The sequence below is a fragment of the Odocoileus virginianus genome, chromosome 17 (genome assembly GCF_023699985.2).
Source record: "Odocoileus virginianus isolate 20LAN1187 ecotype Illinois chromosome 17, Ovbor_1.2, whole genome shotgun sequence".
Classification (NCBI taxonomy): Eukaryota; Metazoa; Chordata; class Mammalia; order Artiodactyla; family Cervidae; genus Odocoileus; species Odocoileus virginianus.
In genome coordinates, this window is record NC_069690.1 from 16,863,963 (window position 1) to 17,139,298 (window position 275,336).

Genomic DNA, 275,336 nt, shown 5'->3' on the forward strand with positions numbered 1-275,336 from the left:
AGAACTTGGCAGTGTGACTCGGGCCGGGAATATTCTCACCAGGACTATAAGCTCCAGGTGAGCAGCGACGTGTCCACCTGGTTTTCAGCAGTTCCCCCACCTTACTGGCCAAAGTCCTCAGAAAGTGCTTGATTGACTCCCAGGATGGAGCCCTTTCCACTACCTGAAGTCCACCATCCTAGCTGCTTTTTACCTGGGATGCTTATAAAATATGATTCTAAATAATGAGGTTAGTTTCTATGGTTTCAGTGTAAACAGCTTCATTTCTTTGTAACCAAACTAAATGTTTTTCCTCTCTGTGTATGGTTTACTTTCGGCAGGGTCTTCTGATACTTTTGTTTACATAAGTTTGCCCAGCACCTTACTGGGCATGTAGGTGGCACTGAATAATAAACTCATTGATATGTCTAACATTGCCTTAATTTCTTCCTGACTTTCTCCATCCGGAGGAATTTGTTGCTATATGTCTAATGCTTGAACAGAGCTTAGAATACAGTGGGAGATGATAGATAGGAAGGTATCTAGAATAAATGAAGGAACATTAAGCATAATAGTCCTTTTTTTCCTATGTTAAATATTACAAAATGATTTTTTTATTTTTTTGGCTGTGGTATGCTGGCATGCAGGATCCTAATTCCTGGATCAGTGATCAAACCCATGCCCCCTACAGTGGAAGAGTGGAATCTTAACCACTGGACTGCCAGGGAAGTCCCTGGAAATGAATTTTTTAAAGGAAATGACATGTACATTATACCAACCCTCTTTTCTCCTAAGAAAAGCCTTGTGGTCTGGTGCAGCAGTTAAGACCATGCTGGCAAACTGCATGGGTGTATCCAGAGTCCATCACCTGATAGTTATGTGATCTTGAGTAAGGCTGTTACTTCTCCAAGACTGCCACTTCTTCTGTAACATGTCAATAATGATAATAGTACATACCTCCTTGGATGGTTGTAAAGAATAAAGATAATATATGTCAAGCATTTGCCAGACTCACGTTACTTGGTCTGTAATCTCAGAGGTCATTACTGTCATAAAGCTCACTGAAAATTTGAAATCTGTAGATTTTGAGGCAAATTCATTGTTATGTTTACAGTATTTCACTGTCTTATTTATATGATAGCCCTAAGGAGCATAGGGGTGGGAGCCCTTCCAAAAATCACCCTGTGATATAAGGAGGAAGACAGGAAAGACACACTCTCTGCTCACTGGGAAGTAATAAGTCATATTCCAGGATGGAGGCAAATAAGATGAACTTCACAAGGCTTGATGGCCTGCTCTTTCAGAGGAAAATATTCCTCAGAATTTTTAGTATAGTAAGCCCTCTACATATGAACCTTCAAGTTGAGAACTTTCAAAGATTCGAACAAGTGTTCACACTGAAGAGAATCCCAACGCAGTAAATGGCAGGGGGGATTTTTCTTTATTTAAGAAGGCAGTTAGTTTTTGAGTCACTGGACCCAAATGTAGAACAGTACACAAAGGTTACAACACCCGTTCAGAATGCAATCCAGTGCTACCGTGTCATCTAGGATGAAAAAAAAAAAAGACCTACTACCCAGACATCACTGGATTGTTTTTTTCAAGAGAGTACATGGAATTCCATCCAGCAAGGAACCAAAACTTGTGCCATTCAGGTCAGGCGGGAGTGAAATTGCAGCTTGTCCTCCATCTCCTGTTGCTGAAGGTCCTTCAGCTCTACCATCTCCCTCTCCTCTCTCTCCTCCAGGTTAACTCATCTTGCCTATTCACTGGCAAGGACTAATGGTTTGGTATTAAAAAAAAATAGTAACATTCCCTAATTAGTGGGAGTGGGGAGCCTGACAAGCCAGAGTGTGCCTCTCAAGCAATGTAAGTTTCCTTATTACCATCCCTTCCCATCTCCCAATCAGCTATACTTCTGAAGCTTTGGCCTCCTGCCCTGCCTTGAGCTTTATGCCCTTCTCCTATGTTAACAGACATCCATCAGAGGCCACTCTGAAGTTCTCTTGCAAACAGCATAGCTCAGTGATTAAAATCAGGGACTCTGGAATCTGCCTGCCTAAGTCTGAACCTCAGCTTTACCAATTCCTAGCTGTGCATTGTCAGGCAAATTGCTTAAGCTTCTCTAAGCCTCATCTGCCAGATGGAAATAACACTTCATGAGATTGTTACAAAGATTAAATGAGTGAATATAATAGGAACATGCTTCAAAGAATGTCTGGAACATGGTCTGTATTATACAGAAATGCTGAATAAATAAAATAACTCGTGGGAGAAGTGACTTCTGAACAACTTTCTGAGCCTGAGGACTGAGCCACACCATGACCCACACTGCAGCAAAACAGAAGTCAGAGAATGGAGTTGTTGGCAGTGGAATTTACAGTTGGGATATTATAGATTGATGACTGGATATTAAGTAGATTGGATAAAGCCAAGAGGACAGATTGGTATCTAGAGCACTGGTGGAATTTTCCTCTGGAATGCTGGGAAGCAGTTCTGCCTTCACAAGACAAACTTCATGGCTCCTCAACTGTGAAGGGGACACTGGAAAGTCTGAACTAAGTACTTTCCCCAAGAGATGAGGCTCCATCTTTCATACCTATCAAAGAAGGAACTTGCAACATAGCCTCTGTCTGAGATTCAGGACAGTGGAACGCCCCAGGGCTACTGGGCAGGTCTGTTGGGTAGAAGATACAGTGTGTGTTAAATGACCAACACTGGGTGGAATGAGAGGCTGGTCTCTGATGGTTGAGTTAGACACAGTCCTGGGCAGGAAGCCAGATAAGATGGGTTGGCATTGGTCCCACTCTTCAGATCCATCTATCTTTGGTCTCTCAAATTAAACCCAAAGTGGCATCCATCTTCACTCTTGTCTTCTGTTTCTTCCAGGAAGACTTCCTCTTTTCCTGCCAAGTTGGTCTGGCAGAGCAGAAAAGTCTAATGACTCGATAACAGAGTAAATCTTTTATCATACCTTTGAATGCACTTGTTCTTGACTCACTGGTCAAACATCCATGCCCTTTGCATAGTCACATGGATTGGTCTCCAGAGGACGTGGATTCTATTTCTTTAATTTGGCCAGGAGAGACATCATTCAGCACCATTTAAAAAGGTATTTGATTATAATTAACCATACTAAGGGGACATTTTTCCAAAGAACCTCATCTGGTGATGAGGTTACATCCAGTTTTCTCTTGAATTTTCTCAAGCTTTCAGATAATATTGTAAAAACACTTTTGATTAAGAGATAATTGATATTGACAAGGCTCTCAGACCTTCTTGCCCCTAGGTGGCCTGAATTCCCTCATGTCCAGGTTAAGAGCATGAGCTCTGGAGTCTACATTTCATCTCCAGTACTTGGTTACCTGTGCAATATTAGACAAGCTACATAACTGCTCTGAAAAACCCCATCAGCAAAATTAGTTCATAGAGCTCTTTGAGAATTAAATAAAATAATGCAATAAAACATTTATCACATTACTTAACATATGGAACATGTTCATATATCATCCTTAACAACTGCATTTTTAAATATTTACTTATTTTTTTAGAGTACATGGATTTTTAAAATAATTTTATTTATTTATTTATTTTTGGCTGTGCTGGGTGTGTGTTGATGCGCAGGCTTTTCTCTAGTTGCAGCGAGCAGTGGCTAATCTTCATTGCATTGTAAAGTCTTCCTTCTGCAGTGGCTTTTCTTTTCTTTTCTTTTTTTTTTTTTAGTGGCTTTTCTTTTTCCAGAGCACAGGCTTGAGGGCATGCGAGTATGTGGGCTCAATGGTTGAGGTTCCTGGGCTCTAGGGCACAAGGCCTAGCAGTTGTGGTACTCAGGCTGAGTTGCTCTGCTGCCTGTGGGATCTTCCCGGACCAGGGATTGAACCCATGTCTTCTGCATTGGCAGGCGGATTCTTTACCACTAAGCCACCAAGGAAGCCCACCAACTGCATTTTTAAATTTGAGATTCATTTGCTGATTTGCCTTATCTTTCCAAGGGCAAATTGATTAGCCTGCCTGCCCAAACTGTAAACTCTGAATGACAAAAATGCATTTACTATAATTTTTAATTACTGCAGAGACATTAAAATTTGTGCTGACTTGTTATCTATGCCAACCAGTGATTCTCAAAAAAAATTTAGGCCACAAGCCATTTCCACAGAACAAAAAATTCTGTACAATAGTAAAATTATAATTTGCTTATATCTGCAAAGAAATTACCACAAGTAAATACGTTCCAAGCAAATAATCTAAAAGAAGAAATATATATCTACATAGTATTCATGCATGCTAAGTCACTTCAGTCATGTCCGACTCTTTGAGGTCCTCTGTGGGATTCTCCAGGCAAGAATATTGAACTGGGTTGCCATTTCCTCCTCCAGGTGATTTTTCCGACGCAGGGATTGAACCCCCGTCTCTTGCATCTCCTGCATTGGCAGGCAGACTCTTTACTACTGCGCCACCTGGGAAGTCATTGTTTGGCATGTGTGTATGTCTGAGTCTTTGCGACCCCATGGACTGTAGCCTCCAGGATCTTCCGTCCATGGGATACTCCAGGAAAGTATACTGGAGTGGGTTGCCATGCCCTCCTCCAGGGCATCTTCCTGACTTAGGGATGGAAACTGTATCTCATGTCTCCTGCACTGGCAGGTAGGTTCTTTACCACTAGCGCCACCTGGGAAGCCCATTTACATAAACATATTCTATTTATAGCATCATTACACAATACTAGAAAGTGGAAAAATATACAATTGTGGAAGAATAGCTAAATTAAGTATGATATAAAATTACTGGAAATTTTGCAGTCATTAAAACTAATGGCATCTTAATTCATCTACTTAAAAAATAATTTTAATATATAGTGGGCAGTCATCAAGACAGTATGGTACTGGCACAAAGACAGAAATATAGATCAATGGAACAGAATAGAAAGCCCAGAGATAAATCCACGAACCTATGGTCACCTTATCTTCGACAAAGGAGGCAAGGATATACAATGGAAAAAAGATAACCTCTTTAACAAGTGGTGCTGGGAAAACTGGTCAACCACCTGTAAAAGAATGAAACTAGAACACTTTCTAACACCATACACAAAAATAAACTCAAAATGGATTAAAGATCTAAATGTAAGACCAGAAACTATAAGACTCCTAGAGGAGAACATAGGCAAAACACTCTCCGACATAAATCACAGCAGGATCCTCTATGACCCACATCCCAGAATTTCAGAAATAAAAGCAAAAATAAACAAATGGGACCTAATGAAACTTAAAAGCTTTTGCACAACAAAGGAAACTATAAGCAAGGTGAAAAGACAGCCCTCAGATTGGGAGAAAATAATAGCAAACGAAGCAACAGACAAAGGATTAATCTCAAAAATATACAAGCAACTCCTCCAGCTCAACTCCAGAAAAATAAATGGCCCAATCAAAAAATGGGCCAAAGAACTCAACAGACATTTCTCCAAGGAAGACATACAGATGGCTAACAAACACATGAAAAGATGTTCAACATCACTCATTATCAGAGAAATGCAAATCAAAACCATAATGAGGTACCATTACACGCCAGTCAGGATGGCTGCTATCCAAAAGTCTACAAGCAATAAATGCTGGAGAGGGTGTGGAGAAAAGGGAACCCTCTTACACTGTTGGTGGGAATGCAAATTAGTACAGCCACTATGGAAAACAGTGTGGAGATTTCTTAAAAAGCTGGAAATAGAACTGCCATATGACCCAGCAATCCCACTTCTGGGCATACACACCAAGGAAACCAGATCTGAAAGAGACACGTGCACCCCAATGTTCATCGCAGCACTGTTTATAATAGCCACGACATGGAAGCAACCCAGATGCCCATCAGCAGACGAATGGATGAGGAAGCTGTGGTACATATACACCATGGAATACTACTCAGCCATTAAAAAGAATTCATTTGAATCAGTTCTAATGAGATGGATGAAACTGGAGCCCATTATACAGAGCGAAGTAAGCCAGAAAGATAAAGACCATTACAATATACTAACACATATATATGGACTTTAGAAAGATGGTAACGATAACCCTATATGCAAAACAGAAAAAGAGACTCAGATGTATGGAACAGACTTGTGGACTCTGGGAGAAGGAGAGGGTGGGATGTTTCAGGAGAACAGCATTGAAACATGTATATTATCTAGGGTGAAACGGATAACCAGCTCAGGTTGGGTACATGAGACAAGTGCTCGGGCCTGGTGCACTGGGAAGACCCAGAGGGATCGGGTGGAGAGGGAGGTGGGAGGGGGGACTGGGATGGGGAATACATGTAAATCCAGGGCTAATTCATATCAATGTATAACAAAAACTACTGTAATGATGTAAAGTAATTAGCCTCCAACTAATAAAAATTAAAAAAAAAAAAAAAAAAGAAAAAAAAATATATAGTGGGACTATATGTAACTTTGTTCTATATTTTCCAAGTCTCCTATAAATGTGTTATCATATTTTCATATTTTAAAAAAATTTTAATAGCAAAAAAAGGAAAAACTAATGCCTATCAAAGACATGGAAAAGTATTCACAAAATAAGTAAAAAAATAGGAATATAAAACCCTTTATACAATTACAACTATTTAAAAACTAAGTATAACATGTATTTCTGTAACTTTTACCCTCCACACCTTTGCAAATTTGAACTTTTGCAGGCATGCACAGGTATTAATTGGGTTATTAAAAACTAATGGATGGGACTTCCCTGGTGGCACAGTAGATAAGAATCTGCCTGTCAGTGCAGGGCACATGGGTTCATTCCATGTTCTGGGAAGATCCCACATGCTGTAGAGAAACTAGCCCTGTGCTTTTCTGAGCCTGCACCCTAGAGCCACAACTGTTGAGCCCGTGTGCCACAATTACTAAACCTTGACTGCCCTGCAGCCGCACGCTGAAACTACTGAGCTTCCGCGCTGCAACTGCTAAAGCCAGGGCGCCTAGAGCCCACGTTCTGCAACAAGAGAAGCCACCGCAATGAGAGGCCCATGCACCACAACAAAGAGCAGTCGCTGCTCGATGCAGCTAGAGAAAGCCCACGTACAGCAGTGAAGACCTAGTGCGACTAAAAAAAAAAAAAAGATGTACATAAAAGATGAGAGTACAAAGGAAAGACAAAATGTGCTAAAGATTAGGAATTAATTTTTGGTACAATCATCTCTTGTAAAATGTCAACACTAATAATGTCTTTTATATAAAAGTAATAGAAATATTTGGATAGCAGTGCTTTAAGTGAGACATGATTGTAGGATACCAGGGCTTCCCAGGTGACGCTAGTTGTATAGACCCTGCCTGCCAATGCAGAAGATATTAAGAGACGCATTGGATCCCTAGGTCAGGAAGATCCCCTGAAGAAGAGAATGATAATCCACTCCAGCATTCTTGCCTGGAGAATCCTATGAATAGAGGAGTCTGGTGGACTACGGTCCATAGATTGGCAAAGAGTAGGACATAACTTAGCATGCACACAATATAGGATATCACGTTTATAAAATGATTTAAGAAATTTTATTGTTTCCACCACGTGCACTACTCTGTACTAGGTTCTAAGGAAGCAGTAATGAGCAACATAGACTTATCGTGGTGGGCAAGTTGTGGATAAAGAAGTCTGGCCATTCATCTTTCTCACCAGAATCCCCCAAATCATTCTCCCATCAGCCCAAACTGCCTTTTTGGAAAACCTTTCACAAGAGGTAGCATCTCATAATCTAAATCTCTTTCTACCTCCTCTCTCCCCATCCCACCCCTAGCCAAAACCAGCACGACTTGTGTGACTGTCTCACTTCTAGTAATCTGCTCCCCCTGCCTGGGTATGTTCACAGACAGCCTCCAAGGCAACACACTGCCTTAACCCAGAAAAACTGCAAATATCCCCATAAAGCTCCTAGGAAAATGACCATGATTTTAGCCTGAGTGACCTTCCTGTACCTTCTTCTACAACTAGTGCATCAGCTTTGATATGAGCTAAACTCGGTACACACGCACACATCACTCTGTTAGACACAGTGACAGTGAGAGACTCCAGTCCCCTTGGTAGAAACCAGATCCACTCTGGGTAAACAGTTTTCAACTCTGGCCAAGGGGATGAGAGAGAGACTCCAGGCCAAGCAAACTGCAATGGCAAAAGTATTTGATGTGACATAGAGCAAGGAAGCTGGGCAGGAGGTTGTATCTGGGGAGATGACAAGAAATGGGGGCTAGAGGTAGGTGAGAGCAGAGACGGGAAGCAGAACTTTCTATTTTAGGAGGCTTTAAGGAGCACGCAGGAGTTTTAAGCAGGGGAGTGACATGATCTAACTCCCCTTTCGGAAAGTTCACATTAGAATGAGAATAGACGGGGAGAGGGCTCCTGACTAGAGACCGAGGAGCTTGAATTAAAATAATCTGGGAGAGAAGGGATGAGAGTCTGAACCAGAGCGCAGATGCAGAGGGAAGAGTTGGGGGGCAGAGTTGAGATGCCTTGACAAGGCAGAAGCTAGGGTCAGAACTTGGTGACTAATTGAGGGGAAGGTGCTAATTGTACCAGGAAACCTGCCGTGGCAATGCCCAGACATTGAGTCCTGGAGATGTCACTGACCAAAGCCATAAGTTTGAAGAATAGAGGTAAAAATTTTCACTGAGCACAGAAGGAAACACAGTCTTCCATACTGCACCAGACCAATCTCTTAGAATTACCTGGTAGAATAAGATGTGGATAAGTGGTGCAGGGACAGCAGAAACTGTTAGTCTTGTGGACAGAAACCTTTCTTTTCTCTATTATCTTTCCATCCTGATTAAGTCAAGATGAAAGCCTCAGCAAATCTGTAATACCTGATAATCTCCTTTTGAGCCAGAGAGAGAGAGAACACTTCAGTTCAGAAACTTAAGACAGAGGTTCCAAGCTCGTTATAGTGTTTTGTTTTCCTTTAAACATACACTTATGCTTATCTCCATTTCAAACATATGATTCTGGTTTCCATTTATATCAACTTTATAAAGTTTCCTTTTGAAGCCCATGTACCTGAAGAGGGAAAAGTGAGTTGGTTTAGGAAAGACATTAAGTAAAAAATGGTATAGGAGATTTGAAGATGTAACAAAAATCATGGCACATGAAAGGCTGAAGCTTAAGAAACCTTGTCCTTAAAAAGCCTATGGCTGGTTAGGAAGAAAAAAATCACAAATCTTCAGCATAACCTAAGTATTTATAATTAAGGAAGAAAACGTCAGTCGTCTGGAAGGATCCAGTGCTTAGGGTTTTGAGCAATTATGAATAAGGATGAATGTGGGTCTAATAGCTCAGCAGAGCAGGGATGATGGAGCTGAGCAAACGCCAGGGAAGATTCTCCCTTTCCTGTCAAAATCCCCAGGTGCCTCCGGGGAAGAGACTTCTCCCTCCAACACAGCAGAGGAGCCTGAGAGGGCTCCCAGAGAATAGCATTGTTTCATTTTGTGATTTGTCTCTATAATCAGCTAGGAAATAAAGTCTTCAAATTAAACTTTCCTGGGGCTTCCACGGTGGTTTCGTGGTAAAGAATCCGCCTGCCAATGCAGGAGACACAGGTTTGATCCCTGATCTGAAAAGATCCCACATGCCGGGATGTTTCAAGAGAACAGCATCAAAACATGTATATTATCTAGGGTGAAACAGATCATCAGCCCAGGTTGGGTGCATGAGACAAGTGCTCGGGCCTGGTGCACTGGGAAGACCCAGAGGGATCGGGTGGAGAGGGAGGTGGGAGGGGGGACCGGGATGGGGAATACATGTAAATCCATGGCTAATTCATTTCAATGTATGACAAAAACCACTGCAATGATGTAGAGTAATTAGCCTCCAACTAATAAAAATAAATGGGAACAAACAAAAAAAAAGATCCCACATGCCACCCGGCAGCTAAGCCCTTGAGCCACAAATATTGAACCTGGGCTCCAGAGCTGGGAGCCTCAACTCCTGAGCCCACGTGCCACAACTGCTGAAGCCCGCATGCCGTAGAGCCGGTGCTCAGCAGCAAGAGAAGCGACTGCAATGAGAAGCCCATACACCACAACTAGAGAGCAACCGCCACCCCTGCTCGTGGCAACTAGAAAAAAGCCCGTGCAGCCATGAAGACCCCGCACAGCCAAAAATAAATAAATTTTTTTTAAATTAAACTTTTCTAGGAAAAAAAAAAGTAGCTGAGAGAGGAAAAACAAGAGACAGACAGACAGAACTGTATTAGGAGCTGTCGTGAGCCTTAAGAAGGTGGTGCCTTCCTGCTTAGCAGGTGGTTCTTCCAGGAACCGGAAATCCTGCTGTGCTCTGCGTAGTCGCTCGGTCTTCAGTCGTGTCCGACTCTTTGTGACCCCCCCTGGACTGCAGTCCTCCAGGCTCCTCCGTCTACGGGGATTCTCCAGGCAAGAGTACTGGAGTGGGATGCCATGCCCTCCTCCAGGGGATCTTCCCAACCCAGGGACCGAACCCAGGTCTCCAGCGTTGCAGGCAGATCCTTGACTGTCTGAGCCATCATGTCAATAATCACTTAGATGTTTGAGAGAAACATCTCCAGACGGGGTGAGCGGCTGCCCTCAGAGTCCCTGACGGGAAGTCTTTCCGGCTCGGTCCTTGGGCGGCTGCTTCCCCCACACAGCGCAGACCTGAGTGAGAGGTCCTTCATCCACTGGCATTTCAACTTCAGTTCTTCTTCTGGGGAGGATTTCCAGTTTTGTTTGAGAAAAGGGTGCTATTGATATTTGTCACACTGTATGAAAAAGTATATGCTGACAGAACACTCGAGGCAAGGGACTTCCCTGGTGATCCAGTGACTGGGACTCGGGGCTCCCAAGGCAGCGGGGCCTGGGTTTGATCCCTGGTCAGGGAACTGGGAGCTTCCCTGGTAGCTCAAAGGCAAAGAATCCGCCTGCAATGCAGCAGCCACAGGAGACACGGGTTTGATCCCCTGGAGGAGGGCATGGCAGCCCACTCCAGCATTCTTGCCTGGAGAATCCCATGGATAGAGAAGCCTGGTGGGCTACAGTCCACGGGGTCTCAAAGAGTCAGACACGACTGAAGCGACAGCACACACATATGGGGAACTGGATCTCTCAAGCTGCAGCTAAGAACTCACACAGCCAAATAAATATTTAAAAAGAAAGGAAGCTTGAAAGAACAGCAAAGAATCCAAAACTGAGAACCTTCATTCCCACCTTTATGGTTTTTGTGCTCTGGCTCCAGTGTGGGGAAGTCATGTGGCCAAAGAATTACACCCCGCGCTGATGGAGGCCCCATTATCCAAACCACCTGAGAGGATGGTATTTAACGAAAAGACTTCAATAGGCTAAAACCCTGGCCTCTAGATTCTAAGTTTTAAAAGGCAAACATCGGGGACTTCCCTGGGGGCCCAGTGGCTTGGACTCTGGGCTCCCAACGCAGGGCCTGGGTTCCATCCCTGCTCAGGGAACTGGAGCCCACGTGCTGCAAGCAGAACGTCCCACACACCCCAACTAAGACCCAGCACAGCCAAATAAATAAATAATAAAGTAAAACACTTTTTAAAAAAAATGAAAGGCAAACATCAAGGTGACTCTGGGTGAGCCGATAAAGGCTCCACAAAGCAGGAAGTGAGAGCAGAGAGCCTTTTAATGGTCATCTGGCACAAAGAGAGAGGCCCTGGCCCTGCTTAGGAACTCGAGGCCACTACGCTGAGACCTGACACCAACCACCATGGAAGAACGGGCATCTCACGGCTTCAGTGCTGCATCTTATCAAAGTGGACAGCCAGGTCTGGGTCTCAGCCAGGATCTTATCAAAGGGATGTTAAGCTTTGAGACTTGGAGAGTGGGAACACTGGGCTGGCTCCCAGATCTGCCATGCTCAGCTGACTGATCCTGCCCAAACCCCTAGGTTGGTCCAGGCCCCCACTCCCCTCTCTCAAGTGTTAAAAAAAGGTGATAATACTCATCACGCAGGGTAGTTTATGAGGCTCTGAGAGCAAATGAATAGATCATGGGGGAAGAATTCTGGTGCTCCTGTTTCCAAGAATATGTGTGGAAATGAGTGTGAATCTAAAGATGTTAGAGACCAAGGTGCTCTGCTGTGCTTAATCTCCCCGACTCTTTCTGACCCCATGGACTATAGCCTGCCAGGCTCCTCTATCCATAGGGATTCTCCAGGCAACAATACTGGAGCGGGGAAAAAAAAAAATACTGGAGTGGGTTGCCATGCCCTCCTCCAGGGGATCTTCCCAACCCAGGGGTTGAACTCAGGTCTCCCGCATTACAGGAGAATTCTTTACCTTCTGAGCCACCAGGAAAGCCCAAGAATACTGGAGTGGATAGCTTATCCCTTTTCCAGGGGATCTTTCCGACCCAGGAATTGAACTGGGGTCTCCTGAATTAGGTGGAGTCTTTATCAGCTGAGCTACCAGAGAAGTCCCAGAGACCAAGGTAGGCGATGTGAAAGTATAGTTCTGAGACTTCCCTAGCAGTCCAATGGCTAAGAGTCTGCACTTGCAATGCAGGGGGCACAGGTCCAATCCCAGGTCAGGGAACTAAGGTCCCGCATGGTGTGGCCAAAAAAAAGAGAAAGAAAATATAGTTCTGTCACTGTTGCCGTGTTTATAATCACCTAGCATTCTTCCAATGTCTTCACCTGTAACTTTAATTCTTTTGCAACACTCCGAGGAACAGAAGGAAGGGCCAATAATAATGATTTCCATTTTACAGAGGAAAGACATAGAGGCGAAATGCACTGCCAGAGGTCACCTGGCTGGTTTGTGTAGCAAGACTTTCTGTTCAACCCAGTCCAACAGAGCTGGATTCCATCTCTCCAGCAGGTGCTCATGCAACCTGGGGACCTACAGATGGATTGTAAGGTGAAGAAAGGGAGGGAAGGCTGTAGATCAGGTGACTCCAAAGACAAAGCAACTGTTAATAGGTATGAGGGTTCTCTCAATGGGGAGTGATGAAAATGTTCTAAAATTAGATTATGGTGACGGTTTCACAGCTCTAAATATACTTAAACACATTGATTTGTACACTTTAAATAGGTGAATTTTATCTCAACAAAGCTGTTAAGATGTATCAGGGTTTGTGTTTTTTTTTTTTTCTTTGAGTTTGTGCTAAAGATGCATGTTTGGGTGCTAAAACTCTAAAGAAATGCAAGCAAGTGATTACTGTAAAAGTCAAGATGCCTTTCAGGTGGAGAGAGGGTTTTGTAAGGGTTTTTTAACTGGAATGGGGAAAGAGCCTCTGGGGTCGGTAGCAGGGTTTTATTTCTCGACCTGAAGTGTAAAGGGTGCTTAATAATAATACATGTATTTTGTGTCGTTTTCTCTATCTATTCTGTTATGGGCTAAAATGGTTCTAAAGAAACGGGGGAAATCAAGTATGAGGTGATACCATGTGCTGGCCAGACTGTAAGGACCCGCCCCTGCACTTCCTGGTATTCATGCTCCTGTGAATCCCCACCCCTAAATGTGGGCAGGGCCCGTGACTTTCTTCTAATCAACAGAATGAGGCAAAGGCGAAGGGATGCGTTGGTTATATGTCCGTGTGGTTACATTACAGAAGATTTAATGTCGGGACTGACCTGGTGGTCCAGAGGTTAAGAATTCACCTGCCAACTCAGAGGACACTGGTTCGATCCCTTGGTCCGGGAAGATCCCACAATTCATGAGGCAACTCAGCCCCAGAACCACAAGTGCTGAAACTGTGCTCGAGAGCCCGTGCTCCACAAGAGAAGCCAGTGCATGAGAAGCCTGCGCACCGCAGCTGGAGAAAGCCTGCACGCAGCGCGGCCAAAACTAAGTACAATAAAAAACATTTTTACCACACATCAACATGAATTAGCCACAGGTATACAGATGGCCCCTCCCTCTTGAATGTATGGCAGAAACCGAACCAGTATTATAAAGCAATTACTCTTCCATTAAAAGTTAACAATTTTTTAAAAAATTAAAGATAGAGTTGTTAAAAGATTGAATGTCCACCTTTGGGGAGAGCTGATCTCCCTCGTGGCTTTGATGAAGCAAGCAGCTACGCTGCAGAGACCCACTGGGTAAGGACCTGGGGTCCTCAGTCTGAAAACCCACGAGGAACTGAATACTGCCGACAACCACGTGAGCTTGGAAGCAAGTCCTTCCCCAGGGGGGCCTCCACGTCACCCAGCCCCAGTTCACACTCTGACTGCAGCTTTCAAGACTCCAGAACAGAAGCCTCAGCTAAGCTGTACCCTGACTCTGGCCCATAGAAGCCTTGAGATTGTAAATGTGCGTTGTTTGAAGCCACTGAATGTGTCCTGATAGTATTACACGGCGCTTGACAGCATGCCCCCTGTGGGTGGGGAGGAGGACCCCTAAAATCAATCTCATTGTCAGTGATTCACTAGAAGGACTCACAGAATTCAGCAAAGCTGCTATACTTGTGACTACAGTTTATTACAATGAAAGGACATAGGTTAAAATCAGAAATGGAAAAAGGCCCTCTCATTATAGGGCCATTGCTTAATTCTCCCAGCCTGATGTGTGACAACACACATGGAATACTGCCAACGAGGGAAGCACGTCCAAGACTCGGTGTCCAAAGCCTAGATTGGCCCACGGTAGGCAGATTCCCCGGTGGCTCAGATGATCAAGAGTCTGCCTGCAATGAGGGAGACCTGGGTTCAATCCCTGGGTCGGGAAGATTCCCTGGAAAAGGAAATGGCAACCCACTCCAGCATTCTTGCCTGGAAAATCCAATGGGTGGAGGAGCCTGGCAGGCTATAGTCAGTCCACAGGGTCGCAAAGAGTCGGACATGACTGAGTTACTTTATTTTGTAGGCAGAATCACTGCTCATATGGCTGATCTTAGTTTCCAGCTCCTCCAGAGATCGAGCTGATACTGAGTGGCCCAAGGGCCTCCAATAAAGACAATCTTATCAGGCAGGATATTCCAAGGGCTTAGATATTATCTCCTACTCAAGAGCCTGTCCTTTCTTTGGACCACGCAGGGTTTGAACAATGCAAGTTAGCCAAGTTAAACAGTTACTTTGCATTCCTCAACTTTGAAAGTTCATTCCTTATTTGTTTGCAATTCCTTTCTTTAATTTTAAAAATTATTTTTGGCCGGGCAGGGCCCTGGTTGGGGTGAGCAGGCGTTATTCTTCCTTGGGGTGTGCCGGCTTCTCCCTGTGGTGGCTTCTCTGGTTGCCGGGCATGGACTCCACGGCTCCAGCGCTCAGTAGATGTGGCGCACTGGCTTAGCTGCCCTGTGGCACGTGGGATCTTTTGGAAGCAGGGACTGAATCCATGTCCCCTGCATTGGCAGGTGGATTCCTAACCATCTGGACCACCAGGGAAGTGCTGAAAGTGGGATTCTTAAGTTGCCACCCTGCTAAAAGTCAGAGAGACCCAGAAATCAATGTGTTTAACACCCGGGGAATGTTTACACATTCATTTGCCTTATGGTCAGAGAATTTCCAGGGCATAAGCCATACAGCCAGAAGGCAGGGTGTAGAGGAAAAGAGACAGAGATCGGGCACTCAAACAGAGGCTTCGCCTGATCTGCCTTGGAATAGAAGGCAAGTTTTCCCTCCTCAAGGTCCAGCCAGATGCCCACCACACTAGGTCTGTCTGAGCCGAGGACAGTTTCCTTGACCATGCACCACGCAGAGAGCCTGCTGGTCCCTTTCCACTCCACACACCAGGAGTCCGTGGTCCTCCCCAGGATCTGGTCACGCTTCATCCCCCGCGAAGCTACCCCGACTGCCCAGTGGCTGCAGCGCTGAGTGTCCACTTCCCAGTAATGCTGCCCAGAAGAGAGGGCCTGGGAACACAAGGCCTGGCTGGAGGCAAACCTCTCAGGGCTCCAGGAATTGAGCTTTGGGAAGGTAGACACAGTCACTGTCCGGAGATCCGTGGACACCATGAGATTACAGGAGAGGCTCCCAAGCTCAAAGGTTGGACTGATGGCCCCTGGGGGAAGAAACCAGAACATGACCAGTCAGCTCTGATGGTTCATGCTACGAGGTCCTCAAATAGCAAAAAGCAGCTGTGTATCTTTGAACGTGATACAGTTTTACTTATACTAGCATTACAGTCGGAACGTCAACTTTCAGTGGAACCTTGTTATACATATCCCTGATGCTGTTCTAGTAACAATACCCGCCTCTCCCACCTTCATTTCTACTTACCCATGAGCCTTCTTTCAGGAAGCTGTCTGTGAAGCTCACCCCACAAAAGTCACCTCTTGCTCTTCCCCTAATGCTTTACCTGATGGCTAGTGATACTTACCATTTTCTACCTAGAGTAGAGTGATTGATGACCACGGCTATTTACCTCTCTCTGGTTACACTAAGCTTCCTGATTAAGGCTCATGTCTTATTCGTTTTGTATATTCCATACTGTTTTCCACTAAAGGAGTAAATAATTGCTAATACACAGCATTCCTACTGAAACTCATATTTACACACGTTTTTACTCACTTACCCTGATGACAATCCCACAAGGAAGTAAGTACTACTATCTCCATCTTACAGATGAGGGAACTGAGGCTCTGAGAGGTTACATGACTTCTCCAAGATCAGACAGCTAGTGAGTGGAGCAGTTGGCTCCAGGATCCGTGCCCTCAAGGATTATTCCAGACTTGGGCAGTGATGGTAGTTTAGCCAGGTTGGGGCATTGGCAGTTGGCTGTAACTGATGGCTCCGGCATGGATGCCCAAAGGTTGCCTGTGTTCTGAGAGCTCAGGGGTCTGGCTCAGCCTGGAATTTGGGAGTCTTCAACCCCTTTTGCCTTTGTCATCAGCTCCCCATAGGGAGGGGCCAGGTGTGGAGGAACAAGCCAAGGGGTCTAACAGTAGAGAGATGGACACAACATGCTCTTACAGCTCCTTGCTCCACCAAGTCAAACCCACACTGTAGGCAGATCACATACTTACATCGAGCAAACGAGGACGCCTTCTTGGGTGCAAGGCGGCTCTGGTCAGGTGGTGGGCATGAGGAAGAAGATGGAACTTCTGGGAGTTCAACTATGGAATCAAAAACATTGGGAGAGGGAGACAGTCCCATCAAAAAAAAAAGAAAGGCACATAGAAGATATCCAAACATCATGATCAACACACACAGCTTGTCTTTCTCATCGTCAGCATTTGATCAGGGAGTACATCCAGCTTACATATATCTAGTCCCATGTTCTTACTGTGGACCTTCCCCCCCCGCCCCCCACTGAGTCCTACGCTCCTTGCTGGCAGAGATTTTATTCATCTCTGTATTCTAAGCATTTACCCATTGCCAGGTACATAGGAAGTATTTAAAGCATATTTATCAAATAAATTAATTAATATGGTTCCAGGAGATCACAGCACCCTCACCCCCAGAATCTCCATGACCTCAGGTCAATGCTTTTTTTTTTTTTTAGGTCAATGCTTTAAACCGTTATTAAACTGGGAAATATGAATTGAAATGAGATTCATCACAACTGCTGATACCTATTTCCTCTCAATATACTGAAGTTTGGTTTTCATTTTATTGAAGTATAGTTGATTTAGTGTTGTGTTAATTTCTACTATACAACAAAGTGATTCATGTATGCATATATATATTCTTGTTCATATTCTTTTCCATTATGATTCATCACTGGCTACTGAATATAATTCCCTGCGCTTTACAGTAGGGCCTTGTTGTTTACCCATCCTGTATATACTAGTTATACCTGCTAATCCCAAGGCTTGTCAGGTGGCTCAGTGGTAAAGAATCGACCTGCCAATGCAGGAGCCTCAGGAGATGAGGCTTCAATCCCTGGATTAGGAAGATCCCCTGGAGGAGGAAATGGCAACCCCTTCCAGTATTCTTGCCAGGACAATCCCATGGACAGAGGAACCTAGTGGGGTACAATTCATGGGGTTGCAAAGAGCCGGACACGACTAAGTGACTGAGCTAACCCCAAACTGTACTAAATTTTATTATTACCTTAAAGCTGCTGTGTGCTTACAATGACCACAGGAAGTGGCAGAAGGGAAAGTAAGGGAAACGCTAGGATATGGACTATGAAGGTGAAATCTTCCCCATTTGTTTCCTGAAGGGACAGGAGCATAAACCGAACCTAAGAGTTGGCTGATGTAAACTTACGGTGTAATAGATACAGTACAGTACTGTAAATGTATTTTCTCTTCCTTATGCTCTTCTTAATAACATTTTCTTTTATTCTAACCTGCTTTACTCTAAGAATATAGTGTATAGTACACAAAACATACGAAGTGTGTGTTAATCAACCGTTCATGCGGTCGTATGGCTTCCAGTCAACAGTAGGCTACTGGAAGTTAAGTTTTGGGGCAGTTTTAAGTTTTTGGTGCCCCTAATCCTCATGGGCTCAAGGGGCAACTGCACTCCCCAAGAATTAAATTTGTATTACAAATAATCACCCATACTGGGTAAGCCCAAAATGGTTATCAAAACGGTAGTATGCATTAAAATCCCCTGCAAAGTTGGTAAAAATACAAATCCTTGGTACTTAGTCCCAGAGACGCTAGCTCAATAGTTTGGCAACGGGGCCTGGATTCTGAATTTTCATTTTTTAAGGGTGAGAAGATTTTTAATTAATACTATGAAGTGAGCATAATATTGACATCAAAATCAGAAAAAACACATTAGAAAAAAAAATAGACTAACAAACTGGAGATTATCTGCATTCTTTCTAGTGTTACAGAAAGTCCTGGGCCATGCCTCGAGAAACACTGTGCTGTTTAGGCTGCGTGATTTCCGTGGCAGCTCATGGTCGATTTACATAGGGTCAAAGGAAATCATTGTGAGGAGGCAGCCAAATTGCTTAGCAGCCGTTAAAGTGCTGACTTGAAGAACAGCTAATCTATTGTCTTAAAAACAATCTTGTGAGAACTTCAGGGAATGATGGTTCAGGAAATATTCAGATCTTGTGTTTTAAAGCTGCCCTGGACTGGCCCAAACAATCAAAATCAAAGCAGCCAAAATAGGGACTTCCCTGGAGGTTCACAACGACTGGCAGTCCCATGGTTAAGACTGTGAGCTTCCAGTGCAGGGGCTGCAAGTTCTATCCCAGGTTAGGGAAACTAAGACTCCATGTGCCTTGAAGCCGCCACCCCCCAAAAAAAAGACTCCTCTTTCCCCTACAGCGGAATAAGCTTTAAAAAAAAACAAAAATAGCCAAGATAATAAAAATTGTACTTGCTAAGACATACTTGAATTTTCTAAGTTGGATTGTTTAAAAAACTATTTTATTTCTGAAGTTGCAGTGAACAGGGGCTGCTCTCTAACTGTGGTCTCAGGCTTCTCATTGCGGTGACTTCCCTTGTTGCACAGCATGGGTTCTAGGGCGTGCGGGTGTCGGTGGTTGTGGTTCTCAGGCTCTAGAGCAGCTAAGTACTTGTGTTGCACGGGCTTAGCTGCTTCTCAGCATGTGGGATCTTAGTTCCCCGACCTGGGATTGAACCAGGTTCCCCTGCACTGGCAGGCAGATTCTTACCCACTGCGCCACCAGCAAAGTTCTGTTATAATCTACATTTTTGCTACTTAACATGCTAACACTGGCCAGAGATTATAGTTGAATAGAATTTATCAAGAATTGTACAGAGTTGCATTCTTCATTAATAAGACATTTACTAGTGAAAAATTAAAAAGCCACCTATCTCTGAATCTCCTCAAGCAGAATAACACAGGTGTGCAGTGAGCTAGCAAAATCAGGTCTAGGTTCTGGATTTCTAAGTCTTAGAAAATGAGTTTCTGTCTATTAAGGGCCTGTGTTACATCACACCTCCAGTCAGGTCCAAAAACACATTCAGCCACAAAAATAGCTCAGCCCACTCCGTCCTCATTCACATCCCAGGGAACACGCAGCTGGGCTCAGAGATCCTGTTCCCCCAAAACGAAGCCATGGAACACTGCCCCAGCTTCCATAATCCAACCTCCTCTACCAAATAACATCAACTCACCCTGTGTTTGTTCTTCAAGGGCCCCTTTCTGCGTGAAGTTGTCTCGTAATTTTTCTTGGATCTCTTCTAGGTCATGGAGAATAGCTTTCATTTTTCGCTCAGGTGGGCTGGAACTCAGTTTGGGAGAAGCCAAGGAAACGTCCACCCCTTCCAACAAAGTCTATTGATGAATAAGAACAGAATGAAAGAGAGGGAGGGGGAAGAGGGAGGGAAGGAAGGAAGAAAGAAAGACAACCTCTTAAGGAATGCAACAAATATATTCCAGTCCTGCCAACCATCTATAATTTTCTACTTACCTCCCAACAGGTTTTTCAAAATATAATTAGGCCCTCAAAATACATGCCTTGAAAACAATCTGGAATACATTATTACGGCAATGACATTAGAGAATAGCAATTTCTGGGTGATGGGGTTATGGATGGGTTGTGGTTCTTAAACTGCTATGTATTTTCTAGTATGCTGTACAACAGACACAGAATTCTAAGCTCATACCCCCCAAAAAGTTTTAAAATTTTAGGCCCATCTTATAGGGGCTTTACAAAATGAATAATACAGATAGGCACTAAGATAAGCCACAGAGGCTGAAATAGTCTTTCCCCGACTGTTATCGTCTTATCATAATAACTCTTTCCATGGGCCAAGACAATCATGCTGCCTGCATCCAGTCTCTGGGGCCTCCAACACATACTCTTTGATTTTCTTTACCTTCAGGTCCTGTTTTTCCTCAACACAGTCTCTCATCTGCTCACCACTTTCCTACCTCCACTTGACTCTCCTTCCCCCAACTTAGGAAAATCCATTTCCCATTCTTTTGGTCAATCATAACAGGAGTAGGTACTACCTCTTGCGTATTTTCCACTGCTCACCTCTAATTGCCTAACAACCTTCCAAGATAGGTTTATTACCCCCACGTTGCAAAAGAAGGTTAGGGCTGTGTGTGTGTATGTGCTCAGTCGCGTCCAACCCCATGGACTGTAGCCCGTCAGCCTCCTCTGTGCATGGAATTTTCTAGGAAAGAATACTAGAGTGGGTCACCATTTGCAGGATTAGGGTTAGGGTTAGTTAACTAAATTGCCACAGTTAATTTGATTTTCCCACATTTTCACATTGCTTAAGCACATTTTCATACAAGATATTAAAAAAAAAACCTCCCCATTAAACCAATGAGGAGCAGGCCACAGATCATTTGTTGTTCTTGTTTTACAGATAGAAGCCTGAGACTCAGAAAGATGAAATGACTGGCCCAAGGTCTTAACACTTGTGAGTAACCACGTCAGGACTGTCAGACTCTCAGACTTTCTACCCCAACACGCTGGGTCCCTGAGGACCCATTTATTCACTCATTCAAATACTCCGGGTATTTACTGAGCATTTACTCTGTCCCCAGAACTGTGCCAGGCCTGGGAAAACAAGAGTGAACAAAAGGACAAAAGTCATCAAGGTCTCTGCCCGCCTAGAGCTTAGAGTCCAGTGCTAGGAAGAGGAATGAAAGACATTAATAAACTATGGTATCAATCACTATCAAGTCCCAAGTGTGACAACTGCTGCAAATGAAAGATACATGGAATCACATACATGAGAGCTTCTAGTAAGGCAACTTGACTTGTTCAAGGAAATCAGTGAAGGCTTCTTCAAGGAAGTGATAATCTAGCCGAGGTCTGAAGGCTGAGCAGGCATGACCTACATGACAGGGAAAAAGAACATTCCATGGTATGGGCCCCGTGATGAGAAGTGTGACACTATAGTGGGAACAGAATGGATGATTAGGAGGCTTTGGTAGAAATCCAGATCAGAGATGGTCATAGCATTGGATTAAAGACGTTTTTAAGGAGCTCCAGAATAGTAAATAGGTTCAAGAGATGTTTAGCCAGGGGATGGAGGGGGGTGACATGATCCTCAGATTTCTGACTTGGGAACTTGGAAAGGTTACAGGGTCAGCTGCTCAGATGGGGTACCCAGAGGAGACACAGTTCAGGACAGATTAAGTGTGATGTGCCTCTGAGATGCCAAGAGGAAAAGATGAGAAGCAAGACACCAGATCAGAGGAGGGTCCAGGCTGAAGCTACGTTTGTGCACAGGGTGGGTAATTAAAGCCACAGGTGTGGACAGGGCCATCTGAGGGAAAGAAACAGTGACCTACAACTCAGCCTTAAGGAATCCCAGCTTTTCACTGCTGAGCAGAGGACAGTAAACCTGCCAAACAGACAGAAAAGGAGCAGCCAGAGAGACATGGGGAAAGACTGGAAGACTCGTATCTCAGAGCTCAGGGGAAAGAAAGCTCCAAGAATGAAGCTGTGAAAAGCAGCGGACTCACTGATAAACAGAAAACAAATCTGTGGTCAGCAGTAGCTGGTGGGAAGTTGCTATACAGCACAGGGAGCCCAGCTCGGTGCTCGCTAATGACCGTGAGGGGTGGGACGGGAGTGGGATGGGAGGGAGGCTCCAGAGAGAGGGGGGAGATGTGTGTGTTCGTGTAGCTGAGTCACTGTGTGGTACAGCAGAAACTAACACAACAGTGTAAAGCAACTGTGCTCCAATAATGAAATTTTTTAAAAAAGAAAAAAGGGGGGAAAAAGATCTTTTATCTATGGTCATGGCAGAACAGCTTTCAAAAAAAATTTTCTTTTAAATATATTCAGTTATTACACAGTGTTTTGTAAAGATATACACATATATTAAATATATATAAATATTAAAAACACACACACACACAAATTAGTGGGGAGAGAGGTGAGAGAGGCAACATGGGGCCATGGGAGTGAGCGGTAAAAACTACTGGGCGTGAGAGAGGCTACAAGGACGTGTTGCACAACACTGGGAACAGAGCCAATATTTTGTAACATCGGTAAACGAAATGTAGCTTTTAGAAATCATACAGAATTTAAAAAAAAATGATGTTGTGGTCAACTATGTCATAGGCGGCTGAAAGGCCAATGAGAATAAAAGCTAGAAGGTCTGCAGGATTTGCACAGAGGTCACTGGTGATCTTCGGGGAGTAAGCCGGTTATGTGGAGTGATAAGGATGGATGGAAGCCTACTTGAAGCTTTCACACCTCACCTCAAACATTCCAAACTCCCAGTTATCTGTGTTTGCAAGGTGAAAGATTGGGATTTAGCGCATCCTTCACGGGCAAACACATCCATGTTGCTTCCCAGAGGTCCCAGGGAGCTGTCCCTAGCCCCAGCCCCAGGCACATCCTTTCTTCTCCCAGATGGGCCTACCACAGCCAGAATGCTCACTTCTTTATCTGGTCCAGATTCTGGGCGGTGTCTCGGACTCTGAAGGTTCCTGACAATATCTATAAGCCGTTCCACCAGCTTTGCCAGCTCCTGGTCAACTTCTGTGATGCTCTTTGATGCCTTCACCTTTAAAAGAGCAAAGCAGAACATAAAGCTGGACCCAGGAACCAGCTCTAGACAGAGGGAGCCCTAAACACTGGATAAAGGAAGCGGTCAAGGAGGTGACAAAAGTGTCTAGAGGAAAAGGAGGTAAAGTCCTCGGACCTTCCGCATGCCCACGTCCCCCTACTGGTTGTTCAGTGGCCATAACAGGGAAGCAGAGTTCATCCATCGGATGGGGCTGGGGGAGTAGGGGGTGGGAGTGAGGCATGAAGGGAAGACGGGTCATTTTGAACTGGGGAAGTCAGAGAGGAAGCAGGGTGGGAGCCTGGGGATTTGGTGCAGGTGGCAGCTGGTAAGCTGCGTGGAAGGCATTTGGCTCAGGCTTCAGGCCCACTCTCACCTCTGACTCATCCTGTGTCTTCACCACTCCTTTCAAAAATTAAAGCGACCACCTCTCGTTCCCTTTAACAGTGAAAAGCGTCTACTATGAAAGGATTGTGGAGATTCTAGATTGCTGTACAGATGCAAGCTCTTTTTTGTTTATTGGCATCCTTCACATTTAAAGAAACATTCAGATGAGAATGCTAAACAACTCCACTTCCAGAGCTTCATCTGTGCAGCTGCCTGGCTGAGAGTGGGAGGAAGTTTGGCCACCAACACATTCTGTCAACAACCTCAAGACCTGGAGAGGCATCAGGGGCAGGCGGGGCCCAGAACTCATTGGAGAAATCTGAATTACCTCCCAAAGGGGTCCTACATAGAACCACAGAAATACAAGATTTTCATCATTCTACTCTAAATAAACCAGAGTTTTTAATAACTTTGGGGGGACAGCTTTCACTTTTTAAATTATGCTGGAACCTCAAAAACTGGAACTAATTTTTCATCTCTAAGAAGCACTGATGTCCCTCAAAATAGCATGTGTTTCAGAAGTCATATGCAGACTAATTTGCAGAGGAAGGTGGCTGGCCACTGGTAACATTCTTTGCTCTTGTATGTCCAGGTCTCACTCCTAAACATTCTGGCAGCTGGAATTCTGGAGTGGAGCCCTTATCTAGACACCTGAGCAAATTAAAAACTTTTATAAATAAGTGTTGGTGTTTTTTCTATCCATAAAACTGCACACTTATCATGCTGAATTTAGAAAATGCAGAGAATTGAAAGAAGAAACATTTTAAACCATCCAATATCCTACCATCCATAGGCAATTATAATCTGAAAGCCAATGCAAAGTATATTCAGTCACTATACTAACAAATAGTTTTAAGGACCTGAGGGATAATGCTGTATTTATTCATCTGTGGCCACACCACTCGGCTTGTAAGGTCTCAGTTCCCCGACCAGGGATAGAACCCAGGCCACGGCAGTGAAAGCGCTGAATCCTAACCGCTAGACCACCAGGGAACTTCCAATGCTGTATTTATAACCAAGAAGAAGAAAACAGCTTTAATTATAAGGGGGGGAAAAAAAGGAAGCAGCCAATATGTCCATTAGAAGGTGAATAGACAAACTGTGGGACATGTATGCAATGGAATATTATTTGGCAATAAAAAGAAATGAGCAGTCAAGCCACAAACCTTAATTATGTTTAGTGAAAGAAACTAGTCTGAGAAAGCTAGATACTGTGTGATTCCAATGGTATGACATTCTGGAAAAGCCAAAGAGATAGCAAAAAAATCAGTCACTGCCAGGGGTTGGCGGGGGGTGAGGGGATACGGAAAGGTGGGGCTCAGGGGGTTTTCAAGGCAGTATAGCTATAACTGCAGATACCTGACTTCATGCATTTGTCAAAATCCATAGACTGGTACAACAGGGAGTGAACTGCAACTATGGATTTTAGTAAATGACAATGTATCAATATCGGTTCACAGGACTCCCCTGGTGGTCCAGTGGTTAAGAATCCGGCTGCCAGTGCAGGGAATTGACCCTTGGTCCAGAAGATTCCACATGCCACGGGGCAAGTAAGCCTGTGCAGCGCAGTCACTGAGCCCGTGCCCTAGAGCCCCTACTCCATCCACAACAAGAGCAGCCACAGCAATGAGAAGCCCAAGCACTGAAACTAGAGCGCAGCCCCCACTCGACACAACTAGAGAAAGCCCATGGGCAGCAATGAAGACCCAGTGCAGCCAAAGAAATAAATAAAAACGTTAAATACTGGTTCATAAATTGTAACAAAGGAACCAAACTAATGCAAGAGAGTAATAAATAAGGAAAACCGTGAGGGGAATAAGGGAACTTTCTGCAATATCTGCTCAATTTTCTATAAATCCAGAACTGCTCGAAAAAGTAAAGTCTATTAATTATTTTTGAAAAAAAAAAGAGGAGTAGATAGCTCCAAGCTTTCTGGCCCTCTATCAATCCCTAGCCTGCCCCAACACATCACACACAGGAACATCACAGAACAAGCAGAAACTCAGAACCAACTTTTTGAGGCAGAACTCTGGCAATCACTGAATCAAAAACAACACAGACTGGCAGTAGGAAGCTTTGTGACATTCTGACCTGCACTCGCCGCATTTCCCTTCCTGGCTCAGTGACAGGATTGAAAATCTCCAGCATGACACTCTGGTCCTGATTCCCAAAGGCACAGAAGAGATCTTAGTCACAAACCATTGCATATGTCTGTTCTAACCAGGCTTGGGGCTGTCTGAGGGAATGTCACAGGGTGCTCATTTATCTTTGTTTCACCTAACTTGGAGCTCAGCCCAGAGAGGTGATGGGCATTGCTCAGAAATATCGCAAGAGGAGTCAAACTTGCAGGTGTCTGGGGCAAAAGATCATGGTGTAAACTGACAATATCCTAAGTCCCGGTGGCTAACAGACTAGGAGCAAATTGACCTAAGTCCCTGGAGCAAAAGTTGACGAAAACTGGAACCCTTCTACTTTGTTAATGGGAATGCAAAATATTGTTGTTGTGTGGAATGCAGTTTGGCTGTTCCTCAGCTAGCTAAACACAGAATTGTCATGTGAGCCAAGAATTCTGCTCCTACTTCAAAGAACTGAAAATAGGAACTCGGATATCTGTACACCAATGTTTACGGCAATATTACTTGTGAGAACCAAAAGGTGGAAACAATCCAAATGTCCATCAGTGTTTGAATGGATTAAAAAAAAAAAAAGTGGTATAATCAAAAAAGGGATTTATTATTCAGCCACAAAAAAGGGAATGAAGTTCACAATTCCCTGGTGGCCCAGTGGATACAAATCCGCCTGCCAATTTAGGGGACATGGGTTCGATCCCTGGTCTGGGAAGATTCCCCCTACCTCAAAGCAATTAAGCTGCTGCCCAACAACTTCTGAGCCTGTGCTCTAGAGCCTGAGAGCGGCAACTACTGAAGCCTGTGTGCCCGAGAGCCAGTGCTCAGCAACAAGAAAAGCCAAAACAATGAGAAGCCTTCACACTGCAACTAGACAGTAGCCCCCACTCACAACTAGAAAGCCTGAGCAATGAAGCAATCTTCATAGCAATGAAGATCCAGTGCAACCAAAAATAAACAAATGAATGGTTACCAAAAAAAAGGGAATGAATTTCAGATATATGCTACAACATAAATGAATCTTGAAAATGGTATAGCAACTGAAAGAAGCTAAGGCCAGAAACAAAGTGGCAAATACTGCATGATTCCACTTGATTGAAATATATAGAGGAGGACAAGTCACAGAGACAGAAAGTAGATGAGAAGGTACCAGGGGCTGGAGCGAAGGGAGAAGTCACTGCTTCACGGGTACAGTTAGTTTGTGGTGTTGAAAAGGTTTTGGAACTCGGTCGTGTTGATCATTGCACAGCAATGTAAATAGAATGCCACCGAACTGTACATTTAAAAATGGTTAAATGGCAAATTTTATGTTATATAACGTAAGCATATTTTAGCACAATTAAAAATCGACTGAAAAAAAAAATCGACTGAGCAACTGAACTGAACTGAAAAATCGTCAGAGAGATAGACAGGCTGCAGAAAGAGAGGAAATAAGTGGAAATAGGACAGGGTAGATAGTAAGTTGACAGGATTTCAGATTTGGATTTTTTTTTTCTGCTCCTTCATATTTCTCTGAATTTTCCAAAGAACGGGTTCTATGTACAGCCTGAGAACACTAAAGTGAAAGTAGAAACAAACAGGAAGAGAGGAAGCGCCCTGAGGGTACTGGGGTGCAGGCGGCGCGGTTGAGCGGAGGGCAGAGAGCAACCGCCGGTCCCGCCTCCCTACCCGCGGCTGCGCCGTGGGGCGCCCAGGTACGGGCGCTGGGCGAGGTGCCGGACCGGGCTCCGGGCCGGGGTCCGGGCTCGGGGCCTCCAGCTCTCGCGCCGCCCGCCTGTACTTGTCGGCCAGGTCCTCCAGCATAGTGTTCTTCCGTAGCTGCGGCGGCCCGGGGGCGCCCTCGCGGCAGGTGGGGCAGAACCGGCCGCGCCTCGCGTCCCACAGGTCCACCAGGCAGTCGCGGCAGAAGGTGTGGCCGCAGGGCAGCGTGGCGGGCCAGGCCAGCAGATCGTGACAGATGATGCAGACCAAGTCCTCCTCCGCCAGCCACACGGGGACGGCCCCGCCCGCGTCCAGGCCCGCCATGGTCCCCAGGCCGCCCCCGCCCCCGCGGCGCGGGCGCGGAAGTCGGGGCCACGTGGGGACCGCCTGCCCCGGCTACGTCTTCGCCGGCTCCTCCCTCGCTCTCTGCGGGTCCGCTCCTCCTCGCTGCCGCTCAGGTCCACCCTCGTTTCCTTTTTCTAGTCCTACTGCGAGCTCACTGGGAAATCAGCTCGCCCCAAGCCGCTAGAAACAGGCCGATGCCATAAACAGAAAGGAATTTGAGTCCGGCTGTAGTGACCCAAAGCCTGTTATACAGAGTGAAGTAAGTCAGAAAGAGAAAAACAAATATTGTATATTAACACACACACCAGCCAATCCTAAAGGAAATCAACCCTGAATATTCGTTGGAAGTACTGAAGCTGAAGCTCCAATGCTTTGGCCACCTGATGCGAAGAGTTGACTCATTGGGAAAGACGCTGATGCCGGGAAAGAGTGAAGGCAGGAGGAGAAGGGGACAGAGGATGAGATGGTTGGATGGTATCATGGACTCAATGGACATGAGTTTGAGCAAACTCCGGGAGATGGTGAAGGACCAGGAAGTCTGGCCTGCTGCAGTACATGGGGTTGCAAAGAGTCGGACACAACTGAGCAACTGAACAACAAAAAACAACTCCCCCACACACATATAGAATCTTAAAAAAAAAAAAAAAGGTACCGTTGAACCTATTTTTCAGGGCAGGAATAGAGACACAGGCATAAAGAACGGACTGGTGGACACAGCGAGGGGAGAAGGTGGGGAAATTGAGAGAGTCGCATTGGCTACATTCATGCTAGTGCTCAGTGACTTGAGTCATGTCTGGCTGTTTGTGACTCCATGAACTGTAGGCCACCAGGCTCCTCTGTCCATTGGATTTTTTTAGGCAAGGATACTGGAGTCTGTTGCCATGTCCTCCAGGGGATCTTCCCCACCCAGGGATGGAACCTGCTGTCTCCTGCATTGCAGGCAGATTCTTTACTGCTCAACCACTAGGGAAGCCCCATATATACACTACTATGTGTGAAGTAGGTAGCTAGTGGGAAGCTACTGTTAGCAAAGGGAGTTTGTCTCAGTGCTCTGTGATGTGAGGGAGACTCAAGAGGGAGGGGAATGAATGTATACTTAAAGCTGACTCTTGTTGTACAAAAGAAACAAACGCAGTATTGTAAAGCAACTATCCTCCAATTAAAAAAGAGAAGAGCCAGCTCATTAAAACTATACAATTTTTTATTTTTTATTTATTTATTTTTTTTACAATTTTTTAAAAAGAAAGAAACGTGCTGATATCCCAAAATTTTCTTTAGTCTTCTGTTCCCCAAACCCCATTAAATTGCGACCTGGACAACTCTCTGGAGAAGAAAAAGGCGAGGATTCAAGAACTTGTTTTCTGAGATGTGCCCACTAGGTGTCATTCAGTTACTCCATCAAGCAGTGAGGGATTGAAGAAGACTGGGTGCAGGTAGCTGGCAAGCGCTTTAAAGTCTGATTTCTTTGTCTAGGGTGCAAACCCAGCATGGGTAGTTTTTAAAACCTAGCCCAGATGATTCTGGGGCTTCTCAGGTGGCACTAGTGGTAAAGAATCCACCTGCCAATACAGGAGATGCAAGAGACACCGGTTTGATCCTGTATTCTTGCCTGGAAAACTCCATGGACAGAGGAACCTGGTGGACTACAGGCCATGGGGCTGCAAAGGGTCGGACACAACTGAGCACACACACACAGATGATTCTAACGTGTAGCCAAAGTCAGGTGACCCTTAGACTTTTAAAATTGTTATTACAATGCAGAATTGTGCCACTGTTTCCTTACTGCTCCCTGCTGGCTGAAAGCGCATTACCTGCTAGACTTCAGGATGAAAATAACTGAGTTTTCTGTTTTCTTGACTGAGCACACCTGGCCCTGGTGGGGCTTTCTCTCTTCCTCCTCTCTTATTCTAGTCTTATGTGCCTGACAAACACATAATATATAAGAGCTGGAAGAGCAAAGTCCCCAAGAGGTAAATGAACTTTCAGGCTTACACAGCAATACCTGAATGGTAGACACCAGGACGCTTATCTCTGTTATCTGTTGAAATGAACTAAAAATGTCCTATATTTTATTTCACCCCATATTGCCTGGGATCAAAATAGGTACCAGATAATATAAATTTGTGGCTACTTCCAATGCTGGAAATGACAAGAAATACTCTTTAGCGCTGCTCATCAAAGTCTGCACTATCTATATGTGAAAAAAATCGCATAGTGATCCACCACCAGACATTATTTTTAATAACCTCTCAGCTGACAACTTGATTAGATTTTCCTTTTTTGTTGTTGTTGAAAGCAAAGAATTTGAAACCACCTGTGTTGCAAAAGTTATTGGAATTAACCACTTTCTCATTTTCTGGGAGGTAGGCTAAAAAGACTTTGAAAAAAATGTGAAAGTTGCTCAGTTATGTCCAACTCTTTGCAACCCCATGGACTGTAGCCCACCAAGCTCCTCTGTCCACGGAATTCTCCAGGCAAGACTAGTGGAGTGGGTTGCCATTCCCTTGTCCAGGGGATCTTCCTGAACCAGGGACTGAACCCAGTATAACTGGTATAACTATCAATTATACCAGTTACTCTTTTACTTAGAGGCACTTTGTTTAACCTGATATACTCAGAAAGGCCTAGGAGAATTAGAATATTGATCATTTATATAGACCTTTGTTAATCGAATTTTTTGGAAAGATACTTGTATCTTAAATACTTGAAATGTATGTCCTTTGAAAGTTTGGAGCTGCGAATTTAGCTCATTCAGTACAGGTAAAATATATGCCACACAATCTAATTGGCTGTGCCAGTTCTCTTAGTTAAACCAGTTGGTCAGATCAAACTCATCTTCTATCAGAGAGTCTGACATCGTTGTTAAATTCGAGTGGATATGTTAATATACATCCCTGTAATGCTGAGCTCTAATGCTAAGTCAGATGGGAAAGGACAAGGGTCTTGAGTTTGTATGCAACCGCCATTAATATATTCTGTCAGGACTCCTTTGTTTTGTTCTCACTTCAGGGACAAAGCATATTTTGTCAGGGGAAACGTCAGTAAACTGCTAACCTAAAATAATAAAACAGCCAGTTATTTTACCAGCAAAAGGGGTTTATTTGGGAGCAGCAAAGAATTGCAATTCAGGACAGGGAACTATGGTGAACCACATACAACTCCAGTTATGCAAAGGACAGGAAACTCTTTTATTACAGAGAAGGAGGGGAAGTTGGGATAGACTTCTAGAAACAAAAGGTCCACTGGAAGGGTTTGAAGTACACAGGCTTTTTATTGGCTCAGCTGTTGCCAGGCAAGGAAAAAAAATCTTTCTGCCCCCTGCTGGCAGAAATAAAGCAGTGTCATTTCCTGCTGGTGATGCAAGGTACATCTCTTCCTATAGGGGTCTGTATTGACATGGAGTTGTGTGTACCTGATAGAGCTTCCTGCTTCTGGCCTCCTGACTCCTGGTTAGTTTTGCCTTAATTAATTTTCACCAAACATACATCACCCATATTTCCACTCTATAGGAATGCAGAACACCCAAATATAAGCCAAACACCCTATTTTTAATGCCAAACTTTGTCACCAACAAAAATCTGCATTAAATGAAGGAAATCACAAACCCTGACCTCAATGCCTTGATTGAAGACTTTACTGGCACTGTTAAAAGAATGAAAAGTTATGGACTGGAAGAAAATGTTTGCAAATCCTATATCTCTAAGGACTTGTATCCAGAATCCAGAAAAAAAACTTTCAAAACAATAAGAAAACGAACCATTTAATATCACATTTGCATTGACAAAACTGTTTCATCTTCTGGGGATAATTGCTTTAACTTTATTTTATTTTTTTTTATGTATTGTATTTATCTGGAAAATAATACACTAAAGATAAACTTATCAAAAACAAGTCTTATGAACAGGCATTTTAAATGTTTAATATTGGACTAATACAATAATAAAACACCTGTGAAATTTTGAACATTGTTGTTGTTCTGGATACAAAAGGTCTAACTTAGATTAAATAAGATCTGAAACACCTTTGTGAAACTTATTTTGCTCAATGGGTATGATATTAAAGTTATGTATATATGGAGGTGAAGTGAAAGCTACTCAGCTGCTCTTTTTGACCCCATGAACTATAGCCCACCCAGCTCCTATATCCATGGGATTTCCCAAGCAAGGGTAGAATACTAGAGTGGGTTGCTGTTTCCTTCTCCAGTTGCTTTAACTTTAAAGAAGAGCATATTAGTTTGAAAACTGTGCCTCTCCAAGTTGAATAAATTTGCGAACTCTAGTGTAAACTAGTATTATTTTAAAGGGAGACTATATAAATTTCAGAGCAAGTTCAGTATCAATACAGTGTCCTGCAAATTCCTCTTACAGCTTTTTGGACAATTTATATTACTACTGGTTATAATTCAAGTGTTCTGTATATTGATTCATGTTAGAAAAGTGTATAAAATTGTCATTAATACCAACAAGGACCTACTGTATAGCACATGAAACTTGGCTCGATGTTATGGGGTAGCCTGGATATGAGGGGAGTTTGGGGGAGAATGGAAACATGTATATGTATAGCTGAGGCCCTTTGCTGTTGACCTGAAACCATCCCAACATTGTTAATTGGCTATATACCCCAATACAAAATAGAAAGTGTTTTAAAAATTATTACTGATTTGTATTATTAAATGTTTTCATCTCAACATAAATTCTTGTAACTGCTTAGCTAAGTCACATATTAACCTTTTCTTAGAGCTTCAAAATTAGCTCATTCATATGCAGTGTGACATGAGTGAGAAAACATAATCACACTGCCTTAGGCCTTCGATTATTGACTATTTTGCAAGCACTCCTTTAGTTTCAAGAAAATCTTGAGTTGAAATGAACAGTACATTAAATAATTGTAAAACTTGTTCAAAACTCAACTAAAAAAATACGAGCCCACTGAATTGTCTTCCATATCTTTCAACAGTTCTATAAGTTGGCAGTGCTTCATAGCATTTTCACATACACGCTGAGCAATTTTAACAATTGTATCCATGACAGTTTTCATAGTCTGCTTCAAAAAACTGAACATAAATATTTTTACTTTGTGTCATACAATGGAACAAAGTCATGAGAATCATCAGAACCTTATTTTAAAATTTCAACATTTGAATTTTTGACCTAACATAGCTAAAGGAACCCTCTGTCACAATAAAGATTGGGTTTTCCATATCTAACTGAAATTCTTTTCTTACAGATGTAAAAGATTCAAAAATATCTACAACACGACTTTTTAAGCTGTGTGTTGACATTTCCTCATAAATGTAAAAGTCCTTTGAAATAAAACTTACCCATATTATTCATTGTTAGTCTAGTATCACATAACTCACTTAAAACTAAAACAAACAAAAAAAAGTCTACAGTTTTTTCAAATTTTGAATCAGTTGATCTCTGACAGTATTAGAAAAAAAAATCTCATGTTCTCCAGGTAATCATTTGGCAGCTTAATTGAAGATACTTCACTTTTTGTAAAATTTAGTTCTTACTTTTTTCCACAACTAAAATAATAGATATCTTATGCAATGCAATGGCTAAATTAAAATATGTCTTACCAAAGCTACTACGATGTGTCTGAAGTAACAATGTTTTACACTGCTCCAGTTTCTTATTTTAAATTTAAATTATTTAAATCTAGGGACTCTCCTGGTAGTCCAGTGGTTAAGATTCCATGCTTCCACTGCAGGGGGCATGGGCTTGATTTTTGGTTGGGGAACTAAGATCCTTCATACCAGGTGGCACGGCAAAAAATAAATTTTATTTAATTGTAAAATTAGATAAAATGAAGTAAAATTAAAAATTCATTTCCTCAGTTACGTTAATCACATTTCAATGCTCAATGAAAACATGTGGCTATTGTCACCATATTGGGCAGTACGGCTGTAGGCCATTGATTCTTCTTTTCCAATTTAGGTGTAATTTACAATAGTGAGTTAATTTCTACTGTACAGAAAGTGACTCAGTCATATATACATTCTTTTTTATATTCTTTTCCATTATGGTTTATCCCATGATATTGAATATAGCTCCCTGTGCTATACAGTAGGATCTGTTATCTGTGTGTGTGTTCATTCACTCAAGTCATTTCTGGCTCTTTGTGACCCCATGGACTGTAGCCTGCCAGGATCCTCTGTCCACGAAATGTCCCAAGCAAGTATACTGGAGTGGGTTGCTGTGTCCTCCCTCCAGGGAATCTTCCTGACCCAGGGATTGAACCTACCATCTCTTTCATCTCCTGCATTGGCAGGTGGATTCTTTACCATTGCATCACCTGGGAAGGCTAAATACGAGTTGTCTATGTAGGCCATTGATTCTTATGCCTTTCCCTTTAATTAATGCTTTAGCTACATCATTTCAATTTTGAAACTTTTATTATCATTCAGTTATAAATCTAATTTCCCATGTGATTTCTTTTTTTGATCAATGATTATATTAATGTGTCTATTTTTCCCTTAAATTTTGCCCATTTTTGCTGCATGTACTTTGGGGCTGTATTTTTAGGCACATGACACATCTATGATCCATTATGTCTTTTAATGAATTACACCTTTTATAGTTATGAAACATTACTCTTTATTTCTGGTGTTAACTCCTTAACTTGAAAAAAGTACTCTATCTGATCTCAGTATAGCCTCTCCAGCCATTTTATTGTTACTGTCTGCATGGTGTATATTTTTACATACTTGTTACTTCAACTTATCTATGTCTTAAAATGCCCTTTTATGGAGGAAGAGTCAGATCTTGTGACATGCAGGATCTTCTCCTGACCAGGGATTGAACCTGTGCCCCCTGTAGGAGAGGGGCAGAGTCCTAAGCACTGGGTCACCAGGGATGTACCCTAAAATGTCTTTTTAACAGCATGCAATTGGGTCATGCTTCCTTATGTTCTCTGACAATTGTGTACTTTAATGTAAATGTTTAATCCACTAATATTGAGTGCATTAATTATTGATATGACCAGGTCTCCCTTTTGCTCTTTATTTTCAATTTATCCCATCTATTTTTTTAATTCATTTTGTCCTTCTTGTCCTGCCTTCTTCTGGGTTAATCAAATGCTTTTAAAAATTCTGTTTTAATTTCCTTGTTAGCTTTTTAGCTATACCTCTTTGTACTACATGCTAATGAGTCATTAAGAATTACACTATACATCCCTGACTTCTCACAATCGACTTAGACTTCATTTTGTATCCCTTCATATAAAATACAAGAAACTTGAAGTGTATAGTTGTATTTACTTCCCCTCCAGGCCTCCATGAGGTAGTTGTCATATACATTACCTCTATAGATGCTATCAACCGTAACACATGTAATTCTTGCTTTAAATAGACAGCCTTTTATTTACTTATATCTTTACCATTTCTATTACACTTTATAGATCAGATCAGAGTTTCTGTCTGGTATCATTTCCTTCTACCTCAAAGAACTTTCTTTAGTATTTCTTATACTGCAGTTCTGTCAGAAATTTATGCTTATCTTTATGGGAAATACTTTTTGTTTGCCTTTTAAAAATAAAAATCTACCTTCATGCATTTTTTATTGTGATAAAATATCAACAGGAAGTTTACCATTTTAATCATTTTTTGGTGTTCAATTCAGTGACATTTTGCCTTCTTTTCTAAAGATTTTTTGGTTTGTTATCTATATAGAATTCCAGATTTGTGTATTCCAGATATATATATCTGGAATTCTCCAGGCAAGAATACTGGAGTGGGTAGCCGTTCCTTTCTCCAGGGAATCTTCTCGACCCAGGGATTGAATCCAGGGATCCTACAATGCAGGCAGATTCTTTGCCATCTGAGCCACAGGGAAAGCCCCAATATCTACTTACATATCCTTTATTCTTGAAAGATGTTTTCTCTAGCATTCTAATTTGATTTTTTTCCCTTAGAAATTAATTTCTTTTTTAATCTTATTTTTACTTTTTAAAATTTATTTATTTTTAATCGAAGGATAATTGCTTTACAATTATTGTGTTGGGTTTCTGCCAAACATCAACATGAATCACCATAAGTACACATATGTCCTATCCCTGATTTTTTTTTTCTTTCAGAGCTTTAAAGGTTTATTTTCACTGTCTTCTGACCTCCTTTGTTTCTGAAAAGAAACAGTATTTCCTTGTATGTAATGTATCATTTTTCACTGGCTGCCTTCAAAATCTTTATCTTTGGTTTTCAGCAGATTGGCAGTAATGTACCTGAGTGTGACTTTCTTTGCATTTATTCTACTTAAAGTTTGCCAAGCTCTTGCATTCACCTAGGTCATAAAATGTCAATAGGCCCCAAGGCCAGAAGATAATGTACAAGACTCTCACAAAGAAGTATGCAGAAAACACCCTGGTTTCATGAAGGATAAGCTGATGTAATATTAAACTGTCTTCCCTTTTAAAAATGTACTAACTTAGAATATAAAAGCTACAGTAAAAAATAAAGATTTGCCAGACTCTGCTGCTGCAAAAAAAAAAAAAGTTGGCCAAGCTTCTTCTCTTTAATAAAGTGTTTTCTTTTTAAAACAAATTAATTATTTTAATTGGAGGCTAATTACTTTACAATATTGTGGTGGTTTTTGCCATACATTGACATGAATCAGCCATGGGTGTACCTGTGTCCCACCATCTTGACTAAAGTGTTCTTTTTTAAATATTTATTTACTTGGCTGCATCAGGTCTTAGTTGCGGCAAGCGGGCTTAGTCGCCCTGTGGCATGTGGAATCTTCCCAGACCAGAGATTGAACCATGTCCTCTGCACTGGCAGGCGATTCTTAACCACTGAACCACCAAGGAAGTCTCCATCTCTTATATCTGTTCTCGGCCCCTCCGAGGGGCTCCGAAGAATCCCAAATTGCCTGTTTTCTTCTCTTTCTTCCTCTCTGGACCACAAGTTCCTTTATTGATTCTCTCATTCTCAGAACTTAGCAGAGTGTAACAGAGTGGTTAAAAAAAAAAGGCAGGCAAGTAACATGACCCTTAATATACATACAGCCCAGCAGGTGCTGAAACACAATTCCAAGGTGCTTTAGGAGCCAGAGAGGAAGCAACCGTGTCTTCATCCGGGCAGTCAGGAAGCCTCAGGAAAGACAGCTTGATGACGTTGCTTGTCCTCTGATCGGTGGATCAAAGGAAAATCCCATGAAAAACCAGAGACTCTCTTAAAGACTCTCCCAACCCTCTGGGTCTCCACTGAAATGAAAACAATGTCTTTCTCCACGTCACTCAAAGGAATAAAGAATCATAGAGCCTTGACCTATTTCTCTAACATTGCATCCACCCGCGATTTCTTTCCGTTCCTCTTGCCCATCTGGGAGCCTTTGAACACTTTCCTCCCTTACCCTAGAGTGTTTTCCTGGCCCTCTTCCCTTTGACTAACCTCTGAACAGTTTAAGGTTTCAACTTAGACGTCACTTTCTGGAGAAGAAGGAGGCTCCCTCCTCCCGCTCAGGGTGAACCCGGTTGCTACAGCCCGCACTTCCCCTTTCTGAACACTTGCCTCATTGTCCTGCCCTCTGTTAGGGCTGTCGTCCAGCGGGCTGAAGTCTGTGACCGCGGGGACCACATCATCTGGTTCCTGCCCGAGCAGAGTCTGGCACCTGGGAGGTGCTCAGAAATAGCTGTTGCTTCCAACAGTTCAGCAGTTGCTACAACTTCCTCATTTGAAAGAAAAACCAAGGCAGAGAGTTGGGAAAGTGAGTTTTCCAACAGTCTCATTAGCAGCCAGTATTCTTGCCTGGAAAATCCCATGGACGGAGGAGCCTGGGGGGATACAGTCCATGGGGTCGCAAAGAGTCGGATGTGATTGAGCACACACACGTGCATTAGTGTCAGGGCCAGACACGGTATTCAGGCTGGATAGCTCTCTCCCTGGGGTCCAGCTGAGTTGTCGTCCTGCCCTCCTTCTTTCCTTCCAGAGTGTGTGGATGGGAACATTGTGCTTTGGGGGGAGGGGGTTGTTTGTTCTTTTGTATTAGCTATACTTTTATATCTTCTAAGATGTGCACAAAGGTAGAAGTCTCCCAGGAACATTTTCAATTCAAGGGGAAAACCCACTACTTTTGAAGAGTGAAAAGTGGATACTTTTAAAGTAATCTCCCCCCAACTTTTAAATTCAAAAACTTTCAGGCCTATAGGAAATTTTCATGAATTGGACAATAAGCATCCAGGTATACTTCATCTAGATGAAGTTGCTAACACTTTGCACAGTGGTCCACTTTCTCTCTCTCCCCCTGAGTGTGTGTGTACACAGACCTTCTTTTTCATAAATACACACAGTATATCTAAGTAGATACTCTGTATGTACAGATATTTATATTTTGCTGAACCATTTAAGTCAGTTGTAGACATATTATATTTTATCCCTGAACACTTCAGAATGTATCCCTAAGAACAAGAGCATCCTCTTACACAACTAAAGCACAATATCACAATCCTACAATACTACTAGCTAATATACATCCATATTGGAACTTTCCCAGTTATCTTGATTACATCTCAAAAACTGTTGCTTTTAAAATCCAAGATCTAATCAAGAATCATGAATTGCATTTTGTGGCTATGTCTCTTTAGTCTTATCTAATGTAGAACAGTCTCCAGACTACTTGATCTTTCATGATACTGGCAGTCTTGAAGTGTCTAGCCAGTCGTTTTGCAGAATTTCTCTAATGTGGACTTGTCTGATTGTTTCCTCATGGTTGGATTCAGATTAAACTTTTTGTTGTTTTCTGTTTTCTCAGCAAGCTTGGCTGATGCCACGGGTGCCTTCCCATTGCAGTGCTTTCATTTCCGGTGTCCTGAGCCCCGAGGACATTTACCAGCTCCCCAGACCCCTAGGGCAGCGGGGAGGCCCAGGGAGCCGGCAGGTAAAGGCCAAAGCTCTGGTCTTGGCAGAGTTCACTGCCCGCGACAGCTGCCGACTGGGGGTGGGGGGCGCTCCTGCAGGGCCCCCGCGGCCGAAGCGGTAACTTCTCCTTTCCACCAGGTGCGCTGGGTGGCCAGGGGGTCACCTGTGGCTGCAGTCACCCTCTGTTGACACAGCTACAGAGGGGACAAAAAGAGGGCTGGGGGCGTCGCTGTGCCAGCGCAGTCCTGCCGGCGGCAGGGGACAGCTGGAGGAGAGGGGAACAATGACAGAGGGAAACGGAATAAAAAAACAGACCAAAAGTGGTAGATGAAGGGGACACACACACAGCAGAGGAGAGACAGCAGAAACAGAAACAGCAGCAGCGACTCAGAAGCACAGGCCCCCGGGCCGGCGGAGTGGGGGGAAGAGCACCAGCTAATGTTCTTCATTAACAACTTCCCAGCCCATTACAGAGGCCCTTCAGCTTTGGGATTTTTGGAGAGAGAAGCAAGTCTGTGTTTATCCTGGTCAGACTCAAAGGGCACCAGGGTTTCTCCCCAGGGGCCGCATGGGGTCACCTACTCAGCTTGTACTTTTCCAAACTCGGAACTTCTCCTTGGTGTCCCAGGAGCCAGAAGGCCCTGGGCCAGAAGTTTCCTGCTCAGAATGTCTCCCCTCCTTCCACGAGGCTGTCTGCAGATGGGGAAGCCTGCTTGAGACACATCTGGGGCAAAGGGGAGGAGCAGACAGAGCAGGGCCCAGAGAAGAGCAGCACCCTAAAAATAGCCTTCCCTCTACGAGTGGGGAGGAACCCAGAATCCCAGGAGCTGCCCGCGGGTGTGACCTTCCTAACAGGCCGAGGATTTCTCACGGGAAAAGGGGCTCGGGGCAGGGAGCGGAGGGAGAGAGAGGCTGCTCGGCTCCTGGGAGGGAGCAGGGTAGAACATGGGACCTAAGCGACAGTTCGGGCTTCCCTGGTGGGTCACTGGTAAAGAATCCGCTTGCCAGTGCAGGAGATGTGGGTTCGATCCCTGAGTTGGGAAGATTCCCCGGAGGAGGAGATGGCAACCCACTCCAGTACTCTTGCCTGGGAAATCCCATGGACAGAGGAGCCTGGCGGGGCTATAGTTCACGGGATCGCAGAAGAGTCAGGCACAACTTAGAGACTCAACAACAGCAACAAAAGCGCCAGCTCTGCCAAGACGGAGCTCATCTGGATGCCACTAGTGGAAGCCTCCCGGTAGAGGAACTTAATGTGGACAGAGAGGGTCTTTGGGCAATAATGTGCACCGTCTGAACTTCTCTTTGGCCGGAAGAGAAAAAAAGGGAAAGAGGGCAGTCAGGAGCCATGACCCTGTTTCAGGACTCACAGCTGAACCCAAGTGAAGAAGCCCCTTTCTGCCTCCTCTCCTTGGCCAAAGGAACACACGCAGGGCCCTGTATCTTACCAAGGAGGTTGAGGGGGGTCAAAGGGCTGGAGAGGACCTCCCGGAAACTCTCCAGCCATTCACGCTGCTCCTTCTCGCTGGGGCAGGTGAAGACGAACCTCCGGTGGGGGGTGACGATGGTGAGGCCAGCTTTCCAGCGGTTCCCTCGGATGCCCTTGGGCAGGTCTTCGAATACCTGGTACCCCTGTTCGTTGCTCCCGAGAAACACCTGGCCCAGCTCGAAGGCATCCTGAAAAGAGAGGACAGAGGTCATCAGAGGCCACACCTGGGGCAGAGGGCCACCTGCAGGCCTGAGAGCCCCCAGGTCCATCTGAGTAAGAGGTGTGTGTGTCTCTGTGTTTGTGTGTTGTGTTGTGTGTGTGTTGGGTGGGGGCCTCAGCTGGGGATTTCAGCTAGGTGGACCCCAGAATTTAAAAGGCTCAAACTATAAAGGAAATTACACACAGCCTCTGTTTAAATGAGCTTCTCTGGTGGCTCAGTGGCAAAGAACCCACCTGCAAAGCAGAAGAGGTCGGTTGGATCCCTGGGTCAGGAAGATCCCCTGGAGGAGGGCACCACAAACCACTCCATATCCTTGCCTGGGGACTCCCATGAACAGAGGAGCCTGGCGGGCCACAGTCCATGGGGTCACAAAGAGTCAGACACGACTTAGCAACTAAACAACATGTGTTTAAATGACACTTAATGTTTGCGTGTGTGCATGCTAAGTGACTTCAGCCATGTTCAACTCTTTGTGACCCCATGGACGGTAGCCTGCCAGATTCCTCTGTTCATGGGATTCTCCAGGCAAGAATACTGGAGTGAGTTGCCATGCCCTTCTCTAGGAAATCTTCCCAACCCAGGGATCGAACCTGCATCTCTTAGGCCCCCGGCATTGGTAGATGGGTTCTTTACCACTAGCACCACGTGGGAAGTCCCATACTCAGTGTTTATGGAGAGCTAACTCTGGGAGTTGGCAATGGACAGGGAGGCCTAGCATGCTGCAGTCCCTGGGGTCGCAAAGAGTCGGACATGACTGAGCAACTGAACTGAACTCTGCACTAAGAATTCAAGTGCTTTATGTATACTAACTCATAGAATAATCCTCAGGGCAACCTCTGAAGATGGCAGTGTTATTAAGTCATCTCCCGATTGAGGAGACTCGGGCAAGGAGAGAACTGAGTGGTCTGCCCAAATGCCACGGGTGCACCCCTAAAAGTGGCAGGGCTGGTCCCCGAGCCCAGACAGTCGAGTTCTAGAGCTCTTACTCCCAACCGTGACTCTCCACGGCCTCCATGTTGGAAGGGAGCCCTGGAGACTAGAGGATGGGAACCCCTCTCCTGGCTACACTGGCAGCTTCTGGACACACGTGAAGGACTTCCTGAAGGTGAGGAAGAGCACAGTTTCATGCACAAGGATGACTTAGAGACAACCAATGATGGAGGGGTGTCTCTCGCTGGGTCTCTCCAGCCCTGTCGGATCCCCATGTTCCCCGACCAGCTCTGACCCCACCTCCACCTCTGGTGCTCAGCGGAGGGGAGATCTGTGACTCTTACCAGCGGGTTCTTGTAATAAAGCAGCCTGCGCTCCTGGGGATCCAGAGCAAACCACCTCTTCTTGAAAGGTTCTCTCTGCTGCAGAAGAGGGAACTTCGTATCAGGCTTGGCCAGGCCAGGGGGGCACACGGCCAGCCTGGGCCAGGACAAGAGAGCTGGCCAGTTCCTGGCTTGGCAGCCGGACACCCCAGCGCTCCCCCCACCCCTGGGCGTCAACCTCTGATGGCTCCAAACACCCGCCTCCACCCCAGCTTTCCCTTGCAGCCTCCAGCCACCACCTAGGTGCATTGGAAGAAGCATTTTCCTCTTTCTTAGGCTGTGGACAAGACATCTCAGAAAAAGGAAGCTGGGAAATCAGAAGTGGCTACTGCTCAGCACTTCTGAAAGCCCTGGCCTTGGCCAAATTCTAACCTAGGTCAGGGGAAGGAAAGTCCCCCTAAGAACCACAGGGGCGGTGCCACCAGCTGGTGAAGGACGAAAACCTGCAACCCTTTATAAACCCAGGCATCTGAGGCTTCCTTTACCATGATGCCTAACACTTTCACTGTCATCTTAACAAACATCGCGTCAGCATATTACACCTTAAAAAAAAAAAGCATCGAAAAGCCGTTGCTTTGGGATTTTTTCTTTTTTCTTTTAGGGAGTTCCTCTGCTTTTCTCTGGGAGAAGGAAATGACACCCCAGTCCAGTATTCTTGCCTGGAAAATCGCATGGACAGAGGAGCCTGGCAGGCTATACAGTCCATGGTGTTGTAAAGAGTCAGACAAGACTGAGCACACACACATCTGCTTGCTTCTTCCTTCTTCCTTCTCCTCCTCCCTTCCCTGCTTCCCTGCACCACCCCTCCAGCACAACCCCCCACCATCTCCATCTTCTGGCTTGGAGCCTCACCCCACCAGCATCCAGGCTGGGTCTGAGATGTCCTGGGGCAGCAGGGGCCTCACTGGCCTCCAAGCATAGGTACCGAGGTGAGTTCTCTCAGACCAATCACTACTCCTGCCTCACTTGAACGGTCCTGGTAGGGCCCCAGCTTGGAGCACACAAGTGTTCAAGAGCTGCCCCCCAAAGAAGCTGTGCTTTTCAACTGTGCTTTCCCAAGAACAGGGTCAGTTACATGGTGTAAAGACAAGAGCCACTGATGGCGATGCTGATCAAGAAGAAGATGCCCAGTTGCAGGAAGAAGCGCCTGCAGTGAGGCTGAACCACCCGCCAGCCACCCCATCTCCATTTGGTCCTTCACCCCCGGAACTCACAAAAGTCCATTTACTTCTGCTTCCTCCCTCCTCCCTGCCCCTGGTTCCCCATTTTCCCACCTCCCCACTTTGGCCCCATTGCCCACTGGGACTGAGGCCATGAAAGTCCGCCCCAGGAACATGGGATGTACCTTTGGACCGGTCTTTTCCATGAAGCCTTGTTTGAGATAGTTCCTGGTGATGAGGGGCACAAGCTGCGGGAAGAGAGACACACACTGACCCCCTGCCTCCCACCCCAGGAGGCTGAGCTTCCCCAGCGAACTTGGGCTCCCCGACAAAGGGGGAAGTTTGCAATGGGGAAGGATGTGTGCACATGGTTATATTTGGTATGGATACAACGCTAACATTTCGACAGAGCCCAACAACAGCACCCCAGATGTCTGCAGAGCTAACCAGCACAGCTGAGTCTTGGTATAAAGACTTAGTTTAAGGGTTCCTTCAGCAATTCTAGGAGGAGGACACAGGTCAGGCTCTGGGGAGACCCTCCTGGTATCAGGGTGGGTATCTACTGTGGGTCATCAGTTGGATGGCATCACCGACTCGATGGACATGAGTTTGAGCAAGCTCCGGGAGTAGGTGATGGACAGGGAAACCTGACATGCTGCAGTCCATGGGGTCGCAAAGAGTTGGACATGAGAGTGACTGAACTGACTTACTGACTGCATGTCAGGCTCTGCACGTAATTCTCAACCACCCTGTGAGGTGGATGTTATCATTTTCATGGTCTGCATAAAGAAACAAGACCTCAGCAAAGTCACTGAGGATTTTCCCAAAGACATGTCGCTGGTAGGATGAGGAACTTTCACTACCTAGAGCCGACAGACACCAGCCAGACCCTAGTGATATCTCTACTGCTACTGTATGATGCTCAAGTATAAATATGCCAGAACCTTCTGATCAGACCCTTGGCCAAGACCTGGGCATTGGTGGGGATTCTGAGCCAGGGCCATAGGAGGCGATGGCAGGATTGATTAAGTAGAGAAAGCTCTGGACTAGGAGTCAGGAGACTTGAGTTCTAGCTCCAGGTCTGACCTCAACCAGCTGTGTTACCTTGGTAAGACCTTAGGCCTCTCTGGGCCTGTTTCCTTCTGTGTAATAAGGATACTGCATTATGTGATCCGCAAGACCGTCCTACATTCAGAGAAGCTTCCAGGGATTGACACTGGCCTCCTATGTTCCAGGGTGTCAAACTGGCAAGTCTAGAGCTTCAGATGAGAACAGAGTCTGGGTCAAGAGCAGGTGCAAACGGGATGTAAGGTTTGGGAGTAGGAATGGGAAGTCTGAAGGGAGAAAGTTGTGAGCAAGAAACCAAAAATATAAAGGACACCACTCCCCTTTCGCTAAAATGCATTCTGGAGGCTTTAATTCCTTCATTTGGAGCAAAGACAAAAGAGTCCTAATTGCTCAGTCGTCTGAACTGAAACCTGAGCAGGGTGAATCTAGGCCATGAGAAGGAGAAAGAGGCTGGGGATGGGGTACTATGCACTGCACCTTAGATGCCTTGGCTCACTGGACACATGTAGCCCTCGAGGCAGGGACAGTCCCAGTGGTGACAGATGAGTAGACTGGGGCTCGGAGAGGTGAGGTCACTTGCCCTTCGTAACACATCAGCTTCCCTGCCTTTGGGTCCATGTGTTTCTTTGCACAGGACCACAGTCCCACTGGGGTCCCCCAGGTTTCTGGCACTGGGTCCCTGAGCTTGAACCAGACTTGGGTGGTTGCTCAGAACATCACACCCTATGTAGACATGGGGGGAGGAAAGACGGGGAGAGAGGCAGGCGGGGAGGAAACTAGGGGTGGATAAGGGGTAACGATAGTGGATGAGGGAGGAAGAGGATATTGAGGATGTTGACCAAAGCCCAGTTTCCCCCGCACGGGTCAGCCGAGTCGGAGAGCTGCCCAGACAATGAGGCAGGGCATCTGCAATTTGTCCTCCAGTCTTTCCAGGCAGCAGTCAGCAACCCCAGTGCCACACCCATGCAAGTGGGCATTCGCCCGCTATGGGTGCTGACTCTGCAGACGGGGAGGGCCCTGAGCCAGGCCTGGCTGGAGGAACTCATAGAGACCTGCCATCCCAGTGCACCCCTAGGTCTGGAATGGACCCCTATCCCGGACACTTCAGTCCCTGCAAACTGGGGAATTAAGGAGCACTTAGGGTTTAAGAAGGGTCTAACAGTTGGGAATAAGAAAGTCCCAGGAATGGGACTTCCCTGGTGGTCCAATGGTTTAGACTCTGCACTTCTGCTGCAGGGGGCACAGGTCCCATCCCTAATCAGGGAAATAATACCCCACAGGCTATGTGGTATGGCCAAAAAAGAAAAGTCACAAGATTAACATGGTCTTTCCAGCCCCTATCTCTTACAAAACCCTTCCAGAGCAGGCCTAACACAGGGCCCAGAGTACAGCACCTCAGAGTTAGAAGAGACCCTGGAGATGGCCCAGAACAAGCGCATCTTACAGATGTGGGAACAGATGCGCACAGAGGCAACTCCACCTGCAGTGGGCACACGGCAAGTCAGCAACAGAGCATCCACTAGGGCCCCAGCCTCCCGGCTCACACCCTCCGGCCCACACTCTACAGCTTCCCCAGCCGAGCCTGAGGGATATACATGGATGCCCCAACCTCTGAAGACAACGGAAATGAAGTTCTCAGGCTCACTGTCACCTTGACCCTGAAAGGCAGACTCTTCCTGTTAGAATGACAATGAGAAAGATCCCACCGCCTTCCTTAAAGCAGACCAGGAAAGGGCAAAGTGGGGGGTGTTCAAGTGGGAAGAACACCTTCGGTTATGCACTTGACCTTCCTGGGACTCGGTTTCTAATCACTGGAATGGGAATAATCACCTCACCTAACTGCTGGCAGCAAAGGACGATTAGATAAGAGGGGCGACAAGATAAAGCAGGTTCAGAAGCACGTTGTAAGCAGTATGTGAGGGACCATTTGTGCATTTCAGTGGGAGAAGAAGTCAGAAAGAGATGCCCAAATCCTGAGCCTTTTGACATTGTGAGTGACGTATCCCAAGGGGGAGAGTCTGATCTGCTTTTTGGAGACTGCCTTGCCAACAGTGAGCCCATAACCCCCAGCCTCCCCAGGAGAAAGCTTTTGGTTTCCTGCTGAGGTCCCCAACCCCAAGGCTCAAGGTCTTTCCTGCAGTCAAACCGAGTCTGGCCTCTGCGTGTGTTTGAGGTCAGCCAACCAGGAGCACAGGAGGTGGCAGACAGGAGCCGTGGAAGTCGGGGTCTGCATTTAGCTCACCTCAGACTCTGGGAGCTCAGGAAGGGCCATTTTAAGGTATTGGAGACGGGCTGCACGAAGGGCGTTGAACCAGTCCACTATCTCCTGCAGAGAGACATGCAAAGGACAGACAGACAGTCAATGAGACTGAGTGCAGGCTGGGAGCCTGGGGTGGGGGTGGGGTGGCGGGGGCGGGCAGCTGAGGCTGGTAGCAGGCAGCCAGCTGGATCTTCAGGTTTGGACACATGCACACCCCCCAGTCCTACTCAGGCTGACCCCAGGCACCTGGAAGGATGGTGCCAGAGCCCAGGGTGTCACCTGAGCAAGTGGGAAACATATCCCCAGGGCCATGGGAAAGGACCAAGGCCAACCGCACAGGAGCTATGCAGGGGCCCAGCACAGTGTTTGGCACTTGCTGCTGTGTGTATGCATCATCCGAGGATCTCGTTAAAATGCAGATTTGAATTCAGTGGGTTTGGGGTTGGGCCTGAGATTCTGCATTCCTAACAAGTTCACAGACGATGAGTTGCTGGTCATTGGGAGACACGTTGAGGAGCAAAGGTCGTCAGATATCAAAGATCGGCTTTCAGGTGGGGGCAGGTACACCTGGGGATGCTCCATCAATGCAGATGCTCATCACCTGGAGTGCAACTTAGGCTGAAGCTGGCGTGGACCTCCTGTGTCCCTCTGGGAGAGTGCCTCCCTCAGCAGTGTCTACCATCACCTCTTACCTGCTGAACCCCTTATTCCAGCTGGTTCTGCCTCTGCTCTGCCACTCTTCATTCAGTCCTTACGGGAGCCAGAGTGATTTTCAAATTGCAAATCTAACCGAGTCTAGCTTAGAGTCCTCTCCACTACCCTCAGGGAGAGTCTTAAGTTCTTTAGTATGACTTACTTTGCCCTCTGGACTTCCCCGACAGCTCAGACAGTAAAGAATCTGCCTGCGATGCAGGAGACCCAGGTTCGATCCCTGGGTCGGGAAGATTCCCCTGGAGAAGAATATGGCAACCCACTGCAGTCTTCTTGCCTGGAGAATCCCACGGACAGAGGAGCCTAGAGGGCTACAGTCCGCGGGGTCACAAAGAGTGGGACAGGACGGAGCAACTAACACCGTCACTTTCACTTTGCTCTCTGAGCTCTTTCCATACAAAATCATTTGCAATCACTGCTCCCATGTTCCTCCCTTCTCTTGGAACACTCTGCCTCACCCACCTCTCTGCCCTCACCCTTGATACACCTTTTATCTAGAACATTCTATTCATCCTGAGAGTGAGTTTAGACGGAATAGATTTTTGCTCCACCCAAACCCTGATTCTACGAAAAATGCCCCACCCATTCTCAGCCACGCACCACCCATCCACAGTTGCAGTCACACTTGCTGCTATGATCCTACCCCTTCTTGGCCACAGAAACTGGATGAGGGCTGGACCAATACAGAGGCTGAACAGGGCTTATCAGTTTCTATCTCACAGGAGTATGGGATTGAGGAGAGGAAAGACCTGTTCAAATAGCTGCTGCGCTGCACTGGATGTAATACAGTGATTGAGACATTCATTTGAATTTGGTTTCAAAGGTATGAAACATCAGTGCCTTTTCTCTGTTTTAGGTCAAGCTTTACTAGTTCAGTATTCCTAAGCTCTCTTGACCAGGGCATTAAGAACCTTATAGGGTTTCAGGCACTAAGGGAAGGGGATCATCCCCACGGAAGACCCACCTAGGCCTTCACTTTGGATAGACTCTTCCGGTCACAAATCCAACCTGCATACAGGTTTGTTTGCTGTTTCAGTTCTCTATACCTGTGTTCCTGTTTGCCACAGACTTAAGGCTGTCCACTTTACTTTTAATTTGCCCACCTGGCTCCTGCAGGCGTGACTTTGTAGCCCCCCATTTATGCCCATCTAAGGGAGAAGCTGGGGCATCACCAGGGAGAGGAGACTGGCCAGAACCAGGTTGTCAGAGGCTCTACAGCTGAGCCAGTGGGAGGGAGTCGGGTACCATAAGTGTCTGAGATCGTGGGCACCTCAGCAAAAGTCCTTTAGCAGCGATGGGCGTGGAGAGGTAGCCACTGGTATCCAGTCAGTGGACTGGGGCTGCAGCAGTGAGCCCGCCATGGACTGAGAGCCAGGGATCTCCTCCATGTCTCCTGGACTGCACCAGTCCCAAGATTCTGCTAAAGCCAATGGAGGGAGCTGAGAAAAATGAGTGGCACTAGACTTCTTGGCAGTTTGGGGAATGAGATCCTTGCATTTAGAGAAACAAAGAAGCGAGATGTCACTTGCACTCCTGGTTTTATAGAACAATGTGTTCCTGTTAAGAGTGTATTCTCTCTCTCTCCAAACACACACAGAATCACACACACCACAGTTCCTAATTCTAATCTCTCAGGAGGTCTAACCATGCTTCTGTCCCTTGAAATAAATACCCCTGTTTCTTTTCCACTCATGACCCTTTTAAGCTGGTTTGAGTGTTCTCCTTCTCAGCATATTCACACAATTCTTAAGTAGAACCTCCTTCTTTGGAAAACCTTTTAGATTGCCCCCTCCTACCCCAACCCCCACGCCTCCCCCAGACTAGGTCACTTATATGTCTCCTGTGTGTGTCTCTAGCACGGCCTCCACCAGCATCATCACATAGTATCTTCAGGGCCTATTTCCCCATCTGTCTCTTTCCCAGGACTATGAGATCCTAGAAGCCCACTCATGGCTCTGCCTCATTCACTACATACCCCAGTACTGTGCACATTGCAGGGAGGTGCGCCGTAAGGATTTACGGAAAGAGTGACATCCTGACCGCAGAAATATCAGAAACGGCTCTCAAGAGCTTGTCTTCTGCTGCTGCCACAGTCATGAACAAATAACAACAGTGACAACTAATGTTTATAATGCACTTCACAGTAATGAGATGCATTCACATTCATGGTTCACAGTCTCTCAATCCTCAAGACCCCTCCGGGAAGTGGGTATTATCAACCATACACAAGCAGGCTTAGGAGGGGAAGGGACCTGCCCTAGTAACACAACAGGAGTGGCAGGAGCAGGGTCCCAGCTTCTGACTCCAAACCCCAGCTCTTCAGGCCACGCCGGGACGTCAGCCCAGACTGTGCAGAGAGCATGAAGCCTGCTGGGAGGACGATCCATGGTCAGTATCCCAGTGCTGGGGCCTCTTGGGAAGATCCAGTCCCTGTATCTAGCTTCTGACTCCTGCTGTCAAGGGTCTTCCCTCCAGCAGAGGCGCACGGGGTGTCAGACAGGTGCAGGGTTCAGGAACCATCGGCCACATGACTCTGAGCAAATTACTTAACACGCCCATGCCTCAGTGCGTGTGTACTAAGTCGCTTCAGTTGTGTGCAACCCTTTGCAACTCTATGGACCGTGGCCCGCCAGGTTCCTCTGTCCATGGGATTCTCCAGGCAACAATACTGGAGTGGGTTGCCATGGCTTCCTCCAGGGGATCTTCCTGACCCATGGACTGAACTTTCATCTCCTGTGACTCCTGTATTGCCGGTGGATTCTTTACCGCTGAGCCACCAGGGAAGTCCCATGCCTCAGTAACATGGGGATAAAACATTTCCAGGGTTGTTTTGAAGATTAAGAACTGATGTACAAGACTTCCCTGGAAGTCCAGTGATTAAGACTCCACGCTGCCAATGGTTCCATCTTTGGTCAGGGAACAAAGATCCCACATGCTGCACAGTGCAGCCAAATTAATTAATTAATTATTTTTTAAAGAAAAGGAATGATGTATAGTGATCACCAAGAAAAGTGCCCAGCCACAGAATTAATAGCAACTCACAGAACGTCAGCCCCCACCTCGGCACCTCCTCACCTCCACTTAGCATCTCTGACCTTTGCCCAGTCACATGACCCTACCATTTAGAGCCGGCTTTTGTCTTTGCAGCTGTACTATTGGCCTGCTCTTCTCTGATGGAGCTGACTTCCTGGACCTTTGATAGAGCGTCTCAAACTTCAGTGTGCCTGAGTATCACCTGGGGATCCTGTGAAAATGCAGCTTCTAACTCAGCAGGTCCAGGGTGGGCCCGAGACACCAGTTCTAACAAGCGCCCAGGTGATGCTCCTGCAGTTGGTGCCGGACCACACTGAGAAGGGAGGCCGTGGGATGCACTGTTTGAGCTTCGAGTCATCCCTCCTCTCTTATTTGGAATCTCTGGCTGCACCCGATTTGCCACCTCTGGGCATAGTCCTGTCTGCTAACCGGATGCCCTTGGGTGGCTATGCACCATCCAGACACACCCCCGGTCCCCGCCAGGTTCCTCTCCCAGATTGCGCTCTGCCTTAACTTCTACTCTGTCTGCGACCAGAAGTGACAACAGGGACTTCCCTGACGGTTCGTTGGTTAAGACTCAGTGCTTTCACTGCCGAGGGCCCGGGTTTGATCCCTGGTTGGGGAACTAAGATCCCACAAGCCACGCAGTGTGGCCAAAAACAGAAAGTGACAACAGATTAAAGCGAACAGCGGCAGCGAATCTCAAGAGCCTGTTGCGCCAGGGAGTCAGGGAGCTGGGCCTGCAAGGTTCGGGGCTACTGAGCTGGAGGCTGGAGTGGCAACGCCATCCTCTCACCTTCCCATTCTCGTGGTACACAAACAGGTTCCGAACGTGGCCATCTCTCCGGTAGGTAATCTGCAGCCCGTGGGGGTTCCCAATCTTCTCTGTCTGGAAGGTGGCATTCAAGTCCTTGATGCTGATGACAGCTTTGGGGTCTTTACCCTAAAAGAGAGGAATCGGATACTCAGGATGCCTACAATCAGTGGAGTGACTTCTCATCACCTTCGTCGGCGAGCCTTAAGGCAAACATGACCAATTCGGAACTCCACATGGGTTTTTAATGTTCTTGCCGTAATATCAAGGTCCACAGATATTCTACCACTCTCTGTATCCAGCCATCCCACCAATCCTGCTTAATCAGTGGGCTTCTCTGAGCTGGAAGGGGGCTTGGAAAGACCGTAACTTAGAACTTTTCAAGCTTTTCAGCCATAGAACTTTTTCTAAAATAAATCATTAGGATTTCCCTTAGCGGTCCAGTGGTTAGGACTCCATGCTTCCACTGTAGGGGGCACGGGTTCAGTTCCTGGTCAGGGAACTAAGATCCTTCATGCTGTGCAATCAAAAAAAAATTTTTTTTATAATGAATATCCATGGAAGCCAATCAAATGAAACAGATAAACAAGTAAAAGCAGGAGTGGGGGCCTCAGAGCATGCCTTCCCACACTCTACTCTGGTCTCAGGGTCTGAACACAGTCTGAGCACTCCCTGATGCTAAGAAGGCAGAGGGAAAACAAATGCTTCCTTCCATAACTGATGAGAGGAAGAAAAATGATACAGCAATCTAGTCCCATAGTAGCTGTAGCTGTAGTCACATGTAGATACTAAAATTAAAATGAATTAAAGTTAGGACTTCAGGGACTTCCCTGGTGGTCCAGTGGCTAAGACTCGGTGCTTCCAAGGCAAGGGGCTCAGGTTTGACCTCTGGTCAGGGATCTAGATCCCATAGCTGCCTGGAGTTCCTGCACGCCACAACGAAGACCAAAGATCCCGAGTGCTGCAACTAAGACCCATCACAGCCAAATAAATAAGTAAATATTTTTTTTTAAGATACTTTAGTTCCTTGGCACACATACTCACATTTCGGTTCTCAGCAGCCCTCTGTGGCTAGTGGTTAGAGTGCTGGACAGATGCAGACATAGAACATTTCCATCACTGAGAAAAGTTCTAACGGACAGTCTTCTCTAGAGGGAAACTTGATCTTATTTATTAAAACACTGACTGTTTTGCTCTGACCCACAATTTCACATCTCAGAATCCATCTGAGAAAGTAACTGCATTACTATGCAAATACATATGTCAAAAGATGTTTTACTACTGTGTTGCTTATATTAGTAAAAAAAAAATTATTTAAATGTCCATCAATGATAATGGGTTAAATAAATAAATAAATCATGGCACGTCCACACAACAAAATATCACAGAATTGTTTAAGGAAAATTTAAATCAATATTACTAATATGAAACAATATCCATGATATCTACGTGTAAAAAATACCAAATAGTAGGACAGGATATACAGTAGGAACCTATTAATGCAAAAATTGTACACACATACATATGCATATGCTACCTGCATGTAGTGTATATACGATGTACATAAACTACATGTATATATGTTTATTTGCACATATGTAAGAAGTATGGACAGATTCAGGCCAACACTCTTCATAATGACTTTCTTGAAAGATTACTAGAAGACTTTCCTTTTAAAATATTTACTATGAAAAATACTAAAAATACAAAAAAGTATATTTTGACAATATTGTTCCTTAAAAGGAAATTTATTTAAAAAATATGACATTACTAATAAAGTCAAAATCCCTTTAATTACTATTTACCCTGTCCCTTCCCCTCCTCCATTCCCCACAGTCAATCACTGTCATGAGTTTGATGTTCATCTTTCTAGCTCACTTTTTATACTTTTACACACACAATACACATGGCTATGAACATACATGTGTTATGTGGCTTTAATTTACATAAATGGTATCATATAATATAGCTCATTCTACATCTTACTTTTGTCACTCAACCTGGTAGTTTTTAGTTCTATCCATGTTGAAATAAATCCATCTACTCAGCTCTTGTAAATGACTATACCAAAAGTTATCCATTTATTTCCCTGGCGACAAATATTGAGATCGTTTCTAATTTTTTGCTGCAGTCAGCTTGCGTCCTCGGCATACATCCGTGAAGCTGTCTCTAGGTCACAGTACATACTTAGGAATGGAACTGCTAGCTCATAAGTGTGTACATCTTTGACTTACTGAAACCTGCCAAGTTATTTCACTACTAGCTCTCCGCAGTGGTTGCCCCAATATTTACTTCCAACAATAACACAGAAGAGTTTTCCTTTCTCCATATCCTCACCAACACTTGATGCTGCCAGTTTCCTAACATTTTGCCAACATGATGAATTTGAATGGACTCTCAATTTGTTGTGAATTTTCACGTATTCAGCTTAACTGAGGTATAATTTGTAAGCAATAAATGGAACTCATTTTAAGAGTACAGTTTTTTGACAAGCATATATGCTCACGTAACCACCACCACAGTTAAGATATACACCAGGGATTTCCCGGGTGGTCCAGTGATTAAGAATCCCCCTTGCAATGCAGGGGACGAAGGCTCAGTCTCTAGTCAGGGACTAAGATCCTACATGCCACAGAGCAACTAAGTCCACGAGCCACAACTACTGAGCTGGTGCGCTCTAGAGCCCACGCGCCACAACGAGAGAAGGCACCAGAATGAGGAGCCCGGGCACCACTAGAGTAACTCCTGCTCGCCACTACTAGAGAAAGCTTGAGTGCAACAATGAAGACCCAGCACAGCCAAAAAACGGAATAAAGAAATACTTTTTTAAAAAAAGAGGCCCAATCTCTATCCCCTCCCCAAGGACTGATGCTGAAGCTGAAACTCCAATACTTTGGCCAACTGATGCGAAGAACTGACTCACTGGAAAAGGCCCTGATGCTGGGAAAGATTGAAGGCGGGAGGAGAGGGGGACGACAGAGGATGAGATGGTTGGATGACATCACCGACTCAATGGACATGAGTTTGAGTAAACTCCGGGAGCTGGTGATGGACAGGGAGGCCTGGCATGCTGCGGTCCATGGGGTCACAAAGAGTCAGACACGACTGAGCGACTGAACTGAACTGAACTGAACTGAACCGAATTGGTTTTGGTTGCATGACTTGAACTGACCAATAGCAAGCAGTTCCTGGCCTAAGCTTTGAGAGGCCTGGCAGCATCCCCGTTTGCTTGGGGGAAGTTGGCCGCCATGCTGTAACAAAGCTTGAGCTGGACTCCTGAATGAGGAACATTCACAGAGAGAAAAGCCACAAGGAAGCAAGCACGAGACATGTGAGTGAAGGCTTTCTGGGTCTCCGAGCCCAGCCCAGGAAAATGTAGCAGAGGGAATGACCCAGTTGAAGTCACAGGGAGTACCCTGCAGCAGCCACCACCTGCTCAAATTCCTGACCCCAGAGGATTATGAGACACAATCAATTGCTATTTCAAGCCACCAAGTTTTAGGGTGGTGTGTCACTCAGTAACAAATACCTAAAATACTCAGTTCTTAGACATCTTTTCTCATCCACCCCCATCCCTCACCTCGGTGATTCCAACCAGCCCTGTTGCTCAACCAGTTTGCACGCTGCTGACTCCAGCTCAAAACTTTCCCCAAAACTCTAGACTCAGAACTTCTGAGAATGTCTTTCTCAGTCTCTACATGGATGACTAATAAGCATCTCAAATGAAAAAGGACTCATGATCATCCCCTCAGGGAGCTAAATCTTTGCAATCTCAGCAAATGACAAACTAACCTCATAGTTGCATAAGGCAAAAAATCTGGGATGCATTCTTATTTTTTGCTGTGCTGGGTCTTCGTGGCTGCCCTTGGGCTTTCTCTAGCTGCCGCGAGAGGAGGCTACTCTCTCTTTAGTTGCAAGAGCTTCTCATTGAGATGTCTTCTCTTGTTGTGGCTCACGGGCCCCAGAGCACTTGGCTCAGTAGTTGTGATATACAGGCTTAGTTCTTCAGAGCACGTGGAACCTTCCTGGAGCAGAGATCGAACCTGTGTCTTCTGCACTGGTGGGTGGATTCTTAACCATTGGACCACCAGAGAAGTCCTGTGGATCATTCTTGATCCCTCTGGCTTTCACACCCCATGTCCAATCCTTCAGTAGATCTCACTGGTTCTATTTCCAAAATGCATGCAGACCACTTTTAACCATCTTCAACACCATTATCCTGATCTTGGATTATTGTAGTAGCTTCCTAACTGGTTTCTCTGCTTCTACTCTTGCCTTCTCCTGCCCCACTCTTGTCCAAGTAGCAGCCAGAGTGTCTCTTTTTAAAAGTTTTAGTCAAAGCTTATCACTCTTCTGCTCAAAACCTTCCTGCATGCATGCTAAGTCACTTCAGTCATGTATGATTCTTTGCGATGCTATGGATCATAGCCCACCAGGCTCCAAAGTCCAAGGGATTCTCTAGTCAAGAACGTTGGAGTGGGTTGCCATGCCCTCCTGCAGGGGATCTTCCTGACCCAGGGATCGAATTTGGGTCTCTTATATCTCCTGCATTGGCAGGCAGCTTCTTTGCCACTAGTGCCACCTGAGAAGCCCCAAAACCCTCATATGTCTTCCCAATAGCAGAGTAAAATCCAAACACAGAAATTTTTTGTAAAAATACTCTGGTGATAAACCACAATGAAAAAGAATATTAAGAAATAAGAATGCAATTTTTTAAAAAAAGATCATATACCCAATAAGGGCCTTGTATATAGACTATATAAAGAACTATTACAGCTCAAAAAAAAAACCCAACAAATAACATAATCAAAATATAAGAAAGGGCTCTGAATAAACATTTCTACCAAGAAGATGTGCAACTGGCCAGTAAGTACATCAGAAGACACACAATATCACTAGCCATCAAGGAAATGCAAATCGAAATCACAATGAGATATTATCTTGTACCCATTAAGATGGCTATGATCAAAAAAGACAGATAATAACAAACATTGGTGAGGATGTGGAGAACCCTCATACACTGCTGGTGAGAATGTAAAATGGTGCAGCTACTTTGGAAAAATTTCTCAAAAAATTAAACATAGAGTTACTATATGACTCGGCAGTTCCACTCCTAGAAATTACCCAAGAAAATTGGAAACGTAGATTCACATAAAACGTTGTACATGAATGTTCATAGCAGCATTATTCATACTAGCCAAAAAGTGGAAAGAACTGTCCATCAGCTGATGAATAAATAAGTGAAATGCGGTATATCCATACAGTGGAATATTACTTGGCAATAAAAAGAAATGAAGTACTGATACATGCTACAACATGAATGATCCTTAAAAACCTAATGCTAAATGAAGGGAGTCTCTATAAAAGACCACATATTGTATGATTCCATCTGTGTGAAATGTCAAGAACAGGCAAATCTGACAGTAGATTAGTGGTTGCCTAGGGCAAGGGGAGGGCTTCCCTGGCCATTCAGCGGTAAAGAATCCACCTGCCAAGCAGCAGACACCAGTTCCACCCATGAGTCGGGAAGATCTCCTGGAGTAGGAAATGGCAACCCCCTGGGAAATCCCATGGACAGAGGAGCCTGGCAGGCTATAGTCCATGGAGTTACAAACAGTCTAACATGACTGAGCGACTAAACAACAACAGGGCTGGGGGAGGCTGGTAGAGTGGAGAGCTAGAGCTCACACATGTGGGTTTTCTTTTTAGGGTAATGAAAATGTTCTAAAATTGACTATGGTGAAGGTTGCACAACTCCACGAATATACTAAAAGCTATCAATTACATATTTTAAATAGGTGAATTGCGAAGAGCTGACTCATTTGAAAAGACCCTGATGCTTGGAAAGACTGAGGGCAGGAGGAGAAGGGGACGACAGAAGATGAGATGGTTGAATGGCATCACTGACTCAATGGACGTGGGTTTGGGTGGACTCCGGGAGTTGGTGATGGACAAGGAGGCCTGGTGTGCTGCAATCCATGGGGTCACAAAGAGTCGGACACGACTGAGCGGCAACTGAACTGAAATAGGTGAATCCTATGGTATGTGAATTTACATTTCAATAAAGCTGTTTCCAAAAAAAAAAAAACCATCTTCCTATGGTCTTCAAAGTCTTCCACTATGTGAGCTCATCTCTCTCCATTATTTTTTTTGCTCACTCTGTACCAGGCACTCTGGCCTCCTTCATGCCCTATAGACTCACCAAATACACTCCCAGCTCAAGCCACGGCTATGGCTCATGGTTGGGCAGTTTGTGCACTGAACAAAAAGCTCCTGGCTGAAGGGATGAGGAGAACTGGCATCTAGGCTTCTGCTTGCCTAGACTGGGACCAGGGATGCACCGTCTCAGAGGGGTCATCTTTTCTAATCAGCACACATGACCATGCTCCTGCACATACTGTTCTCTGCTTCTTCTACCCCTCCCCCACATATCCACATAACTTACTCCTGTTTATTCTGTTCTGTGCTCAAAGGTCATTAGAGAGGCCCCCTTTGACCACCTCCCCATGCCCCATACTTGTATCATGCTCTAACCCTTCACTTTCTTTTATTTTACTTCATAGAACTTATTGCCACTGGATAGGTAACATATATTTTGGTTATTACCTGTCTCTATTCACTAGAATGGAAGCCCCAAGAGATCAGGAGCTTCGTTTAGTTCACTGCTATATCTTCAGTGCTTGGAATAAGGTCTAGCATAGTAGGTGCTCGATGAATATATGTTTTTTGGCTGCAATGGGTTTTCATTGCTGCGTGAGGGCTTACTCTAGTTGCAGTGATTGGGGGCCTCTCTGTAGTTGCAGTGTGCAGGTTTCTCATTGTGGTGGCTTCTCTTGTTGCGGAGCACAGGCTCTAGGGCACACAGGCTTCAGGGGCTGTGGCATACAGGCTTAGTTGCCCTGAGGTGTGTGGGATCTTCCCGGACCAGGGATCGAACCCGTGTCCCCTGCATTGGCAGGCGGATTCTTAACCTCTGGACAACGAGGAAGTCCAATACATATTTCCTGAGTGAATGAATAAATGAAGTAAAGTCAAGTGATCATCAAAAGCTTAATCATGGACCAGTCTAAGCCCATTCAAGGTGAAGAGAAGGTGAGGTTTTCAGTGGACTGGATGGATTGTATAATGAGGAAAAGTAGCAGCATGTGGTACCTAAGTCTCAGGGACTGAGCTCATCTGCAAGACCAGGCACCATTGATCAAACCTCGGGCCAGAGAGGGGTGAGTGCCGTCGCTGGGGCAGGAGCACGGGAAGCTTACCTCTTCTTTGGTGTAGTACTTCAGCAGGCCTTCTCTTGCCAGGAGGACAAACCTCCTTCTCAGGAACTGTGCGTTATCCCTTCCCCGCTTCCACAGGAACCCTTCTCGGTTCCCTGCCACCAAAGACAAGAAGGAGTGAACCACCGCAGCTCTAAGGCCACCCGGCAATTCACCGCCTGGTGGTGACCCCATACCGTGCAGTCTCAGGGGTGGAATGGACCGCCCACCCGCTGCTGAAACGTCTCAGATCTGATTCAGCTATTTCAGCTGCAGGATGTGGGGTCCTCTCTGGGGAAACTGCAATGCTGTATGATTTTAGTTGGGGGTCCCCCCAACTTTCTTTCTTGGCTGTTTCCTAAGAAGACATAGTAAGCCTTTAGGTGGAGACTTCCCTGGTGGTCCAGTGGTTAAGGATCCACCTGCCAATGCAGGGGACACAGGTTTGATCTCTGGTCTGGGAAGATCCCGCATGCTGCAGAGTGACTAAGCCCATGCGCCACAACTACTGAAGCCTGCGGGCCTGGAGCCTGCGCTCTGCAACGAGAAGACACCGCAGCGAGACGCCAATGCACTGCAACTAGAGAGTAGCCAGTGCAGCAACACACACCCAGCACAGCCAAAAATAAGTAAATAAATTAAACTAAAAGTTAAAGGAACCCTTAAGTAGGCTAAGAACTGAGAAACTGCACCGATTTTGAAAGAGGCCCAACTTCACGTTGATATCAGCCAACTGAAAGTCTCCCAAGTACGGGAATAATGAGTGACCTCTGGGTCCCTGCTGGTGGCTGAACACTGTGCTCCTGCTGGCTACGAGCGTTCAGCACTGGCTGCCTCTGGTCCTCGAGTGGTTTTGTACATTTTGCTCTCTGGGACAGTGTCCATTTGGACTCACAGCAGAGGGGTAGAATGTGCTGCAGGTCCAAGGCCACCAATGAGGTCATGCCCTGCACAAAGGTGGGAAGGGAGGCAAAACCAGCCCATTCTCCTTCTCAAGGCTTGTGCCACACCAGGGGCCCCCTTAGCCAAAAGCAGGCTGTCTATTTCTACCTGGTCTGCCCAGGGGGTGAATCTTCTTGCAATTTATACTAAGACTTGTACAGCCTGTGGTCCTGCAAGGACCTGAAACGAATGAGCTTCTTGGCCAAGAAGACCATAAAACCCCACCAGCCGATGCGTTGCTATTTCAGAAGCAGAGGAACCCACACCTTGGTCTCTGGGGCCAGCGGGAGGGCGGCAGGTATCTCTCTGCTGACCTTCTTCCTAATACTCAGGCACTTTGTTTTTTAGAATGCATCAGAATCAGCCCTCAAAAGATAATGAAAATAACTTTACCTGGGTGTGAGATGGTTTTCCCATCGGCCATAAATTCCTGTCTCTCATACTTAGCTCGAATCCACTGTTCTTTTAAGACCCTAAAAAGAGAGAACCTTTGGTCAGCTGTGTCTGATGCATCCTCTCTTCATGGCAATTTTATGAGACCCTGTAGCTGAGGATGGGAGCTTCGCAGCAGTGCCTGGCTGCCTGGCCAGGCTGGTCATGGTTTCTCCACCTGCATACTATTAACACTTGGGACCAGGTAATGCTTCATGATAGGGGACTATCTCGTGCTTTGTAGGGTGTTTAGCAATCTCAGACTTCCACCCCCCTGATACCAATAGCAACCCCTCCTAAGTTGTGATACTCCAAAATGTCTGCAGACAAGGCCAGTATCTCACCCGGGAATAATATCTCTCCCCAGGGGCTATATTCAAACCACTCTGCTATTCCAACCTCAACCCCAATCCTCTAGGTCACTGAGACAGATGCCAGCTCCCCTGGACCATCTACTCTGCCACATCACACTGTGTGTTCATGAGCTTAAGCCAGGGGAGTCCATGAGCCTCTCCCCAAGGCACACCCATGAGATCTGGGCATGCTACAATGGACAGAGCAGTGGTCTTGGGGTCTGACCATCTGGGACCTGGTCCTACTCTATCATTTATCCACTGTGTGACCAAGGGCAAGTTACTTTACTCTTCTGAACTTGGGGAGTATTCCAGTAATATTATATCTACCTATCCCTTAGAGTCGTTGAGAAGTTTAAATGCATACAGAGGGCCTAGTGCTATGCTGAGCACATAATTGGTGTTTGCTATTAGCCCAACCGGACATTGTCACCCACGACCCATACAGAAAATCCACACAGCTGAGAGGGACTTCATTCCAGTTGTTTGGTTCCCTCTTGCCTTTTCCAGGCAAACGTTCCCAGGTTGATATGCCCTCATCCCATGGCCACAGGGAATGACCTAGAACTGAGTACCTGACCCAAATTGGTCAATCAGAGCTTGGCCCTGGGCTGTGGGGACCAAAAGGAGCAAAACTGAGAGAGGTGAATTGGAAGCCCTCTCTCTAGGGTCGAGCTGGGAGCTGGAGCTGAGAACATGGATATGGTGTTGCTCCCAGCTACAGGAAGAAGTATATTAAAAAGCAGAGACATCACTTTGCCAACAAAGGTCTATATAGGCAGAACTATGGTTTTCCAGTAGTCACGTATGGATGTGAGAACCGGACCATAAAGAAGGCTGAGCACGGAACAATTGATGCTTTTGATCTGTGGTGCTGGAGGAGACTCTTGAGAGTCCGTGGGACTGCAAGGAGATCAAACCAGTCAATCCTAAAGGAAATCAATCCTAAATATTCATTGGAAGGACTGATGCTGAAGCTTATGTTTTGATACTTTGGCCACCTGATGCGAAAAGCTGACTCATTTGAAAAGGAGCTGACTCCCTGATGCTGGGAAAGATTGAGGGCAAGAGGAGAAGGGGGCGACAGAGGGTGACATGGTTGGATGGCATCACCGACTCAATGGACATGAGTTTGAATAAACTCAAGGAGATAGTGAAGGACAGGGAAGCCTGGCCTGCTGCAGTCCATGGGGTCACAAAGAGTCAGACACGACTGAGCAACTGAACAACAGGAAGAAAGCCTGGCTGAGAGAAACAGGCAGGAATGGGAACCAGAGGGATTTCAGAGACTTGATGGTGCTGGAGCTTCCTGCCTGTCCTTCTGCAGGGTGGCTCCACCTTCATTCTTTGTGCGGTCTGATCTGAACCCAGAAAATCACCTTGTGCATAAGCTGGTTTAAACTGGGTTTCTGTTGTGTATAGTCAAGAGCCCTACTGAATGCACTACCCTTGCCCCCAGGACATGTAGGAACCCTGAATCACAGAATTAGAGCCGGGAGAGGGAATGGAGACCGAGATTCTGGAGGTGGAGAATTCAGAGGAGTTTTAGAATTAGGGATGGAGGCCATTAGTATACAACCAGAATGGGTTACAGTTCAGGACTGTAGTAGGGGTCATGACACATAGTGTCTATGTAGCATTGGCAGAGAGCCTTGAGCTCAGTAGGCGCTCACCAAGTACCCGGTCCCTTCCCCTTGGAGCAAAGGGTTGGGAGCAAAGGGTGAGGCAAAAGAAGCCCTTTCACGTTAAGCCTGGCACATCCCACAGCTGGGCCAGCCACCAGCCAGTATGCCACAGTGGAGGTAGAAATAGATTAAAACTGGCACAAAGGGTTTCCCTGGTGGTCCAGTGGTGGAGGATCTGCCTTGCAAGGCAAGCGACACCAGTCAGATCCCTGGTCCGGGAGGATGCCACATGCTGAGGAGCAACTAAGCCCTCAGGGCTTAGTGTGTGCTCCAGGGACCACACGCCACAGCTCCTGAGCCCATCGTGCTGCGACTACTGAAGCCCGTGTGCCTAGAACCTGTGCTCCACGAGAAGAGAAGCCACCGCAGTGAGAAGCCAGCGCGTCTCAAGGAAGAGCAGCCCCCGCTTGCTGCAGCTAGAGAAAGCCTGCGCACAGCAATGAAGACCCACCCACAGCCAAACAATAAAAACAAGTAAATAAATCCTAAAAAAAAAAAAATGGCATGAGGGGTGTCTTTGAGATGTTTTACCCAAGTTATCTCCTTTAATCTCTACCATCATGCAACCACGCGGGCATCACTGTCTACGTTTCAGAGATGAGGATGCCACGACTTGGAAAGTTCTGCTCCCTTGTCTACCTTTTCACAGCTGAAGAGTGACAGAGACATAGAACCATACCGGGGTCTCCTGAGTGGAAAGCTGGGCCTGCTCTGCCATTCCCGGGTTGCTTAAATACTGGGAAATGACAGGATACCAGGTACGGTTGTATAGTTTGTGCACTGTCCAACAGCATCCTGCCGTGGTTAGAGGACAATGGTAGCGGAAATGCAGCCCGTTTCCTGCAGGCCATGCCTCCTGTCTGCCTGGAGGTAAACCTTCTCCCCATTCACACTCCATTCACACTCAACCCGGAGGCTGAGTGCCTGGAAGGGAAGCTCAGGCTCAGGCCATCAGCCCTGCAGAGGTCTGGGGTCACTAGGTAACCAGTGTCACCCTCACCCGTCACCCCCCGGGACCTGAACCCTCCTGCTGCTCCATGGCATGCAATCCCAGTACGCTGGATTTTTTCCCAGCACCTTGATACACTCACAAAGGCCCTGGTGTCAGATGGGCTTGTCCCAGCTCTGCCTCTATCAGCCTCAGGTTTTTCATCTACATGGTGGGGATAATGGCAATACTGATCTCATAGGGTTGTAGAGAGAACGAAAATTAACACACACAAGCATTTAGCACAGGGCCTAATACATAGTAAAGCCCAATAAATATTAGTAGCTACAAGTATTTCTATGGTTATTATTTGGGGATCTGGGGCCTAAGCAGCTGAATTGGAGCTATGCTGAGCTTAGGTGGGACAGCTCTGGGCACAAGATTCCATGCAAAGTAGCTGAAACACATTGATTCTGCTAGAATACTGGCATTACTCTTCTTAATCAAGTTAGTCATCACCTGTAGGCTATGAGAACATCAAAGCAAAGGGATGGAAACTAAAGCAGATGTCCATTTCACGGCTGTGGAAACTGAGTCCCAGGAAGGAGAGGAGACAACCCAAGCTCTGAAGGCAGAGAGGGCCTTACACAGATCTCTGTGTTCTCCATGTACCAAATGCTTTCCTGGCTCCACCTGCTGGGCAGGTCCACAAAAAAGACTCAGAGACAAAGGTACTGGAGATGGGGTAGTGGCGGGAATGGGTGGGACCAGGAAATGATCCACTCACATGCAGTCGTTGGCCTGGGGGATGTAGTAGAATGCAGGGACTCTGGCTTCATACTTGGCCTTCACTCGGAGGTTCCCATTGTGGGTCATAAACTGCAAGACAACAGCAACTTGGGGTAACGTTAGAACTTGAAAAAATGTGAAACGAAACCACAGTCCACCCAGAAGGTCACTGTTCTCACTGGCTCCTAGGCTGAGTCAGGAGACATTCCTCCTGGAGTTTGACATTTCCCCCAACCCAGCTTGGTCACGTGTGATGCTCAGAAGTCCCAGCCTGGAACAATGTAACAACCATGCCTCATACAGGCAGAGCACTTTACAGCTCTCCCACATTATTCCATTTGATCCCCTCAGTCACTGTAATACTACTGTCCCTGTTATAAGGTGAGGACACCAAGGCTCAGAGAGGTTAGGCGACTTACCCAAGGTAACACAGCTAGTCAGTGGAGAGCTGGAATTTGAACCCAGACCTGCCTAACTCCAAAGCTCATGTACTTTCTCCACTGCCCTCCACAGATGGCCAGGACCACCAGCAGTAGTCCCTGCAAGTTTGTAGGAGATAGATGGAACTGGAGGATGCACTTCAGTGCTCCATCCCATAGAGTATATAGGTCAGGAAGATCGCACCAGAGAGACCCAGAGGCATGCACATGTGTCAGAAGTGGCCTTGGCCATCAGTCAGCACTCAGTAACATCAACGGCATTTCTGGACTGGGGACACATGTGAAAAAAACAGCCCATTTTTAATCCACGTCTCTTGGAAAGAGTGAACCCTATTCTTCCCTTCCCCACTGGCCACTGGGCTGTGTCACAGGATTTGCATGGGCTTTGGGTCTCCACAGAGCACGGTTTCCATCTCAGCTGTGCCATTTATTCACTGAGTGACCCCTGGGCTACACCTAACCCCCTGGCCTTCAGGGAACTCACCTGCAAAGATGAAGAAGCTATAACCAGGGAGTGCTAAGAGCCAAGTTGCTTCAGTCGTGTCCGACTCTTTGCGACCCCCTGGATTGTAGCCCACCAGGCTGCTCTGTCCACGGGATTTCCCAGGCAAGAATACTGGAGTGGGTTGCCATTTCCTTCTCCAGGGGATCTTCCCAACCCAAGGATTGAACCCGTGTCTCCTGCATTGGCAGGCAGGTTATTTTCCACTGAGCCACCAGGGAAACCCATAACGGGGGAGTGATGAGGCACAAAGAAATGACCTTCAGGTTTACATGCCGGTTTCCGGTCTTTCTCCTGCACTAGAATGTAAAGCTCCACATAAGCAGAGACTTTATCTTCACTGCTCTCTCCTACACCCAGAAAATGCAGGCTTAGAGGAATGAATGAATGAATGAACAAAGCATCTAGCCCAGTGGCCTAGCACAGTACCTGGCACAGACAGGGGTACTCAGTAAACATGGGTCTGCTTCCCCGGTAGTCTTTGAAATCCTCAGCCAGCCTAGTTTAGGACTGCCTGCTCTCTGAAGGTTTTCTGGCCAGAATGGTGTCATCAGCCAGCCTGAAAGTGTTCTCCATCTCTGGAGATCAGAACAAAGTGGCTCCCTCCCTGGCTAGGGGAACTGGAGAAGGGCTATGGACCATGAATCAGGATACTTCTGTTCTGGTCCAGGGTTTCAGCTACTAAGAACAGCAGCTGTTAATTGACAACTTACTTTGTACCTGCCTTGAGTCAGCATTTAATCCTGATAGCAGCCCTGTGAAGGGAGAGTGGTATATTTATGATACACGTGTGGAAAGGGCCCACAGCTAGTGTTAAATAGCAGGCTCCGGACCTCGCAGCTTGCAAGTAGGTAAGCAATGGAGCCAGGATTTGAACTCAAGGTGTCTGTCTAAGGCAACTCTAACTGGCTCCTTACTGCCCCTTTCTCGGCCTCAGTTTCCTTCCCTGGAGAATGGGAGCAGGCTCCTGTTCAAAGGCTCTCCACGTGCGCCCCTTGCTACCTCCACGATACTGTCGTCCCAGAAGTCAAGTCTGACGGATTTCACTTTGCTGATGTCTGGAAAGTTGCGGTGGACTCCGGAGCAGTTCAGACAGATAAAGATGCCCAGCTTGTAAGAGGCCCAGTCGGGATCTGCGGGGTGAGAGGGCAGGGTGGGGAGCTGGGTGAAGAGCTGGCTGACGAAACCAGGGCTAGGCTAGGGGCGCCGGGAGAGGCAAGGGCTTGGCAGGTACCAACAGCCCATGCCTTCTCTCTCCGCCTCCCCGCCTTGCGCGAACTAAGATACCAGCATGAAACCCTCTGGTCAGCCCACTTGGCCCTGAGGCGGCTGCGGCGGCGGCCAGAATGAAGATCTTGGAAGGAGTCCGGGGGATGGAGAGCGAGAGGCTGAGGCGGGCGCGAAGTGGAAGTGACAGCACTTCAAGGAACTGAGAGGAGAGCGCGGAAGGACTGACCCGCAACTCGCCGGGAACTGCGGATGGAAAGTGGGGTCAGAGTCCCTTGGCGTGCGCCGGGTCTGAGCGCGCAGAACCCCGGGGACGTCCGAGGCGCGGGAGGGGACACTGGACCATCCGTGAAGACCTGGGTCCGGGGGTCTGGGAACCCTGGTGTGTGGGATGTTTGGATCTGAGGGTGGGGGAAGGGGCTGGGTCCGAAAAGAAGAGGTCAAAGACCATGGTCCGGGTGGGCAGGGTCTCTGGCAGAGGGAGGTGAGTAGAATGGGCAGGGCACCCGGGGCTGGGATCCAGTGTCGAGGTCCAGAGGGGGCAGGTCAGTGGGCCCAGCTTCGAGTGGGGGCAGTACTGGCCGAGGAGAGGGCTGTCGGGGGCCCGGGTCCGAAGGTGATGTAAGAGTCGTGCGCGGGGGTCTGGGACCCGCCCGGGTCTGGAGGCAGGGGACGGGACCCGCGGGCAGCGGGCGGGCCCAGAATACCGGGCTACACGCGCCTCCGCGACCTTACCCGCCGCCCCGCAGTCTGCGCAGTACGCGTTGCCGGTTCCCGCCGCCTGCAGCAGCTCCAGCAGCCGCTTCTTGTTGCGCTCGCGGTCACCCATGGCCGGCCCCGGAGGGCTCAGGGCTCAGCCCGGCCGCCCCTCGGCCCGCGGCCGCCCATGGCCAGCTCGCTCGCCCGCAGGTGGAGCGGGGAAGCAGTCTCAGCTCCGGCAGCCAAGTCCTCGCCGCCAGCCCCGCCCCCGGGGCGTTAAGCCCCGCCCACTCTGGACTTTTCGCCCCGCCCCCGGCGCGTCCAGTTTGCCCCCCAGCTGGGCGGATCGCGTTCCTCTCTAAGGCCGCACCGGTCCGGGAGGGACTCAGCGTAGGGCTTGGAGTCGCTCACTCTGGCCGCTGATCAAATCCTGGCCTATCACCGGCTAGCGTTGCGACTGTGGACAACCTGATCAACCGCTCTGGGCCTCAATTTTCGCTTCTGTAGAAGGAGAATGAGGACATATGTCTTTGGAAAACTAGCAAGGCTCTAACTTCTGTTAAGGCATTCTCCTGATATAGGTCCTGTGCAGTGCTTAGTCGTTCAGTCGTGAGCTCTGCGACCTCGTGGACCGTAGCCCGCCAGGCTCCTCTGTCCATGGGGATTCTCCAGGCAAGAGTACTGGAGTGGGTTGCCATGTCCTCCTCCAGGGAATCTGGAAAGCCCAGGGACTGAACCCAGGTCGCCTGCATTGCGGATGGATTCTTTACCGACTGAGCCATCAGGAAAGCCCAAGAATACTGGCGTGGGTAGCCTATCCCTTCTCCAGGGGATCTTCCCGACCCAGGAATCGAACCGGGCTCTCCTGCATTGCAGGTGGATTCTTTACCAGCTGAGCTAGTAGGAAATATTGATGTAGAGCCTACATCTACTTAAAGACATAGAGACGTTAAATGCCACCTCCTCAGGAAGCCCTCCTTGATACTTAGCTAGTTTGGAGTGATCTCTCCAGCTTCTGGTCTTGCTAGATTACTGGCCCTTATAGGGTCCATTTTTCCTTTTGGCCCTGAGAGCTTTCAACCAACTTTGCATCACAGTTATATACAGTTATATATATATTTATGTTAATTCCTCCCCAACCTCCGGCACACACTAGTTTGATGTCAGAAGTTTTATTTCTGTATCCCACACGGCTCCTAGAAACAGCATCTGCACATTTTTAGAAGTTCAATAAATAGTTGTTTGACTGTGTTCCCCAGGAAGTGAGGCTTTACCAATGGGATACCACCGGGCACTTTTATCTGAGAATGTTCATCACTTAAGGTGTGGGCGGGGTTTAGGTGGTCTTGAATCTGGGCATTTCATGAATCCCCCTGCCCCTTTCCAATTCCTGTCCCTCCTTGGCATCATCCTCAGTGATGCGCAGGCTCCTGGTAAGGCACTCACTGTGCACATGTGTCACTCCCTCTGTATACAAACACCTATCTGTCATAAGCATAATGCACATGGATCTTCGGTTTCCATCCTGGTGGGTTGCAGCTGATCTTCTAGCTGACCTGCCAGCATCTCCAATTCATCACACATACATATACACATGCGAACATGTAAGACAGCATGGTATAATGGAATGAATTCAGGAAGCCAGACTTTGAATCTTGGCTCCATCACTTACTAGCTGTGTGGTCTTGGGCAAGTTCTTCACTTCTCAGAGCCTTGGACTCCTCATCTGTAAAATGAGGGTCAAGAGATCACCGAACAGGGTCATTGAGATGGTCGTTGGCACACAAAGCCCTCAAAACTCAGTGGCCCCCTTGCTTCCCCACTGGGCAGCTCATGGGATCATCTGTTGGAATGCTCTGTGTCATTTCCCATCTTCTCCAGGGTGGAGGAGGTCAGGCCTCCAGGCCCTGGGGGAGGGGAATATGACCAAGAATAACCAGCCAGGACGGTCTTGGTGGGGGTGCTGCCTGGCCTAGGAATATCTCCAGAGGAACCAGTGAGACAGCCTGGAGAAGGGTCAGAGGCTGTTTACCAAACAGGCCGGAAGATGATTCATTTCCACGGCTTTACATGAAAAAGAGACAGAAATAAATCTCCCAGGAGAAAGATGGGAAAGGCAACCTAAGGTATGAAGGCAAGGCAAGGGGGAAGCGGGGGACAAACAGGGGACAGGCCAAGGACACCATTTCTCCACTGACAATGCCAGGGCGGAATGGTGATATTGGAATGGTTCTTGGGGGCCGTTGTCCCACTGAGCTGCCCTCCTTTGCACCTTGAATCTCAGCATCCCCTCTCTGGAAGCCCCACAAAAAAACAACTGAAGGGAAAAAACATCTCTTTCACGGTGAGAAGCCAGATATTGAGAGGTTCCTTTAGTTTCTTCTCTTCCTTATTTCTGGAAGTTTCCAGTTAACAGAATTTCAAGGGACTTCCCTGGCAGTCCAGTGGTTTGGACTCCATGCTTCCACTGCAGCAGGTATGAGTTCGATCCCTGGTGGGGGAACTAACATCCCACATGCCGCAGGGCTCAGGCAAATTTTTTTTAAATTAAAATACATTTTTTAAACTAAAACAAACAAACAGAATTTCAAGCCTCAAGATTTGCCAAGAACAAACAAACAAAAAAACTCAGAAACAAACCAAAACTAGTACTGTTATACTTCTGGTGATGAATTTCTTCCTTTCCTTCTTTCTTTGGGAAGGGGAGATAATTCTAATTTAAAAGTATTGAGTGTTATTTTAGAGTTTTACACTATTTGATTAAACTGGTGTCCCATGACAGCCATCTGAGGGCAGCTTGCTACCCTCATGGAGGATGAGAGGTTAAGGTACCCAAGGTCATCGCCAGCAAAGGTGGGAACGGGGCTTACATCCAGTTCTCCTATTGCAGTGACCACCAAACCCCACAGGACAAGCCTCTCTCCCTTTAGTCTTCCTCCCACAACTGGAATTTTTTTCCACTTTAAAAAACTTGCAATGAAAATCTCTAACATAAAGTTGGCTATTTGAATCATTTTCAAATGCACAATTCAACGGCATTCATTCCATTCACAATGCTGTGCAACCATCACCATTATCTAGTTCCAAGCGTTTTTCAAAGCCATAAGAAGAGACTCTGTAGCCCCCTCGTGGGGATTGGACATGATCAAAATCAAGCTCAGCTCTGCATTCGGGAGCCAGAAGCTGCTTCTAAAGGAAGAACTCTGTGCCAAAGGAGGTTGTGACCCAGCGGAACATTGGGATCAGCCAGAGGCAACCCCCCTTGTCAGCTCAGTCCATACAGCAGCTGCTGGGGTGAGGGGGCAGTCGGGCCCTGGGACACAGTGTTCTCTGTAAATAAAGCTCCCAGGGTCCCTCAGAGCATAAACAACAGCGCTGCTCCCGGGGTCAAGGTCTCTGTCGAGCTGAGCCCAGCCTCGACAGGGCTGGAAGAAAGCCTTCAACCACATTCCCAAGCCTGGACTGGGCTTAAGATCCCCACGGGATAGGCCACAACTCCCTGGAAATTTTAAATAATTATGTTTATTAGTTGTACACAATTTGAAAACTATAATTATAGGAAATTTGGAATACATAATAAAGAAGAAAGAAAACACCACCCACACTTGTGGCCATTTATTCAGGGATTGCTGTATGTCAGGCCCCTTATGGGCATTATTATTCCATTTCCTCTTCAATATAACCCTGAGGTGTAGACTAATTTTATGCACATTTTACAGATGGGACAACTGAGGCCCTGAGTTCAGCTCAGTTCAGTTCAGTCACACAAATGTGTCCAACTCTTTGTGACCCCATGAACCACAGCACACCAGGCCTCCCTGTCCATCACCAACTCCCGGAGTCCACCCAAACCCATGTCCATCAAGTCAGTGATGCCATCCAACCATCTCATCTTCCATTGTCCCCTTCTCCTCCTGCCCTCAATCTTTCCCAGCATCAGGGTCTTTTCCAATGTGTCAGCTCTTTGCATGAGGTGGCCAAAGTATTGGAGTTTCAGCTTCAGCATCAGTCTTTCCAATGAACACCTAGGACTGATCTCCTTTAGGATGGACTGGTTGGATCTTCTTGCAGTCCAAGGGACTCTCAAGAGTCTTCTCCAACACCACAGTTCAAAAGCATCAATTCTTTGGCCCTCAGCTTTCTTTATAGTCCAACTCTCACCTCCATACATGACCACTGGAAAAACCATAGCCTTGACTAAACAGATCTTTGTTGGCAAAGTAATGTCTCTGCTTTTTAATATGCTGTCTAGGTTGGTCATAACTTTCCTTCCAAGGAGGAAGCATCTTTTAATTTCATGGCTGCAGTCACAATCTGCAGTGATTTTGGAGCCCAGAAAAATAAAGTCAGCCACTCTTTCCCCATCTATTTGCCCTGAAGTGATGGGACCGGATGCCATGATCTTAGTTTCCTGAATGTTGAGCTTTAAGCCAACTTTTTCACTCTCCTCTTTCACTTTCATCAAGAGGCTCTTCAGTTCTTCTTCACTTTCTGCCTTCAGGGTGGTGTCATCTGCATATCTGAGGTTATTGATATTTCTCCCCGCAATCTTGATTCCAGCTTGTGCTTCCTCCAGCCCAGCGTTTCTCATGATGTACTCTGCATATAAGTTAAATAAGCAGGGTGACAATATATAGCTTTGATGTACTCCTTTTCCTATTTAGAACCAGTCTGTTGTTCCATGTCCAGTTCTAACTGTTGCTTCCTGACCTGCATACAGATTTCTCAGCTTAAAAACAGCTTAAAATTCTCCAAGCCAAAAAAAAAAAAAAAAAATTCTCCAAGCCAGGCTTCAGCAGTATGTGAAACGTGAACTTCCAGATGTTCAAGCTGGTTTTAGAAAAGGCAGAGGCAAAAAAAAAAAAGAAAAGGCAGAGGAACCAGAGATCAAATTGCCAACATCCACTGGATCTTCGAAAAAGCAAGAGTTCCAGAAAAACATCTATTTCTGCTTTATTGATTATGCCGAAGCCTTTGACTGTGTGGATCACAATAAACTGTGGAAAATTCTTAAACAGATGGGAATACCAGACCACCTGACCTGCCTCCTGAGGCCCTGAGAGAGAATCTAGATAAATTTGTCCAACCAACGTTACACAACTGAGACAATGCATACTGGATGATACAAAGGACTGGATCTGGGATTCAAACCCAAGTTCATCCTGAGCTCTTTGCAACAAAATATTATGTTAAAATGTGTAAAGTTGACTTATGAAAATAGTAATGTCATGCAGTTCAATTTAATGCTCTTTTAATGGTCCTATCACCAAGATTTATTATTATATTTACATGGATTTCCTTCTGGTCTTTTATACATCTTTTTATCATTTAGGCCATATTTTTCATAAAATTGCTTATCCTTTAAAACTTTCTTTACATTGTATCTTATATTACTATGGATGCTTCACAACATCATTTTAATAGCTTTATAATAGTCCATGGGATATATGTATTTCCTTATTCTTGGACACACAGATCATGACTGATTTTTCACTGCTACACATAGCACTGTAATGAGTAACTTTATACCCAAAGCCTTTTCCCTCTTTAACACTGAGTTTTCAAGCTGTACCTACCCAACTCTGCTGTTCTTGCTCACGGGTCTCCTTCACTCATCCAAGATTTGTGAAGACAGAGTCAGATCAGTGTATCCCCAGTGTACCCCCAGCACCTGTCTGCCACAAAACAAGGATTCAATAAATATTTGTGAAAAAAATGAAGAAACAAGTGGGGGTAAAAAAAAAAGCAAGCCATAAAGTGAGAGGACTTGAGGTCACAAAAGTGAATTCCTTTCTTTCTTAAAAAATGGAAGTATAGGGACTTCTCTGGTGTCTCAGTGGTAAGGGATCCGCCTGCAATGCAGGAGACACGGGTTCGATCCCTGGGTTGGGAAGACCCTTGGCGAAGGAAATGGCAACCCGCTCCAGGACTCTTGCCTGGGAAATCTCAGGGACAGAGGAGCCTGGTGGGCTACAGTCCTTGGGTTGCAAAGAGTCAGACATGACTGAGCAACTAAACAACAATGCCATGTGCTTAATTGTTCAATTGTGTCCAACTCTTTGCCACCCCATGGGCTGTAGCCTGCCAGGCTCCTCTGTCCATGGGATTTTACAGACAAGAACACTGGAGTGGGTTGCCGTTTCCTCCTCCAGGGGACTTTCTCAACCCATGGATCAAACTCCTGTGTCTTTTGCATTGCAGGCAGATTCTTTACTCGCTGAGCCATTGGAGAAGGCCAACAACAACATACAGCATGGGAATTCATTTACTCGTATGTATATGTATGTGTATATATATATATATATATATATATGTATGTATATATATTCTTTTCCAGATTCTCTTCCCTTATATGTTATTACAAAATATTGAGTATAGTTCCTTGTACTATGCAGTAGATCCCTGTTGGAAGTGTTTCCCTTTCTCAAGGAAAGAAATAACGGGCAGGCATGTGTAACAGCTGAAACGCAAGCAGTCCTACAGAAGAATCTGATGGACTTCACCTATTTGTCTGTTCAATATCACTCTGTCTTCACCAGCAGCTAGTACAGAGCTAAGAGGGACTCCCAACTGCCACACTGCCAAAGTGTTTGCTCATTTACTCATGACATATTTACAGGGTGCATACTCTGTGGCAGGTACTGCTGTGTAGGTACTGAGGGTACAGTTATAATCAGAGCAGACAGTTGTGCCTTCGGGCAGCTTACCTTCAAATGGGGGAGATAGAAAATGCTATAAAGGAAAACAACCAGAGTCAGGGGATAGAGGGGTATGGAAGATTCTGTTTTGATAGACAGGTCAAGGAGGTCCTCTCTGAGGAAGTGACATGGTAGCAAAGATCTGAAAAGGAAAAGGTTAAGCCAGCGAGGCACCCATCTGAAAGAAGAGGGTCCCAGCAAAAGGGGACAGCAACCTGCTTGGGGTTGCCCTGCTCACACTCTTCCTGTCCTACTCCAGCCCCCTCCTTTCTACTCCATCCTCCTGCCCAGCCCTCGCTGGTCTAGCAAACCCCTGCCCCCACCCCCAGATGCAAATTTTAACTTCTTGCAACATCCTTTTTCTCCCTCATCTGTTTTCCCACAATGTTCATACTTTTATTTCAATAATCATCAATCACATCGTACATTAATTTTTTTAACTCTCTTTCATCCCAGTTGGAAGTGATCTCATTTAAGAGCAGGTTGTCATATTCATCTTTGAACCCGTGGTGCCTAGCAGTGCTGAGCCTGAAAAATATTGGTTGATCCATTTGTGCGAAATGTGCAAGATAGGCACATCCATACAGACAGGAAGCAGACTTGTGGTTGCCGGGGGTTTGGGGAAGGGAGGACAAAGAGGGACTGCTAAATAGTGTGGACAGGGGTTGTTTTTTTGTGTGTGTGTGGTTAGTTTTTCTTCATTTATTTTTATTAGTTGGAGGCTAATTACTTTACAATATTGTAGTGGTTTTTGCCATACATTGACATGAATCAGCCATGGATTTTCATGTGTTCCACATCCTGAACCCCCCTCCCACCTCCCTCCCCATCCCATCCCCCTGGGTCATCCCAGTGCACCAGCCCCGAGCACTTGTCTCATGCATCCAACCTGGGATGGTGATCTGTTTCACACTTGATAATACACATGTTTCGATGCTGTTCTCTCAGATCATCCCACCCTCGCCTTCTCCCATAGAGTCCAAAAGTCTGTTCTATATATCTGTGTCTCTTTTTCTGTCTTGCATATAGGGTTATCGTTACCATCTTTCTAAATTCCATATATATGCTTTAGTATGCTGTATTGGTGTTATCTTTCTGGCTTACTTCATTCTGTATAATGGGCTCCAGTTTCATCCATCTCATTAGAACTGATTCAAATGTATTCTTTTTAATGGCTGAGTAATATTCCATTGTGTATATGTACCACAGCTTTCTTATCCATTCGTCTGCTGATGGGCATCTAGGTTGCTTCCATGGTGGACAAGGGTTTTTTTTAGGGTATTAGAAATGTTCTGGAACTAGATCATGGTGATGACTGCACAACATTGTGAATGCTACTAAATTGTAGACTTCAAAATGGTTAAAATGGTGAATTTTATGTGTACCTTTATACAATAAAAAATATTGGTTGACTGACTTGAATTGAGTAGAGTTGACAGCCACGTTACAAAGGTACAAAGGCTTATGGGAGTTTGTATTATGAATAAAATACAACCATCCAGGGATCTGGAGGGTTGAAGAATCCAGTTATGAAACCTGAAGAGCCTGAATAAACACAAGATAGTTAAGTGTTTACATTTTACATCATTATCTGGAGCCCTGAGTGAGAAGTTATTGCTACAGTTGAAGGGATTTGGGTGACATTTTGATTTGAACACTGGGGTACTTCCCTATTGAACTAGAGTTTTAAAATTGAGTTCAAAATCTAAGACTTTCATTTCTTTTAGTTTCACATAAATCAATTCCATAAATAATTATCTTATAAAGCATCTGGGTATTTCCCCTTGAGATTATTTCTTAGACAACCACATCTCATCTCAACCTATATAACCAACTGTCCAATTAATCTCACTCACTGTATAACATTTTCTAATCTACCAATCACTTTTATAATTTCATTTTGACAACTGCCTTGTAGGTAGAGGTATTTTGAGCTTTATTTTGCAAAAGAGAAGACTCTTCTTATATTGATATATGCATATGTAATACAGTTCAAGTATTCTGATTCTGGGTCTCAAAGTGTGAATGCTGTTTTTCCTTTTGATAGTTGGCCTAAGAATTTAAATTATGTGCTGGATATTATAACAGATATAATTATGGTTCGAATCCTTCATGCACTCTAGGAGGAGCTGAAGAGGCACGGACAGGTGATGTCACTTGCCCTAGTTCACACTGCTGGTTTGCTCGGTTAAAACCTGGTTAAAACACAGGACTGAATGATCTCAAAGTTTAAGCATAACCACTGAGCTCCTCTGTCTTCAGGAGACCTATTGAGCCACAGGAATGCTTTTTGTTTTGTTTTGTTTGGGATCGATATGTACACACCGCTTTACTCATTACTGGCTGCACTGGGTCTTCACTGCTTTGTTCCGCTTTCTCTAGTTGCGGCCAGTGGGGTTGCAGCGCACGGGCTTCTCTCGTTAGAGCACAGGCTCTAGGCTCACGGGCTTCAGTAGTTGGGGCACACAGGTTCTGTCGTTGAGGCTCTTGGGCTCAGTAGTTGTGGCACATGAGTTGAGTTGCTCCAGGGCACGTGGGATTTTTCTGGACCAGAGACCAAACACGTGTCCCCTGCACTGGCACCACAGCACCACCAGGAACGTCCCCAGAAATGACTTTGTGATATATTCTAGTTGGTAGCTTCCAGATCATCTTGAAAAGATAGTCAAATAAGGAGACATGGGACCTGATGGTCCAGTGGTTAAGACTTTGCTTTCCAGTGCAGCGGGTGCAGGTTTGGTCCTTGGTCAGGGAGCTGGGATTCCACATGCTTCTGGGGCAAGGAACCAAAACATAAAACAGAAGCAATATTGTAACAAATTCACTCCAGACTTTACAATTCGTCCACATTAAAAAAAAAAAAGCAAACAAACAAACAAACAAAAACGCATGGACTGTCTCCTGAGTGGGTATCTTAATCAGGAAGGAAGTGATCAGTTCCAAGTATCAGAATACTGATTGAAAAGTGCCTTAAACAAGGTCAGTTATTCCCTCACTGAGCCAAAAGTAGGCGGTGTCAGGGTTGGTCCTGCAGCCGCACGCTGTCATCAAGGCCTGTTCTAGTCCTTGTCAGGGCTGCCTGTCCATGGAGAGACGGCTGCTTCTGTGATATCACCCGCCCACTGTCAGTCACAAGAAGAAAGAGGAGGTGGCCACTTCCGCTCCCATACATCACTCCCACTCTTTATCAAGCTATAAAAATCTCTTCCTCTTAGTCCCCCAACAGGACTACACCCACTCATTTATTTATTTATTTTTTAGCAGCAGAGGGCTTGTGGAATCTTAGTTCCAAGACCAGGGAAGGCCCCTGCAGGGGAAGCATAAAGTCTTAACCACTGGACCACCAGGAAAGGCCAGCACACCCACCCTTATCTTAATCCTTGTTGCTATTCATTCCCTCAGTCAAGTCTGGCTCTTTGTGACGCCATGGACTGCAACAAGCCAGGCTTCCCTATCCTTCACCATCTCCCATAGCTTGCTCAAACGCACATCCATCGAGTCGGTGATGCCATCCAACCATTTGTCCTCTGTCATCCCCTTCTTAATCCCTAGGAGAGGGAAGTGGGATTCCCATAACGAGTTCACCTCCTGGGACACTGCCACAACCAGGAATACATCAACAATGCGTAGAAGCAGCAGGCAGGTACCTGGCGGTGACCAGAGAGAAAGACCCAGAAGAGCAAGGTGAGGCTCCTCCACAGGGCAGGACTTGGAGGTTCGGCCAGCAGCGGGGTCAGGACAGGGAGGATGTGTGTGAAGGACAGAGACAGGGTCAGGCCCACGGAAAGCAGAGGGATCAGGAGGGGGAGGGGTTATTGCAGGAGGCCAGTGGAGACAGGAGGTTCTGATTTGAGTGGCCACAGCAACGGAAAGGTTAAAAAAGACATTTCACAGGTAAGACTGATAGAATTTCATGTGTTTTAAACTGTAAGATACCACACAATAGTGGGTTGTGAAATTAATATCAATTTAGTGGTTACAATTAACCCAGATTAAAAAAAATTTTTTTTCCCACCTCAAAATTTTCTGTGTCCTTTGTCCCCGTTTTAACTTGACTTTGTCCTGTCTCTCTTTGAAGTTCTCCAAATATCGCTTCTCCATCTTTTGGGGAATCCAAATACTCTACTCGACCCCAGGGCTGGTGCTCCCAGGTTCTCTCCTGGACTCCCTGCACTTTCTTCAACCCACCCCTCTCCCTGGCTCAGCCCAGACATTCTCATGGGATAAAGTGTCTTTTTTTTTTAATGGCATATCACAGTCCTCTCCTTTACACATCTAACCATCTACTGGACATCTCCACCCAGTGTCCTGTGGGTTAAAAGCAGCCCAGTGTTACAAACAATTAAACACACATCAGTGTTTTTTAAAAGTGGAGATACACACACACACAAATTGAAATAGAAAATGTCAAAGTTCATCCTACATAAGAACACAAATTTTTTTCTCTTTTTAAAAAAAATCAATATTTTATTTTATTTTTGACCACGCCACATAGTATGTGGGATCTTCATTCCCTGATCAGGGATCGAACCTGTGCTTCCTGTATTGGAAGTGTGGAGTCTTAACTGCTGGACCACAAGGGAAGTCCCTGTCTCTCTTTTTACTGAAGTACAGTTGATGGACAATATTGTGTTAGCTTCAGGTGTAGAGCAAAGGGATTCAGCTATACATATTTATAATGTTCTTATGTGCATTAATATGTAATAATATATAACAATTTTCTTAGTGTTCATATATGTAAAGTTCATTTTCAGATTCTTTTCCATTATAGGTTGTTATAAAATATTGAGTATAGTTCCCTGTGCTATATACAATAGGTCCTTGGTGGTACAAGTATTTTTAAATAAAGCTATTGTTTCACATGTACATCAACATCTCCTGGGTCATGGTCAAAAAAAGTTTTGAAGATATAGAAACTGGGTAAAATGGGCTAGAAATAGGAATGAGAGGAGCCAGGGTCATCTGCATCTGAGCAATGAAAACAGGGAAGTGAGGAGCTGGTTTCTGGGGAAGATGACGTCTTTCATTTTGAACCCACTGATTCTGATTTACAGTAAATCATGTTCAGTGTTTGCCTCTTGCTACTTCCAGACTCTGGTCAACATAATTCTGAATGAATGCTCTGAGAAATGATTGCGTTTCCCCTCAAGGTCATTAATAATCAGCTCCAAAGAAGAGGCAGTGCTTTAATAGAGGACGTAACATTCTATGCCAGGCTCTCTGCATCCAGTTTCTAAGGAGAAATCCTCTTAGCAGGATTTCTTGGCAGTATGAGGTGGGTACCATGATCTCCATCTCACAAATGAGGAAGGTGAGGTTCAGAGAGGATGAGAAACTGTCTACAAAGCTAAGCAGATAAAAAGTCATTTGTTGCATCTTAGGGAACCACATCATCTCAGAAAGCATCAATCGCCAGGGTTCCTTATGGCCCTATATTATGGTTTTCTAGGGTTGCTAAACAAATCACCACAAACTAGGTGGCTTAAAGCAACAGAAATGCACTTTAAGCATTTAATTCTGGAGGCCAGAAGCCTGAAATCAAGATGCAAGCAAAGTGGATTCCTTCTGTTTGTGAACCTGTATCATGCCTATCTCCTAGCTTGTGGTGTGTGTGACCTGCTGGTGATCCTTGGCCTTGGCTTGTTGCCATGTCACCCTAACTCCACCTCCATTTTCACAGGCATTCACAGGGTCATCTTATATGGACAGCAGTCATATTGGATGAGCTGACCCCATGTACGTAGTGTGACCTCATTTTAATCTTCACTGATTGTGTTTGCAATGACTATCTTTCCAAATAAGGTCAGGTTCTAGTACTGAGGGTAAGACTTTAACGTATCTTTTTGAGAGATACATTTCAACGCACTGACATTTCATTAAGTGGAATTAGGGCTTCCCTGGTAGCTCAGTTGGTAAAGAATCTGCCTGCAAGGCAGGAGACCCCAATCTGATTCCTGGGTCCAGAAGCTCCGCTGGAGAAGGGATAGGCTACCCTCTCCAGTATTCTTGGGCTTCTCTGGTGGCTCAGCTGGTAAAGAATCTGCCTGCAATGCAGGAGACCTGGGCTTGATCCCTGGGTTGGGAAGATCCCCTGGAGAAGGGGACAGCTACCCACTCCAGTATTCTGGCCTGAATAATTCCATGGACTGTATAGCTCATGGGGTCACAAGGAGTTAGACACGATTGAGTGACTTTCACTTTCACTTAAGTGGAATAAGCCTCAGAGTAAAAAGGAAATTATTTCCCATTGATTTGGAGAATTTTGTACAAAAAGTTGGCTTTGTGTTGGATTCATAAGTGCCCCCCAGAAATTGGCAAGAATCCCAGAATTCTCATGAGTACCTACAACTGGCTACATCTCCACCACCTCTTGGACAGTATCTACACAGACACTGCTGCCTCATAAAAACACAAACCCACCACTTTTCCCTCCCAAAGTCACCATGCTCCTGACTTCCCTGTCCATCACAAAATTAAAGTCTCTCCATCTTTCATGAAATGGGCTTCCTAGGTGGCTCTAGTGGTAAAGAATCTGCCTGCCAATGCAAGAGATGCAAGAGGCATGGGGTTGACCCCTGGGTGGGGAAGATCCCCTGGAGGACGGCATGGCAACCCACTCCAGTATTCTTTCCTGGACAATCCCATGGACAGAGGAGCCTGGTGGGTTGCAAACAGTCCATGAGGTTGCAAAGAGTCAGACACAACTGAAGACACACATCATACCATGCATCTTTCGTGAAAGAGCCCAGAGTCAGCAACAGAGACATCAGTGGTTTCATGGATAAGCAATCTTCCACGTCTGAAACAAAAGGGTTCTGGAGAGGCACTGCATGTTGGCAGGCAGGACAAGGCAGTTTGTCTTCACTGGGTGTGGGGGAAATGACCCCAGGTTGCCCGGAAACCAGGGAAGGAGGATGCTCCTCACCACCCCTTTGATAAACTATCCTAGTAAAGATGTTTTGAGCTATAGATTAAGAAAATCACTAGCAGGGGCTGGGGGCAAGTACATAGGCATTTACTCATTAGGTTCTATGACTAGGAGGGATGATCAGTCATGCGAGCGTGGTGTAGGTGAAGTGGGGACTGTTCTAGCAGTGAGTGTACAAAGAGCAAGAAACAGCCATCCAGCATTGCCTGATCACACACCTGCCCAGGTTCAATTCCTGATGGTTGCCTATACCTTGAGGATACACTAGCTTCCAGATACACTTTGTTACCTCTAATTGAGCTTCACACTGCAAAATATGGTCAGTTTTTCAGAAACATACCTCAAGTCTGACTCTACAAAAAGTCCAGGTGGTTTCCAGTTACCTTACAAACATTTTTGGTGCCAGGCTGCTCTGCATCCATCCCTTGCACAGGGGATTTTTTTAAGCCCAGTGCTAAAGCCACTTCCTCCTACAGCTTGCTGGGCTTCTGAAACACCACCACGCACCGGTCTCAGGTAGTCCATTCTACCTGGGCTATTGGTTATGTATGTTCCTGCCTACGTTCCCCCGCCAGCTGTCCTCCCTGCGCCACAGAGAGGGTCCCGGATAGGAGTTCACCAATCTAGATGCCTGGATCCAAACCCAGGGAGGCTACCCAAAGGAGGGATCTTGCCAACTACAAGCTAAAATCGGCCCCGGCGTTCTCTTCCCAGAGATACGGCCCTGCTGCCTTCAGGGGCCACAGTGGGCGAGGCCGTTTTCCGGATGCAGAGGAATGAACCTACGGCGCAGCTGGGAGCTCCGGATCCCGGCACTACTACGCCCACGGAGTCTGCATTGAGGTTCTACGAAGCTGCTACCCGCAGCCCAGCGGGAAGCCCCTAGTGGCGGGCCGGAACGCCGCTTCCGCCGGAACCCTTGAGAGGCCGGGCGCTTTGGGGCGAAGCACGCAGGAACCGGAAGTCCGTGGGGGAAGACTGGACCGTGGGAACCTACTGCTTTAGCGTGGAGGATGAACGTACCTAGTCTCATCTTGGTGGGAGGTAGGGTGCCTGGAATACGGGGTGAATCTGCCGTATGCTTTTAGCGCCTGGCGTATTTACCCTCTCAGGTCCCGTGTCCAGGTCTCCCTCTTGGAGACTGCCGAGGAGACGGGACGGTTCTGGTCGCCGAGCCTCGGAGCGATTGTAATTCCTTTCCCTGGGTTAAGGGTCCACGAGCGACTCCTCGGACTGGGCTGAGGGCAGAGGGTTCACTGTCTGACGGCTGCTTGCTTACTTCTGGATGCGTTATTGTCCCGTGGCCGCAATGTAGAACTTTCCCTTGGTTTTACAGAGTTGCTTTTTGTGTGTGTTTTCTTCTTTGTAGACTTATGGTAGAAATCGTGGTAAGTGTACAAAAGAAAATAAAAACCGCTCTTAAATTTACCCCTCAGCTAAAACATTTCTTGTAAACGGGTAAAATTTAGTTTTATTTTATCCGCTTTGTGCAGCTTTTGGGATTTTAGTTCCCCGCCTGGCGATTGAATCCCCCGCTCTGGCAGTGACAGCGCCAACCACTCCAGCGTCAGGGAGTTCTTTAAAATTTAGTTTTATTTGGCTCCACTGGATGAGAAAGAAACTAGTGAAGATAAATATTGTTTAAAATATCAGTTAATTGCAAGAAAATTTCTCTAAGGTTAAAAATTTGAAAAACGTTAAAAAGTTGGAAATAATCGTTTTAAATACATGCTCCTTATTGAACATAAGATTTATATGCAGTAAAATTTAGGTTTGTTAGCCACAAAAATCAGACTATATCTCTTATGGATAGTTCTTAAATTATGGGAAAGTCCGTATCACTTTGCAAAGGCCCTGGTTAGGCCACAAGTAACACTAAAAGGAACTAACGTCCAACTTAACTTTTGCTAAAATTTTCTTTTAGGGAGATGGAGATGTTTTCCACTTCCATTAGGGTACTCCTTATTCCAGGCCCTACATAATTCCTGCTGTCGGAAAGAATCCACTGCACCAAAGAAAATCATTCCGCATGTCGATTTTTCTGATGAGACCGCAAAGGAGTCTGGAAAGACACTTGAGAAGCTCTTCTCTTCAGAACAGAAGGCTTCCATCTTGCATGTGTTGAATACAGCATCGAATAAAGAACTTGAAGCTTTCAAACTGCTTCGTGGAAGAAAGTCCCTCAATATTGTAGAACACAGAGAAAAGTTTGGACCATTTCAGACTTTGGAGAGTTTAATGAATGTGCCCTTGTTTCAGTATCAAATCACCGTTCAAGTTTGTAACTCCATTCTTAACCCAGAGACCGAAGGGAAGAAAAAGAAGTTACAGGAAAGTCGGCTCTTGAGAAAGCTCATCAAACCAGAAATAGGAAGAGAGAGAGTTAAGGTACACTCTTTTCCTTAATGTCTCTTTTACTGCCTAAATATTTGACAGCCTACTTTGCAAAGTCCTATTCTAGGCATCAAGATAGGGTTCTTCTGGCAATTATAGTTTAGTCCTGTGGACCCAGGCATACACACATAAACAATCTATTTATAGTTATTCTCAAAGACATGAGATGTACAGGTAGTAAATTGGCAGTTTAGTGGAGAGAACTGTGTGTTGGGGAATGTTGACTAGAAAAACTCAGCCTGGATCCCGGAGAGAGCTAGGCTAGTAGGAAGAGGAAGGCATTTTAGGAAGAAAGGATAGTTCATGTAGAGAAGTAGGTCTGTGCAGCACTTATGTAGAAGGAATGTGGAGTTACCTGGCTGTTTTCGTTTCCTCTATTCCACATACTAGTTATACTCCTATTGCTTTTAATCTGTTTGTGCTTCTCACTGTGACTAAGATTCTTAAAACTTCGTTGTGTAACAAGTACCTAACAGATCTTTCTCCCTAGTCTAGCCATCTCCCATCCACTTTTCTCACAGCTGTCCATGTTCTTTCTGAAACGTAAATCTGTTACACCTGAATGTTGCATGCTTTGGTGGCTCCCAGTAGCTCTCAGGATAAAGGAAGTTACTTTCTGCAGAAATCTACCCACCCCTTTGCCCTTTTGCCACTTGCATTCTTCATTCCACTGTCTGATAGGTGTCAGCCTATATCTGCAGACATCTGGGTGAAATAACTTCCTGTTTACCATTTTACTCAGTCTCCTAGTCCTCCAGTAAGTCTTCCTGGCCATTTCTCCTCTCTACAGTGTAAGAAATATGGTGGTATTTCTTAAAATGTAGGGTCATGTCACTTGTTTCCCAGTATCTAGCACATTCCCCAGCAACATCTGAATATCTGAACACTTGCTTTGAGCTAGGTGCTGAGAACAAGTAAAAGTTCTGTCTGTAAACTGACTACTGCTGGTTACCTTTTAGTAATAACTATTTAATAATTCTTAGTTCATAAACTGTATATATTATTTCTATCACATGAAGTAATTTGGATTTCTGAGTTTGTATCTTAAATCTTATGTCTGTTAAAATGTTCACACTTATAATTAAGCCAGCCTTTTTTGTTTCAGGCAGTTAATAGTATTGTATCCATTGTTTCTGGTACTCGAAGAATTGCCTGGGCTCACCTCGATCGTAAATTGGCAGTACTGGACTGGCAGCAAACCGAATATTGCCAATTGATGAAAGGATCATACCTATCATCTGTCTATTTAGAAGAGGTAAGGCAGTTGCACCTCCAAATCCTGACCTGCTGGAGCTCTTTGTGCATCTTTTAGTCCTAAAAGGGATGAAATAAAATAGTGAGGATGGATTTTCTTTGGATACTTAAGACTCACCTGTTCCTGTTGTGTTTTCCATCACTTCTGTTTTTTTAATTTTTAAAAAAATTACTATTTTTTGGCTGTGCTGGGTCTTCACTGCTACGTGCAGTCTTTCTCTGCATACGGTGCGTGGGCCTCTCATTGCAGTGGCTTCTGTACTCAAAGTTTCATCAGTTATGGCCCACAGGCTTAGCTGCTCCACGGCACGTGGGACCTACCTGGACCAGGGATCGAACTCGCGTCCCCTGCACAGGCAAGCGGATTCTTAACCACTGGACCCCCAGGGACGTCCCCACTTATGATCTTTTTAAAACTGAATAATTTATTTTAAGAAATGCCTTATGAATCAAAGGTCGATCCTGAGAAAATCAGTGGTAAAGTATACTGTTCTCAATGTTAAGAAATTTCTGCACCATGTTTATAAAGCTGTTTTTCACACACTATTACTTATTGTCTCATTTGAGTCTTCAGAATCTGGTGAGATGGGCAGTAATGTTCATCCTGATTATATCTATAAAAACTGGTTCAATCAATCGTCTGACATGATTAGTCAGTGGCAGAGGTGATTGAGTCTAGTCATTCCAACCCTATATGCTACCGTAGAATTTTTTAAAAGGTAAATAAGACAATTTTGTCCAGTTTTAAAGGCAGTATAGATCTTAGGGATTATGAAGTCCATTGCACAGATGAAGAAACTAGTAATTAGGAGGATTAACTGGCTTGTTTTAGCTCAGCTTGTTCCTGCTAGAACCATGACCAGAAGAACTTGGCTATCCTTACTCCTCCATAAAAGTCTTTGTCAGTTACTTCAAAATTGTCAACTGCAATATAATGGAAGTTACATATTTAACAAACAGAAGTGGGACAGAGGTGGAGGCCTAAACAGTAAAACTCAATGAATTCTTAATTTGTTTTGGCTGCACTGGGTCTTCATTGCTGCGTGTGGACTTTCTCTAGTTCCCGCGAGCGTAGGCTGCTCTCCAGTTGGCATGCTCAGGCTTCTCATTACGGCGGCTTCTCTTCCTGCAGAGCATGGGCTCTAGGATGCACGGGCCTAGTTGCCCTGTTCACTCATTTTACCTTTTTTTCCTCCCAAAGATTTCGTCAATCATTTCAAAGATGCCTAAAGCGGACTTCTATGTTCTGGAAAAAACAGGACCTTCATTTCAGAACCCATCTCTGTTTCCGGTGCTGTTACATTTTCATATGACAGAAGCCATGCTGTACGCCTTACTGAATACAACGTTTGCCCAGGACGGTTGTCATCAGGTGCTGAGCATGAATCGAAATGCAGTGGGGAAGCATTTTGAGTTGATGATTGGGGACACACGGACTAGTGGGAAAGAGGTGGTGAAGCAGCTCCTCTCAGAGTCTGTCCTGAGAGATGAGCCGCGGGTGTTCTTCCCACCCGCAAAGATAGTCCGCTACAGACAGATGTTTTCATCTACCGAACACAACAGAGTGGAGGAGTTATATGATTCATTATTACAAGCTATTGCCTTCTATGAACTGGCTGTTCATAATACTGAATCTTAAAATTCTGAGGTTAGTATGTTACATGCTGTTAATATTCTATGAATTTATATTTATTAGCTCCTAAGTTATAAAAGCAACTGTTTTCAACATCCATGTTAACAGAGAAGAAAACACACGTTTGAATGTATTTAAAGTCAGACTTTTGGCTCTTGAATGGTTTACACAATGATAAACCAAGGCTAAATCAATATGAGATTCTGTGCCTTTCAGGTTTAAGTGTTAAAAAATATGATGTTCCTTAAACATCTGAAACAGGAAACAGTTATCTTCCTTGAAAGGCAAGTGCCATCTATACTAAAAGATTTGCATTATCATCATATTGTTAAAATAAGGACTAATGAATTTTCTGGATGGTGCTCATTGTGGGAATAAAGCTAAATATAATTGATAATGCAACTTGTCGAGTCCTCCTCCTGCTTTGTGAGTACAATGTGGTTTGATGGCTTCAGAAGGCACTTCATCAGCTCAATCTATTAAGCACCAAACAAGTTTTGTTTAACAGGCTCTCTTTTTCGTTGCTGCACCATGTGGTGTGTGAGGTATTTGATCCCCGACCCGGTGTCAAATCTGTGCCCCTTGCGGTGGAAGCATGGAGTCTTAACCACTGGACCATCGGGGAAGCCCAAGAGGCTCATTTTTAATTTAAATTGAAGGGTAATTGCTTTATAGAATTTTGTGCAGGCTCATTTTTTAACTTTGAAATATTTTACTCAACAGACCATCTTCTCAGAAAAGTAGCACTTAATTTTTTTCCCCATATCTCTCCATTTTGCTTAAACTCAGGCCCTCCTTATATCTCACTTACACTGAACCCAAGTCACCCTGATGTCAAAGCATTGTCTTTTCTTTCCTTTAAAAGTAAAGTATAGTGCTCGCTTCGGCAGCACATATACTAAAATTGGAATGATACAGAGAAGATTAGCATGGCCCCTGCGCAAGGATGACACGCAAATTCGTGAAGCGTTCCATATTTTTGTTTGCCCAGCAGCACCAGGCCAGGCAGGCCGCTTCCTGAGCCCACGGGGCTGGTGTCCATCTGTCTGGACGGCTGGACAATAAAGCTAGTGATACCCCCCCCCCCAAAAAGTGAAGTATACTTGTTGAAAAAAAAAATCCAAGTAATCAGATAATAATATACATGAACGTCCTCCCTTCCAGCGCCTCCAACTCCCCAGGCACTTTGATGTGCACTCCAGACCTGCAGCCACGCACACTGTAAATCTCTACCTCTGTGACCGTATACAGAAGCATCTCCACCAGGGAGCTGCTGCAGACACCTCCAAGTACATGTCAGAAATCACTCTTCCCCCAGGCCACCTCGTTTGCCACTGTGCTGTGCTCTGGTAAACAGCGTCACCAACCATTCAGTTGGTCAGGCCAGGTGGGCGGCATTCTACTTCTCACCTATTTCTGGGAATAGCTGTGGTGAAAATGCGTTCAACTCAGACGCTTTATTATCCATTATTTAAAGGATAAGACGCTAAGTACTGAAAAGTCATCAAAATGTGGTTACTTTTATCACAAAAGTAAATCTTAAGTCTTACAGGTATTTATCAGCTTTAAAGACTGAGAAAGTATTCCCCCAAAATATGCTAAACCTGAAAAAAAGAAAAAAGCTATTACCTGTGTCCATACTAGGGAGGAAAATGCTTCTTTCATTTCTTGATTTTTGGTCATTTAAATACAATTCTATGGAGTTAATTTTACTTTAGCTCCTCAATTGATGAGAACTGTCAGAATTTTCTAATAACTAAAGACCAAATTAACTGGTAAATGCTCTATAGGTAGTGGACTCTTGTATTCAGTAGAAAAAATAAATCCATATACTTAAAAAAAAAAAAAGGTGCCTTAGATCATATTCTCTTTTGTATAGGGACAAGATCTATAAGATAGAGCCTATATCCGAGCCTATTCAATATCCATGCTACCCAGATGATTTCATCTGAAACTCCCATTTAAATATTGCATAGTCTTACCTTTAGCCTTTAATTAAATCAATGTACTAGCAATACAAGAAAAGATATATTGAAAAAATATTCTAAGAGGTAAAAACATTTTGTACACAGGTATATGTCTATGTTTTTTAACTGTAGAAAATTAGGATCCTTACCTTTTGAAGTGAAAACATAATTCACCAGATAATGTAACTGAATATTAAGCTAATATATAATATAAACACTTGAAATAGGAAATTATTTTCAGATACCCCTGATTATCTGATTGTAAAAATGATTTTACGTGAAATGTTGTAAATTTTAAAATCTTGTAATTAAAAAGATACTTTCTCCAAAAATATAACCTTAAGTGGAAATGGCTATCATGAAGAAAGCCTAGAGAAGAATCCTTTGTTATAGTTTGAATGAATAGCAGTTTGTCCAGAATATTTATATTAATATCTTTATGAAATAAAACATCAATGATATAAAAATACAAGAAAAATGTACAAGACAAACTATTTGAGTTATCAAAATATACAAGATATCACATTTGTACTGTTGCTAAAAAAAGATTTATGAAAACTACAATTCATAATCTTGACTTCACCTTCTCAGTATTCAGTGATTCACATGGTAACATATCCTTGATGAGCACACTAAAAATAAATTTATCAGGAAAAACTTACTTTTTGAAAAATGATACATAATTTCTTTCCTTGGAAGTTTTCTTACTATTGTCCATGCTATTTCATATTCTGGATTGTGTAAACTTATTTTTAAAAAGATCATCACCTGGGTCATTCACATTCACAATTTGACAGGGCACTGACACTTGGTTGGAGAGAGGTGGATTGAGGGTCACGAGAAAGGGAGAAGGTGTAGGTTAGTCTGGCATTGAAGCACCTTTAGAAATATTTAGGGAACTCTACCTTCTAGAAACAGCCCCCACACATACTCCAACAGAGCTAAATCAGGTAATGCAAAAAAATACAGAAAAAAAAATACTACCATAATTATAAATACTTTGTAACTCCAATTTTTTCATTTTAAATATTTACACACTAATAAAAATATACAAGTAGTCTGTTTTAAATGTACATTAAGAGAAATAAACAATTCCATGAAAATCAATATAAAAATGTATCTTGAGATCCACGTGAGACTCTGTAGAAGGCACTGTTAATGTAGAATATTAAGGGAAGTCAGCTGCCAAAGTGTTCATAGTCTCTTTTGAAATGTTAAGATGAATTCCTTCAAGATAGTGTAGGAATCTGTCAAAATTACAAGGAAAAATACAATTTAAATATTAATAGTTCCATCAGATAAGAATATTTATCAATCTGTAAACAGCTATGTCAAATGTTCTTTTTATAAGAAACTTTACCTTCTTTTACTTTTTCCTTGTTCCTTTAGCTTCTCAGTCCTACAGATGTTTCGAAGAGTTGGTAAGTATTCAATTATACTAGCTTGTCTATTACCCAGGTTCAGAAGAGATCGGCTGGAAAATACACTTTTGATGACTGCTACCCTCTGCCAAGCACTGCTGTAAATTAAAAGTAATGCATTACCTTTTGATTTTTAATGTCCAATAAAAATGCAACAGTCTCAAACACAACCAGCTTCTGGTCTCTACTCCACCCTGATTCTAGTCTAGACTAGATTAACTGTATTCCAGATGAACCTCCTGTACCATTTTCAACACATCAGTCACTTCCATATTGAAAAGACTTTCTTGGCCACCTGCTGTCTGCACAGCAAATCTAGACCCCTTCCCTGTGATCCAAGAGTCTTCCAGATCTACTCCCCCTGCCCCCAATCTCTCATTATTTCTCTTCCCAGAAATTAGGCTGGTCTCCTCAACTGTCTCCTTAGAAGCTACAATATTATGGGCTTACCTGATCAATAAAGCCCAGCATTTCAAAATTAGTAAGAGAAAGAAACTGATAACTTCCCCTTTACCATTTATTATTGAAAAATAAAAAATAAACAGAAGACTTACTCTAAATTAGCTGCAGACTGACTGAAGCGTACATTGTTGCGTCTTTGAGAAATATAAAAAGTAAGCTCTTTTGTGGGATCTCTTCCTAATTTCTTGCAAGAATTCAGAGACGTTTCCAATGCTTTTGAAATAGCAGAAGAACATTTGGTAAAGCTGAGAGCTTCCACAGCCGCCTTTATTTCTCCAGATCTTTGAGAAGTCCATCCATCACTACTCTCGAGACTAAACTCATCACAAAGTCCACTTTTAACCTTTCCATTTGTCCAACCAAAATCATCTTTACCTAACCCCCTCTGTTCCCGTACATCCATCAGAAGGGCATCTAAGAAGGACATGTTGTCCACGAACTCAGTGAGAGAATTTAAACAGTGAGAAACAAGGACAGAACATTTTTTTTCTGCTGGTGTTATAGGAGGACGAGGAATAGATTCAACGTTTGGCTCTAGACATTTGTTTGGTTTCTTTGTCTCTGGATTGCTTTCTTTATCTCTGGCTTTCCTTTCTTCTAAATTTGAAGAAGATGCAGAGGGAAGACTAATACATTCATCAGAAATGTCCAATTCACTGTCAAATAAGTCACTGTCATCTAAAGTTACCATCTTTTTCTTATGTTTCTTTTTTGGTGATTTTTTCAAAGGCTTCTCTCCTTCAAAAGGTGTTCCAGCAAGACATCTCATGTTTTCTGTTGCTGCACTGGTGTCCACATTTATTGATGAACCAGAAGAGTTTTCTGTTTCTGGAATGATATCAACAGGTAGTGGCAGAATGAACTCGAGATTACTGTATAAGAAATCCACATTCTGCGTTTGGAATTCTGTAAGAAGGTGGATGAGCTTACGCTGTTCTTCCTTTGTTCTGATTTTGTGCTGAAAAACAGTTGTGAGTAAAGAAATGTTATACCAGTACCCAGTCTGAACATTTTTCTACCCATATGAATAGTGTCATTCCTGTCTATCTTCAAAGTAATGAGTCTCTACCCTTCATAATTTTATTAACTTACACTTCCTTAATACATCAAAACAGTATTGAGTCTAAAAAATTAATTTGGAGTGTTAAATTGAAGAATTAAATTCTCTAATTGTCAGTATATACCCTAATTCAATAATTAGCAGTTCATTTGTTTAAAAACTACTATTCTGAAACTTTTTTTAATCTGAAATATCTCTAAGTTCTATATTCTATAATATATATTTAAAGCAATGCCTATGCACCATTTGTTAAAGTGGTACAATGTGTTAAAATCAGCAATCTGAAGCCTATAAAAATTACTGGTAAATTACAATTAACCTTAGATTCAAAAGATATAAGTGAGTGTTGGGAAGATGAAAAAGAACATAAATATTCCAAACCAGATGCTGAAAATACCTTCAAAAATGAAAATAAGTCTTCAGATGGGGAAAAAATGTTCTTAAGGCCGAACAAGGTCTCAGCACAACCAGTGTCACATTTGGGAAGGTCTGTTGGATTCCTTTTTGGATTTCTAGGGTTATTTTTGAAATCAGGGTCATCTTCAGAACAAACAAGTGGTACATTTCTGCTATTTCCTCCTAGAAAATTAATAAAAGAAAAACTTGAGTATCCATATTTTTATCAGACTATAACAAGCAATTATTTAACATCCAAGATCCTTTGGCATTTTTTTCTACCTAATCCTCATTTTGTTATTCTCCATCTGTGTATCTAATTCACAAAGAGAACAATACAAACATTATTTCTACATAAATTAAGTGGGGGTGGGATGTGGGGTGAGTTTACAAACAATCCAACTGAAAAAAGTGCAAGGGCACACAAATATCTAATAAACCGTAAAAAGATGTACAATTTCACCAATAATCATGGAAATTAAGATATTCATTTTTCACCTTTTAAATTGGGAAAAATTAAAAAGATAATCACTGCATATGTTAATGAGAAACTGAAGATGACTTAAATGTTGCCTAGTAGGTAATGGTTAATTATGTTACCTCCATTTTATATTACAGAATAGCATGCAGTTGAGAAAAAGAGGGCTAGAACTATATGCTGACAATAAACTGTCAAGTAAAAGAAAAGCAAATTATTTAACTATACATAGTGCTGGTAATTTTGCTAAATAAGTAGGCAGCAATATTTATATATGCACAGATAAAGGTCTAACAGTAGCTACCTTTAAGAAGCGGGGAAGATCTTTTACTTTTTATGTTATCTATTTCTCTACCGTTTGATTTCCATTGAGTGTATATCTGTGTGTATGTATGTGTGTTTTTAAGACAGGATGAAATGCATTTAAGATCTTCAAGAAAATAAATAATGTTAAAGTTCTTGGTACTGCATTTTATATCCAGTAATATGGTGATAGTTATTAACTATCTTGTTTATAATAGGATATTTCATGTCTTATCATATTTACTTCTAAGAAAGTGAAACTGCCAGCTTAAATTGAATTATTAATAAACACTTGAATAAGATACTAAATTTTGAACTAATTGAAAAAGTGATAAGGGATTTAATATAACAGAACTTCACCTTTTTAAAATTTAAATATTAGTGTATTTCCCAGAGCAAGATCTGTAACTACAGAACTGTGACTATGGAGCATGGAAACCACAAACTATGAACTTCTTCAGGGAAAGAACCATGTCTTATTCATATAAACACAGGACCTGGCATGAAGAAAGTTATCAGAAAATGTCTGTGACTTGAATTAGGTAACAATCACTGAAGATTGATAAGAAATAAAGCATTTTTGAAATAAGAGAATTCTTAGGAAAGACAGGATTATAGGCTATTAAAGAAGCTAACAGGGAAATTACAATGCAGCCATCTAAAAATAATTTACATATGGAAAAATCACCAATACATTTTTAATAGGTGAAAAAAAAGCTTCTAAATAATATAATTCTATTTATTTATAAGAAACTATATGTTTATAAATGTACAAGTAACCATTTGTCTCAGAGTCAGTTTAATTGTAAATACCCACATTTAATGCTTACAAAACTTTCAGGAACAAAGTTGATGTATATATGTTTATTTTAATATTGACACGATACCCCAATGCTTAAAATTTTTTAATTTTTCAAATTATTGGTACAGCATATATTTTAATATAGAATCCCATAACAGAAATTTCCTTTCTAACAAAGCAACTTACGACAAAGAGATAATGGCCTTTCTTCTAAAGATCCACCTCCACTTCTAATCCAGAACTGTAAGTAAAGGATACTTTTCCTGATATCACAAGTATTTGCAGTTAGCAATGTTACAAAATCCTTTACATCAGTTCTGAAATTTTCAGTCAAGCAGATCATCTGTAGGTAGCTGGCAACATTTAGCTGGGGTAGGGGGGAGGCGAGGGGTAGAAAGGGAGAAAGAGAGGAAAGAAACATGGTCAACTGAACAGTTAACAGAAATACCTCAATACTCTAACAAAAAGTCAAATTTCGCTAAAATTTTAAAACATCTTAATTCTTATTGAGAATGACTGAAAAATATAAGGAAATATGTTACCAAATTAAAAGCATCTATATATAATACTTTCATTAACTGTATACAGTATGAGACAGCAAGACTGTATCTTGGTTTTTTTTTAAATGGGACATTCTCCAACCTGAATACTAAAGGCAATCTTACTAAACCTTAAGACAATCCCTTAGGATCAATGGTACAACCTGATGGAACATTTACAGCCATTAAAGTGATAAATATGAATATTATACTATACAGAAAAAAAGCACTTACTGTATAACTTTTGAAAACCAGACTGAGTAAATTATATCAATGCATGCATAAAAGAATACATGTATGTAAATGAGAAATAGAAGAAAAAATTTTAAATACATGATATTTGTTAGCAGTAAATGTACAAAGTTTACTTTTAAATTTTATTTAGTGTACAATTAATTTGCTATATTTTTTGTAAAACAATATAATTCTCTTATTGTTTATGGAAAGCTTTTTACCTTGAAAAGCTAAAACATATAAAATTATATTCACAGTTCACAGATAATTACAAGACTACTAGCATTTATACATTATAATAAACAAGACAATTAAAAACATTTTTCCCTATGGTATCTTTGACTTTATTCTATATATATGTATTATTCTTGCACACATCTGGGACTTCTTCCCACAGACCAGGAATTCTCCTTTCAATAACAAAAGAGTACTTAGTATAAGACAAACCTTGCCATCAATAATAACTATAAGTTCTATAATCAACTTAAGAAAATGTAAAAAGCCAATTATCTGAATGAACAATAGAATAACCAAAGGTAGAAGAAAATCAAAGGGAAATCAACACTTGGACAAATGAAATGGCCTTGGGTGAATCCCCACCACACCTTTTAAAATTGATTTTTGACTGAGTGCAGGCTGTAACAGTGGTAGCTAAAACTCACAGCAGCTAGAAAGTGAGGGGGAGATCCACGAAAGCAGAGAAACAGAAATCCTAGCTCTAAAGAACGCAATGCTTGAAGCTGATGCTTGAAGTTCATGTGCGTGAGCTTGTCTTAAAGCAGCCCAGCTAAAACTAAAAGAATTGAACAGAATACTTGTTCAAAGGAACAAAAAAGGGTCCAGAATATATATATATATATATATATATACACACATTCACAATGTACAATATATCATTCACAAGATTTTACAAGATAAAAATCTAAAATTACTAGACATACAAAGAAATAGGAAAAAGTAACCAATACCTCAGAGGCAAGACAATCAAGTACAGACTGATCACAAGATGACAAAGCTGGAATTAGCAAGAAAGAATTTTAAAACAGCTAGTAAAACTCTGCTTAAGGAAAACATGCTTATAATGAACAGTAGGAAATTTCAACAGAAAAATAGAATCCATAAAAAGGAAGCAAAAAGAACTTATAAAACTAAAAATTAATGTAATATTAGAATAAAGATTTCTGTGGATGGACCTCATGGGAAAACAAAGATGGCAGGAAAAAAGGTCAGTACACTTGAAGATAAATCAATATAAATCACCAAATCAGAAGTATAAACAGAAAAAAAAAAAAACTGAGGGGGTGGCGTGGGGAAGAAACAGCACATCTCAGTGACATGCGGGTCAATGTAAATGTCCAACCTTCTTGTAATTAAATCCCCAGAAGGGAAAAAGAGAAAATGAAAATAAAATAAATTTGGAAAAATAGCCTGCAAAAAAAGAAAAAAGAAAAATAAGCCTGCAAAGTTCCCTAATTGGAAGAATGACATATAATTAAGGATAACAGATAATGAAGAATCACAAGCAGGTTAAATATGAAGAAAAATAATACCTAGGAACATCACAAGAAAACCACTGAAAACTAAAGTTAAACAGAGGATCTTGAAGGCATCTAGAAGAAAATGACACATTACATATGGGGCAGAAACATAAATTTTAAAAATCTGTTTAAATTGCTGGGACATAAAAGAAACAGTGGTGACCAAAACTCAATGAAATGATATGTTTAAAGTAGTGACAGAAAAACTGAAAGAAATCTAATATAATCCACTGCCAGCAGACTTGTTCTGTAAGAATTGCTAATGAAGTTCTTGAGGCTAAAGAGAAACAAAACCAAAGAAAAACTCAGATCTTCATAAAGAAATTAAGAACATACAAAATTACACAGGTAAACAAAAACTTGACTTTTTACCTTCTTAATTTCTTTAAAATATATATGATCAGCTAAAGCAAAAAACAGAGCATTGTATCTAGGAGTTTATAATGTATGCAAACACAAATAATTTGAAAATTAAAGCATAAAGTTTCATAACAGACAAAACTAATCTGAGTTAATACACATTAGAATAGTGGTTATCTCTGGTGGAGAGGGAAGTGCTGACTAAAAAGGGTCCAAGGGAACTTTTTGAGGTGAAGGAAATGTTCTATATTTTGATCTGGATGATGGTTACATGGATGTTTATCTCTGTTCATATTTTTCAACTTGTATACTTAAGTGCAATTTAACTGTGTGTAAATTTTACCTTAAAAAAAGCTACTGGTTACTATGAAAAAGAATTAAAGAACATTAGAGTCTAGCAAAAATTTGAATATTCAAATTTTGAAAAAATAATTTAAAACAAAAAAATTAGAAGTCTCCTAAAACTCAAAAATGTTAACATACCCCTTAATAGTCAAAATATAGCTAAATATTATAATAAATTACTTGTTATATAATTGTGATATATAATTTATGATCATCAAAATTCAAAGCTTACCAGTGAAGGAGTATTAAAATTAATTTCTTCAAAGCAGCCATCAAACATTAAACTAAATGTTGGATCTATAGTGAAAAAACATATTTTTAAACATTAAAACCACTAAGGTACTTTCTCTAGTCATATGTTTTTTATGAAAGTATCCTATATTTCATCAGTAATGAAAACATCATACAGATTATAAATCATTAAGGAACTAAATTTCTACCTTGACCTTTTAAACTACCAAGTCACTTGTGATTAATATGATTTTATCGATATATTTAGAGTACAATCATTAACTATTAAATGGGCCATTAATTTCTAAGTAGAGTCTAACACAAACACATTTTCCTACAAAAATCCATAGTAGAGACATTCTGAATATCTGCAATAATAAATATTGAAAATATTATAATATATATAATGAAAAATATTGTATGAAATTTTAAAATTAAAAACCAAATTCTAATTATGAAGAAAAGGGGACCAATTCTGTAAGGCTGATGATGGCTGACTTCAGCTAAAATATGCAATTAATCCATAGGAAACATTATCAGGGGCTAAGGAATGGCCAAGTTCAATATTAAGAAACTGCAGAAAAGTTAGGTTCCATAAAAAATCCTGACCAGTAAATGAGGTTTGGTAACCTAATTATAGGTATGAGGAAGAGATAAAGAGAAAGATTTGTTATTTTCCTTCCCCAAACCCCTTCACCAGCTTGTCCATAAATTTCTCTATCTGTGTAGGCTGTTCTTGGCATCCTAAATATCTAACACCCCAACACAGTAATTCAAAGTAGTACTCATTTTTTAAAGTCATTGCTATTTGCAAGTTAATATACTAAGTTTTATAATTACTCAAGGCTACAAATCAATTGCAAATTTGAATAATTCTTAGTTGATTAATAAAAATGATCTAGAAAGCCTCCTCACTTTAGGAAAAAAACAACCAATTTAATTTGCCAGCAGACTTCTAAAGCAACATATCTAACCAAAATTAGAAGCTTTCCCCAAATATTTTAACTGAAAGTAATTAATTGTAAAATCACTGGTTACCTACCACTTGTCGTGAGGATTACAGGTCTCTTCGTGGTTGCCATGAATGTTTTGACTGCATTCAAAAATCCAGCATCTTCTTCGAAAATGACATCAACCTAAGAACAAAATGGTTATTAGGATATTGACACAGTAAGTAACAATACACTTACTTGAATATCAGTTATGTATACACAGTAGATACACTATGTCAGACACAAAATTTATGAATTTGTAAACAGTGTGACTTCACACCACGCTGAGCACTTACAATATCTTACACTATTAAAAGAGTAAAGAAATTATCAAACATTAAAACCAAAGACATACAGTCACCTATTAATATAATTGGATAAGTATGGGACAGTATAATTCTACAAACTCTAAACAGTAATCAAATTGCATGAATCATGTTCCTGAAAAATTCCTCTATGGCTGACAGTTTCATTCACTTTAACTTGCAATGAGTGTTAGTCACTCAGTCGTGCCCGACTCTTTGCAATCCCATGGACTGTAGCCCGCCAGGCTCTTCTGTCCATGGGATTCTCTAGGCCACAATACTTGAGTGGATTGCCATCCTCTTCTCCAGGGGATCCTCCCAACCCAGGGATTGAACCCAGGTCATAGATACAGTTATTCCTGACTTTCTTGGCTGTTCTACAGATTGTCAGAGTAAAATATATAGAACCTCTAGAATAAGCTTTCATCAGGAGATATCACAAATGTATACCTCTGTAAACCTACCTCCTCAAAAAGAATGAGGGATGTTGCATTTTTCCTGTTGGGTTCCTCAGCCCCAAACTCTTTGACATTTGAATTAGTTGTGTTTGTAGATTTCGTCTGAATGATTTGTTTCTGTTCAAAAGAATTTTTTATTCCTGCATATAAAATAATATTTTATATAAAATCAACTTTTTATTAGAATATAACTGCTTTACAATGTAGTTTCTGCTGTAGAGAGAAGTGAATGAGCGATATGTACGCACATGTCCCCTTCCCCTCGGCCCACTCCACTCGTCCAGGTCGTCAGAGAGCACCGAGCTGAGCGCCCTGCGCCGACAGCTTCCCACTGTCTGTCTGTTTCACACACGGTAGGGTGTGTATGAGGATCCTGATCTCACAGCTCATCCCAGCCTCCCCGTCCCCTGCTGGGTTCACATGTTTCCTCTTTATGTCTGTGTCTCCATTCCTGCCTTGGAAGCAGGTTCATCTGTACCATTTTTCTAGATTCCACATACATGCGTTAATGTGCGATATTTGTTTTTCTAACTTACTTCACTCTGTATGATAGACTCCAGGTTCATTCAGGTCTCTACAAATGACCCCATTTTGTTTCTCTTAGTGGGATGAATAATATTCATTGTATATATGTACCCCATCTTCTTTCAAATCAACTTTTGATTGAACATTGGCTATTTCCACAGAATAAGCTTAAACTGAAATCCCCTATCAAAACTGAAACAAAGTATCAAGACTGCTACAAGCAGGACCTTCAGAGGTTTAATGAATTACAATAGCAACTCATGAAATATGATCCAATTTTTATGTACTGGGGTTTTTTGTTAATTAGTGTCTCACCTTTATTATTTTCTGGAAGTGCTCCTATTTGTTCATTGTTTTTTGGCTTAGAAGACACTTTAAAATAATTTGCCAAAGTTTTAGGTGGAAGTGTTCGCTTTGGTCCACTACTTTGTGGTGATGGTGAAGGAAGTTTTCTTGGTGATGTAACAACCTTCTTGGGGGAGCATAATTTTTCTGCCAAAAACAAACTGCACTTAAAAACAAATATTCTAAAAATTAAACAGATGGCAAGATTGACTTATCCACAGTATATTTCTACTTATACTAGTTAAAAAGCAAATATATAAAAATTTTTTCATTCTTATAGTCAATACTCTTTACACTCAAATATTACTGTATTGTTAGCCTGTCAGAGAAGATAAAGCCAATCATTTGGAAAAGATACTCTTCTCCATTTTTGAAGTAAATAATGTTCACAATCCCGTCATTCACTCTGTCTATATCTACTAGAGATCAGAAGAAGCTAGAGGGGCACTTCCCTGGTCATCCAGTGGTTAAGACTCCACCCTCCCAATGCAGGGGGCCTGGGTTCAATCCCAGGTCAGGGAACTGGATCCCACGTACTGCAACTAAGAGTTTACATGCCACAACTAAAGGCTGGAAGAAAAGTGATATTGGTGTACACTGAGCACATTACAGGTCTTCTAGTCCAACTTTGATTTAGCCCACAGTAAATGATACTACAAGCAAGTGATATGTTTTTCTAGATATGAAAGATGGATACAAAGTTAAAAACAAACGGCTGATGTCCACCTTTCAGAAGCCTGAGAGCAGCCTGGCATTTATCCCAGAGCTTGTACCCCAATTCAGCCTTTACATGCACTAGTTATTATCACATGGACTCAGAGCAGAATCTTCTTTACATACCAGTATACATGCACATATCCATGACTGTGTCCTATTCTTTTTCTATACCCTTACCTTCAGAGATCTTATATTTCTTGTGTATCATACGTGTTTGAAAAAACAGTGGAAATTTTGAGCTTTGAAAAAAATTACCATAGGAATCACTGTCATGTCATAAAAATCAGGCATTTTAACATCACAAGGGAAGAGGTATAATCTTAAAATAAAAAATATCTTAGTATCACTAAAAGTGGGATAACCAGTTGTTACGTATCTCTTGCTATGACACTGCAGGAAGCACAGCCCCATCTGTAGATGTATACTAGCACCAAAATGGAAATGAATCTAATCAAGCCTACAGATCTAACTGCCAGTTTATAAGAAATACAAGGAAGAGGAATGTGTTAACTGATACCATGTAGATACAGTCAGCCAAATCCAGAATGTGAGACATTTTATGACCAATGCCCCATGTTCTTCAACAAATAACATGAAGAGAAAGAGTGAGCAAATTGTTAAGAGAGATGAAAAGGCACTTAAGAGACATTAATCAAAAAAAAAAAAAAAAGAGAGACATTAATCTAAGGTGTGGACTTTGTTTGAATCCTGAGTTGAACGAACCATTTGAAACAACAGAAAACTGAAATCAGACTACATATCAGATCAAATTAAGGTATGTGGTTAACTATGTTAGTCTGGTTACGACACTGCAATTATGCTTTTAAAAAGTCCTTATCAGTTAGAGCTAAGTACTAAAGTATATATATATATATATATACACACACACACAAATGAGTAAAATTATGTGATGGTCATGAGATTTATTTTAAAACATAAAACCCGAGAAAAATTTGAAAGGCACATATATATGTAGGAAGAGAAATTCTTTTCTTAGATTTTCATTTCTTAAAGGCTGTGATTTGAAGAAAATAATTCACTTACTTGGTGACTTGCCGATGTTGTAGCTATTAAAAAAGCAGGGTTTCTGTGAGTTGACACCTTGCTTGTCTACTTGATGAGACTGAGTAGCTTCCTTCAGCTGAGACAGAATTTGTCTACCACTGCGCTGAGAAGAGGCATTCACTTCAAATATCTAGAAGAAGAATACATGAAAAGGGGCAGAACGGTTTATATTTCTTTTCATTTCATTACATTAATATTCATCCACTAGAGCTGTCAACTAACCTTAAAACCAAGTTCTTGGGCACAAGCATATACCGCAGCAGTCTTCCCCACTCCTGTTGGCCCTGTTATAAGAACGGTATTACAAAGGCGATTTTCTTCGTCATCTGAACTACCTTTGAAGTCTCTGCTATCCAACGAATCTGAAAATCATTCAAACGCACATGAAACAATTGCATGGGCAGCAGTTCTATCTCACCAAACCCGGTGACCAAATCCCACATCTTCCTGCCGATAAATGTTGGAATTCAATGTACGAAAACAAAAAAACCAAACATAAGATACCAAATAAGAAGCCTCACAAAAGTGATTAGCTAATCTAATTCTAAAAATGTTCAGTGAAATGGGGAAAAAAAAGACTCAAAATACCTTCCTGTTTCTCATCTCTTTTTCCCTTCAAATTCTGTCCTTCTTCCAATTCAGCTCTTCTTTTCCAGTCTTTCAACCAACTATCAAAAGAAAATGTATGTTAATAAAAATAAGTCACAGAATATAGATAGCTTTTAGACAATAAGTTAAATGGTTGTTGGGGGAAGATATGGTATATCATTACATTTTAAGAATTCCATGATGCTTCTGAATCAACTATATAGTAAAATAATTTTACACTGGCATTTAACATTTTAAAATGAAGTAATTTTGTCTAAATACTCAAGACTATATGTGCAAGGATATGTACTACAACACTGTTTAAATTAGCCTCCAAGAGGAAAAACTTAAAAGTGCATCAGTAGGGAAAAAGATACCTCATGGTATGCTCACATAAGAAACCAGTACAGAGAAACTTAGAAATGGAACAGACTGTACAATGACTTGAAAGATGTCTCATACACGACACTATGAGTAGAAAGATTAAATTCTCGTCTAGAGTTAGACTACCTGAGTTTAAATTGAGCTCCACTACTTTTAGATGTGTGACCTCATACAAATAACTCAACCTCTCTAGGACTCATTCTTCCTGAGGAATAGTATTTACCCTCATAGGATCATTCTAAGGATCAAATGAGCTAAGAACTATCAAGTACTTAGAACAACACTAATCTCAAAGTGTTTATTATTATGGCTTCCAATTCCTTGTATGAAATCCTTTGGGCCAGGTGAGTTTTAGAATTCAGGATCTTTTAGATACTAGAAATGTAATTTGGAACATATACTACATATCACATAATACCGTTAGTGGGTCTGTGGCAGTACATCTATAATCACTGAATATTTCTGGTTGGGACTGATTAAAAACTATAATGAACTTTTGTCATCGTTTAGTCACTAAAGTCATGTCCGACTGTTTTCAACTCCATGGACAGTAGCCCTCCAGGCTCCTCTGTTCATGGGATTGTCCAGGCAAGAATACTAGAGTGGGTTGCCTTCTCCTTCTCCAGGGGATCTTCCTGACCCAGGGATCAAACCCGCATCTCCTGCGCTGCAGGCAGATTCTTTACCTCTAAGCCACCAGGGAAGGTCATAATAAATATTACGTATATAATAAAGTTAATAAACTTTCAATTTCCAGAACTCTTTGGAGGTGGGAATTGAAAACAAAGGATTATGACCTGAGTTAATAGTAATATGCTCCTATCTGTTAGGAAGAGCAAATATATGCATTAAGTTTTTTCTGGAAGGTTTTATAAGACATCTTTAATAGTAAGGAATAGAAACAGAAGAGAAGAGGTACATTTACTTTTCACTTTGGATTTTTATTTTTTAAGATTTTACCTTGTGATGTATAACTTTATAATTTCTAGTGTTGTGTTAGTCGTTCACTCGTGTCTGACTCTTTGCGATCCCATGGACAATAGCCTGTCCGGCTCCTCTGTCCATGGATTCTCCAGGCAAGAATACTGGAGTGGGTAGCCACTCCCTTCTCCAGGGGATCTTCCCGACCCAGGGATCAAACCCGAGTTTCCTCCACTGTAGGCAGATTCTTTACCATCTGAGACACTGGGGAAGCCCATAATTTCTAGATTTCAGTATAAATAAATAGTAAAACTAGATTCATAAACTATTTCTCAATTCCTTTATAAATTTTACCAACCTATGTAACTTTTTTATAGCTAGCTCATTGCCTATGAGTTCACTGGAGTTCTGAGGTTGATACTTTTCCGTCCAAAGCATGTCTTCAATTCCAGAGTCTAAAGAAAAAAATATATATTGAAATATTTCGTTCCTTGACTTAAACATATATTCTTATACATTTGCATCATTGTTTCATGTAACAATAAGTATTTGTAGAAATGTTTATAAACTGCCAAAAAAGGCAATTTTAAAAACTTAACATTACATTGAAAATTCTCATCAAAACTGTTCCCCTTAAAAGCTAACCACCATAAAGTCTTATGACTGTAAAAAAACAAACAAAAAGTCTTATGACTGTAAGATTTAAAAGTATACATTAAAAATGTTACTCAAAGCACTCAGTTCAGTTCAGCCGCTCAGTTGTGTCTGACTCTTTGCGACCCCATAGACGGCAGCCCACCAGGCTCCTCCATCCATCAGATTTTCCAGGCAAGAGTACTGGAGTGGGGTGCCATTGCCTTCTCCGAAAAGGATACATTAAAACATTCTATAAGGTCTGCCTGAGTAAATGGAGAGAGGCTACACTCCTGACGGAGAAGACAACATTGGGAAGATACCAGTTCCCTTCAAGTTAACCTACAAACTAATGCAAAATCAAAATGCCCATGGAATTTGTGGGGTAAGGGAATCTGTAGTTCATTCAGTGGAGCAATGCATGAAAATAGTTTAAAAGAATTATAGATGGATAGACCTAGGATTGTCACACTGAGTGAAGTAAGTCAGACACAGAAAGAAAAATATCATATGATATTGCTTATATGCAGAATCTTAAAAAAGGGAACAAATGAACATTTTTAAAAACAGAAGCAGAATCACAGATGGAAGGAGGGATAAACTGGGAGTCTGGGAGTGACATATACGCACTACTATATAAAAACAGGTAACCAGTGAGGGTCGGCTGTGTAGTGCAGGGAACACTTCTCAATGCTGTGTAGTGGCCCATGTGGGAAAAAGCTAAAAGAAAGAATGCATGTACGTGCATGTATAACTGATTCACTTTGCTGCATACCTGAAACTAACACAATGTTGTAAATCAAGTATACTTCACTTAAAAGAAAAGAGACTTGCTGTACTGTACAAATGATCAAAACATACTCTAAATGAATAAATTAATCAGTTCAATAGAATAATCCAGATACGCTAGATAACCAAATGGGACTAATGTCAGAAAAATCAGTGAAACAGGTGTAAAATAATAGGTAGAGTGTGATCCCAAATTTTCAAAAAGGCATACGTATTTGGGGAAGCACAGAAAAATCAACTGCCAAACAGAAATCTGTTAAATGTGGTTTATCTGTAAGACCGTAATCAGTGAGGCTTCCACGTCTTATTTTGTTTGAATGCTGCAATGAGCATACATTAAAAAAGAGGAAAATGACAGGTTAAAAACAAACAAAAGCCGTCTAGGACCAGAAGGAGAGAAAAATCTAATTTACCTGGAATAGAGGACACTTCTGATGAAGACTCTTTGTCATCATCATCTATTATCAGAATATCAGGATCTTCTACTGTTGCTGTTTCCACTTTACACCTTGTACTCAGAGCTGTTTGTTTCTTCCTGGATGTTTTAGGAAACAAGCCTTTGGAAGAATCTAGCTTTATCCCACTGGAGTTGTTTCTTTTGTCAAGTTCTTCTGGTTTCCCATTTATCTTTCTTGGACTTTCTAAATAGTTATTTGGTTTCCTTCTTTTGGATTTATGATTTTCCGTTTCCACTCGTTTCCTTTTGGTTTCTTTTCGGCTGACAATGGGCTCAAGTTGTGGACTTTCTATTTGGGAAATTATAGAAATGCATGTGCTTACCAAGCAACAGAAAACTAATTTTATTACCCAATAATCTTAATACCACTTCAAAATATCCAATAGCCTTATTACTATAAAATGAAAAGCCAAGAATCAAACATTGCATGCTGAAAGCTAGTTGCTATATTATTTAGACTGCCTTTTGTACAGGCTATAAAAACTACCTCATCTAAGACTTTCCTTAAATAAATTATTAGTATTTTAACATAACGCTGTTTTGGGGTTGGCCACTCTGGAAGCCAGAAGAGGCTAACACGCATCACAAAAGATGCTTTACTTCAGTTGAACAAACCTCACCGTTAACCGCAGGGAAGTTCTCTCGGTGCTGACCACCTGCAAGGGTCAATAGCTAACCTCAGCATTTTCAAAAGGGAAATGTTAATGGAAATGATAGTGATTATCACTAACCTTGTTTACAATGACACTCAGAAAGTACCTGGTGTTCAGTTCGCTTTTTTAGAAGCAAAGAGAAGTATTTCCTCAAAGGAAATCTGGGATTTGACCACCTAATTTCCTCCAACAAAAGATTTCTTACTTCTTCAGTCAAATCTTTCCTTCTCCCCATAAACTGCAACAAAAAACCAAATGTTCAATTAAACTCACGTTCTAATAATATTAATCAGAATACTACCAGTTATTTTCTGTCTATAAGTCTACGTCAGGGTAGGGTTAACTTTAGTCACTAAATACAACCCTTGACGGCAAAGCTGCATTTGCACAGCTTTAGAAGGACTTAGTTCATATTTTTATTGTACTTTTTTAAACTAACTGTATTTTATACATTTATTAGAATATAATTCTGACTGACAAAGTATCTAAATGTGCTATATAATCTAATATTCTTTTGAAACTGGATATCATTAACTCTTAAAATGTTTTTAAAGCTCTCAGAGACTTTATAAGAGATTTGTATTTCAATTGGGATTTATTTTTTAAAATTGGACTCTAGGAAGAGATGATCTTTAGGCTCCAACAGTAGACATGTAAAATTTTTTCCCTCTGAAAAATGTGAAGGAAACATCCTATAATGTTGAGTGCTCTCATACTTACCACAACAGTGGAATTATTACTTTTCGAATTTGAATTCAGTGTTGAAAATTCACCAAGAGCCATAACACATTTTGAGAGATCTATTACTTTAGTATTTAGTTCTTTAAGTTTAGTTAAGAGAGGACAAGTGGGTAGTTTCAAACGCCACAAATGGCACCCTAAAGAAAAATAGAAAAATCGTTAATTACCTTCATTCTTCACATTCTTTATCCATTTACCAAATGTCAAGTCAACAAACACAGAAAGACACAACAACAACTACACAGTTAACATAAAAGTATCAAAATTCAAAGGAGTACACAGGAACAAAATCCTCACCTGTAACAAATACAATTAATAAAAATTACCTAGTCTTCCCTCCCAATTGTTAAAAATAAGCAAATATTTGCACATTTTTCATTTTTTAAAATCAACCTTGCTGCTCAGGTTAAAAATTTCAGGGGCAATTAGCATCCTGAAATCCAGATTCTGTTACTAGGTGATGATGGGCATGATCCTAAGGAAAAGTATAACTAATCTCTATAGTTGAACATACTACCAGAAAATGCTTTATAACACTGAGCTGGTGAAAGTAACAAGAAAGGTTTCATCCACTGAACGGCTGTAGCAGAACTGAGAGAAAAGGAAACATAGAATATTATTAGAAAGGCTGACTGGGAACGTCACAGGCTGAATAAAACTCAAAAACCATCAAGGTCAGAAACATAAAAGGAAAAGAAAGGAGGACAGATCAGAGTGAACATTTCATGAGGAGAGGGACTACACCAAACCAAACCACAAAGCCAGCTGAGAAGAAGATAACTTTTTGCCCTGACAAAAATCACTAGGTAGAAACAACACCAGGGCTTCCCTGGTGGCTCAGATAATAAAGAATCTGCCTGCCATGCAAGAGACCCCAGTTTGATCGCTGGGTTGGGAAGATCCCCTGGAGAAGGAACTGAATTCCTTGGACAGAGGAGCCAGAATTCCATGGATGGAGTCCATGTGGTCACAAAGAGTCAGACATGACTGAAGTGAACACTTTTCAGGAACAACAACAAAGCAAAGATAGAAGCCTTTGTATATGATCAGTAATTATAAAAACTAAATAGCTCAAGTAAGACTCTGGTTGCTAGAGCACTTGAATCCACAGAGAATTAGATCAGGATCCAGTTAACACCATCCTACAAGGCTTGTGTAAACATCTCGCTCTCGTGTGCGGGACATGTGAGGGTAGAGAGAGTTAGCACAATGGAGCACGGCTCCCTGTTACCAACTCCAGGAGATGGTTCACAAGATACTTGTGTGGTACCAAACAGCGCAAGCTGTTACAGCAAGGAGGCAAACAGACTTCTCTTGAACAGTGAGCTGCAGACTGGACAAAGACAGGGATGGAGTTCCTCTAAGAAACTCTTCAAAGACGATCTGTTCACATACAGGCTCAGATTTCAAGAACACAGCACCTCTCTGGACAGCACTCACTTCAGCACCACACACATGCCTGCCCTCCCCTGGCATCAGGGGTAAGGGCTTCGGCTTTCCTGCCCCACCCCCTTTCTCAGCCCAAGGCTGCAGCAGCGAGGATATGGTGGTGCTGGTTTAGTTGCTCAGTCGTGTCTGACTCTTTGTGACTCCATGGACTGTAGCCCACCAGGCTCCTCTGTTGATGGGATTTCCCAGGAATAGAGAGGATAAAAAGCTACTTTAAATTCCACATAAGAATTATACCTGAACCTTTGTCTCACCTAAAACCAACTTACATAGTTTCATATTGCTTACTAATGTTTAAAAATATCTCATAATAATAAACTCACCGTCTTTTTGCTGAACATGAACGACTCTCTGGAAACTGGCGCTCACTGCATTGTACACATCTAATGCAGCAGCTTTCTTTGCAATTTGTCGTTTCAACAAATCTGGCAAACCACTCATGAGGAAGTCACGCTTTGCTTTAAACTGCACATCACAATCCTGAGACCTTTCAGATGCATCTTGGCTTTTAAGAAAATATGGGAAAAGGACAGCTAAGGTTATAAACACTTAAAAAAAATACACTATAAGAGAGTGGTGTTGATGTATCACGGCAGGCTCCTACATGAATGTTCGTAACAGTTCAAACTATTTACTTAATAGGGGTGCATATGAATATATGCATATTATACCTGAATAAAGTTGATTTTAAAAAATATGTGTGTGTATGTTGTGTACCAAGCACGTGTACTTAGGCACAAAATAACATATAATGTTTATGTGATGTTCGGAAACAGACAAAAAATAACCAACGGCAACAGAAATCAACTAGCCGATGGTAACATCAACCAGAATGGTGACAACCTTTTGCTTTGGTGGCCGGGACACAGAAGAAGAAAAAGTAAACCAATCGGGAGTAAAAGAAAGATGCTATATCCGGATATAATATACTTGTCAGAACTGTGTGTTTAAGATATGTGCATTTAACAATAGGCAATTATTCCTCAATAAAACTGAAACAGGAAAAAAAAGAAAAAATAACCTCAACTCATGTCCCTAAACCTGGTCTTCTTCCACTGTGCCACCCACTGGCCCAGATCAGAACTTAGGTGTCATCTTTCCACCTTCAACTCTCCCACCCCCAGCCCCTGTGTCTAATTAATCATAATTAATTAGAACCCAGGCCTCCAGCATTGCAGGCGGATTCTTTACCATCTGAGCCACCAGGGAAGCCCAAGAATACTGGAGTGGGTAGCCGATCCCTTCTCTAGCGGATCTTCCCCATCCAGGAATCGAACCAGGGTTTCCTGCATCACAGGTGGAATCTACCAACTGAGCTATCAGGGAAACCCAATTAATCATAAAGGGTTCTTAAATTTATCTCCTAGGGAATTCCCTGGTGGTCCAGTGGTTAGGACTTCACGCTTTCACTGCCAAGGGCACAGGTTCAATCCCTGGTGGGGGAACTAAAACCCTACAAGCCACATGGTGTGGCAAAAAATAAACAAATAAATGTATCTCCTAAAATCTTTTTTTATACACCCTCTCCAATACTTGAGTCCACACTTCCATTATCTCTCACCAGGACTCCTGTATCCACTCTAATCCTTCCTCCATCCCATTCTCTGTACAACAGCCAAATTAATCCAGCAGTCAGATTAAATTTTCAAAATTCAAATGCTTAAGTTTCCATTCATGTGTAAAACCCTCTGACTGCTTCTCATTGCTCTTAGCATAGTGACAAAATCCATTCATGTGTCCTAAGGTCCTACCCACATGGGCTGGTACCACCTCTCCAGCATAATCTCACACTCTGCTCACTATGCTCAAGTCACAGGGACATTCCTTCAACTTCCTGTATTTACCATGCTCCTTGCAGTCACAGGGACCCTGGATGGTCCCTCTGGATGGACCACTACTCCTCCCCAGTGAGCTCCTGCTCATCCTTCAGTTCAGGCATCACTTCCTCAGCAAATCCTTTCCTAACCGGACCAAATCTACTTAACAGAACTTTGTACCTCTCCTTAGCACAACTCCAATTCTTCACTTGTTGGCTCAATTAACACTTAATCAGAGATCGTCTTTCCTCTAAAGTGTAAGCCTCAAGAAGACGGTGTGTGTGTGCTAAGTCGCTCAGTTGTATCTGACTCTTTGAGACCCTGTGGACTGTAGCCTTCCAGGGTCCTCTGTCCATAGGATTCTCCAGGCAAGAATACTGGAGTCGGGTGCCATTTCCTTCTCCAGGGGATCTTCCTGACCCAGGGATCAAACCTGAGTCTCTTATGTCCCCTGCATTGGCAGGCAGGTTCTTTACCGGTCAAGAAGATGGGGAATGTGTCTTACTTCCATGATATTCCTAGTATCAAACACAGTGCCTGGTACATAATAAATATTTAAATATTTTCAAAGTTCATAAACCAGCTTTTTGGTATTTTTGGTTTGCCTATTTATTTTTACACTAGTGTGTCTAGAGATGGCCACAAAATGTTTGCAAAAGATCAAGATCTTCAATTTGCAGTTGTAGCAATGTCAACATTGTCATCTTTTAAAATGGACTTATTAAAGCTTCAAATGATAGTTTAAATCTTTCTCATCAAAGTAAATGAATACAAAATACATTCCATAGAATATTTTGGCATTTTAAAATCTGTATCACACTGACCTGCTTTCATCAAAACCAAGGGCAGGATCAGCTGTCTTCTGAGTCTTTCTAGGAAGAAATAAAGGTGCGACTTTCACTTTTCCTTAGAAAAATAAATACTTAGGTTAGTATTAAGGCTTATCATTTCCACTTACCTTCAATTACTTTCAGAACTCTTAAAAATTTTTTTTAACTAAAATTTTTCTATATAATGAGTTGGTCTCTCAATCTGGAAATATCAACATCAGAATTTCTTGGGGAGCTTTTTTTTAAGTTACAAATTCCACAACCCACCTCTAGAGACTCTTGGTTAGTAATGTCTAGGAAAGGACCTAAAAACTTAACATTTTTAAAAATTTACCCTGATGATTCTGATGATCAGTCAGCTTTCAGAATCACTAAGTTAACTGAAGCTAAACAGATATAAAGAAATGCAATCACTTAAAATATACTCACTTACTCTTTGTACAAGTCTTTACTAACTACATTATAACTTCACTCATTTACTCATCAAAATAGAAATATTTAATATAATTAAAGGTTATAAAACAAGAAATTTAAATTTAAATTAAACTAAAATTCAGAATTATATAATCCCCCTCAAACCTCCTGTTCACCATCAATATTATCAAATCTAATTACCAGGGACATTTTTAGGAGTCTTGTTAAGTTTTTTTCCTAACACATCATTCAGACACTGAAGTTTCTTCTGATTTTTCTCAGGTTGCTTTACAGGAGGAGGACTTGAACTTATTATTATTACAGAGTCCTAAGACAGAATAAGAAAAAAAATTTTAATAACATACAGTTAATGTTATTACAATTTCAAAAAGATTACAGTGCTAGAAGTCATAGACAAGAAAATCACATTAGCAATTCTATACATCTCCCTGTCAGAAACTATCTGATACAAAAAATACAGGATATGAATGGCAGTAGTCTGTGCTTACACTATACAAGTTCGCATGATCAAAAAGATTTATTATGATCATAGTTTTCTTTTTTAAAGAAGCAACTAACAAACTATATTCCAGATAAAAGAATCAACACAACCAAGCTATAAAAATTCTAGCTATCCCCTTTCAGAACTATATATCCTAGAAAAATGTTAGATGAAGTTTGATAAGTACTCATATGGTCAGTATATATCTCTGAGTATCTATTATGTATAGGCAAGAGCAGGCACTTGAAACACAGACAAATGAAACTAGAGATGGCATCAAGGTTAGAACCAGGGTTTAGGGGACAGAGGGAGAGCTAATTTAACTAATTAAATCAGAACTAATTAACTGAGTGGACAGTTTAACATCCAACAACTGATGAACGTTAGTTGTGGTATTTCCGTATAATGGGGTATCATTTGGCAATAAAAAGAAAGAAAACACTAATGCTAAACATGGATGAACCTTGAAACATTATGCGAAATGAGAGAAGCCAGACACAACGGACCACATATAGTACTATATGTGATAATATATCATTTGTATTAAATGTCCAGAATAGACAAATCTATATGATTTGGCTAGGGCTGAGGGAGGGGAGATTGGGAGGTGAGAGCTAAGGAAATGGGGGTTCTTTTGGAGGTATTAAAATGTTCTAAAATTGACTGTGGTGATGGATGCACAACTCTATGACTGAATTGCATACTTTAAACAGCAAACTATATGGTATGGAAGTTATATCTCTCTAATAAAGCTATATATCTCTATAATAAAATTGTTGTAGTTCTTAAAAAACACAGAAGATGGTGGCATTTAGAGGATCTTAAAATCTGAGTAGGAATTCCTTCAGTAGGACTGAGTACCTAATACACATTTCAAGCTGAAACAACAAACTGAAGAGAGTTAAAACTGTACCCTTTGGAGAGAAATGAATAATTTAGTAAGACAGAGTGAAAGGTGTGTACTTGAGGAAGGGGGTTGTTTTGAGGAAAGGCAAGAGCTAGTTCTGCCTATGAAGGGTCTTGAATGACTTGATAAGGATTCAGATTGTATTCTGTGGGCAAAAGACAGCCAAAGTCCTTTAAAAAAGAATGGAAAATTATATTCTTCCTACCACTTCAAGGCTTCCTACAAGTACTCTATCTTATAATTTTATAAGGGTTTCCTTCTCTCATTTCAAACGGAAGAGAACAAAATTTATACCACTAAATATCTGTAATACTTACTTCTGTTTCTGATCTTTCAGCAAGCATCTGATGTCTAGATGAACGCCTTAAAGGTGTCACTACTTCTTCAGTAGATTTTGACTTACTAATATGCAAAGCTTTTGCTTTTTCAATCAATTGTTTTGCTTTTGATACATTTTTTGAAGTACGGCTTACCTAAACACAAATGTGAAATAATAATTTAGGTTTCTGGCAAATATTTTATATTCAATAATAGAAAAATAGAAAAGATAAAACTTTATAGAGACCCTAAAAAGACAGGAGGTTGTCAGGGAAAAAGGAAGGGACGAACAGGCAGAGCAGAGGATTGTTAAGGCAGCAAAACTACTCTGGATGGTACTCTTAATAGAATGGTGGATACATGTCAGTATACATTTATCTAAACCCACAGAATATGCAACACCAAGAGTAAGCCTTAACTTAAACTATGGGGACTTCCTTGGTGGTGGAATGGATAAGAATCTGCCTGCCAATACAGGGGATACAGGTTCGAGCCCTGGACCGAGCAGATTCTGCATGCCACGGAGCAACTAAGCCCATTCACCACAACTGCTGAAGCCAGAGCTCCAGAGCCTGTGCCCCACAAGAGAATGGCGGGCACCGCAACAAAAAGTAGCCCCCACTTGCTTCAACTAGAGAGAGCCCTCGCAAAGCAAGTCCTAAATAAATAAATTTTTTTTGAAAGACTTAAAAAAATAAACAAATAAGCCATGGACACTGGGTGATAATGATGTGTCAATGTAAGTTCATCGATGATAACAAATGTACTATTCTGATATTGATAATGGGGGAGGTTTTGCCTGTGTGGTAGCAGAGGGTATCTGGGAAACCTATACCTTTTGTTCAGTTTTGCTATGAGCCTGAAAGTGTTCTAAAAAATGAAGTCCACTACATATATACATAATAGAAAAATATAATCACAGATCACACCAAATAAAGGACCAAAAAAAAATACCTATTCAAATTTTACCATGGAAATGAAATTAAAATGTGTCTAATTATACTTGGTTTGCCTTCATTTTTTTACTTGAAATCTATCCAGATAAATATGATTACATTTGTAAAAAAAATACCCAGAAAGATGACTGTATATAAAATTTTTTTTAAAAATAGATGTCTGTATAGATTGGAATTGTTGGTTATTTCCATCTTCATGGCATCTTTTCTTTGTTTTTAGTCACTTATAGGCTGAATCCTTTAGAGAGAAATTGAAAAGGTAGTAGGCATAGAAAAGAGCACTAGAAAAGAACAAAGTCTACTCTGCAGGTCTGGTTCTGTCACTGATGTACTAAGCAACTTTGTGTATTTAAATATTATCTTCCAGATAATGTGTTTTCCATATTTTGAGTTCTACAAGTTTTTACATTTGGATTAAAAACATAACTGCAAACAAGCTATAAAAGTTTACATTATACGATCTCTTTTAAAAATGATATATCTATTTAAGCATAGGAAAAAGTTTGGAGTAATAAACTCATAACTATTAAAAGTGGGTTACCCTTACAGAATAAGAGACAAAAAATTTTAAAAAGCTTTCACTTTTATATGTATATACTACTGTGATTTTTAAATAAATGTTTGCTTTTTCTTCAAAACTTTTTGAATGTTTTTTAAAAAATGTTAAAGAGAATAGGCATAAAAAAATAAAAATAAAAAAGAACAGGCATGGATATTCAGTACATAAGGTCAGGGATGTTAGGAATTTGCTTTACAGGAGTAGAGTGATAGATATCTGTTGTTCTGGTAGCAAAATTTTGATAGGCTGGTGATAAACCTTAGGGTAATAATCCAGCCAGATTTAAATTAACAACTGCATCACTGAACCAGTCAACAAAGAGATCTGTTTTAGTAAATGCGTGGGGAAAAAATACACATGCACTTTGGCAAATTCTGCTATTACTTGAAATTGTATTTTTTTTAATAGTTATTTTTCTATTTAAAAACTATTTAAATAGAAATATTTAAATAACTATTTTAATAGTTATTTTTCTATTTAAAGTTTTTAAAAGTTCTATTTATAGAAAAACAAAAAACAGAAAAATGAAGAAAATTAAAATCAACCATAATCTGATCACCTCAAAAAATGGTCATTGCCAATACCCTCCTCTGTGACTGAGCTGCCTGTCCTCCCAGCTCTTACTTACTCCTAATGTAACAGGACTTCCATCCTGACAGTTCTCTGCTTTCTTCCTATTTATCAGCTTCTGGTAGCCCTCTTCCCATGCCCCCAGCTTAAAAAGCACTGTGTGTCACTCCAACTCTCAAAAATGTTTTAACCTTCTTTGGCACCACTGTCCTTCAAAGGAGGGCTAAATATTCACTTCATGAGATTAATGGTATGAGTACTAAGCATAATACCTGGAACGTGGTAAGCTGTCAAAAAAGAAAAAAAAAAAAGGACAGCTGTTAAAGAAAAACAAAGGAGATACCAACTTTCTGTGGCAGGGGCTTTCTCCCAAGGATTACATGAGAATCACCCTGGTAGCTTTTTAGACACACACACACACTTGTATCTACTCACCCAAGAAAGAATCCAATTCTCTCATGAAGGGGATAAGCAGTTTATTTTACAAAAGCAGCTAAACTATTCCTACACATTCTCCTTTCAGGATAGTGGTTTTCAACTGGGGGTGATTTTTCCCTCCAGTGGATATTTAGCAATGTCTGGAGATATTTTTGGTTGCCAATGCTGGGCGAGTTGGACTGCCACTGCCATCTCATCTGTAGATGCCAGGGTTACTGTTTAACACCCTATAAAGCATGAGACAGTCCCCCACAACAAAGAATTATCCAGCCCATAATGTCAACAGTACCAGGGTTGAGACCCCACTTTTTAGCCTCTAATCTATAGAAATACAACAAAAATTCAATCATGCTTATTTCCATAAGCAGCCTTAAGGAAACTGATTGGAATGTAAGTATGATTAAGAAAACCTTTTCTAAGTAAACTACACAGTCTTTATCAACTGTTTTCATCTCACAATAAGATGTATTGATCTCTTAATAAGCTAACTCACAGAGTGAATCGTCAAAAATAGTAAAGGGTTGTAGTTAACATAAACCAGCCTATGAATTATGTGAATCTTCTTTTGGCGTATCACTTCCAAAAGTAGTGTTTGTTGTTTCAGAAAACAGGATACCACTTACAGGACTCCCTAATATTTCAATTACCTTTCTAGTCTGAGTCTCAAAATCTTCATCAGCAGCTTCAGATTTCTTAGACCTTTTCTTAGATTTTTTCTTAGATTTTTTTGGAGTACTAATTCTGGTGAATTTCATTCTGAAAGCAAACGAGAAAGATATTGACAAATATTTTTAGGATTATAATGTCAAAGAATTTCAATTAAATATAGTAAACAACTAGAGCTCTAATTTCTGGACAGTTCTGAAGTAGAAAACAAAAAAAATCAAACCCTCCATTAGTTTCAAGTTACTGGTTCAAATGTAAGCCAAACTCAATGTTACAAACTCTTAGAAAACATAAAGCTTATTTTGTAAATCATAAGTTTTCCAGAAAATTAGCCCCTAAGATCTTTCTTATCTTCCCCGATAGCTCAGTTGGTAAAGAATCCGCCTGCAATGTGGGAGACCTGGGTTCGATCCCTGAGCTGGGAAGATCTCTTGGAGAAGACAAAGGCTACCCACTCCAGCATTCTGACCTGAAGAATTCTATGGACTACAGTCCATAGGGTCAGAGATGGACACAACTGAGCAATTTTCACTCCACTCCACCTCACTTCACTTCAAAATCTTTCTTACATTAGCCAGAACGAGCATGCAAGTATATATCTCATAGTATATGTCTCAGTTTACCTAAAGTTCTATAACTTATTTTTAATCTCATGCTTGCTAAATACAGATTTCTTATTTGAAGGATATTCCTCCAGGAATTAGCAACTATGAGAAACAAGAGTGTAAAGCTCATCTGAAATACATAAAAGCTCTTCTGAAAGCATGCCTGACTTTAAGTATGGGAAAAAAGCAGCATTTTTGAAACCCTGTTTTCTTTTTCTTATAAGTAAGCTGTGTTCTAGGGGGAAAAAAAACCAAACTATTCTCCAGTGCTTGACGTCTTTTCCTTCGAATCTAATAACTTATACAGAGTATTCAGAACTTGAGAACAAAACAGAACTTTTACCTAATAGGACTCTCTGAATCAGAGGGTATTGTTATTAATTCCGCTGTATATAAGCGATGCTTCTCTGATAAGCTGGCTGCTTTTGGAGTAGAAGCTTTGACTGGACTATCCTCTTGAGCATCTTCAGAATCAGTACCTCGAACGATTACTGTAGCAGGTGCGCTGATACTTCTTACAGATCTTCTGCTTGACTTGGGTGTAGAAACATTTCCCAAGCTGTCTTCAGTCTCAGCTTTAGATTGTATAACCTTATCCTTAACTGGTAAGCTGGTTTTTCTTGAAGACTTATTATTACACGGAGAGGAAATCTTTAGAGGGTCATCATTTGCTATACGTTCACAAACAAGGCTTTCCTTGTTAAATAATGTGCTGCCTTTGAAAAGTTCTGTTTTCTTTTGTCTTAAACTCATTCTAAGCCTGTTTTGATTTTGCTTCTCTTTAAAGGAAAGAGTTGTTTCTTTTTCCTGAGTATTTCCCTCTCTATTTTCAGCTGGAATACCACCAGTCTCTAACATTTTCTTATTCTTTTTCTTCAGTGTTTTACTTTTCTCCTTAGGAAAACTTCCTTTATCAGTGTGAGGCTGTGAACTGCCATGATTTGAAACCATTTGGATATTAGGATTTTCCATGACTTTTTTAGAATTATTATCTCTTTCTTCCTCATTTAAAGATTTTTCATTGAGCTCTTTCTGCTTATCAGAAGACTTTTTGACTCCATTTTTAAGCGTATCTGATACTGGCTGCCTAAATGCTTTCATAAACTGTTGTCTTTCTTCTAGAGTGCATTTAGGTTTCACAGCATCAGAGCTTCCAGCTTCCAACACTGCCAATTCTAGTTCTTCCTCATGTATGACAACGTTAGATTTTCTTTTCTGAACTGCCTGTTCATTCTCAGGATCAGACAGACTACTTTCCATTTCCACCTGTTTTTGTTTCAAGAAAATGGAGGGTATTTTCCCTGTCTTTTTTGGGGGGATGGGGTGAACTTGTGCAAGAACAGTGACTGTCTTAAAGCGGGTCTGTTGGGAAATTTCATAGGTTTCAGGGTCACTTATACAACCACTTCTCACTGTATCTTCAACAGTTGCAGAAGGAATACAAATTGACACTGTAGAGTCCGGTGTCTGCTCCACTTTATTTTCCTTGTGACTTTTTAAAAATTCCTCATATGAGACAGTTATTGTACTGTCATTTAACAGGGTTATTTCAGTGATTTGATCTCTAGGTTCAGCATCATTCGCAGTACTTTTGATTTCATCAGTTAGGGAAGGCTTTATCTGTTTACTATCATTACCATCTTTTTTAAGGAGATTTAGTTCCTCTGCTAACGGTAAGCTTTCAGATAGATCTATAACCTCCCTGTGCTTCCTTTTTCTCAATGTTCTGCAATTGATTTTTGAGGGCCCATGTTTAGGATTTACTTTCTTAGACCTTTTTTTGGAGGTCACAGTGCTTGATTGTTTTTTGAGACTTTGGATACTTTCTGCAAGTACCTCGACATGTTTCTTGTCAAGTAAAGCGGAAGTACTACTTTCCACAAAATCGTTATCTAAGCTACAGTCTTCTTTGCTCTCGTCGATGTTAATTCCAATTGGAGTTTTATTTTCAGTTTTAATACTACTTAGTCGATGAGATAAATTTAGTCTCTTTCTTCTCTTCTTACACTCTGTATTTGAGGGAATTTCCAAACAGTCTTTGCCGCTGTCAGCACGCAATGGTGTGGATGACTTTGTCTTCCACTTTTTTGTTGTCTGAGTCTTCTCATTTGTGAATGAAGTCTTTCTAAAGTAATCCAAAATATTACTGGACTTGGGTGGAGAGAAAACCCTGTCTCCGGTCTTCCCCATGGGTGATAAATACTTGGTGATTGTTCTGCAAGAAGTTCTGTCATCATCTTTCCTTCGCTTCTTGCATGCCTATCAATTTAAAAGAAGAAAAAAAGAACTTATTTCAAGCAAAATACTATAAAGTTTAAACACGGATTTATTATTTTATGTAATGGGATTAAAAAAAAGAAGCCTTCTTACTTGATAAACACGATATATTAGGAAGAAAAAAAACTTTAAACTTAAATCTACAATCAAATCTCAATGTCACATTGAGTTACACAATTATAACTTGTGTACTTTACTGTATGTATACTTCAACAGAAAGTTTCAAGGACACTATATGTGTGTACAAATACATTAATTACTGTTGGCCTCTGTTCACTTAATAACCTTCAAATAGTACCACACACTCCAACAGAATTTGCAATGAACATGTCACATACAAACACGTAAAGTCTGATCCATGATAGAAACTTTATAAATATTGTTTCCATTCCCTTTATGGTTTTTTTAGCTAAAAGTAAATAAATTAATCTATTTCCAAGAAACAGGTACACAGTGAACAAGCCTAGGATCCCAAAATTTACTAATTAAGCAAAAATTACAGTGGCACTTACTACAAATAATTAAGATTTTCCAGTATTTTAATATGCTATTAAAACAAAAAAAGATGCTTGCTCCTTGGAAGAAAAGCTATGACCAACCTAGAGGCATATGAAAAAGCAGAGACATTACTTTGCTGACAAAGGTCTGTCTAGTCAAAGCTATGGTTTTTCCAGCAGTCACGTATGGATGTAAGAGTTGGACTATAAAGAAAGCTGAGCACCAAAGAATGGATGCTTTTGAACTGTGGTGTTGGAGAAGACTCTTGAGAATCCCTTGGACTGCAAGGAGATCAAACCAGTCAATCCTAAAGAAAATCAGTCCTGAATATTCATTGGAAGGACTGATGCTGAAACTGAAACTCCAATACTTTGGCCACTTGATGAGAAGAACTGACTCATCTGAAAAGACCCTGATGCTGGGAAAGATTGAAGGCGGGAGGAGAAGGGGACAACAGAGGATGAGGTGGTTGGATGGCACCACCGATTCGATGGACATGGGTTTGAGCAAGCTCCAGGAGTTGCCTATGGACAGGGAAACCTGGCGTGCTGGGTCGTCCATGGGTCGCAGAGTCAGACATGACTGAGTGACTGAACTGAACTGATTAAAACAGTTACTGCCTAACTCCTACACTATTCATCACCCTTACAAAAAATCTCCATCAGTCTTTTTGTTATTTTTAATTTCCTTCAGTTCATTTGTTAGAATAAACTTGTCAGAATAACAAGGAAACCTTTTTTTAAAAAAAGATAAGTAATCAAGAAATTATACTTCTAGAAAATTTAAATGTATTATAAAGCTATCATGATTAAAGCATAGCACTGATGCATGAATAGGCAATTTAATAGAACCGATTAGAAAACCAGAAAAAGAGACATTTAAGAATTGGCATATGATAATAATAGCACTCAAGTCAGTGGGCAAAGAAGTAGTCAATAAAAAGTACTGGGGCAAATTTGGATAAATATAAGGCAAAATAAATTACAGACACATTAAAATTTTACCTTTTAAAATGAAGTGATAAATGTATTAGAAGAAAATGCTAGTGAGTTGGTAGTATTATTATCCTGAACTGGTATCAGAGGCAGTATACCATAGGCTCTGGAGTCAGGCAGATCTAAGTTCAAGTGCTGGTTCTGTCAACTACTAGTGTGGGACCTTAAGCAAATTACTTTTAATTTTCTAATTTAATTTACTTCTTCTAACCTAATTTAGATGGTTGGATGGCATCACTGACTCAATGGATGTGAGTTTCAGCAAACTCAGGGAGATAGTGAAGGACAGGGAAGCCTGGCATGCTGCAATTCATGGGGTCACAAAGAGACACAATTTAATGGCTGAACAACAACAACCTAGTTTATCTTACTTTTAATTACTACTTAACCTCTCATCCGCAGAATACAGATAATAACACCTCATTACAGAGTTAATATAACCTTCCAATACTGAACAGTAAATATTATTACTATAAAATAACTCTCTAAGCTGGGCATCAAAAGCAGAAACTGTAACAAAAAGACAGGAAAACTGCCCAAAGAAAAAGCAAAAACTGTGTGACTCCAGTATTAAAAGTTCTTTTTCACACCTAAGACAAGCAGAGCAACTGCCTTGATTTAGCAAACAAGCACCATAACAACTAATAACAAGTAGACAACAGAACTCAATTCTAAAAAGAAAGTTACATAAGTGAATATACATCTTGGCTCACTCCAAGGACATATATTCAGTGCATACATACATCAGACAGAATGCAAGCCTGAGATGAAAAAGTGTAAAAATATAGTAACCATCTACTTACGATGCTACTTCACTACTTCATGGTGTTAGAAGCTCTTTATAATAACTGCTAGTACATTTCACTGAAACTTGATGTACACAAGAGAATAACAGTATGGCAAGGTGGGACTTCTAACTGCAGTATCTGAAGCTATAGAAGAATGAGAAAGTGACTTTTAAATGAAGGGTTCTGTTTGATTCCTGTGGTGACAATCTAATCGGTATTCCTAGAGCAGGTGGATTTGGGTGGACAAGTAGAACTAAAAGATTCTTTTCAACATTAAAGTTCTCTGCTTCCTTATCATGAACTCAAACCAGACCGTGGGATCCTTCATGACATTCATGGCATTAACCAAGTCCAAAACATCCAGTTCCAACATTTCAGGATCTGGGAACTGGTCCTTAACTAGGCATCCTGAAGTCCCCGCAAACATCTCACAATCCTAACGTTTGTCAGGACCTATCACATCTTCAAGAAACGATACACCCCAGCAATTGTTGCACACAATGTCACAACTCTTGTGGGGCCTCACCAGGTCCCTCTTTGCCCTCATAGATCCTAAACTGGGATCACTCCTCGCAAACGGAGATATTCAAGCTCACCTCAATCTCGTAGTCCTTCACCAGAGGGGAAGCAGCTGTCGCCGCCATGGCCAGGACCCCCACCATGCTCCTTGCTTTCCGGAATCCCAGTTCCTAGGACCTTGCGCGGCCCGGCCCGGCTTGTCGGGAGGCCATGGAGGCGGCCGACTCCAGCAGGAGCGAGGACCTGGGCCGCGGGGTCCGCCTCGGACTCCCCCGCGCCCACGACCAGGGGTGGTCGCAGAGGCTGGGCCCAGTTCAGCCGAGTCGAACGCGGGAAGAGGCGATGAGAAAGCGCGGGCAGCGAGAACCCTCGGGCGTCGTCGGTGAGCGCGGGGTGCCCCCGAGGCGGGCACTCCAGTCCTGAGTGATCGGGGCTAGGGGGTCCCGCGGGAAAAGCAGGTCGAACGCAGAACCAAGCCCCCGGCTTCGGAGGGAGTTCTTGTCAATTGGGTTTTCGCGCCGACTGGCGCGCAGGGGGCGGAGCTTAGGTTGCTTCCGGAGGCTGCGCGGACGGTGAGCCGAGAGGGCCAAACTACTTCTTTGACAAGCCTGCGGGAGGCGGGACTGTTTGGTCGAGAGTCTAAAAGTAGCGGGAGTTTGCCGATTTCAAACCTCTAACGCCCAATTTCACGCATGAGGATGTGCTTTGACTAAGTCCGTTGGTGGCAAAATTAAAACCGTATACTTTTTTTGGTCGCTTTGTGGGATCTTAGTTTCCCCACCAGGAATTGAACCGGCACCCTCAGTAGTGAAAACGCGGAGTCCTAACCACTTGGACGGCCATGGAATTCCCTAAACCCCTATATTTTGATGCCCCAGATTAGCCCCTATTTAAAAGTAAAAATTCAAGAAATACCGGAAAAGAAATAATGATTAATTACACTCCTCCCATACGGACTAAAATGTTATTTTGGCAAAGCGTCCTACCTCGAGACACGCTCCCTTGGGGGATCCAAGATTTCGACTTTTTACTCCTTTTTTTTTTTTTTTTTCTTTCCAGTTCTTTTTCTTATTTATGTGTGTGTGTTTGTGTGTGTGTCTGCGACTTTCTAGTCCTAATTGAACTCATTTCTTCCTGTGGATTTTGTCCGCGCGAGCAGCTACGAGCCCACGGTCATCGCCTCAGCTGGCTGCCGTGTGTCCGAATTGTCCCTGGGTACCAGTAGTATGCTAGTTTGTAGTCACGATAATGTCATATATCTTTTGCATTGTTTTCATACATAGGTTTAGCTTTACATTTTTTAACGTGACACTTGCAATTTACAGACTGTATTTATTTTGTTTGAGTGCATAACTACACGATGTGTAAGAGCTGAAACAAGACATGTAAAAGACCTATCAAATGATAACGAGAGGCCACCTTGTTCATGGGGTTACACAAACTGATTTTAACTGTTGAGTAATTGTGTCTATCATTATGGTATTTGCTATTGTCTGGACAACGTAAAGAGTACAAATGTCTCCAGTGAAATTAGAGGTAATTACATTCTCTTTGAAAATTGTTAACCTTGATAAGGTTTTGCAGGAAGGGAAACTGCGCTTCTAAATATAAACTGTTTTGTTGTTTTGGTTTGGTTTGTTTATAACTCGTGTAGAATAGGAACACGCTCTAGGAGGACAGAGAAGAGGAGGAGCAAGAGGCGGAGCTAGAGTTGGGTGGGGGGGAGAAGGAAGAGGAATCGATTAGAAAATTACTGAAAAAAACTGAAAGTCTCTCTGATATGCACCCCCAAATTCGGTTTCTTCCTCTTAGCCGCAAAGGCAGCCCATATTACCTATTTGGTGGATAGTATTGCAAATTTTCTTTGGGGGATTCCCCGGTGGCTCAGACGGTAGAGAATCTGCCTGCAATGCTGGACACCCGGGTTCGATCCAGAATTCCATGTATATGGACACATAATGTATGTAAAAGTACATATAAAAGTATCTGTAGAAAAATCTTTAGCTTTGTTTTTCTTTACATGGAAGGTAACAACCTAAATATCACTCACCAATTTTTTTTTCCGTTGTCTTCAAGAGCTAGCCATGATACAGTAGGTCCACTTGGTTCATTCTCTTTCATTCCCGAGCATTTCACCCAATTATGCACCTTTTATTTATCCATTTCCTTAGTGATGGAACTTGTCTTCAGTTTTCTGTTAGACAAACAGTGATTTGATGAACATTCTTGTCTCCTTGAACACAAGTAGTGCTTTTCCAGGATACACACCTAGATGTGGAATTGCTCGTTTCTAGAGTATGCAGTGCTTTTCAGTCTTCCAAAAAACTACACATTTAAAATGCATTGTGTTGTTAAGCATTTGCACTGAATTTATTTTTAGATACCGAGTTAGTATTTTACACAAATTTTTTAGGAGCTTATGGCATTCATTAATTTTAAATTAAATGAGCTGTCTGTCATGTTTGTATGGCAATTTAGCATTTACAATGTGCCTGTGTTGTTTTCTATTATCTTCCTCATCTGGCTAATCCTTACTTTTAAAAATTATTATTAGCTTCTATATTCATCCAAGTAATGCCTGTATTTGGTTTAAAATGTCAAAGAGCTTCACAAAGCTTTTAATCAAAAAACACCTAATTTCTATTTCAACCCCCAGTTCTATTTCCCAGAGGCAACCACTTTCAAAATTCTTCTAGCACTATAAATATCTGCTTATCTTTAAATAATTCAATATCTTTACACAGCTATTTCTTGATCTAACAATTTTAAACAGTATTCACTAATGTTCTGTAATGGCGGTTAAGGATTTTATTCTCTTGTAACACCACCCTCCACTCTTCCTTTCCTCCCACATTCCCAATATGGGAATTATGGAGCTAAATTATGAAGACTTGTGCACAAATGTTCCTAGACACTTTATTTGTAATAGTAAAAATCTGGGAACAACCTACCAACAGGTAAATTAATAAACATATCCATTCCACGGAATACTACTCAGAAGTAAAAAAAAATGAACTATCAATACATGAAATAACATGGATGAATCTCAAAATCCTTCTGGTGAGTAAAAGAAGACAGATGAAAAAAGAGTATATATTGCATGATTCTATTGTTCTGAAATTTGAGAAAATGCAAATTAATTTCTACTGACAGGAAGCAGAGCGCCATTGCCTGTGTTCAGGAGTTGAAGAAGGCATGGATTACAAAAGAATGCGTTACATGGAAAGTTGGGGGAGTGATAGAAATGTTTGTTATTTTGGTTATGGTAATGGTTCCCCATGAAAAAGTTAATCACGTTATATGTTTTAAATACATGCAGTTTATTGCAAATCAGTTATACTCAATAAAGCTGTTTTTAAAAATTGTTAATGCTGATTGAAGTTTTTCAGCATGGACAGGACTCATTAGTGGGTTCTACAGTAGGATGATCAGAAGATGAAGCAGCATTTTCACTGAGGAATTTCCTAGTATTAAGAGTAGAGGTCTTTTCTCTGGACGACTTGGTTTCTCAAATCTATTTAGGGGCGTGTGTGGGTGCTCAGTAGCTCAGTCTTCTCCAACTCTTTGCGAACCTATGAACTGCAGCCCACCACCAACCTCATCCTTCCATGGGATTCTCCAGGCAAGAATACTAGAGTGGGTTGCCATGCCCTCCTCTAGGGGATCTTCCCAACCCACGGATCAATCTTATGTCTCCTGCATTGGCACGTGGATTCTTTACCACTAGTGCCACCTGGGAAACCCCTGTTTAGGGGCAGAGGTGTTTGTATCTCGTGTAGTTTCATGGAAGCAGTAGGGAGGAATCACCTAAATGCATGGACTAAGGCAATGGACCTAAAATATCTAACTCTAATATTAACAGATATCCCCCAAGTTAGTCCCATAACTCATTGTTATGTGCTGTGCTATTCATCCTTCCATCCATTCTATAAATATTGAATATCTGATACACGCCAGCTGTGAGCAAAGCAGCTATACACAAAACAGACAAAAATTCCTCTCCTTTTAGAACTTATATTCTAGTTGGTAGACACATATAATACAAATGATAGATAAGTAAAATACATGGCAGTGAGTGAGTGAAAGTCACCCAGTCTGGAGAAGGAAATAGCAACCCACTCTAGTATTCTTGCCTGGAAAGGTCCATGGAAAAAGGAGCCTGGCGGGCTGCAGTCCATGGGATTATGTGACTGAGCATGTGTGCACGAGGGTGGAGGGAGATGGGTTGGTAGCAATAAAGTGGTAGAACTAAAAAAAAAAAAAGAAAAGTCACCCAGTCATGTCTGACTCTTTGGGACCCCACGGGCTATACAGGTAAGATAGAGCTAAATGCTAAGGAGAAAATGATGCAGGAAATAGGGTAAGAAGAGGAATGTCAGAATATAGGTTGTGGGTTTTTTAAGTGACTAAGTATTTTGAAAGGATATATAGCCTGAATTTCCTTGGAGTCTTCAGGGGGAGTCAGCCCATTTCTGAATGGTTCCTCTTCTGCAATTCTGGATATAAATTCTCGCAGTAGTCTTGGGCAATCACTACTCCTCCACTTCCTATCTTCCAAAATTTGTGGAACTTACTAGTGCTTTTTTTGTTCTCTGCTCTTCCACTCTCCTTCATGGATCACTGCCTTGTCGTGGCTAAGAGGCTTACGTGACTCAATGAAGCCATGAGGTGTGCCATGCAGGACCCCCCTAGTTGGATGGGTCATAGTGAAGAGTTCTGACAAAAAGTGGTCCACTGAAGGAGGCAATGGCAAACTAGTCCAATATTCTTGCTTCGAGAACCCCATGAACAGTATGAAAAGTCCAAAGGATGTGACATGAGAAGGCAAGACCCCCAGGTTGGAAGGTGTCTAATATGCTACTGAGGAAGAGCAGAGGGCAATTATGGATAGCTCCAGAAAGAATGGAGCAGCAGGGCCAAAGCAGAAACGACACTCAGCTGTGGATGTGTCTGGTGGTGAAAGTAAAGTCCTATGCTGTAAAGAACAATATGGCATAGGAACCTGGAATGTTAGTTTCACGAATCAAGGTAAGTTGGACATGATCAAGCAGGAGACAGCAAGAATGAACATTGACATCTTAAAAATCAGTGAACTAAAATGGACAAGAATGGGAGAATTTAATCCTGATGACCATTATATCTACCATTGTGGGCAAGAATCCCATAGTAGAAATGGAGTAGCCCTTATAGTCAACAAGAGTCCAAAATGCAGTGCCTGCGGGCAATCTCAAAAATGACAGAATGATCTCTGTTTGTTTCCAGGGCAAACCATTCAACATCGCAGTAATCCAAGTCTATGTATGCCCCAACCACTGATACTGAAGAAGCTGAAGTTGACCAGTTCTATGATGACCTATAAGACATTATAGAAATAACACCAAAGAAAGACGAACTTTTCCTCATGGGATTGGAATGGAAAAGTAGGAAGTCAAGAGATAACCTGGAGTAACAGGCAAGTTTGGCCTTGGAGTACAAAATGAAGCAAGGCAAAGCTAACAAGAGTTTTGTCAAGAGAACCCACTAGTCATAGCAAACACTCTCTTCCATCAATGCAAAAGACGACTCTACACGTGGACATCATCAGTCAATACCAAAATCAGATTGATTATGTTCTTTGCAGCCAAAGATGGAGAAGCTCTATACAGGGCAGCGAAAACAAGACCTGGAGCTGACTGTGGCTCAGATCATGAACTCCTTATTGCCAAATTCAGGCTTCAACTGAAGAAAGTAGGGAAAACCACTAGGCCATTCAGGTATGACCTGAATTAAATCCCTTATGATTATACAATGGAGGTGACAAACAGATTCAAGGGATTAGATCTGATAGAGTGCCTGAAGAATTATGGACAGAGGTTGGTAACATTGTACAGGAGACAGTGATCAAAACCATCCCAAAGAAAAACAAATGCAAGAAGGTAAAGCAGTTGTCTGAGGAAGTTTTACAAGTAGCTGAGGAAAGAAGAGAAATGAAAGGGAGAGGAGAAAGGGAAAGATACACCCAATTGAGTTCCAGAGAATAACAGAGATAAGAAGGCCTTCTTCAATAAACAATGCAAATAGAGGAAAACAATAGAATGGGAAAGACTAGAGATCTCTTCAAGAAAATTGGAGCTATCAAGGGAATATTTCATGCAAGGATAGGCATGATAAAGGCTAGAGACAGTAAAGACCTAACAGAAGCAGAAGAGACTAATAGGTAGCAATGATCCAGATAACCATGATGGTATGGTCATTCACCTAGAGCTTGACATCCTGGAGAATGAAGTCAACTGGGCCTTAGGAAGAATTTCTAAGAACAAAGCTAGTGGAGGTAATAAGAGTTCCAGCTGGGCTATTTAAAATCCTAAAAGATGATGCTGTTAAAGGACTGCACTCAATGTGTCAGCAAATTTGGAAAACAGCAGTGGCCACAGGACTGGAAAAGGTCAGTTTTCATTCCAATCCCAAAGAAAGGCAATGCCAAAGAATGTTTAAACTACCATACAGTTGCACTCATTTCACATGCTAGCAAGGTTATACTCAAAATCTTTCAAGCTAGGCTTCAGTAATACATAAACTGAGAACTTTGAGATGTACAAGCTGGGCTTAGAAAAGGCAAAGGAACCATAGATCAAATTGCCAACATTCATTGGATCATAGAGAAAGCAAGGGAATTCCAGAAAAACACCTACTTCTGCTTCATTGACTATAGTAAACCTTTGACTATGTGGCTCACAACAAACTGTGGAAAATTCTTACAGAGACAGGAATACCAGACCACCTTACCTGTCTCCTGAGAAACCTGTATGCAGGTCAGGAAGTAATAGAATCACACATGGAACAACTGACTGGTTCAAAATTGGGAAAGGAGTACAACAAGGCTGTATTTCATCACTCTGTTTATTTAACTCCTATGCAGAGTACATCATGTGAAATGCCAGACTGGATGACTCACAAGCTGGAACCAAGATTGCTGGGAGAAATATCAACAACCTCAGATATGCAGATGATGCCACTCTAATAGCAGAAAGTAAAGAGGAACTAAAGAGCCTCTTGATGAGGGTGAAAGAGGAGAGTGAAAAAACTGGCTTGATCATGGCAACCAGTCTCTTCACTTCATGGCAAACTGAAGGGGGAAAAGTGGAAGCAGTGACAGGTTTTATTTTCTTGGGCTCCAAAATCACTGCAGACAGTGACTGCCACCATGAAATTAAAAGACGCTTGCTCCTTGGAAGAAAATCTATGACAAACCTAGACAGCATATTAAAAAGCAGAGACACCACTTTGCCAACAAAGGTCCATATAGTCAAAGGTATAGTTTTTTTCAGTAATCATGTATGGATGTGAGAGTTGGACCATGATGTAGCCTGAGTGCTGTAGAACTGATAATTTCGAATTGTGGTGCTGGAGAAGACTCTTGAGCGTTCCTTGGACTGCAAGGAGATCAAACCAGTCAATCCTTAAAGAAATCAACCTTGAACATTCACTGGAAGGACTTATGCTGAAGCTGAAGCTCCAGTACTTTGGCCACCTGGTGTGAAGAGCTGACTCATTGGAAAATTCTCTAATGTTGGGGAAGATTGAAGGAAAAAAGGAGAGCAGGGTGACAGAGGATGAGATGGTTACATAGCATCACTGACTCAATGGACAAAAATTTGAACAAACTCTGAGAGATGGTGAAGGGCAGGGGAAGGACAATCTATGGGTTGCAAAAAGTTGGTCACAACTTAGTGACTGAACAACAACAAAAACATGTGAAATCTTCTCAGACCAGGGGTTGAACCAGTGTCCCCTGCATTGGCAGGTGGATTCTTAACCATTGGACCACCAAGGAAGTCCCCTAATTCAGTTGTAAACTCCTTAAGTTGTTATTTTGATAGGTTTTCAGGAGGGAAAAGAGAGACCCACGTGGGGCCATGCCAAGAAAAACCTTAAGACTCACCTCAGAAGCTACTTTTCCAAGAAACTTTCCCTGATACCTTCTTCCTTCCACTTTACCTTTGGCTGGATTAGGCAGCAGGTTTCTGTGCTTCTTCTCATTGCATTCAATGTATTAGAATACAAATTCCTGTATTTATCTTTGTATGATTCCCCCCAGTCGACTATGAAGGCAAGTCCTAGGTCTCATTCCTGTTTTGATTCCCAATACTTGGCATAGAGTCAGACACATACCTTACACTCTTTAAATATTTTGTACATAAGTATGTGCTTTTACCTGGTCATATTAACCAGACTTTGCACACTCCCTGTAAGGAAGACATTTCCATTATTATCAATTTTTAGAAATGTAGCTCACACATGTTTCCAAAATTGCTAGTCTCCTAAATAAAATTTTAGTGCTTTTTGGCAAATGACATGTACTCAGCACATGGAGAAAAATGGAAGATGTCATTTTCTCCCCAATATTATACCATTTTCTCTTGATAACCATCACTGTTGTTATTCTGGAATACACACTTCTCCCACTTGACTGATGTACTTGGCAGTGGTGGTTTAGTTGTTAAGTCATGTGTGACTCTTGTGAACCCATGGACTGTAGCCCACCAGGCTCCTCTGTCCATGGGATTTCCCAGGCAAGAATACTGGAGTGGGTTGCCACTTCCTCCTCCAGGGGATCTTCCTGATCCAGGGATCGAACCCAGTTGAGATCTTCTGGAGATTTTCTGAGTACCTGTTAACCTTCTTAACCTGAACTCCATGGCCCTTACTTTGCTCAACTTCATCTCTTGATGTATTTCCGTCCTTCCTCTCCAGTCAAAGTGGTCTGCTCCTCCTTCCTTACAGAATCCACTTAGATTCCTGCCTGCCTTATATCCTTTCCCACTTGGTTTTGTCCTACCTGGGGTGCCTTTCCTGACTCCTTTTTGTTTAGTTAATGCCTTGATTCATTCCACAGATACTTGTTGAGCATCTGTGGAGTGCCTGGCTAGTTTAGGATAATTTCCCACTTTCTCCAGAAGTGCTTTCCTTTTCTAAACTTCTCTAATCTCAAGTGTCATTTACTTAGCACAAAACAGTATGGTAGAAAGAACATGAGAGTCTGGCCCAGGAAAACTGAAATCTAGCCTCTAGTACAGATTCATTGTGTAACCTTGAGGCAGCTATTTCTGAGGGAAAGCAAGTCTACCACAGTCGGCCAGGGGTCAGGAAACTATGTGTGGTGTGTGCTAAGTCACCTCAGTAGTATCTGATTCTGCAACCCCATGGCCTGTAGCCCTCCAGTTTCCTCTGTCCATGGTGTAAATCTGACCTACCACCTGTTTTTATTGGCCTCCTGAATGAAGAATGTTTCTTACCTTTCAAAGTAGTTGAAAAAAGATGCAAAGTATATTTTGTGACACATGACAATTAGGTAAAATTCAAATTTGTGTCCACAAGTATTATTTGCACATGGTCACGCCCACTTACTTACTATATTGCAACGGAGGCCTTATGGCCAGCCAAACTCCACATTTTCATACCTGGCCGGTACAAACAAGCTTGTCTTGGAATTCTGGCAGGATTGAGGTACCTACCGGGGGGCCCACGCTTAGGCCTCTGTCTTGATCCTTTATAAGACTACGAGCTTCTGAGTGGTGGGTGATCCCTCTGAGCCTGGTGACTGGCTCACGGTAACCTGTTAAACCACTGGCCGCTGCAGGAATGCTCGTTCACTGACTCAGTGGACATGAGTTTGAGTAAACTCCGGGAATTGGTGATGAACAGGGAGGCCTGGCATGCTGCAGTCCCTGGGGTCGCAAAGAGTCGGGCACGACTGAGCGACTGAACTGAACTGAACTGAAAACAATAATTTAAGAGCCGCTGGGGTTGAAACCCCGACGGCTTGAGAAAACTGATTCCTCTCTCTGTCCCTCTCTTTCCTCCTCTGTGGAACAGAGGTGTAAGAAGGCCTGGCAGTGAAAAGCCAGGAGATAAGTTGTGCGAAGCACTTAGCGAGGTGCAGTCATTAATCTTTCGTTGGCTCCACGCGGACTGGAAGGAACGCCCGCGGGCCAGGTGCGGCGCAAGAGCGCCGCCGGGCGGGAGACGCAGGCGGCGCTGGGACCCTGACGCGGGTTTCGCGCCGCTGTCAATCAAGGCCTCCGCGGGGCGGGGCGGGGCGGGGCTTCCGCCTGCCCTCGGCGGTACCCGGCCGCTCGGCGGCGCCTGGGACAGTCGGGAACCGCGCCCGCCGCCGCCGGCCGCGCGGCCGGACGAGGGGACGATGGAGCTGGAGCCCGAGCTGCTGCTGCAGGAGGCCCGCGAGAGCGTGGAGGCGGCGCAGAGCTACCGCCGGGAGCTGAGCCAGAGGCTGCAGGGGCTGCGGGAGGCGCGGAGGCAGGTCGGAGGGCCGCGCCCGCCGGGGCGCTGTGGGCCCCAGGGAGGGCGCGGGGTGCCCGGCGGTGGGCGAGCGCAGGGAAGGCTGCGGAGGGCGGGAGTGTCCGGACACTCTGAAGGGAGGAGGGAAGCGGCTCTGAAGGCTCTGGAGACCTGGCTGGGTGTGAGGAAGGGGGAGGTGGGCTCTGAAGGGGGTGGGGGGAGGGGGTCTTGAGAGGAAGAGACGCGTTTGGGGGATGGTGGGAGGGTGTGAGAGGTGTTTCCTAAGCTGTGTGGGGCGATGCTGGGGCTGCGAAGGACTGCGAGGTTGGGGGAAGTCAGGGATCGCAGCAGAAACCGAGGGCATTGCAGAGAGTGGTCAAGATTGCGAGAGTTGGGGGCGGTGGAGGTTCTTTGGAAAACCTGCCTTGTGGATGGAGATTGAGTTTAGAGAGCTCGAGGAAAATGTAGGGCATTGAGTTGGGAGAGCGCAAACTGGAGGCAAAATGGGCCGTGGAAGGGAAGGACTAAAGAGAGGGACAGAGACGGGAAGCGAAGCAGCAGAGTTAACACTAAATGAATGGAATTAGTGTCTGAAAGTAGTCTTTAATATCTCCTATGATCTTGAATGCATTAAAAAAAATTTAGCGGGATCCCATTCTAGGGAGTTTGGATTTTAAAGTGAAACTGTGTGGAAAGGGCAAGGAAGGAAAATGAAACCCTTGAGGGATGGAATACAAAAGTGTAGGGAAATGGAAAAACAGATTTAAAGACAGACGTGTCGAGAGGAGAAGCTAAATATACTTTCAAGTGACAGCAGTTATCTGCTCCGTGGGGACCTGGTCCTCAAAGATATAGGAAAGCCACATGGTTTTTCCACACCCTGGAACATATACGGAAAAAGATATAACCCGCGGCCAGTGTGTAGTAGGACAGATAATCCTTGAGCAACTTAATTCAGGTGCTTAATAAGTGCTTTTTGAATCAGTGGGATTCCAGCTGAGTGGAATCATTTGAGTGAGTGGCATTTTTCTTCATCACACTTGTCACTAATCGGTTTGGTCATCCTAGTAGCGCTCAGGCTGCAAAGAATCTGAAAATTACAACTAGTTGAATAGTGCTGTGATAAGAGTGCCTTTGGGTATTCTCATCACTAAGGTTACTCAAGTGCTTGAGGTCTTATACATTTTAAAATTCTTGTAGGTTTTTAAAAAAATTTATTTTCACTTTTGACTCTGCCAGGTCTTCATTGCTTTTGTGCTGGGTCTTCGTTGCCTTTGCCTGGGCATTCTGCAGTTGCGGCAAGTGGGGGCTGCTCTCTAGTTGCGGAGCGCAGACTTCTCAGTCGCAGTGGCTTCTCGTGTTGCATAGCCCTCTAGAGCCAGTGGTTGCAGCATGCAGACTCAGTAGTTGTGGCTTAGTTGCTCTGCAGCGTGCGGGATCTTCCTGAAGCAGGAGTTGACCCAGTGTCCTCTGCATTGGCTGGCAGATTCTAATCCACTGTGCCATCAGGGAAGTCCTAAAATTCTTGTAGATTTTTAAATGAAGGCCAGGCATCATTTGTAGTTTAGTAGCAAATCTGAGAGGGAAATCTAGATATGGTGATCCTGACTTGATGAATACTTTTTAAGGCCTTCCAATACATTCATCTTGATTTCCACTTGACAACATCTGTATTATTCCTTCTGCTATTGTGGAACAGAGGTTCTAAATCTAGGGTATGTTTAAAAAGAGAGTTAAGTATCTCTTATTATATGATTAATGTTTCAGCCAGTTAAGATATCTTATATATGAATGAGACTGTTGTTTAACTGTATCAACAATTAAGAAACAGTAGAGTTGATATTATCTTCCTTGATGGCTCAGTGGGTAAAGAATTTACCTGCAGTGCAGGAGACACACAAGACACCGGTTCGATCCCTGGGTCAGGAAGATCCCCTGGAGGAGGAAATGGTGACACACTCCAGTATTCTTGCCTGGAGAATCCCATGGATAGAGGAGCCTGGTGGACTACAGTCCATGGGGTCGCAAAGAATCGGACATGGCCAAGCAACTAAACACACACCCAGAGTTGATATTGAATGAATGAGCTTAGCACCTGGGAGTAGTACTTATTAATTTCTCATGTGTTATTGAACACATTAAAACAATTCAGTATGATCTCATTCTAAGTTTCCAAACTACATTCTTTAAAATTCTATGCCCAACAATTTAAATACAGGACACACTTCCCTATAATTTAGTGGAGTTTGGTATGGGGTTTCGTTTTGTTTTGGAGGCCCATTGTCTCAGGCTTGAAACAGAAAACAGTAAGAGAACATCCGTTATGCTTAGATTCTCAATAACATTGCCTTCCAAGTAGACTGAGTAATATGGTAGCTCGCCTGTGTGAACTGAAATGTGTTTTGTGCCAGTTCCAATGGCTTCTGGTTCTATTGGGCTGGCCAAAAAGTTTGTAAGATCGTATGGAAAAACCTGAACAAACTTCCTCGTTAACCCAATAAAAGCTTTAATTCTCTCTCAGAGTTCTTTCTGGTGGGTTGTACACGTTTGGATTTGGAGAATAAGTCCTCTATCAACTTGCTATCTAAGGAGGATCTGTGTTACAAAAATGTTATCAAAATAAGCAGCTGCTTTTGCTTAGTGGTTAGGATATTTTTAGGGTTCCAGTCATTTTCAGAATAACTACATAAAATATATGGCTTTTCAGTCAAAGATTTTGTGTGGGGGATGAATGAGCAGAGAAAAAGGATGCTCCCTCGTATATATTTTTTACTTGCTGATTTTACTTCCTTATAGAATTTTTAAAATTGATGTATAATTTACAGACCATACAATCCATACCTTAAAATGTACAGTTCAGCAGTTTTTAGTGTATTTGCAAAGTTGTGCAACCATCACCACTGTCTGTTTCCAGAACCTTTTCATCACCCCAAAAAAGAAATGCTTTCTGTCTCTATTTGGATTTGCCTGTTTAGCAAATGTCATAAAAATGAAACCATACTGAATGTGACCCCTTGCGACTGGCTTCTTTGACTTAGGCATAATGTTTTCAAGTTCATTCATGTGGTAGCATGTATCGATACTTTAGTTCTTTTTGTGGCTGAGTAATATTTTGTGGATAAAGCACGTTTTATGTTTCCATCCATCAGCTGATAGACATTTGGGTTGATTTCACTTTTTGGCTATTATGAATAATGTTGCTGTGAACGTTCATGGATGAATTTCTGTGTAGATATTTGTATATTTGAGAATATACTTAGGAATTGCTGGGTCATGTGGTAGCTCTTTGTTTAAGGTTCTCAAGAGCTCTTGGCATACTCTTTATCTTTGTTTTTGTTTCTTACCCTTTAAAAATCTCTCATGAAATTTGCCTCCTGTTAGGAAATCATGTCTGTGAAAGTTTAGAAGGAACAAGAGTAACGTCTTTTACTGTCAATCTTTTAGAGTCAAAAACAACTGCCAGCATGCTGCAGTTTCTCCTCTTGTGGTTAAGTTGAAGCCTTACCCTCTGTCTTCAGAGAAAAGGAAGTTCTGTGTAGGAATGAAGTAGACTCAGTAACTCTTACTGTTTGAATGTGTTAAACATTAGACAACTTCATTGTCTTCAGGAAATCAGATGATATTTACAGTTAACTTGGGCTCACTGATGTTGAAATCATTAAGAGTGGTTCTATATAGCTCCCTGGAATCCTTGGTATTAAGATGTAAATGTCAAGGAAATCAACTCCCACCATCTTTGAATACTTATCTGTTCAATCATTTGATGAATATGTATTGGGTGCCTCCTGTGGGTCAGAAACACTTCTACGTCCTAGAAATACTGTGGTCAGGGAAACAGACCACTGCCCTCACAGATGTAATCTTTTCCTTCTGTGGCTAATCATTAGACTTCTGCCTCAAAACAAATAGGAGAAATCTAAATTCTTGTGTATTTGTTTTCAGATTTCACTTCCATTGTGTTCTTCATCCCTTGTTTATTTCTACAGGTTTGACTTTCCTGCTTGTTGTGAGTAGAGATAGCTGATTAGGATGTCACTTGTCAGCTGGCCGGTCAGAGATGCCTCACGGAGTGACACCAGTGATGACATTGCACAGTCCAGGGCCTCATCTTTAAGTGTTGCAGGTCCAGAAACTCCATCTTTGTACATTATCAAAGGGGGGTTAGTTTGAGGTACTGGAGATGGTAGAAATACCAATATTCCAATCCATGTACAGTTAATATTTCACTCCATAAAATAAATGTGTTGGCCATCACATGCCTCTAATTAGTGTGATTCAGTGTCTCAGAGGGTGCTGACCAGAGCAGATCTCTGCTCTTTCAGAATAATGGGCCAATCCTGGTGTCTCATTAAGATACTGTTTGGTGAGGACCCTGCCCAGCTCTGGCCAGTGGGTGTCCCTTTGATCATTGCTACTGCAAGCATGGTCTGTGACTACAGTAGGGGCATCCTGACCTGAGAGCTGATGAAGAATGCAGGAATCAGGCCCCACCCAGGCCTCCTGTATAGTCATCTGTACTTTAACAGTATTGCTGGGTGTGATATGTATCCACATTAAACACTGAGGCACAGGGCCTTGGAGTGTACCATTAACACTTCATCAGCTCTCTGCCGATGTGTTGTTGTAAATTGTTGTGGTTTATCATCAAGGTTTTTTAAGTAATGTTATTTTTATTATTTATTTTTGGCTGTGATGGGTCTCTGTTGCTGGGAGGGCCCTTCTCTAGTTCTGGGCAGTGGGAGCGACTCTTTAGTTCTGGTGCACGGGCTTCTCCCCTGTGGCTTCTCTTGTCTTGGAGCGTGGGCTCAGTAGTTGCAGCTCCTGGGCTCCAGAGCGCAGGCTCAGTAGTTGTGGCACCTGGGCTTTGCTGCACCATGGTATGTGGGATCTTCCCAGTCAGGGATGGAACCCGTGTCTCCTGCATTGGCAGGTGGATTCTTTACCACTGAGCCACCAGTGGTAAAGCCCTCGCCTCAAGATGAAAATGCTGTTTGAAATCGCCTGGGTTTGTTAGACAGTTATACAGTGACAGACAGGAGATTAATTGACACTTGTTTTAGCATGTCTTAAACATCTTTAATGCAACCATTTGTCTCTCATGGTATTTTGTTTTCAGATTTTTTTCTTTAAAAATAATCTATTAGTTTTGGATCACAAAATATAGGAAAGACACAAAGGGGATGCCTGTGACCACTTGACTGCACTTCCTTTACATAAACTCTGTTTTAAAATCCCAGCCCTAAAATAAATGAAAAAAATAAAATAAAATCCCAGACCTGTGCTGCCCAAGCATTCTCTCACATCCTAACAGGTGCAGAGGATAGTATCCGACCACGTGGAAACCTTAAGCACACACCCTGCAGCGATGTGGGATCCTTTCCAATTCAGTCTTGCAGCTCACTTTTGCCAGTATTGCAACTGCACTGGTTATTCCAACTGTGTGCTAAAGCTCATGAACAAATAGGTCCCAAATGATGCCTGCACAGCCCTCCACTTTTTTTTTTTTTTGCCTCCACTTTTTAAAAGGCCTTTCTTAAACAGCTGGGCTTCCCAGGTGGCACAGTGGTAAAGAATATACCTGCCACTGCAGGAAACGCAAGAGACGTGGGTTTGATCTCTGGGTCGGGAAAATTCCCTGAAGTAGGAAATGGCAGCCCACTCCAGTATGCTTGCCTGGAAAATTCCATGGACATGAGAAGCCTGGCGGGCTACAGTCCATGGGTTGCAAAGAGTCGGACATGACTGAGCACGCATGCTTCTTAAACAGCAGTGACTAAGGCCCCTTTGCTATACCCAGGCTGCCTGTGGCTCCTGGATGGCAGCCCCTAGGGGTCCCCCACATCCTCGGGTGGCGATGGAGGAAGGGCAGGCCAGGCCAAGCATGAAGAATAAGTAGTCAGTTTTACTGGGCTCAGACTAGAAATCCGTGAGTCTTGAGGACCTCTGTGAATCTGTCGGTTTCCTTCCCTGTGTTCTTCTCAGCCTGCTTCCACGGCTTCATGAGCTGCTGCTTTTTCCGACAGTGAGTCTTGGCCTTCTCCTTTCTCTTCTCCTCCGGGGTGGCTGTTACCACCTGGTGGGACTTCCAGCCAGCCTCATGAGCCAGACACCTTAGGTGCAGGCAAACTTCGGAATAGGCTTCAGACGTACAAGCTTGAAGGCAGCAGGAACCCCCATCGGCGTTTTCTTCTCATAGAGTGGCGGGATCCCATCAAACAGCTTGAGGCGGCCCGGAGCGGCTGGGCCACGCTTGGTCTTGTGGGCCGCCTGCCTTTCGCTGTCTGCCGGAAGGTGTGTCTGGGGGCTCGGAAGTGGTCGGGGCCCCCAGAGGGCTTGGTGTTCATCTGCTTGCAGAGAAAGGCCGGGCACTTCCGCGTCCTTCTGTGGGGGTTGTCAGCAGTGCTGATGCCCCTCACATGCTGGGCCTCAGCCTTCCGGCCCAGAAGCGCCTGCTTGGCCACGACGGCTGCCAGGCAGCCCAGGAGGTGGCCTCGGCCAACAAGCCCCACGACCTGCCTCTCCATCATCTTCAGCAGCCGCCTGGGAAAGCTGTTTCCAAACTTTTAAATAGTTGATTTCAGCTGATTTTTTGAGGATCTTAACTAGAAACCTTGGTATTCCTAATGTACCATACCAGGTTCTCTGTAGATCATTATTTCCACAGGATTTGAAAACACAGAGCGTACTTAAGACTCAGTGTGGAGACCTCAGTGCAGGGAGAAATAAAAGTTATTTCAGAAAACCAGGGCAGGAAGTCTTAGTAGCTCAGCAAAGAAAAGAAAGCTATTATTGCTTCTTTTATCTCCCACTTCCCCTCTGTTACCCATTTTCAAAACAGTCCAAAAATCTGTTTGAAACTAATTTGTTACTGCAGTATTACTTAAAATATTCCTTTTGTGTCCTGTGTGTGTGTGTGCTCAGTTGTGTCAGACTCTTTGTGACCCCCCCTAGACTGTAGCCCGCCAGGCTCCTCTGTCCTTGAAATTTTCCAGGCAAGAACACTGGAGTGGGTTGCCATTTCCTTCTCCAGGGGATCTTCCTGACCCTGGAATCGAACCCATGTCTCCTGCTTTGGCAGGCGGATTTTTTACCACTGAGCCACCTGGGAAATCCACTATAGTGTCCTAAGAAAAGGTTAAATCCCAAGCTGGAGAAACCTAAAAAGAGATGAAATAATTTGAAAATAACTCATAATTCTATTTACAGACAATCCCTGTTAACATTTTGGTGTATCCTTCTAGACATTTTGTCACATTGAAAAACTACTATATATGTAACTTTATATCTGCTTTTTTCTTTTGGCTAGTGTTATATCATAAGCATTTATTATGACAGATTTCCCACATACAGTCTAATTTTTAATCCAGAGGTTAATTAAAATTACCTAGGTACTTATAGAGCATTTGTTGGTAGAAGGCTGAAAAGTATTGACTCAGATATGTCCAAATACGAAACAGAAGCAAAGCTCTAGAAGCAAAACTAAATAATCAACCACTAAGGGGAAAAAAGCCGCACATATATTTGTGTGCACAAGACCACATATTTACATGGGCTTTTTAGTTATCTTTTCTCAAACAAGTCTTCACAAATTGTCTTTAAACACAGCACTCTGAAAGCTGCTTGTTGAGTCCAAACTCACTTGAAATATAGTAGGAAATGAGAATTCATAAAAGCATTTGGAATTAATAATGTTAAACTCAGGGAACTTAATTAAAAAGTGTGTGAATGTCACAGAAGGGCCCGGTTTCTTTCTGTCTAGGATTGCTTTTTTTCAAGATTGAGTGTGATGTAAACTTAATTTTGATAGAGAAGAACTGTTCTTATTACTAGAAACCTGGTAAATTATATGACTAATTTGTGATCTCAAAAGCCAAACAAATGTAGGATAGGCTTTGGGTTTTTTTGGTGTGTGGAGGGAGTCCACTGACTAAAGATCGAACCTGGGCCCTCGCAGCGAAAGCACCAAGTCCAAACTACTGGACTCCCGGGGAGTTCCCAGGACAGGCTTTTATTATTATTTTAAGAATATTTATTAATATTTATTCATTTGACTGGGCAGGGTCTTAATTGTGCCATGTGGGATCTTTGATCTTTTCATGGCAGCCTGTGGGATCTCGTTCCCTGACCAGGGATCAAACCCAGGCCCCTGCATTGAGAGCACGAAGTCTTAGCCACTGGACTACCTGCGAAGTCCCATGCTTTTCTTATTGAGGGATATCCATGAATCATTTATATTTGCAGTTATTTTACTTTATTTGCATTTGCCCCTATTAGTCATAAGACCTTGAGACATTTAACTTTCCCAACGCCTCACTTTCCTATCTGTACAGTGAGAATGAGGATAGGACCTACTTTATTTGGCCACTGTGGTAATTAAAGGGAGAAATGTATTTAAAATGTTTAGCACAGTGCCTGGGACTTATGAACTGCTTAATAAACGTTAGCTGTAAAACTAATACCACTATATTATTATTCAGGGTGACCTCCCCTACTTCTCCCCTGGCAACTAATTCTTGAAACATCTCCTCTCTTTTTCAGCAGAATGGCCTTTTTGAGCTCTGATGGCAGTTTGTGGCTGTCCCACTTACATAAGAACTTAATACTTTTTTACTATAGTTTTGTGGGCATGCAACTATCTCCTTTACTAGAGTGACACAGTTTTCTGAGGTCAGGATCATGCTTTATTCATCTTTATAACCCCAGATCCTGGCACATACTAAAGCTCAATAAATATTGAATGAGTGCCTTTATGAATGTTGTGGGTGTACTTTGGCAGACATTCTTTTTAGATAGTTTGTCGCCTTGATTATATGCACCCTATTCACTAATGCAGATAATCACGAATTAAACATTTGTTTTGTCATGATTTGGTTATTTGTTGCTACATAATAAACTATGTCAGAGCATAATGGCTTAAAAGGCAGTCACTTGCTTAGTGTTCTGGGGACTGACTGTGGCTCAGCTGGGCAGTTCTCCTGATTTTGCTGGCAGCTCTCCTGTAATTGCAGTCAGATGGCAGCTGAGGCTGGAATGTTCAAGATGGAATATTTACTTACCTGTTTGGAGCCTTAAGTGGTAGCAGGGCTCAGCTGGAATGCTGGCGTGGCTGGCTCTCTCTTCCTCCCGCCCCTCCCACTTTCCTCCCCTCTCCACTTGGTCTCTCAAGAAGGACAGCCCTGCTTCGTAAATGGCAGCTCAGGACCCCTCAAAGTGCAGAAGCAGAAGCCGCCAGGTCATCTTAAGGCTGCGGCCTGGAGCCAGCACAGCTCAGCTCCACTCTGTAACGATGCACGGATGACTGCGTTGCTAGTCACCGCCCAGCCTGTATTTTCACGGAGAGGTCTCTACAAGGATCTGAGTGCCATAAGGCATAGTTTGTGGCTCCCTGGGGCCATTAATGTAGTAGACTGCCAAATCATAGACTAAAGTTTTCCTTTTAAAAGTTTAGTAAAAAATAAATAAATAAAAGTTTAGTAAGCATTTTTTAAGAAAGCCTAACTGTAAGAGCAACAAGAAGGAAATGTAACAGTGCTTATGAGTCCATACGTGAAGCAGACAGTTCAGATTTTCTCCCACTTGATTGGCTTTGTGATGTGGGCAAGTTCATCTCTCTGACTCCTATAGGTCACTCACCTACAGGTGATTTCTTCATAGGGTTGTGGTAGAATTTAAGTGAGAACATGGGTATAAGTACCTGGTACACCGATGTTTAGTAAGTGGGAGCGGCTGCTATATTGTTATTATTGCCATTATTATTACTACTATTATTAATGACTTATGTCTTGGTATTAGTGTAAAGACAGATGGCTAATGCAGTACATTTCCTGTGAACCCAGAAGAAACATTTTGGTTAGCTTCTTCAGTTTCAGCTGACTACTTTGTATCGTTGTCTTTTATTTTTGATTGCTATGTTCTTGTTAGCTAATAGTATTTAAAGCCAGCCTCTAATAATTTTAGTTTCCTATAAGCAAAACAGTTGGGAGCATAACTTCTTAGATTGAAGTTGGAGGATAAAAATTCTTTCTTCTGTAGTCATGAAAATCCATGGTTCAGAGGAGATTCCAGTTACTTCATTTCCTGAAACACAGGCATGTTATGTTATAGACAGAGCTACTATATATTGCTACTTAAGACCAGAGATGTCTTAAATCATATTCTACACAGGCTTTATGATATTTTAATAGTTAAACTCTAGAGGAAAATCATTATCAGTCCCTGTTGTCTTGGAGGGCTGTGAAGTATCTTTTACTAGCTTTTATATGGCTTTGTACTGTTATATAAGTTTATTGACTTTTTGAGAACTTCTGTTAAAACTTTAAAAGTTGCTTTGGAATTAGGATCAACTGCAGTGGAAACTTTCTAAGTTTTAATGGTCTGTTATACTAGAAGTTTTAGTAGAAAATTGGTTCTGAATATTGTTAATCAATATAAATAGTATATTACATTTCCTTTTTGAGATCTTGAGTTGTATATCATTTGTATCCTTCTTAAATTTACTTTGTTACAAACTGTAACATTTGTTTTGCCCTGAGTGGTTGTCTGCCACACCTTTCTTTATGCAAGGAGGAGAAATACACATTGCAGCAGGAAATGTCTTCAGCCAATCACATAACTTACAGGTTTACCAGAATGCTTTAAAATGGGTTCTGGGGAACTTCCCTGGCAGTCCAGTGGTTAAGGCTGTGCACTCAAATGCATGGGGCGTGGGTTTGATCCCTGGTTGGGGAAGTAAGATCCCACATGCTGCATGGCCAAAGATGAAAAAATAATTTAAAAATAAACAAAATGGGGTGTGTACGCACTAAGCAGCTTGGGGCAGTGGACAGACCGTGAACCTTTGAGTCATGCTGTTTCTGGCACCCGGAGGCTGTGGGGAAGTTTTTTGGCTTCTTTGAGCTTTTTCTTCAATGTAGACAATACAGACCCACCTCCTGGGATGAGGGAACGAGCTATCAGTGACCACATTGGACCCTGGTGCCACATCAAAGATCAAGAAATTCACTCAGCAGTGAAGTCCGTATTTTAAAATAAGTTGTATAAAAGCCCAAGGAATGACCTTGATTAGTTGCATGATTCGATTAAAGGTGACTGTAGCTTTGAATTAAGAGCTGTTTCTGGGAAAAGAAACTGGTGCCGAGGAAGTGTCAAGTTTGAAACAGGGGTGGTCTGGAGTCTATGAGCCAAAAGGAGTCACATTTACAATGAAATGACAGGAGGTGAATTTGGAAATGGATTCTCCCTTCACTGCCTTCTCACTGCTTTGTGTTCAAACACTTCCTTTTTTTCTGAGGTTCTGAAACAAAACAAAACGTAGTGGGGCTCGCAGCAGCAGCAGGAGCTTTTGAGTTCTTTCTAAAGAGGAAACTGACTTTACCTAACCAGTGCACTTCCTGTGTGTGTGGTATCCGCTGGGGAGAGATGCAGGACCTCGCTGGTACAGCGCTAGCGCTCGGCTGCAGAATTTCCTCTTGCGGGTGGTTGGGGGGGTGGGGGGGGCGATGCGAACTGTACTTCAGAGCTCCAGTTTGTCGTCTTCATTTATCCTGGTATCTGTGAGGTCTGTGTGAATCACCTTGTTACCGTTGCAGGTTCTGATCCAATAATTCTGGGTGGGACCTGAGATTTTCCATTTCTAACCATATTCCAGGTGAGATGTATCAAAATCCTAAGGCATTCTTTCCCTGGTTCTTTTTGAAAGATCCTAAACACATACATGGGGCTTCTCTGGTGACTCAGACGGTAAAAAATCTGCCTGCAGTGCAGGAGACCTGGGTTCGGTCCCTGGGGTCAGGAAGATCCCCTGGAGAAGGGAATGACTCCCCACTCCAGTATTCTTGCCTGGGAAATCCCGTGGGCAGAGGAGCCTGGCAGGCTACATACAGTCCACAGGGGTCACAAAGAGTCAGACACGACTAAGTGACTAACACACACACAAAAACACATACACGATTGACTTAATTGCATTGAACAACACTTAATTGCTGGTTTTTATGTATGTTAGGGCCTGATTCTCAGGCACCTGATCCCACGGTTGGGTGATGTGCTAAAGCAAGGACATTTTTAATATAACCCTCTCATTTTTTAAACTTCGACTTGGATTTAGAAGTTCTCTAGTAACTTTACAGAGATTAATAGCAGTTAAACTTAAGTTAGAATTTCTTTGTTCTTTATGATTTAAGAAAGTCTTTCACTTACTGCACAAATACTGTTGTAACTTACACTAATGTTGAAAGGAGAAGAAATTGTTTCTGTGATCTCCCCAGCCAGTCAAACCATTTTTGCACCCGTATTTCTTTGTAGCCCTTAGATGTGGGCATGTTTTTGTTTTCACATGCTCGTGAGCATTTCTGGGTAACTTTTTTGTTCTTAAGGGTTTTCTGTATTTTTTTGACCGTGCTGGATCTTCATTGCTACCGTGGCTTTCCTCTGGTTCTGGGGAGTAGGGTCTCCTCTGTAGTTGTGGCGGGCGGGCGTCTCAGCGCAGTCGCTCCTCTCTTTGCTGAGCGCACGGGGCCCACGGGCTTCGGAGGCCGTGGCTGCCAGGCTCTGGAGCACAGGCTCAGTTGCTCTGCAGCCTGTGGGGTCTCCCCTAATCAGGGGCTGAACCCGTGTCTCCCCCTGAGCCACCAGGGAAAGCCCTGGGCAACAACTTTGTATTCTGGTTTTCAGTTTTAGTGTTAGAGAATAAATAGAAAGTTTTCAAAATTTCTCTGCTACCTGTTGAAATATTGGGCTTTATCCATATTTTGATACATTCTTTTCTTGGTGGATTTTTCTTAGCCTCCAAATGCTCTTTCTAAGATCAAGTTAGCAAAGGGTTAGGGTAATAAACATAATATGTCTTAGGAAATTAATATAATATTTGCAGAGTACAGTATGAACTTCGTTATGAAGATGGTTAGATAGCATCACCAACTCAAAGGACGGGAATTTGAGCAAACTCTAGGAGATAGAGAGGACAGGAAAGCCAGTGTGCTGCCAATCATGGGTTTGCAAAGAGTTGGACATGCCTTAGTGACTGAATAACAAATGTGAGTTTGCTTTAATTCAGCTGACTCGCTTATAGTTAGAATTTTCGTGTTAAGTGAGAAAAGGTGAATTGTGTGTTATCTGTGTACTTAAAAAGAAAAGCTGGTGTCTGTACAGACAGCTGACTTGTTTTTAGAATATCTGTGAGATACAAGGATTTTCCTGTTGTATCTCCTAGAACAGCCATTCTTAATCTGGGCTCTGTGGACCGAGGGTAGTGTGTCTCAAAGTGTGGGCTGCAGAGTCACAGATGTGCTTGTGAAAAAGGAGGACTGCCTGTACATTCCCCCGACCCCTTCTTGAAGCTTGTTCTGAGGTGGAGCCTTGCCATCTAAACTATAACAGGTTGTCTGATATCTGATTCTTCTACAAACCAAGTTTCAGAGTTACTGCTCTGGGCAAGCAGTGGTTGGGATCTGAGGGACTTTGGAATCTCTGAAATTGAATCCGTTTCTTTTTGGTAGGGATTATTCATTTTTTCTGGGAAGGTCTGTAAACTTCTTATTGAAATTCACAGAGGACCATGACTCAAAGAGGATGACGTCATTGTCCCAGAGGTGTGCTTTGAGCATCTTCTGCTTCCTGTGAACCTTTTGGAGTGTAAATAAATTCTTAGTTGTTGTTTTTTTTTTTTTTTTACCATAATGAGGGCATTTTGTCCACAAAGTGATTTTTTTTTTTTGTATTGTGTTTTTTTAAGCTATCATTTCTTTTCTACTTTCAGTGAAATGGATTTTTTTTGGCAGGGGGGGTGTGGGCTCGTGGCATGTGGGATCTTAGTTCCCTGACCAGGGATCAAACCCATGCCCCCTGCAGTGAAAACATGGAGTCTTAACCACTGGACTGCCTGGGAAGTTCCAGTATAATGAATTTTAATCTCTTCCTAATCTGACTTTTTTATTTGGCACTGAAACATTACTATTGCCAAAAACTGTTTTGTGCAGATAATACTTACTGCTAATATTTATTTATTGAGAACAACAATGTGCCATTTATTTTACCAAGTGTAGGACATAAACTATTTAATTCACAGGCAGCTCCATCAGGTGAGCATAATTATACTCATTTGATGAATAAGGGAATTGAGCCATGGTGTGTTTAATTATTAATAACTTAATCCAATTGACATAGCCTGTGAGTGATGGGACCAGGGTTTGAGGCTGTTCTGTCTCACCTGAAGGCAAATGCTATGCAAGTCTGCACAGATGAATCGCATTTGGTTTACCAATGACTGGAAGGTGATGTTGGGGTAGTGCCTTGAGATTATTATGAGTGATGCCTGTGGATCAGCCTTTCCTAGAGATTCTGAGTTTTTATGTTATTTTTTTCAGATCAAGGAGAGTGCATCCCAGACAAGAGATGTCCTCAAACAGCATTTTAATGATTTAAAGGGAACACTTGCAAAGCTCCTGGATGAGCGGTTGGTGACCCTCTTGCAAGAGGTGGACACCATTGAGCAGGAGACCATCAAACCACTAGATGACTGCCAGAAGCTGATAGAACACGGAGTTAACACCGCAGAGGACTTAGTCCAAGAAGGTGGGAGTCTAGGGAGCGTGTTAAATGCGGCCCATTCTGGTCGACGTTGTACTGGTTTCCCAGGGTACCAGCAGGCTTCCTGCTGTCTCTGGGTGCTTAGGCTGTTTGCACCTTGGGAAAGTTTGTGATAATAGGATAACAGGGGTACAGTGAGGTATCCTAGGGTGAGTTGCAATTCATGTACTAATTATAATCATTTACAAAGCACAGAGTATATGATCTTTCTCATGGTTCTATGATAACAGTCTCTCATTCATGGTTAACACAGCGATTTTGCGATCATTTTGAATCTGTTCACATACTTTTCAGAGTGTTGACAGTTTATAGGATTTAATTCCACTGTTATTTTTAGAAGGTTAAGGAGTAGGATTGGTGTTTACTCCTGAGATTGTAGTGGTTACTCCTGAATGTAGTCAGTTCCTTTGGTTAAAGCATGCCCGGTTCTTCCCTTGCTGACTTCCTGCCTCCTTGTCTGTCTTCCTTCCTTCCTTCCCTCCTGTAGATCTTTGTCAGGTACATTAAATAAAAAGATACTGGTTCTTCCCTTTGGGGTTCATAGGCCAGCAAGAGAGGTACACGTGGTGAGAGAGATCTAAGACCTCATGGGAGCACAGAAAGAAAAATGCTTAGCTCTGGAGGAGGTTGGAGTGGCTTCCAACAGGAGAACTTCCACAAAGGCTTGAAGAAATTCATCAAGCAGGCAGAGGAAGAAAAGGCGTTCCCAGCAAGACTGGAAACAGAAGTCATGCCAAGAATAAAGTGAATGGCACATCTGGGAGGTCTTGAATGAAGTCTTTTAGGCAACAGAGTTACACAGTCAGGTTTACATTTAAAAAGAAAAAAAAAGACACTGCTCACAGTTCAGAAACTGTATTAGGGGCTTTAAAGAACTAAAAAGAGCCTGATGAGAATGCCATGGCAGCAGTCCAGATAGGAAATGACAAGGGCAGTGATAGGTGAAGGTGAAGCAGAGCAGGTTTTAAGATTTTTTGGACGTAGAATGATTGGTGATTTTACTGAGCTGTTCCTGTTGGTGGTTGCCTCGGTTATAGGATGGAGGAGGAGGAGAAGGGTTTGGGATGACCCAGGCCAGTGTGGTTTTAGATGACTGGTGAATTGTACCATTGACTGACTCAGGACATGAAGGGGGACGGTGAGTGGTTAGACAGTTGGTTCGGGGTATGTTGAGCTTGAAGTGCTGAAGATATCAGGAGCTGGAAATGTGGGTGTGATGCTAAGGAAAGATTCTATCTGTAGATGTGACTATGGCAGGGAGTAGTGCGTACACCACATCTGAATCCACGGGAATAAGTAAAGTTGTCAAGAGATAGCACAATATGATTAAAATGACTCTGTGAGATGTTCATGTTTCCACTCTTTCTCTGTACTTTCTTTTTTTAAAATTATTATTAGAGGATAATTGCTTTATAATACTGTGTTAGTTTCTGCCATACATCAGCATGAATCAACCATAGGTGTGTATATTTATGTCTCCTCCCTCTTGAACCTCCTTCCCACCTTCCACCCCATCTCTGTACTTTCAGATAGTTCAGGGTCACTCTTAATATTCTTAGAATTTAGGTTTACCTGAACTATGACATTTTCAAAGACCCATCTTTCTTTCTCCATTAAAAACATTAAAGTAAAAGTTACATTTTGGTTAAAAAAAGGGGAGGGTACAATATGAGATGGGAAGGCTGCAGAAGGTGGGACTTCAAGAGATGCCAACATTTAGAGGTCAGTTAAGGACAGAGGATCCAGGGAAGGAGACTGAATGCCGTCCATTTTTCATTGAGTGCTGTGCGTGGCACAGAATAAAAAGTGTGTATGGCTCCAAGTTTGTCATTTCAGCTGGAAGTCAGTCCCCTTTCTGGTCTCACTTAGAATATAGTACTAGTGTTATCTTTACATGCTGATTCCATTTCCATCTTCTCTTCAAGGACAAGTGTTTATTTGCCACTGACCATAACAGTGTGTTTGAGAAAATTCTTTTTAGCAGGACTGCAGAATGTCTTTCCCTAGGGGCTCAGCATTTGGAAACAAACTCAGCAGCAGTTCAACACAGGTCAGGAGTGTGTACCCATCACCATGAGGCTAACCAGTATTTTTATTTTAGAAAATAAATCCTTTGAGGCACATACATGTTTGTTACAGCATCTGCTGCTAATTTTTTTTTTTTAATACTTCAGAAATATTTTTAAATTTCAAACTTTTTCCTCCTTTCCCTTCCTAAGGGGTAAAAACTTACTTATGGAATTTTGAGGATTCTGAAGCAGTGTTAGTATGCCTCCGTTTTCCTTTTGGTAAGGGGTAGGGTCATTGTTATGTGGTCTCAAAACACTTGAATGACTCCAGGGCACAGTGAGACAGAAAACAGTTCTGGTAGTGTTCTTTAGGGCTACGGAAGGACGGGGTCCCTGGGGAGTTGGCCATACAGTCGGTTGATAAACCAGGTTTCCACTTGCAGAGCAGGATCTTTCATCTCTGGCAGAATGCAGTCACTGTGTACCCCATTCCCCTGTGTTTTCACTTGAAAGTCACTTCTAAAATAGTTTCTATACTTGCTTTTGGGGAATTTGTGTCATCACATAAGAATCGTTTTCAAGAGACGCAGAGACCCACCTAACACAGATGACCGTTTTTCCTGTACTGGTTCCTTATCCCTGATTGTAGGTGAGCTCGCCATTCGGGGAGGTGTAGGAGAACAGAATGAAAAGCTCTGGAGCTTTACCAAGAAAGCCTCACACATCCAGCTGGACAGGTGAGAGCTCGTGTCTCTTGGGCTTAAACTGCTTTTCTTTCTTTTTTTCTCTCTCTCTTCCTCTTTTTCCTTGTTAAAAATTATGATTCAAGGAGATAGAGAGTATATTTTTCAAAGTTTCACTGCCCATTACCAGTATTACCAGTGTGAAATAGTTGATATTGTAATCTTTGAAATAGAACTACTACAGATTTTCTTCAATCCTAATGTGTAAGAGAATCATTAAATTTTAAAAATTCTGGACATTTCATTAAAACTGAGTCATAGCTCAGACTGCAAGGTCCTACTGTACAGCACAGGAAACTGTATTCAGTATCCACTGATGGACCATAATGGAAAAGAATATAAAAAAGAATGCATGTCATATGTATAAATGAATCACTTTGCCATACAGCAGAAATTAATGCAATGCTGTAGATCAACTGTACTTCAATTAAAACGAAGAAAATTGAGTCACAACTCAGTAAACCAAATCTTTTGACATAAACTTGACAGTTGTGATCCTATCCCTTTTCATCCCCCACTGCCATTAGCATTATTTACCAGCGGCTTTTGCACCCTTATAGCATGTGGCTGATTGAAAATGTTCCTTGTTGGGATGCCCCTGGCTGTGCAGTGGTTAGGACTTCTTCTGTCATTGCTGAGGGCCTGGATTCAGCCCCTGGTCGGGGAACTAAGATCCCACAAGCCACACGTTTCAGCCAAAAAATAAATAAGTGAAATGAAAAATAAAATATTATTTGTTAATTTTTTAAGGATTGAGGTATAGTTGATTTACAGTGTTGTATGCATTTTGGTTATACAACATGTGCTGTGCTTCGATGCTCAGTCAGACCTGACTCTTTGTGGCCCCGTGGACTGTAGCCCACCAGGCTCGCTCCTCTGTCCATGGTGATTCTCCAGGCAAGGACACTGGAGTGGGTTGTCATGCCCTCCTCCAGGGGATCTTCCCAACCCAGGGATCGAACCCGGGTCTCCCGCAATGCAGGCAGATTCTTTACCGATTAAGCTTCCAGGGAAGCCCAATACGACATAGTGACAAGCAATTTTTAAAAGCTATACTCCCTTGTATTTTTAACTCTTGGTTAAAAGTCTCATAAGCATCAGCTTTCTTTCCTCAGCCTACCAGAAGTGCCTTTACTGGTCGATGTGCCTTGCTTATCTGCTCAGTTGGATGACTCAATTCTTAACATAGTAAAAGACCACATTTTTAAACATGGAACGGTAGCGTCTCGCCCACCGGTACAGATAGAAGAACTGATAGAGAAACCTGGAGGCATCATCGTACGGTGGTGTAAGGTATGTAATTCAGAACTGTAGATGTAGCTTCAGCATTATGAGTTCTAGTTTTGGGGGCCTTTACAAATTTTTTTTATTAGTTACCTTTGACTATTTTCTTCTCTCCGTGAACAAAAATGCCTTTTGCTTCACAATTAAGGTCATAGGGAAATTGAACTGAACTAGCTGTTGCTTTGAGAGAAACAGTTTTGAAGGTACTTTTTAAAATCTCTATATCAGAACATTTCCCATCACATGTTTCCTAAATGTAACTTGGTGAGTTGAGAATTGCTCCCATTTCTGTTTATTAGAAAAGTCAGAAGGTGTTAGTGAATGTTGGGTGTTGGATATTTTTCTGTTCAACATTGAACTAGTACTTCTGAAATAAAAGTTCAAAAGTTTGTTTTTTCCCCCACACTCTCAGCATTACCAAGAATTTTGTGTGTTAAGTCATATTAAGCATGTGATAAGTCATATTATGCATGTGAATTACCATATTTTAGATAAAAACCATGTCCAAGTGAGTCATAATATTTTGGCTGTTAACAAATACATCATTCAGAGGTGCATGGTCAGCTTCTGGAAACTGTTTTCTTAGATGGGATTTTTACTTTTGTTATAAGATTTTTTTTCTTATTTTTTGTTTAAATTTTAATGTTTTTTCATTGTTTTTAATGAAATTTAAAAAATGAAGCCTTTGTACAGAAGAAAGACATAGAGATGCTTTTGTTGGTTCAAAATAAAGACTCTTATTCTATTTCTATTTTTTTGCCTGTCAGTTTTTTGCTGTAAGTATTATTATTCATGCTTCCTTGGATACACATTTAAGATTTTCTAAAGTATATACCTAGCTATAAAACTTTGAGGTAGCATATTGGATCTATACTCTACCAGGAAATAATCAAACTCTTTCCAAAGTGATTGTCCCAGAGTGTCCTTCTACCAGTAGTGTATGCATTTCTCTTACTCTGCGTCTTCACCAGTACTTGGCATTGTCAGACTTTATACTTTTGCCAGTACCTCATTGTGGGTTTTGATTTCATTTTCCATACTACAAATTAGGCTGAATATCTTTATATATTTTCAGCTGCTTATATTTCTTATTCTGTAAAACACTTATTCGTGTCTTCTATGCATTTCCCTTGCTGGGTGCTTTGTCTTCTATTAATTTTACAGAGTCCTTTATATATTTCAGATATTACCTCTCTCTTAGTTATATGAATAATGTAGTTGTGAGATGCTTGTCTTTGAATTTTGACTGTCTGATCTTGGGCTTTATTGTGTAGGAAACACATCATTACTTCAAAGGAAGCAGATCTATTCATATACCGAGGTTATAAAGCACATGGTTCAGGGACTTCTAGCAGTCCAGTGGTTAAGAATCTGCCTGCCAATGTAGGGGATGCAGATTCCATCGCTGATCAGGGAACTAAGATCCCACATGCCAAGGGGCAACTAAATCCAAGTGCTGCAACGAAGACTCAGTGCAGCAAAAAAAAAAAAAACCAAACAAACTCAAAAACAAAATAAAAACACAGTTCAGTAAGGAAAAGAAGGGAAATAATGATGTCATATTTTCTGTGACCTTCCTGAGACCAGCCCATATTCAGTGTGTGGCCTGTTTGCTCAGGCCCGAAAGCCCCCATTCAAAGTTCAGCTGTGATGCCGAGAGAAGTTGCTCTCTGACTTCTGCCTAACATAAAGCCTTTCCCCCGCAGGTGGATGATGACTTTACTGCCCAAGATTATAGGCTCCAGTTCCGTAAATGTTCTTCCAATCATTTTGAGGACGTATATGTAGGCTCTGAGACGGAATTCATTGTACTGCACATAGACCCCCACGTTGATTATCAGTTCAGAGTCTGCGCCCGAGGAGACGGCCGGCAGGAGTGGAGCCCGTGGAGTGTCCCCCAGATCGGTCATTCCACGCTGGTCCCGCATGGTACGCTGTTGCCCTCTTGCTCCTGAACCTTACCTGTGTATGAAGACTTGTATTCTTTGCTAAGAGGCAGCACATGAACAACCCTTTTTTCTAAGGGTAGACCCTGAATTGATGGAGAATGACATGAGACACATCTTTTATTTCCTGCTCAAATTATTTCATGTGAATTTTGATAAATTTTCATTCATTCTTCTGTCAAGCATCCCCAAATGGGCTAACCAGGTGGTTCAAGTGGTAAAGAACCTGCTTGCCAGTGCAGGAGATACAGGAGATGTGGATTTGATCTCTGAGTTGGGAAGATCCCCTGTAGGAGGAAATGGCAACCCACTACAGTATTATTCTTGCCTGGAGAATCCCATGGACAGAGGGGCCCAGTGGGCTACAGTCCATGGGTCGCAAAGAGTCAGACACGACTGAACATGCATGCACACAGGGGTCCCCAAATAGTGCCAGATAGAATTATAAACATCCCTAAAATCAAATAGTTTTAAATATTGCATTAGAGGACTACAATATTTAACCCAAACCTTCAGTGTATATCTTGGTAGAGGCATTTATTATTTTTTTAAAAGTCTTATGCTTTGACATTGATCTCTCCTGTATTACTTTTTAAAAATATTTAGACTCATTTTTTAATTACTTCCTAGGTTGGAATAAGCTCAACCATGATTTTATTGAGTAGTAGGAGATAATGCTTGTTTGATCTTCCTTGCCACAAATGTGCAGGAAGACTCTAAAATCTTCTTTGTGATATGGAGGATTAACCATGACACCCTATCACTGAATTTTTCCTTTTATTGAACTTGCCCATGACCCCTAAGGGTGGCGTCTTCCATTCCCAAGTTTTATTTAATATATCTGTGTTGAAGATTTTCCCCAAATGATTCTAACAATTTTCAGTACCTTTTGCTTTTCAAAAAGAGTGGACAGCTGGCTTTGAGGGGTACAGCCTGAGCAGTCGAAGAAACATCGCGCTTCGCAACGATGCCGAGTCGTCCGGGGTGCTCTATTCCAGCGCGCCCACTTACTTCTGTGGGCAGACGTTGACATTCAGGCAAGTGGGTGTGAAAAGGTCTGACGCGCAGGCCTTGGGCAGTAGCGGGAAGTACTCAGAGCATCCAGGAGCTTCTGGTCTAAAGGGTCCTGAGTTTATGCCGTCATTTCTAGGCAGTATTACCTTGGAGCAATTTCCTTATTTCTCTGCTTTGCTTTTCTCATATGTAGTCATAGGGTTATTATGAAGCATGAAGTGAGATAATGTGTGCCAAATGCCTTTCTTTGCTTGATAACATAGTGCATATTCACTGTGTTTAGGTCTTCTTTCTTCCTGGTAAATAGAGGTAAACAGAATATCTCTATAAAGTCCATCTTAAAAATTTAGGGATCCCTAGTTTTTTTTTTCTTCTTTGTGAATCCATAAGAACAGGTGTCAGTGAGACAGCCTAAGTAAACATACTGTGTATATAGATACGTATGGTATATATGTTTAGTCTCTGTAAAATAAAATGGAAAACAAGCCTCTCCTGCTGCCAATTAATTTTCTATTTCTTCACCCGTTGCTCTCTGTCTTAGAAAAAAATTCCCTTTTCCTTATTTCCATGTTGTCTGGGATACATTCTCTGTAGTCCTGTTTCTAAATAACTTTTCCTGAAAACCAAAGCCCAATTTTGATTGAGGAAAGTCAAGCTCGCCTGATGTTCACCAGACGCACCTCAGTGTAGCAAACTCTCCTCTAGGTTTTAAGTTGTGAGAATCGTGGGATTTTATTGTGAATGCTTGTTCCGGGTTACTCTTGTTCTCAGTCTCTTGTTATGTAAGGCATGGAGAGTATCTGAAAGTTTTCTCTAAGCTAATGTTGCCATGTTCTCCACCAGTCAAGTCATTTGAACTATCAGCATGATCAGAATGCACTAGTTTATGCTTTGTCTCATTTTTGACACCTCCCCTTGCCCCTTACGTTACGATGAGAGAATGACTTAATAACCAGAAAAATACTGACAGAGAAGTAAGGCGTCTAGTCCCTAACATCGACTTAGTTACTCCCCAGGTAATCAGTTTTCTGAACTAACAAATCTCTTCTCTGCTTATGTTCCTTGTTGATAGAGATACTCCCATTAGTGAGTCTTCTGAGAACAAGGGACTTCTGTGTAATGACAGGGCTTCCTGAGTTAATAGGTTCAGGCCAGATATCTCAGCTCAGAATAATAATCAGAGTAATAATGCTGTTTTAAGTTGCACTTTTCATGTGCCAGGTGCTATTCCAAGCACTTCACTTACTGATTCTCATAACCCAATGAAATAGGTTTAGTTACCTATTTTATGGATGAGGATACTGAGACACAGGGAAGCCCAGTCACTTACCCAGGGTCACATAACTCATAAATGGCAAAGCTAGGATTTGAACCCAGTCAGTCTGGGTCCCGTGATTTTAACACTGGTCTGTATTGCTTCTTGGGCTTCCTTGTGGCAGGAAAATAATTCTCCTGCCAATGCAGGAGACTTGAGTTCAATCCCTGGGTTGTAAAGATCCCCTGGAGAAGGAAATGGCTACCCACTCCAGTGTTCTTGCCTGGGAAATCCCATGGATAGATGAGCCTGGCAGGCTACAGTCCATGGGGTTGCAAAGAGTCGGACACGACTGAGCGACTAAACAACAAAGAGGAATATTGCTTTTTGTTAAGTCTTTTTCATGCACGAGTGTGGAAATGTAGAGTTTCTCTGTATCCTTAGCTCTCTTCTTTTCCCCTCATCTGTGACTTTTCTCCTTTGGTGATGGTGATCGGATGCTCTTCTACCTGTAACTTCTTCCTCTGTGAACCCAGGGGAACCTGGCTGATAGATGACCTACTTAGGTTTGTTTCTTAAGTCATTCAATAAATGTTTTTAGGTTACGACATTAGAAATTACACATTGATTTACACCTACCTACTTTCTGCAGCCTGTGGCCTGACACTTAGTTGGCCTTAATAACCCATTAGCTCCTCCCTCCTCCTCCAAAGGTGCTTGACTGGGCCCCTCTTGGCAGGTGATTAACTGACAGTTAAGCTCAGTATTACTTTAGTCAGACCTTTGCATTTTTGTCCTTTTTCCTTTGACTGTGGATTGAAAATGTTTTCTTTCCTTGTTTAAAGTAATGCCAGTCATGGGCCATGAAGGCAGAAGATGTGAATGGTGTGTTTGTGTGGGGAGCACCATCATGTGTTCGGAGGGAGGGGGCAGGCAGATAGGCCTACTTGAATAAAGGTAAACTTTATCTAGTTTTTTAAGGACTTCATACTCAGAGGGGTGATTATACTCCTGCAGGCCCTGTCCTGTGGCTCAACCCAATCTATGCTGAAGTTTCTGAAATGCTTAGAGCTGCTGATGTCAAAGAAACCTGTTACTGGCCAGCTCTTAACAGTCTCTGCAGCCCAGTCTCAGGTGATGCCTGGGTGCCCTCCTTCCTGGCCACTCCCTGACTTCCTGTCTTAAATAGTCCTGCCTTCCCTTGCTCCTAAAATGTCCTGATTTTACTATTTTTTAAACCATATTTTTATTTTCTCTTCTCTACCACCTCCTTTCTTTAGCTTCCCTTAGTCTGATAAAATATTTGCTGATTTGTAAAGTGTTTAGAAATATCTCAGAATATCAGTTACCCAGACTTGAGCCCTGAGAATGTGTTCTGTGCAGTAGTAGTTTAATATTAAGTAAAGAATCTGGGATATTGAGAAATCTCATTTTTATAAGAGCATATCTGGGAAGAAAAAATTTTCTTTGATGGTGAGACAAAATTTTCTTTGTCTTAGTTCAGAATATTATTTAATAACTCTTGGTTACCTGTGAATAAAGGAACTTTGTAATCCTCATTTCTCCTATGAGCATTGTCATAGTCAGCTTATGCACTGTTGTTGCAAATAGCCTTGCTTTGCCCACTGCCAAGGAAGCCCAGAGGGAGAGTAGTCTTCCGCTGTTGCTGTGAATGTTTGGCAAAGAGCTTAATTTTTAAAATTTTTAGTTTTTGCAATTGTTATCTATAATGAGGGCATCCTAGGTGGCTCAGTGGTAAAAGAATCCACCTGCCCATTTAGGAGATGGGAATTTGATCCCTGGGTCAGGAAGGTCCCCTCAAGGAGGAAACAGCAACAAATATTCTTGCCGGACAATTCCATGAACAGAAGAGCTTGGCAGGCTACAGCCCAGGTAGTGACAAAGAGTTGGATACTACTGAGCACATCTATAATGAGCTTTCTGAGCCTGGATAGTATTTGGAGAGGAGGTGGTAGTGTTAAGCTTGTATGTTCTCCTCCATGCCAGGATTTTTCAGTTTGGAGGGAAGTGTGGCTAGATTTGACCTTGGAGTGTGGGTATTATTGCAGCACTTGACTACATTGCCATGTGAATAATAGAGATTGATTTTGGTTCTGTCATACATGTATATTTATTAAAAAATAAATAAAAACAGGGCCTTCCCTGGCAGTCCAGTGGCTAAGACTCTATGCTTCCACTGCAGGAGGCTCCAGTACATCCCTGATTGAGAAACTAAGATCCTGCATGCTGTGTTGTCAGAAACAAACAAAATATATGGAATTTAGAAAGACGATAATGATGATCCTATATGCAAGGCAGCAAAAGAGACACAGATGTAAAGAACAGGCTTTTGGACTCTGTGGGAGAAGGTGAGAGTGGGATGATTTGAGAGAATAGCAATGAAACGTGTATATTGCCATATGTAAAATAGATGACCCGTGAAGTTCGATGCATGAAGCAGGGCTCTCAAAGCTGGTCTCTGGGACAACCAGCGGGATGGGGTGGGGAGGGAGATGGAAGGGGGGTTCAGGATGGGCGAACACATGTAGTTGATTCATGTTGATATATGGCTAAAATCACCACAATATTGTGAAGAAATTATCCTCCAATTAAATACATTAAAAAAAAAATCTTCCTTTCTAACAGCCTTCCTTATCCTGGTAGCCTCGGAGGTTACTATCTTCCTTTTTCCGCATGAGGAAATGAGAGCAGAGAGGCTTACTCATCAATATTTAAATCCTGGGCGTCTCACCCCAGTCTTTGCTCTTAACCACTGTGCTACCCTGCCTTTCACAAGTAACATGACATGGTAAATCGAGTGTTAAATCAGCTGGCTATTTTTTATTGTTAACTTTTTTCTTTCAAGAACATCAAAAAATAAAGTTCCACTAGCACTTTCATAGGTCCTCCCCTAGGCAGTGGGGCCAGGATTTGGTAGCTGGTGCTGAAATTGACAACCCTTGATTATATCCTTGCCCTGGGACTGTGTCAGTGGCAACTGCCAATCAATGGGATGGGGGGTGGGGGGAAAGTCATGTTCCAGTTACTTACTGTTGTGCAACAAGCCACCCCCAAACTTAAACAACTCTAGTCACTTATTTAGCTCAGGAAACTGCAATTCGCAGAGAATGGACAACTCATCTCTGCTTGTGTGGAGTCAGCTGGGGTGGTTTGACCAAGGATGGTGGATCAGCTTCCACGATGACTTGTTGACATGGCTGGCAGATTGATTCTGGTTCTTGGGGCCTCTCTGTGGACTGCCTGTGCCTGCTCATAGCCTGCTGGCTGGGTTCCAAGAATAAGCATCCCAAGAGATAGGAAGCAGAAACTGATAGCTTCTTACGGTCTGAGCCTGGAAACTAACATAGTGTCACTTCTACCATGTTTTGTTGTCAACTGGTCACAGAGTCCAGATCCCAGGGAGGAGACTTAGATCTTGCTTTATTTATTTATATTTTTTGCTGTGCCTTGAAGCATGTGGGATCTTGGTTCCCCAACCAGGGATCAAACACGTGCCCGCTGTCCACTCTTATCTACTGGACTGCCATGGAGATCCTTAGATCCTGCTTTTTTGTTGTTGTTTTGGCTGCACCTTCCTTGACCAGCGCTCAGACTCACCCCCCGCAGTGGAAGTGCAGAGTCTTAACTGCTGGACCAACAGGGGAAGTCCCTAGACCCTGCTTCTTTTTTTTTTTTCTTTATTTTTTTATTTTTTCCATTTATTTTTATTAGTTGGAGGCTAATTACTTTACATCATTGCAGTGGTTTTTGTCATACATTGAAATGAATTAGCCATGGATTTACATGTATTCCCCATCCCGGTCCCCCCTCCCACCTCCCTCTCCACCCGATCCCTCTGGGTCTTCCCAGTGCGCCAGGCCCGAGCACTTGTCTCCTGCACCCAGCCTGGGCTGGTGATCTGTTTCACCCTAGATAATATACATGTTTCGATGCTGTTCTCTTGAAACATCCCACCCTTGCCTTCTCCCAGAGTCCACAATAGACCCTGCTTCTTGATGGAGGAAATATCAGTGAATTTGGGGGCTTTCTGTTAGAAATGCCATGGTTGGTAGCTGTTAGAACGTGGTTTCTTGGAATATGTGTATTTGGTTTAACGCTTGCCTTTGGTTGAACATGAACATTACCTTTTCTGAATGAATTTAAGCTGGAGGAGATCTTTATTTTTCTGTACAAGCTTAGTCTCTGTCATTGCCAGGTATATCTTCAATACTAATTACCACCTCTTCATATCATTAAAAAAAAAAAACACAAAAATCTCAGTCTAATATAAGTTTATTTGGAAAAATCCCATCTGGGCATAATCTCTACCAGGATTAGGAAGTTAATTTGTTTTAACTATAGTCTTTGAAATCTTGTCAGTTTCTTCTTTTATTGAGATAGTGCCCTGTCCTAGGAGAATACAGCTTTGCCGGTGTTTTCTTTTTTGTTAGAGTGATCCCTTCTGGAGGCTTGATGTGTAGTTCTTTCAAGGTGAAGCTTGTCTCTTATTATAGGTGTGGGGAATGTTATCAGACAGAAGTTTTCCCCACAGACCTTTTATTATAGACTTGGATGAGATAAGACAGGTGGTTCCTAAGTAGACTAAGGATTCTGTAGTTTTTAGTTTGTTTGTAGAGAGAGGATGACATGAAATCATGGAAGCATATCTGCTTTGGGATGTTCACAGGGAGTTATAACTATTCCTTACAGATAATCTGAGGAATATTTCTTACACTTTTTTCCTATTCATGTCTCTCTGTCTGAAACTGCTTTTCTAAAATGTAAGGACAGTTCTCCTGCTCACCTGAGGTCTTTCTGAATGATGCTGACCATTTCATTCAACTCTTATTCCACTCTGATGGTAGTTACAGTATTTGGTATTGTTGGGAATGCAAAGTTTAAAAAAAAGGAAACATAAGAACCTTTGGCTAATAGGCAGTTTATAAGTTAGTATAAGAGATCCTGAGGAACTTGCCTGGCAGTTCAGTGGTTAAGACTATGCACTTCCAATGCTTCCATTGCAGGGGACATGGGTTTGATCCCTGGTCAGGGAACTAAGATCCCACATGCCGTTCAGAGTGGCTAAAAATAAAGAAACTGATAGCACCATAACACCATTACAAAATATATGATTAGACAGTCAAACCTTAAAAAAATGTTCTGAGTGCTGTGAAATACAGGGGAAGGGAAATTTACTTCTAGACAAGGGAATGATGAAGGCTTTATCTCAGAGTTGGAAGGGCAGTTCAGGTAGGGAAATAACAACCAAAGATATGGAGGAGGAAAAATATGGAGAACAGGAAGTAATTAGTGTAAATGGGGTTAATAGAGACAGGTACATAGTCAGAAAGAACCCCGGAAAAGTGGGATATTCTTAGTTCTTAAGTATTTAATGAGTTAATGACTATAAATCCTCATGACATGCTCAGGAGGTAGAAATGTTTCATAGATGAGGAAGCTGAGGTGTAAAAAGATTACACCACCTGCCTGAGGTTGTACAGATGCTTTGTTGGGGGGATCGTACCGTGAGGCGTGTGGGGTCTTAGTTCTCCGACCAGGGATGGAACCTGTGCCTCTTGCAGTGGAAGCGTGGAGTCCTAACCACTGGACCACCAGTGGGTTCTCTGTATAAGTTCTTATAGTGATCCCGAGATTCAGATCCTGGCAGTCCAGCCCCGTCGGTCTCTGTCTGCTTGGACCTGGAATGTGACAGGAAGCCATGGGAGGACATTGAGCAGATGAATGAGGTGAGCTGACATACGTTTTACAAGTTGTTTTGGCTGCAGGGTGGAAAGAAGTCTGGAAAGTGGTGAAGGCTAGGAGGAGAACCGTTAGGAGGCCAGAGAGGAGGGGCAAAAATATTACCAGAAATGAGGGAAAAGCTGTGTTCAGCATTCCAGGATTTAATCTTGGTGACAGCTTCTGGTGACTTGGACCAGAAGTTAGTGATAGGTGGTCAGAATCCGGATTTATTTTGAAGGAAGCACTGATAGGATTTATTGACAAGTTGGTTGTGGGGTGTGAGAAACGAGTCAAGTGTAACCTCGGGGTTTCCGGACTAGGTAACTTAGGGTAGAATTGTCAATTGTCATTTACTGAGGTAGGTGAGGCCTTTTGAGGAGCCTATTTCTGGGTGAATATCAGTTCTTTCACAAATTAATTTCCTTATAAGACATTTAAGTGAAGATGTGGAGTGGACAGTGGATATACAAGTGTGGAGTTAAGTGGGGAAGACCAGGCTGAAGATACTAGTGAGAGGTGTTTTTTATCAGTTTTTTTTTTTTTGTCTGCACTGCGCAGCATGTGGGATCTTTGTTCCCTGACCAAGGATCGAACCTGTACTCCCTGCATTGGAGGTGTGGGTCTTAACCACTGGACTGCCAGGCAAGTCCAACTTCAGAGGTTTTAACATGGTGGTTTAGTCGCTAAGTCATGTCCTTCTCTTGGCCACCCCGTGGACTGTAGTCTGCCAGGCTCCTCCGTCCATGGGATTTTTCAGGCAAGAGTACTGGAGTGGGGTGCCATTGCCTTCTCCCTACACATGCTAGGAAGTGTAATTCTGAGTAGCAGCATTGAAAGTAAACATTTTTGTCTTATTCCAGATCTAGGAATAAGATGCTAGTATGACGCTAGCTGTAGGTTTTTTGTGGATACCCTCTATCAGGTTAAGGAAGTTTCCTTCTATTCTTACTTTGCTGAGAGCTTTATCTATAAATGGATGTTTGTCATATTATTTTTATATACCTACTAAGATAATCATATGGTTTGTCTTCTGTTGATATGATGATAACAGTGGATTTTTAAATATTGGATCAGAAGCCCTACTTGACCATGTGTTATTCTTTTGTATATATTGCTGTAAGTTTAGCTTTTATTTTTTGAGGATTTTTATATCTCTTTCGAAGAGAGATATCTGTCTCTTTTTTCTTTTTCTGTCTCTTTTTGCTTATGATGTGTTTGGTACCAGGGTAGTTGCCAGCCTCGTAGAGTGAGGTGGGAAATAATTCTTCCTCTTTTATTTCTTAGAACTGTCTGTGAGAATTGGTATTGTTTCTTAAATGTTTGATAGGAATTCAACAGTGAATTCGCCATCCTAGAATTTTCTTTGTTGGAAGATTTTCAGTTTTTACAATAATAAGATAATCAGCTTTATTTTAAGAGAAGATAAAAGCTATTTTAGGATTTGTATAGTAGGGAATATATTTCTGTATAAAAAATCCTTTTCTACCGTGACTTGATAAGACATCCCTTTTCTCTTTTTTTTTTTCCTGACAAGTCAAGCTGTGCCATGACCCTCTTTGTTAACATGTGGCTTATTTGTTCCTTGGGCTGGTTTCCCGTTAGTGACACACAGCCCAGCTGGCTGTGTTCCTGGAAGCATTTGCAGTCTTCCCAGCAGTGTGTGAGGGTCCTGACCGATGTCGCTGCATCCTTGTCAATACCAAGTGTTACTGTTTTAATCTGTAGCCATAGGCCATGATGATATTCTTCTTTTCTTTCTTATATTTATCATAAAGTTGGATAATTTTCATAATATATTTGGATGTATTATCCAAACAGTGAATTTTTGGATCTTTGCTCCAGGTGTTCACTGTGGGGAGAAGGAAGTTCGAGATTCTGAGGCTTTACCACTTAAATCCCAGTTAGCCAAAGTACAGAGTAATAGGTTTAGCCTTCTTTTTGCTGTCAACCTTGCTTCTTTTTGTTCTGAACCATGTTCTTTCTCAGAATACTTTATCTTTGAGAAAAATTATTCTCTGCAACTTTCTACATGATTTTATGCAGTGGATGCCTTCCTGCTAATCTGTGCATAAGTTGATTTTTTAAGTTAATTGTATCTCTGAGGTCACTGTACCCTGCCATAAATTATTTTATATGTCATTTTTCTTTTTTATATACTTTTTATATTTAGATGATTTATAGGAGAGTTGTTTTTTTTTTATAGGACTTGTTTATGTGAGAGAACCACTCAAGTAGTCTTTTAGGATATAATGTCCTGATTACTTGTCTTGCAACTTAAAAATTCAAAAATGTTAGGAATCCCTGAAAGTCCGGTGGTTAGAACTCTGCTTTCACTTCTGGGGATCCAGATTCATCCCCTGGTTGTGGAACTAAGATCCTGCAAGCTGTGTGGCATGCCCCCTCCACGCCCCCGAAAAAATATTCAAAGATGTTAAATTTACACTCTGTTTCTTAGATCAGAAGATCTAATTCTGGGTTTCAGGAATATTAGCTCTTTATTTTCATAGTTCATTTTATATTCAAAGAAATTTTTGTAAGCTTTTAATGGCATACTTGTGTTTATCAAATGCTGTTTTCATGTAGAATGTTTCTAGGAACAGTTTTGTGATTTATTCAAATTGAGAGTTTTTTTTCCTTTCTTCCCAAGATGTTTTTGTCTCACTGCTTTGAGTTTCTTTTTTTTAAATTGGAAGATTTAATAATAATTAGATAATTGGTTTACAGTGTTGTGTTGGTTTCTGTCATACGTCATCATGAATCGGCCGTGGGTATACCTATGTCCCCTCCCTCTTGATCCTCCCTCCCACCTCCCTCCCCATCCCACTCCTCTAGGTTCTCACAGAGCTTCCTGTGCTATGCAGCAACTTCCTGCTTTGAGCTTTAATTCATACTTTATTTCAAGAAAATTTGAGTTAATTATTCATTTAAATAGTTTAATCACAGAAAAAAAATGTAGATTTGAAATGAGCTGGCCAAACTCAAGTGAGAGCACAGTCCGCCAAAAGATACCAGTTGCAGGCTCAGGGGTCCCCAGGGCCCATCCTCACTTCTAACTGCATTCAGTTCACTTCAGTTCAGTCGCTCAGGCGTGTCCAACTCTTTGCAACCCCATGAATTGCAGCATGCCAGGCCTCCCTGTCCATCACCAACTCCTGGAGTTTACTCAAACTCATGTCCATCGAGTCGGTGATGCCATCCATCCATCTCATCCTCTGTCGTACCCTTCTCCTCCTGCCCCCAATCCCTCCCAACATCAGGGTCTTTTCCAATGAGTCAGCTCTTCGCATGAGGTGGCTAAAGTACTGGAGTGTCAGCTTCAGCATCAGTCCTTCCAATCAACACCCAGGACTGATCTCCTTTAGAATGGACTGGTTGGATCTCCTTGCAGTCCAAGAGACTCTCAAGAGTCTTCTCCAACACCACAGTTCAAAAGCATCAATTTTCGGCACTGAGCTTTCTTCACAGTCCAACTCTCACATCCATACATGACCACTGGAAAAATCATAGCCTTGGCTAGATGCACCTTTCTTGGCAAAGTAATGTCTCTGCTTTTTAATATGCTATCTAGGTTGGTCATAACTTTCCTTCCAAGGAGTAAGCGTCTTTTAGTTTCATGGCTGCAGTCACCATCTACAGTGATTTTGGAGCCCCCCAAAATAAAATCTGACACTGTTTCCACTGTTTCCCCATCTGTTTCCCATGAAGTGATGGGACCAGATGCCATGATCTTAATTTTCTGAATGTTGAGCTTTAAGCCAACTTTTTCACTCTCTTTCACTTTCATCAAGAGGCTTTTTAGTTCCTCCTCACTTTCTGCCTTCAGGGTGGTGTCATCTGCGTATCTGAGGTTATTGATATTTCTCCCAGCTTTCTTGATTCCAGCTTGTGCTTCTTCCAGCCCAGCGTTTCTCATGATCTACTCTGCATATAAGTTAAAGAAGCACAGTGACAATATACAGCCTTGACGTACTCCTTTTCCTATTTAGAACCAGTCTGTTGTTCCATGTCCAGTTCTAATTGTTGCTTCCTGACCTGCATATAGGTTTCTCAAGAGGCAGGTCAGGTGGTCTGGTATTCCCATCTCTTTCAGAATTTTCCACTACATAGCTGGCTACAAATTCCAAGGTTTCCATGACCACGCTCAGGTTTTATAATTTGCTGGCATGACTCACAGAACTTAGGAAAGCACTTCACTTATGATAGCAGTGTTAATACAGCAGGAGGATACACATCAGAACCTGCCAGAGAGAGGGACTCAGGGCGAGATGTGAGGCGGTTCCAGACCGAAGCATACATGTCAGGGGAGCAAGACCTTTTGCAATAACAATACTCAGAGTATTACAAAGCAGGAATGCTCACTCAGCCTTTGGTGTCAAGAGTTTTTATTGGGATTTTATTGATTACAGGAGACACAGGTTCAATCCCTGATTCGGAAAGTTCCCTGGAAAAGGAAATGGTAACCAACACAGTGTTCTTGCCTGGAAAATCCCATGGACAGCAGAACCTGTTGGGCTATAGTCCACAGGTTTGCAAAGAGAGACAATTGAGCACGCACGCACACATACACACATCTGTGAGATTGGACTAACATCCCTTCACTCAAAGCCTCAACCCTGTGATCATATGTTTGTTCTTTCTGGGGTGACTTGTTCCCATCCTGAGTCATCATGTTAGCACCAACTATCTAGGGGCCCACGTGGAGCACCTCATTAGCATGGTGGATCTGAGATGCCCACCATGAATTATAAAGACACACTCCTGTCACTTGGAACATTCTAGTGGTTTCAAGGTTATCGCCAGGCATTATGGCAAGCCAAATTCTTCATTATGCAATACTAAAACAAATAATTACTATCCTCCATCTATTAGTGATAATATTAGCATGTTTTTATTTTTTAGAGAAACAATATTAGAGACGTTAAGGATAAAATTGAAATATCTTGTGCTCCTCACATTCATCTCTCTCTATATATATATATAATGTATATATTTATCCATATAGTGTTTTGTGTGTTTTTGTTGTTTTGATTTAAAAATTTTTATTTTTATTTATTTGATTGGCTGTGTCAGGTCTTAGTTGCAGCATGCAAACTCTTCGTTGTGGCATGTGGGATCTAGTTTCCTGACCAGGGATTGAACCTGGGTCTCCTGCATTGGGAGCAGAGAGTCATAGTCACTGGACCACCAAGGAAGTCCCTGATTTGTGTGTGTTTAAAATCTTTATAAACATGATTTTTCAGATTCACGGAAGAATTGCAAGAATAGTACAAAGAATCCCTGAATAGCCTTCACCCAGATTCCTCAATACTACATTTGCTTCATCATTTTCTTTTTTTCCCCAAATCATCTTCAGTGAGTATTTCATAAAAAGAGATCATAAAAATCATAAAGTTAACATTGATACACTGTTATCTAACCTATAGAGCTTACCAGATTTAGTTGTCCCAATTAACGTTCTTTGCGGAAAGGAAAAAGATCTTGGATCATGTGTGATATTCATTTGTCATGTCCCTTTAGTCTCATTTATTCATTTACTCTTTGTCGCTTCGAGCGGCCTTTCTCTCGTTGCAGAGAGCAGGGGCCCCTCTTGGTTTCGGTTCCCGGGCTTCTCATTGCGATGGCTTCTCTTTGTTGGCTGAGCACAGGCTCTGGGTGCCAAGGGCTTTCAGCAGTTATGGCTCTTGGGCTCTAAGGCACAGGCTCAGCAGTTACGGCACACAGGCTTAGTTGCTATGCAGCACATGAGATCTTCCTGGACCGTGGATCAAACCCATGTTCCCTGCACTGGCAGGCACATTCTTTCGTTCTGTTTTTGAATTATTTATTCATTTTTGGCTGTGCTTGTTCTTCGTTGCTGTGGCATGCTTTCTCTGGTTGCAGGAAGCGCGGCCGCTCTTCACTGTGGTGCCTGCGCCCCTCATTGCGGTGGCTTGTCGAGCGGAGCACAGGCTCTAGGCTCACGGGCTTCAGCAGTTGCAGCACGTGGGGTCAGTAGTCGTGGCGCGGGGGCTTAGCTGCTCAGAGGCATGTCTGTGGAATCTTCCCATACCAAGGATTGAACCCATGTCACCTGCGTTGGCAGGCAGATTCTTATGCACTGGGCCACCAGGGAAGTCTCTCTTTAGCGTCTGTTAATCTGGGACAGTTTCTCTGTCTCTTTTCAATTTTATGATACTGGCATTTTTTAAGAGCACAGGTCAGTTGTTTTATAGACGATCCCTCATTTTGGGTTTTTCTGGTGTTTTAAATGTTAAGATTCAGGTTATGTATCTTTAGCAGGAACATTATAGAGGTAATGTTGTGTTCTTCTCGGCGCCTTGAATTCTTTTGGATATATGCCCAAGAGTGGGATTGCTGGATCATGTGGTGGCTCTATTTTTAGTCTTGTGAGGAACCTCCATTCTGTTTCACAGAGTAGCTGGGCCAATTTACGTTCTCACCAACAGTGCTGGTACTTTATTTAGGATTTTTACATCTAGAGTCTGTCATCAGAGTTGTTGGCCTGAAGTTTTCTTTTCTTGCAGTGTCTTTCTCTGACTTTGGTTTCAGGAATTTTAATCTTATAAGTTTGGAAATGTTGACCAAAAAAAAAACAAGTTGCACAACATGAGAATTGCCAAATAAGTTTTATTTGAGGCAAAATGAGGACTATAGCCTGGGAAACAGCATTTCAGATAGCTCTGAGAAACTGCTCCAAAGAGGCAGCGGGGAAAGGTCAGTGTGGATGTGATTTTGGTGAAAGGGGAAACATGCAATCAAGCACTGTGTTGTTTTTTTTTTTTTTGCAGAAGGTTTCTGCTAGTCAGGAAGAACAGTCATCACCCTAAAGGATTTTAGTGCTTTTCCAGATAAGAGGAGATACAAGAATTGGGCTCATAAAATCTGCTTCTGAAAATATCTAACTATCTGAGGACCTGTCCTGCCAGTTCTTCCTGAGCACAGCGTGCCTCATGCCTGGTCTCCTCCCTGAACTGCTTTCCCGAGTGTTGAAAATCAGCAGCTGCAGAAGCACATGATTTAATTCCTTGTAGAGGTAGATGGCAACTGCCGTTGACAAGTGCCAGTTTGTAGCTGACAGAAGTATTTCCTCCTCTTTAATGTTTTTGAAGACTTTAAGAAGGATTGTATTTATTCTTTAATCCTTTGGTAGAATTCAGCAGTGAGGCTACTTGGTCTGGGGCTGCTGTTTACTGATAGTCTTGGTACCTTTTTGATTACTGATCCAGTCTACTTTCTAATCATAAGTCTGTTCAGATCTGCTGTGTGTTTATGATTCATTCTTGGTAGGTGTGTGTTTGTAGAAATTTGCCCATTTCTTCTAAATTATCCAATTTCTTGGTATATTTTGTTCATGAGTTTCTTATAATCTGTTTAACTTCTATGGTATCAGTTGTAATGTCTCCTTTTTCATTTCTATCTTTATTTGTATCTTACCTTTCTTTATCTTAGTTAGCTGAATCTGTCAGCTTTGTCAATCATTTCAAAGAAACATCTCTTAGTTTTGTTGATGTTTTTCTCTTGTTTTTCTGCTCTCTATATTGTTTATTTCTGCTCTAATGTAATTATTTCCTTTCTTCTCCTAACTTTAGTCTTAATTTGTTCTTTTTTGTTCCTTGAGATATAAGCTGTTTTCTGATATTAAAAAATTTTTTAATTTACTTAAATTTTTTGAAAATTGGATTTAAAAAAAAAAACAAGCTCTTTATTGGTTGCCCCTACATAGCATGTGCGGTGTTAGTACCCTGACCAGGGATCGAGCCCATGTCCCCTGCGCTGGAAACGAGGGGCTTTAACCACTGAGCCAGCAGGGAAGTCCCTGATATCTTTCTAGATGTCTGTGTTTGTGTCTGTAAACTTTGCTCTTCAATGCTGCATCCTATACATTTTGGTATGTTTTGGTTTTGTTTTCATTTGTATCAGGACATTTTCTAATTTCCTTTTTGATTTTGTCTTTGATCCATTGGCTGTTCAAAAGTTGGTTAATTTCCACAAATTCATGAGCTTTCTAGTTTCCCTCCTGCGATTAATTTATAGTTTCATTCCGTTGTGGTCAGAAAATAAACATGGTGTAATTTCAGTCTTCCTGAATTTGGTACACTTATTTTGTGACCTACCATGTGCTGTGTCCTGGAGAACGTTCCTTGTGTGCTTGAGAAGAATGTATATTCTGCTGCTTTTTGGAGGGATGTCCATGTCATTTATGGTGTTCAGATCCCCTACTCCTTACTGGTCTGGACGCTCTAGCCACTATTGACGTATTGAAATCTCCTTCTATTATTGTGTAACTGTTTTTCCCTTCAGTTCTGTAATTTTTTGATGCATATATATAAGTGCTCTGATGTTGGGTGTGTATGTATTTATAATTGTTCTGTCTTCATAGTAAATGGACTTCCCTGTTTGTGTGTGCAGTTTCTCAATTAGAGCCTTGCTGGCTTTTCAGGAGCTGCTAAATCTCTTGCTCCCTCTAGTGCCAGTTTCTGGTACTGCACGTTCTGCAGCTGCAGGGTGCCTTCACTCTCTCGGACCCAGTGGCTCCCAGACATCCAGAGTATGCTGGCTCCCGACAAGGGAATGAGACAGATACCATTCCCTTGAGCTGTCCTGTGAAAAGATAGCACAGCAGAAGGAAGCCTCCCTCTTCTGCCTCCCTGCAGCACTGGCTGCAGGCTGCCACCCCTCACTTTTCTTTGGTCTTGGCAGCATTCAGGCATCCATGCTATGCCAGTTCCTTCGGTGCACCAAATGAGGCATGACAGAAAGCAGTCCTCTGGGAAGCCCTCCAAGGAGCTGGAATGCTGGATGCACACCCCACTCCTCTGTGTCTCTTCTGAAGGAAAAGTCAGGAGCTGGGCTGTTCTTGCCTGGTACTGAGCCGTGGAAGCTTGGAAGAGGGGTTGACATGAGGCAAGTGAAATTGCTCTTCTTACCCAGTTCAGTGCAGCTGTTCTCAGCTTTGTGCTCCTTTGGGACTTTTTAACTGAATTCTGGAAATCTCCTAAAGGCATTTTGGTCTGTATATCATTTAGAAAGTGTGTGTCCCTATGGTAGAATGAGTCCTAGGACTTAACTATGCTGTCGTATGGCTGGTGTCATTCTCCTCCTTCTTTATACTGCTGGTTTAGAACTGAAATGACTTCAGAAACCCGCCCATGTGTTTATTATGGACTCGCATGCTTGCCACTTTACAAGGAAAGACATCTTGAGGCCACGCTGAGTATCAGTAAGCACATCTTCCCTTAAAAGCTACGTGCTGCCCCTTGCTCAGTTTTCTTTCTCTGTCCTTGAAAAGTCTAGCTTTCTGGAATGGAGAGAAAGATGACCCTGGTCATCGGGATGTGGGTTGACCTTTATATCTCAGTACATGATGACGTATTGTTTGAGACTTAAACGCAAAAGGAAGTGCTTCAACTTACTATGTATGAAGTTCTCCAGTCAGAATATGTCCATAACCATATTATTGTCTGTTTTAAAAGAGGGGTTAAAAAAAGGGGGGAGATAATGTCTATTTTTAAATGCTTGGTAAACAGTAGTCATTGCATAGACTCTCCTATTAAAAGTTTAAGTGATGATCACATTCATTATAATGGTAAATATGACACATTTTTACATGTCTAGAACCAGAACATAGAACAGAAATGTGCTGTCATAGCCATAAACAGGTAACGTGAACTCTGAAGTCAGAATGCTTGAGTTCGTGTCCTAGCTCCACCACTCAGCTCGGTGATCAGATCAGTTTATTTTCCCTTTTTTTAAACCTTATTTTTTCTTTTGTGCCTGAGTTTACTCATGTATAAACTGGGTATGATAATAACAGCGCCTACATCATGGATTGTTACATGAATTGAATGAGAAGATTTATGGATAAGATATACAGACACAAAGTTTTCAGAACAGGACCTAGAATTTAAAAAGTGCTAGAAGGAAATGGCACCCCACTCCAGTACTCTTGCCTGGAAAATCCCATGGACAGAGGAGCCTGACAGGCTACAGTCCACAGGGCTGCAAAGAGTCGGAACAACTGAGCGACTTCACTTTCACTTTTCACTTTCAAATCATTGTTAGCTATTCTTAAGAGTAATCGTGATGAAATAACCCCTGTTAAGCTTAGCAACTAGTAGAGATCACATTAAAAAAAATATTTAAAAGACTTTTCTGCCCCATTGACAGAGTTGAAACTGTGGGACAACCAGACAGAAGAGACAGTATAGGAGTGTGTTCAGAAAAACAGAATGGATATGACTCCCTGCAGCGGGATCAAGCAGTATGCATTAGTACAAATGGTAAGTAAGGAGGAAATAACTGCCGTTCTCTTTGAAATGTATGATTTACTATAATAAGATTTGAATCAGTCTCAGTATGACACATTTATACCAGAAGATGAAAATTTAGGTCTTAATGACATATCTATGTGACAGCTTTGTACCAGGTATTATTCTGTACCCTTTAAAAATAATACCTTACTTAATCTTTAACACCTTTTTGAAGTGAGGAGTAGCATTATATCTATTTTATAGTTGATGAAAGGGCTTCCTAGGTGGCTCAGTGGTAAAGAATCTGCCTGACAATGCAGGAGATGCGGGTTCAATCCCTGGGTTGGGAAGATCCCCTGGAGGCGAAAATGGCAGCCCACTCCAAGTATTCTTGCCTGGGAAATTCCATGGACAGAGAAGCCTGGTGGACCGCAGTCCATGGGGTCGCAAAGGGTTGGAAAGGAGCACGCACAGCAGTGAGTGGCTGAGCACACACAGCACACAGTAGATAAGGAGAGAGAAGCCGTGGCTTAAGCAGCTGGCGTAAAATCACTTAGCCTGGAGGTGATTGAGCTGAGAGGTTTTGCCAGGCGGTCTACTCCTGGATTCCGTGTGCCTAAGTCATCTGAAGTCAATATAGAGAAGATAAATTCAGCATAGGTTAGGGAAATGAGGAGAGTTTACATCTGTAGTGTTCTTTGGTCCTTACTTCATAGTGATCACACTTAAAGATCACTACCAAGATGTATTAATATTTTATGGTGTGGGTCAGTCAGTAGACAGGATCTGTATTTATTCCATGTGAAACAGTCCTGCTGTTCCACAGGAAGTAGTTTTATAAGGGGGATGCCGCCCACGTGGGAAACTCATGGTCTCTATTTTAAGAGTGGAGCCCTGGACCAGAAGCCTAAAACGTTACTAAAGCTTTAACTTTTCCTTCTGCCTGGGGCATGTGGGGGTTAGTGAACATATTTAGCTGCATTATCTTTGACCAGTTGGCATTCCAAAATGTTTTCTTTAATTAGGAATTTAGCTGCATTACCAATAATCTAGCATCTTGTTTCCATTCTTAGTTGTTGCTCACATGTGAATGACTCTTTACCTTAACATTTTAGGTGCAGTTTTTGTAAATGGAAAAGAAATGACTAATCAGTTGCCCGCAGTTACTTCTGGGTCCACTGTCACATTTGACATTGAAGCTGTAACTCTAGGATCCACCAATAATAACGAAGGCGGAAACTTCAAGCTTCGAGTGACTATTAGCTCAAATAACAGAGAAGTGGTGTTTGATTGGTTACTCGATCAGTCTTGTGGTTCTCTTTACTTTGGATGCTCATTTTTCTATCCTGGGTGGAAAGTGTTGGTGTTCTAGGTTTTCTGATGATTGGCTTTGGGTATGCAGGGGTTTCACATAGCTTTCCTCTCAGCCCAGTTGTCATTGGTTTTAAAAAATGGTTAGATTCATCTCTCAGTTAAGCCATTGGAAACAGAAATTATATACAGGATTTCTTTTGGACTCTCTCAGCAATAAGAGGCGTGAATATGGTGGACAAAACCATTGCAATGCAGTCCATTTTATTTTGTAGTATAGTGTTAATTGGAATATGACATCCCAATAAAAATCAAATTGGCTTTTAAAGTATGAGAAGATACAGAAAGCCCTATGAAACCCTTCCACTGTACTTCTAAAGGTGGTTGTAAGAACAGAAAAATGCAACATAACATCATTTTTTATTAAGTCTCCATCTTTTAAAGATCCAAGGCCATTTAAGACTTTAGAATGAAAATCAGGAATAGACCAGGTAGAATATGCCATAATGTGCGCTGTAACATACACTCTCTTGTGTGTTCCCCACAGGAGTGTTGAATATGCTCTTCATCTTCAGGGATTTGTAAGCAGTATTGAATTTTATCTCATGTTCAGTAATCTTTAAGTCCCAAAAGTGTGATAAGTTTTAAAAATGACTGAGCAAATGTCTACAACAGGCAAAGTGTTTTCTGTTGTTCTTTCCTTGTAGTCCCATTCCCAATAGGTTTGAGGGGTTTTACAGGGTAAAACTACTTACAGAAGTAGTATGCACAGCAGTGTTATTAATAGCTATGTCCCTTGTATGAAATATGCACCGGTGCACATCCAGCCTCAGTGACTTGCGTGTCGCTCTTGGTAGGGTCTGAGTTGCAGTCCAGTTCATGAATGGTCTTTTAGTGGACCAAACAAGTGTAGGCTAAAATACTTGACCTATTTTTTTGGGAAACAAATTTGTTTAAAATATTTATTTGAAGGACTTGGATGTAAACATGATTATCTTAACTTGCTATTTACCAGCCTAAGATCTTTTCTCTTTAATGTGAATTTTTTTTTTCCATTTTTAAGAGTAGAAAAGTGGGAAAGCAAGTTTGATATTTTTGTAAGATAATTTATTGGGGGATTCCAGTTCCCTATTAGACAATCATGACCTTTTCCCATTTCCTTTTTATATATAAGTAAGCTGTTTTTCACTTGTTTAGTGATTAAGAAGATGTGCTAGAATGTAGATGCCTCGTCCAGCTATCTGAAACAAAAATAAAAAAGTAAAAGGTATGTGTGTGTATTTTTTTTCTTTCATAAGATTTAATTAATTCAGATTTAATCTTTTAAGTAGAGGGAGAAAAGTCATCTTCAATTTTAAGTGTGTGTGTATATATATTTAATGGTAATAAATCAGTTATGTACACATATATAACATATACTGGCAAGGCTGTGCTCCTTCCAGAGGGTCTAGGGGAGAATCCTTGGAGCTTCTGGTGGCCACAGGCATTCCTTGACTTATTACTTCGTAACTCCAGTCTCTGTCTCTGTCTTCCCGTGGCCTTCTCCCTTGGGCTTTTTTTTTTTTTTTCCCCAACTGCCCTGTGAGGCTTGCAGGATCTTAATTCCACGACCAGGGATTGAACCCAGGCCCATGGCAGTGAAAGCACCAAGTCCTAACCACTGGACCTCGAGGGAATTCCCTCCTTTTGTCTCTTACAAGGAAATTTGTCTTGGATTTAGTACCCACTCAAATAATCCAGGATGATTTCATCTCCAAGTCTTTAATTTACTTATAGCTGCAAAGACCCTTTTTCCAAATAAAATTGCTGTCATAGGTTCTGATGTGGACATGTCTTTTTGTGGGTCACCACCATTCAACATGGATGATGGTGTCTGGCTGGAGTGGAGTGGTTGTTGGTCATCAGTTTGTCTTGCTAGGCTGCCCCTTTCCTGGTCCCTTGGCTGCAGTGAGCAGGTTTTTGTTGGGGCTTTTTGTCTGTCGGCATTTCCATGTTGCCGGCATCTTTTGCCCCCCAAGTTTGGGATACATAAGACGAAAACCTTAAGAATGCACAGTATGGAGTTCCTTGAGTTTTGAGGTACCTTGGTCATCTGTCAGTCTTCTTATGTTTGTTTTATTATATTTTTTCCCTTAGTTTTTAGTTTTTCTCAGCAGGAGGAGTGGGAAAATTATGCTACTCCATCTTCTCAGAAGCATAAATTCTGAAGCTATATAATAGATTTTAATATCAAAACAAAAATAAAAGAATAAGTAGGGATGAAGGGTAAATGTATCTCTTCAGAGTGCTTTCCCTGTAGAGGGGAACAGAGTAAGCATCTAGCTCCTCGGTTAAATATGAAAGATTTAGTTCAAGAAGTGAAATTTATTCATTTATTGACAGCAAACTATTGTGACAACTGTTGACAGTAACGCACTCACTGAGTTATCTCCCTAACAGGTTCAGAACTTTCCACACGTGTTTGAATCAACCAGTGCCAGAACGGACAGTTTGTTCGGCTCTTGATCAGTGTCCTGTCTTTCTCTCTCTTGAGTTATTCCTTAACCTTAGTGGAGCACTTCCTTCATTTGCTGAGAAAGGGTGCCCAAGAGGTAAATTTTTTGAGATAGAAAGCTGAAAATCTCTTTATTCAATCCTACCTTTGACTGTGACTCATTAAGAATTCTAGGTTGGCGATCATTCCCTCTCAGAATTTGAATGCACCACTCTGTGGTCTCCCAGGAAAACTAATGCCTTCCTGATGCCTGTTCATTTGTATATCCTATGTTTTTCCTCTTTGGAAGATTGTAGTCCTCCTCTTTGGAAGACTCTTTATTCCGGCGGTCCCCTACCTTTTTGGCATCAGGGACTGGTTTCATGGAAAACAATTTTTCACGAACTGTCGGGAGCAGTGGTTTTGGGATGATTTAAGCATGTTATATTTTTTGTGCACTTTATTATTGCACAAGCTGCACCTCAGATCATCATGTATTAGGTCCCAGAGGCTGGGGGACCCCTGCTTTGTTGTATGCCTAGTTTGTTTTTGGTATAACACTCAGCTATGTAGCTCATTTGACAGCTGACCCTGTAGGGATATGAGTTTCTAATACCTGCTTTAAACCCACTAGATTATAAATTCCTTGAGTTTTTGTATCTTCTATAGCAAGTTATTCTCAATCCTGGCCTCACATTAGAATTTCCTGGAGAGCTTTTAAAAATAGCAGAAATTCTGATTCAATTGGTATTAGTGGAGCTCACTTTTTTTTTAAGAAATGAAATTATTATTATGAAGGCAGATTTGGGAGTAACCACTCCAAAGTAACTAAAAGTACAGTCTCCATGGTGATTTTTTTGGTAAATCTAAATTTGTTCTCTTTGGAAGACTATCCTTTATTCTGAAATTTAAGTTTCTTGCTCTTCTATACTGTGTCTTTCTGTAAAATTAAAGTGACAGTAGATGTCAGGTTTGCTGGGTTTGTTTGTAAATCCTGACAAAATGTCAAAAAGTTTTTGAATATATATTACTGGTCTGTGAAATAAAAAAGTCTGGGATGTACTTCTACCCAACATTTCCTGATATGTGGGTATCTGAGAAGTACTTCTGAACTAAGAACAGTACTTTTCTTAAAAGACAAAAACCATATTCAGCAAAATAAAACTAATCTCTCACAAAAGCCTTTCTTTCATGGAATTCAATGTTGATTAAATGAAAAGTGACCTATGTCACTTCATTAGTCTTACCTAAGGCAGTGTTAGAAAGCTTGCAGTTTTGTAGAGAATTAAAGACTTTGTTAATCTCAGGAGACTTCTCCAGGATCTTAAAATATATAGCTTGTGAAAGGAGCAAGCATGTTATTTTTCCTTAGAGGTGGGAGCTGAGGATTGATGTTGACAAAACTGTAAGGTTGTAGGGAAGGAAATAGTGATAGATGTTAACCAAGAGCAGATTACTGTCCAGATCCCCTGTTGAAGGAGGCACTTTTTTTTTCCTATTGCCATAGTTATTTGAAATGTATTTTTAATTGGAGGATAATTGCTTTCCAATATTGTGTTGGTTTCTGCCATATATCAACATGAATCAGCCATGGGTTACGTATGTCCCCTCCCTCTCGAATCCCTCCCTCCCACCTCCCATCCTGTTGAAGCAGGGATTTTGATCCCATTTTACAGTTGAAGAAACAAACTCAGTGTTGTCAAGTAACTGAGTTTTGGAGCTGCAAAGGCCCTGAGTTGGCATTCACATCCAGGCCTGTGGACTCTCAGTGCTGCCACGCTCCTCTGTGTCCACACTGCCCTATCGCTGGGGCACCAATTTGAGATAAGACATTTAGCTTACTATCTTGGCTTACTAAAACATGAACGAATGTCATCCTCTCTGGAATTCATGAGGACAAGAACAATGTCTGCCTTCATCATCTTTGTATCCTCACACTTAACTAAGGCAAAGGCCATTATAGGTGCCCAAGAAGTATTTAAGGAGCCTAACTAATGGCATGGCAACCATGATCCTTTCCCTTCAGGGCCTCACAGAAGAGCCAGCTCCCCGCTTCCCAAATAGGAGAAGTAGGGGTCATTTGGACAGAATCCACTCAGAAGAAAATCTTAGTTGAATTAGTGAAGAAAGGAGCTAAGATGTGTTGGATCCCTGTTACATTCTAGGCCCTTGTTCTAGGTGATTCATATGTTTGTCTCAAAATAGAAGAAGCTTTCATTCTGTGACCTGTGTAGCTTCACCGCTGCTTCTCTGGAGTAATGACCAGTAAGTCTAGCATAGAGGTGCATGCTCGTTTAGGGATAGGAGAAAGAAGTGACTTTAGTTTTGTCCCATGAGAACTGGGAGAATCCCTGAAACATGAGTCTTACTCAACTCATTCCCAGTGCTTGGGACAAGTCCCGGCACACATCCACAAATTACAGGACGACTGGAGTGGGAGTGTGCTAGCAAAGCAGGTGGAAGCTATTTGTGTTCTGAAAAAGGATGGAGTAGCATGGACAGAAATATGATTCCAGGAGATGGTGCACCTGTAGGTGGCCACTGGTTGAAGCTTTGCCTTGTGGCTGGATAGGATAGTAGTCAGAAATGGGAAAAGACAACAGATTAAATACAGTAGTTTGGAAGATACACACTCTGTTCTCTAAAACCAGCTTTATAATGTGATTCATCCATGTGACATTTAAATAACAATCTTGTCTTATACTTGAATTTTTACTTCTGTATAAAAACCAATCTTACACTTGTACAAATAGTACATAGAAACAGAAGGTGCTCCAGAAATTGGATTGTAGACTGTGTATGGAGAACACCAGGGTGCATGGTGTGTACCATGCTGAACTCTGATACCCTACCTGGTTGGAGGGGAGACTGCATACATGAGAGATTAAGACTGAAAAGATAGTGAATTCCAATCAGGGAGGGAAAGTGTATGATTTTTCTGCTGTCAACAACTCAGTTCAGTTGCTCAGTTGTGTCCGACACTTTGTGACCCCATGGAATGCAGCACACCGGGCCTCCCTGTCCATCACCAACTCCCGGAGTTTACTCAAACTCGTGTTTCCATCACGTCGGTGATGCCATCCAACCATCTCATCCTCTGTCGTCCCCTTCTCCTCCCGCCTTCAATCTTTCCCAGCATCAGGGTCTTTTCCAATGAGTCAGTTCTTCACATCAGGTGGTCAAAATATTGGTGTTTAGCTTCAGCATCAGTCCTTCCAATGAATATTCAGGACTGATCTCCTTTAGGATGGACCAGTTGGATCTCCTTGCAGTCCAAGGGACTCTCAAAGAGTCTTCTCCAACACCACAGTCCAAAAGCATCAATTCTTCAGCTCTCAGCTTTCTTTATAGTCCAACTTTCACATCCGTACATGACCACTGGAAAAAGCATGCTTTGATTAGACAGACCTTTGTTGGTAAACGATGTCTCTGCTTTTTAATATGCTGTCTAGTTGGTCCTAACTTTTCTTCCAAGGAGCAAGTGTCTTTTAATTTCATGGCTGCAGTCACCATCTGCAGTGATTTTGGAGCCCCCCAAAATAGTCTGTCACTGTTTCCGTTGTTTCCCCATCTATTTGCCATGAAGTGATAGGACCAGATGCCATGATCTTAGTTTTCTGAATGTTGAGTTTTAAGCCAACTTTTTCACTCTCCTCTTTCATCAAGAGGCTCTTTAATTCTTCGCTTTCTGCCATAGGGTGGTGTCATCTGTGTATCTGAGGTTATTGACATTTCTCCCGGCAATCTTGATTCCAGCCTGTGCTTCATCCAGCTCAGTATTTTGCATGATGTACTCTGCATGTAAGTTAAATAAGCAGGGTGACAATATACAGTTTTGACGTACTCCTTTCCCCATCTGGAACCATTCTGTTGTTCCATGTCCAGTTCTGTTACTTGTTGACCTGCATACAGATTTCTCAGGAGGCAGGTCAGGTGGTCTGGTATTCCTGTCTCTTTAAGAATTTTCCAGTTTGTTGTGATCTACAGTCAACAACTGGGACCCATCAATGATCCATTTTAATATGATACTGGTGTAGTTAATAAAACATGTATCTCTGCTTTCCTTGGAGCGACATACTATTTAGATTAACAAACAAAAAATACAATGTTCAGACTATTTTTTACTGTGCCTGTTTTACTTAATACCAATTGACTGTGTTCCAAATCTTTGTTAACTTATCCATTATACCTGGTTCTCAGTGAGAAACCATCCCTCTTCTGTTTTTTCAGGTTTTTAAAATATAAGAACTACAGAAAACAGGCAGTACATTTAAAAAGTGCAGTGAACAGCCTCCTCCCTACCTGTCCTTTCGCCCAGCCATCTTCCCTGACAGCAGTTGCTTTTGTGTATCCATTTTGTCATATTCTTCAACCAAGCAAATATAGGTTACATATTCTTTAAAAATTCTGTTAAAAATGAAAGTATTCTAGAAACTTCTGTACCTTTCTAATCTGCTGAACAGTGGTCAGTTTGTCAATTTACACGTGCCCCAGTTTATCTGTCAGATTAAATTCCTGAAGATGAAATTGTTGGGGCAAAGGTTAAACACATTATGACTTCAATGGAAAGTACCAAATTACTCTCTGTAGAGGTTGTACTAACTTATTTCCCCACCAGAAATGTCATGAGTACCCACTTCACTGTTTTTTACCAACAGTATTGTCAGCAGTCTTTCATCTTTAGCAAGCTGAATCCACCTGTGTTCCTGATCTCATTCTTTCCTTTTCTGGTAATGTGTATCTTTGGTCTTCTGTCTTCCAGTCTGCAGGCTCAACCTTCCTATCCACTCTCCCCAGTCTCTCTGCCTGTTTTCCTCTTTCAATGGCCCCATTTCCCGCATGTTCATGATAAAACTTTTCCGACTCATTTTCCATTTATTAACACTAAACTCCTCAAACCTGTTTTCTGTTACTTTACCCTTGAAGTTGCTGTCTCAAACTCATTTTCCGTTACAGGACAGCTTCCTTTATGAAACTCTTCTTCCCTTGGCTTTGTCACTGCTGGTTAATTTCTTCATACTGAAACACCATGGTGTCTTCTTGGGCACTTATCTCACAATGGGCAGAGTTCTATTATTTAGTCGGGTATCTCACCTGGAGGACTCCCGCAGCATCCCTGTGCTTCTCCCCGTGGAAAGCTTCTCCCCTCCCAGATTCTTGGAGCCACGGCTCACCTATGACACAGACTGGTTTGTGTCATGTCTGTGTAGTAAATCTCCAAATACTTATTGCCTGAAATCCAAATGCTTAGTTAGCATGGCATCTAAGGCTTTCAGTTTATGTTACAAATATCTGAACACCAAGGAAGACCATGAGTCACTACTAAGGCCACTGAGGCTGACTCAGCAGTCTAATGAAAAGGAAGCAGGTGTTTAAAGAAACAGAGTGAGCTTTGGAACCAGAGGCTCTCAGCTCAAAGAACACACACGTGTACAGGCAAGCTATTTCCTGTAAATAAACCAAGCACAGTGGAACTGTCAACACTTCAGTAACATTTTCTTCAATTCTTCTAAATTAATTTCAACCACTGACCTCACAGAATATATTATTTTATAATTATTTGTGTCTCACTATATGGTTTTTTGAAAGCCAACATAAATTCTTTTTCATTCAAAAGATAATGAAAAAACCAAAGGTGAATTGCTTTAGGGCAATTAATATTGACATTACCTTAGACTATAAATTTTAAAATATTTTTTATGTGACAGTATAACATACTAGTTGCAACTGCTATTACTAGAACTAAAAGCAGGATTTCACATTTTCTCAACTTATTTGCTCTGATGGATACACTTTTTTGGATATTTCCTATCCTAGCCAAGCCAAAATTTTTGTGTGTGTATTAACAATGCATATAAGAAAAAACAAAACAATGCATCTTTTATATTATTGAACTTTATGTACAAAATCATTTGATTTCAAATAAACATTTAATGTAAAAACAAACATTCTTTTAAACTGAATTTTTTTTTTACATCTACTGTACCATTCAAATGCTTTATCATCTTACATGATTTCTTCAAAATCTCTTATCAAGGGTACATATAGAAAAGCTTTTTTTTTTTTCATAAATAGAAACAAAGGGATTTTTTCAGCTTTTATTATAAGATGACATAAAAAGTTTACTCAACAGAAGTAATTTCATTACTATTTGGGGGAGGGAATCACCAACTTTTTGTGCAAACAATGCTAGCCTTCTTTTAAGCATTAAGAGCATAACTGCTTAAGAAATGACATAAGCAATAATTCTACACCTACATCTCCCCTAAAATAATCTATTTTTTTTTTTACATATGTGCACAGCTTTAGCAAATTAAAGCCCGAGAGAAATGCTCAAAATCCACTATGCAGAGGCATAATCAGAGTTTACTGTAACTCATCATTTGGAGAGCTTACCAATCAAGGAGTCTGTAATGAAAGCTGCAGTTTCCCTCTTTCCTATTTTTTTTCCAACACACAAAAAAAAATCAATGACTAGGAACTTAATACTGGATGACAAATCACATCCACACTATCAGTTAAATAGCCTCACAGTTAAACACATTTTAAAGACCAATCAAATCAGTATTTACATTTTATAAATTTCTGAAGACACCATTAGAAAGCTTATATATCCCTTCATTAAACAAAATAGGGAACTGCATCTGATGGTGGTGGAATGAAATTAAAAAAATTAAAAATACCTGTATTTACAGCAGCATTGATCCTTTATAAATAAAGAATATGAAAATGCAATTATCTTTAAGGATAATAAAAAATTGAGGTGATGTTACTCAACCACAGTGCTTGGAGTTGGACTAAAAATCTATTGGTGCTTGTTAATGTGCCAGTAGTGAAACCACTTTCTGTTGGAGAAAATCCAACTGTAAATATGTGCATGAGACACATATAACACAGGGCAAAATTGCTCAGAACGATTCAAGTCAGCTTATCTGTATTGGATATTCTAATCATGAAATACATTACGAAGACATCCTTGCAAAGAAAAAAAAAAAGTTACATCATTTTCTGGTTCATTTTTATAGAACATTTCCTCCCTCAAAAGTGGCATCTTAAAAATCTTAAACTCGTTCTTCCCTTGGTTTACAATCCTAATGAACAAATGTGGACAGCTGAATCTTCCATGTGATTACCTAATTGGGAAAGAAGAAAAAAAAAAAAAAAACAGCAAAATGTTCAAGTTTAAAAAAATATACTGGGTGAGCAATGCACTAAAATTATCCACATAAAAACAAATGGATGGTCAGTAACCTTAGAAGCCAACATTGACATTTCACCGACAAAAATGTGAAAAATTAACATGTTCTCAAACAGGCATAAGATGAAGAAGTGCTATTTTTAAATTGTAAAATGAACTCACATAATGTAAAATACCTTATATTGTAATTTTTCATTCCAAATTGATAAATGATTTCAAAGTCAAGGATTAAGGTCTGATTGCAAACAGTACTGCAACATAATTTCACAAAAATCTTCAGATTCTAAAAAAGGGAATCACATTCTAATTTTCCCTCCCCAAGAAAATGTCTCACAATTACAAAGTAGAAAAACAGTCAGTCACAAATGCCAAAAAAAAAAAAAAAAACCCAACACATTATAAATATGAAATAATTTCTAGATTATCAATTCAGTATATTTCATAAGACAATTGTTGAAGTTAAAAATACTTTAAGGTATTGCTTTTCATGCTCCAACTTGAGAATATTTTAATGACATCAATAAAACTGATATGTGGGTAATGCTGCATACTGAAGTGAAGTAGAACCCTGATTAAAAATATCCTTGTTGAAATCATTTACTTCATCTGACAGTGCCTGTTTGGAACTTATGATTAAAAACACAAATAAATCCTAGAGGCTGAATTCCCTAGAATGAAATTTCAGTGTTTGTCCATAATGTGGGGTTAAGCCTTTTCAGAGTTTTTGTTTTTTGCTCTGTTTTGAAACCCCTGAGACACCATCTGTTTCCAAAGCTTTCTCTTTTGAGTTAATTTCACTAAATCCATTTGCTGTCCCATTTTGTTCTTCAGTGACTTCTTCATTTGCAGGGGAAGCAGATTCTCCTTTTTCTAATTTTTGTTGCATTTCACGGAGCTTGGTAACAGCTTTATCTATTGACATTATGCTAATAAGATTAAAGTCATGCATGCTGACTAGATGAAGCATGAAGTTTCGACATAAATTCTTCTTAATTATTTTCTGTCCATAGTTTTCTACAAACAGCATACAGGCATGATTCATTTGATTGTCAGCAATAAACCTATTTAACAAAAACACAAACACATCAACAATAATACAAAGTATTTCTGTCAAAGGCCACAGTGATAACTATTACAGGACAATAAGGCTATATCTAGGTAAGTGATGATTTAACTAGTAAAACTACAGTGAATCTGAGATTCAATCACCTGAATGAACTTACCATTTTAAGAAATTTAAAGAGGTTTAATTTAACCAGAGCTTAAACAGATGTCATTTCTGTTTTTCCTAATGAAATTAGGAAGTTAGCAGTTAAAAGTGTAAAATATCTTCTCTTGCCACTCCACTTTCATTAAGTGTATAACACTATTCTCTGTTTCCTATTTCAGAAGCAGTGTTTCTACACACTTTCGGTTCATGGTAAACTTGAAAAAATGAAGATGTCAGAACAATTGTGGTATAGGGTGACTGTTTTGGTGGAAGGCAAGGAATAAAATCTGAGAGAACCAAATTAAACCAAATAGGAGATGGATGGTCAATTACCCACTGAGACTCAAAAGAGAATCTGTAAAATGTAAAAGCCTGATTGCAGATCTGAAAAAATACAGAGAGTTTACCAACTACCTGACACTTTGTAATACCAGTCTATAGTGAACCTAGTAGTTCTTATGCTGACAGATTTGGATCAGGAATTAAAATATAACTCAAGTAATTTGACTAAAATTCTCTCTTGAAACTGGCATATTAGGACAAAAGGAGAAAGAGATTACAGCCAAGCCTCCACATATATATTTACTCATAACTGAGTTTTAATGACTAGACCAGGGATGAGGCAAACATTTTCTGTAAAAGGCTAAACAGTAAGTATTTCAGGCTTTGCAAGCCATATGTGGGCTTTCCAGGTGGTGCTAGTGGTAAATAAAAACCTCCTGCCAATGCAGGAGACATTAAGAGATGCGAGTTTGATCCTTAGGTTGGAAACATCCCCTGGAGGAGGGCATGGCAACCCACACCAGTATTCTTGCCTGCAGAATCCCATGGACAGAGGAGCCTGGTGGGCTACAGTCCGTAGTCACAAAGAGTTGGACACAACTGAAACGAATTAGCAAGCCATATGTAATCTCTATTGTCTTCCTCTTTGATTTTTTACAACCCACTAAAAATGTGAAGACTATTCTTAGCTCAAGGCAGTTTACAAAAAAAAGGCTATAAGCGATGCATCCGGTCATCTGAACTAGAACTTAAAACACTTAAGTTCTCCATTCCCCAAGAGTAAAGGAAAAAAGCGCTCCTTCCCATTTATTTCACTTAACCTTTATTTTTTTATTTTTTATTTTGTTTTTAAAATATGGAACGCTTCACGAATTTGCATGTCATCCTTGCGCAGGGGCCTTGCTAATCTTCTTTGTATCATTCCAATTTTAGTATATGTGCTGCTGAAGCGAGCACTCACTTAACCTTTAAAGGAAAAAACCTTAGATGTATGTGCTATCAAAGAAAGCCTATTTGAGGGTCTAATACTAGCGAAGGTAGAGAAGGATCTATGCGCTGACAGGTAAATAGTTCACACAAGGAAGCAGAGGTACAGGAGGAAAAACAACGCTTCAGCCCCAAAGGCACAGGAAATCAGGACTGTTCTACCCTCAGCTTTATCAATGGCAGTAAGAAATCAGAAAAGCTAGTTGTTTATATTTTATTCTGAATAATAAAGCAGTTAAAAATTTTGTTAATAATTTTGTTATGGTTTTCAGGATTTCCAGGTGTGTAGCACACGGTATATTATTTATGTATTCCCTAGCAATAAAAGGAATAAAAGCTGGGTTATTAAAAATCATTAACTAAAAACCTGCTGTTAGATGGAGCTAGCACCTTACTTAAACATTCTCTGAAGATAACCCTTTTTCTAATAGTTGAATTAGGATATTTAGGACAAATTATACCTAAATTTTAAGTAAGATCCTAACACAGATTTACAGAATGTGAAGCAACAAAAAGAACATAAAGGAAATGGAATATTTAAATCTAGAAACACCCTACCCATGCTTCATGACATGGAGATTCCATAGTTTCATCACTTCTTTCTCTCCTTCATTAACATCAGAAAATTCCTCAATTTGCTTTTAGAAAAAAAGAGGAAAAAAAAATCTATTAGGTGCAGAATAAATATAATTGTTATTTCTAAGAAAAATTGTGAGAATGTTAAAAACAGAATTTTTGTAACTAAAACTACCATGACTTATTTATATAGCAAAGCAGCAATGTTTCCAACATCTATTTAAGTGGTAATTTTAAAAGGGAAATTCTTAGTTATGAAATAGTTGCCTTTAAATAAAATGAAAAAACACAAAATCACAAGAAGAAAACCTGTGTTTCCTTTAGTTTGTAACTATTAAAATGACACAATTACAAAAATTGTAATTCCTGAATTCCTTAATTTAAAAAAAATGCTCAACATTAAATCAAAAATTTAATTCATATTAAAGTGATTAGTTTTCTAACAAAATCATTTCATCATAAAACTGTAAAATCATTGTCAATAATGATGATGATGGTAATAGCAACAGAACAGTAATAATTACAGTAATGGTTTTTTCTCTTAGCCATTCAGGGTCTTTTTCATCTTCACTATCTACTTCCATTTCTTGTGGACGGAGTGGTAAACAAGTATCACTATGGAAATATAGGCGGTTGTGTCCACTACTGTATGTTCGCTGCTGTTCCACTTCTCCATCTTCGGATTCAAGAAATTCAGACATACTTGCTTTTGTTCTTTTTGGCCTAATGAAAAGAAATGTTGATGTCATATTAAGTAACAGAGGGCTCACACTACTCAGTGTACATTCCTCTCTTGCAGAGGTTTCTACCTAGGCATGCACACAGAAATTTCTGCTGGGAGACACTTTAATCCCCCTATCACCACTAGAGCAGTAGCCACATTAACACAGGAAAAAGCTGTGAGGAGGAGTGAGAAAACCGCTGTAACAACAGGAGCCAGCGAGGGTTACAAAGCAGTGTGCCACCCGAGACTTAGTGTTAACACTGATAAGAACTGCCACCTAAAGAGTAGTTTCGACTGGCTTCCCTTTATTCCTCAAACATCAATAAAGTCAGAGAATAAACTTTTGCCACATGACCTTTTTACCTACCTGCATACAAGAATGTGTGTGATAGGTGTTCTCTTTACTGGTCCATTGCGACTAAAAGCAAATCCAGGTTGGCGATGAATATCCTGAGGATTTCCTGCATAGGAGCCATCATAACACTCGTTGATAGAAACATCTATCCTAGCACCTTTTGGATGATACTGCAACAAAAATGGCAAGGTGATTAGAAAAATAAAGTATTAATTATCCTGTCTTAAATACCTATTCTTCCAACTTGATTAATTAAAGCGTACTTGTGGATTCTTAAAATGTTTTGAAAACTAAAATAAGCCAGGCATACCAGCATGGTGAACAGGAAGCCAAAAGATCTGGAGTCAAAAAGATCCGTGTTAATATCCTGGCTGTGCCATTTACTGGCTTGGTAACTGTACAAATTATTTCTTGTCTGAGCAAGGATAAGGAAATTACCACTTAATTCAAAGAGCTGGGGTGAGGATTATGTGAGTCATTAGAGGTGCACTGTGCAAATATACACAAACACTGAATCATTCACCATAATTCATCCATAAACAATCCATTCAATGTAGAAACTTTGGCATTCTGCACAAAGTACAATTTCTGAAAGCCAAATTGTATCATAAGGTATAGTAGTGAAAAAAATGAAAAGCTACTTACAACATAATTGAAGATAAATCTGCTATGGCAGAGTTTAAGATGTTTAAGTAAGCTATAAAGTTTGCGGCAGTTCAGGGTGCACCAAGGGCAATGTAGGTCATCTCTTGCTTCAGTTTGTTGTCTTGTATTGTTGTTATAAAGGAACTTTAAAGATAACAAAAAAGAAAAAGAACAGCACATCTCCAACTTACATGTCTCAAGATATTTTGTTTCAATATCAACTTTAAACATAATTAAAACAATATAAAAGGAAAATCAAGTCAGAGGCATTCTTTTTATTTAAATATGCCAAATTATTTCAGATAGATAGAACATGCAAAACAAAGGTATCTCATGATTACTTAAAAAAAGGGTCAGCTATGTTTACCTGATAAAATATTCTTAATTTTTGTCGGTTTTCATTTGAAGTATCTTTTTCTTTTCTTGTTTGCAGATCTGTAGTCAATGATTCTTTAACAGCTGAAAACATATACTTTTAATGAAAATACTTGCTTCTAAAAAGTGAAATAATATCTGCTGTGAACATAATTAATAAAGGTTTCACAAAATTCTTCTTGTGGCATTTAATACAATGTTTGTTCTCACCCTCCACTGATTTCAGGGGAACAATCCCTTTATCAGCAACCTAACCAGATACTAAGGTCTTTACTGGTAGGATCCCTTTATTTCCCCTCATTAAAATGTCCTAAAGCATTAGGACACCTATCATGTTCTAAAACATCTAAAACTAACCCCACGTAGCTATGCACAGTCACTGGACTGCTTTAAGCACCCTGAGGCCAGAAGAAGGTTCTGATTGGTCTCTGTATTCCCAGTGCACACCAGTGAGCAGACATCCACTAAATACTGGTTTAACAGAAATTAAATGAAAATGACTGTAATAATATCATTCCAAATCCAAAACATAATCATTATTAATAATTTTGGTGTATTATTATTTTACTGACTTAAAAATGAAAATTTGTATTTCTCCTGACGTAAGTAATCATTTCATATGTACAACTTTGTAAAAATCTTTTCTTCTCCGTTTCTTGGAAACTCTTTTACTAGTATTTGGCCACAGAACACTTTGAGAAGTGCCCAGACTACTATTTCCTTGGAAAATCTTTCCCCTGACATGTGTCATTTCTTACATCTCCTGAAACTGACTCTAACTACGTGACTTGCACACAGCTAATGGACGGACTTGAGTGGTATATGTCAAAGACCGCTCCCCTCTGCCTTAAGCAGTCTTAGATAGAAACACATGGATACTCTCAGGTCAAGGACAGTGTTCTCATCAAGCAGATAAAAAATGAAAATGCTGCAACCTGGGCCTTAACCCAACAGAGCTAACTGCTACAATTTGTAAGTGTTTCTCCTCTTAAAAATTTACAAAATTTAACCTGATAAAATTCAGGTTATAATAATCCTCTTCCAGTCCCCAAATTGTTCAAATATTCTTAAATGGTTAAGTCAGTTCTATAACATCAACAAATTTCTACGTAAATTTGAAAAAGCACATAGTTTCAAAGCCCTTTATAGCTGCAATTTCAAACTACAAAGCTCTGAAAACCAATCATTTTCTCATGAGTTTGGGACAAATTTATTTAATGGAAAAACTTATCCTAAATTGACATAAAGCTATCTATAGACCTCATATGAAGATAGTATGTAATATATGGTATATATTATACCATGATTCTAAAATTAAAAAAAATAAAATTTAAAAAATAAAAAATCTCCAAAATTCCCACATACCTCTAGTGAATAAAGTACTGTTGATTAACACTTCATCACAAAACTTTAGGAGAACAGTAATTTACTCATAATGTGTCTAGTAAGTCAAATATTATTTCCAAAGATTACTGGAGCAAAAGACAAATTAATCTAAAACCTAAGTCCTAACTCTACAAAGCATTATTTTGACAGCAAAGTCTTCATACCAATAGTTTGAGTAGGTTTTACTGAACCAGGCTTATTTTCTTGATGGAGACTCTCTGAATTTCTAGTGGCAAGAGGTTTGGCGATAGGAGCAGTAGATTTATCATTGGTCTCTCCTGTCCAACGAAGAGTGAACTGCAACGTAGGTCCCTGAGAAAATGTTTCAAATGGAGGCAGTCTCTAAAAAAGAAAAAACATGGAAACAGTGAAGATCCCAAAAAATGAATTGAGAGAAATTGTAGGAGTTAAAAAAAAAAACCACTTATTATGACATATTAATGTGGCATTGACTTCAATCAACAGATTTTTCCTTTAAAAACCCCCAAATGCCTACATGGATAGCCAGGGAAATAAAATAATAAATGTAAGGCGCAGTAAAGACTGTATATAGTACTAGAGGGCTCAGACTGGCAACTGCTAAACTGGTTCCCCATACAAACACTGGCCCAATACAGCCAGATTTTCAGACTTTTTTTAACTAAGTTCTCATGAAAAATACTCCCATTTTTATTTGCTGGTAACTAACAAATTAAAAAAAAAAACAAACAAAAACTATGGTACCCAAAGCCTGCCAGTTTGCAACTTCTCTAACGACGACCAATTACTTTTGACTGAATTGAATGGTTTTAGCAATGAATAATTTTTGACTTCTCAGCTTCACTAACGACTGCCCTTGCTTCTCTGAATTTTAGGACACTGAAGCTTTCCTCCTCCACATCCAATCACTTACAAAACCACTCTTCGCTTGGTCTCCTTAATTAATTCCTAGCTAACATTTAGCCACAAGCCCCAATCTCTCACCTGTCCTCAAGGATTTACCTATTAGATTATTCCCAAATTGCTTCTCCCTCCTTTACACTTAGAGCTCTAAACATTGTTACTTGGATATCCAAGTCATCCTGAACTAAAATATGTTTAGACATGAATCTATTATCTTTTCTTCTCAAGTACACTTATTTTTGTCCCAAGCATTATCATTCTACTAGTGACTCTAAAGGAGAAGGAAATGGCTACCCACTCCAGTGTTCTTGCCTGGAGAATCCCAGGGACAGGGGAGCCTGGTGGGCTGCTGTCTATGGGTCACAAAGAGTCGGAACGACTGAAGCGACGCAGCAGCAGCAGCAGCAGTGACCCTAAACTAAAAATTTCAGAATTACATTTGAAACCTATTCTTGCTATTCTCATATAATTACCACATGTAGATTCTTACTACAGTATCATACTACTAGAGAGCAGTATCCCAGCTGCTCTTTCTGCTTCTAGTTCTTACTTCTCAATCCATATTCAGGAGACCAAGTAATTTTTGTCAAAGATGCTTTCATGCTATTCCTTTTGATAGAAATCTTCAATGGTTTTCTATTTTACTGTCTAATCTCCTTCTACATCTTTATTACAAATAATCCTTTTAAAACTGTAATTTTAGACAGAAGTGAAGTGAAAGGGTAATCATATAAACCAATTCTGACATAGTGAGTCTGTATCTAGGAATTTATCTTGTAAAACTACTTGCAATGCAAAAAGATACACGTACAAGTGAGTACAAGTATACTCACAACATTTGTTAAAATGTTAAAAAAATTAATTGAATTATCAACTTAAGTGACATTAGTTTAGCAACTTATGGGACATTTACTTAAAACAGTAACATAGAGCTGTTAAAAAGAAGCAAATCTATATGACCTGACTTAAAAGGATACCTCAATTTCTTGGGAAAACCCCCAAGCTCATATATTAGTTCAATTCAGTTGCTCAGTCGTGTCCAACTCTTTGCAACCCCATGGACTGCAGCATGCATATAAACTCATACTCGTTATATGATATAATAATACTATTTTCTCATGAAGAAACTTAAACTTTAAAAAAGAAATTTAATATTGTCTCAATTTCTTGGAAAAACCTCGAAACTCATAAACAATCCTATTTTCTCAAGGATAAATTAAGACTTTAAAAATTTTGAAACATAAAAACACCAAATACCTGCAGAAAATTCAAGCACTGTAGATACATATAAATAAAAATTATTTAAAATCCCATCACCTGAAGGTAACCACTATTTATGCTTAATTTTAGAAAAGGTGGTTGTATGTGTTATGTAAAAACTGAATATCATGGAAATCTTGTCAAAATATTGCCCTTTTTAATGGCTATCATTTTAAGAGTTCAGGTGTTTCCAATTTTTCACTATTTAAAAATTTCAGGCAAGACTTGTTACCTAGATCTTTTCAGTTATCTAGTTACTACCTTGTGACAAAATTGTAAAATGTAAACTGTTATATCAAATTGTTAATGACTATATACACAATTAAAATTTTCATTTATATTGTCATCTTGCCTCCAGTAAAGTTGTATCAACTTATTCTTAACTTAAAGCATTCTATGAGAATATATGTCCTCACATCTCCAACTAGAAACTGTCAACCTCTTTTAACTGTTGTCACAACTAGTAATCAAAAGCTACTAATCTGATTTTGTTTTGTGTCTTTGAATACTAGTAAAGTTGAGTATCTTTTTAAAAAGCTTACTAGTCATCTGTATCTGTTGCTTAAGACCTGTCAGACTGTTCTTTATCCATTTTTCCTAATTAGATTGCTTATCTTTTTATTAACTGCATATTCATATTAGCCTTCTGTATGTTACAAATATTTGCCCCAGTCCGTCATTTGGTTTTAACTTAAGATTTTTAAAGTATAGAAACGATTCGTTTTAATTAGTTTTTATTTTACACTTTCTAGCTTTTGTATCACACCTAGAAGGGCTTTTCTAATAGCAAGATTATATTAATATTCACCTGTCTTTTCTGAAGCTATGTAGTGTTAATTTTTACATTTACATTTATGAGCCTCCTGGAATGTATTAGGTCTAAATTTACTTCCAGATGGCTAGAGAGCAATTCTGTCACACAGATAATGAATGGTTTATCTTTCCCACACAGATCTAACACCAATTTTATCACAGATTAAACTCAAAACTATTTCAAGATTATGCTTCAGTGATGTGCTGATCTATATACTTGTACCATAAATTTAAGTTCTTTTATTGTTATCTGGAAAGTAAAGGTTCTCAGAAAACTTTTCCGTAATTTTCCGTAGTACTATTACACACTGTTTTAGGTTAACTTTAGACTAATTTTAAGGCTTAAGGAAAAAAAAAAATCCTTTCAGGATTCTGCTTGTGCTGCTACACTGATCTAATATATTTAGAAACAAATGACGCTGGTTCTGTTGTCTGCCTATCCAAGAAATGTACATATGCCTATTTTTAAGTCTCTTAAAAGTTATTTTAAGCCTGCTTCATCTAAGATTTGAAGATTTCCTATTAGTCAGATGTTACCTGCTGTTACTATGAATGGTATTTAAAATATCAGTTAACATTTATTGAGCACTTATTTTATGCCAGGCACGGTGCTAAGCATCTTTCATTAATTATTTCATTTAATTCATCAATTCTATGCCTTGCTTTACAGATGAGAAAACTGAGACACACAGGATTAAGTAACTTGCCAGATGCCACATAGCTACGAGTGGAGATTTGAACCTGGTGGTCTGGCTCCAAGGATGTTGCCTTCCATTAAATACTCTGACTAGATAATTTTGATTTGTGTTTTTCAAGGTATTAAAAAAAGGACTCTTCCTTCCAATGTGAATTCCTTTCAACATGAATTTGCATTCGGGGAAAAAAACATCAGAAATGGGAGTTTATAACTATAACGTGCTCAGTCTTCTGAGTAGTCCATACCTTCCCATCAAGAATAGTCTCCCATGTTGCTCTTTTCTTGCTTATTGGACATTCTTCCATTTCCTGCATGGCTACTTCATATTCCCCATCTAAAAGCTGTAAGCGCCTGTTAGACAAACACATACACTTTAAAGTAACCTGAGTATTATTGTAAGTACACAAATTCTACATCTTTAGATTTATATTCAAAAGCATTTATTAAATTTATAACCTAGCTCACATTTACAACAAGGTTTAAAAATATACCTACACTCCATTCCTGGCCAAAAATTTTTTTAATGATTTGTACTAATAACTATTACTAGAGAATTATTTCATTACTGTAGCTACTCAGATTTAACTTTAAACATTTAAATTATAATATGCTTATGGTCTTAAAACTTAGGAAGTTTTAAATATTAAGTATAAAGCATGTGTGCAGGCTTTATACTTTTAGAAATGAAATAACAACAGTGTTTTAATACTTGCCTTAGGGAGCCACTAAGAATTATGTCTGTTATCTTTACTTATTGTAAATAAATACCTGAACTAGAATTCTTGAGTCAGCAAACTGATGATTATAATGACAAATTGGATAATTGTAAGATCCTAAGGGGGCACCTGGCACATATAGGTGCTCAATAAACATTTCACAGGTGAATGAATATGTAGATACTGGTTGAATCAAAGAAGCAATTAAATTAAACCCATACTCACAGTACAGTTTTAATGTGTGTGTACATATTTGTGTGTGTATATAGTTTTTTATTTTTTCCATACCATTAAACACTGGTAACACTACTAACCTAAATACCATTCTCCAACCATACCCAATAATTAACTGTATATCAAGAATCTGGCATCTCCTCATCAGTCTTAGAGAAATTCTCTTAGGTGATATTAGCTGACATTTATTGAGTGCTTACTATGTGCCAGGCCCTATTTTAAAGACTGTATTTACATGGTTCATTTAATCTTCCCAACAACCCTATGAAGTAGATGCTATTACTCCACTGTTGAGAAGAGGAAACGGGGGCATAGAGAGGGTTAAATAACTTGCTTTAAGATGACACAGTGAGTGGCCAGAGCTAGCAATACAATACAGATAGTTTGGCTCTAAAGTTTCATTTAATAGAAAATGATTTCAAGAACTTAAGAATTATCTTTATGTTGTGCTACTTCAATTTTTTTCTACTTCAATATATCAGCTTAGTATTTTTAAAGCTGATTTTATTAGTCTGAATAGATAGTAATGTTCTTCTAAAATGGAAAGGAGCTCTCCTCACAGGTTTACCTGGCTACATAACATTCTGTTTCATGGTTGTACATTTGATGGCTACAATCCAATTTACTCTATTTGTAATGTATGAAGAGTCCCTTTTCCCCCACAGCCTCATTAACAGTACTTGATGAGGCTTTTACCAAGTTTTTTGATATCTGTGAAATTGGTAAGTGAAAAAAATGACATTTCAATGCACTTTTATATTCAGATGTTTTACCTTTTAGTTGTTTAAAAACCACATATACTTTCTTTTCTTATAAATATTTTCATGATATCCCTTCCTCATTCTTCTATTGATCTGCTGTGTTTTCCTTTTTACTTAATATGATCTGTATATATTAGAGGAATGAGGTATCCATTGATATTTACATATTGTGAATTCAAATTAATTTTCTCCGACTTGTCATTTTTATTTCAACTTGGCTTATGATGGTGTTTTTGTTTTCAAAAGGAAAGCAAAGTGAAGTCGCTCAGTCGTGTCTGACTCTTTGCGACCCCATGGACTGCAGCCTCCCAGGCTCCTCCGTCAATGGGATTTTCCAGGCAAGCGGACTGGAGTGGGTTGCCATTTCCTTCTCCAGGGGATCTTCCCAACTCAGGGATTGAACCCAGGTCTCCCTCATTGCAGGTGGACGCTTTACCCTCTAAGCCTCAAGGGAAGCCCATTTTTTTAAAGAAGTTTTTTATTTTGCTCCATATTCTTATTTTTCCACATGGCTTTTGAATTTTACTCAAGGGGACTTTAACTTCTCAGAGATTATAAAACAAATTTTTAAACATCTAATCCCCAGATCTTGGCTGGCAAATATTTTTCCTTTACTAAAAGGAACCATGACTCTGAAGAAAGAGCCAATTCCAGAGAAGAGGTAGGAAAAGGAGAATGTAAAGCCTGGAATATCTAGAATACTCCAGAAAACAAAGAAATAAATAAAAATAAGTCAAAGGGACTTACGAACCTGCTTAGAGCTCCAGAGCTCCTCCTGACCAAATTTAGGACAATTTGAACATTAAAATAGCAACAGAAATAGATTAAAACAGACTGAACAGGGGACTTCCCTGGTGGTTCAGTGGTTAAGACTCTGTGCTCCCAAAGCAGGGGGCACAGGTTCAATCCCTGGTTGGGGAACTAGATCCCACGTGCTGCAATGAAAGTTCCCACACAGGGCAAGTTAAGACCAGGCACAACTAAATAAATAAGTAAACCTTTAAAAAAATAAAAATAAAACAGACTGAATAAAAGTGGAATTCATTAATCCATACTTGGTACTGTTACAAGGGAGAAATATGAATACCACTTTAACCAAGTGACCAAACCAAGTATCAGCTGAGTCTGTGATAAGCACAAAGTGCACATCATCAATGAGTGCTCCTGCCCAAAATGTTTAACCAGAATCTAAATCTGAAACCATCACAGAAGTCCAAACTGGAATACATTCTGCAAAACTACAGGCCTGTACTTAAAGTGTCACAGAAGGAAAAAAAAGTGGGGGGTGGGGACTGGAAAACCATTCCAAATTTAAAGAGACTGAATATATACCACAATGGACAACTAGCTACAGATCACAATCCTTGACTACGGCGAGGAGGGAACAGAAAAGTACATTACCGAGGCAACTGGGGAGAGAGTACTGTATTTTTGTCTCATGTTAACTTTTCTGCATATGGAAGATGTATTGTGGTTATGGAGGTTAATGTCCTTGCTCTCAGGAGATCTGGGCTAAGTTTAGGAATAAGAAATGGAATCAAGTGTCATGATCTAACCCTCAAATGGTTCATCACAAAAATACTCATGAATAAAGCACATGTGGTAAGATGTCAACAAACTATGAATCTAGGTGAAGGGTACATGGGTATTAACTACCTGCATTTTTCCTTCAACTTTTTTAAGTTTGAAAATTTCCAAAATTTAAGTTGGGAGAAAATTATTCTATGATTTCCTCTTGGTACTTTTTTAAAAAGCAGTTTTTCTATGTATACCTATAGCTGATTCATGTTGATGTATGGTAGAAACCAATACAATATTTTAAAGCTATTATCTTTCAATTAAAAATAAAAATTTTAAAAAGGCCGTTTTTTTTTAAAATATACAAGGAATATGTTAACATATGTAAGGTAGAAAGAATTTTTCCAAGAATATAATGTACCCTTCCTCCTACACTGCCTAAAATAGAACATTTACTAACACTGATGAAGTCCAGTGTATGACATCCTAATTGCTTTTCCCACAGACATAACCCCTTTCAAATTTCTGACTTTAGAGAAAATAATGTCACTGACATTAAGTGACAGATTCAAAGACAATATGGTAGCAAAATCAATGTCACTATTCCTAATCACCTTTGCGTTCCCATTAAAAGCCCTGAACCTTTCTTTACCCTGGTGGCTAGTAAGCGGATTATATCAAGGCAATAATCTACTTTTTAAAGAGCATGAGAAGCACACTAGTTGGCTTGGCTTTCCCCTATCCCTGACTGACAGTGAACTGTGTTCACTACCAGTGAGCACCTCAGGACAAGAAATCATGGCATATTCCAGGTTTCATCCTCTAATCGTATCAAAAAAGAATACTGCATTTGCTTCCCAGAGGTTCTTCACTGGCACTAAGGTGCTTAATTCCCAAGTGAAAACTGCAGAAATGATTATAAATCCAAGTGTTCCTTCCTACTCTGTGTCAAATGCACACAGAGCCACACAATGATGATAACACAAAATTTTCTTCCTTAACTCTAGGTAAATACATAATCTCAATATTTGCATGAAGCCCACTTCATTCAGGTCTCTGCTCAAATATGACCTTCTCCCAGAGGCTTTCTCTATAAAACCACCACTTATTCTCTATTTTTCTTCACAGCATTCTAAGTATATTAGCTGATATAATTTTGGGGAGTGTACCTGTTTCCTCTACTAGAATTTAAGCTCCATGAGGGCAGGGGTTTTGCTGCCTCTTCATGGGCGAAAACAGTATCTAACAAAAAAGTAGACACTGAGAAAATACTTGCTGAATAAACAATCTTAACTGAACATTAAAACAACTCATCTGTGTTTATTGCTTTCTATATGATAAAGAGAAAAGTTTAGTAATTGCAAATTTGTTTTTTCATCCATAAGAAGAGAAAGGCAAAGAAACAGTATCACCACTATATTCTGCTTCAAAATAAAAACATTTCTAAAACATGGGAGCCTTGCCTGTCCATCAACATTACCTGTTTTTATCAAATACTGTCATTTGTGCAACAAACGTTTTTTCCCCATCTTCACGATTTCGTTTTCTTCTAGCTGGAAGTTCTTCATTGACATCTGAATTTGATAAACATGACTCATGAATCAAATATTCAAGCAAATACACTATATTTATGACATTTGGACCCTTCACATAACATACACTCTATCCCAAATGAGGTACAGGAAGTTGTAATACCCAGACTTACACCCTTCAATTTTGTGTTTTTACCTTATGTGTATGTTCTTACTTTTTAATATTCATTGACATTATTAACCCCACATTTTTGCAGATGTTAGTTTCTATTCAGAATGATCTTCCCTGCTAGGCAAGGAGAAAAAATTGCTCCTCTTTCATGGTTACTTTCCAAGAACTTCAAAGAATGCCCCAAAACTCAAAGACTATTTTTGTCAAGGTAGTTCTCCACTAACCTTCAAAAATACCTCTATTATACCATGGATCATTTAGCTGCAATTATATTTTATGTTTATCTCTGTATTCTAGGTTATGAGCCTTCAGAAGATGGGACTGGATTTCTTAATCATCTTTGTGTCCTGAGCACCTATATGTTATATGAATAGTTACCTCAAAGGTGGATTCAGAACAGTGTGGAGGATAGAAAGATAGATATGTGGTAAGCATAATAAAATGTTAACTGTAGAATCTAAGTGGTAGATAAATAGTCATTCACTACCAAATTCTGAATGTTCTGTATGTATGAAATTCTTCACACGCTGGGGGAAGGGATGAATTATTTGCTCAGAGACGAATTTAAATACCAGTCTTTTCCATCCAGTGTTCAATATATGCATATATTTTTTTTACTACATGAAATGTTTCACCATACAATAATGAAAATTTTACAAATTAAATACCTAGTACAGCCCAACAACTAATATTATAAGCGCCAGGCCAACCTACCATAAAATTAATTATTTCATTAGAGATTTCCTAATAAAAGCCATGTTGTTAGAGCACATGCAATAACTTCTAGTTCTGGATCATTTTTCCCTCTAAATAATTATTAAAATAACTAAAAAAGAAATATTTTGTACACAATTATGAATACTATGAAGATGTACTACTTCAATCATTTTTACAGTTCATCTTAATCTCCAACAATAAAATCTAGTAAAATTATTAAAATAAAAATTACCAATATTCTCATTGGTTTCTCCATTAATCATCCCATTATATTCTCTTCTTCCTGGACGAGTCACTCTAAATAGCAATGAGTAAGACTTCACCATATGGCTGTTACTAGGTTCAAATTCATTACTGGAAACTGCAAGGGATGGGAAGTTTCCAGGTTTTGTTTGATTGAGGTCAGGATTCAAAGGCACCTGCTTTTTACCTGTAGGAACTTGCCTTATCGGACAACTTACATCCTGCAAAGGCAAAGATTATTATATTTATTTATGTATATGCAATGATAAGAATGATAATAAAACCTCTAATCACAGCTATAGGAAGTACAGTTTAGGGCATGATTTCCAAACAGCATGCTAAGATTCTAAACGAAGGTCTGAAAATTGTGATGAAGTGCACAGAAAATATCAATCAACTATTTTCAAATGTTAACACAATTGAGGACTTCCTCAATATAATGAAAATAATGATAAAATGTATCTTATATTTAGCCGATGGTCATCTTAAAGCATTAAGTTAGAAATATAGAACTAAAACCATGCTTAAGTATTACAACTCATGTAAACTACACTTTTCCCTTAAATATTCTATTTTTAACAAAATAACGAATAGGATCATTAGAAATGAAAAAAGATGATTACAATAACCCTACTGACAACAACCTTAAGAAATAGTAAATCCATATATTGAAATATATTGTCTATAAGAAGTAATACTAATCATCTTATGAGTAATGTGCTGTATCTTATGAGTAATGTTCTGTAGTTATATAACTAGGGCTATGGTGAAAGAGCAAAGCCAAAAAATTGCAAGATGCAGAAGACCTTTTTTTTTTTTTTTTTTTTTTTGCAGAAGACCTTTATAAGAAGAAAATACAATATGTTATTTTAGGTAGCTTCTGTTTCAAAACAAACAGAATACATGCCTACAGTCTTAAAATTCTGTTCTACAAGGGTTAAAACGGGAAAAATATGTCTCCGTCACCCCAGTTCCTACACTCTAGAGATGACTAATATTAGCAAGTGGCTGTGCATATCCTTTGAAGAAAATATTTATGCCTTTTCTTAACACAAGAAGGATCATACTATAGTTATAGTCATTTCTTTTTTTGCCTAAACAATAATATACCTTGAAGAATTTTCACATTACTACTAACTGTGTGTGGGGCTTGGGGGACTAGAGAGTATTATTAATTAACTTGAGCGTTTTTAATATACACTTATACTGCCATCTCCCATCACTTTGGTCTACTCCGTATCTCCAGCACAGTGTTTAGCATATCATCTTACTATGATTTTGGAAGAGAATTAGCAATAGGAACCTCTATACAGATCATTCTTATTCATTTTTGGGGGCTTGCCCCACACCTTGTGGGCTTTTAGCTCCTCAACCAGGGACAGAACCCATGCTCCCAGCAGTGAAAGTATCCTAAATTTCTGGAATGCCAGGAAGTCCCTCCTATTCTTAAAACACCCAAGGACTTCCAAGGCTACTAAAAAATAAACCTACTGGCTTTGGTGGGTTGCCCAGGAAATTTAACCAGCATAATACTTGTTTCTATGGTAAAATGATTTCATGTTGTAAATAAAAATTTCAAGCAATATATTAACAAGTTAATGACTGATAATGCTAGCAGCAGAATTTCTTTGCCTGAAAGTATTGGTACAAGATAATCCTTTAGGGAAAAACTCTTTCTTAGCCCTTATTTAAAATACCAGTGTGTTTAAATAGCTAAAGTTAAAAAAAAAAAAAAAAAAAAAAAACAAGCTAAGAGATTAGAGTAGCAGGAAGCAACTGAATTTATGTCCTAAGATGCTAAAAAATTGGCTTCTTCCCCCACACTGTCATACTTCTATAACAAAGTTTTATGCAGATACCTACAGTCAGATAGAAAAACTTAAAGACATGGAAGGTTGGCAAAAGAGGTTATCAATTTTACAATTCAGCCATCAACATATTTTAAAGCTTTTAAGGTTTAAAAGTGCTTTCCTGATGGCTCAATGGTAAAGAATCCATCTGCCAATATAGGAAACTTGGGTTCGATCCTGGGGTTGGGAAGATCCCCTGGAGAAGGAAATGGCAACCCACTCCAGTATTGTTGCATGGGAGATCCCATGAACAGAAGAGCCTGGCGAGCTTCAGTCCATGGGGTCGCAAAAGAGTCAGACATGGTTTAGCGACTAAACCACCACCACATAGTTTAAAAACATACATATTTGCATAAACATATTTAATGAAAAAAATTATTCCATTTAATCCACCAGTATCATTTTATACATCACCTTTCTTTTTTTGTGGCAAACTTTCACAAGCAGGACTTCCAGGGTGACAGAATTTTGTTCATTTTCTGAATTTTGTGATGGTTTATCTAAATAGAAAAACAATACTTCAAAATCTGTTTTAAAAAATAGTACTCATTTTCCTAAGACGTCTGAGAATTTCAAACAAAGACTTTCTATAATGAAGTCTTCTCAGAAGTTTACTCATTCCTTTTCCCCAAAATCAGTTCCAAATTTAACAAATATAGTTAAAACTTTTAGTAGAAAGCATAAATGAAATAATTCAGGAGACGTAAGACACAAAATAAATGTTTTTTTTCTTTCTCCCAAAATCTATTAGAAAAATTTCCTAGTTTAAGATATGTTTAAATTGAATTGGTTACTATCTTTCATTTCATTTTGAAAGTTCAGATGTCTAAACTAAAAGGCTCTCTGATTTGATCAAAACTTGTAACCGAAAGGATTAAAAAAAAAGGATTTCAAAAAATATTAAAATAAAAAAATTCAAATAAAAATATTCAAAAAATAAAATTTTTATTAAAAATAGTTATTTATAATATAAACATATTATCATTTCACAAGAAAATGAGCTATTTTTTTACCTTTCCCCCAGAATCTTTTTTTTTCAGATTCATTCCCCATTTATTACAAAAATTTTAAAATTAATTAATTTATCTTAATTGGAAGCTAATTACTTTACAATATTGTAGTGGTTTTTGCCATACATTGACATGAATCAGCCATGGGTGTACATCTGTTCCCCACCATGAACCCCCCTCCCTCCCCCAGAATTTCTTTAAAGCCTAAATGGGATAGCAAAAATCAAGATATTATTTACTACCTAGGAGAATCTCTTGGTTTACAGAGTTTAGGAATCTTAATTTTAAAGTGATGGTATATAGTCTCTTTGTCAATGAACTTTAAAAAAAGGCTTCTGCAAATTAAGGTTCCAGAATACTTCCCTACAACTTGTCTTTAATCCCAAAGGCACTAATAGTCCAAAACCTTAAATATTTTATCATTCATTTATCATTAAGTTTCAACAATATACAGAACTGCTATGTTATATATATGTATACAGACACATATATATGTTATAGATGAGTAATACACACATATATATGTTATAGATGAATCCATATACAAAAAAATAATCTTTGTTCTCAAATTTTAGGCAACACTTTTTCTGCTTAGAAACATTCTTCTTACTCAGGGCATATACATAAAATACATTTCAATCAGTCTCTTGAAAGCTGTATCCAGGATAAAGATAATTTAACATACCCAAAATATCCAAAAGTCCAAAATGCAATAACACAAATACTCTCTGAACAATACTCACCATGAAAACAGTACCCTAATAATCTGTGTATTCATTCTAAGAAGTTCTAAGTAGTAACTGCTAAACAAGTATTCATTCAAAAACAAAAGAAAAAATAATATTTTAGGGATCTTGATCTTTCTATCCTGGTTTCTTAAAAATATTATTTCTTAAAAAAACTACAAATATACCTTGAATAGACAAGAGAGGCAATATATCTGCTTCTTTCCAACTTCCACTAATTTCAAAGTTCTAACGAGAAATTACTTTCTGGAAATAGAAGTATTGACAGTTTACTTTCTCATTTATTCCAGTAATATCAAGAAAAACAAAAACTTTAAGTGAATTTGAGCAATTTTTGAATTTTTCTGTCATGTAGACAGGAAAAAAATTTACCATACCATGTGCCAGTTTATTTCAACTAATTAATTCAAGTAAATTACTGTTAATTATATGATGTTAGTAAATAGTATTCAATTAATATCCATCAATAATTTCAGTGATGAGTAATTTATGTTTGTAGAAGTACCTGAGAACAAAGGGCTAACAAACCTATAAAATTCAAATTATGAGCTTCTAAAGTATTAGAATCCATGTATTTTTTAAGTACCACAGGAGATCAAATACAATCAATGTTTAGAAATAACGAGATGATTGTAAGTGATTTAGGAGAAAAAACATGAAAATGCCACTCAGGTTACTTCTATAAAAAAAAATAGACCAGGTCTAAGGCAAAACTAAAGTTACATTAGCTGCTAATACGACCAGACTAATAGGACAGATATGACCAGACTTCAAATTTCTTACATTAAAAACTTGACTAGTTATCAAACTGTTCTAATATAACCATTCTATTTATTATTACACTTTTTTCTTACTAAACAATACCAAGGATGAACAACTTGACCTGTTTCTTATAAAGATTTTATTCCATTGCATGATTATATTAAAGGATTCATACACAAATTTAAGATGGAGAAGCCCAGAGGCATTTTATCCATTTTGAAACCAACTGAAACTTTTCATAGTATGCTTTCACCTTTTTTTAATGAAGAAACATTCAGACTATATAATTTTCCTTTTATATCCCATTGGTTAGCAGTACTCGTTTCAATTGTTTTATCTCTCTACTGGGATGGCCACAAAATTTGCTTGGGTTTTTCCATAAAATGTCATTAAAAAAAAAATTAAAAATGTTTATCCCTATTCTAGGTTCTGAGGCAATTAATTAAAATCCTCACCATCTTTATAATTTAAAGTTTGAAAAACGGTGTAAATAAAAAAATGACAAAAATCTAAGAAATTTCATTTTATTAAGTCTTTTCCATATTTTCTACTGGCAATCTTTGGAAGGATGAGGGCTCTGAGTTGGGTAAGATAATGTTATACAGTTTTTTTTAACCACAATACTTGGAGCCCTAAAAGGTATGATTGAGTTTTAAGAGGTGGAATTTCATCTATTGAGATAAGCTAATGTTTACCTTCAAGAATGATCCCACAAAACACTGATTATTTTAACAATTTAAAAATCCACTCATAAATGGACAGCAAGAAAGCTCTAAGGAAACCAGGTGCTGAGCACAATCTTATGTATGTATAAGGTTGACCTACAATTTTTAAAAGCTTTTAAGTTTTTTATTTATTTCTATAACAGTATAATTGATTTACAATGTTGTGCCAACCTCTGATGTACAGGAAAGTGACTCAGTTATACACATTCTTTATTTAATAAAGTAGTTTCTTAAAACTTGTTTCTCAGACACCCTATTTCTAAATTACCTTCATGCCTTGTTAAAATACAGACTCCTAAACTCCACCAAAACCCTACTAGATCTGAGGCCTTAGAGGGTCCAGGTACACAGTATTTCAAACAAACTGTCAAAATGTTATCACACAGACTAAGACTTAAGAACCACTACTTTTAAAGTTTAATGAGTTATAAGTTACATCCTCCATATTCCACTATTGACCACAAAAGCAATAACTGAAATTGCTGGGGAAATCCACTAAAGAAAAATCAAATCATCAGAATCAACATCTTTTACATTAAATATAATTTTACAAATTTACAGTTTTGTGGGGTTTTTTTGCACTCACAAAGGTGTGCTGCTGTAGACTGCCAGTAAGTTTACTTTTAAATACATACCATTTTTGTGGAAGAAACCAGTAAATGTAAGCTGCAGATGAGCTGACAAGCTAAACAGAACAAACAAAAAATTTTACTATTTTAATATGCTATAACAAAAATAACTTAGACTTTAAATATAATACTGAAATCAAAGCTACTTCAGCTAATTTATAAATATTTGGCGGTCTAATTCTTAACTTTATTCAAGCCCACTGACTCCATGCTTTCCGTCTTAAGTATGACATCCAAAACAGTGGGTCTATACACACTGAAATACACACACCACACAAATAGAAACAAAAAACACCAAAGAAGCAAGGCAGAAAGAGGCCACCAAATAAGAGGCAAGATAATTTATAGTGCTTTAGTGTTCTACCTGTAAAACAGGGACAGATTTCCCTTCCCATCCCTCTAAACAATAGCTGAATCCATGCTACTCAATATTCAAAAGTGTTTTTAGTATTTTCAAGCTACAGAATTTCAACCTCCTTAAATGTTGTAGAACCATCACTTTCTACTTTAATGAGGGATGAAATACACAATCACAAATATGCTATCGATTTGTTACTTACTATTCAACATGTCATTTTCACTTTTAGTTTTAGAAGCAATGAAAAGGAAGCATAAACTATAATGACCCTTTTGTTTAGAAAACTGTCTACTAACGATGGAAAAACTATTAAGTTGGGATAAATGAAAACATCAACAGGCTTTTGTAGTAGCTTTAAACTGGAAAAGGGCAATCTATCTTTAAATTGGGAGCCATTCATAACTTTCCAGAACAGTTTCTGTCACGTGATACAGACACCAGATTATAGAGGGCTATAGAGAACAGATGTTGGGAAAAGGGAAGCAGTACTGAACCCTTACTCAAGAAATTCACTAGTATAAGTAAAACAGTAAAAGCACAATATGGTTCAATAAAGGGTACCTTTTTTAAATGATGGTGACAATCTATGCATTCATATAACCAGAGGGGAACAGTTATATAAAGACTGAGGTAAGAGAGCATTGAGGAACAAGCAATGGTTAGAAATGAGGACATATTACTAACAGGTTAGTTTTATAACTGTGCCCAGAACTCTAAGTCTTAGAGCAATAGGAGGTTAAGTGAGATATTTCAAAAGAAGATGTGAGGATGTCTCTAATTTCTAGTGAGATAATCCATGAAAGTGTATGCTAAAAAACTACAGGGTGGGAGTTCTGAAGAGCATTTCTAGAACGGTACTAAGAAAAGTAAGCTAGGATATCAACAGACTAACAAAATGACTATGAAGTATGAGGGTTCAAGCAGAGTTAGCATAAAGGAAAAATTAGTAACTGTAACTTAAGTATCAAGAAAAATTTTTTTAAGTACATTAAAAGGATAAACTGTAAATGAGCTCAAAGGACTTTTTCCAAAGTGATGAAAATGTTCTATATCTTAACTGTCGTTATGGTTACACAAATGTATACATTTGTCGAAACTCAAACTATATACTTAAGGTGAGTGTATTATACTGAATATTAATTATATATCAAGTTGATTTTTAAAAAGTATATATACATCTATAAACTCTACAAGCCATTTTACTAAAAGATAACTAGCATTTTTCTATAAAAATTGTTCCATAAACGAAACCTTATAATGCAGAACGGGTTAAACTCCAAAATAAAACTGAAAAACGAAGAGAAATATTCCAGTTTCCACATGTTATAAGATAATTCGTTAGTCACAACCAGCCTATCCTATTCTTAGTTGCTTCAGTTAAACCTACATACTAAAGGCCAGGTTAATTTTCTTAAAACATCATTTTAAATGAATCATTTCTTTCTCCAATTTTCTAATGGGTCCCCAACTGCCAAACCTTTTGTCTAAGTGCTGTCTGTGATATGGTTCCTATTTCTTTTTAGCACTACTAAAGCCTCATATAAGAAAGTAGAATAGAATGATAAAATAGACACAAATCCAACTTTGAATTCTGGCTCCAGTTACTAGCTGTGACCTAGTATCTATAAAATGAAGATTGGGAGGCATGAGTAAAATACTAAAGAATCCATCAAAATACTTGCTTCCCCTTCTACAAAGACCCCATCCCCAATCATCCCAGAGCTTAATTTCCTTTATAATCACTTGTATTTACCACTTCATGTCACAATTTTTTCACACACATTCTCTCTTAACATATCAGTGTCTAGCAGTGTATCTAGCAATGTCTTACAGAAAGGCACTCAACAAATGATTTTCAAAAGGATAATGATGTCCTCCCTAGAGTTGTAAGATTTTTAAGGTCAGGGATCAGGACCCATTATATTGTGGTACTTCTAAAATTATTTACATTGTGTTTATAGGAAGTTCGATCCTAGGTTCCAACTGTGAAACAACAAAAATACCTTGCATTGATCTACCCCAGAAAACACTTTATATTAGTGTTATTCAAAACCTGGTCTACCCACTGAGATCACTGGAGAAACTGTTACCATTCCACAAGGCAAGACATTGAGAATTAGACTTTAACCATTTTTACAGAAACTTAGCATTGCCATGACATCCAAGTATGTGATCAATATATTTTACAAAAGTATCCATCTACAAAAGATTGGAAATTAAAAACAAAAAGGTCACCACAGGATGGTTTGAGGCACAGTTTTAAATGGTACATTACAAATTAAATGAGATGGCAGATCCATTCAGCTGCCATATAACATTGTTTGAGAAAAGGAATTCCAAATTTAAATTAACCAGCTTAAAAAATAAATTTGGGAATGTGATTTGCTATGCATAATTTCCCCTCAAAGCAAGCACTTTTAGGGGAAACCACTCTCCTAAAAGTAAACACTCTGATATGTACCTAGAATACAATGTGACAATGAGGCGAGTTGATCCCTTTCACGGGTGGTTTAGTCCAAGGAAAGAAGACAGTTTTCTCTCCCTTTCTGATTCACCCTCTTCCCTCTCCTGGGGCTGCTGTGTCTACATCTTAATTGGTTAAGCTGGATCAGAGGAAGGGAAGAAAGAAACAAGTAGGCCTGGTCAAGCCTATCTGGTCTTAGGCAGCACAGAATCCAGCTTAGGTGATCAGAATAAGATATCAGATAAGGATCTGGTTCATCTTCGTGATGTGTTCCCTATTTTCATCTTCTTAGGAAGAAAGCAATATGGCAACAGGAAACTAGAGGGGGAATGTGAAATTTTGGGATAAGATTTTAAGCACAAGTAATTGACAAGTATCTGACAATTGTAAAGCAGTCTGCAGAATAAGGTTAATTAATTTAAATTCATAAGAGACAAATATTTTTTTTTTAGATTAATATTTTGAGATGAGATTCATGTAGGAAACTCAAATTTTAGGAGTAGACAGATCCCACAGAAGGACCAACATTTTTATGCAGGAAAGAAACGAAGATTAGTGCCTCAAATTTATACACATTAATCTGACAGTGGCAGGTTTAAGACTTCATTTCTAGAGTCATGGCTATATGACCTCAAAAAAGGTCAAGTGTGATGATAAGGTAAGTTACATTTAATGTTATGATGTAAACATTAAGACGACTAGCATTTCTTATTAGTATATTGCTTCACACTATAAACTGTATCAAGCTGTTTCTAAAAGATGTTTATTTTCCCTAAGACTCAAGTAAAAAAACAGCTGCTGTATTCAGAAAAAAAGTCAATAAAGATATGATTGTTTTTGGGGAAAAATCTGTTCTCAAATACCTAGATTTTAAGAATCATATATGATTAGTGGTGAATGATAAGGCACCTTCAGAAGTACGTATGTACAGAGAAATTTACGGCCCAGATTCTAAAAAAGGAACAATTAAAACTTAAGTCTGAAAAGAAAAAAAAAAGAAAACCTTAAGTCTGAAAAGATGTTGATATGAAAACAACATCAAAACTTACAATCAAGAAAGAATTGGTAAAAAAAAAAAAAGAGAGAGAAAGGGGAGGAAGATATCAGATCCTATTATGGTGGAAAAAGACATAATCAACTTAAGCAGCAGCTTGAAGTTTTAAAAATGCAGCTAAACCTACAAAAGAGGTGGCTAGAGTAACACCATTAATGCAATATATCTATTTTAAATAATTTACAGCTTTCTTAGGATAAAGACCAGCAACCTTAAATAGCCTAAAAGGTTCTGCATTATCTGGTCATGGCCATCTGCTCTAGTCTCATCAAATGTCATGTTCTCTCTAGTCAGCTACACTGCCCTCAAATGATTTTATGTTCCCTTTATCTAGAATCATCTACCTGCTCACCCTCTATCCTCATTTTACTCCTATATTCATGTTTCAAATCTTAGCTTCTTCCTTCATGGAAGCCCTCATTGAACATTTCTATTCCCAAATTAGACTCTTAAACAAGAGCTGATTCTCCTGCCTCATACAGCCATAGTTTCCCTATGTGTATACTTTTACTTCCCAGCACTTATAATTATTATACAACTATGCTTTTTTCCCCTAAATGCTGATAAACTCCAGAAAGGCAAGGTCTTCATCCGTTTTGCTCACCATTATATCCACTAGGTCTTAGTAAAGTGTTTGGGACATCGTACATGAAGGAAATGGGAATCCCAGGAAAAAAAAAAAAAAAAAAGAATCCAAATTTTGTTACAGTACAAAAAGATGATAAGAAAAGGAAGATTACTAACTCAAAAATTAAGGCTGTAATAACAACAACATAAAGTGATGAAAGGCACTTTACCTTTTCAATCTACTAAAAACACAGGCTTGAAAATATACCTAGTAGATGTTCTACTTCAGTTATCTTTGGAAGGAATTTCTCCAGCTACTAACAGGACCAGGAATGGAAAACGATTAAGTGGAAATGTTTCTCATTTGACCACAGGAAATATTTCTGGAAGCAACTGCAAGTTGGAAATCTTTTCATGCTACCTTTCAGTCAGTGGAGATGTACTTAGAAGTCAGGAGTTGTGACTAGAGAATTCCCAAACTGGTAGGATGAATAGCCCAAGAGACCCCCTGGGATCCTGCTAAAACAGAAAACTACAGAAAGATCAGAGATTTATACCAATGAACCATAGTGCTTGGTCAAAGCTCAAAATAAATTCAAAATCCACAATATACCGGCAAATCAGAAACAAGAGATGGGAGAGGATAGGACATAAAGTATTATACCATAAATTCTAAAAAGAAAGACATTTTAAATATACATAACCACACCAGAAGAGCAAGAAGAGAAGATTAGGGAAAAACAGAGACTAGAGATGTGACCACCATGAATTTCTAAACTTGGCTGTGGAGTCTGCAGAAGCCATTGTACAAGAGAAATAATCTTCACAGTCTGTGGGTGTTACTATTGAGTTTTAAGGTGACAAATGCAACCCTGATCTATTGTCACAAACTGACTGATACCTTAAAGAAATGAAAACCATGAAATGTGCCATGTTTCTTTTTTTCTATCAGTTTCTCCCCTAATAAATTTCTGCCATTATTTGTGACAAGTAAGATAACTGTAGAGTTAAAGCATAAAAGACAAAAAAGATCCTTCAACACCAACTTCATGTTGCACAGATAATGCCAGGAATTTGGTTTTAAGTCTCTACAACTGTGATGAATAGATCAGGCATTTGACTGCTGTAACCTTTGGGCTGTAGTACTTGCAGGGCTTGTAGTGTTTGGGGTGTCTCAACAGTCTCCTGGAGCTTTTCATTTTGGGAATGAAATGCATTGGGTTTGACAGTGGAGACATTAAGACTGTTGAAGTACTGAAAGAACATGAGTTCCAATGGAATATATCCCAACTATAGCTACTGAACAAACCCAGGATCCAATTAAACTGAGTAAGAGCTTTATGTTTAAGATAGTACAGAATAAAAATATAGAAGGGAGATACTTTATTTGTATATGATTTAAGATTTTAATGTCTACTAATTAATTTCATGGAACAACAAAGATTTACCTTGTTCTCCCATAAGAGAATTTGACAATAGATCTTGCAAGCAAGGTTTTATAGTGCTGACATTATATACTGCTGTCTAGGGAACTTACAATCCTATGTGATAAAGTTTAGTAGAACGGCAGGATCATGCCTAATTCGAGATGTGAAATACATTGAAGGAATTTAACAACATAGGGCCTTGTGGGTAAACTTAAAATGAACCAATTTCTCAGTTAATTTTAGTGACTCTGGGAGCAACAATGAGACATTCATAAAGATGGAGTGTGTGTGTGGCAAGGGGGTGGAACATCTAGTACAGTAATTCAATACCTCATGGGCCTAAAGAGCCTTGCTGAGTATTAAGTAAGCCTGGTCAGCTCCAACACAGTTAGGTCTGTTTAAAAAGATCTTGGGGAGCTGAAATGACCAACTCATTGGTCCCAGTTAGATCCTAGACTATTTTCAAAATTACAAGCAGGAATTCTATGCAACTCTCTGAAGTTTCTGTGAGTTGGTCAGCAATACTCTGTTACAGTACTGGCAAAGTTGTTAAACTCATTGGATCAAAAGGAATATAATTATTTGGTGAGTATCAGTATAATAATCTATCTTCCTCACAACACACACTCTAAGAGAAGTCCTGTAATATTTATCAAAGCCACGGTCACAATGAGATAGTAGTCATGCTTAGCAGTGATGAAGGTAGAACCTTGATGGGGGAGATGAAGAAACAGTCAAGTTTTCTTCTTTTTGTTTTCACTCTTCCTTCTTAACCAAGCCTCAGAAGACCTGAGGGCAAACTATTAGGTGTTTGGGAGAAAAGAGAGGATGTGTGGTCAGGCTCTGAGTAGAGCTTCACACTTTAACTACAAAAGGCCCAGAGGGTCCCAAAAGCTCTTTGCAGGGCAGGTGAACAGACGAGGATTTGGAATAGAAATTCAAGCAAAGGATAGAGGGTGCATGCACTGAGCATATTTTCAGTCTATATAAATCAATACTGTAAGATATTCCTTGGGCAGTAATTGATTAGGTAAAGATTTGGGATCTCAGCTTCTAGAATGAACCATCAAAGTTTTATTTACAAATCAAGACTGCCTAGATATGGAAATATAAATTACGCTGCAGTCCTACAAGTCCGCAAACATTTTTTAAATGAGATTTTTAAAAAAAATTCAAATAATAACCAAACTGAAAAGGCAAACTTAAAAGCAGTTACAAAAATGACATCTCTTAGTCACAAAAATGAGATACTATAAATAAAGCATCATTAAGTTAATGTACATCCTATCTAAATTGGTATGGTATGATTTAAAACTTCAAGAGAAAAAGAAAAATCCATGTGGCAGTTTTCTCAATTCCATTTGCTTAAAAATCTAGTATTTTTAGTTCTACATTCTCCCCTAAAACTGGTCAATGAACAAACAAATACCACCCAAGTCCCTGTTTCTCTTCAGAATAATACTCAATTTTCTTTACTTATCAAAGAGTAAGTAGATGCCTACTGTCTAGGATTGGAAGCATCTGTCTAGCCTAGGGAGATAGTAAGCTCCTGGGAACATTTAGGGATTAATTCTGGGAATCATATTTGAAAACACACATTAAGGTTCTGTCCTAAAGGCCAGGTTTCTGAAACTATCATGTGATAAACACATTTCAAATATAAACTACAGTTAAGAATATTTTGTCTGAAGGACGTCAATAAGAAGGATGAGAAAGGGAAAAAAAATGCCTCTCAGAACTGTAGATGATTCCTTAGAAAAGATGTGATCGTGTGAAGCACTTGGCACAGCACCTTGAGTACAGCCAAGTATACCATAAACATGAGCCTCCATCTTTCTTCAGATGAGGTAGCAGGATTAATACTAACTGCAGAAGTTACAGAAACTTTGATTCAAAATGCAAGACATTGTAGTAGAGAAAAATAATAATGAACAGAACTGCCTTAGAAAACAGTGAGTTTCCAGCACTGGAGATATTCAAGATAAGGCTTAAGAATGGAGTCTCTGCAGGGATGCTACAGAAGTAATCCCTGATTTGTGTGTGAGTTTGGATCAGATGACCTCCAAATTTGCTCTAACTCCTTACAATACTGAGGTGATCACAATGAAAATGATCATTGTGCTTTTTCTGTTTTCCTCAAGTTTGTCACTTAATGTAAACTGATAGGTTATCTTACCTATGAGATTCTTGCTCTCCTTTCATTTTCTCTACTTTTGATAACATATCATCAACTTTAAATGTTTTCCTGGAAGAAACAGATAAACAAAATAATCACTTCTCAACTGGGAAAAACAAACAGATTATACTTTATTGTCACTATAATAGGCAAACTGGGTATGTGATTTTTATTTTTAATAAGATAAATTATGGATGGTTAGCCGTAACAATGAATACTATTGAGAGAGTGTATATTATAATACAGCAAACAAGCCTTCAAGTCCCATTTCAAAGGCTAACTTTTCCATGAAACCTTGGGTAATTAATCCGAAACTAGAGGGATTTCTCCCTACCTACAGCACTTGGTTTATATTTATTTTGACATTTAGTCTCCTAAATGTGAAACTTGAATAAATATTTTATTTCTATTAGATTATAAGTTCCTAAAGGGCAGAGATTTGTCTTCTTCAAGGAAAGCCACACGGTGCTTGGCATGTTGCCTTAATCTTGGTAGGTGCCAAGCATCTGTCAGCCTGAGCCAAACAAATGCAAATTATGAATACTTTGAAACATTCATATTTCTATTAAGTAACCTGACAAATCTAGATATTCCATAAAACATATGAAGTATAGTAAAAACACCCTCAAAGATGAGCAACAATGGCTAAAGTTTAATATGTCATTTTAAAGAGATGGTTGTCACCATCATGAAAAAATCTTTGAAGTTTAAAGGACATACCATCAAATCATAACAAAATCATCAGCTTTTTAACTTAACAAGTTTAAGAGAAAAAAGTAGTTTTCCACAAAACAAACTTAAATTAATAACCACACCCTCAGTAAGCAATTTAAGAACAAATGGATTCTAAAACAAGCCTCAAAAATAAATAAATAAATAAAACAAGCCTCATCTTCGTTCTTAAGGTAATCTACTATCTACATTTTTTAGAGGCTAAAAAACTAGACTCATATATGTTAATGGGAAACAAATATTTCTTATACTCCCTTCAAATTTAATAAATTTACATTAATTACTTTGTAAAGCTTGAATTCAGATACTAGAAATTACTAATATGCTCATTTCTCAAAAACAGTTATTGTATCCTACCATAAAATATCAGTAGAGAAATTTTGATGTAAATGTATCATAGTAAAACACTGATAGGAAGAATAGAATTGATATAATCTATATTTCAGGTGAATAAATAGCCTCCATTAACAAAAGGTCTTTTTTAAAAAAAGCTTCTCTCTTTACCTTTAGAGTTACTGAAAACCTCAATATTAAAGTTTCATCTTATAAAGCATAGGAAGAAGTTCTTTAAGAAGGATGGCAATACATTTTCAATCTCCATAGATAAGAGAGAAGAAAGAAGAAAAACATGATTCTTTTAGGCTAGTTACAAAGAACTTTTCAGTGTAAATACTGAAATGTACTACTGAGGAGGTTGTAAAGTTTCTGAAAACTTTTAAGAATAAAATGTTTATCTTTGTATAATGATTAAGAAGAAACCTTGTCTGTAGGAAGAAAAGTTAAGACTGTAGGTCACAAGGTTCATCTCTTCCACCTTTATGGAGACTGTACATAGGAGAACTGAATATTAACAACCATTTGAAATAGGTTAGATCATACAGGCAACCCAGCATTCCTTAGGAAAAACAAAACAAACTAAATAGGCAACTACATAAAAGCAGCCTCACCTCCCAACACGACGGGTATTTCTGTTTTTTAGAAAGGTACTGCTACTGTAGCTCAGATTTAACAAGGGATATAATTATCAAAAGGTCATCAAAATGGAGAATATTATTAAAATTCAAGAAATTTCAGGAAATTTTGGAGGGAGGATTCAGAAGCAGCTTACATGAAACCTAGTAAAATGGGCTCAATAAGACACCCTTCTCTCCTCACCAGTGTTTCCACTGTGCCAGGGTAGTGTCAGCCTATAAAATTTGAATGCCTCTATGAAGTGCAACGAAAGTAAAAGACTTTTTAACAAATATATCAGATTTAATCTTACACCTGCATGTCAAAGGAGTGATAAGTATATTCCAACAATGAATATTATGTTGTTGTAATGGTACAAAAGGAGTTCCCAAAACATGGTGAGCAAAGGGATAGTACTAAAAGCAATTTTGTAAAAGCAGTTTCAAGAACAGTGAACAAAGAGCACAATCACTGGGCTAAATTCGTCCCCTTCCAAATTCATTAACTACTTTGAAAAAGACAGCACTCATTTGAAGATATTAAGTTGTTGTGTAAGTGTTAAAAATAAGTCAGTGTCTTATACAGGCCAAGCATGCAACAAAGAATAAAGTGATTCCTAATGCATTTTTACATGGAAAATAGACTAAATGGAAAGTGTATGTTTCTTGGCTGGCAAACTGCTTAGAAACTGTCCCAAAAGACAATTTTTTACCTATGGGGTACCAAATTAAGAAAATTCACTTCTACTACCAAACTTTTAAAATGGCTTCCACTCATTAGTGAACAAGAGAAATGTATCCCACAGACAGTCTAATGAACAATAATGATGTACTCTTTAATCCACTTATAGATTAACTGAAATTTACTTTTAAAGAACTTTATCACTTTAAATTAAAATCAGATAGCATTCTAGATGATAACTGCAGTAAATTTTTTTTTGGCCACATGGCAGCATCCAGGATCTTAGTTCCCTGATCAAGGATTGAACCCGTCCCCCCTGCAATGCAATTACAGAGTCTTAGCCACTGGATCGCCAGGAAAGTCCTCTAGATGATCTCATTTTCATATTAAAAATATCGAAAGAAAAATCTACTACTTAATCAAATCTTCCTACTTTTACAGAGTAAATCAAGGGTCTGCAAATTATGGACCATTGGCCAAATCTAGCCTACTGTCTGTTTTTGCACTGCCCATAAGCCAGAATGCTTTTTATAAACATTTCCAAGTGATATGATAAGAGGACTCTAAATCCCAATTATGTTAAATGCTATCCCCTCACCCCACTTTGCAAAAATAAAAGAATTCCACATTTCTCACTAGTAGGCATGTATTATAAAACACTGCAGTAGGGAATTCCTTGGTTGCCCAGTGGTTAGGGGTTAGTGCTTTCACCACCGGAGCCTAGGTTTAATCCCTGGTGAGGGAACTAAGATCCTGCAGGCCATGTGGCCAAAAAAAAATACACTGCACTCAATCATTATATTTTGAATTTCATCAATAAAAAAATTTGTTGACGTTTTTTCTTTTTTTGTATAATACCTATATACTACCTAATATCCTCAATTCTGTTTCCTAGACCACAAAGCCTAAAATATTTACCATCCAGTTATTTACAGAAAGTTTCCTGAACCCTGGCATAGAGTAGACAGGTAAATAATTGACATATTTAATCCTGCTGCCTAGTCTATCACTTTCTTTCTAGTTATTTACAAATTTGACAGTTTTCACTGGTTAAATACATGTGCAGGCGTGAGCACAATTGTCTGTGTGTGCTCTCTCTCTCTGGATCCAGAGGGATTATCAAAAAGACAAACGGTTTTAACATTTCAATCCTTCAAAATACATCTAGATAGATCTACAAAACCAAACTATGTCTTACCATAAAAAACACTGATACTTACTTAGTAACCAGCAGGAGTCTCCAAATGAGTTTACTTTCAAAGTTTACTGAAAAGCTTAATGGTTTTCCTAAGTCAAGACTATAACAATACCAAATGCTTAGTAGGGGTTCTCTCCTTTAAAGTTTTGTTCACTTGATATGCTCAGTAAATAATCATGGGCACAGAACAAGAAACTAATATTCCATAATTATATACGGTTAAATGTTAAAAGCAAAAATAAGCTCTCTGATTCCACTTTAAGACTAAGTAATTAAGATTAAGAAGTTTTTAAAGACATTCCTCCTATTGACTTCAAAAGTATTTCCCTTTTAATAAAACAACCACCAAAAATATAAAATGAGATTTCTTTATTGTTAGAACATAAAATACTCAGACATTAACTGGTAAACTTATGTATCAAAGATAAGCTCCCATGAGCCCTAATTTAGTAAATATTTAAATCAACTCCTATCAAACTTGAAAGAAACTATTAGCATAGAGCAAAAACATCAGTCAGTAAAATCACTTCATTTACTTCACTACTAAATCATTTCTATCAGGAATAAACTGGCAATCAACTGGGATTTACAAAAGTGGTACTTTAAAAAGTCGCTTTGCAATCAATTCAATTACTCTTTCACCTCAGTTTTCATATTTAACCTTTCGTTAGAGATTGTACTTTAAAACAAAATTTTAACATGGTTTGATCAACTCGAAATAAATTCATAAAATGTACCTTTTGATGTTTGTTCTGGAGTTTCGATGAGACATGTAAGTAAGAGTTCTATGCAAAAATATTGGCTATAAAAAAAGTTAAAATATTCAAATTAAATAGGTGAAATTCTAGGAAAAAAATAATGCTGATGAATTTTGTTGATTACTTACCGCTATAAGATTTCGTGTTCGAAGAAATCTATAGATCTGCGTTGGTTCTAGGTAACAGAAACAAAATCCAAATGTTATCTAAATTCACTCATTACTTAAGTTGTTAAGAAAATATCAAACCAGCCCATGTTATAACCAATATAAACTAATCACCTATATGAAAATCACGTACTGAATATTTACATCAAGAAAATTAGTATGCAAAATTACATTAAATGACATTCAGTCTACAACAGTCACAAAATGCACCTACATTTATTTTAAATTTAAGGTACTCTATAATCTTTGCTTTTAAGCCTTGCATATCTAAGGCAGCTATTTTTAAATGAGTTTGTATGCAGAACTGAAGAGTTAATATAAACTACTAATAACCCATCTCTTTCTAAAAAGTAGCTAAAATTCCATATTGATGGAACTCCATATTGATGCCAATAACAAAAATGAAATGTTCACTTTTTAATTAGTCTTTTCAAAAGTCTGTGCAGTAGTCAGCTCAAACAGAATACAACTGTTACCTAAATAGATGTCCCAATACCGATATGAGCAAAGTTAGTCAGTACTGAAATCTAAAACACAGATCAGCTAAAATTTTCATTGAATTTATTTCTAGCTATAGTTGAAGTTTCTATTTTGCTCAATGTAAATATTACCTCAGTATGTAAATACTATTGCAACACATATTTTTAAATATATTCCCAGAATGTTTTTAATGTTGTTTAGTTAAAACTTGTTACAAAGGATGTATGTTATAGATAGAAAATATTTTATACACAAATACCATAATACCATTTACATTAATGACACATTAGTAATATATTTCTTTAAATAAAGCAGTATAAAAATGACTATATTAGTAAATACATCAAATCATATACACGTCTCAGAAACTAAGATCAATATTAAAGAATGAGGTTGTTCTATGACCAAATCTTTTTTTCCAAATCTAACTCTTAATGACAGTTCATCTCTACAAAGCAGACTCATCAGAAAGCAAGATAGATAAAACTTTCTTGGAGGATTTGTCTTCTCATAATGTTTAAGAGAGAATTTTTTAAATTTCCACTCAATTTTTAGTTAGCTAAGTTTTAGTCTCAAATAAACTAAAAGGAGATGAGATGTTTTAGAAAGGCTACAAACAGGTATGTTTATTGTCATCACTGTGCTTTAGTATTTCCAACTGAAAGCCTCTACAGATTTCCCAAACTATATTAAAGAAATGCGAGAATAATGTAAATCTCTCTCAAGCAGGTTCAATACTCATTTCAATAAAAACTGAAATTCCTTGTATTAAATTTCAATTAGAATTTCATGAAGCACTAATGAGAGAGAATGAAAGAAGGGTATTAAACAATGTAATACATCTTTCCAAGCACAGCTGATACCATGCCCTTAACATATGCCACGGAAAATTGTAAATAAAGACATTGAGTGGTAAAGCTGAGTTTATTCAAGTTTCTGTAAGATATCTAGCTGTTAAATATCATCCAGATACAACATCCACACCAAAGCAGAGAGGAAAACAACCAGGATGTAATATTCATTAAAGAACAGGGCAGGTTACTCATAGTCATGCTGTTTCTTCCAAATTCTATTGTTTGTTTCCAGACACCTTGCCCCCTTCCTAAATTAAGTCGTAGCTTTGCCCACGAAACAGACCTTAAAAACAGAAATTGACATCAGAAAATGTTCTGAAATGAAGACAAACACAACGGACAGAATTCCGAGAGCGTGTCCAGAGAAGCGAGGTGCTTAAGCACTACCTGTCTCAGTTTACGTCCCCCTTAAATGGGTGGAAAGATTTGAAAGGTTTAGAGCATCAAAAGGTGCCATGTTAACGTGCAGCACCAAGTTCTTGCGAAGGCATTTCAGACTGACAATCTGGTCGATTTTACTGCATTCCTCTCTTCACAGGCTTAATTTTGCTCCTCTGAAGCTTCAACCGACAGCCTTGTACTTCTGGAGTACGAAGGCATGAAAGAAAGCAAGAACTAGTCGTGTACCGCAGATCCAACTGTACAGTTCAACCGTGACCTCCTCACCTAAAAGCACCCTGCTCTTAACGCGGGGCCCCACAGCCTCAGCTCGCGTGTAAATCTTTGGGGAGGCACGAACCTCACCTGGACCCCTTAGCCTATCTCCCCCAAAGCCCCTAGACTTAAGAGCCCCCGTAAGCCGTAACCCCCGAAGGCGGAACAGCCCCCTCAATTTCGCCCTCCACTCCCGAATCAAACCGACTCCAGGAGACGAAGGGGGTCCCAGCACGAGTGTCCCGGCCCTCTAACGCTGCAAGAGTGGAGATTCCTGCCCTCAAAGCCTCCAACACACTCACTCTCAAAGGCCTGGAGGAAAAGCTCGTGGTCAGCCTGGACGTGCTCCATTTTCGGCTTCTTCACCGGTAACACCGCGGCCCCCGCCGCTGCCGCCGCGGAGGAGGAGGAGGAGGCCGAGTAACTGCCGCCGCCTCCACAGCCCCCGCCACCGGATTTGCCGCCCGACGCCGTCGCCGCCGCCACCGCCGCCGAACCCCCGAAGCCGCCTCCCCCGGACCCCGCGCTGGGCCCCGAGCCGCCCCCTCCCCCACCGCCGTGCTTCTGAGGCGCCATCGCGGTTCCTGCCTCCTCCCCCCGCCAGCTACCCGCCGGGCGGCCCCGGAGAGTAAGCGCCTGCAATACCAACCGCTCGCCCCAGCAGGCTCCGGCGGACCGAGGGGGGAAGGAGGAGAGAGGGGAGGAGAGGGGAAGGGAAGGGAGGAGGAGAGGAGGGAAGGAGGGAGGAAAAAAAAAGTGTCTCCTCCTGAGAACCCCGCTCCGCTCGAGAGACCGCTCACCCTAGCCTGGCCTCGCTCCGCCCACTTCCCCCGCCCGGCGCTCTGATTGGTCGGCGGGAGCGCGCGCCGCCCGGCCGCCCAGCCCGTTGGCCCGCGGATTCCCCCGTCAGTCACGCGGAGGCGCTTCTCGCGGAGGCGCGGCTTGGTTGGCCCGTGCGCGCTGCCGATCGCGGGCCCGGCCGCCTCTTTGAACTGAATTCGCGGGAAAATTAGGGGTCGGAGCGGCCTTCCTGCTGGCCCCGGTGCATTCTGGGGAGAGAGGGACCCAGCGAGCGGCTTAGGGAGCCGTTTCTCGCCTTCTGAGCGTCGTCAGTCGCTGCCCCCGGGGTATACAGGACCCCTGTGGAGAGGCGGGCCTCTGAGGAACTGGGGGGCGAGGGCCCTGTTAAATGATCTGAGATCCATGCTGGATCGTCGAGTCTCTAACTTCACAGGAAGGGGCCTGCCTGAGGGTTTGGTCGGGTCGGGTAGGGTAGCTTCTGGTCTAAGGGGCTCGCGGGGCGGGGATCGTGTCCCCGGTCCCCTCGTCACCACGTGCCTCAAGCCGCCTTGGCCGAATCCCACCCAGCGAGACCTGGAGAGGACTGGGGCAGCCAAGGGGTTGCGGCTGCTGCTCTCGAACGCCGCAGGGCTCCACCAAAGGGAGCGATTTCTAGGGAGCTTGAATGTCCAAAAATCAAATGAAAACGATTTTCTGAAGGTGCGGTGAGGCTTCAGGATGCTTACCGAGAAAGGTTGTGGCTTGTCAACATGTTAGAAGCAAAACCTAGATATTTGATCCCCGGACACCAGAAGAGTTGTCAAAGGGACAAACTAGATGATTTCTTAGAAGTACCTACACCCATCTTGAGAATCTACTCATTTTGCGCTCAAAAACTGTAGAGGGAATCCGGTGTTTTCGCCTGTCTCTTTTAAAAAGAGATGCGTAGGCCCGATTCAGGCTTCCGGTCCGGACTGGTTTGGAGTCGAGCTAATACTCCGAGATTTGAATTTCAGGTTGGGCAAGATGATCTCTAAGGACGTCCTTCCAGTTGAAATCCTGTGATCTTGTATTACATTAAAATGAAATATTATCTTCGAAAATTGCAATCTATAAACACAGATCCATTTCATACTTCCAATTATATTTTTTAAATGCTTGCGTTGGGCCCTTTATAGTTAATTTCAAATGCTGTTTACGAAGCAGGCATCTTTGGAATGGTTATTTAAATAACCAAAGCGCTGATTTTATCAATGCATTTTCTACTTAAGAAAGTGAGCTCTGCAGATTTTGCATGTAGTATAAAATTTGGCATTTCAGAAACACAACCGAAAGTAGGTATACCTGTTGCTGGTTTTTAAGTAGTCTATATTTTTAGTCAGACAAAAAGTTCAGAATGCTCTCCTGTGTTATACTGTTCTTTACTCAGTATATTTTTTAGTTTCCCCCTACCAAAATAAAGAAGAGATTTTGTTTTGTTCTTTAGATTTCTGAAATAACGTTTTCCTAGAAGCTTGTGGGGTATTAGATCTTGCTAAACTGCTCATCTTTAGGTTTACAGGGTTAGAAGATGAAGTTTCATCAATTCAGTCAAGGTCTGGAATACTAAGCATACTAAGCAAATCACAAAATATCAAGTTATAAACCTAAAGGCTAATTTGTTAATTAAGAGTAAATATAACTGACAAAATTACCAGTTTCATCATTTAGGAGAATGGGGTTCTCCTTTTGAAGGGGAGGGTGGAAATACAGGTAAAGCCAAAGATAAAGACCAAGTCACAGGTTATCATAAATCTTCAATGAACAGAGAAATGGAACCAAAGGATTTGGGATGTTGGTAAAGGGTATTTCCTTTAAGAATGCCATGGTATAGCATTCTAGGCTTCACCCTGGGCACAATTTTAATGTACAGCAGCTAACCAGTACTGATCATGAGAATCAAAGCTATCCATGCTATGGAAGAGTTGTGTAACACATTCTCACTTTTTGTATTCTCTTTTGTCAAGAATGTATGTTGCATACTAAAAAATCCTTATAACCTCAAACAAATTAGAATTAATTGAGGGGTTATCTTGGTCACATTACTGTCTTCTTAATCAGATTATGTTCCGTAGATAAAATGTCAATAGATCACCCCAAGGTTGGTCACTTCTGTGACTAAGTTGTTTTGTTATTCTTTAAGTTTGGTGTGGCAACTGTTTTTGAGACTGGTGATGCCAATTCACTGTCAAAGACAGGTATATGTTTAGTCCCTGACCTCACACTGAATTTGAATTGCTTTCCAGGGTTTTGTTTGTTTTGGCTTTCATGCATATTTGGAATTGGTAACTGACCTTTTCTTTTATATTTCCTAGCACCAGACTAGATATGTGTGCAAGGAAAGAATAGCCATCATATTGACCTTTATAGTTGTGAGTATTCTTTTATGTATGTTACCTCAATTTGTCATAATGATCCTATGAAGCTGGCATTATTTTCATTTTACAGAAGAGAAAATAGGCTCAGAGAAGTTAAATCACTTGCTTATTTAGTGGCAGAGCTGTGACTTGGACCCATCATTTTAAGATTAAGCATTGAGTCTATTAGAGTAAGCCAATAAAAGCTGTATCAGAAGAAAAAGAACGTTTAAGTCTTGCTTTGAGGGAACTAAAGTTGTATTTGCTGACATGTTCTGAGAAATATATAATCAAATTTGGTTTTTAAAAAGGAATGGCCTCGAAAGTAAAAATCTTAATAACCTTCCTAATAAAAGTTAATATGAAAAAATAATTTCAACAGTTCTGTTTGAAACTTAAAAGTTTGCATATTTTTCCCTTTGTCTAGAAAAGAAAAACATAAGAACCATGGAACATTCACTGTGTATTATGGGGTTTTCATAATAAACCCCTGATTTGTGTGTGTGTGTTTATCTAGGTTTAACAAGATATAATAAGGGTGGTAGTAAGGCATAGTTAGAACCCCTGGGACAAAAAGAAACTTGACACTAATAACCTGAGGGAGGAGAAACCACCTGAGACACAATGGAAATATCTAAACCTGAATTTTGGGAGGCCTCTAACTGGAGATAACTACTATGCCCATTTTTTTAAAACTGTGGGACAAGTGATTTTATGTTTAATTTTAAGCAAAAGCAGGAGTGAATTGAGATTTATTGAGAATTCTATCCATACAACAGTTGTAAACTGTTATTTACTATTGTTAGTCTCTTACACACAAGTAATTGAATCTCAGAGAGATTAAGTCACTCTCTCACCATCCCATAGCTTTTAAGTGGGCAAGCTGAGATTTGAACCCAGTTACAGGGAACTCAAAACCCCATGTGTTTTCCAGTAAAACAAAGGTCTCCAGGCTGTCATCCTGGAAGACCCAGAGTTTCAAAAAGTAAGCATAGGCTCTACTTCCCCATTCATCTGCAATCAGAGCTGTTCTGCTTTTCTGTGTTCTGTAATTTGTTCAAAGATAATGGATCTGCTTGCTCAAGAAATATTTTTTGAAAACCACTGCATTACTCTCTGCTACCTTCCCAAGCCTGATAAAGAGGAGCAATGAGCTAAAATGGCACTAATAATGTGGGCTATACTCACCTCAAAATTTGACACCATGAAAAATATGAGTATGCTAAAAGTAATGAAATTTACTTTAATAGTAGTGAAATATAGATGAAAAAAATCTCTGTTTCTCACCCATGCCCTGTCCAGAAAAAAAAAATTAATCTTCTTGCTTTTGTTATCCCTTATCTTTGTGTGAACTGATTGTTTCCAAACTAAGTTTCCCCTTCATTTTCTAAAGGGAAGAAAAGCATTACTATGTCACCATCCTTCATAAGTAATATCAACAAAACTAGATAGATATTATACCACTTCCATAATAATGCTGTAGTCTGAATTTCCATTTAAAGTTTTAAGTTCACCTTCATTGTACAATTTCTGATTACTATTGATAATCAGAACAAATTAAGAGATACAGGCCTTTTTTTTAGCTTGTTGTTGTTTTACAGATACTGTTCTTATTTCCCTGCGACAGTTTTCGTTTACAGGTATATTTAGCAATTACTCTTTATAAATAACTTTGTTATGTGAAAACAAATTTTATAGCTAGAAGAAACTTAGTATCTAGTTTAAGCCTCTTTTTATACGCCTGAAGAAGCTGAATTCCAGAGTTTAATTTGCTAAGATTACACAGGAAGTATATGCTGAGAGAGAATCTATAGGGCTAAATACTTGTGGAAAAGCTGCCTCTTAGCTTCTACATTCAGTTTTATTTAAGATGTTGTATGTTCTTCTTTTAAAAAAAAAGTTCTTTTCCACCTTGTCCTACTCAGAATTTTATTTTACCTGCATACTATCCAATGGAACTAGATCCTGGGGAGACATTGCTATTATTCCTGATTGAGCTAGTTTTTTCTCCTCCACATTCATGGCTTCCTACAATAACTGATTCATGTGACTAGTTTGAGAAAGTTGCCACCTTCATGGTTGAGCTGAATAAGAGAGATATCCTGAAGAGACTACGGAATGATTTGGCAGCTGTTTTTGATAGAACAACACAGAGCTTATAAGTTGCCACTGGGATATCTAGTACTCTGTCTGCCTGCAAGAAATCCCCTGAGATTATAAAAGCAATGGGCAATAGATTTCAGAATTCTGTAACCATTTTTTTTTATCACAGAGGCACTGTAAAGAGAACAATTGGGGGAGTAGGACTTCTACTTAATATCAAGATAAATTAAGTTTCTGTACTTTGGGGATCAAATTAATACACAGAAGCCAAGAAATTAATTTGATTGGGCTTCAGAGAGCACTCTTCGAAGAGAGTTTCCTTAATAGGAGAGCAATGTTTCTGGCTCTATTTCTATTTTTTAAATCTAATTTTTTCCTAGATTTTAAAAGTTTGCAGCAAACTTAGGAGAAAGAACATTATACTATCAGTCAACTCTTGACTTATTATTTCACAGTGTGAGTTTGATAAAGTTATTGAAGTTCTCTGGTCTTTGTTTTCTCAAATATAAAATTAAGGATTGATTTAGAATAGTGATTTTTGTCCATAACAGAATCCCTGGAAGTTGAAAGTAGAACATGTATTATGTGGGAAATCATGTTCAGCGTTATAATTTTGTTTTTGAAAGGGAAAAACAAAGCTATCTACAGTTCTTATACTATAATCAGTAAAAATAAAGTTCTTTATCAATGAATATATGAAAAAATAGTCTTCCATATACCACATGACACATCTATAATATATGTTCTTTTTTTTTTTTATATATGTGTTCTTAAAGCACATCTCCCTACAAAGATAGACATGGGTTACAGAGGTAGGGGAATAGGAACTTTTTAAAAAATCGAACTAGGTATAGAGGAAAAAAAAAATCAAGAAACACTGATATAGGTTATTGTTAAAGTTATCCCAGTTCTTTAATTCTAAGAAAAATAACAGAAATAACCTTCCAATGCACTATACCAAAGTTAAATTCATCCAGATGTCCTTTTCTATAAAATTACAAAACATGGCTTCTACTTTTGATTCCTGAATGGAACAATAAACAAAAGGCAAATAGTGTTATCTTTTCTCTAATGGAACAGATAAGGGTTAAAAACTCAGCTCAAAACAGGTCAAAGGATGTAGAAGACTGCCCAGTAGGAAGGTAAACTACACAATATTTAGAATGGGAAATGAAAACAGAAAAGTTTATATTGTACTTATCATGTAAGAATATAAAAATCTTCTTTCACCAATAAAAGCAAAAATATCTGAAAAATGCTGAGAGTCCAAAAAGCTCTGAGCCGACTGAAGTGCCCACAGAGAGGAATGTTAAAAAATAAGTTGGTAGGCCTTTTAACAAAAATTCAGTAATTTATTCAACCAATCTTCAATTAATTATTACACTATGAAGAAAAAAAAAAAGGCCTGTACAAAGAAGAAAAAAGAAGAGGCCTATACAAATTGCTTTTAGGAATTTGTGAGACTTTTCAGGGTCCCAAATGATCAGTTATTTTTTAATGTTTCACAAGTGTTTAAATAATATGAATATTTTCTGTTTTGTCCAGAGTTAATCATGTAGGGAATTGCATGGCAGTCCAGTGGGTAGGACTTGGCATTTTTGCTGCAGGGGGCTAGGTTCAGTCCCTGGTTGGGAAACTAAGATGCCTGAAAGCCTCCAGTGGTCAAAAAAATACCCCCAAAAAACAGAGTTAATCATCTATGTCTGTCTTCTTCTCCATCCATGTTATCTAAGATACCACATTGTTTTTGGTCCGCATGCTCCTTAGTCTTCTCTAGTCTGTGACCTGTAACAGTTTCTCAGACTTTCCTTGTTTTTGATGACCTTGACAGCTTTAAAGAGTACTGATATTTTATATAATGTTCCTCAGTTTGGATTTGTCTGATATTTTTCTAATTGAGTGGGGTTATGGGTTTTGGAGAGGAAGATCTCGGAGGTGAAGTGCCATTTTCATCACTTCATGTCCAGGGTACCTGCCATCAACATGGTCGTCATTGACGATGTTAACCTTAATCACCAAACCAACTTAGTATTTGACAATCTTCTCCACTCCCATCCTTAGAAGTAAGTCCCCATGTGTAGCCCACACTCAGGTGTAGTGATGGAGGTTGTGGTGGTGAATTAAGCTCTTCTTTCTTGATGGGGGTGTAGCTTTGTAAGTTATTTACAATTTCTCTGCATAGGAGACTTTTCTCCCTCATTTCTGTATTTTTTCAATCATTTATTTATGGGTGTTTACTTGGATACTTTGGGCTATATCCAATGATACATTATTTATTTTGTTTTTTATCTTTTTTTTTTTTTTTTACATTATTTATTTTGTTGTTCAGATTGTTCCTGCTTTGGCCACTGGGGAGATCGGCCCCTTTGACATGGCCCTATGATTTGTGTTTTGTTTTTAGCAATTTCTCACTTTCTTGTATCGTAAGTGCCAGCCTCATCTTATATATTCCCTACCCTAGTCTTCTGTTCAGTTCAATCGCTCAGTGGTGTCCAACTCTTTGTGACCCCATGGACTGCAGCACACCAGGCCTCTCTGTCCATAACCAACTCCCAGAGTTTACACAAACTCATGTCCTTTGAGTCGGTGATGCCATCCAACCGTCTCATCCTCTGTCATCCCTGTCTCCTCCTACCCTCAATCTTTCCCAGCATCAGGGTCTTTTCCAATGAGTCAGTTCTTCGCATCAGGTGGCCAAAGTATTGGAGTTTCAGCTTCAGCATCAGTCCTTGCAATGAATATTCAGGACTGATTTCCTTTAGGAAGGACTGGTTGGATCTCCTGGCTGTCCAAGGAACTCTCAGGAGTCTTCTCCAACACCACAGTTCAAAAGCATCAATTCTTCAGCACTCAGCGTTCTTTATAGTCCAACTCTCACATTCATACATGACTACTGGAAAAACCATAGCTTTGACTAGATTGACCTTTGTTGGCAAAGTAATGTCTCCTCTTTTGAATATGCTGTCTAGGTTGGTCATAACTTTTCTCCCAAGGAGCAAGTGTCTTTTAATTTCATGGCTGCAGTCACCATCTGCAGTGATTTTGGAGCCCAAAAAGATAAAGTCTGTCACTGTTTCACTGTTTCCCCATCTATTTGCCATGAAGTGATGGGACCAGATGCCATAATCTTAGTTTTCTGAATGTTGAGTTTTAAGCCAGCTTTTTCACTCTCCTCTTTCACTTTCATCAAGAGACTCTAGCTCTTCTTGGCTTTCTGACATAAGTGTGGTGTTATCTGCATATGTGAGGTTATTGATATTTCTCCCAGCAATCTTGATTCCAGCTTGTGCTTCATCCAGTCCAGCATTTCTCATGATATACTTTGCATATAAGTTAAATAAGCAGGGTGGCAATATACAGCCTTGATGTACTCCTTTCCCGATTTGGAACCAGTCTGTTGTTCCATGTCCAGTTCTAACTGTTGCTTCTTGACCTGCATACAGATTTCTCAGGAGGCAGGTCAGGTGGTCTGGTATTCCCATCTCTTGAAGAATTTTCCACAGTTTGTTGTGATCCACACAGTCCAAGGCTTTGGCATAGTCAATATCAGCCGTTTCTCCAAGAAGCTCTGATTCCTTTAAGGGGAGAAATGACAACCAAATCCCCCTGTACAAGGAAGGGTGGCACAGCTCATTGCCTTTCCCAGAAAACATTGGTGAGAGAAAGAGGCAATGAAGGTCTGCTTCCCAGCTCGTTCCTGGCAGAGCTCACCCTCCAAATCAGGAGCTTCCTCTTTAACGTGAGCCCCCATCATAAGGGGCATGTTTCAGGTTTCTCACGTTAAGGACTCCTGGAAAATTGTAATAATCAGTTATATTTTTCTGATTCTAATGATGTTGCTTCTATACTCAGTTAAAGCAGAGTTCCCCTTATTCCTCCTTAGAAGCTAGTTTTCATTTCTTGGAAATCTTAAAATTTTACTGAAGTGTCTGAGCAGAAGAAGGGAGAATAGAATATATCTTGAGCAGAGGGAATTTCACTAGAAAACCTGCAAACAGCGTTGGGGAGCTTGTTTTATTCTGAAATAAATGTTTCCTGACCCTGTGAGTTTGGGAGTATTTCAGAGAGAAGAATGGCAGGTAGCAAGTAATCTGGAAAGCTGTGAGTCTTGAAGACTTTTTCAAGTGCCTAAGCTACTGAATCCTGCTTCAAACAATACTTCAAACAGAGCCTTTTGTAAAGTTAATAAGTGTTCCTTATTTCTCAGGAAAAGGGCTTGCAATGTCAGAGTTCTTCCTACTTTCATATTTTACCTCATTATATTGATGGCTATACTGCCTCTCTCCAGTCACACCAGTTTAAGCATTATTCCATGAATATTTCTATACTTTCTTACTATGTTTGGAATGTCTACCCCTCGTTTCCTCATCAAAGTGCTACACATTTATCACTTTAACTTAGATGTTATCTCTGACATGAAAATATCACCTAATCTTCCCAGATAGAGTAAATTACCCACAGTGTATGGACTTGTCTATCCCATTAGCCAATGTCTGTGCTGTGCTTAGTCGCTCAGTGTGTCCAACTCTTTGTGACCCAATGGACTGTAGCCCACCAGGCTCCTCTGTCCATGGGATTCTCCAGGCAAGAATACTGGAGTGGATTGTCATGCCCTTCTCCAGGGGATCTTCATCTTTATAAAGCCTACTGTGGAATAAGCATTCAATCAATGTTTGTTGAACTCATTAACAAAAAAAAAAGAACATATCTGCATAAAGTTGCTTCAGGACTGCTTGGTGAGCATCAGAGCTTGCCCCTAGGCAAATATTTATAAAGTGTTAAGAGGAAAAGACACATTAAAATGGAAGGCAAGGTACCTAGCTTCTCTAACCCTAGCTCAACTAACATCTACATGGCCTTAGAAGTCACTTCAAATTTCTGGGCCTATTTCTTTACACAATTAGAAGATTCCACTGGATCAATTATTTTCAGTCTGGAGTTGAGATCATAATGTCAAATATTTGGGGTCAGAAATATCTCATCTTTTGATAAGATAATTGCTAATTCTATGACATTCTCTGATTTCTGGGAAGCTTCTTATGGCTCAGTTATAGCTTTCAAGTATATTTCATATGCTGCTATCTTATTACTTTCATTTATGTTTTACATTTTTTTCTATGACATTTCTTCTGCTCATACATGTAAATATACTCCAGAAATTTAATATTTTACATTATTTCACATACTTTAATACTCCTACCTTTCCTATATTTTGATAGATTTTTAAAAAATCCTCTATTAGTTCAGTCTAATATTTGTGCACTTAAGTGAATTAACCAGGCTTATTCTGAGGACATTTCTTATAGAAAAAAAGACTAGGACTCTTCAAAATGAAAACTCCACTTTATCTTTAGAGCTTATGATGAGAAAAGTATATAATGCTAAATAAAATTTAAAAACCCAACTCACTAGCAGACCTAGAAAGATAAGGAAAGATTTTTTTCTTGGTAGATCCCCAAGGCTGTATTAGTCATTTGCTAGACATTCCTGTAATGCTTTGCTGTTTGTGTTGTACATACCTTTTAAAAGGTACTTATCACATTTACGTTTATTAAGTGTGTGTTTAAGTTTCTGCTTCTCCTACTACAGTGGGAGTACATCAAAGAAAAGAAATGTGTTTGATTCATCCTTGTATCCTCTGCCTCTTTTGCTTAAGACCTTGCCCATAGCAGACACCTGATCAGTATTTGTTTGATGAACAAATAAGAAAGATGGATTGTGAATTGAGCCTTGACAGGAAGCAGAGAAGCAATAAAGAGTTTCACTCAGGGGAGTGATGTGATCAGAACTGCATTTGGAAGCTTACTCTGATTTAATTTTATTATTTTAGAGGGAATGGTTTTTAATTTCGAAGCAATAATTTGCAGGAGGTGGCTCATACCGGTGTGCAAGAGCCAACTGGTGAATCTTGAGGAATTTTGTAATCCATTTGTTAAACACAATCATTATTAAAAGTTAGGTTATGTTATTGCTGTTATTTAATCGTGTCTGACTCTTTGTGACCCCATGGACTGTAACTCACCAGGCTCCACTGTTCATGGGTTTCCCAGGCAAGAATACTGGAGTGGGTTGCCATTTCCTTCCCCAGAGGATCTTCCCGACCCACGATTGAATCCACGTCTCCTGTATTGACAGGTGAATTTTTTACCACTGAAGCACCAGGGAAGCCTTGGGTTACATAAGGTTACAATTAAAGATAAAATTACTTGGAAGCAATGAGTTTTGAGTATTACTTCTGTTTTTAATATAATATCTTTAGGTTATATGTGGTTATAATTAAAGATATTATATTAAGAATAAAAGTAATATTTAAAACTCATCACTTCCAAATTATTTTATTATTATTAACATTTTACTGTTGCCTATGCTGTTGAGATTATTTGTGTATTGTATATATATGGTAGAAATACTAGCATAATGATACACTACTATGCTTCTCCCCCAACTCTGCTTTCAGGGGTGTAATGTTGGTGGCTTGAAATCAGGCATAGGGGAAATATTTGCACGGAGGAAATGGGCAAGCACTAGCAATGATGGCTCCCCACAACCCTCTTTGGAGAGTTCATTGTTATTTACTGGCACACCATTGTTTAGAAGGCAAAATTGACAAAGAGGCAATGAAAAGTTTGGAAAATAGAGTTGAGGAAATTTGCAGACAAAAAGGGAAATGAGAGAATTTTCAGGGGAAAAAAAGAGAAATGAGAAGTGGTAGAGAAAAGATGAGAGAATTAGAATTATTTGGAGATACTGATATACCAATAACAAGAATTTGAGAAAGTAAAAACAGAGAAAGAAGGGTGGGGATGGAGTGGGATAGAAGATGTGTGTGGAGGGGAGAAATCTAATGAGTAATTGTGCAAGGGACAAAAAATTAAGGAAGAAATTTTCCAGATCTGAAGGGCAAGAGTTTCTAAAGTGAAGGAGTCCTTGAGTGTCTTACAGAATGAATGAAAAGATGTACATTAAGACATACCATTGGGCATTTTCAGAAAGTCAAAGATAGAACATAAAGCTTCCAGAAATAATAAAAATAGAATGAAGGACTATGGGTCATGGACAAAAGTAAGAATTTCATCAGACGTCTCAGCACTAATGTTGGAATCTAGAAGGCAATTCATAGTTGCCTAAGGAAAAATGTCATAAGGAAAAGTGAATTCCAACCCAGAATGATATACCCAGACGAAGGATCAATGTCAAATAAAGATATTTTCAGACTTGCAAGATGTCAGAAAAAAATCACCTCCCTTACAGTCTTTTTTCAGGAAGCTAGCAGAAGATGTGCTATACCAAAATCAGGGAGAAAAACAAGGCATGGAATCCAGTGGGAAACAGGGGACTCACAAAAAAGTAAGGAAAATTCCCAGGATGATGACGAAGGGAAATCCCATAGCAACAGTTATGGTATTGGCCTACTGAGCAACAGTGAAGACTGGTGTGGGAGGAAGATTTCTGAGAAGAAACCAAAATAGATGTATTCCTTGATGAGTTTGAATGAATGGGGATTTACAGTTTGGGCAGAATATTTGGGGGGAAATGAGTGAGATTTACATAGAAACCTTAACAAGGAATTGAGACAATGATTAACCTCAGGTACTAGAAAGGAAGGAGAAGGCAATGGCAACCCACTCCAGTACACTTGCCTGGAAAATCCCATAGATGGAGGGGCCTGGTAGACTGCAGTCCATGGGGGCGCTACTAGTCGGATACGACTGAGCGACTTCACTTTCACTTTTCACTTTGATGCTTTGGAGAAGGAAATGGCAACCCACTCCAGTGTTCTTGGCTGGAGAATCCCAGGGACAGGGGAGTCTGGTGGGCTGCGGTCCATGGGGTCGCACAGAGTCGGACCCGACTGAAGCGACGCAGCAGCAGCAGGACTAGAAAAGAGATATAACCATACTACATTACTCAGACCCTTTGCTAAAAGTATTTTCAATTCGTTGTAGGTAAATTAAAAACTGATTTAACCCACAGTATGGGGGAGGATGAGCCTGTATGCAGGAAAAGGCATGGAGTTTGTGAAAGGCCGATAAGAGGATGCCACACTGAGGGGAAACAGCCCCCCCCCCCCCCATAAATAAAGGACATTTCCCTTTGAAGACCTCCTCAGTCTGAGAGAGGACATGCAAAGGGAACCAGCCAGAAGGGAAAATTGGAGGGCTTGGTGGAGTGGTTCTTCGGAGCAAGGCTGCGAGATGGTGGTCCTCTTCGTCCCTCGATGGGGAGGCAAGAGTGCGACTCTCGACCCCGAACTCAGGAGCCGTCTTCGGGGCCGGGAACCCGGAGCCCCAGTGCCCGTCCCGCGCCGGCTGCACCCCAGGCCGCCTCTCGCGGGGAATCCGTGGCCGGGGTGGCTGACGGCCTGCGGGCGCCAGGGTAGGGCTGTCGGGTTAGGCCGGGACTGCGACGCCGAGTAGCCGCGGGGAACTGGTGGAGCGGAGGGCGGCGCCCTGTCCCCGGGCGGCGGCCTTGCTGTCAACCGCCAGCAGGAGCCCTCGAGGGCCACCGCGGCCCGGCGGACAGGCGCCCGCTGCCGGCCTCCGCCTCGCCCAGCTCCCCGCGCCGGCGTAGCCCCCCACCCCCGACTCTGACCCAAGTCCCCTGACTCCGGCTCTCAGCCCGGGATCCCGATCTTCTCAGTCCGCTGACCCAGATCCTTGTCCCCCGAGCCCCACCCCTGGCCTTCGCCTGATCCTAGCTCTCCGACACCGACCGCCGCGCGGACCCGGGTTCGCAGCCCCCAAGGGATCTGTGGTGAGGCCAGGCCGGGAACTGACCGCGTCCGGGTCCGGGTCCCGCTGGTGGTCCCTGGGCTCTGACCAACCTAGTGACGCAGCGGTGGTGCTGGACACTCAGTGAGTGAGGAGAGGGATCCGGACCGAGTTTCCAAGCTGGGTGGGGCGGGTGACCCCTGGAATCAAGAGGGAGCAGAAGCGGTGGACGGCAGAGTGGTGTTTTCGTTGTTGGTGGTTGTGGTTTAGTCGCTAAGTCGTGTCTGATTCTTTCGACCCCATGGACTGTAGCCTACCAGGCTCCTATGTCCATGGGATTCTCCAGGCAAGAATACTGGAGTGGGTTGCTATTTCCTTCTCCAGGGGATCTTCCCTGATCCAAGAATCGAACTCAGGTCTCTTGCATTGCAGGCAGATTCCTAACCGACTGAGCTACAGGGGAACTGTGCACCAGATGGATTTATTGGGAGATGTGGCAGTAAACCAGCAGATAGAGTCGGCGGGGGCGGGGAGGGGGGTGGGTTGCACTTGGTTGCACATAAGAGTTATAGGAGAACAGGGAAGGGTGGGGTAAGGCAGGAGTCCCCGACTCCCCTGCCACGGGTACCTCTCCGTGGCCTGATAGGAAGTAGGCTGCATAGCAGGCGGGAAACTGAAGCAATCCTGGATAGCCCCTTTCCCCACCCCACGCCCCAACACACACACACACACACACACACACACACACACACACAAATTGCCTTCCATTAATCCGGTCTCAGTCCCTAGTGCTAAAAAGATTGGGGATCGCTGGGGTAGCGGAAGGCTGTTTTTTCTTTACAAGATTTAGAGCACTATTTGGCGTTTAAAACTGGTTAGTTAGGAAAAGGAGGAGGGGGAGGAAGATAAAGAACCACTGGTGACCTTTAGTAGCCCCGAAATTTAGATTTCCCAGCAGGCTCCCCCGACTCACTAGCGGTGTCAACTTGGGCAAGTCACTTCACCTTTTGGAACCTTGGTTTGCTGGGCTGTGGAATGAAGCTCCACCCACAGCATTTCCTAAGGATTAGTGACAGGTAGGCAAAGATGCTTTGTCAGAGTCTGTGATGGGCACAAGCGAGCTGTTCAGTGAACCTTATGAATGAAGTTCCTTTAGAATGAATAAAGGGATTCATAGCCAAAAGCGGCCTCCCTGCCACAATACCTGTGTGCTGAAGGGCTGCAGTGGATGTGATCCAATTTGAATGTGGGTTTTGAGCAGACCAAGGCTGTAAAGGAGAAAGCAATAATAGAGCTGCTTGTGTGAACAACTAGAGGTCTTTTTAAATGTTAATTTGTACCTGGACAGCTCCCAGGTTGTGGACGCTTGGGGTGAGAAGGGGAGAAAAGGGAGCAGGATTTTCGAGAGAATATGCCCTATTTCTTATGAGTATCTTATTAGCACACAGATAAGTTAGGGAGTGAAATTACTCATCTCACAAAAAGTGTTCCTCACATGAAAAGTGGATCCTTAAGGCAGAATCACCTCTGGTGTTTAATAATAGCAATGTGTAAAATAAAAGTTGAGGTATTTCAAGCAATTGCTGTGAAGTGTCAATAAGATAAAGCAAGTTTGTGTTTTAATATCCCAACTAACCCAAAAAGAATGATAGAGTTGGGATTTGAACCAGAGTTTTATTCTGAAACCTCTTCTTTCATTTTTTCTTTTCTCTCTATTGAAATGTTTTATTGAAATAAAAATTACAAAAATAATACACCTCTGTTATATTGCTCAACAAAATAACAATGGAGAAAGTCCCATCCCACTTCTCAGATGTAACCTATGTATGAATGGTTTGGTGGGCAATCCTCCTAGGTTTTTATTTTGTTCATAACATGCACATACACACTTTTAAAATGGATTATACAATAACTACTATTGTGGAACTTGCCTGTCTTAGATTTAACAATGTGTACTAGGCCTATTTCCATCTAATAACATACACAACACTCTTCACGCTCTTTAATAGTTATACAGCATACCATTGCATGGATGTATTGTAATTTATTTAACCACTTGCCTGATAACCAGCATAGGATATTTCTAATAGTTTGCTATTATAAACATTGATTCAGTGACCCTCCTTATATTGGGTTGGCTAAAAAGTTCATTTGGGTTTTTCCACAATATCTTACAGAAGAATCCAAACGCATTTTTTCATTTAACCCAGTATGTATATGTCTGTGCATTTTTGTTAGTGTTTCTATATGATAGATTTGTAGATGTCAGGATGGCTAGGCCTTAAGCATGCATGCTTAAAATGTTTTAGCTACTGATGAAACATACTCAACATAAAGCTCCTGGTTTTAATGATTATACCCCACTGCCCTTTGAGCGAAGTAGCAACTGCGTTTTGAAATAGCTGGCTTCCTTGGGTAGTGGCAGCTGTGTGGACCCGTAGGGGAGGGCTACTCATGGAAGGGGAAAAAGAGAAAGATTGTGACTAAGTCTTTGAAGTAGACAGCCCCTGTCCTGGGTGCTTTGTGTTTACCCAAGCCAATGGTATGCCCTGAAACATAGCAAGGGAGTTTGAGGTTTGTGGCTCTCTTGTGGTTATGAACTATTGAAGATATGGCCTTTGAATTTCTAGAAGTATGTGACTTTTTGGATAAAATAAATAAATAAAAGATTGTTAAAAGTGACCACATAAGGACTTCCCTGGTGGTCCAGTGACTAAGACTTCGAGCTTCCAATGCAGGGGGCCTGGGTTCGATCCCTGGTGGGGGAACTAAGAACTGACAAAGCCTAATAAATAAATCTTTTAAAAATATAATAAAAAAAAAATAATGTATTGCTGCAAATCCAGAGTTTCAAATCTGTTTAAAGCAAGGTACATTCACGTTGTGAGTGGATTCTAGCTGCCGTAGGAGTGTGGCGGAAAACCAAATGGCTCTGAAGAGAACTTGCATCCCTGTTCTTCCCAATAAACATTCAAAGCTCAAAGGGTTAATTGCTTAAGGCTTTGAAGAACTCCTCAAGTGTACCATTTGGTAAAAAACATGGAAACATAATACCCCCGGTCTTTGACAGGTGACAGCAACTGTATGAACCAAGAATGGTATTTTGGTTAGGTTGAGCGTTGTCAGTTACAGAGACAACCTCTTAAGGCACCTCAAGCAAATGGGCATTCTTGCGAGTGACACAGAGCAAGAAAGGGCACAGAGATTCAGAGCAGTAGGAAGTGGGACTTCAGTTGCAGGAGTATGGTCCTCACTCCAGGGCACTCTTCTTAATGTGATTCAGTGACTCCATGTTCCCTTAGGCACTATGTTCTTCCCCCATCCACTTTTACCCTGTATATTTTTCTATATCTCATAATTTCTACTTACCTGATTTCTGCGTCCTGACAACTTGGCCTTTCCACATGTCAAGCTCCTGTCTCTAATCCATGGGCTCTCTTTGGTTTTCAACTCATATGTTCCCACCATGTACTTCTCTTTTGACTTCTTAATCCAGAGTCCAAAGAGGGAGGGTTAAGTTAGTTCAGTTCATCTTTTCATGCCAGGCATCATTAAAGGTTTTTGGCCAGCCAATGGATGGGTTGTCTTTGAGGAGCTTACTTGTGGTCTGATAAGTAGTAGCAAGTCGCCCAGGGTCAGGTGGAAAGAAAAAAGTAGCTGTGAGTAGATCAGTTTCCTTCAGGAAGGATTTTGGGCGTATCAAACTCTGTGAGTAACTTGTGACTGTGTGTATAATGTAGAGCTGTTACTTTTCAGTTATGTTTATTGAGTACCTAATGTTTTCCAATACTAGGTTTTAGGAACTTCAAAGATAAATAAAATATTTGTTCCTTCTGTCACATAAGTCACAATATTATAAAGGACACACGTAGATTAAAGAAAAAAGTTACAGTACAAGCGACCCTGTGGACTGTAGCCCACCAGGCTCCTCCGTCCATGGGATTCTCCAGGTAAGAATGCTGGAGTGGACTGCCATTTCCTTCTCCAGGGGATCTTCCCGACCCTGGGACCGAACCCAGGTCTCCCGCATTGCAGGCAGACGCTTTAACCTCTGAGCCACCAGGGAAGCCCTCAGTTACTTCAGTCGTGTCCAATTCTTTGTAACTCTATGGACTGCAGCCTGCCAGGCTCCTCAGTCTATGGGATTCTCCTGGCAAGAATACTGGAGTGGGTTGCTATGACCTCCTCAATGGGATCTTCCGGACCCAGGGACTGAACTTGCATCTCATGTGTCTCCTGCACTACAAGTGGATTCTTTATCCACTGAGTCAGCTGGGAAGCCCAAACTAAGTGGGGCGACTACACAGATATCCATTCATTTATTCAACAAACAGGTAATGAGCACTTATGATGTGCCTAACTCTGCAGATTGAGCAGCAAACGATGTCAGTTCCATGGAACATCTGTTTCAGCATAAGCTTGAGGAGAGAGACAAATAATAGGTACTCCTGTAATACGTTGAATGGTGGTGATATGGAGGGGATAAAAGCAAGAATGCAGAATAAGGATTGTTGAGGGTAGGAGCTTCCATTTTAAATAGGAAAAATCTCTTTGAGAGAGGAAGTGAGGGAATGAGCTAAGAACTTATTTGGGGAAGAGAATTTGAGGCAGAGAAAACAGCCTGTGGAAAGGCCCTGCAGTGCTGTAGGGAGGGATACGGAGGAGGCTGTGTTTCTGGAGTGGAGAAAACTAGGCAGTGGTGGGAAATAAGGTCAGAGCGGAAAGGGAGGGGCAGGGCAGCAGATCCTAGGAGATTTGTAAGCATGTGAAAATGGCTTTAGTTTTCACTCTGAGTCCAGAAGCCACTGCAGGGCTTTGAGCACAGGAGTAATGTGGTCTGACATGTTTTAACAAAATGATATTGGCTGCCTTTTTTTTTTTTTTTTGCCACCCTGCATGGCATGCAGAATCTTAGTTCCCAGACCAGGGATCAAACCTATATCCCCTTTATTGTAAGGGCAGAGCCTTAACCACTGGGCCACCAAGGAAGTCCAACATTGGTCGCTCTTAAGAATAGACTTCTGTTAAGAACACACTCAAGAGGGCCAACGAAAAAGCACAGAGGGGAGTTGGAAGCTTTAGCAATAATCCAGGTGAGGAAGAGTGGTTTTGTGGGCTAGGATGCTTGCAGCAGCAGTGATGGGCTAGATCACATTCTGGCTGTATTTTGTAGAACAGAAAGGATGGCTGACAAATTAGATTTGGAACCAGGGATAAGGTTCTTAGCCTGAGAAATTAGAAGAATGGAATTGCCATTCAACCAAGATGGAGAAGATAATGGCAAGAGCAGATTTGGGGTGAGAATATCAGCAGCATGGGTTTGGACATACTAATTTTGAAATGTTTAAGTGGAGATACAGAGTAGGCAGTTGGGTATACTGGCATGAGTCGAGTTCAGGGAATGGATCAGTTATGAATTGGTGCTATAAATATGGATGTCACCTAGATCTACATTTTTGTCCAAAATGACAGCCACTACCTACATGTGACAATTTAAATTTAAATCAATTCAATGACATTAGGAATTCAGTTTCTCAGTTGCTCTAGCCACATTTCAAGTACCCAATAGCCACATGAGACTTGTGGCTGTTGTAGTGGATAGCACAGATATAGAACATTTCCATCATCACTGAAGTGTTACTGGATAGCACTGATAGAAGACATTCAATGTTACAGGCCTGACTGATTTTCTTGTTTTATGGACCTAGAGAATTAGTTTGAGGGGAATAAAAGAGATTCAAAGACAGCCCTTTAGGGGAATTCCGTGGAGGTCCAATACTGACGATTCGACATTTCACTGCCAGGACCCTGGTTCCATCCCGGATTAGGGAACCAAGATCCTACAAGCCACATGGTGTGGCCAAGGCTGAGCCCTTTATATAAATGTATATAAGTAAGTACACAAATTGGTGTTGATGGTGGGATGGTGGGGCATTAAGGGCCGGCTTCCTTTTTTTCCCCACCATGATCTATGTTTGCCAAGTAGATAAGGGGACAAAAGACATGCCAGGCACATGGAACAGGGGCGTCGACAGAAGTACAAAACAGCGTGGTGTGGTTGGGGAGCTATAAGAAAGCTAGCATTTTTGGAGCAAGGCCATATTATTTTAATATAGTTAAAACACACACACACATAACACAACTCCAAGCTTCTTCCTTGCTTAAACGATCTGGGACTGAGCACGTGATGCTGAAGCTAATCAGTCTAGGTCTAATTGGAGGGCAGAGCAAGAAGGGGAAAAAGAATTTCCCTGGTCATTTGTAAATTGGGAATGGATGTAAGAATTAAATTTAGAGAAATGGATACTACCTTATAATCGATACTACCTGTTTCAGCAATAAAAATCAAATGATCACAGTAATTTTCCATTTTTTGAAGACTTGTTCATAAAGACCTGAAAGTTACTGAGCAGGGTATGGGTTTCTATCTGGATTGAAATGAAGTTGATGTAGCTAATTAGCTATGGCTTTGATGAAAAGTATTCATACACAAACAATTGCACCCCATCCTGGAAGCCAATCATTTCAGAACATGTTTTTTCAAGATGTCAGTTTGTTTTAATAGTAGGTTGTTATCTCCAAGCTACTATATTCTTGGTTTTCTTTCTTCCTTTCTTTTTTTCCCCTGAATTTGCAAAAAGCAATAACATAAAAAACACAAAAGTAAAAAAAGAAAATACAAAAGTACTTTTCACCAATTAAAAGAAACTCTTTCCATTTACATGAATTTTGAACTAGAATAACCTAAAAAATTTTAAAAAGATTTCGTTAGAATAAAAAAACTTTGAAAAGTGTAATCTATTGGAACCTCACGTTGTCATTCTATGCTCCTACAGTTAAAGACCATGTCATTATTTCCATTATACTTACCTCCTAATTTTCAGGGCTTATTAGCCTAGCTGTAAAAACTTGCTCCAGTTGAAATTTGGCAAGCTGACAAGGCTGTGTGCCAGAAGTAATTTACTATCCAGTGTGGTTCTGAAAGTAAAAGAAGCTATATATAATAGAAAAAGAAATGAAAAGTTCCTGGTTCCAAATATTTTAATGTGTGTAATGCATGTCACCTCAAACTTTTCAGCTTTTGTTGTTAGCAACGTGAAATAACATGAAAGGATTGAAAAGTACAGATGCTTTGCATCCGCATCAAACTGAGGGCTCCGATGTTCTTAGGCATCAAAGACCAGACTGTGTCTATCACTTCTGCTGTGACTTTGAAGTCTACCAGGGCTCTCTGTGTGGGAGAAGCAGGCAGGGGACTTTGAACAAGATAGGGGGATGGGATTCCAGGTGTCTCTCCTCTCATTAGCACAGAAATTAGGTACATCTCTTTACCTAATAATAAAAATGGAATAAAGAGAGGAGTGTTTCTTTTTCTGCTGGCATTTTTTGAACCAGGCCCCAGCAGTGAAAGTGTAAAAGTGTAGAGGCCTAACCACTAGACTGCCAAGGAATTCCTTCATTGTTGTTTTCAACCACTGAGCTATCCGTGAACTTAATCTTCAGATGTGACAGTGAATATTCTAGGGAAAAGTTAAAGTTTATTTTGAAATTAACATTTAAGTACTTTGAAGGCCATAATAGAAATTATAACTTGATTTGCAAATATCTGGGGCTTCCCAGGTGGTGCTAGTGGCAAAGAACCCACCTGCCAATGCAGGAGACATGGGTTCAGTCCTTGAGTTGGGAAGATGCCCTGCAGGAGGAAATGGCAACCCACTCCAGTATTCTTGCCTGGAAAATCCCATGGACCAAGAAGGCTGGTGGGTTACAGTCCATGGAGTCACAAAATGTTGAACACATGCACTCACACACTCAAATGTCTGGCTAATGTTCATCCATCAGACTTCTTAAAAGATTGTCTTGGGACCCCAAGTGAGACCTGTCTTTACTGTTTTCCAAATTGTCTTCTGAGCATTGCAATGGGGCCAAATGTTGCTCTACACCAGGTGAGCAGGGTACAGCTTTCTGGAAGTAATCTTCCTTGACAAGCTTGGGGGAAAACCACGATAACTTATATTCAAACAAACACTAATGTACTGTGGGCAAGAATGCAAAATTAGAATGAACTCTTTCAGAGGAAGAAGGCTTTGGTCTTTTGTGTCAATATTTTGACCCTGCCACACACATAAAAATTATAGTCGAAGCTCTCTAAGAGAAAGATATCCTCAAAGAGAAGGCATGGGCATTAATGTTTTTCTTTTAAAGTATAACTTTCATAAAGTGCACGAATCTTAAGTGTATCCCTCAATGGATGGAATTTTATAATTTATACATTCATATAAAAACCATCTAGATCAGATACAGAAATTTCCAGCACCCAGTAGGCTCCCTTGTGCCCCCTTCCCAGTCAGTAAAAGTGTGAAAAGTGTTCTTTGCTTAGTCATGTTCAACTCTTTGAGAGCCCACGGGCTGTAGCCCACCAGGCTCTTCTGTCCATGGAATTCTCCAGGCAAGAATATTGGAATGGTAGCGATTCCCTTCTCCAGGGGATCTTCCTGACCCAGGGATTGAACCTGGGTCTCCTGCATTGCAGGCAGGTTCTTTACAGTCTGGACCTGCTTAATAATCTGATATCTATGGTTAATTTTAAAGGTCAAATAAAGGACGAATAGATACGCCAAACTTTCTGAGGTACACCTTAGAGCTCCAGACTCAAGAGCACTTTTTCTCAGGTCCTTGGTTTCTTAATTAGAAGGTGTGCTCAAGGACTTCCCTTGCAGTCCAGTGATTAGACTCTGAGCTTCCAATAAAGGGGACACGGGTTCAATCCCTGGTCAGGGAACTAAGATCCCACACATCCTGAGTGGCATGGGTAAAAAACAATACAAACAAAAAGGAGGCTGTGCTGAGCTAAGGATTCTGAGAGCCAGGGGGTATTACGCAGTTTCTTCTGCTGTACTGGACTTTCTTTAATAGTGCTTTTTATCGCTTCAAGAGCTCCTTCTCAGGTTGATATTTTGAAATGTCTGTGATGAACAGAAGAGTTAATCTATAGAAAACTTAGTGCACGTAGGTGCTGGGCACACAGTATTGGTAAGTCCTAGACAAGTGATCACTATGATTATGAGATGCAGAAGAGACAAAAGAAGTTTTGTCATTATCATTGTAATAATTCGTAGAGCACATAAGGGGCTTCTCAAGTAGTGCTAGTGGTAAAGAATCTGCCTGTCAATGAAGGAGACACAGCAGACACAAGAGATTTGGATTTGACTCCTGGGTGGGGAAGACCCCCTGGAGGAGGAAGCAGTAACCTGCTCCAGTATTCTTGCCTGGGAAATCCCAGGGACAGATGAGCTGGCAGGGGTTGCAAAGAGTCCACGGGGTTGTAAAGAGTCAGACGTGACTAACCACGCAGAGCAAGATGAACGTAGAAGCTAAATTTGAAAATAAGAGAGCAAAGTATTATAGTTGGGTTGATTTGATGCAGTTATCCATCAAATTTGCCTTGAAAGGAAAGTTTACCAGAGCTTGCTGATTCCTTTGGACCTAAAGAACATTCAGTCCATTTTCTCATTCTGTCATGATTTTACGAATTGAGTGTTTGTTACATTTTAGGCACTGTTCTAAGGTCCCAGGTATCAAGGTAGAGGAAACAAAAATCTGCCCATATGGACCTTACTCTCTAGGGGCATTTGTGCTCTTACTGTTAACACAGGCCCCAGAGATTTTCCTATTATAAAGAAATTCCATCTGTGTTTTACACCCATAATTTCCTTCCACATCCCTCATGTCTTACAGCTGAGGGGACCAAGAATCAAGCCACCCTTAGCCTAAAATCTGAGACCAGAAGGGGAGAAAAAAAGAAAGGGAAGGATCAAGGGTAGAACATGGTTAATTGCTAAGCCTATATTCCCCTTTAATCAATCACATGGAGGATCAAGTTACTAATGCCAATGTTGAAATAAACGGGTCTAGCAAGAACTCCTGCTTTGGTATTTTGAAATCATATTCCAGAACTTAAAAAGAACTGAGCCACATAGTTAATATTTTAGATTTAGTAATGACACGAACAATATCACTTTCAGGCTCGGTTGTCTGTTTCTTAGAAATGCTGACTTGCTTCGGCAGAGGTTTCAGGAGGGTATGTATCTTATGGACTCTTATTTGGGGAACTCCCAAACTTTTCAATACCAAGATTCCCTCTTCTTATAAAAAAAAAAGTTTCTGATATCGACCCAGGGGCCGGCCATGTTTTGAAAGATATTGTCTGCAAAGGCAGTATAGTTTTTTAAATAATAAAACTCTCTCCTCATTTAAAAATTAATCACTATCTAATTGGCACAGGAAAAACCAGTGTTATCACACTAGTTTACCAAATCTCATCGAATGCAAAGGCATAGTGTTTGGGACAGCCTGAACCATTTTTAGCGCCCCCTACAATTTTCATCCCTCTCTGAAAAGCTTACTACAGTTTTACGTTATTTTCTATCCTTCCCCCTTGGGGTGTTTGTATTTTGGTTCTAAGTGTTGGAAACCAGAATAAAAGGAGACAGGATCTTGCAGAAAATGCATTTCAGGCCCCTTTCAGGTAAACCCTCCAGACCGCGAGGTGCTTTTCCCGGTCCCAGGCCAGGTCTATCCGTGCGCGAATTTAGCGCCGCCCCCATCCTAAGCCCAGCGTCCCAGCTCCAGACCTCGAGTACAAGAGTTGAGGAGGTACTCGCTGCAACCCCACGGTCAGCCACCAGGAGGAGACAGCGGCCGCAAGAGCCAGGAAGCCCTGTCCTATGGTGGAGGCGGCGGAAGCGGAAAAGGCGGGACTTAGGGCGCTCGTTACGTCAGCACGTGCGAACGTTTTGGCCGGTTCTCGGGATTAGAGGGTGGCCATTTCCTTCGTGCGTCGTCGCTGAGAGGAGCTCTGGTGGGTTGTGGAGTTCGGCTATCATGGCGGAAATAGCTCAGGAACGTTTAGAGGATCGACTTCCCGAATTACAACAGTTGGAGCGCACTGGACTCTTCAGTGAGGACGAGATTAGGTGAGAGAGCGGAGGAAAGAGGAAGGGCTGGGGCGGGCAGAGGAGAGGCAGTGGCGAGTGTGTGGCGGGGGCAGTTGGGTTTTTATTTTTTGCTAATATGGCGGAAGGCCGTTTACAGATTTTGATGTTACCTAGAATTAATTTCTCATTCATTGCTAGGGGATGCGTCCTTTTTCCCCGCAAACAGTATGTTTCTTCATGGAGCCGAGTTTTGAGGCTCTAAAGGTGATAAACCAGGACCCCTACCGTTCAACAGCTAGCAGCAACCCCGACACAGTAGCGGGGGGCTGAAGGGGAGTGAGACAAGTGAAACATTTTTTGCACGGTACAGTGTACTGCCTAAAGATGCCAACAGAGTGCTGTGCGCCTAGGAGTGTGTGACTGCTCTGTGGCGTCTCACCCTGCGACACCGTGAACAGACTGTAGCCCGCTAGGTTCCTCAGTCCATAGAGTTTACAGGCAAGAATGCTGGAGCGGGTCGCCATTTCCTACTTCAAGGGGTATTCCCGACCCAGGGATTGAACCGGCGTCTCTTGCGTCTCTTCGCCACTGGACCGTGGGTCCACGAGTGATGTTTTCTCTGAAAAGACTTGACTTTGGGGATCATTTAATTCAGTTTCATGTTTTATCCTCGGGCTTAGTGAACCACGACCAGCATGTAGTTATTCATTAGTTTGTTAAAATTTAGTTTAATAGTTTTTAATAGCTTTCTGTGACTTTTTTCATTTTACAGTGACTGCAAATGTACTGTGACTCTGGGAACCTTTAATATTTGTTAATAAAACATAACATATTGTTAATTCTTTAATAACTGTTTAGTAAATGTTATTGTTACTGTTAAATAGAGGCGATTTTTGGTCTTGCACATCTTGCTTTAATTCTAATATACCCATGTTCATTTCTTAAATACAGCGAGTCTTCCACCATAAGCCCTTTGTAGTAATGATACTGGTAGAGACAATCCAGATTGTTTTTTTTTTCTAATCTGCTTGTTGAGAATTCAGAAAGAAGGGGAATTTAGGAAATAAATTTGTTTATTATTTAAACTGAAGTGACCTGAATTTGGAGGAAAAGAAATCTTTGCTGGTGGGACTATCAGTGGTCCAGGCTGTCAATTGAGGTGATTTACATGAAAGTTTTAAAGTACATCTTCATGCCCTTGAGACCACATAAGTCCTGAAACTATTAAATACTGTAAATCAATTATGCCTTAGTAATAATAATAAAGAATACAGAAGTGATTATATAAGAGAATATTTGCTTAATGAAGGATAATTATTTGGGAATTATATGTTTTGGCAAATATATGTTTTAAATGTATTGAAAATAGACTTTTAAAATTCCAAAGTCTTTAATTTCTGCGTATGTCAAGTGTTACATTTTAAGTGGCTTTCTCCTCAGGGCAATCATTAGGAAGGCTTCAGAACTAGAATATGGAATACAGCGAAGAAGTCTTTCAAAGGACAGCTTTATCAGATATGTTCAGGTGAGTAATTTTACTACCTCTGAATCCCCTCACAAATTTAAAATCAGTTATAGAACAGGTAGCTTGATGTCAGTTTCTTTTGAACTTCTGGAACTGATGGTGAGTAGAAAGGCAGTTTTTGAACAGGAATAGAGGTGACTTGGGAATAGTGTTGCTCTGCTAAGGCTTTTGTCCTTGGAAAACAACTTTTTATTATTCTGTAGGGTTAGTACATCAGAGACTCCAAAAAACCGGTGTGTTGGAATTTCAGCAAGAGATTTGATTATGTCTTGTGGGGAAAAATAAAGGAGTGTGAGTTTGATGCTAGCAGGTGGTTAGAAAGTTAATATTAGATGCTTGTAGTCTGTTGATTTAGAAAGAGGTTAGATTTGCTACAAGATTCTTCAGTCCTGTGAATGAATGGAAGAATTGAGTGAAGATAAAATATATATGCTAGATCAATTTTCAGTTTGGCGAGAATAATCTGTTGGAGGACAAATTCAGGATTCAGAAAGAACCCAGTAAGGAGATGTTGTAAGTCTTAAAATTTAAGACTAACAAACATTATAAGAGTAAAGGGTCTAAAGGTTAGATTAAAAAAAAACCTAGTTTAAAAAAAAAAAAAACCTAGTTAATGAATGCTATATGACTAAGAATGATACCTGGCTAAGAATCTTGTATTTGAAAGGTCCTAAGGTTTAATAGAATAGCAAGGAGAGATAAGAAAGCCTTCCTAAGTGATCAGTTCAAAGAAGTAGAAGAAAACAATAGAATGGGAAAGACTAGAGATCTCTTCAAGAAAAATAGAGATACCAAGGGAACATTTCATGCAAAGATGGGCACAATAAAGGACAGAAACTGTATGAACCTAACAGAAGCAGAAGATATTAAGAAAAGGTGGCAAGGATACACAGAAGAACTATACAAAAAAGATTTTCATGACCCAGATGGCCATGATGGTGAGATCACTCACCTAGATCCAGACATCCTATAGTGTGAAGTCAAGTGGGCCTTAAGAAGCATCACTACAAACAAAGCTAGTGGAGGTGATGTAGTTCTAGCTGAGCTATTTCAAACCGTAAAAGATGGTGCTGTTAAAGTGCTGCACTTAATATGCCAGCAAATTTGGAAAACAGCAGTGGTCACAGGACTGGAAAAGGTTAGTTTTCATTTTCAGCCCAAAGAAAGGCAATGTCAAAGAATGTTCAGACTAGTGCACGGTTGCACTCATCTCACAAGCTAGCATAGTATTGCTCAAAATCTTTCAAGCTAGGCTTCAGCAATACATGAACCAAGAACTTCCAGATGTTCCAGATGTTTTAAAAGGCAGAGAGAAAAAAAAAAAAAGGCAGAGGAACCAGAGATCAAATTGCCAACATCCGCTGAATCATAGAAAAAGCAAGGGAATTTCAGAAAAACATCTACCTCTGCTTCATTGACTATGCTAAAGCCTTTGTGTGGATCAAAACATACTGGAAAATTCTGAAAGAGATGGGAATACCAGACCACCTTACCTGCCTCTTAAGAAACCTGTATGCAGGTCAAGAAGCAACAGTTAGAACTGGATATGGAACAATGGACTGGTTCCAAATTGGGAAAGGAGTATGTCAAGGTTGTGTGTTGTCATCCTGCTTATTTAACTTACATGCAGAGTACATCATGCAAAATGCCGCACTGGATTCAACAGAAATTAGATCCCTTCCTGTTGAATTGAATAGCTAAATGTGTTGGGGAAACTTTAAATCTTCTAAAAATAATGAATGACTTCAGGTTGGGAAGAGTTTCTTTTTTATTTTTGTTTTTAAAAATTTTGTTTTTATTACTTCTTTTAAACACCAAGAACATTTTGTATTGCGGTATAGCTGATTAACAGTGTTGTGATAATTTCAGGTGAACAGGGAAGGGACTCAGCCATACGTATATATGCATGTATTCATTCTCCCCCAGGCAGGCACATAACATTGAGTAGAGTTCATGTGCTATACAATAGGTTTTTGTTGGTTATCCATTTTAAATGTAGTAGTGTGTACATGACCTTCCCAAAGTGACTGTTCCTTCCCTCTGGCAACCATGAGTCTGTGTTCTGAGTCTCTTTCTGTTTGGTGAGTACATTCATTTGTGTCTTTTTTTTTTTTTTTTTTTTAAGATTCCATATATAAAGGATGTATGAGATTTCATCTCAGGAAAGGTTTCTTATTTAAATTGAAGTGTAGTTGATTTACTATGCTGTGTTCATTTCTGGTGGATAGCAAAGTGATTCAGCTATTCATACATATATATGTGTGTGTATATACACACACAAAATCTTTTTCGTATTCTTTTCCATTATGGGTTATCACATGATATTGATTATAGTTCCCTGTGCTATATATAGTAGGATCTTGTTGCTTATGTATTTTATATATAGTAGTGTGTATCTCGGAGAAGGCAGTGGCACCCCACTCCCATACTCTTGCTGGGAAAATCCCATGGACGGAGGAGCCTAGTAGGCTGCAGTCCATGGGGGCGCTGAGAGTCAGACATGACTGGGTGACTTCACCTTCACGTTTCACTTTCATGTGTTGGAGAAGGACATGGCAACCCACTCTAGTGTTCTTGCCCGGAGAATCCCAGGGACGGGGGAACCTGGTGGGCTGCTCTCTGTGGGGTCACACAATCAGACATGACTGAAACGACTTGGCAGCAGCAGTAGCAGCAATAGTCTCTAGGTCTGTCCATTTTGCTGCAGATGGCCTTATTTCATTCTTTTTTTTATGAGTGAATTGTAAGCACAAACCATGAAAGAGAAGACCAATTTGATTGTTAAAGGTAGAAATTTCTGTGCAAAAAGGAAAAGATAAATAATATAAAAAGACAAGCCGCAAAATGAGATAAAATATTTGCAGTACATATAGTAATAATCTAGAATAAGTAAATAACTAAAAATGAAGAAAAAATGACAAGTGGAAAGAAAATGAAAGCAGGAGAGCTAGGAACATGCCGTTCACAAAAGGGGAAGCATCAGTCCTTGGTAAACTTATGAAAAGGTGTTCACCTTTCTAGTAATCAGGTAAATATCGATTAAAACCAGGGTGCACTACTGCTTTATGGCATCACATTTACAGACATCTTAAAGATGGACATTATTAGTATATAGTTTGTTCCACTACTTTGAAGAGCAATTTGGCACTATCATAAAATCAGAGATGCATGTATTCTGTGACCCAGTGGTTTCATTCATTCATACAGTGTATATTGAGGGCCTGTTACGTACATGGCACTAGCCAGTCCAGTGGGGGTACAAAAATAAACAAAAATCATTGCCTTTAGGAGCTTACATGTTAGTAGTAAAGTTCCTGGATGTATCTACAAGAATATCTGTTCAAGAATATTAATTTCAACTTTCTGTAATAGAAAAATTGGAAACAAATACTATCACAGGAGAAAGGATAGGTAAATTGCACTTTCTTATAATGAAATACTATACAGCAGTTAAAATGAATGGACTTGAATTCTGTGTGACAACAAGGGTATATCTAAAGTCATAATGTTGAGTAAAATAATGGAGTGATGGGTTCAGTTTGATACCATTTGTATCAAGTTTAAGAGCGTTTAAGACTGTATTACAATAATTGAAGTCATGCTTGTTAATGGTAAACAACTGAGTCAAGATAGTCATTTCCTCTGGGGAAGAAGAAGAGTAGAATCAGACATGGTTCATAGGGGGCTTTGCCTTTATTTGAAATGTTTTGTTTCTAAAAATATCTTGAAGCAAATACAGTAAAATGTAGGCTTTGATATAACTGGTAGCTGCTTGAGTGTTCTGTATGTTTGAAATATTTTGGTAGTTTAAAAATGAAGCATGAGATCTTGTAAGGTTCTGTGCTTTCTTTTTCTAGTATTCCCGCCCCCCGCCCGGTAGTTTTCAGGCTTAGAGAGGAATTATACAGTAGTGGTTTTTGGAGTCTTAGAAGTTCTCAGGGGTCCTTTAGAGGTGAGGGTAGGGAGAGCCAATTAGGGACTGTTTCAACTAGTATAACCCTGTTTATCTGCTTTATTTGCTTGTACATGGGCTAAAATATTTGAATGGTTGATTTACTGAAAGTTGGCACACACTGTTGTAGACTAGGATAGATTGATATAGTAAATCATAAGTTTTACAGCTTTAGTAATATGTGTTCTTTTATCTAAGATATTTGTATTCTAATGTATGTATTTGTGAGTTTTGTAGATGTAAGGTGCATTTTCAGAGAATGCTAGATACATACTGTAAATGAGGTTTCTTGATAGAAAGTTATCTTCTGTTTTATACTCTTGATTTTTATTTACTTTATAGTTTTATAGCCTGTAAATAAAAGGTTATAATATTTCTGGTTTTCTTTTTTATGTATGTTTTTCTTTCACAGTATGAAATTTACCTTTTGGAGCTGATCCACAAAAGAAGAGCTGTAAGTAGATTTTCTGAAAGTTGAAAAAAATACAGTATTAATTAATATGACTCTAGAACTTGGGTTTGGGGAGCAATTGGCACTGATAATTGTGTGGTAGTGTGCTCGTAGTGATATTTTTAACTGTTTGCTTTCTCTGTCAGTACTGTTTGAGATCAAGTGGGAATGCTGGTTTGGATAAGTGGGATTAAGCTGAGGCTTTTTTTTTTAATGTCCTTTTTCAGCGTGTTGGATATACATTTAAGAAGGATGAGATCGAGGACCCTATGATACGTCGGATACAGAGTGTCTTCCAACGTGCAACGATTAAGTGGAAAGTAAGTGTTCAGTGTGTCCTTAACTGTGAGAGATGTGAGGACATGTGTTGTATGTGTTATGACTTGGATGCTCAAATGTGAGGTTGTGGATTCTTATCATGGGTATCTTGATGCTTATTCTAGTGATGGTATCATTACTTGAAACCATATTATCAACCATAAAGAAAATTGATTGCGTTACCTTAGAGTTATTTTTTGAGGATGATGCTGAAAACAGTGGATTTCATACATATTTAAGGATGATAAAATTATCTGAGATGTGTTTGTTTATGTCTCTAAGTGAGAGTTGTTGTTCAGTCGCTAAGTGGTGTCTAACTTTGCAACCCCATGCCAGGCTTCCCTGTCTATCTTCCTTTCATTATCTCCCAGAGTTTTTCCATTGAGTCGATGATGCCATTGAACCATCTCATCCTGTCGCTTCCTTCTCTTCCTGCCCTCAGTCTTTCCCAGCGTCAGGGTCTTTTCCAGTGAGAAGGCTTTTTGCATCAGGTGGCCAAAGTATTGGAGTTTCAGCTTCAGCATCAGTCCTTACCAGTGAATATTCAGGGTTGATTTCCTTTAGGATGGACTGGTTTGACCTTGTAGGGGCAGCAGCTCAGTAAGTTGGTTTTTCTTCAGGTTTGGTTCTGGGGCCAGGATATATTATCTGGGAAGTACTCTGGTTTCTTGGGAATGACAAATTTTAATTTGCGACTCCTGATTGAGACCATTTCAGAAGTGCTTTTTTTTTTTTTTTTGAGAAGTGCATTTAAAATTATTTCCTTGGCTGTGATGCATGGCATGTGGGATCTTAGTTCCCCGGCCAGTGATTAAACCTGTGCCCCTCGCATTGCAAGCATGGAGTCTTAACCGCTGGAGTGCCAGGCAAATCCCTCAAAAGTGCATCAAACAAATTTGATAGATTTTTGTCTTAGAGCATGGGAGGTGGGGGTGAGGGGGAGACAGACAGTTATCATGGTTAAGAGATCTAAAGACTGGGTGAGAGACAGGCTAATAGGCTGAGGGATGTGATATATAACACATTGGAATTTCTGAAATCTTCCTCTGTTGGAAACAAAATTAATGAATGCAAAGATGTATATAAAATTTCAAATTCAGGCAACTTACTACATTGCTTTTCTTGCAGGATGATGTTAAACTTTGGCTGTCTTTTGTAGCCTTTTGTAGGAAGTGGGTGAGTATTGGGCAGCCCTGTCTTGCTCCCTTTTTCCTTCTTTTGGTTAGCCTGCATGTTAAACCTCATACTTGATTGCTGAACTCAGTTTTATACTAAGATGTAGGGAAGGTTAACAAACAGGAAGAGAACTCAAGAATGTGGGACTTCAGTGTAACATTTGTGTGTCTGAATGACTATATAGATGGCTTCTATATCAGTTGAAAGGAAAACGACCTTTATGTGTATTTATTCATTAAAGTTGAAAACATTTTTTAGATAATGTAAAATATTTATCTGTAGTTGTTTAGGTAGAAGAAAGCTCTGAGTGAATCTTTGTTTATATCTCCCTATCAATAACAGATCTTGCCTCATTGGATTTTACAGTGGTTACAGTATAGTCCAGATCACTTAGAGGTTCATAGCAGTGCCTTTGCTGTGCAGGAAGTAGAATTTTCCCTTTTCTTTTATAGGCTGCCAATGTTCAACTTAGCAAGTTATTTTCTTCCTTGTTGGCCTTTCATTCAAACAAGCCAGGTACGGTGATATCCTCGTTAATTCTTTATCTACCTTTTTTTGTGGACTCAAGCCATTTTGGAATTTATTTTGCTTTATAAACCTGAAAGAATTATTTTCAGGACCTGAGCGTAGGATCTTGGCCTCAGCAGGTTTTATTCCTAAATTAGCTGCCTTTTAGTTCATCACTGCCTGCTGTATACTAGTAACTAAGCTACTAGATACTGTATCTGTGGGCAAGAAGGACTGCAGTTCTTTTTAACTGATAGTGGAACTCTTCAGTGCTTTGAGGGGTATTCTGTTTGGAGGCACTCAAATCTGAGGATTTCAGAAACTTAAGGGGGAAATAGGAATACAGATTTTTACAAGGGTTATTCCTGGACGGCTCAATGGTAAAGAATCCACCTGCCGAGCAGGTGATTTGGGTTCGATCCCTGGGAGAGGAATGTCCCAGGGAACGTCCCCTGGAGAAGCAAATGGCAGCCCACAGTATTCTTGCCTGGAAAATTGTGGGCGGGTTACAGTCCATGGATCACAACGAGTTGGATACGACTTAGTGACTAAGAGCAGCAGTGGCACTGCACAGGGAGGTACTCAAGGAGAAAACCTCCTCTTGTGAACACCGATATTTTATAGTGGAGATGCTTCAGTGTCCTCGAGTATTAGGCTTACCCTACACAAGATTCAGAATTGGCTGCGTTTGGCACCAGTTGATTCAGAAGGATTCAGCTGGAAGGCGGTAGTGCTCTCAGCAGCCTGGAGATTTGTCTCAGATGTGAGAGCATGAGAACACATGAGTGGGCAGAGGAGAGAAGACCCCTGGAGGCATGTAGCTTCCAGGTATTGTATATATGAACTCTGCTCAAAACTCTTGTTTCAAAAGTCACATGCTCAAGAAAGTGCAAAGCAGTGGCTCTGTACTGTTCAGAGTTCTCCTAGTCCAGACACAGTTACCAACCATGAGCCATTTTTACCAAAAGCAGTCTTCTCTGGTAATAGCTGATTCTATGAAGTTTCTAGGAGAGAGCTAGAATGTTAACTAAAGATTAATTTCTCATGTAGAAGGGCAAAGGTTTTTTCTTTTGAAGTCTTTATTCCCAGTAAGTACAGTAGAAAAAAATTTTAAATTATGAGTCATTTGAAAGAAATCATTAGTATTTAAGTCATTTTTCATTTAAATGAAAAATGATTTAAATACAGAGAAAAGAGCAAAATAATTTATTTCATTGACTCTTACGATGCACAATTTTTCCCACTGTTTTAACACTTTTAAATTTTTTATGTGACTAAAAAATGAGATGATTGACCTTGGATCTGATGAAATAGAGTAATAGACACATAAGTACCCACAGATGTTAACATTTACCAGTTTGGTTCAGAACACTTTTTCATTTTTGATAAAGGAGCAGTACTTTATAAACTGTTATAAACTCCGTATCTCCATCCCGTTCTTCCTGATTGTCAAGGTTAAAAAAAGTTGGGTATAAAAATGGGAGCATTGGTCTTTTCATACTTGACTTGATTACTTGATTGAAATGAAGTTGGATGTCTTCACTTACAGGTTTGTGGATTTTGGCGGCGAAATGGGAAATGGAAGACCACTTGTCTTCAGAAAGTGCAAGACAGCTATTTCTTCGGGCTCTGCGCTTTCACCCTCGTTACCCGAAACTTTATGAAGAAGTGAGTGTGTGTGCACATAAGATGAGAGTAATGGCTCTGTTTGTCCTCTGGAGAAGACATGTATGCTTCATTAAGTTAAAAAGGCTTTGATTTATGGAGTCTCAGGATAAGTAAGGGAGCTGCTGGGGAAAAGGGGCCAGAAGAGTATTTATTTTTTGGCCAGTAGTAGGTGTTTACCTTGTTCATTTTTAGTGAGAGATGGAGACTCCTCTACCTTCCCATTATGGTGGGAGGGATAGGGAGTTGAACCTTACCTTTCTTTAGTTGAGGCTTAAGGTTCATCTTTATACTTGTGTACATGTGTATATATGTACCTCGTATATTGACTCACCCCTCCCATCGTCTCCTCCCCTCCACTTCTTCCTCCCCTCGTCTCCCTTCCTGCTTCTTTTGCTCTTTTTTCTGTAAAATCTGGCATGGCCAAAAGCAAAAGAGCAAAAAACTATACCTTATCAATGTCAGCTAGTTTCATAACAAAGTAAAATGCAATAGTCTCTCCAAACTTTTAAGATCTGATACTTACAAGTAAGAAGTGTCATCTTACATATTTCTAACTAAAAAATTATCTCCAAAGATAATTGGTTTGTTATTTCCTTTTTGTGTAGTACTTTAGGATGGAGCTGATGCATGCTGAAAAATTGATGAAGGAAAAGCAAGAGTTTGAAAAAGCCAACATGGATATGGTAAGACCCTAATACATTGTCACTTGTTAAAAAGATACGAGTGTTTGGAATCTGCTTAGGAGTCAAAGAAAGTCTTTGGGAGCACTGTTCGTGACCTTCTGGTCTGCCTGTGGCTGGCGGGTTCCATTCCAGTGCCATAGCAGCTCCAGCACCGTGTGACTGACAGCCTGCAGGCTCTCGGTTTAAGGTCTTGGAGACAAAGTGAGATAAAAAGAAAATCCTCAGAGTTTTTTTTTCTTTTTTCAAATTTATTGTTGGCTGCACTGGTCCTTTATTGCCTCGTGGAGGCTTTCTCTAGTTGTGAGTGGGAGCTACTCTAGTTGTTGTATATGGGTCCTAGAGTGTGCAGGCTTTAGTAGTTGTAGCACGTGGGCTCAGTAGTTGGAGCACATGGACTTAGTTCTCTAAGGCATGTGGAATCTTTCTGGACCAGGAATCGAACACATATCCTCTGCATTGGCATGCGGACCATCCAGGAAGTCCCAGAATGTATTTTTCATTCCAGCTTAATATTTGGAAACTTCTAATGTCCTGCATTGACTTAATTAAAATGGGCCTAGTAGTAAAAATGAAATTCTGTGCTTTTAAAATAAACTCTTGGACTCAGTGGAGTGGCCCTTGAAATTATTCCTGATGGAATGGCCAAAAACTCTTCTTTATGATCTCAATCAGTGATATGTTAATGGTTCTAAGGAGCTCAAGAAAGGTGGTGAAATGTATGATCCCTAGCCTTCTTTGTTTTTCTATTCATGTAATTTTTTACCTGACAGAGTGAGTTTAAAGAAAAAAGTTTGAGGATGTCAGAGCTGAAAAAGGAACTTCGCTATCATCTGTTACAGTGGTTTCCAGCTTTGAACTTTTTAAACTAGCTAAAATTTTACATAGAAGGGTAAACAAAGCACGTAAAACCTGACCTATTAAGGGCAAGATGGAGAGTAGGGCCTTTAGCCGTGTGATCTTACTATAACTCTAGGAGCCTGGGAACGCAGTTGTAAGATCAAAGATCTTGTTCAGGCTGCACATTTGACAACTGAGGGAAACTGGCCTAGAGAGAGATGTGATGGATGTCATGTGTGATTGCTGTCATGTGGCACAGTTAGTCTGGGGTTGTTAATTGGGACCCTAGTGCTTTTTCTGCTTGTCAGCACCATCTGTTCAGTTGTTTAACATCACACTCTTTAGGGGAATCTCGAGCATGCTGAAGAAGTCCTTACGGGCGAGTTGGCACGGATCGTCTATAAGAACTCTATAAGTGTAATTAAAAGTAGGTATCTTTTGAAAACTTATTTATGATGGGAAAATGAAACACCATAATGAGGAAGACCATTAGCCTGTTTTGAAAATTTCTGTTGGAATGTGTAAAACTCATGATTGTAGGAAATAGTGTCCTGTTTCTTTAAGAAAAGGCAGATTTCCCCTTGGATTATAACCATGTTTTGATAAGTTTTTGAGTACCTAAATCATGTGGGGAGTTGAAAAGAAGTAAATGATTTAATTAAGTTCCTTTTTGCCCTAAGACACTTAGAATAAAAGTTAAAAGTACTTAATGAATACTCAGATATTAACAAAGACTCTATATAGTGGGACTGTTATTTTCTTCCCCATTTTCTCTTACTTCCCATTTTATAAAAAAAACAAAACTAATGCTAGTACTTCGAGAAAGTGCTCCTTTAGAGTCTTACTCCACTCCCCTGCTTTAATTTTAGGTGCAAAATTTCATGTGTCACTGCTTTCAATTGCACAGCAGTTCGACTTTGCCAAAGATCTGCAAAGAGAAATTTACAATGAGTAAGTAAAGTAGTGGAAAGGTGAATATGTCAGTTTTGATCTTAGGGTAATGATTTAAGTTGGATATTTAGAGAAGGGGAAGGAAGATACCATATACAATTCTTGGGGAGAAAGCTGTTTTTGGACTGTTATATCACAGTACATAAATGTATTTTTTAAAAATATTTATTTATTTGGCTGTACCAGGCCTTAGTGTGGCATGTGGGATCTAGTTCCCTGACCAAAGATCGAACCCAGACCTCCTGCATTCGGAGCATGGAGTCTTAACCACAGGACTGCCAGGGTAGTCCCTGAAAAATGTATTTTTGGAGAAGTTGTTTGACTCACTTACTGGCTTTCCTTGGGAAATAGTTTATCTTTGTTCAGCAAGAAATGTATCCTATAGCTTATGTAAAAGTCTATTCTTGCTTTCCTGACGTGTTTTTTGTCCTTAAGATGAGAGTGAGTGAATGTTTATAGTTCATTGCTACAGGTAATCAGACTTTATTGTTTTAATGTCTGGTTGTATGGTTGAAGAATTATTTGCAGCCTAACTTGTGGGTCCTTCACTCTTGGGAGGACTCTTACTTTGATAGGAGGTAAGATAGAACTTGGATCTGTTTGCTCTGTGGATACCTTTAGGTTTTTGGTAGAGGATTAGACTCCTATTAGAGAAAACCCGGAGCCTGGTTATGAGAAGGTTCTCCTGGGCTCGAGAACCAGGACAACCAATCTTGTCACACATACTTGCCTTTGACTTTGACATCTAATTTGTAAGCTAATATTTATGAATGAGACAGTCTGCAGTTAACAAGTGTGGATGCTTGTTAATGGATGGACTGTTCTCATCCATTGATAGTGAGGGTGAAGACATCTGAAGAGCCTGTGGGAAATGACTCTTGTGATGAGGGAATTGATAAAGAAGTGTCCTCCGTACATTGTCAGAGCATTGGGACTCTCTGTTCTGATAGTCTGAATCAGTTACATGTCCTAGGTTGATATCACTATTTTTTAGCCTTAAGGCTCTGCACACAGACGACCCGCTCACTTGGGACTATGTGGCCCGGCAAGAATTAGTGATTAAATCACAGCCAGGAGAAGAGCTGCCTGCAACTAAACAAGCCAAAGCGAAGGAGGTGGGCCGCCGGGAAGAGAGGTGCTGTGCTGTGTACGAGGAGGCGGTAAAAACTCTGCCCACAGGTGAGGTTCCCCAGGCCCTGTGCCCCGAGCAGCGATGGTGTTCCTGAGTGGGGACCTGGAGCTTCATTGTCAGGAACAGAATCAGTTCTGGAACCTCTGTGGTGTAGCTTACAGTGTGCCTGGCTGGCTTTCCACTTCTTTCTGTTTTATGATCTTCCCTGAGAGCTGTGGCACTTGTTCATTTATTTGGGGAAATAAATTATACTTCAGTTCAGTTGGTCTGTTGTGTCCAACTCTTTGCGACCCCATGGACTGCAGCACGCCAGGCTTCCCTGTCCATCACCAACTCTTGGAGCTTGCTCAAACTCCTGTCCATCGAGTTGGTGATGCCATCTAACCATCTCATCCTCTGTTGTCCCCGTCTCCTCCCGCCTTCAATCTTTCCCAGCATCAGGGTCTTTTCCACTGACTTGGTTCTTCACATCAGGTGGCCAAACATTGGAGTTTCAGGTTCAGCATCAGTCCTTCCAGTGAACATTGAGGACTGATTTCCTTTAGGATGGACTGGTTGGATCTCCCAGCTGTCGAAGGGACTCTTAAGAGTCTTCTCTAACACCGCAGTTCAGGAGCATCACTTTGGTGCTCAGCTTTCTTCAATAGTCTAACACTCACATCTATATGTGACTACTGGAAAAGCCATTGCTTTGACTCGACGGACCTTTGTTGGCAAAATAATGTCTCTGCTTCTTAATATCCTGTCTATGTTGGTCATAGCTTTTCTTCCAAGGAGCAAGTGTCTTCTAATTTCATGTCTGCAGTCACCATCTGTGGTGATTTTGGAGCTCCAGAAAATAGTCTTGTCACTGTTTTCATTGTTTCCCCATCTATTTGCCATGAAGTGATGGGACCAGATGCCATGATCTTAGTTTTCTGAATGTTGAGTTTTAAGTCAACTTTTTTCACTCTCCTCTTTCACTTTCATCAAGAGGCTCTTCAGTTGTTCTTTGCTTTCTGCCATAAGGATGGTGTCATCTGCGTACCTACGGTTATTGATATTTCTCCCGACAATCTTGATTCCAGCTTGTGCTTCATCCAGCCCAGTGTTTCTCATGATGTACTCTGCATATAAGTTAAATAAGCAGGGTGACAATATACAGCCTTGACGTATGCCTTTCCCCACTTGGAACCAGTCTGTTGTTTCATGTCTGGTTCTAACTGTTGCTTGACCTGCATACAGATTTCTCAAGAGGCAGATCAGGTGGTCTGGTATTCCTATCTCTTGAAGAATTTTCCACAGTTTGTTGTGATCCACAGTCAGAGGCTTTGGCGTAGTCAATAAAGCAGAAATAGATGTTTTTCTCAAACTTGCTTGGTTTTTGGTGAGTGAGTTGGCAATTTGATCTCTGGTTATCTGCCTTTTCTGAATCCAGCTTGAACATCTGGAAGTTCACGGTTCACATGCTGCCGAAGCCTGGCTTGGAGAATTTTGAGCGTTACTTTGCTAGCCTGTGAGATGAGTTCAATTGTGTGGTAATTAGAGCATTCTTTGGCTTTGCCTTTCTTTGGAATTGGGATGAAATCTAACCTTTTCCAGTCCTGTGGCCACTGCCGAGTTTTCCAAATTTGCTGGCATATTGAGTGCAGTACTTTAACAGCATCATCTTTTAGGATTTGAAATTGCTCAACTGGAATTCATCACCTCCTCTAGCTTTGTTCATAGTGATGCTTCCTAAGGCCCACTTGACTTTGCATTCCAGGATGTCTGGTTCTAGGTGAGTGATCACACCATTGTTGTTATCTGGATCATGAAGATCTTTTTTGGTATAGATTTTCAGTGTATTCTTGCCACCTCTTTTTAGTACCTTCTGTTTCTGTTAGGTCCATACCATTTCTGTCCTTTATTGAGCCCATCTTTGCATGAAATGTTCCCTTGGTATCTAATTTTCTTGAAGAGGTCTCTTGTCTTTGCCATTCTGTTGTTTTCCTCTGTTTATCTGAGGTTATTGATATTTCTTCTTGCAATCTTGAGTCCAACTTGTGCTTCATCCAGCCAGACATTTCGCATAGTTTGCGTATAAGTTAAATAAGCAGGGTGACAATATACAGCCTTGATGTACTCCTGATTTGGAACCATATTGTTCTATGTCCAGTTCTGACTGTTGCTTCTTGACTTGCATACAGATTTCTCAGGAGGCAGGTCAGGTGGTCTCATATTCCCATCTCTTGAAGAATTTTCCATAGTTCGTTGTGATCCACACAGTTAAAGTGGCCCCATGGACTATACAGTCCATGGAATTCTCCAGGCCAAAATACTGGAATGGGTATCTGTTCCCTTCTGCAGGGGATCTTCCCAACCCAGGGATTGAATGCAGGTCTCCTGCATTGCAGGTGGATTCTTTCCCAGCTGAGCCACAGGGACCCCAAGAATACTGGAATGGGTAGCCTATCCCTTCTCCGGCAGATCTTCCTGACCCAGGAATCAAACCAGGATCTCCTGCATTGCAGGCAGATTCTTTTATCAACTGATCTATCAGGGAAGCCGAAATTATACTGAGGAAATGATATTTCAGCAGAGTGCTTAGTCATCATTCCTTGATTATTTCCTGTTACACATTTACTTCACAATTTTGTAATATTGGGAAGAGTAGCAGGTACCTGACATGGATAGGCTTTTATTTTTTTTTTAAGGCTTTTAATGTTTATATTTCTGCCATTTCTCAGTTGTTTGGCCCTCAATATTTGAGGTAATTGATAGACTGTAATCAGGATAATTTATTTTTTTTCCATTTCAAAATCTTCCTCAGGAACTTTTCCTGAGAAGATGTGAAGACTGTTAGACTAAAATAATGGGTGGTGGTCTGATTAACATAAGCTTTGACTTTTTCAGAGGCTATGTGGAAGTGTTACATGAGCTTCTGCATGAAGAGATTTACTAAGAAGACAAGCAGTCGCCTCCTCAGAAAGAAGGTATTGACTTTTAAGTGGTTAAAGTGTCTGAGTAGACAATGTCTTCTTTTTTTCATACATATGCACACACATATTTTTTTTTGGCGGGGTGTGAAGGGCTTCATGGCACGTGGGGATCTTAACCCATGCGTCTTGCATTGGAAGCACAGAGTCTTACCCACTGGACCACCAGGGAAGTTGCGGAAAGTGTTTTCTGAAAGAACATGGGCACAGCTTCTTGGGGTCTGGCGTTTCCAAGAAGGTCATGCCTACACACTTTTTCCTGACTTGAAAGGTCTGAGTCAGCTGCTTGTTCTAGTTCTGGCCGCCATGGTGGGGGCGCTCTTACTGGGCTGTGCCTGGTGCAGCTGCCCAAATCCGGGAGTCGTAAGTGAAACCACCTCAGTCCCTTCTCTGAATTCTCAGAAGTAAAACTGTGTCTGTTCCTGTCAGAGGCTAAAGGCCCCTGCTCGGATCTTTGTAATGAACTGAAAAGATTTTTTTGATTTCAGAGGCTGAAAAGAACCATGGCTACATTCTGGAAGGGACATGAGCTGAAACTTTTACCAGAATTCCAGTACAGGCAGTTGGTAAGGACACATCCATGCCAATTACATGTACTTCATTGTGGTTGGCTTATGCTTGTATCGTGTTTTTTAATATATATGGTTTTATAACTAAGCTCATTTGGAAGATTGGCATGGTAGATGTAGAGTTTAGTATTTGGCTGTCAGTATTTGGTATGGGCCAGAAATGAAATCTGTACCAGTAGAAGGAGGAGTGTCATTTAGTGCATAGTGGGAAACACTCAAGAGTCATACTTGGGTGTATTTTGTCTGTCTGTCTGTTCATGTTTTCCTGAACCTGTGCTTAGCTCAGAGTAACCGTTTGTACAGTAAAGACAGATAAGTTCTAGTGTTTTAAAGGACATATTAGTAAGAAGCATATTAACTCATCCTTACGTTCTGAAGTGGGTAAAGATTAATAGAGACCAGAATAATAGTGGGGTTATTATTATTAATAGTAGTGTGGGAATGCACAGGTCTAGACTGGATTTTGCCATGTAATGGGCAGACTGCTTAACCCTTCTGAGATTGTTGACTTGATTTTAGACTGATAGTGATCCTTGTTTTTGCCACCTCGTGAAACTGTTGGGAGCATTACATGAGATTGTGAATGTTAATGTATTTAAATACTTCTGTAGGGGAAGAAAGGACAAAAATCTGTATTTATTGAGTACCTTTTATTTGTACAGTTCTTTTTATTTATGTAATATACGTAGTTTTTACATAACTGCCATTGATGTTTTGCTATTTTGTATTCTGTTTTTGTGTTAATATTTTTTCTGTACTTTTCACGTGGATCTACATAAGCAACATGTTAGTAGTGTATCGTGTTATACCACGAGTGGGTTGCCCTTCATCTGTTACAGCATCTTAGCTGTGAAAAATCCCCTATCTGGATGAGTTCAAATGCCATGTTTGAGCTGTTATTGAGTACTGGCAAGACAGTCGTTCGTTCAGCTGTACATTCGTTCAGCTGGATGTGTCTCGGAGTGCCTTGGTAGTCCTGTTCACGTTCCATTATTGGTTTCTTTGCCAGTCATAACTCTAACCATTTCATTTTTATTTTTATGTATTTATTTATTTTAAAGTTTTGGCCGCACTATGCTTCATGTGGCATCTTACTTCCCCAACCCGGGATTGACCCTGTATCCCCTGCATTGGGGGCATGGAGTCTTAACCACTGGACCACCAGGGCAGGCCTGCTCTGGCCATTTCAGACATCATGTCCTCTTTACATTTCTTGCAGTAACCCTTCCAGACCTCCCTGCTTGTCACTGATCTAGTGACCTTGCCTTTTGTGGGAGTCCCTTCACTGTACTGCCTCTTAACTTCAAATGCTTGGCTGATTGTACACCCATCCTTTCTCCAGATTATTCTCCACAGAATGATCTTTTAAAATCGATTATCAGGTTATCCTGTGGCTTCCCATTGTCCTTTGGATAAAGCTGCTCAGTCTCCTTAATTTGGCCCCCAAGGAATTTCCAATCCCTCCAGTTTACATCCCCGCCCTCCAGTCACCCTGTGCTTCGATTTCCTTTTGGATCCAAAGTTTCTGTCACCTTTAGCCTCTTGCTCATGTCGGTGGGAGAGTCTTCTCTTTTCCTGGCAATCTCTGCTTTCACCTGAATAATGCCTGATCTTCCTAAACTCTTGGCTAGATGGGACTTCCATTTGGGGAGCCCTTTCTGATCACTGCCAAAGACAGTGCTTTGTACTCCTGTAGCGTATGATTCTTTTTCTGTGATCATACAATATCACATTGTCTCTGGTGCTAGACTGGAGGCGCTGTGGGCGTTAGGGAACACACCTTACCTCCTCATTATTGAAGATTCAGTAATAATACACAGTGTGCAGTTACATGCTTGTTGAATGAATGGATTACATATGGCCATTTACTTACTGCTTCACAATTTTATAATGATTGGTTTTAGATTTTTCTGTCCCTGTTACAGTAGTGTGGACACAAGCATTTTTGAACAGATAAGATTTCCTCCTGTTCATTTATTTCTTGGGTCATACTTGCTAAAGTAAGACTCCACAAGTTTATGCATGAACATGCTTATGACTCTTCAGAGAAATGGTACCAGTTTATAGTATTCCAGGCTCTTGTTTGATTGAATGAGTTCTTTACCACAACACAGATAGTAGTTTTATCTTTACTGATTTTTATATTCTGTTTGGTGGGTGTGGGTTTTATTGCAGTGAACTATGTTATTAACAATTTAGCTTTCAATCTAAATTATTTAGGCCCTTTGCTTTTTGGCTCTTTTCTGTTTTTTCGATAGTCTTTGGGGATAGGAACAGGAGTGGAGGTGAAATTCCAATTAGATAACGTAGATCTCAGCAGTGACTCTTGGATGACCTTTTGTTTTCTGCAGAGCAAGTTGTTGCTGTACCGAGAGTTGTTTAAGGAATCCCTGGAGGTGGCAGATGCTGGGGTGGAATTGTTCAGAAAATCATCGGAGATGTGGCAGGTGAAGCTGGAGGCCATGATTTCATCAGAGAGCCAGGAGATGACCAAGGTTTTTAACCAAGCCTTTGAGTACCTGAAACCCCAGGTCTGTGAGTTGGGTCTTTTGCATTTCGTTCTATTTGGGAAAACTTTTAAGACTTCAGCCAAAGTGCATTTGGAGTAGACTTGTCAGAGGAGAGCTGTCCTCAGAGTGCATTCGTGGTGATGGTTGAAGGATCATGGGTGGAAGAATAACTTCCATTTACTAGCATGTTTCTATGTCTTATTTGAAAATAGACTAAACTATGTAAACTTTTCTACTTCTATATCTGATAAGTGAAAAATATTAATAGAATATTATTTTCACATGCTTCCAAAGCTGAACTTAAGTCTCATTTTAAACACATATATTTCTAAACTCTATAAAGTTTATTTTAAAATTGAAAAAAATTTTTAAGTTTAAAAGAATAAGCTTTAAAGCTTCATGGTGAATCTCATACTAGTAGGAGAAAAGCATTCTAGGGGTTAAAGTGGGGAGAAATCATAATTACTTTATTGCTTATCTGTGTGAGCTGCTGGGACATGAGTGAAGTCCAGGCAGTTCAGCCTGGATTAGTTGGCACTTGCGTTGTGATCCTGCATAGCAGACTCCAGATCGTACATAATGATCTGGATAGCTTGGGTGTAATTGTGGGTTGTTGAGTGCTTACCTAACAGGTCATTGATAATAGTCACTTTAGGCAGTAGTCCCCAGGAGAGGGGAAGTAGAATTAACAGAATAGTGTTACTTTGGGTGACTGAGTCCAAAGGCTATCGGTTTTGGCGTACCATTCCTGCCAGGCACCAAGGGTTCCATGAGGACAGACTGGGAATGACTTCATATTTCACATATTATTTCGGGGGATCATAACTTTATCGTGACTAGTTTCAGAGCATGGCACTAAGCTGTCATTTTCTAACTGTTGTATTGTGAGCAGATTTGTCTTCCATTGTGGCTTACTTGGGCACAGTGTAGTGAAGAGATCGGAAAGCAAGAAGAAGCTGAAATGATCTATAAGGTACAGGCCCCTTCTCGTAAGTCTTATGTGTGGGTATGAGCAAATAATACTAGTTGGCTAGCTTTCGAAGGGTTTTTTCCTAAAGCACTGTTCATTCAGTGCTCTGGGATGGTTTTGGGAAATTTGTCTTGATACCTAGATGTCTCCTTATGTGGCTTGTTTCTTTTTTCTTTTAGAGAGCTGTCTTTCGTCTCTCAGGAGATGACTCAGCCACTATGAAGGAAATGTACCTGGCTTGGGCTTATCGAAGTGGTGGTTACAAAAAGGCCAGAGATGTATTTAAAAGGTACTTAGAGACACGTGCAGCTGTTGCTTGTCTCTTCACCCTATACCCAGCCCTTGGTACCCAGATTATATGTGAGGAATAAATCTTAAGAGCCTTTTGGTTCATGCCCACTGTGAAAAATTTTTTTAAAAAGAGAAAGAAGGAGGTAGGTAGCGAATAATTCATTGTAATCCCATCATCAAGAGAAAAAGCATTTTAATAATCTTTTTAAAATTTGTCTTTCACCCCGATAAAAATTAAAGGGACTTTTCTGGTAGTCCCTTGCAATGCAGGGAATATGGGTTTGATCCCTGGTTGGGGAAAGACATGCACAGCAGCTAAGCCTGCCCGCTGCAACTACTGAGACCTTGCACCACAACTAGAGTCCATGTGCCAAAGTGAAAGATCCCACGTGATCAGCCAAACAAGTACTAAAAATAATTCTTCTGTTAAGTATGTTTTTCACATAGCTGAGATTATACTATAATCGCATGCAGTGTACCCCTTTTATTGATGAACCTTAGACTTGCCTTTTTCCTGTCAGTAACAGTTCTTTAACATTTATTAAAAATAACATGGATATGCCATAGTTTATTTGGCCATAGTAACTGCTTTGATGAACCCTACTGCACAAATATTCTTTGTCCATTTTTGAAATTATTTTCTCAGAATATTTTCTTAGAAATGGGCTTATTGGTTCCTTCAAAAAGACCTTGAGATGAAGGAGAGGGAACTTAAAACCCTAAAAGTGAGAAAGAAGAGAACAGAAAGAAAACTGGGTAGGTGGTTGGTGGTGGTGAGGCGTTGGGACTGGAGATGGTGAGTGACTGGTGGTCAGGTCCAGTCCCTGCACTGAATCGCAGCCAGAGCTTTATCAGACCATGTGTGGTGGGGGCCCTGGCCCAGTATTTACATTCATGGTTTGTAAGAGGCTTTCTGTCTCTGTGGAAGATAACATTTCCCCCCTTCCTCTTTAGTTTACAGGAAAACCGTCCATTTTCAGTTGATTTTTTCAGGAAGATGATTGAGTTTGAGAAGGAGCAAGTAAGTGTCCTGTCTGTGCATTTCTTGTTGGGAAAATGGATTAGCACATACTAATCTATGGCAGCATTTTGTTGTTTAAGAACCTCTCATCATAATACAGTATAATTTCTGGTCTCTTCTTCTAGCCCCTTTTCCATAGATGTGATTTTAGGAATGGTAGTCAAGCAAAGAGGAAGAGAAACCTGTCTGGAAACTAGACAACTCAGACATCAGCTCATATAGCAAGCTACCCCCTGTCTCCACAGTGCCCCGGTTGTCTCTTCTTCTGGGCTGTGCGGTAGAGAGAAGGCACTTAAAACTGTGGCTGGTGTTTTTAACTGAACTTGTGAATGAGGAAAAACACAGGAAAATGTCAGTTAAAAAAGTCCAAATATATCTGTATTCCCATCACCAGTAACACAACCAACCATATTTATTTTTATTTTTGTTATTTTTTTAATCCTTTATTTACCTATGCAGTTTTGTACTGTTTTACTTCTGATGTGATACGTGGAGTTTTTCTTTTTTTCCTTAACATTATTTTGTAAACATATTCCTGTGTTTTCATATGGTATCATTTGAATGGTTGTCTTACTAAACCTGTAAGTTTGCTTAACCATCCCATTATGTATAGGATGTTCCCAGATTTTTGGTATTGAAAACAGTGCTGCAAGCATTTTATTTGTATAGATTTTTTTTTCCCCCATTTGAATTACTTTCTTGAGAAAAATTTCTAGGATTGGAGAATACTGGCTTTTTTTTTTAATGGTTCTTTATTTACATATTGCCAGATAGTTTTCTAAAAGTTATACTTATGGTGATCATCGCTGCATATATACGTATACCATTATACTTGTTTTCTCCATATCTTCTCCATGTGTTCAATTTTGTTTTCTCTTTGGTATTTTGATTTGTGTTTATTATTTTTCTTTGAATTTGAAAAATTGATAATGAGGTTGAACTCTTAAGGTTTTGACCCCTATGTGGGTCAGTGATTTGTTTTTATAGGAGATAACCTAGCATAATAATTCATAGCCTGACTTTGGATTAATAACACAGTGGTCATGTACCTTGGACAAGTCACTTAATTTTAACCTTTGACATACTCACCTGTAAAGGAGGTCGTAATATCTGTTTCAGGGGGATATATAAGATCTGATGGAAGACTGGATGGAAAGGACTTTGCATAGTTACACATTTACTGTGAGCCCTTCCTAAAGTGTGATTCTGTCTTTCATATGTGTGTAAGACACGAAGTAAACTGGCTCTCTGTAAGATAGTACAGTCTCAGCAAAGAGAAATTGGAATGAGGACGTATTTATTTGACTACATAAAAAGATTTTTAAACTGAAGATGTTTATCTGCTTTGAAAATGAAACAGGAAACAAAGCAGAGGTGAAGAATTAACATTTGTTGGTTGTAAAGGTAGTACTGGCAGGGAGCTGCTCCCTGGCGGTTTAGTGACTGGGACTCTGGGCTTTTAATGCTGAGGCTCAGGTTCATTCCCTGGTCAGGGAACTGAAATCCCAGAGGCTGCGCGGTGCTGCACTGCCCTTGCCCCGCCACACAGACACACACACGGTAGTGGCTACTCTTCTTGGTGAATAATTCATCAGTATTTTAATTGAATCCTTATAGTTGGTCTAAGAGATACTGTTATCCTCATTTTATGGGTGAGGAAACTTGAAGGTCAGAGGGTTCAAAAAACCTGCTAAAATTCATGTAACTAGTATTTATATACTGTGCCTTGATAGAAACAATTTTTTTAAGGTGAGTATGGCTAGTATGTGCTAGAGCCCATATATTCAAGGAAGAAGTCCCTCACCATAGGAAATAGAACCTTCCCCATTTATCTATTTAAGTCCTGTAGGGTTTCACATATATTTTCCTGTGGAGCTGCCGTTGTTCCCTCAAGTGAGAATTGATTAGGCTTTTTGCAAGCCAACAGAGCAAAGTGCTTTTGTCACTGTTTGACATTTATTTCTCTCTGCCACATAGTGCATTTGACTTTTCTATGGATAAGTTCAGAGTCAGACTGTGTTCATTTAAACCCATCTTTCCTCCCCTTCAAATACCTAATAGACAGTAGTAACAATATGTGTGGAATGAATTTGTGACATTACAAATTAGACTTTTGAGGCAAGATTGTCTGATTATTTATAGGAATCCTGTAAGATGGAAAACTTAAGAGAGTATTATGAGAGGGCTTTGAGAGAATTTGGAACTGTTGATTCTGGTAAGTAAACTTCAGTTATTGACACACAAGCCTGTTTGCATGTGTGGTCTGTAACCTATCATTATGCTTAGGATCGTATTTCTTCACTATTTTTGGGTCACGGCCCTCCTTGAGAATAAAACGTAGCATCCTTCCTCTGCCTCCTCCCTTACTTTGTATGTAAGTAGTTGCAGACATAATTTTACTGCTGATTTCAAGTTTACAAGCCCAGAACAAAGTCCATGGGTCTTTTATTAAGAACTCTGGATTAGAGGGAGATTTGCTTGGTTTGGTTCTTTTAAAAAATGTGGTATTTGTAAGGAAAAGATTAAGGTACATCAGAACAAAATGGAGTGGGTATTATGTCAGAGGAGTGGTGACAATAATTGACAAAGGTTGTCATGGGCTATTGCCACATTGTCTTAACTTAAAGGACTTGTAAAACCTATTTCTAGGTATAAGTATGTCATGTAAAGTCTGTTGACTTAGGAACTTTAAAAATTACACTTACAGATGTTAAACTCAGATTTTACATCATACATTAGGTTTTACAAGGTTTCAGCATGCCTTCTGGTGAAATGAATGAAAACAGCATTTTTACTAACGTTAAGCAGGTTTTATTAAGCATGGTGACAAGGTTCTAATAGACTCATTGAGGTAAGTTGAACCTTGAAAGAGACTCAGCAAAATCCTCCCTCTAAAATACTTAGCATTTTTGAGTTTACGAGATAAGTAGACTGTCATGATTAAAGTGTTCTACTTAAAAGGTTTTGATGTTTTGTACTAAAGAAGCTGAAAGTGAAAGTTGCTCAGTCTTGTCCTACTGTTTTTCAACCCCATGGAATAGTCCATGGGATTCTCCAGGCCAGGATGCTGGAGTGGGTAGGCGTTCCCTTCCAAAGAAAGAAGGGAGAGAGATATTATTTTACCTAGAAGCCACTCCTTTCTAAAGTAAGAAGCTGAGAGAGGTATTATTTCACATAGTTTTCTAGGAAAATAACTGCACAGAGTTGTTTCTTAGAAATCTTGCGTTGAATTGATATTAAATAATTAAGTTGACCTAATAAAGCCTTGTCAATTATCTCATTGTATGTTTGGATTCCCTTTAAAGATCTCTGGATGGATTACATCAAAGAAGAATTGAACCACCCACTTGGTAGACCTGAGAACTGCGGACAGCTCTATTGGCGAGCCATGAAAATGTTGCAGGGAGAGTCAGTAGAGCAGTTCATGTCTAAACATGCTTTGCATCAAGCCGGCCGTTTGTGAAAAGAGGAAGAGCACAGTCACCTTTGTGAAATAGTGCTATAAGCCCTCTGGGCACATTTGTTTTATGCAGTCATCTGCAGTTTGCTGAGATGCCATCTCATTTTGAGGCCTGCTTTAATTTTGTTGATGTGTTAATCTTGAATTCCAGAAAAGAGAGCTGCTGTTTAATGGCCAGAAGCCAGTTGTTGAGGCCAGACTATGTAGGTCCTAAATGTTTTTCAGAATACATGGAAACGATGTAACTGATCTTTTACTACACTTGGTCACGCTTGAGTAGCTCTAATCTAGACCTCTGTTCAGTTAAAATGGGGATGAAAATACAGTTCTGTTTTCTCCTTATAGAAGTATATGTGGTATGCATTTATTGTAAAAGTACGGAGGGAACAAAGTAATGTTGTAATTTGTCATCTGGACTTAAACTCACTGGTATGATTTCCTTTGTTAGAATTGGATTTATACTGTTAGGTCATTTATTCATTCATTCATTGAGTCCCTGTCATGGGCAAGAAAGAAGACAAGCTTTTGGGATGGAAGTGGGGATGAAAGGAACAGGGCTGATGTCCTGAGTTGGTTGAAGCAGCAGAAGAGGATGCTAGGTATTAGGGAAAAAGTTGTTCTTTGAGAAGATTTTAAGAAATTACAAAAGTGTTTTTGTCTCTGGGACTGATCTGGAGAGAAATAATTACACTGGAGAGACCCAGTAACAATGAAAGGCAGAGGTAGGGAGTAGCTAGAAAGAGAGGCTCCAGAGGCAAGGATGGAGGGTGACTTAGAGCAGAGACGGGCATTCTTGGAGCAGAGGAAGTGGTGGTTTGAGTTGTATATCCTTCAACGTAACATGATGTCACTGGGAGAAGCATTCAGTACAGTTTGACTTAACACTGTTTCACTTAATATTATGTTGTTTTCCATGTTATTAAATAGCCTTGAAAACGTGAAATAAATCCATAGCATTCCATTGTATAGATGAGTCATGACTTATTAATCGCTTGTGGTTGGACCGTGTGCCATTTTTTCTTAAAAGTGCTGTTGGTGAAGATTCTTAAAAATCCTGTTCACATCGCTGGTTATTTCTTTGGGAGACTGACATCTGACCGAATTTCTGTGTTAAAGAATATAATTATTTTAAAGAGTATTGCTAAGTATTGCCAGTTTGCAATGTATGAAAATACTTCCAAGCATCATGGGTATTTTATATATTTTTTACCATTTTGATAAGTGAAAAGTGATATATTCTTGTTTTTTTTTTAATGTGCATTTCTTTGATGTTAGTGTATCTTAATATGTTAGACTGTGTTACTGTGTTTTTCCTAGTTCTCTTTTCATGTTTGACTATTTTTTTTAATTAAAAAAATTTTTTTTTTTTTTAACAAATTTGTAAGTTTCTTATGTACTAAGAATAGTAATCTTTTTTTTCTTTTTTTAGAATAGTAATCTTTAGCTTGTGTTTTCTAACAGATAATTTGTCCCAGCTTTGTGTGTGTGTGTGTGTGTGTTTTGGTGTTCAGAGGTTTTGTATGTGTGTGTGTATGATTTCTGTTGTTGAAAACCCATGTCCTGCTGAGGACAACTCTGTTTACCCCAAGCAGTTAACTAAATTTTCTACACCACCATTTGTGGCCATTTTTCTTAATGCTGATTTTGATTTACCTTTATTGTGTGTTAAATCTCTATGAGTATCAGTCTGCTTTAGGACACCTTTATTAGCTTTTGTACCCTAGTGGTTGGTTGTGTGTCATTCTAAAATAAGAAACCTCTGTCTTCTCCACTAAGTCTTGGGAAGTTCAACATTTAAATCCTTCATGGGCTTTTTTTATTTTAGGAAAGAGCACATAAGAGATGAGAGTTAAGAGGGTTGTGGTTGTCCTTCCAGCGTGGCTGTGAAGATGGGTCACCCTGGGCCATCACATCCTGTACCTGGTTCCCACCATCGCAGAAAATGAAAAGTTCACCCTGAGCTCTGCTGATATGGTGGCTTCCAGCCACATGTGGGGACTTAACATGTATTGAAATTAGATAATTCAGTCTTCCATTTACACTGGACACATTTCAAGTGCTCACCCAGCCCCGTGGTTTCCTGAACAGCACATATAAAACTTATTTCCACCATCAGATAAGTTTCTGCTAGACACTTGACTTAGATCCAGTTAGATCTGGGGAAACTGACTCATGGGTCAGAGCAGAAGACAAATGGTCACACACTCTTGTAGGAAAGTCTGCATAGAGAAAAAAATGTTACCTATCAACTGTTGGGCTATTTTTCAAATGCCTTATGTAATGTATAGACAACATTCTTTGAAAGATTTGGAGGAATAGTGTAATCTCAGATTGTCATAAAATGGCGTGATGAACAAAGAATCCCAGCTTCCAGCTTTTCTGCTACATACAGGTTAAGGTGATTATCACACCTTGAGCAGATTTGTTACGGAGGTTCAGGCAGCGCAGGGAAGGAAAGGCAGCAAGGGCTGCCTTTAGAGTTTGGTGTTCCCCAGCTCGGGTGCTGCCTAACTTATGCTGCCCTCGGCTGTAGAGGGCCGGGCTTGGAGCACTGAAAGATAGGCGCCTAGGTGAGACTACGTGCACAGTGCAGGATGTTTAGGGTTACTGTGACCGAGTGTCGTAGCCTATAAGGGTGTCTGAAACGTTAGAGGAGTTTTGATCAACCTGGCTTTGTTTCTAAATGGGTTAACGCGAAGACCTGTCAGCTCAGGGTGAGAGTCACTGTGCTCCTGAGTTGTCTCATCCATTTGTGGGAGGGTTGTAGCCTGATATCAGCCCAAGTTCTAGAGAAACCTGTTAATAGAGAAAAGAAAATGGGATTAAAGCTACAATTGCCTATAAAGTCTTTAAGCTCTTACCCACTATTTTACGCACTGTTAGGTAGACGCGGGTAAATTGACTGTTCTAACAGGTTTTGAAGGAAAGCAGGTCCATTGTGATTGGGTGGGGGTAACACCCGGGCGTTCCAGACCAAGCTAATCGTTTAGCCTTGGGATCTGCATCGCCAGTGGCTACAAAAATCAGATTTCGGGACGGCTGGGTAGACTGGGCTTTCGGAGGCGGGCACGCCCCGCCCCTTACTCCGCCCCGTCCGTTGCCCCGCCCCTGGTTCCCTCTTGACCCCCGCGCCCCGCCCCCGGGCCGAGAGTACCCCCGGCTGATTGGCCCTCAACGGCGTATCCTAGGGCTGGCAGCCAGGCCTGCGCATCACGTGGCCGAGCGGCGTCCTGGGCGCCGAGCCGCGGGCAGACAGGCATGGACCCTCCGACCGCCGGGGCCCAGGCGCTGAGGGCCGCGGAGCAGCCGCGGGGTCTGCAGCTGCCGAGCGGGCGGGAGGTGCCCCCGAGCCCGGGGGTGAGCGCGGCGCGGGGCCTGGGCGCGGCCACCACCTGCGGCCGGCGGCGGGAAGTTGTGGGGGCTCGCGGGGCCGGGGCCAGGAAACCGGGGAAGCGCTCCCGGCTCGCTTCGGGCAGCCCAGCCGTTTAGGCGCGCGCCCGATCTGGAAACAGCCGGGCCGCGGGACTGCGGGGCGGGGCAACCTCGAGGACGTGGGTGGGCTCACCGGGCTGGGAGGGCTGGCTGTTAGCTCCAGGGCGCCTTTGCGTCCTTGCCAAATGGGAGGTGATGCTGCTGACCGACAGCTGGGACTGCTGCTGGGGGGCCCAGGCTGGGGACGGGTGAGGGTGGCGAGGAAAGCGACTTTCCCGGAAGGATCCGTGTCCCATGGTGGGGATGCTCAGCTAAGCCAGAGCACCGGATGATGTCTCCTGCGCGCGCTCCTTTTCACTGAAACCAAAAGGCCGCGTTTGACGCAGGCTTTCTAGAAACTTGTTTTCTTTTACGCGCCAGACCGCTCCCGGTTTCTCAAAGACCGCTGTTACGTCCTGCCCTTGTTCAGTAATCCCTTTTAGACGGTGAGCTTTTGAGGGTAGGAACGCTCTATTTAGTGCTGTAAACCCGATGCGTAGCGTAGTGCCTGGCACCTTAGACACGCATATTTATTAATCGGATGGAAGAGGAATGCTTGTCTAAGCATCAGAGACATCCTAACCAAAATAAGATAGGAAAAATGTAGTGGTAGGCTTATAAAGAAAATTACTTCAGCGGGCAGGTAGGATGAGACTGATTTTGTCAGGCCACAGCAGGAAGGTTCCTGCACTTCCTCTCCAAGATGAGAGGATGGTGGTCCTAGCAGAGGCAGGGAGGTGAGGATGTGCAGGGCAAATGGCTGGGAGCTTGGAGAGATAACTGTGCTGCACACGTTGATAGAGCCTGAAGGGGCGATGTGGATGCCATGGCGAATTTTGTGCTCCAGCAGTGGAGGCCTGTTGAGGTTTCTGGGCAGAGTGGTGATTTCCAGTGTGAGGCTGCAGTCAGATGGGTGAGTGTGGGACCCTGGTGGTCCAGGGGCTAAGACTCTGTGCTCCCAATGCAGGGGACGTTGGTGGGGGCTCCCATATGCTGCAACTAATACCTGGTGCAGCCAAATTAAAAAAGAAAAAGTGGGTGAGTGGGAAGGCAGTTAGGGAGCTCTAGCAATAGAAGAGGTGAGAAGTCCCACTACTGGTCAGCAGGAGTGACCGGGAGTTGTCACTGACTACTGGAGTTGGAATTAGCTCATTAAATCCAGGTTGGACTAGATTGTGATTAACTGGGGCAGGTGCCAAGCGCAGTTTAAATGTACGGGCAAAGAAGGTGGATTTCAGCTCAATAAATGTTATATTCCTGCTGTGTGCTAGGTGTCTTCATCAGTGTAATCTCATTATAAACCTCCTGCCAGGTTAGAACAATCATCCCCAACTTCCAGAGATGGAAATCCAGGCACAGTGGCTGAAATGGTGTCCCAGGTACATCTGGGATTGAGTGTATGGGATTGAAGTCAGGTCTTCTCATGCAGTCTGTGAACATTTCTCACCTCACTTAGAGGTCTTCACAGGTGATAGGATTTCAGGAACTCTTTTGTTTTTGGCCATACTACCCAGATGTGGGATCTCAGTTCCCCGACCAGGCATTGAACCCATGCCCCCTGCATTGGAAGTGTGGAGTCTTAGCCACTGGATCGCCAGGGAAGTCCCAGGATTTCAGAACTTTTGAGCGATGGGAGCAGAGAAACCTAGCGATGGCTATGAAGGAAGACAGTTTCCCATCAACAACTGCCAATTTCCCTTCAACAACTAAAGCTCTTTGGTCCTCATGTGTTAGTCAGGAGATGAAATTTGATAAAAGAGCCATTAGCTAGATAAAAAGTAAAGGTAAAGATGAACACGGTGGTATCCACTGCGCTGAGGGAACAAAGGGGTGAGATTGGAATGACTAAAATGTACAAGCTCAGAGGAGAATTTCAGGGATCTGAAATCCCAGCCTCTGAGGAGGGGGTACTGTCCTGTCCTGGCTAGTTGGAGTCTCTGAGCTTGGAGGAGGAGTCCTGAGGGCCCAGACCAATCAAGAGAGGGCCCGGTGAGGGACTTCCTTGGTGGTTCAGTGGTGAAGACTCTACGCTTCAATACAGGCAACCTAGGTTTGATCCCTGGTCAGGGAACTAGATCCCACATGCTGCAGCAAAGAGTTCACATGCCAAAATTAAAGATCCCGAGTGCTGCAACTAAGAGATGGTACAGCCAAATAAATATTAAAAAATGAAAAAAAAGATAGGGCCCAGCGAGGAGACTGGCTCTGTATGTGCTGGCAGACTGTACACTGGATTCAGTAGGCACTCAGTGAAGGCAGGTGATCCTGCCGGCAGGGGTGATGCCCACAGGAATGGGAAGCAGCAAGTCCCCGTGTAACAGGGCACAGTAGAAATGTGGGTTGCAGGGTCCCACCCCAGCGTTGCAAAGGAGGGTCTGAAAGGGTGGATATGGGGCTGAAATACTGGCCATTCCCGAGATATCCAAGTCCTGGGTCCTTGTTTCTTCTTCCCGCAGCCTGCCTTTGCCCCAGCTGACCACTCCAATCAGGAGAGAGCGACTGAGAACACCACAGATCGACTAGGCAAGTAGGCAGCAGAGCCTGGGGTGGCGCTTGGGAGCCACCAAGGAAGTCTGTACTGTGAGAGCTTATCATTGCCAGAAGCCCTTTCCCTCCGTGTCATTTAAACCACCTGAAAATACACACTGTACCTGATTTCCTCATGTGAGTGAAAAGACATGGTAGTGAATGGCCTCGTTTAAGACACAACATCTTATTGAAAATAAATTATCAACCCTACTTGTAAAACTGGGAGCAGAACGACAGTGTTTAAATAAGTGCTCTGGTGGCTAAGGGGCTCTGCCCGCTTGTGACTGTTGCCCTCTCAGGAAGTTTGCTGAACATCTTCCTAGCAGAACATGACCAGGTTGTTTTAAGCTGTTCTTCCTTTTGTCCATTTCTTAGCCAACGGAGCACAGAGCATCCCTCACGATAGTCCTGCTCATGGTGAGGGCACCCATTGTGAAGAGGAAGGCTTTGCTGAAGATGACGAGGATTCTGATGGGGAACCAAGTCCCCGGGAGCTGTCAGAAGGGATGTCCGGCTGTCTACCCAAGGAACAGGCTGGTGATCTTTTTCACGAGGATTGGGACCTGGAGTTGAAAGCAGATCAGGGGAGTCCATATGGTAGGTGCGGGGTTTCTGGGGTCCTAGGCCAGGCTCTAGTGCAGTTGGAAAGAATCTGCCTGCCAGTGCGGGAGATGCAAGAGATGAGGGTTTGATCCCTGGTTTGGGAAGATCCCCTGGAATAGGAGATGGCAACCCATTCCAGTATTCTTGCCAGGAACGTCCCATGGACAGAGGATCCGGGCAGGCTACATGTAGTCTATGGGGTCACAAAGAGAGGCAACTGAGCACACACAGGCCAGGCTCCTGAGACCCTCCTACCAGATTAACCCCTAAACAGTTTGGAAGAGGGAGCCACATCTATTAGTTTTGCCTGATAGCTCTTACAGGTCTGAAATTTCTGTGACAGCTCCTCTTTCATATTGGAGGTGGGGGTTGGTGGGGGAAGTGCCAGTTTTGTATTTTATTTTATAACAGTATGGGTCTGTTTGAATGTTGAAACAATGTTACTCTCTCCAAATATCTTTGTATGAATGGAGCAGCCGCAGACAGAAGTGCTCTCGTTGCTTTCTCTGCGCTGCTAAAAACCTGTGTCAGAGAAGCGGGACTGTGGGTGGCCTTAGAATGAAGGTGCTTGGGATTCTCCAGCAACGGAAGACGTGTGCATGCGTGTGTGCCCGCCTGTGCATATGTTTAAGCAAAGACGTGCAAGTGTCTGTCCCCTAGATATTTTTGGGTCTCTCTTGTCACACTCCCTCCTTCCTTTTAATCTGTCTTTTAAAACTGCCTGCAGATGCTGACGACATCCAAGGTTGCCTTTCTCAAGAGGTCAGACCCTGGGTGTGCTGTGCCCCACAAGGAGACATGATCTATGACCCCAGTTGGCACCATCCGCCTCCACTGATACCCCATTATTCCAAGATGGTCTTTGAAACGGGACAGTTTGATGATGCAGAAGACTGAGGGTGTCACTTTTGCCTGGCGGGTGGGTAGGTGGGCCCCTCAGGTCAAGGTCTCCTTTCTTTGAGGTGTGAGAGGTCACATCTGAGGAAACATTCCCAGTTGTCCCCCAGTTGGGCAAACGGACTGGTGTTAAATAAGGTCCCGAGTGCCCTGGTTCTGTTGTTGTTTTTATAAGCTCCTCCTTGGAATGTGTGAGTGTTTATGTCTGTGTTAGGGGGAGGAATCGTGTTCTTTATAAATAAAAGAAGAAAAAAGTCAGTGTGCTTTTGCCTACTTCCTCCCCCTTTTTCATTAGATAATTCTGAGCAAAGCTTCCTCTCCTTCGTTTAAAACCCTTCAGTCCATTTTCATGATTGACGTATCTTGAGATGAAAGATTAAACGACTTTGTGAAAGAAGACAATATTTTAGTTTGGCCTCTGTGGATCTGGTGCTACTGACCAGAAACTGGGACCCAAGAGACGCTGGTGACTTCACGGCTGACTTGTATTCCTGTTGTGGAAAATTGACCATTTACTTAGTTAACAAGGACTTTCTGCAGGCTGGAAAATGAAATGGCAAGTTAATTAAAGCAGCAATTGTATAACCCTCAATTGGCCTGAAAGGGTTTTACACTCTGTTTTCCATTTAATCTTCTAATCCTTACAAAAAAGTCACTTAAAAATTTTTTTTTTAACCTCATGTTAGAGAGGAGGAAAATAAGGCCCAAAATGTTTTGACCTCTCCCAGATCACACAGCTGGAGACTTGTGTGACTTGATCTGTGACTTGATCCCATACACAACTCTGAAGTCTTCCCGTGGTTGCCCTCATGTGTGCGTGTATGTGAGCGTGTGAGTCTGGAGGAGGGACCTGGGGGGCCACACCTCAGCGGGTTTGTGATGCCCCAGACCGAGTCAGTCACACTTGCCCCTTGGCAGCCTGAGGAATTGTGTCTTACCTCCCTGCCTCCTTAATGAAACTGAGTCAAGAAAAAGTTTCAGACTTGAAACCTGAGTCCACTTCACAGCAGTTAAATGAAGAATAAACCATTTAAGCAAATTTTTGGAGGCCTCATAAAAAGTCTGCTGGGCTTCCCAGGTGGCGCTAGTAGTAAAGAACCTGCCTGCCAATGTAGGTTAGATGACAGAGAAGTGGGTTTGATCCCTGGGTTGGGAAGGTACCCTGGAGGAGGGCATGACAACTCACTCCAGTATTCTTGCCTGGAGAATCACATGGACAGAAGAGCCTGGCGGGCTACTGTCCATAGGGTTGCAAAGAGTTGGACACGACTGAACAACTAAGGATGCATGTGTAAAATGCGTGAATAAGGCAGCACCATATGAGGGAGGGCAGTGGCTTTGACTGTGAGGAGCCCTCATGGCCAAGACTGTCCTAGGGAGAAAAACGGTCTCTTCCGCTGTCCTTCCTGGGGAGACAGTCGTAGACCACAACCCCACACCACTCTGGCTATACTCCTCCCAGCGCCACGGCTGATGAGGCCATGAGTATGTCTGATGTGAAAAGAGGACCTTGAGAAATTGAGCCAAGAAACATTGAGGAATTGGGGACCATGGCATAGTCACCAAAAAGAAAACTGGTGGTGTGGGCAGGTTATGTGGGTGCATGTGTAGTTACGAGGCAGCTGAAACAGTAGAAGCAGAAGTCACGAGTTGGGGAGATTCCATGTATGTTGGAGGGAAGGAAGAAAGTAAGAAGCACATGTGCATGAGTAACTGAGCAAAGAAAATAGACAGGCTGCTGTGGTCCATGGAATGGTGGTGCATTTGGGCTCTTGTTGCTTTTTAAAAGTTACCCTCTGCC

The 275,336-nt window shown here is 41.0% G+C and overlaps 8 protein-coding genes, 1 long non-coding RNA gene, 4 other non-coding genes and 1 pseudogene across 30 annotated transcripts; 8 read left to right on the plus strand and 6 right to left on the minus strand.

Moving 5' to 3' along the window:
- Positions 1-14,361: 14,361 nt before the first annotated feature.
- On the minus strand, positions 14,362-27,841 carry RNF135 (ring finger protein 135). The gene is made up of 5 exons (XM_070478719.1): positions 27,439-27,841; positions 23,132-23,257; positions 19,892-20,051; positions 16,868-16,957; positions 14,362-15,903 (listed from the first exon to the last, which is right to left on the minus strand). Exons 1-5 carry the CDS (start codon positions 27,793-27,795, stop codon positions 15,374-15,376), a joined length of 1,263 nt encoding a protein of 420 aa, XP_070334820.1. The 5' UTR covers positions 27,796-27,841; the 3' UTR covers positions 14,362-15,373.
- Positions 27,842-30,980: 3,139 nt separating this feature from the next.
- On the minus strand, positions 30,981-66,243 carry ADAP2 (ArfGAP with dual PH domains 2). 4 transcript variants are annotated; one of them, XM_020898487.2, is made up of 11 exons: positions 66,029-66,240; positions 65,069-65,199; positions 63,123-63,214; positions 59,331-59,410; positions 57,999-58,111; positions 50,722-50,868; positions 46,164-46,247; positions 43,039-43,101; positions 41,655-41,732; positions 40,120-40,348; positions 30,981-38,865 (listed from the first exon to the last, which is right to left on the minus strand). In XM_020898487.2, the coding sequence occupies exons 1-11, from the start codon at positions 66,120-66,122 to the stop codon at positions 38,831-38,833; spliced, it is 1,146 nt and encodes a 381-aa protein (XP_020754146.1). In that variant the 5' UTR covers positions 66,123-66,240; the 3' UTR covers positions 30,981-38,830. The 4 variants fall into 4 exon arrangements, with proteins under 4 accessions (XP_020754146.1, XP_070334821.1, XP_070334823.1 ...); XM_070478720.1 differs by lacking the exon at positions 30,981-38,865 and adding an exon at positions 38,872-39,974 and having other exon boundaries at positions 66,029-66,241; XM_070478722.1 differs by lacking the exons at positions 30,981-38,865; positions 43,039-43,101 and adding an exon at positions 38,872-39,974 and having other exon boundaries at positions 66,029-66,243.
- Positions 66,244-80,556: 14,313 nt separating this feature from the next.
- On the plus strand, positions 80,557-89,746 carry TEFM (transcription elongation factor, mitochondrial). Of its 5 annotated transcripts, none has more exons than XR_011492124.1 (6): positions 80,557-80,662; positions 81,543-82,006; positions 83,118-83,267; positions 84,468-86,286; positions 88,256-88,287; positions 89,479-89,746. XR_011492124.1 is itself a non-coding variant. In XM_070478726.1 (6 exons), the coding sequence occupies exons 1-4, from the start codon at positions 80,632-80,634 to the stop codon at positions 84,903-84,905; spliced, it is 1,083 nt and encodes a 360-aa protein (XP_070334827.1). In that variant the 5' UTR covers positions 80,557-80,631; the 3' UTR covers positions 84,906-84,914; positions 88,256-88,287; positions 89,479-89,746. The 5 variants fall into 5 exon arrangements, 2 of the variants coding, with proteins under 2 accessions (XP_070334827.1, XP_020754109.1); XR_011492125.1 differs by lacking the exon at positions 89,479-89,746 and having other exon boundaries at positions 84,468-84,914; positions 86,064-86,286; positions 88,256-88,457; XM_070478726.1 differs by having other exon boundaries at positions 84,468-84,914.
- On the plus strand, positions 85,774-85,880 carry LOC139039361 (U6 spliceosomal RNA). The gene has a single exon (XR_011492667.1). It is a non-coding gene; the product is annotated as a U6 spliceosomal RNA (small nuclear RNA).
- ATAD5 (ATPase family AAA domain containing 5) lies at positions 87,289-129,645 on the minus strand. Of its 7 annotated transcripts, none has more exons than XM_020898419.2 (24): positions 129,211-129,645; positions 121,767-121,910; positions 114,983-116,898; positions 114,016-114,124; positions 110,845-111,000; positions 109,320-109,446; positions 108,699-108,780; positions 106,381-106,562; positions 104,588-104,745; positions 103,946-104,105; positions 103,171-103,503; positions 101,694-101,790; positions 100,031-100,110; positions 99,665-99,804; positions 99,422-99,572; positions 97,631-97,807; positions 96,797-96,930; positions 96,078-96,171; positions 95,037-95,101; positions 91,975-92,155; positions 90,207-90,388; positions 88,842-89,707; positions 88,227-88,385; positions 87,289-88,113 (listed from the first exon to the last, which is right to left on the minus strand). In XM_020898419.2, exons 3-24 carry the CDS (start codon positions 116,827-116,829, stop codon positions 88,035-88,037), a joined length of 5,559 nt encoding a protein of 1,852 aa, XP_020754078.2. In that variant the 5' UTR covers positions 116,830-116,898; positions 121,767-121,910; positions 129,211-129,645; the 3' UTR covers positions 87,289-88,034. The 7 variants fall into 7 exon arrangements, with proteins under 7 accessions (XP_020754078.2, XP_070334825.1, XP_020754071.2 ...); XM_070478724.1 differs by lacking the exons at positions 121,767-121,910; positions 129,211-129,645 and adding exons at positions 119,213-119,341; positions 119,794-120,253; XM_020898412.2 differs by lacking the exons at positions 121,767-121,910; positions 129,211-129,645 and adding an exon at positions 119,794-120,253 and having other exon boundaries at positions 99,665-99,726.
- Positions 129,646-129,825: 180 nt separating this feature from the next.
- Positions 129,826-171,397, plus strand: CRLF3 (cytokine receptor like factor 3). The gene is made up of 8 exons (XM_020898388.2): positions 129,826-130,016; positions 144,355-144,562; positions 147,236-147,323; positions 148,445-148,622; positions 150,320-150,542; positions 151,464-151,596; positions 168,738-168,850; positions 169,936-171,397. The coding sequence occupies exons 1-8, from the start codon at positions 129,900-129,902 to the stop codon at positions 170,190-170,192; spliced, it is 1,317 nt and encodes a 438-aa protein (XP_020754047.1). The 5' UTR covers positions 129,826-129,899; the 3' UTR covers positions 170,193-171,397.
- Positions 134,903-136,685, minus strand: LOC110140122 (large ribosomal subunit protein uL13 pseudogene; annotated as a pseudogene).
- LOC139039015 (uncharacterized) lies at positions 151,603-168,042 on the plus strand. The gene is made up of 2 exons (XR_011492126.1): positions 151,603-158,575; positions 159,129-168,042. It is a non-coding gene; the product is annotated as an uncharacterized lncRNA (long non-coding RNA).
- On the plus strand, positions 155,717-155,847 carry LOC139039297 (small nucleolar RNA SNORA30/SNORA37 family). Its single transcript, XR_011492616.1, has one exon. It is a non-coding gene; the product is annotated as a small nucleolar RNA SNORA30/SNORA37 family (small nucleolar RNA).
- A 7,086-nt stretch (positions 171,398-178,483) lies between the features above and the next one.
- On the minus strand, positions 178,484-216,947 carry SUZ12 (SUZ12 polycomb repressive complex 2 subunit). 2 transcript variants are annotated; one of them, XM_020898368.2, is made up of 16 exons: positions 216,433-216,947; positions 214,104-214,150; positions 213,955-214,019; positions 209,656-209,724; positions 201,616-201,665; positions 198,152-198,237; positions 195,877-196,108; positions 194,704-194,797; positions 190,240-190,345; positions 186,507-186,684; positions 184,949-185,040; positions 184,582-184,725; positions 183,949-184,106; positions 183,382-183,580; positions 182,840-182,919; positions 178,484-180,863 (listed from the first exon to the last, which is right to left on the minus strand). In XM_020898368.2, exons 1-16 carry the CDS (start codon positions 216,704-216,706, stop codon positions 180,518-180,520), a joined length of 2,220 nt encoding a protein of 739 aa, XP_020754027.1. In that variant the 5' UTR covers positions 216,707-216,947; the 3' UTR covers positions 178,484-180,517. The 2 variants fall into 2 exon arrangements, with proteins under 2 accessions (XP_020754027.1, XP_020754035.1); XM_020898376.2 differs by lacking the exon at positions 209,656-209,724.
- Positions 182,145-182,251, minus strand: LOC139039242 (U6 spliceosomal RNA). The gene has a single exon (XR_011492565.1). It is a non-coding gene; the product is annotated as a U6 spliceosomal RNA (small nuclear RNA).
- A 23,972-nt stretch (positions 216,948-240,919) lies between the features above and the next one.
- On the plus strand, positions 240,920-267,651 carry UTP6 (UTP6 small subunit processome component). Its single transcript, XM_020885390.2, has 19 exons — positions 240,920-241,096; positions 242,498-242,582; positions 246,947-246,988; positions 247,213-247,305; positions 248,432-248,479; positions 248,932-248,995; positions 250,536-250,654; positions 251,260-251,337; positions 252,520-252,601; positions 253,044-253,125; positions 254,120-254,304; positions 257,132-257,211; positions 257,703-257,780; positions 260,135-260,314; positions 261,186-261,266; positions 261,443-261,552; positions 262,509-262,575; positions 264,718-264,790; positions 265,881-267,651. Exons 1-19 carry the CDS (start codon positions 241,005-241,007, stop codon positions 266,036-266,038), a joined length of 1,797 nt encoding a protein of 598 aa, XP_020741049.1. The 5' UTR covers positions 240,920-241,004; the 3' UTR covers positions 266,039-267,651.
- LOC139039300 (small nucleolar RNA SNORA54) lies at positions 251,417-251,539 on the plus strand. The gene has a single exon (XR_011492619.1). It is a non-coding gene; the product is annotated as a small nucleolar RNA SNORA54 (small nucleolar RNA).
- A 1,559-nt stretch (positions 267,652-269,210) lies between the features above and the next one.
- On the plus strand, positions 269,211-273,793 carry COPRS (coordinator of PRMT5 and differentiation stimulator). 4 transcript variants are annotated; one of them, XM_020885395.2, is made up of 6 exons: positions 269,624-269,952; positions 270,308-270,419; positions 270,819-270,885; positions 271,963-272,029; positions 272,411-272,632; positions 273,366-273,793. In XM_020885395.2, exons 2-6 carry the CDS (start codon positions 270,322-270,324, stop codon positions 273,533-273,535), a joined length of 624 nt encoding a protein of 207 aa, XP_020741054.1. In that variant the 5' UTR covers positions 269,624-269,952; positions 270,308-270,321; the 3' UTR covers positions 273,536-273,793. The 4 variants fall into 4 exon arrangements, with proteins under 4 accessions (XP_020741055.1, XP_020741054.1, XP_020741057.1 ...); XM_020885398.2 differs by lacking the exon at positions 270,819-270,885 and having other exon boundaries at positions 269,628-269,952; XM_020885394.2 differs by lacking the exon at positions 269,624-269,952 and having other exon boundaries at positions 269,976-270,419.
- Positions 273,794-275,336: the final 1,543 nt, after the last annotated feature.

Bases quoted from the DNA above. Each gene is read 5' to 3' on its own strand.
- TEFM (XM_070478726.1), top strand. From the start codon at position 80,632: ATGAACGTACCTAGTCTCATCTTGGTGGGAG. The intron at 80,663-81,542 runs GTAGGGTGCCTG...ATTTTCTTTTAG, and splicing joins TAGTCTCATCTTGGTGGGAG to GGAGATGGAGATGTTTTCCA. The intron at 83,268-84,467 runs GTAAGGCAGTTG...TTCCTCCCAAAG, and splicing joins CATCTGTCTATTTAGAAGAG to ATTTCGTCAATCATTTCAAA.
- SUZ12 (XM_020898368.2), bottom strand. From the start codon at position 216,706: ATGGCGCCTCAGAAGCACGGCGGTGGGGGAGGGGGCGGCTCGGGGCCC. The intron at 201,666-209,655 runs GTAAGATAACCT...TGTTCTGTTTAG, and splicing joins GGAGAGCAAGAATCTCATAG to CTTGTCAGCTCATCTGCAGC. The intron at 184,726-184,948 runs GTAAACATAGCT...TTATCTTTAAAG, and splicing joins AATTAAGAATATTTTATCAG to TTCCTTTATAACAACAATAC.
- ADAP2 (XM_070478720.1), bottom strand. From the start codon at position 66,122: ATGGGTGACCGCGAGCGCAACAAGAAGCGGCTGCTGGAGCTGCTGCAG. The intron at 65,200-66,028 runs GTAAGGTCGCGG...CTCACCCCGCAG, and splicing joins CGCAGACTGCGGGGCGGCGG to ATCCCGACTGGGCCTCTTAC. The intron at 63,215-65,068 runs GTAGCAAGGGGC...GTTGTCTTGCAG, and splicing joins GGGACGACAGTATCGTGGAG to TTTATGACCCACAATGGGAA.
- CRLF3 (XM_020898388.2), top strand. From the start codon at position 129,900: ATGGAGCTGGAGCCCGAGCTGCTGCTGCAGGAGGCCCGCGAGAGCGTG. The intron at 130,017-144,354 runs GTCGGAGGGCCG...TATTTTTTTCAG, and splicing joins TGCGGGAGGCGCGGAGGCAG to ATCAAGGAGAGTGCATCCCA. The intron at 168,851-169,935 runs GTAAGTAAGGAG...TTAACATTTTAG, and splicing joins AGTATGCATTAGTACAAATG to GTGCAGTTTTTGTAAATGGA.
- UTP6 (XM_020885390.2), top strand. From the start codon at position 241,005: ATGGCGGAAATAGCTCAGGAACGTTTAGAGGATCGACTTCCCGAATTA. The intron at 254,305-257,131 runs GTGAGGTTCCCC...TGACTTTTTCAG, and splicing joins GGTAAAAACTCTGCCCACAG to AGGCTATGTGGAAGTGTTAC. The intron at 261,267-261,442 runs GTACAGGCCCCT...TTTTTCTTTTAG, and splicing joins AAGCTGAAATGATCTATAAG to AGAGCTGTCTTTCGTCTCTC.
- RNF135 (XM_070478719.1), bottom strand. From the start codon at position 27,795: ATGGCGGGCCTGGACGCGGGCGGGGCCGTCCCCGTGTGGCTGGCGGAG. The intron at 20,052-23,131 runs GTGAGCATTCTG...ATTCATCAATAG, and splicing joins AATCTGGACCAGATAAAGAA to ACTTTGTTGGAAGGGGTGGA. The intron at 16,958-19,891 runs GTGAGTTGATGT...TTGATTCCATAG, and splicing joins CCTTGAAGAACAAACACAGG to TTGAACTCCCAGAAGTTCCA.
- ATAD5 (XM_020898397.2), bottom strand. From the start codon at position 119,859: ATGGTGGGGGTCCTGGCCATGGCGGCGACAGCTGCTTCCCCTCTGGTG. The intron at 111,001-114,015 runs GTAATTGAAATA...ATTTGTGTTTAG, and splicing joins TTGAGACTCAGACTAGAAAG to GTAAGCCGTACTTCAAAAAA. The intron at 101,791-103,170 runs GTAAATTAGATT...TTTTTTCTTTAG, and splicing joins AGAAGTGTCCTCTATTCCAG to ACTCTGGAATTGAAGACATG.
- COPRS (XM_020885394.2), top strand. From the start codon at position 270,250: ATGTGCAGGGCAAATGGCTGGGAGCTTGGAGAGATAACTGTGCTGCAC. The intron at 270,420-270,818 runs GTGAGTGTGGGA...ACCTCCTGCCAG, and splicing joins GTGAGGCTGCAGTCAGATGG to GTTAGAACAATCATCCCCAA. The intron at 270,886-271,962 runs GTACATCTGGGA...TTCTTCCCGCAG, and splicing joins TGGCTGAAATGGTGTCCCAG to CCTGCCTTTGCCCCAGCTGA.